At 41.9% G+C, this 225,463-nt stretch overlaps 2 protein-coding genes, 1 non-coding gene and 1 pseudogene across 6 annotated transcripts; 2 read left to right on the top strand and 2 right to left on the bottom strand.

Annotated features, from left to right (window-relative positions):
* The first annotated feature begins 56,724 nt into the window (after positions 1–56,724).
* Positions 56,725–56,828, top strand: LOC147916305 (U6 spliceosomal RNA). Its single transcript, XR_015553291.1, has one exon. It is a non-coding gene; the product is annotated as a U6 spliceosomal RNA (small nuclear RNA).
* Positions 56,829–62,424: 5,596 nt separating this feature from the next.
* WIPF1 (WAS/WASL interacting protein family member 1) lies at positions 62,425–178,780 on the bottom strand. Of its 4 annotated transcripts, XM_087435408.1 has the most exons (9): positions 137,246–137,324; positions 104,602–104,689; positions 88,132–88,217; positions 83,992–84,121; positions 78,459–78,656; positions 74,614–75,384; positions 70,456–70,668; positions 69,602–69,715; positions 62,425–65,506 (listed from the first exon to the last, which is right to left on the bottom strand). In XM_087435408.1, exons 3-9 carry the CDS (start codon positions 88,180–88,182, stop codon positions 65,451–65,453), a joined length of 1,533 nt encoding a protein of 510 aa, XP_087291534.1. In that variant the 5' UTR covers positions 88,183–88,217; positions 104,602–104,689; positions 137,246–137,324; the 3' UTR covers positions 62,425–65,450. The 4 variants fall into 4 exon arrangements, with proteins under 4 accessions (XP_087291534.1, XP_014640121.1, XP_014640120.1 ...); XM_014784635.2 differs by lacking the exons at positions 104,602–104,689; positions 137,246–137,324 and adding an exon at positions 178,673–178,780; XM_014784634.2 differs by lacking the exon at positions 104,602–104,689 and having other exon boundaries at positions 137,246–137,307.
* Positions 178,781–178,868: 88 nt separating this feature from the next.
* LOC101404886 (NF-kappa-B inhibitor beta-like) lies at positions 178,869–202,478 on the top strand (annotated as a pseudogene).
* Positions 202,479–203,483: 1,005 nt separating this feature from the next.
* CHRNA1 (cholinergic receptor nicotinic alpha 1 subunit) lies at positions 203,484–220,305 on the bottom strand. The gene is made up of 9 exons (XM_087434930.1): positions 220,263–220,305; positions 214,798–214,943; positions 214,641–214,685; positions 213,472–213,581; positions 210,917–211,112; positions 210,179–210,416; positions 207,326–207,549; positions 205,955–206,194; positions 203,484–205,363 (listed from the first exon to the last, which is right to left on the bottom strand). Exons 1-9 carry the CDS (start codon positions 220,303–220,305, stop codon positions 205,232–205,234), a joined length of 1,374 nt encoding a protein of 457 aa, XP_087291056.1. The 3' UTR covers positions 203,484–205,231.
* Positions 220,306–225,463: the final 5,158 nt, after the last annotated feature.

Consider the following 225,463-nt stretch of genomic DNA (forward strand, 5'->3'; position numbering starts at 1 on the left):
GCTAAAAGGATTTCTATTTAGAAAGTGTGAAGGTTAATTCAATTAAATGAATTCTTATTGAACTTTGACTTTTAGGGGAATTCTGGAAGATAGGCCTGGAAAAGTAAGTTAGGGTCAACTGCTAGGAGGTTCCTTAGATTAGTCAGAGTTTGGACCTCATCGTTTGACCACAGTAAAACCATTAGATATCTTTTCACAGGAACATGTCATAATGAGTACACTATTTCTGGATATGTAATCTGGAAGCTTTCCCAGGATTAGTTGAAAGAGAGACTGAAGGCAAGAAAAACAGATGACTTTGGGAAGAACCAAGACATCAGGAAAGGAAGACATACTCTGGGGTGATGATATGAAAAAAATGGAGACATTGAATGGAAATATCCTGAGAATTTCAGAGAATGGGAAAGGCCTGAGAGACATTACAAGAGGAGAACTGATGGGACTCATTACTGATAGGGCTACAGAAGGGGAAGGAGGAAATGAACGTGTGTTCTTTGCTCATCCATTACTGTGAAGAAAAAGAATTGAATTAGGGAACCTCTAACATCCTTCCTAGTTTTAAAGCTCCATTATTTTCTATCATTCTATTATCTGAAGATGAAAAGAGAAAGTATTTCAAATGAGGGAAGCAGTTACAAGAAGAAGGTAATGAGTTTTGTTTTAGGCCTAAAATCGAAAACCTTGAGAAATTATCTAGTTCATATTCCTCTCTTGAAGAAGTTATCATCATCTTCTCTATCTGAGGTCCTGGAGATTAAGCGATTGGTCTCAGAGCACCCAGCTAGTTGGTACAAGAGAATGGGAATATAAGTGCTCACTGTTCTGTGAACTAACTGCTCATGAAGGTATCAGCACATGTAGGGAGAGATTTCTGGTAGACACCTAGAGAGAAAACAGAAGCTCAAGAGAGAGAAAGAACAGAGCTAAAGATGTGGTTTGGAGATAAGTGTATGGAGTGGATGGGTTTTCTGAGAAGAGCAGCTTGTTGGGGGGACCTCTAGGAACAAAGTGTATACAGAGTGAAAGACTCCATTAAAAAGTCATCCTCAGATAAGCAATTACCAATGAATACCATAAGAAATCATTTAATTCCACTATCATATCTGCTAATTATTCTGTGAGATGCTGACCTATATATACTATTAACTGAAAAAAAAGAAGAAAAGCTAAAACTTATTGAAACTAATGGAGGAAAGCTGTAAATTAATCTTAACCTCCACTTACAAATAAATAGAACCTATTCCTTCATTCACACTGATACTCCATATTCCTCAACTCCGGCTGATCAAGATTGACAGAAGGAATAAACCAAGTGGTTTGTACAATGACAAGGGTCATGTAGGGTATATGTTGAGGCAGTCTGATATAATGTAGATTCCTGGTGAACTCTACTTTTTTCCAAAATGAAGTAGTTCTAATGTTTTTTTTTCTGATTATGAAAATAATAATTATAAAATATTCAGATAATATAGAAAGGGAGGAAGTGAATATCACAACATCTACAGATGACTTCTGTTAACATTTTACTATATGTGTATCATTTTTTCTATTCATTTATAGATTGTTTAAGAAATAGGATTATACAATACATGTGATTTTTATACACCTGATTTTTATAAACTTTTTCATTTAAAAATATATAATTAACATTTTTATCCATAAATATAGATCTATATCATAATTTTTAGTACCTATTAACTATTCCCTATTGAAATTTTGAAGATGATCTGTCTTGAAAAAATGAGAACTCTAAGAGTAAAGAAGAGGGAGATAAAATAGTAGAAGTGTTTAGAGCGACCTAAAATGTGTTGTTTGAATATATCTAATATGATTTCAAATTTATTTAAAAATATTTAGCTATTTTAAAACTCCCCATCCCTTTCCCAATAGCACCAGTTTCTTTTTAGGAATCCATGTGCTTCCAGAGAGGTTGACTTCACTCCACCCTCAAAGGTAATGTAACTAACCTAGGTTTTCCAATCAGTATATTCCATCCCTTTGGACTCAATGATTGAGTCAAGATGGGCATTGGCTCTAAGGTAGTTTGATAGAATGACTCTTAGGACTTTTGCTGAGAATGCTGATCTTTTCTTTCCAGCTGGACAAGAGGAAGATAGTGGCAGCCAGTCTTAGAATGATGCAGACACCAAGGAAGGCACAGCAGAGAGAAGGAAATAAATGGTCCTTGATGACATATTGAGTTGTAGAATCAAGCTTCAGCCTGTGGACTTCTCATTCGTGTGAGCCAATCAATTTTCTTTACTGTTTAAACAAGTTTGATTGGATTTTCTGTTACTTGAAATCAAATGAATAGAAAAAAATTCCGGAAGAAAATGCCAAAGTAATTATCTCTGAGTGGTAAAAATACACATGATTTTCATTTTTTTCTGTATAGAAAAGTTCCCAAAATTTCTACAAAAAAAATGCCTATTAATTTTATCAGGAAAAAGTCTAAAGTAAGTCTTAAAGTGTATATTTTGGCTATATGGAAATAGTGAACAATATCTATGGTAAATATTTTTCTGAAACAAATTTAAAAGCCACTACTATGTATTAAACCAGGTAGGTATACAAAATCCACCCATAAAATAGAACAATTTAAGAGCACTGATACAGTGCAATATATGAACTTATGCAAGGCTAAGGCCTTGTTTTTGTTAGTCTTTGTATCCCTAGCACTTATAGTAGTGCTTTTCCTGACATATGGTTGGTGTTCCATAAGTGGTTTTTGAATGACTGAATAAAACATAATTGGCTACCGGGTATCCAGGATGTTAAAGTGTACTACTTCTCTTTTCTTTTTTTTAGATTTACTTTCCTTTTCTTTTCTTTTTGTTATTGAGATATCATTGGTTTATAACATTATATAATTTCTAAGTGTACATCATTATATTTCAGTTTCTGTGTAGACTACATCATGTTCACCATGCAAAGACTACCCTCTGTCACCATACACATGTACCCTTCACTCTCCATTGCCACTTCCCCTCTGGTAACCACTAAGGTGTACTTCTATTCAAGGGGAGCTATTTGATATAAGCAACCGTGGTAGAGCTCTTTTATAGTGGCTGGATTTCTTATTTTTTCCAGCTCTTCACTTGGCCCAGGTTTATAACCTTATTTAAATATTCTCCCAAATTGTGGTGGCTTTTTTTGGGGGGGGGAAGGTCAGCCCTGTGCTAACATCTGCCAATCCTCCTCTTTTTTTTGCTGAGGAAGACTGGCCCTGGGCTAACATCCATGCCCATCTTCCTCCACTTTATATGGGACGCCGCCACAGCATGGTTTGACAAGCGGTGCATCGGTGTGCGCCCCAGGATCCGAACCAGCAAACCCCGGGCTGCTGCAGCAGAGCATGCGCACTTAACCACTTGCACCACCAGGCCAGCCCCTGTGGCTTCTTTTTTTTATTTTGAATGCTATAATTAAATAATTTAATTTTTGACCTGTCAAGATAAAACCCTGAAAATTATCTTTTAATTTAATATAAACAAATATATGTATGTGCGTCTGTGGTTCCATAAATACATAATAGTTACCCCTCACCGTTCAATCTGCTATGAAAATATCCTTCTGGAGCTTCCGGGTTGGGGACCATGTGGAGGTGCTGGGAGATTGGCAAGCCCGGAGAGGACACGGAGCTCCACACTCTTTCCCACGTACCTTGCCCTGCGCATTTCTTTCACCCGGATGTTCATCTGTATCCTTTGCCATATTTTTTTAATAATAAACCAGTAAATGTAAAAAAATATATATATATATTCTTACAAAAGCAGTGAGGGAAAGTGGAATCTGAACATCTCACCTTGTTACTGGTCTTATTGACCTCAGGAAATGTGATTCAATAAGCGGAGGCTTTTGCCTGGGCCGGCGCTTAAGAAGTTAAGCAGAAAAACCATGAAACCAGAATTAGATTATGAATCTGAAAGTTCAATCAATGACTTTGATAAGATAGGGTGCAGAAACTATACAGTAGAAGCATGATGACTTTGGACACCCATCCAATTTGTTTCAGGACTTCGCTTCCTGATACTTGTGGTTTTGTTTGGACCACCCTTTTTTTTTTTTTTTTTTGGAAAGGGGTTAGAGATCAGGAACATGAAAATGAAAGACAAAAAAAAAAAATACTCTTTTTTTTACTACTAGTTTGTTCACTTAAAAATGTGCTCACAGACAAATTTATGTAATAGGCAATCTTTAAACAAAGAATCTTATAAATGTGTAGAGCATTTTGTAATTTCTGTAATCTCTAAGATGAAAAACTGTAAAACCAACCAGCTTTGTGAAACATAAAGAGGAAGTGGAGAAAACCTCAGATTTAACTTTGACTTTGGAGTAAGGTCTTTAGTTGATTCTAGTTATAACATGGGTGGGACTTGTGAGTAGATAGGTAGCTCAAAGAAAGGCTATCACATCCTCAGCACAACAATTAAGCACAGACTTTGGAAGCATTCTTCCCGTAGAGAAGGATATCCTCCCAGAGTTGCAGTCTCCTTCCATGCTCAGAGGGGCAGGTGCTCTATCTGGGTTGATTTCCATAGTGTCTTCAGTGCCTGGAACAGTGTTTGGCACATAGTAGGTACTTGATAAGTATTTGTTGACCTCCTAACTCTTGGAATGCCAGCTAAACAACTTTGTGAAGTTTCTTATTTAGAGAATCACTTAAAATGGAAACATCTGCTTTTTCTTAGTCTGCTTCTTTCAACTATCAACAAGTCACTAATGGAGAAGTATCAGAACTTAGGTCTCTACGTGGCAGCAGAGGCACCAGATCATTTTTGTGATTAACAATGGCTGAAACAGAATAAATCATGGGGGAATCATCATTGGTTGTGACATAGACTAAATACAGTAGTGTCCCAATCATTAATTCTACGAATACTTAAATGTCCCCAGAATTCCAAAAGTTATTTAGACTTTCCTTTTACCCTAACTTCTATGCAAGCTTTCCCTAAACTATTTCAAAAAGTTGAAATAGAGGGGCTGGCCCGGTGGCACAGCAGTTAAGTGTGCACGCTCTGCTGCGACGGCCCAGGGTTTGCAGGTTCGGATCCCGGGCGCACACCAATGCACTGCTTGTTGGGCCATGCTGTGGCAACGTCTCATATAAAGTAGAGGAAGATGGGCACGGATGTTAGCCCAGGGCCAATCTTCCTCAGCAAAAAAAAAAAAAAAAAAGTGAGGAGGATTGGCATCGGATGTTAGCTCACGGCTGATCTTCCTCACACACACAAAAAAAGTTGAAATAGAAAAGAGAACTTCAGACCTCTGAATTACAAGAGCATTACACAGACCCAGTCAGAAAGAGGCCTGGGCACTAGGTTTGGAGATGGTTGTTTTTGGAGAATAAAGTTGATAAAAGTAAGCTTCTCAGTGCTTCATTAATTGGGATTGAGGCTTCTATAGTCTATAGCCACTAGCACGATTAACGATATCCTCAAGTCTGGCTTATTATTAGTTCTACTAGCCTAACTCAAACCCTCTCACACGGTTTTGTGCTACTCAGATATTTTGGAGATAAGAGGTTTATAGTAGTGTTAAAATTTGATAAAATTCCTAGAATCTTAGAAATTTCATTTCATATGTTGCCTCAGTAGCCAGTGAATGATTTTCTTTTAACATAACAGTCTTTGTCAAACCAAGAACTGGTATTAAAAGTTCAAGCCCGGGGGCCGGCTCCATGGCTTAGCGGTTGAGTGCTCGCGCTCCGCTGCTGGTGGCCTGAGTTCCGATCCCTAGCGCGCACTGATGACCGCCTCTCCGGCCATGCTGAGGCCGCATCCCACATACAGCAACTAGAAGGATGTGCAGCTATGACATACAACTATCTACTGGGGCTTTGGGGAAAAAAATAAAGTTTAAAAAAAAAGAGTTGATTGACAGGAATCAGAGTTTTTAAAAAAAAAAAAAAGGTCAAGCCCAACATTTGCCATAGTGGTGGAATTTTTATTTTAGGGGCAAAAGGAGATTATTCTTGAGGGCAATGAGACAGGTTTTTTTTGCTTCAAACCACAAGCAGTGATACCAGTGAAATTCAGAAACATCTCCCTGAATCTCTCTTCTCAACTACTTTAATCTCCCTCATCAACCATGTGTGTCAAAAATTAGAGTATGGAGGAAATGACCATTCTCTTGCTTGTCCAAAATTCCTCTGCTAACTTCAGAAGGTGGTAAGCAGGGAAGGACCATGACCTCTCTTACAGGGAGTTTAGCCTGTGAGGAGGTTGGAGAAGAAAAAGCCTTCCTGCGAGTAGCTAGACATTTCAAAAAATGTAGAGCATTAGTGGAAGTAATTACAAAGTAACCCGAAGGAGAGAAATTTGTCTCCTCTGCTCTTGGAAAGGGAGTAAGATTTGTATCAGTCCCACTGAGGATAGGCAACCAATGGCAAGCTGTTGCTAAGGAGACAGCTGGTGCAGGGACTATGCTATAGGTAATATTCTACAGAAGGATAGAGGGAGGAGGGTTAGAATTTAGACATTTCCTCCCATCGACAAGAGTTCTTCCACTGTTTCCTCTTTTTGTCCTCAGTCTTGATGTGCTTTTGAGCATTCTATCATTCTTTCTCTTTCTCAGCATTCTCTCTTCTCAGTCTTCTCATTATTATTATGTGCTAGTGATTTGGTGCTAACAGGCTGCCTGCTTGCTCCACACATCATTTGTTCAATATGATTTGCACGTGTGGGTTACTATCAAGGACCTAGGAGAGTCAAGTGAGCCAACAGATCGAATAGCATGGGGGCAGGGATCAGTCATAAAGATTGAGGTACAGAGTGGTGAAAAGCAGAATGCTTAATCATAGTCAGGAGTCCAAAGGTCTGTCACAGTAGTTTTCAATCAGAGCTTTACATTAGAATCACTTGGAGAATATAATTTTTTAAAAATGTAGATGCCAGGACCCCAGCCAGACTTACTAAATCAACATCGCTGGGATTGGATCCAAGATCTGTATTTTTTTTTTCAGATTCTGCAGATGATTCTAATGCAAATTCCTAATTAAGAGCTACTCATTTAGGAAATAAACTAGAAATTATAAATCACTTTCAAGGGCAGGCAGGAATATTTGTCTTAGAGGAGAGCAGAAAATTTTTCTGCAGTCTCAGTGCTCTATGGGGAGAAATGTGTTTTTATTATAGGAAAAAGGGCACGTTGAGTCTGGCAACTTCCTTCAGAAATCCATTTCAATAGCTGTTTTCCTATCAGGACATTGTTCCTCATGTGTAACCTTTTTTTGGGTTCTCCTTTGTGGAGAATAGCAAAACAAAACAAAACTGATCACTGTCTTTCTTTCTTGTATACATACACGGTCTCTTCACTATGGTAACATTATCAAATCACAGTCAGAAAATTCATGCTATGGGTGAAACTGGATGAAGTAATTTTCTGGCACATTCAATAACTAAGCCAAGACATTTACTGTATTGTGGATTATGTTGTGAAACCCAGTGCAGTCACTTCACCATCTCGTAAAGCTTCAGATTTTGAGAAACAATCATAATTCCTCTTATTTTTCTTCAGAGATGTTATTTTCTAAAATATGGTTTTTTACTAACCTTTTCCTTTATAGTTTGTACATTTGGTGTTTTATTTAAAAATCCTCCCCTGCACCAAGGTCATAAAGATATTCACTTACATTTTCTTCTGTAAGTTAAATGTGTTTTAAAATTATTCTTTGAACCATTTCTCAGATTCTCATATGTTATGAAAGCCCCACTCTAGATTCAGTTTAGAAAGTTCCTGCCCAACACAGAGAAGAATATTTCTGTAGCTCTTGCTACAGAGTCTAGATCAAAAAACCCTCAATGCAGAATAAAATAAAATAGGAATATGCAAAGAGATAAAAATCTATAAAATGTGGTATAGACTATCTTAAAGTGAATGTATATGTTCTCTAGAGATAGCAAAGAGAGAAGCCTTAAGCCTTGACAAAAGTGAGCAAATGCAGGGCCTGTGGACCAATGGCTGGTAAGCATGCTGTGGATATGCTTATCGCATGTTTGTCAAATGTCTAGCAGGGACATTCTTATCTTATGTTTGTCAAATGTCTAGCAGGGCCTTTAAGACGCCCTTGAGCAAATGTCCATGTCAGGACTTTTTACAGCTCCATGTCAAGTCTAATAAAAAACGAACATCAAAGAAAGTAATCTTTTGATAAAATTCCTACAAGGTGTCCCGCATCTGAAGCCCTGCTCTGGCCTCTCGTACCCACCAACTTCCTCAGGTCCTTGGCTCAACTTTGGAACTGGCTGTTGGATTTTGGGCTCTTGTATTGCTTTATGAATGTCTGTTATTTACTCTTTTCCACCTGTCTCTAGAATTGCCTCAGACATCCAGTTGTGCCCACATGTGATTGACTTGGCTCACTTGTACACTCTGCTCTGTCTAATCAGAATCACAGGGCCTCCATGTAGGATCCTTAATGCCATCTCAAGCTGATGATAATAAGCTTCCAGCCATAATTTCCCAACTGTAATATGGTGGAGACTATTACTTGGACTAGCAAAGCCAAACCTTTAGGATACTCTCCACATACTCATATGGTCTAATTGACAGTTGTCCCAGCAGAGGAGGCATTTCTACCCATATGAAAGAATCTATTTGCAAAGGTGTGACTTGTGTTAGGCTACCCTGGGCTGAATAGCACCACCCTTTGTGGGAGGACCTGTGTTCCTCTCACCAAGTGAATCTGATAGTTGAGTGGGCCGAAGGATGACTCTGCTCCTCACCTTTACCACTATAAGAAGCGTTACTGCTGTCACTGTGACCTTGCCCACTGTGACCTCCTCCTGGATGTGAGGGAGAACTGACAGGGTTGGTTGGCTGCCTAGGTCCTTTCCTTCCTCACTACTTCATGTACTTTTCCCCAAGTCTGCCTTCTCAGTAAACTTCTGCCTGACATTCTTTCATTTCCACCACCTCCAAATTCTCTCTGCCCTGGATAGCCCAAAAATCTGAGGCCTTGCCATCATGGATCCCGTAAACACCCTTCTCTCCTACACTCATTGCCTCTGGGCTCTCATCTGTACCATGCTGTGAAGCCCCCACTGGTTAGCATTCTACATGGAAGCAGGGTTGTGCCTGGGGATCTCTCAGGCCACATCGATCTCATCTGTAACCTTGATTTAGTAAGTCTGGCTGGGGCCCTGGCATCTATATTTTAAAAAATTATATTCCCCAAGTGATTCTGGTGTGAAGCCCTGCAGCAGGCTAGCACCCTGGCCATCATAAACTCCACCAAAGCTTAGCTGCAAGAATTATAGGTTTGAGTTCTCTTTCACTTTGTTCACAGTCCCAGGTGAGCTATTACCACTTGTCTCTGCTGGTAAACCTCAACCGACCAACCCCTGAGTCACAGTTTCTGTAAGCCCCACAGGGTATTCCAGTCACTAAGAGTTTACAGCTCTGTCCTGGTCATACAGACCAGATCACTTAGGAGTGGTACCATCACACCTTGGGGACATCCTCAGTAGCTCTTTCCATCTTATGCTGGGAGTCAGCCTATGCCCAAAGACCCAGGTGAGGCTTAGCATGAGTGGAACTTCTACTTTCCCAGAAATTCCCCAAGTCTAGTAGAGAGGCATTCACTGAGGCTCCCTAGATGATGTTCCTCTTGAGAGGAACCTGGCCTTAGCACTGTGCTTTATGGACACTTCAGAACCACTGAACCATTTGTAGGCTTTTTGTGTCCTGCACCATCTGGGACAACATGCATATTATGCATATTGTGTTTGTTTCCTATTATTGCTGTAACAAATTGCCACAAACTTAGTGGCTTAAAGCAACACAGACTTATTATCTTACAGTTCTGGAGATGAGAAGTCCAAAAACCTTCTCACTGGGCAAAAGCGAAGGTGTCAGCAGGGCTGGTTTCTTCTGGAGGCTCCGGGGAAGAATCTGTGTCCTTGCCTTACCCAACTTCTAGAGGCTGCCCAGACTCCTTGGCTTGTGACTCCCTTTCTCCATATTCAAAACCAGCAATGTTGCGTCTCCATGACTCTCATTCTGTAGTCACATCTCCCTCTGACCACAGTTTGGAAAAGCCATTGGTATTGTCATCTGAGGAAAAAACCAAGCCCCCCTACTAGAGCAGGATCTCAAGCTGTGGGCATGGGCCTGGGTCCCTCCTCATCTTGATCCAGGTAGCTGGGGTTGGACTACCATTTCAAGATGTGCGTGTATTTTTGTCTTGTTATTTCTCCTCCCTTAACCATACTTTTCTTTATTTGCTTTTAGAGACATTGAAGGCTTTAAGTATTTTTAGTAACACAGAGAATCACGATCTCCAAAGAATGTTTCATATAAACTATTGTTTGAGGTCACTAGGGACAAATGTCCAAAAATAGTGAAATGGCCAGAGAGAGCAAGGCATGACGTTTTCTTTCTTCTTTTTTCCCCCTAAATCACAATCTTTTCTTTTTCTTTTCTGATTAGAATACAGACAATATGTGCACAGTTTTAAAAATGCAATCAGTACCAAAATGTGTATAGTAGAAAACAAAAAGTACTCAACAATGCCAAAAGAAATAATCTCAGTTAATATATGCAGAAACGTATATAGTTATATATACTCACACTCAAAAACACACATATATGTACTAAAAAGTGAAAAATTTATAACTTTTTTTACTTAATATTTTGAGAACATCTTTCCATTTCAACTCACACATCCCTTTTTTTACTGGCTTATAGTATTCCATATATAAGTGTATTGTAGTTCATTTAATTTCTAGTGGGAATTTCAGTAAATTCCATGTTTTTCCTCATAGCAAGATCCAATATTTATTTTTTTTTAGTAGTTACCATTAAATTGTTAACTTACATATTTAACTAAACTTAAAAAACAAACAACCAAAAAAACCCAAAGTCTGAAATTAATCTCTGGCCACTTCCTGTCTAAGAAAGGAAACTTAACACACTTCACCACTGATCATGGCTTGCCCCCATCTTTCACCCTACTATCTTTCTTGTTAGTATTGCCTAGAATTTTAATTTTGTGTCTCTGAAAAACACAAAATAATTCAATTCATTCAAGTTTAGAAAACATTACCCACACGTTATTACCAATTTCTGTGCTCACTAGTCTTTCCTGAATCTGACTCCTCCCCACATGGACTCTGAAAGTAACAGGTACTTGCACAGGCTTCAAATCCAGACTGCCTGGATCAGACCCTCAGTTCTGCCACTTTAAAGCTGTGTGACCTTGGATAAGTGACTTAACTTTTCTGTGCTTCAGTTTTCTCATCTGTAAAACCAGAGTAATTATAGTAGCTACCTCATAAGGTTGAGAATTAAATAAATTAATAATGCCTTTGAATAGTACCTTTGCACATAGTAAGTGTTCAATAAGTATTTGCTACTGTTATAATTATTTTCCTATAAGTAGGTTCTTTTCATTGAGGGTCTTTCATTACATACTTACCTTTATCGCTGTGTTTTATATTTTCATATGTATTCATGTTACTACTTAGCATCCTTTTGTTTCAGCTTGAAGAGCTCATTCCGGTGTTTCTTATAACACAGGTCTAATGGTGATGAACTCCCTCAGCTTTGGTTTGTTTGTGAAAGTCTTTATCTCTCCTTCATTCCTGAAAGACGACTTTGCTGGGTAAAGTATTCTTGGTTGGCAGATTTTTTCTTTCTGCACTTTGAATATATCACCCTCCTCTCTCCTGGCCTGCAAGGTTTCTACTGAGAAATCTGTTCATAGCCTCGTGCAGCTTTCCTTATATGTGAGAATCTTTTTTTCTCTTTCTGCTTTAAAAATTCTTTATTTTTGATTTTAGACAGTTTTATTATAGTGTGCCTTGGAGAAGATTGTTTTGGGTTGAAATTTTGGGATGACTTATTAGCTTCATGAACACGGATGTCCAAAAGTCTCCACAGAGTTGGGAAGTTCTCAGCCATTCTTTCTTTAAATAAGCTTTCTGCTCCTTTCTGCCTCTCTTCTCTTTCTGGGACTCCAATAATGCATAGATTTCTTTTAATGGTATCCCATAATTCACATAGGCTGTCTTCTCTCTTCTTCATTCTTTTCTCTTTTTGCTCCTCTAATTGGATGATTTCAAATGCCATGGCTTTTAGTTAACTAATTCTTTCTTCTGCTTGGTTGAGTCTGCTCTTGAAACTCTATTGAATTCCTCAGTCAATGTATTCTTCAACTCTAGGAGTTCTGTTTTGTTTTTTTTTAATGGTTTCTATTTCTTGGTTGAACTTCTCATTTTTTTTCATGGATTGTTTTCCTAATTTCATTTAGCTGTTGGTCTGTGTTTTCTTGTAGTTCACTGAATTTCTATAAGAGGATTATTCTGAATTCTTTGTCAGCCAGTTCATAGATCTCCGTTTCCTTAGGGTCAGTCATTGGAGTTTTAGTAGTTTCCTTTGGTGGAGTTGTGTTTCCTTGATTTTTTGTGATCTTTGTGGCCTTGCGTCAGTGCCTGTGCATTTGAGGAAGCAGTCACTTCTTCCAGTCTTTACAGACTGACTTTGGCAGGCAAAGCCCTTCACCAGTCAGCCCATCCAGAGATCCATGGGCAGGCTTGCTGCTGGATTCCCTGGGCAGGCAGGTCTGGTGCCTGGGTCCACAGGTGGACAGGCTTGGTGTTTGGGTAAATGGGGACCAGCCTGATGCCTGTGTCTGTAGAGGTGGGCCTGGAGCCTGGGCTCACTGGGGCAGGCCTGAGTCTGTGTTGATGGGCCTGGGACCTGATGCCCATGCAGACCCAGGGCAGACCTGGATCTTGGGTCCACAGGGGCCAGCCAGGTGCCAGGAACCACTGATGTGGGTTCACTGTCTGAGTCTGTGGGGGCTGATCCAGTACTGAGATGGACTGGGAAATTGATTTTATGGGAGTCATCCTGTCACCCGGAGCCTCGGGGGCCAGCCTGGAGGTTGGGTCTGCTGGTCCAGATTGGTGCTGGTGCAGACCGTGACCCTGGGTCTGCAGGAACCAGCCTTGAAGCTGGCCTGGTACTGGAGTGGCCCAAAAGCCTGGGTCCATGGTAGTTGGCCTGGTGCTAGTCTCAGCCAGGAGTATGTATAGGTTTGTGGGTTCCCACTTGGAGCCTGGGTTTACGGGGGCTGTTGGGGAGCCAGGGACCACGGGAGCTACCCAGGGCCATGGGAGCTGGCAGGTGCTAGATATGCCGAGAGCCTGGGGCCATGGAAGCCTCCTGAGGCTGCTGGAGCTGGCTGGTGCCCAGGTGGACTAGGAGCCGGGGTTTGCAGGATCTCTCTGGGAGTCTGGAGCTGTGAGAGTCCCCTGGGGCCACTAGTGCTGGCAGGCACTGGGGTGAGCTGGGGCCTTGGTTCAAGGGAGCCTGCAGGTAGCCACCTAAGGCTGCAGGAGTTGGCTGGGTGCTGGGGCAGAGTGGCTCTGGGGTCCACAGTGAAGTCGTGCACTCACTTTACTCTGTTTCCCCCACAGGGAGGGTGTCTCTCTCAGCCTAAGCTCTGCAGGCTCAAAGGCGGATGATGAGAATAATTTGAATATGTCTTTCTTACCCTCCTCAATGCATCTTTTCTTATTTCAGTCCTTCACCAGTTTCTGTAATTCATCAGCTGGAGTCCTTGGCTCTTGTGAAGCTATTTTCCTACATGGATAGTTGTTCAAGTTGATGTTTCTGGGAGGAAATGAGCACTAGAAATTCCTATGCTGCCATTTTGATGATGTCACTCCCTTCCTGGGTCATGTTTTTTGATCCACTCTGACAATCTCTCTTTTAATTGTTGCATTTAGACTATTGATGTTCAAAGTGATTATTGATGTAGTTCAATTAATAATTTTGGCATTTATTACTATTTTCTCTTTGTTGGCCTTTCTTTTTTTGCCTTTTGTGGCTTTAATTGACCATTTTATATAATTCCATTTTCTCTCCTTTCTTAGCGTATCATTTATACTTCTATGTTACTTTTTTTTTAGTGTTTGCCCTAGAATTTGCAGTGTACGTGTACAACTAATCCAAGTCCACTTTCAAATAACACTATAACTCTTCATGGTAGTGCAAGTACATTATAATAACAAAATAATCCTAAGTTCTCCCTCTTGTCCCTTGTATCATTGCTGTCATTCATTTCACTTATACATAAGCATATATACATATATATACACACAAATACACACATAAGCATATATAGTCTAATACAGTGTTGCTATTATTATTTGAAACAAACTGTTACCTGTTTGATCAATAAGAATAAGAAATATAAAAGTTTTTATTTTACTTTCACTTATTCCTTCTCCAATACTCTTCCTTTATATGGATACAAGTTTCTGACTGATATCATTTTCCTTCTCTCCAAAGAACCTCTTTTAACCTTTCTTGCAAAGCAAGTCTCCTGGCAACAAATTCCCTTAATTTTTGTTTGTCTGAAAAAGTCTTTATTTCTCCTTCACTTTTTTTTAAAGAAATGAAACCATGATGATGTCAATTTGAGGGAAAAGGAGCTGCTTTCTATGGGGGTGGGAGGAATAGGTGCAATGACATAATGTCTCGGAGGGCACCGCTTTATTATTAAATTAGGCTATTATGTCTGTATGGAGAAGCCATGAGGTTAGGTAGAAATTGTCAGCCTCTCAGTTTGCTCTGGATTTGCAACAATCCCAGATTTAAGAAGCACTGAGAACTGTACAGTTCATTTCACGTCAACTTTTCTTACTTTTAAGTGTCAGTACTGACACCCAGACTCACCAAAATGGTGTGTGTGTGTATATATATATATTTTAATAAGAAATAATTCAATTTATTTAAACTAAAAAAAATAACCCGGGGCCAGCCCAGTGGCATAGTGGTTAAGTCCAGCACCCTCCACTTCGGCAGCCTAGGTTCGCAGGTTTGGGTCCTGGGCGTGGACCTACACCACTCATCAAGCCATGCTGTCGTGGCAACCCACATACAAAATAGAGGAGGATGGGCGTAGGTGTTAGCTCAGGGTCAATCCTCCTCAAGCAAAAAAGAGGGAGATTGGCAACAGGTGTTAGCTCAGGGTCAATCTTCCTCACCAAAACCAAAAAAATCCCAAAAGAGTTCACCCATTTCTTGCACCCCCCACCCCCAGCCTCTGGCAAACACTAATCTGTTCTCTGTATCTATGAACTTGGTTTTTATTTGTTTATTTTTTAGATTCCCCATATAAGAGAGATCATATGGTATTTGTCTTTCTTTGTCTGACTTATTTCACTTAGCATAATGCCCTTGAGGTCCATCCATGTTGTCACAAATGGCAACATTTCATTCTTTTTTATGGCTGAATAATATTATTATATATTGGTATATACATACATATAGATATATATCAAATTATCTCTATCCATTCATCCATCAATGGATAGTGGGTTGCTTCCATGTCTTGGCTGTTGTAAATAATGCTGCAATGAACATGATGGTGTGTATATCATTTCTAGTTAGTGTTTTTATTTTCTTCAGATAGATACTCAGAAGTGGAATTGCTGGATCATATGGTGGTTGTATTTTTAATTTTTTGAGGAACCTCCATACTATTTTCCATAGTGGGTGCACCAATTTACATTCCCACCAACCGTGCATAAGGGTTCCCTTTTCTCTACATCCTCAACAACAATTGTTATTTCTTGTCTTTTTGATAATAGCCATTCTAATAGATGTGAGGTGATATCTCATAGTGGTTTTTATTTGCATTTCCCTGATGATTAATGATGTAGATATACCTGTTGACAATCTGTATGTCTTCTTTGGAAAAATATCTATTCAGATCTTCTGCCCATTTTTTAATGGATTGTTTGTTTTTTTGCTACTAGGTTGTATGAGTTCTTTATATCTTTTGGATATATGCCCTTTACCAGATACATGATTTGCAAATATTTTCTCTCATTCAGCAGGTTGCCTTTTTCCTTTTGTTGATGATTTCCTTTGCTGTGCAGAAGCTTTTTAGTTTAATGTAGTTGCACTTGTTTATTTTTGCTTTTGTTGATTTTGCTTTTGGTGTCAGATTCAAAAAAATCATCACCAAGATCTATGTCAAGGAGTTTACTACCTATGTTTTCTTCTAGGAGTTTCATGGTTTCAGATCTTAGGTTCAAGTTTTTAATCCATTTTGAGTTAATTTTTGTGTGTGGTGTAAGGTAGTGGTCCAGTTTCGTTCTTTCACATGTGGCTGTCCAATTATCCCAACACCATTTGTTGATTTATTGAAGAGATCCTCCTTTCCCCATTGTATATTCTTGGATCCTTTGTCATAAATTAATTGACCATATATAGATGGGTTTATTTCTGGGCTTCCTATTCTGTTCCATTGATCTGTGTGTCTGTTTTTATGTCAATATTAAACTGTTTCTATTACTATAGCTTTGTAATATAGTTTGAAATCAGGGAGTGTGGTGCCTCCAGCTTTGTTCTTCTTTCTCAAGATTGCTTTGGCTATTCAGGGTCTTTTGTGGTTCCACACAAATTTTAGGATTGTTTGTTCTATAGCTGTGAAAAATGCCATTGGGTTTCTGATAGGGATTGCATTGAATCCCATACTTTGGGTAGTATGGACATTTTGTCAATACTGATTCTTCCAATCAATGGGCACAAAATATTTTTCCATTTATTTGTGTCATCTTCAATTTCTTTCTTTAATGTCTTTTAGTTTTTCAATATACAAGTCTTTCATCTCCTTGGTTAAATTTATCCCTAGGTATTTTATTCTTTTTGATGCAATTGTAAATGGAATTGTTTTCTTAATTTCTCTTTCTGATAGTTCGCTATTAGCGTATAGAAGCAAAACAATTCCCGTGTATTGATTTTGTATCCTCCAACTTTACTGAATTCATTTATTAGTCCTAACAGTTTTTTGATGGAGTCTTTAGGGTTTTCTATATATAATATCATGTCTTCTGCAAATAGTGACAGTTTTACTTCTTCCTTTCCAATTTGGATACCTTTTATTTCTTTTTCTTGCTTACCTTCTCTGGCTAGAACTTCCAATACCATGTTAAATAAAAGCAGTGAGGGTGGGCATCCTTGTCTTGTTCCTGATCTTAGAGGAAAAGCATTCAGGTTTTCACAGCTGAATATGATGTTGGCTGTGGGCTTGTCATATATGGTCTTTATTATGTTGAGTTATATTCCCTCTATACCTACTTTGTTGAGAGTTTTTATCATAAATGGATGTTGAATTTTGTCAAATGCTTTTTCTGCAGCTATTAAGATGATCATATGATTTTTATCCTTTGTTTTGTTAATGTGGTATATCACATGACTGATTTGTGGATGTTGAACCATCCTTGCATCGCTGGAATAAATTCCACTCGATCATAGTGTATGATTCTTTTAATGTATTGTTGAATTTGGGTTGCTAATATTTTGTTGAAGATTTTTGCATTTATGTTCATCAGGGATATCGGCCTGTAATTTGCTTTTCTTGTGGCATGTTTGTCTGATTTTGGTATCAGGGTAATGCCAGCCTTGTAAAATGAGTTTGGAAGAGTTTCATTGTCTTCTATTTTTTGGAAGAGTTTGAGAAGAATTGGTGTTAATTCTTCTTTGAATGTTTGGCAGAATTTACCAGAGAAGCTGTCTGGTCCTGGACTTTTGTTTTGGGGAGGTTTTTGATTACTAATTCAATCTTCTTACTAGTAATCAGTCTGTTCAGATTTTCTATTTCATCATGATTCAGTCTTGGTAGGTTTATGTTTCTGGGAATTTATCCGTTTCTTCTAGGTTATCCAATTTGTTAGCATATAATTGTTCATAGTAGTGTCTTATGATCCTGTGATCATAAGACCCAACTAAAGTTTTGTCATTTTTTTGTTTATCTTTTCAAAGAACCTGCTATTAGTTTTATTGATCTTTTCTATTGTCTTTTTAGCCTCTATCTCATTTATTTATGCTCTAATCCTTGTTATTTCCTTCCTTCTACTACCTTTGGGCTTCGTTTTTTCTTCTTTTTCAGTTCCTTGCAGTGCAAGTAGGTTGTTTATTTAAGACTTTTCTTGTTTCTTGAGGTAGGCATTTATCACTATGAACATCTCCCTTAGAACTGCTTTTGCTGCATCCCATAAATTTTGGTGTATTGTAGTTCCAATTTCATTTGTCTCAAAGTATTTTTTTATTTTTCTTTTAATTTCTTCTTTGACCCACTGGTTGTTCAGTAGCATGTTGTTTAATCTCCACATGTTTGTGAATTTCCCAGTTTTCTTCTTGTAATTAATTTCTAGTTTCATACCATTGTAGTCAGAAAAGATGCTTGATATGATTTTAATCCTCTTAAGTTCATTAAGACTTGTTTTGTGGCCTAACATATAATCTGTCTTGGAAAACGTTCCATGTGCACTTGAGAAGAATGTGTATTCTGTTCTTTTTGGATGGAATGTTCTGGAAATATCTGTTAAGTCCATCTGTTCTAACGTGTCATTTAAGGCTGATATTTCCATATTGATTTTCTGTCTGGCTGATCTATCCAATGACATAAGTGGGGTAGGAAAGTCCCCTACTATTATTGTATTGCTGTCTATTTCTCCTTTTAGGCCTGTTAATATTTGCTTTATATTATTAGGTGCTCCTATGTTGGATGCATTAATATTTACAAATGTTATATCTTCTTGTTGGATTGACCCCTTTATCATTATGTCACACCCTTCTTTGTCTCTTATTACAGTCTTTGTTTTAAAGTATATTATCTGGTCTAAGTATAGCTACTCCAGCTTTCTTTTGGTTTCCATTTGCATGGATATCTTTTTCTATCCCTTCACTTTTAGTCTGTGTGTGTCTCCTTACGTCTAAAAGTCTAAAATGAGTCTCTTGTAGGCAGCATATAGATGGGTCTTTTTTTTTTTTTTTTGTCCATTTAGCCATTCTGTGTCTTTTGATTGGAGAATTTACTCTGTTTACATTTAAAGTAATTATTGATAGGTATGTGCTTATTGCCATTTTGTTGGTTGTTTTCTGACTGTTTTTGTAGTTCCTCTCCGTTGTTTTCTTTTCTTGCTCACTTTCTTTCTTTCTTTCTTTTTGTGGTTTGATGATTTTTTTAGTGGTATGCTTATATTCCTTTCTCTTTATCTTTTGTGTATTTACTGTAGGTTTTTGCTGTGTGGTTATCATGAGGCTTACATATAACAACTTATATCTATAACAATCTATTCTAAATTGACAACATCTTAAGTTTAATATCAATGTGAAGCTCAACATTATTACTCTCCCCTCCAATGTTTTATGTTTTTGATGTCACATTTTACATCTTTTTATCTTGTTTATCCCTTCACTCATTATTATAACCATAGTTATTTTTACTACTTTTGTCTTTTAACCTTCATGCTAGCTTTATAAGTGATTAATTCACTATCTTTATATATATTTACCTTTCCAGTGAGATTTATTCTTTCATATGTGTTCTTGTTACTATTTAGCACCCTTTATTTTCAGCTTAAAGAAGTCCCTTTAACATTTCTTGTAAGGTGGTTTAGTGGTGACAAATTCCTTTTAGATTTTGCTTGTCTGGAATCACCTTCACTTTCAAAGGATAATTTTGCAAGGCACAGAATTCTATATTGGTGAGGTTTTTTTTCTCTCAACATTTTAAACATTTCACTACACTCTCTTCTTGCTTGCCTAGTTTCTGAGGAGAAGTCAGATGTAATCATTATCTTTGCTCCTCTGTAGGTAAGGTGATTTTTTTCCTTTTGCTTCTTGCAGATTTTTTATTTTTGATTTTCTGTAGTTTGAAAATGATACGGCTAGGTGTAGTTTTGGAGGGCATTTATCCTTCTTGGTGTTTTCTGAGCTTCCTGGATCTGTGATTTGGTGTCTGACATTAATTTGGGGAAATTCTTAGTCATTATTATTTCAAATATTTCCTCTGTTCATTTCACTCTTTCTTCTCCTTCTGGTATTCCCTTTATGCATATGTTATACATTTTATAGTTGTCCCACAGTTTTTGGATATTTTGCTCTGTTTTTTTCGGTCTCTTTTCTCTTTGCTTTTCAGTTTTGGAGGTTTCTATTGAGATAGCCTCAAGCTCAGAGATTCTTCCTTAGTTGTGTCCAGTCCACTAATAAGTCCATCAAAGGCATTTTTCATTTCTGTTATAGTGCTTTTTATGTCTAGCATTTTTTTTTTTTTTTGCTTCTTTCTTAGAATTTCCATCTCTCTGCTTACAGGCTGTTTAGCTGTTCTTGCATGCTGTCTACTTTATCCAATAGAGCCCTTAGCATATTAGTAATAGTTGTTTTAAATTCCTGGCCTGATAATTCCAACGTCCCTGCTGTATCTGAGTCCCATTCTGAGGCTTGCTCTGTCTCTTCTACATGTGTTTTTTACTATTTAGTATGTTTTGTAATTTTTTCTTGGTAGCCAGGCATGACCATATGGGGTAAAAGGAACTTCTGTAAATAAGTCTTTAGTAATGTTGTGGGAAGGTGGAGGGGAAGAGAAGTGTTTTATGGTCCTATGATTAGGTCTCAGTCTTTTAGTGTGCCTGTGCCTCTGGACTGTGGATGTCACATACGCTTCTCAGTACTGCCCCCCACCCCCATAACCTTAGTTGGGACAGGATGGCTTGAGGGAGCTGGAATTGGATATTTCCCTTCCCCCAGGCCAGTTACTTTCTGATAAAACCCCAGCAGGTTAGGCTCTGGTTAAATAGTGTCTCCTGAAGGCATACCTTGTTAAGAAGAACAGAATGCTCTGGTGTATTTCAAAATGGTTCCTTTTCCCTTCCCCCTGCCAGAAGTACAGTCGGGGAGGGGAAGTGGGACAGGGTTTTTCTCTGATATTCACTGTGAGAACCTGGTAGAGATCCAGGAGGTAAAACTCACAAATGTGTGAGGGCCCCCAGTGACTGGGTCCCCTTGAAGTTCTTTTTTTCCTGAGGAAGATTAGCCCTGAGCTAACACCTGTTGCCAGTCTTCCTTGTTTTTGCTTGAGGAAGATTAGCCCTGAGCTAACATCTGTGCCAATCTTCCTCTACTTTATATGTGAGTCACTGCCACAGTGTGGCTGATGAGTGGTGTAGGTCCACACCTGGGATCCGAACCTATGAACCTGGGACACTGAAGTGGAACATACCAAACTTAACCACTACGCCACGGGGCTGGCACCCCTTTGAAGTTTTTAGCTATCAGAGTTGTTCATACTGAGCCCCCAGCAATTTATCAACTACAGTTCAGGTTTCCCTACCCTGGCGCTGGTTCCCATAGAGGTTGCTGCTCCAGTAAATTGTGACTCTCTTTATTTGCTTATTGGTTTCTCCGATTTGGGGAGCAGCATTTTTTTTTAAATGATGTTTTAATAGTTTATAACATTGTGAAATTTTGGGTTGTACATTTTTGTTTGTCCATCAACATGTATATGTCTCCCTTCACCCCTTGTGCCCACCCGCTACCCCCATTGCCCCTGGTAACCACAATACAGTTTTCTCTGTCCATGTGTTGGTTTATATTCCACATATGAGTGAGATCATACAGTGTTTGTCTTTCTCTTTCTGGCTTATTTCACTTAACATAATACCCTCCAGGCCCATCCATGTTGTTGCAAATGGGACGATTTTGTCTTTTTTTATGGCTGAGTAGTATTCCATTGTATATATATACTACATCATCTTGATCCAATCATCAGTCGAGGGACGCTTGGGTTGCTTCCACTTCTTGGCTATAGTGAGTAATGCTGCAGTGAACTTAGGGGTGGGTGCATAAGCCTCTTTGGATTGTTGATTTCAGGTTTGTTGGATAGATTCCCAGTAGTGGGATGGCTGGATCATAGGGTATTTTTATTTTTAATTCTTTGAGGAATCTCCCTACTGTTTTCCATAGAGGCTTCACCAGTTTGCATTCCCACTAGCTGTGTATGAGGGTTCCTGTTTCTCCACATTCTCTCCAACATTTGTCAAGGGGAGCAGCATTTTTCCTGTGACCTCACTTCTCTTTTGGATCTAAGAAGAGTTGTTGATTTTTTAGTTTGTTCAGCGTTTTCTTATTGTTAGGATGGAGTCACAACTTCCAAGCTTCTTACATGCCAAACCAGAAACTAGAAATCTCTTAACTACATTTTTGTCACTGAAATATGAAAAGACTCAATGATTCTGTGTGAATCGTTGCTGGGCCTCTTTCTTCTAGCAGTTCTCATCTGTTTCCCTTGTAGACCGTATTATTTCATTGGAGCTCCCAGAAGTTTGATGTCAATGGGCTACATGTTCTGGTGACAGAATGTCCCTTAGCCAAAAATATGAAAATATGAATAACTGGAATGACTTGTTCAGTCCTACCTTATCTAATAAGAGTTTCCCAATCTGTCATCCAGTCATGCTACCCCTCTTCCTTTTGGTTCTTAATCTGATCCCTCTTCCATTCCAAGATATCAAAAGTTCTCACGAGTTTGTCCTATTTTCACAGATGTTTATTTTTTCACCATGCTTATGGTTTTGCACACTCTTTTATGGACCCTGGTTGTAGCTTTTGTGGTGAACATTTTCTATGTTTATATACTTGTTGCTTTACATCTTTTGTTGCTAGAGTGATATCATCTGTTGGATTGTAATTGGGCTGAGGCTTCAAATAAATATCTCTTTCATCTTTAAGCTTTCAATTCTCTCACGTTTTACATATATTTCTTTATGAGTGGGCTCAAAACTTCTCCCTCCTATATTGCTTAAATTTTTTCCCTTATCTTTTTATTCAATGTGGGAATTCTGGTCGTATTGATAAAGATTAGCCTCACATATTAATTCTCTGTTTTCAATGACTCTTTTCCTTCTTGTTGCCGCCTTGTGCCTTATCACTTCATGTCTAGTCTCCCATCTGGTCTAACTCTTTTCACTGTCTCCCATTCCATCTTATTTTCCTGTGACAGTGGAATACTTTCAATTTCAAGTAACAGAAAACTCAACTCAGATGGATTTAAGCTAAAAAGTCCAACGTAGGATAGGCTTCAGAGTTGGTTTGATTTAGTAATTCAACCATGTCTTCCAAGACCTGGCTTCTTTACCTTTCTCTGCTTTGCCTTCAGTCTTGTCAGCATTGTTCCAAACCTGGCTTCTCTTAGAGTGGCAAAACAAATCCAGATGTCCAAATTTCGTATCTATATACCACCCTGCCTGCCAGTGGAGAGAGTGTCCCTTTTGGTGGCTCTTCCAGAGAAGTGAGAAAGCTTCCTTCCTAGAAGCCCCAGTACTATAAAGGACACATTGCATGTTACTGAACAAATAGTCTAGATGCCCTTCCTGAACTAAGATCTGTGCCTGAGAAATGCATGCATGGTTTGGCTTAGGTATGGGTTACATGAACCAATCATTGTGGAAAGAGGAATGAGATGACCTGATAAATTTAGACCAATCTGAGACCACTCTTAGAGCTAGGAGTTCAGTTGGCTTTTCCCTAAACCTATAAGAGAAGTAGACATCTGGCTGAAAGTCTGGAAACTGAGGAAGGAGGATGGAGGAAATGGATGCTAAGTAACAAAGAAAAGCCCCCTACCCGTGTACATGGTTGCTTCAAAAATTAATAAAACACCATATTTATTTTATTTCTCTGCTGCTGTAGTCCAAGAACTAAATCTAGCCTGCCACCTATTTTTATGAATAAAGTTTTATTGAAACACAGCCACATTCATTTTTAAAGTATTGTCAATGGCTACTTTCACACCACAATGGAAAAACTGAGTAGTTCACGGAGACTGTTTGACCTGTAAAACCTAAAATATTTATTATTTGGCCCTTTCAGAAAAAGTTTGCTGACCCCTGGCCTAGAAGATTAAACTCATCCTAGATTTCAAAGCCTTCTATCATCTATCCTCAGCTTGCTGATCTAATTTAATCAACATTATTCACTGTATACAAGATCTCTAATCCAATCAGATTAGTTTATTCACCTACCCCAAATAGTGCATATTCATTATCCTCTTTTCTCTTTTATTCACGCCTTGTCCAACCTGGAATGCTCTCCTTCAGTCTTATGTATTTTTGAAGGCCCATCTCAAGTTCATGAAGTTTTCCTTGTTACTGTTACCCACACTGGAGCCTTCTTTCCTACATTTATTGCCCCTATCACACTTTGAGGCATTTTGAGTCTGTAAATATTTTATAAATATATCATATGTATACATCTTATCTGTCCAATTAAATGAAAATTCCTGGATATTAGAGTCTCAGTAATATAATATTTTCCTTATCCCTTATAAAATTTCAAGCAATGCTGGACCAAGAGAAGGCACTTAACTAATACTTTCTAGTCCTGTCAAACTCTACCTCACACACATAGCCAGAATTAGTCCACTTCTCTACACTCCCAATGTACCACCCTAATCTGAGCTCCACCGACTCTCATCTGGCCTAATGCGACAGCCACCCAAGGGCTCCCTGCTCCTTCTGACCCCCTCCAATCTTTTCCCCACACAGCAAACAGACTGATTTTAAATGTTTAAATCAGATGATGTTACTCTCCTAGTTAAAATCCTCCACTTCCATAATGTATCTGAGAATGGAAGTTGTGATCTGTCTTTGCCTGAATCTCCCTGTTCATCTCCTTTCACTTGTCAGTGGTCACTCAGCTCCAGTTTCTCTCCGTTCCCTCTGCCTAGAATGTTTTTCCCCCAGGTTGTGAATGCCTGGCTCCTCATAATTCAGGTCTCAACTCTGTCCTCCTTGCCTGACCACCCAATGTAAACTGACTCTCACTTCCTATGTGTCACTCTAGATCATATCATTGAGTTTCACTTTCTTCATAGCCCTGATCTCAACACAATATGTCTGTTTACTTGTTTAACTGTTTCTGCTCTAAATGTGAGCTCTGTGAGCCTACCTAATTTGTTCACCACTGTATTTCTAGCTCCTAGAACAATGCCCAGTGCATAACAGGTATTTAGTAGCTCTTTGTGGAATAAATAAAATCATTCATAGATTTATTTTCTTTTGAAATAGAAAAGAGACCTTTTATTCACTCTCATAAACATGCATTTACTAAGCACCTACTTTCGTGGTAATACCACCTAGGGTTTTACACAAGGAAACTGTTCTTGGGGGTTATCTTAGTTTCTAGGGATGCCATAACAAACTGCCGCAAACTGAATGGCTTAAAACAACAGAAATTTATTCTCTCGCCGTTCAGGAGACCAGAAGTCCAGAATCAAAGTGTTAGCAGTGTTGATTCCTTTTGGAGGCTCTGAAGGAGAAACCATCCCATGCTTCTCTCCTAGCTTCTGGTGGATGCCTGCAATCCTTGGCATTCTGTGACTTGCAGATGCATCACTCCAATCTCTGCTCCCATCTTCACATCACCTTCTTCTCTGCGTGTCTCTGTGTGTCCTCTTCTGTCTCTCATAAGGGCCCACCCTAATCCAATAAGATCTCATCTTGATCCTTAACTAGTTACATCTGCAGTGACTTGATTTCTAAATAAGGCCACCTTCTGAGGTTCTGTGTGGGCATGAATTTTTGGGGGACGCTACTCAACCCATAACAGGAGTTTACAGTACAACACAGAAACTAACAATTTAATCTTGCTCTAATGTAGTCCACATGGATTGTTTCTGGGTGGCCAGCAATCATCTCCCTTCCCAGGAGCACCCCAATTTCCTATTGGGGAATTACCTCTCCCCCTTTGTGGACGATCTTGATAGGGATGTCAATCAATATTCCTCATCCCACGGCAACCAAGGAGCCACATGTGACCCAAGGGAAGACAACTGGACTCCTGGGATGTTTTATTTTTCCAAATTTATATTTCTTTATATTTTGGCAACCTTCAAGACATAGCTTTTACTCCATACTAAATTTTCCATGATTTTAGCACTGGGATCCTGTGAATGCACAGAACACATCAAACAATCTGGACTCTCGGAACTTTTCATCTTGAACAGAGGCACACGAGGATGGGAAATAAAGGGAGTGTGTGCCCTGGAGCAGCAGCACCTTGAGAAGATCTGTAAATTGTTCTTGCTGCCTGTACTCCGGGAGCTGTCCTCATTCCTGTCTTGTGTCCAGGCCTGGCTCTCCAGACTCCTGTCCATCCCATGAGTTCCTGGCTAGCATTCTGATAAAGTCCCTTTTTGCTTAAGTTACTCGGAATCCATTCCTATCATTCACAACCAAAGAAACTCAACTGTTGAGATCCAAGATTTGTTCAGTACTGGTGCAGTTTTGCATATTTAGCTCAGAGTTCTGACACGCTGAGTTTACTACTACATGAGATACCACCTTCAAAATGTCAATTTCACCCAAAACCTACAAATTAATGCAATCGCAAGGCAGCATATTAGCATTGTTATTAATTCATTTATAACCCAGCTTGTTTCAAAAGGATTTCATCGTATTAAATTACCCTACAAAGGTACAGCAAGTAAAAATACATTTAAAATAAGAAACGAAAATGAGACAAAGGGAGAATAAGGATAGAAAAGTGAGATGGAGCCATGAGTGAACCTGCTCCATAAAATGATTACCCTGAAGGCCTAGACAATAGGTAGAGGAGAGATGCAATGATTTGAGATGGCTGCAGGCTATGGTTGTCGCCATGGTATTTGGAACAATATTTTCTACTTGAAATAGTACCTTCTCAACCTGCATTTCTGTGAAAAGAGTTTGCAGTCTCTCTATAGTAAAGTAGACCATGAGATAATTAAACAATTAGCCAAATAGGAACTGCCTAACCAAATAAGAGAAAAGACAATATATTTGTTTAAAGTCATTATTATGTTATTAATTTAAGGATGGTAAAAAATATCCTAAGACATCTACTTTAAATTTCTTTTTTTTTGGGTTAATGTTACTCAAAAAAAGCCTTTAAGCTGTAGTGTCTTATTTTAAATTACTGATAACTTATTTTGCTTTACATGATAGATGGACCTTGAAAAACTTATTTTATAATCTATTTTTACAAATCAAAATATTTTAAATAGAATAGAGGAATTGACCGTTTAAAAGAATACCTATAGTAAGTCTTTTTGCAAATCAACCATAACTTTCTTGTTTAGTTTAGTGATGCGGGGGGTTTTCACATATGGTAGAAATGCTGGTTCCTCTCTTGCAGTTTTTATGAAGAAAGTGAAGCCCAGATTTTAAATGCAAACACTGCATAAAGACATTGCTCATACATAGTAACATAGTAAACACAATCATAAGATACTGATCCTCATTATTGTAATGAAGATTTTCTCATTTTAATATATATTGCATTTTTTTTTCCTACCAAACCTTTTGCAAAAAGGATCTGAGGTAACTGTTGAGTATATCACAAGTGCCACCTAGAGCTTTCTTTGAAAATAACATTTTTTTTAATCTTCAGAAACAAGAACAAAACAAGAAGTAGAAGGCCCATGTGCCCAGGGCAGAGCTCGTTTAAATAGCTCTGCTTCCTAAAAAAACTCTGCTTGTTTTCAGTCAAAAGAGGATTTGAAAGAAGAATTTGGAAGTAAGTTTACTTGACTGTAGTCAGATCTCCCAATACTGCTTGGTTTTAATTCTACATAGGTATAAATGGAGTTAAGTAAAGGATGCTAAAGAAAGGAAAAATAAAGGCATTTCACTAAAGAAGTAATAGCAATATTTTCAAGAAGTATTTTTTTCCAGCTCCCCTAACATGTCACTAAAGCTCTAATTTCATCATCATTATTTTATGCCCCAAGTCACTCCTCTTCCCAGTTTTCCTATCTTTAATCTTTAATGCATTGAAACATCATCGTCATCACCATCATCACCACCACCACCCACAGTCAGATTCACAAGCTGAGTGACTATTGTCATTGGGTCCAGTGCTGGTGTCAAGGAAACAAACACAGGCTTTAGCCTCTACCATGAAGGAGGTTAATATCAGCTTGGAGAGAGGAAAAGGAGAAGAAAGAATAGGAGGAGGAAAAGTATGTGTGTAATAATAAAACAACAATACTAGATAAAAATCCATCATTGTTTTTCCAGTTCACAGCCCGGAAATCATGGAACCATCTCCGCCCATTTAACCACTCCTGGTACCTGAGTCCTGTAGTCCTCTTTGAAACACTTTTCTGATGTGTTCTCCTTTCCTTCTCTGTTGTTCTTTTATTCCTCCACCTCAGGCCTGGAAAATTACAACAGTCTTGTCCTTTGGCTTCCTCTCCTAGTCACACATTATTAAAATCCCGCCTTTGACTTTTCATTTGCTTCCTCAAGAACCAGTTTTGGCTCTCTGTGCTTATCAGACCAAGGCTTTGAAGGCCTTCCGTAAGGTATTTGGACTTTATCTTGCAATTTGATGGGTCACTACACTCCAACACAAACTTTTTATCCCTGAAGGGTAGGTCTCTCTTTACTTTGGAACCAAGGGGCATACTACTGATACCGGCTCAAGACAAGGTTGACATGAGGGAAACCATATTGTAGAAAAGAAACCCTATTGTAACTTTGAATGACCTCTGACAAACTAACCCAGCTGGATATGCACCCTCCAGGAGATCTAACTGCTCTGTAGATTTTACAACACCTGCTTGTGCATGTACACCCCAGCTGTGGTAAGATGATAACTTTGCTTTTTTGAGTTCCTTAGGAATGTGATGAGCCTTGAACAGAGAATCTATGCTGATAGCCATCATCAGTGAAAACTGAAAGACCTGGTGTGGCGCTCCCAGTCCATAACACCAGAAGGTCAACATTCTTAACCCCCTCCCCAATAACCCAATGGCCTATATAACTGCTGTAACATTTTGTGCCCCCTTAAGATGGTTCTTTTGGACATGAGTCTGCCATCTTCCCTCTTGCTAGCAAGCTGTAATAAAAAAAAGTCCTTTTTCTCCTATCACATTGCCTCTTGACTATTGGTGTGTTTTGCGGGGAGCAGAAGGCCCCCACGTTGGGTGGTAACAATTTGGTGACCACGAAGGAACATTAAGTCTTGCTTGTGGCCAACCGACCTCAGATGGGCGGCCTGTTGGGTAAGTCTCTAGTGGCTGCTGAGGCTCTCTTTGCCTCGGGGATCTGCCCTACCTGCTCTCCTGTGCCAACATCAGCTGCCTTCTAATGCTGATGTGGTAGGAAGAGAAATGGCTACACCTGGTGGGTCGACGGGCTCACATGTGGAGTAGGGTAAGTCACCTCGGGGGTCCACCACCGAGAACTTTCCTTCTCCTCCATCTGGTGTCCCATCTTTGAGAAGGGGGACCATCTGGTAAATAGTGTGTCCTACCAGAGTGGGAAGAGGAATAGGACTTCACCCAGAATCTATGAACCAGTGTCTAGTTTATCTGTGTCTGTGTCTGTAAAGAGCTCCAGGATCAGATGTCTTTTGGATTTGGGTGAGTGACCTTGTTAAAACGTGCCTGTGCCTAAAATTGTCTAATATCTTGTCAGGATTGTGGGTTAGAGGCCCCACTGGTGAGATTTGGTTGCTGGGTTAAAGTCACAAGGCTAGGATTGTGGGAGACAATATAAAGGTTACAGCCACTGGGGCACTCAAAAGGACAAAGTTAGAGTCCCAAACTCTGGGGTAGGGTCCCAGAGTACCCTGGGTTAGAGTCCCAGAGATTGGATTTCTTTATCTGTTCATGTTTGTCTATGTGTGACTGTGTTATTTGTTACAATTGGCTGCTTGGGGACTGAGTTTCTTGGTGACTGTAACAAACTGCCTTTTAGACTAATCTTATGAGAGTCGTCTGACTCTGAAGAAAAGAGGCACTGTTCCCTCTTGTCCTTTGGGATGTTCCCAGGTGACTGGGGACTTTACAGAGGTGTTGGGGTGTCTTCACATGACATGCAATGGCCTCATAGGGACCCCTCCTGAAGAACATATCTTACTGGGCCCTCACTGTTCATGGTGAGGCAATCGGCAGTGGCAGCTGGTCCAGGGCTTAAATCACCTGAACTTTGTGGGTACCGGGACACATAAGGGAAAGAGCCAACCCCTTGATTATTCTTGGGGGAACTGCTCCTACTAACTCACTATCAGACCTTATGTGTTGTGGCTACCTTGATAAAAGCAGCCCCTAAAAGGGAGATAACTGTAAACAGCTGGCAAGATAACCTGGGATAATTTAAAATTACAGTGGCCATTTTGGTCTCTTTTTGAACCTCCAAACCAAGGAACAAGGAAAAATCTTGAATCTTTAAAGAGTCAAGGGCTCCACCTTTCGACCAAAAGTTTCCAAAACGTGTGACTGTTTACAGAGAATAGCAGAATCTTACTAAGCTTGTTTTGTGTCCTGAGGGCTTGGCTTGATAATTATCAGGTTGTGGGGGATCCCAAAATACAGTCGGACTAAAATAGGGTGCATCTCATTTTGCAGTCAGAGATAGTTGGACAGAAATGCGGGTTGCACTCCTGTTTGTGGCTAAGAGTCCTACCAAACTGCCATCAGCCTCAAGGGAATTACATTGGCTATTTGAAGAAAGCCTCGGCTGGGCCTTCATTCTAAGGGTCTTGATTTTAGGGGTGCTTTAAATTTTCACAATCTGATTCTAACTACAGCATAAATATACTTTTGACCAGTGATGTCTAAATTCTGAAACAATGGGAAACACTAATTCGATCCCCACCTGAAACCACTTAGGCTGCATTCTCCTGAATTGGGCAACTTTCAGCTACAGGTAAGCAGTAGGAGCTACTGAATATTCATTGGTTTATTGATCCTTCTCCTCCCAGAGACGGTTGCTATATTCCCTTGTTTCTGTTTTTTGTGTCATTTCTCATTAAGGAAAACCCACAGAGCAAGATGCGGGCAGCTCCTCAAGCCTCTTGTCTGGGCAGGCCTGCAGAAGACTTTGCTGTAGGGCCCCACCTATGGAGTATGTACATCAGGTGGAAACTATTGCTAACAGCTCATCTCGGAAGCCAAAAGAGCCGCAATATTGGTGGGTGCGGATTGAGCAGTTAAAATCCATTAGGGTGTTTGCCGCCACAAGAAGTCTCCCATGAAAGAATAAGTTGGGTCACAGAATGGGGTAGATGACACAAGTCCCCTGCCAACTTCAAGAAAATGTCTGTGCAATGACGAGGTGCTCTGTAAAGCACACATAATCCCCAACCCAGCGGCACCTCCCCCCTAAGTATTAGTCTGGCTCCAAGAGACCCAAAGCATAGCTAAAGCTGTTAATATGCATATAAGATGAGGTTTTTCCCCTCTTTTTGTCTTATTCTATGTCTTGAGAACTTGGCTTTGTGACCTCTTTGGTCCTGAGGGGTCCCAGTCCATCGGGGACCTTTGTTGTCTCAAACTTTGTGTTTGTTGGTGTGCTACCACCTGTGCAGCACAGGCCTTGGCTTTCTTGCACTGTGAACATTCTGGATCTTGTGAGGGCTGCTCCTTTTGCACTCTCTTTTGGGGATGACTCATGTCCATAGTTAAATCATAAATGCTTGTAGATATTGGGATATTAAAAACTGACAAGGCAGATATCCCCCAGAAACTCCATCTTGGGGAAAACTGGAGTGGCTTCTCTGTGCCTTTATGATGTAGTTGGACAAGTGGATCAACCTATAACGTCATTTCAGTTACAACCCAATTTCTGAGAATTAAGAGCAATTGTCCTTAAAAAATCCTTGTAAGACTGGAAAAGCAGCTCTAGAGGCAGTTCAGATTCCACCCAGTCCCTTTATCTCAAAAAGGATTATCACCTCACCCCTCTCTGGGAAGTGTTATCTAGCTCATCACCAATTTCTAAGACTGAAGAAAGAAAGAAAAAAGTAAAAAGACCAAAAAACAGCCATAGGAGCGCGCCTGGCCAAAAATCTATCATCTCGAGTGTCTTCTCCACAAACATTAGTAAAACAGGCTTAAAACAAAAATTTGGATTCGTAATTGGGGAGCCTTGTACCTGATTCATGGCAGTAATAGCTGTGCAGTCTCTATGTATGTGTGTCTATATGTGTGTTATGTGTGTGTTACATATGTGTGATATTTTACCTCTGGATGGTATGGTCAAAATTAAGAGTTCTATTCAATTAACTTGAAGTAAGCGCTTACAAAAATTATTTCTAAATGCAGTTAAACATATCTAAGTTTGTCTACTTTTGGCTTATTACAGAAAACTAAAAGGTGTTTTGGGTCTATTAGTAAACATATCTTGTGTTTTATTAAAAGATTATACTATAAAGTAACATGTTTCCAGAAATTATGAAAAGTGTTTCCCAATAATTTGCCAAGAAATAAATTTCCCAAGCCACAGAACGCTAATGTAAAAGAAAGTTTATAACTGCTTATTTAGTTTTTACTGAGGAGTCAAAGTCTACAAGGGTTAAAAATTCTAATTAATATATGTGATTAAAATTACTAAAAATTAATAAGGAAAATAACTCTGTATACAAAGTAAGTAAGATGTGTATAGTAAAGAAGGTACAAAGAATGGAAATTTGTTTGGTTGGTTAAGAAAGATAAATTTGTCCTAAAGTACTAGAAGGGAATAAAGGAAGGCATGTGACAAATTCTGAATGTTAAAAGAAAGTTATAGAAGGTTTGTGGAAGAGGAGTTCTGGAAAAAAGTGTTTTATGCATGGTCAAGATGGCTAAGATTAAAATGAATTTAATTAAGTAAATGAATTTTAATATCAAGAGTAAGCTGGTACAAAATTAAAATTCGGTCTTCTTTCTCTTAAAAGGATAATTTTCTTGAATTTGATAGAGAGGTTATAAAAGATTTTTTCTTTACCTTTGAGTAGGTCTACCTAAAAGACAGAAAAACCATGTTGAAATAATTTCCCATGTTCAAAAGGACTGAGGTCTCTCTATTAAGGTTTTTTTTTTGACTATTTTAACTCTCTGTTTGCCCTTGACTTTTTCTATCATTTTAAATGGATAACTGAGCATTGTTTCACAGTGAGCATTATTTCCTATTTGATCAAGTGTTTTAAAACCTTTTGATTTTTTTTTTGACAAGTGCCCCAAAATTCATATCTTAAAGTCTTCCTTTTGACTTTTTTTCTTTGAGAATTTTCAAAAGGCCCCTGGAACTTCTCAAAGAAATTTGCTCTCTTCCTATAAGGAGGAAGATACTAAACTTATTAGGCTTATTTGGTATGTTAAATTACATGGGAAGCATTGTCAAATAAGTGATGATAACCCTTCCTAGGTGATATTGAGGGGGGGGGGATGTTATTGATATGGGTGTTTTGAAATTGTACAACACTTCTGAAATTCTGATCTGTCCTGGTTATCAGCCTGGTTCTGGTTATTATTTTAAAGTATTGTATGTCACAAAATTAACCAAATTTCTTTGTCAATTGCCACTTTAGAGTCTTGTTGTTTACAGACAGTTATTGTTTTTGCAAAATACGTTTCACCTTCAGAGAAATTCATGGAAAGGACTCTGGAACTTACTTTAGAATAGAGGTTTCTGATAAACTTTCAGATTATAAAACTGAACTGGGTAAGAAATAACAGAACTCTAACAGAGAAACTGCAGACTTCATGAAACTGCTAACAGAAGATTAAGATCAAGAGGCAATTACACTGGACTGAATGAACTGATGGGGATGATTATAATTTTTATGACCTTTGAAATATTGCTGATTTTTTTAATGTTTTGTTTTTTATTTAAGGAAAACTTTTTCTCTTTTCTCCTGAGATAGCTATGACATATGGCAATATGGTAAATTATACCTTTGTAAGCAGAATTGAAACATTTATCTTTTTCTCCCTACCTGATCCCTCCAGGATTTAGAAACTCTTAGTAAGTGAGTATTGTTGTTTTCATGGCAATATAGTTATTTTCATAAGTTCAATAAGAATCTGTTCTCCTTATAACAGGACACAATTGGAAACATTGGTTATATTACCAAAGCTTTGACTGGAATGTGACAAGATAGCTTCTGAAAGACAAAGCTTGGACTTTATGGAATAAAGCCACATGGAAGTATTGGCCTGGTACCTTATGTTCAGTGTTCCAAGCAGCATTTACTGGGTAAGTAAGGAATGTCACTTATCTGGCAGGTGCAAGGAACCGCGAAATATTTTGGGGGAACCTCGAGAAGAGAGGAATTCACCCAAATCTGTAGGTATTGCAGGCAAAGGCTGATGACAAAGTCCCTGGCTTGGCTTTCCTGGCCTCGAGAGGCCTTTAAAGTTCAATCTGAGACTCCTTATAAAGAGTTCCAGCAAAGCAGATTTAAAAGAGCCTATATGATCAAAGCTATTCTTGCTATACTTATGTAAATAATTGGGCCAAGTTTATTGAAACTAAACTTATTTTGCAAACCAGTTAGTTTTAGTTTGGTTATCGTTGATAAAATGAGGATGATTTTAGAGAGAAAAATATATGTTTCAATAGAAACTATAGTACACATTCATGGATATTAGGTTCTAGTTCTGATAATTTTTTTTTTAAAAGATTTTATTTATTTATTTTTTCCCCCCCAAAGCCCCAGTAGATAGTTGTATGTCACAGCTGCACATCCTTCTAGTTGCTGCATGTGGGACGCGGCCTCAGCATGGCCAGAGAATTGGTGCGTCGGTGCGCGCCCGGGATCCGAACCCGGGCCGCCAGCAGCGGAGCACGCACACTTAACTGCTAAGCCACGGGGCCGGCCCTCTAGTTCTGATAATTGTCTTTGAGATTTCTGTTTTACATGTTAACTGGAGTGGATCCTGAATTCTTCTAGTCTCTTAAAATATCTGGCTACAAATCTCCAAACTAATGTTTTCAATTTTTTTCCATCATTTTCATTTGGAATCACTGAGAACTGAACCTGCCCTTTTTCCTGAAGCCTTGCAAACTGAAGCTGGTGGACTTGATATAAACTTAAGAGAGATTCATGTCTGTTGCTAATGTAAGCCACTCAGAAAGTTACCTGAATACCCAATGACATCATCAGAGACATTTAAGCTGCAAAAGATGCTTTGACGCTGACATCTAGAAATCTTCTTGACTGGCTGTCCCCTGGACTCAGAAACTGGTTTATAATTTACTCCCACCACAAACTTTGTTTTTCTTTTTGTCTTATTAATTACCTGGTTGCTTGCGTCCACAATGTAGGCCTAACTTTGGGAGCCCACCTGCATTACCATCTTACTAAGAGACTGGTTCAATAAGATGGAACAACAGGACATCCCTCAAGATTGAGGGGTTAAACAGCAAAGGGGGGGAATTGATACTGGCTCAAGACAAAGTTGACATAAGGGAAGCCATATTGTAGAAAAGAAAAACTCTATTGTAACTTTGAACGACCTCTGACAAACTAACCCAGCTGGATACACACCCTCCAGGAGATCTAACTGCTCTGTAGATTTTATGACCCCTGTTTGTGCATGTACCTCCCAGCTGCAATAAGATGATATTGAGTTCCTTAGGAATGTGATGACCCTGGAACAGAAAATCTATGCTGATAGCCATCATCAGTGAAAACTGAAAGATCTGGTGTGGCGCTCCCAGTCTGTAACACCAGAAGGTCAACATTCCTAACCCCCTCCCCAATAACCCAATGGCCTATATAGCTGCTGTAACATTTTGTGCCCCCTTAAGATGGTTCTTTTGGACATGAGTCTGCCATCTTCCTTCTTGCTAGCAAGCTGCATTAAAAAAGCCCTTTTTCTCCTACCAACTTGCCTCTTGACTATTGGTATGTTTTGCGGTGAGCAGAAGGCCCCACGTTGGGCGGTAACACTATGCTTTCATTTCCTTTTTTAAATTGTATGGATTTTTTCCAGTTATTTCTACTTGCCTTTTTTGGTCTCTTATGCCATTTGCCTATTTTCAACTTTTCCCAGATATTTCATTATATTAGTTGTTCTGTCACTTGTTACCATTCCCCTCCTCCACACACCCTTTTTTTCCAGGTGCCTTCCCTCCTGGCATCACATTCTCAATCTCTCCTGGTTGCTCTTTCATCTTGCTCGACAGGAAGTCATATTGAAACTTCCCCTTTCCTGTTCTTTCATTTTGTTTCACTGTTTCTTGGGACATTGGTCTGCCCCTTTCATTTGTCCTTGTTCTGCTACAGAGTATTTTCAAGCAACTTCCCAAAAATGAGCACATAAGAGATAAATGTTCCATGTCCTGGCATGTTTGAAAATGTCTTTATTCCACCTTTACACTTAATTGTGTTTGTTTGAGTAAAATATTCTGGTTTATAATCATGCTGCCAAAGAACTTGGTGGCTGTTTCCTCATTGTGTTTTATGAGAGAAATCTGATGTCAGCCTGACTCTTGCTCTTTTGTAATGTGGAAGATAAATTGTTCCCATTTCACTACTTTCAAGTCAAATCCTAACAACCTATTTTTCCATTTTAAAGCTGAGCCCCACAGGCCTGCATTCTGCTGTTAATGTTAACTAAGGAAATTTCAGATCCTGGCTCTGAAAGTACAGAACTTCATAATTTTTTTAAAAGTCTAGTAAAGAGATGAAAAAGATGTTTCTTCTATACTGCAGGTGCAAAGGGAGAGATGTTCTTCCTCACCTTAAAACTTGGTCAAAGGATCTGATGAGGTAAGGTGTTAAATGTCAACTCGTACAAGGACATCAGTTTTGTTTCCTATGGGATGTGAAGTCGTATGCAAATAGTCACACTGCCACCAGCTCGTTCTGTTCTTTCCAATGTAAATCTATCATTGGAATTATTATTTGAACAAAAGAGTCTTGTAGTTACTAGAGATTTTAGAAATTGTTGCCATGTCATGTGAACATAACCTTCAATGACTCCTATAATTCTGTCTTACTTGTTAAGATTTGTTAAGATCGTCTTATTTGTTGCCCTGGTAGTAATGTTGTAGTTGCACCTATGTTGTCAAATGGTATAAACATTGTCAGAATTGCTCTGTCAAATTAGAAGAGGATCTTTGTCTCTCTCCTTTTCCTATTGGCATAATGGACAAATAAAAGTCTACCCTGCTAGAGTCCTTCGCATCACAAAGAGTTTGAGTCTTGTCCCATCTACATTTCCACATGGATATCAGTTGCTTCAGCACCAGGGACCACAGTGATGATTTCTCAAACAAGAGTTGGTTTTATAAGATATTTCATTTCTAATACCTGAGTGCTATTTAACATATGTCACCTTTTCAGTATTATTTTCAATAGGTATCATTTCAATGTCCTTCAGGAATTTTGGGAAGGGAGAGGAATATTTGATAACAATATAAAAAGGCAAAATGGCAATTCCTTTAATTAAAAATAAAATTTACCAGACACACACCAAGGTCCAGGAAGACAATGGCGCAGAATATTCTTCTAAATATGGTGAAAACCTTCCTACCAAAACCAAAAGTATTCTCTATACTACCATAGTATAAATCTGTTGTTGTATAGAATAATTCATTTTAGGACGTAGAAGAGTAGAAAAAAATAATATTGTGGAGCGGAAATTTTCCTCAGATCCATATGAACCTCCATTTCATCACTAAAAGTGATCAAATAGACAATAGGTAAACAGAACAGAGTCCAGAAATAGGCCCACACATAGAGGATCACTTGATATATCACAAAGATGCCAATGAAATTCATGGGGGAAGGAAGGGCTTTTCAATATATGATACTAGTTCAAAGGATATTTGCATTTTAGAATTGGATAGATATTATCAAGTTATTCACTTTGTGCAGTAACATTACACAAAAGCCAAACACCAAGAGGCAAGATGGTGGAAAAGAAAGGGCAGTTTATTACAACTTGCTAGTAAGGGGGAAGATGGCTGACTAATGTCTCAAAGAACTATCTTAAGAAAGCACAAAATCTTACAGCAGTTATATAGGCCGGTGGGTTATAGGGGAGGGGGTTAGGAATGTTGACCCTCGGGTGTTACAGACTGGGGATTGCCACACCAGGTCTTTCAGTTTTCATTGATGATGGCTATTAGCAGATACTCTCTGTTTGGGGGTCATCACATCCCTAAGGAACTCAAAAGAACAAAGTTACTATCTTATCACAGCTGGGAGGTACATGCACAAACAGGAGTTGTAAAATTTACAGAGGAGTTAGATCTCCTGGAGGGTGCATATCCAGCTGGGCTAGTTAGTCAGAGGTCATTCAAAGTTACAACAGGGTTTCTTTTCTACAATATGGCTTCCCTTATGTCAACCTTGTCTTGAGCTGGTATCACTAATTTATACTCTCACCAACATAGTTGAAGAGTGCTTCATGGTCTATTCATGTAAATGTTTAAGGATGTGAGAAAAGAATGGATATCTTGTTTATTGAGCACAAAGTCCTCTTTCTATGTGTGTGTATAACGTAACGCATTCATTAGTCAAGCAACAAATATTTACTGAATGTCTCATACATTATAGGTACTGCCCTGGGTCCTGGGGATTTGGCTGAAGGCAAAATGCCTACTTTCCCGAAGTTTACACTCTTGTAGGGGGAAGACAGATGATAGATAGAGAGAAAAAATTAATTTTCAGAGGGTTCTAAGTTGTATGAGGTAAAAACTCAGCAGGGTAAGGGGATAGAAAGAGACTGGGGTGAGGGCTCTAGTTCAGATCAGACAGGAGAGTCAGGGAAGGCCTCTGCAGAGGTGACCTGCGTGATGAGAAGGAGAGAGCCAAGCAAAGTTTGGGGAGAAGGCGTATGTCCCAGGCAGAAGCTCAGGGAGTATAAAGGCCCTGGGTCATGAAAGTGGTTGGTGTGAGGGAAAGTCTGAGAGAGGCCAGTGTGGCTGGAGAGCATAGGAGGAATGCTCAGAGAGGTAGGCAGGGGCTAGATCGTGCTGGCCTTGTTGGCCATAGCAAGACATTTAGATTTTATTCCAGTGTAATGGGAAGCCATTGAGAGTCTTTAGCGCTGATGTGGCATGGTCTGATTTATACTTGTAAAAGATAAGTTTTATTGCTGTGGGGAAATGAATTGGAAGGGGAAGAAAGGAAGCAAAAAGACCTTTAGTTGTGGTCAGGACAGTAGTTTGGACTGGGAGGTAGCTGGGGAAGTGGTGAAATGTAACCAAAATGGGGACATATTTGGATGATACGACAATTATGACTTGCTGATGGGGTAGTGTGGAGCTAAGGGGAAGAGAGGAATCAAGGATGACTCCTAGGTTTTGAACCTAAAGAATTGGGTCAGTGGTGGTGCCACCAACTGAGATAGAGATGACTGGAGAGGTAGGCAGTAGGGAGCAATGGGAAGAAAAACTTTGGTATGTATGAGTGGAAACAACCCAATAGTCATCAATAGATGAATGGATAAACAAAATGTGGTGTATTCATACAATGAAATATTACTCAGCTATGAAAAGGAATGGCATACTACATGCTATAATGTGGCTGAACCTTGAAAACATTATGCTAGTGAAAGAAGCCAGACACAAAAGGCCATATATTATATGACTCCATTTATATGAAATAGCCAGAATAGGCAAATCCATAGAGTCAGAAAGTAGATTACTGGTTGCCAGGGGCTCAGTGTGGGGAGGGGGAAATGGGGAGTGATTGCTGAATGGAGGTTTCCATTTGGGGTGATGAAAAATTTCTGGAGCTAGATAGTGGAGATGGTTGTATAATATTGTGAATGTGCTAAATGCCACAGAATTTAAAGTGAATGTACAGTTGAAAATGGTTACAGTAGTAAATGTTATGTTTTCTGTATTTCACCACTGTAAAAACATCTGAAGGCCAGCGTGGTGGTGCAGCAGTTAAGTTCGTGTGCTCTGCTTCCAAGCCCAGGGTTTGCGGGTTTGGATCATGGACGCAGACTGACCCACTGCTTGTCAAGCCATGCTGTGGCAGCATCCCATATAAAGTAGAGGAAGATGGGAACGGATGTTAGCCCAGGGCCAGTCTTCCTCAGCAAGAAGAAGAGGATTGGCGACGGATGTTAGCTCAGGGCTAATCTTCCTCACCAAAAAAAAAAAAAAAAACCTGCGACAACAACAACACTTTTAGGATGAATGTAGGGAAACTCAAGAGTTTAGTTTGGGACATGTTCAATTTGAGATGCCGATTTGATATTCAGGTGGAGCTGGATGAATGAATCTGGAGCTCAGGGGAAAGTTCGGGACTGGAGAAATAAATCTGGGAGTCATCAGCATAGGGATGGCATTTAAAGACTAAGGACTGGGTAAGACCACCTAGGAAGGCTGTGTAGAGAGAGAAAAGAAGGGAAGACTGAGTCCTGGGCTATCTCCATATTATGAGGTCAGGAATAGGAGGCAGGGCCAGCAAAGCAGAGTGGACACACTGGCTGCACAAAGCAGTGGGAAAGTCAGGACATCACAGCATCTCCAGAGCCGAGGAAGTGAGCATTTGGGGGAGAAAGGGCACCAAATGTGTCGATTGCTGCTGAGAGAGGGAGTAAAATGAAGATAGTTGGATTTTGTGTGATGGAATTCCTATGATCTTTACAAAGCTGTTTGTTAGTTCCAGGTGGTTAAATGCATTACTCAAATACATTTTTTTTATTTATTTATTTATTTTTTTTTATTTTTCCCCCCAAAGCCCCAGTGGATAGTTGTATGTCGTAGCTGCACATCCTTCTAGTTGCTGTATGCGGGACTCGGCCTCAGGATGAACGGAGAAGTGGTGCCTCGATGCGCACCCGGGATCCGAACCCGGGCCACCAGCATCGCAGCGCGCGCACTTAACCACCAAGCCACAGGGCCGGCCCTCAAATACATTTAAAAAAATCTTTTTTTTGTCTATCAATTTCTGAAACAGATGTATTAAAGTTTTCCACTATCATTATAGATTGATCAATGTTAATTTCTTCTCATATTTCTAATGTCTTTTGCTTTTTGAATTTTCAAGTTCAGTATTAAGTGAATAAAGGTTCTTGACTCTACTCTTTTGTTAGTGAATTGTGATTTTTATCGTTTGGAAATAGCCTTCTTTCCCTTTAACGTTTTAGGTGTCTTTTTTGTAAACGGCATATAGCTGGATTTATTTTTTGTACTTGAAATCAAAACTTGGTTTTTTAATATGTGAATTTAACTCATTCACATTTTTTGTTGTTAATATGTTTAAATATATTCATGTTATCTTGGTTTATGTTTTCTATTCAGGTTGCTTTTTTGCTGTTTCTTGTTTCCCCTTTTCTTGTCTTTTGTTAGATTGGTCAAGTTTTCCTCATTCCATTTGTTTTCCTTCAAGGGTTGGCAAAGTTATGTACTCAGTTTCAGTTATTTAGATAGTTAACTTAAAACTTGAACTCTTATGGTTATACATATTTTTTATCAGCATCTAGAATTAATCCATCTTTATGTCTTCTCATTAAGCAAGAAATTTATACTCTCTGACTTCCCCCTTCCTCCACTGCTACCTCAACAGGTATAAGCAATTTTACAAAATTAGTTTTATTCTAGTTAAGTTTTACTGGGTTTTTTTTTTTTTGACTCACTTTTTTTCTTTTATCTCATATTATCTTTTTCCTTTGTATTATTTTTTTCATTGTTGTTTTGTTCAAGGGCATTTTTGAGTACTGAAATTATCTTAGAGATAGTGTGTTTGTGGCAAAACTTCTGAGACCCTATGTGTCCAAAAATTTCTGCAATTTGCTCTGACATTTGATGGTAAGTTTGCCTCAGTATAAACTTCTAGGTTCAAAGTCATTTTCCCTTCAGAATTTTGAAGATATTGCTCTAGTGTCTCCTCAAGTCAGGGTTGCTGAGGAGAAGTCTGATGCTAATCTGTTTCTTGTCCCTTTGTAGATTTTATTTATGTGGAATTTTTCAGAATCATGTTCTTTATCTGTGGGTTTTTAAAGTTTCACCAGGATTTGTCAGTGGTCTCTTTCAATGAATAATTTGTGCTTTCTCAGGGAAATCTTATTTATTCATTTTCCTTGATGATTCTCCTCTTACTGTTTCTGTACCTTCCTTCTGGAGCTCCTATTAGATGGGTTTTCAGAACTGGATTATTCTTCGTGCTGCTTAAGTTCTTTCTTATATTTTCTGTTTACTTGGTCCTTTTTATTTCAAGTTTTGGGAGATTTTCTTACCTTTATCTTTCAGATCACTAATTTGACTTTCAGTTGTGTAGGTCCCATTGATCATTCAGCCATTCAACAAATGTTTTGTGAGTTTCTACTGTGTGCCAGGAATTATTTTAATATTTATTATTCAGTGGTGAATGAAGTCCTCTCACTGGATTTTTAGTTTCCAATAACTCTTACTTTCTGAATGCTCTTTTTGTCTGTAGGCAAAATATTTTCAAATATCCCTGAATATACCAAATGGACTCTTTTTTTTTTTTTAAGATGAAAATTTCATTCCAATCTCTTTTTCTTCCAGGTCAGGTCTATATGTTCGTTTTTGTCTGTTTGACTCTCATGCTGTTGGTTTGCCTTAATGTCTGGTGATCCTGGGTTATCCTTTACTTTTACAAATAAACAACTAGGTTGATTATTGTAGGTAAGTGGTATGGGTTTTATCTGCTTTTGTGTGGGTGTGCTATCTGACAGACCTCTTCTCTGAATGCAAGATCTGATATAAGTTCTATATAAGGAGGGGAATATCCCCAGGAAACATTTGAAGATAAATAGGTGTGGAGCAGGCAGGTAGGACATTTTGTATCAGTCAGAATTCTTATTATAAGTAACAGAAACTGGCTCTGGCTAATTTATGCAGAAAAATAATTTATTGGCAGGTTACTGGGTAGCTCACAGAATTGACCAGAAGGCTGAAAATCAGGCTTGAAAAACCAGCAGGAACCAAAGGGGCCACAGCCAAGGATGCTCTGCAGGAACAGTCTGGTTAGGTCATTGCCATCAGCCTTTGCGGATGTCACTCCAGATTCAGGTCCTGGGTGGAACAGCCAGCACTCCACTGCCAACCAGGAAGCAGGGTTATCTGCCAGGCACCCAATAACCACATACGGTAGGCAGAAAAATGGCCCCAAAGATGCCCATGGCCTAATCCCTGGAACCTGTGCATATATTCCCTTACATGGCAAAAGGGACTTTATAGATGTGATTAAGTTAATTTGAGAAAGAGTGAGTAGCCTGGATTATCCAGGTGGGCCCAACAACATAATTCCTTAAAAGTAGAGAAGCTTTCCTAGCTGTGATCAGAGGGAAATGTGACTATGAAGAAGGGTCAGAGTGATGCAATGTTGCTGTCTTTGAGGATGGAGGAAAGAGGGCCATAGGCTAAGGAATACGGTGGCTGCTAGTAGCTGGAAACTGTGAAAAACAAATTCTCCCCTAGTCTCCAGAAAGGCATGCTCACACCTTGATTTTAGCCCTGGACTTCTGACTTACAGAAACATAAAAAAATAAATTTGTGTTGTTTAAAGCCACTAAGCTTGTGGAAATTTATGGCAGCAATAGAAAACCAATATACCACACATCTGCAGTATTTCCCTACCATGATGCTCAGGTAAGGAAGCTGCACTCTGGTGGCAGACTGTGCACATTGTCTTCCTTGCCAAACTACCTTGTCATCTCCTAACACTTCCTCCTGGGTACACACCTCCCATCCCCCATCCCCATCCCTCTGTCTCCTCCCTAGGCCAAGCACTTCCAATGTTTCCTTTCTGCCAGATTAGGGGCAGAGGAAGGCGGATGGGCCCTATGTTCTGGATACAGTTCTTTAATAAATTATCCTGATGGTTGATTCAGAGCCTGCTTCTGTATTATTGTAAATGTCCCTCTGAGTTTGGAATCTCTCTGGATTCGCTCTTATTTTCCCATTATTTTAACCTTTTATTTGGTTCATTTTCTGCAGCCAGTTTTGAGATGGAATGTTTCATCACTCTTGTAAATGCTGATTTATTTAACTTCTACCTTCCGGATATTTCAAATTTTTCTGATAATAGTGCCATTTCCTGTTTACCAGTGCTGTATGGATTTCTTCTTTAAAAACAACACTTTCCCCCTGTCATAGTAAGAAAATTTGGGTGGGAGGGGACATGGTCTTACGAGCTCAGTTCACCACCTTGATCCAATCGTTGCCTATTATTTAGTCTGATTGTTTTGTACCTGGGGCTCAGGCAGAATCCAAAGGACTAGAAAGTTCCCTGAAGAATGAGCCAGGTGGTCCAGTCTCAGAGCAGGCAATGGGAGAAATGCAGGTTAGTGGTGGATTAGCTCTAGGGCAGTTCACGAGGAAGCAGACGGAACGCAGGGTTTGGGAGGATCCAGCGGGTGTCAGAGAAGCCCCTTAACAGGAAAAGAAAAAACAGACCTGGGTTCAAACCTCGATTTTGCCCCTTGCCAACTATGTAAACTTAGGCAAGTTCAGCTTCTTTGAGCTTCAGTTTCTTCACTTGTGAAATGGGGATAACAGCATCTATCAGATAGGGTTCCTGCAAGGATTAAAGGAGATAATATTGGTCAAGTGCTTACCATCGGCTTGGCATACAGTAATAATAGGTATTAACTGAGTGCATTTACAGGGATTAATCTTGTTTAATCCTGATTATTAAGCCTATTAAACAGATCAGGAAACTGAGGAATGGAGAATTTAAGTAAGCTGCTTAAGGCTGTAACCATTAAGTGGCAGAGCAAGGATCTGAACCTGGCAAGGCTAGCTCTGTCATCTCTGCACACACACAATGCTACAGTTTACCCCATGGGTGAGGGCTACTGGGCTGAGTGCTCTTCTTTGGCTTTTAAATTTCCTGTGCAGTTTTGGTGTAGGGAGCCAGAGTAATGTTAGGAATTAGGAAGGGATTGAGTCAGCAAGAGGGGACTAAGTGGCTCCAGTAATAGGCAAGCTGGAGCTTGCAGATCATTGTAGGTTATTGTTTAGTATTGGTGTTTGTTGGCCTGTCTGCTTTTATTATGTATTTATTTTGTGGAGGTAACATTTACATAACGGTAATGTCCACAAGTCGTAAGAGCACAGCTCAATGAATTTTCACATAGGTATGTGCCTGTGTAATCACCATCCAGATCAAGATATAGAAAGTTTCTAGCGCCCTCGTGCCCTTTCCTGCCCCAGTTCATACCTGGCCGAAGGTAACTGCTGTACTAACATCTATCACCATAGGTGAGTTTAGTCTGTTTTTGAACTTCATATGAGTGGAACATACAGTTTATGCTCTCTCATACCTGGTTTCTTTCACTCATCCTGTTTGTTTTAATTCTGATAAAGAACCAGATGCTTTATAGGCCATAAATCTGTGAGCAGATGACCACACTCCATGAGCAGATAGCTAAGATCTCTCACCCAAGGGCTCTGTACACAAGTATAGCCTTTCGTGCATCGTGGTAGCCAGCTGTGGGGGACGCGAAGGAGGAGGAAAAACCTGCCCGGGCAGGGCTGCCATCTGCTTGACACCCTGTGGAGGCGCTCAAGACTCCCGGGGTAGACGTTCTTGGTACACTACAGGAGTGAAGTGCATGTTAATTCCTCTTCTCTTTCTGGGGTTCCCCATGAGTCAGGTTTTAAGATGGGACAACTGCCTAAGTTTGGTTGAGGGTGGCACACTCTTCCCCTTTTGCAGCTGTGGTGCAGTGGAAAACTCTGAATTGTTCTATGCACTTGGGTGCAACAAATGTCCACGCTTCCCTCCAGCCTCCGGGAACTCAACTTCTCTGGGTAGGACATATCTGTCTTCCCTGTGAAACACTGCCTTCCATCTCCTCCTTTTTAGGATAATTCCAGCTTCTTTTCTTGAAGAGCCAAGAACTCTCAAAGTCCTGGTTGGGGCATTTACCAGGATAGTTTTTGAAACACAAAGAAGCTCTTGAAGCTCTTATACCTGAGCTTAACAGGATCCTGGGCCTCAGAACAAAAAGCCAAGTTTCTGTCCAGAGAGGAAAAGAAGGAGAGAATTGCCCTTTCCTTCTATCAAATAAGTCTCCAACATAAATAAGAACAGGACACAAATGGCTACGTCAATAATCTATCCTGTTCCACAGCGCTGGGTTCCGAATCCCCACTCTGCAACCAACCGTGGGGGAAACCTGGCAAAATGACACCACAGTTCTCTCAGCCCTAGTTTCTTCGGTTACAAAATGGTGCTGATACCAACCTTTCAAGGACATTGTCCTTAGTAAATGAAATTAGCTATTGTAAAGCTCGATACTTAGGGTCCTAATAAGTGTATTTTCTTTTCTTGTTTTCTACAGGAGGAATCACCTACTTGGGGGGAAGTATGAACATCTGAATTGGGTGGTCCAGGTGACAGAGCTCTGAGAACAGTGATGCACTTTGCCAGGTAGGTGGGAAGCAGGCTGGGGCTCAGAGAGGCTTTTCTTCTCTTCTTTTTATGGTCCCGAGCAGGTAGGTGGTGCGACTTAGGAGGTACTGGGAGGTACCTCTGTGCTCTCAACAGTAGTGTCCAAACCTGACTGATCATTAGAATTACATGGAGGATTTAAAAACATTCCTACCCTTCCCCTGACTTTCTCCCATCTTGGCTGAGAATTTGATTTTGGTAGGGCAGGGGGAGATGAAAATGTTTATGTAAAAAAAAATCCCCGGGTGATTCTGATGACCAGTAAGGTTTAGAGACTACTGTTCTAAAATATATTCCTGCCTGAAAATCCAATAGTTTAAAATATTTCCTTATTATCTCAGTGCGGGGCATAAAAAAAGTAGGACGGGGCAGTCATGAGTCACCTTGTCTGCCCAGTAGGGAAAAACTTTTGTGGGACTGTCTAGATTACATGAACTTTGTCACACACATTGTAAGGCCTAAATCTTTTTTTTTTTTTTTTTGTGAGGAAGATCGGCCCTGAGCTAACATCCACGCCAATCCTCCTCTTTTTGCTGAGGAAGACTGGTCCTGAGCTAACATCTGTGCTGATCTTCCTCCACGTTATGTGGGACACTGCCACAGCATGGCCTGACATGCGGTGCATCAGTGCATGCCCAGGATCTGAACCCCGGGCTGCCAACAGTGGAGCCCATGCACTTAACTGCTACACCACAGGGCCAGCCCCTGTAAGGCCTAAATCTTGATTTCTTTTCTTTTCTGTGACAAAATTTTCATCAGGGTAGAAGAACAAAACCTACCAGTACCTTGTTCAAGTAATCGGTACCATTCTCATTCCCAAACACTTTAACCAGGCTACACCTTTAACTGGGAATTTTTATTACATTAAAGTAAATTAGAATGATCAGGCATGCTTGAAATTTTTTCTCTTCTCTGTATCTCTTTCTAGTTTCTGTTATTGAAGGCATAGTAATACCTACCTCTCTAAGATGCAACCTCTGAGCATTCTGATGAGAGAGAATATGAGGATGATAGCCCTTAGGACTGTGAACTGGTAGCTGAGAATGTCTATTAGAAGTAGTTTAATCAGATTGCTTTCCTAACTGATAGATTAGATCAGCACACTGAGAGTATGGGAATTGGAATTTTGATGGAAGATGACTGGGGGGATAAAGCAAATCTAAAATTCTAGTAATGTTTGATTGTATGTTGCTGTAATTGAAACCTCCATTTAGGAATTTGTAATTAAATTTGGGAGCATTAAAATTTAGAGAGAGGCCTGCCCAGTGGCATAGCGGTTAAGTTTGCGTGTTCTGCTTCAGTGGCCTGGGGTACACCAGTTCGAATCCTGGGCGCGGACCTACTCACGGCTCATCAAGCCATGCTGAGGTAGCGTCCTATATAGAAGAGCTACAATTTTACACCTATGATACACAACTAGGTACTGGAGCTTTGGGGTGAAAAAAGAGGAAGATTGGCAACAGATGTTAGCACAGGGCCAATCTTTCTAAAATTTAGAGAGAGGCCAGAAATGAAAAAGGCTCAGGGAAGCCAGAGGACATGAGCACATGATAAGTCTAGGTAGGGGATGAAGAGGGATGGAGCCAGAAAGTAAGAAGATCATGGAGGTAGAAAGATAGCAAAATAAATATTTCCTTCAGCCCCTTATGGTCCTGGCTGGGCAATTCCCATCCCAACTTTTCCCCACCTTTTGTCACTATTTCATCCAGGTAGAAGTGAGAACCAAACTAATGTCTTGAGCTAGTTTCAGAATGACTGAAATAGAAGTCTAGGGGATGTTTAGATATAGCCAGGAAAATACCTAGATATATCAGATCACAGTTTTGTCCTATATTGTTTAGATATCTGATTGGAGGCCATGCTCACGGATCTTTTGCAAGCAATCTGGAACTTGAAGGATGTCTTCCTTACTTATATTTTTGAGAAAATTTGAATACTATTTGTGCTGTTTAGTGTGTGTGTATGTGTGTTGCATTTGTTTTTTTAGAGAGTTGGGATAATGAAGTCATATTGGAGCAAAATTGGCTTATTGCTGTTAAGAGGTTTGATTTTTGCTTCAGCTGTCATTTTTAGCAAGCAAATTAAGTCTAAAAATTAAGTTTCTCAGTTCTAAGTACACCAGGTTTATACCTTCTTGAGATGAACAGAGACTTTACTGAAAGAGAATAAATGACTATTAGTCTTCATAGCCTGTTATGCCCCGACTCTTGCCACCCCCACCCCTGGATTATTTTGAGGCATTTGAAGTAAATCTCAGATGTCATATCATTTCTCTTATAAATATTTCAGCATGTGTCTCTAAAAGATTTGGACTCTTAAAAAACATAACCCCACATATTTGCATTAAGTGACTCTAGCAAAATAAAGAAGTGTACTCCCCCCCCAAAAAAAACCACCATAGGGTTGGCCCTGTGGCGTAGTGGTTAAGTTTGGCGCCCTCTGCTTTGGCTGCCTGGGTTCAGCGGTTCAGATCGTGAACCACTTGTCAGCCATGCTGTGGTGGTGATCCATGTACAAAGTAGAGGATGACTGGCACGGATGTTATGTTAGCTCAGGGCTAATCTTCCTCAAGCGAAAAAAACAGGAAGATTAACAACAGGTGTTAGCGCAGGGTGACTCTTCTTCAGCAAAACGAACAAAAAAACCCAACAAAAAACAAAAACCCATAAGCATAATACCTTTATCACTCTTAAAAATATTGAAAAAAATTCCTTAATATCATCAAATATCCAGTCAGGTTTAAATTTCCTCTATCATTTCTGGATTTTGCTGATTTTGTTTAAGTTCCTCTGACTGTACTTCCTGTAAGCTGAGCATTAGATCTAGAGGTTTAATCTGATTTGGTTTGTGTTTTGGCAAGCACACTTCATAGGTGACATTGTATAATCCATAGGAAGGCATATGATGTTAGCAGGCATTAATTATCATCGTCTAGAAGATTTTTCATTTTTGGCCACCCCTCAACCCAACTCTCAAGCTACACACTCTCTCAGACACACCTCACATATATCCTCTCCTTCGTACTGTTTTAACTGCTTTGAAAATGGTTACTTGGTTGTAAGCTCATTTCACAGACATAATCTCCTTGGAAAATGATCAGGAGGCTCTATTAACCTTCAGTATAGGTGAACAGAATTTTTCTCAACTCCCACTTATGGCAGTATTGTTGGTTGACTATTCCCACCCTTTTTATGTGCTGACAGAGCCCACCTCCCACTTAAGAGGCTGACCAGGTATGCACTTTTCAAAGCCTGACTGATTTCTGGGAAACTGTTTCTTTCCTTCTTAATGAGGGTACTCGATGCTTTGTGTCTACATGATGTGTGAGATTGATATTTGGAGCTGCAGTGGCCATCTTCTGAACACAGTGGGCAAGCTTGAGGATTAACACCAATGTGCTCAGGATGATGGGATGGGAATGTGGGAAGGGTCCAGGTCCTCAGTAGGTCACTGAGCCTCTGAAATAGCCAATCCTGCAAATGCCATATCTCCAGACTTCTTCTTGTCTGAGATTGTAAATTTAATTCACTTGTAGTTGATCATTGGCAGCTGTAAACAACCTAACTGACACATCAGGAATATTCAAATAAATCTCTTTTATGTTTCTGCTTACTATTTAAAGCTCTGATGTAGAGAAAAAAACCTATAGATCTTGACCTTGAGTTTCCCATAAAATCAAAGTCTTTCTTATCCTTTTTAATTGTGCTAAAATGATGATACAGATAGCATAAGATATTGAATCATCAAAATTAACTTATTTTGTAGTCATATTTTAAGTAAAATCAGGTTTTGATAGGATATAAATTTAAAAAGCACACAGCAACTTGAAAGTGGAGATGGAGGCCTAGAAACTTCTATGTTGGTGATAGAAATTGGAGGTAAAATATTTTCCAAGGATCATTCTCAAAGCACACAACTACAACGGGAAACTCCTCCTATTACATTATGCTGGACATAACATTCTTATTAAGTAGGAGAATTGGAATTTCTGAATCTCCTCCTTTGTAACAAAACAGTTTCCGAGTTTCAAATTGGATGCACGAATTTAGCAGGCAGAGTGATGAGGATTTAGTCTAAAAAATAGTATGACGTTTGAAATCTGTTTGACAAGAAGCCGTGGAACTGAAAAAGCAAAGGACGGCTGCTGATCCGTCCTCTGTGTGCTCCTGCGGCTGCTGCTTTGTGTTCTGTTGAGATATAGTGGACGTATGACCTTATGCTCATGCTTCTTGTATTTTGCATTCCTGGACTGTGTTGTTTGGAAGCAAAGTGTCATTGTGTTTTGGTTAGTAGATTGCACCTTTGTCCTTGCAGACAAGGTGATGACAGCAAGTGGTTCCAGGAAACCCTCAGTAACAAATCCTCTTTGTGTGGTGTGAGGGAGCCCTGGCTCGTAAGTGGATGACGTCAGCAGGCTTCCCACCCGCTCCTCTGGATCCCTCAATGTATAGAGACTCATTGTTAATGCCTTTCACTCTGAACAGCTGCTGGCTCTTGCTGGCTTCATTCACTGTGAAGATGGTGATCATATATCCCGGATTTCAAATAATCTGTCCTGTTTTCAGACCATGTGTCAGGCCATCTGCCTTGGTGTCTGATTAGGAAAATATGATCACCTTAAGAATGGCACAACCCTGTCCAACTTCTCTGCCCTCCTGGAGGTTTACCCCACATGTCTCACTGTTTAGTATACCTTTTTGGGTGATGTCCCTTCTCCTTTGGCCAATAAGCAACATTCCCCATGTGTCTTCAGTGGAAGTGCCCTCTCTTTAGGGATCCTGCCTAGAAGAGATTTCAACCTAGTGAATACTAAAATTGGACAAGGTAACACAGGAGCCCACCTCCCTAGGAAAAGCTACCTGATCAGAATTCTGAGTGAGTTAAATGTCCATGATCACAAAAAAGTTCAAAGCCTTTAAAAATGTATAAGGTGATGCATTTGAGCAGGTGACTATAACTTATCTTGGAGAAGTCACTGAAGGGAGGAAGGTGGGGTTAGGGTTCAGCTTTGGAGATTAGATAAGAGCAAAGAGCAACTTCCAAGGTGACTGGGGGCAGGCTTCCTGTCTATAGGTGGTGGATCAGGCATTGGGCTCACCGTTTAGTCTGACACTGTGGCTTAGAGAACATACCAGAATCTCTGGTATCTTCTATGTACTTAATGCAGTGAGCCAGGTACACCAAAGGTGCTCAGGAGACACTTGCTGAACTGCATTGACAAGTAACTTACTTGGATCTACTGTGTTTGCTAGACCAGATAAATGTGTTTGCAGCCATTTTTCTGGTGCAGAGTATCAAAGCATGCCCGAAATGCCATAAAGAATATTTGTGCTTGAGGATAGTTTTTTAGGGAGGTAGGACTTTGATTTTCCTGATTTTTTTTTTCTTTCCCTATGTAGCAAGAATATTAGAAATAAAATTTAGGAGAGGACAGACAATCCTTGGGTGTAAGGAGATTAATAATGGCTTGAGACAGCTGAATAAATAACATTTATTTGGCTCTCTGGGCCTTACTCAAGCCTTTTTACAGCTACCAGGTGTTTTATAGACACATTTTTCTATGAAGTAGTCAAACTGTAAACAGAGTGAATCCTGACTGATAGTCATGTCTTTAAAAAAGAAAACAAGAAAGAAAGAAAAGAGAAGAGAAGAGAAGCACCACCATCATTTTCCTAAGGGAAACGTCTTTTGTCTTTGTCTTTGGAAGCACAGGACCAAGGGTGTGAGGGCAGATCTGGGGCTGTGGGCTGTCACGTGGCCTTCGCTCTACTTTCAACAACCCATCCTGATTATGGGCTCTGTGTAGGTCTGTCCCACACGTGTAACCAAGGTGCTCTGTGAGGAAAGTCTGTACCCACTGCACCACAAGCACAACCCCAGTGTTTTGTACACAGTGTTTTGTACAACAAACACAAATGTTTGTTGGTAAATAAAGCATCATATTTAGCAATATTTGTGAACAGTGTAGCTTTTCCCTCACGTTTGTAAGTTCCTTGGGTTGAGGATTAAATCTTATGCACCCAAGTGTCTCCTAGTATACAGATGTATGCACTCAGTAAGTGTTTGTGTCTGAGTGAGTGAAGGAAGGGCCATGTTCATGAATACCGTGGGGAGCCTTCATTGCTAACCTTCACACCCATATCGCCAGCGATGCCTGCTTAGCAACAGAAATGTTCTTCCACTGCCTTTCAAGGTCTCATAGATATATGATAAGAGTCGGAAAACGACCTGAGAGATTTTTAGGCCAAACTTTATTTTACAAATGAAAAACTTAGGTCTGAAGAGAGGGAGTGACTTCCCCAAAGTCATATAGCTAGTCTTCAGCAAAGCCAAGAAAAAATTTGAGTCTCCTGGAAAGTTATTTTTCTTCCTGAAATATTTTTAAGTTTTATCTAAAAGATCTTCATTTCACTGCTATATATATGTCCTCAAATAGTTCTTATAATCAATTACTCCTCAAGAAAACTCTAAAAGCTTTTAGCTGGTTATTTCCCATGTGACACATTTCAAGATTTTAAATAAGAAGTTCTCACTGAGACATCAAGATAAAATATATCACATGCCAAAGAGAGGAGCCATAAAAAGATAGAAGTCAGGGGCCTGCCCTGTGGTGTAGTGGTTAAGTTCGCACGCTCTGCTTCGGTGGCCCAGGGTTCACGGGTTTGGATCCCAGGGGTGGACCCAAACACTGCTCATCAAGCCATGCTGTGGTGGCATCCCATATACAAAATAGAGGAAGATGGGCACAGATGTTAGCTCAGGGACAATCTTCCTCAAGCAAAAGGAGGAAAAATGGCAACAGATGTTAGCTCAGGGTCAATCTTTCTCACCAAAAAAAAAAAAAAAAACAAAACGTATTAAGTCTTCAAGAGGGTTATTCAAAAAGCGGTAGTATGACTCCAATCCTTTACCTTCATTCAGGTAAAAAGATATTGGAGCTCTGAGGGGGCTTAATAAATAACACCTGTCTTTCCCACCCAGGTTCTGAACAAATTGAGAAACAAAATGAAAGGTAACAAATGGAAGCCAAAATATCACCTTTGTTACTGAAAGAGGTCGAGCTGGAGGGCGGAGTGTAGTGTGGCAGCCAAGGGTGGCTGTTCACTGAACCACAGGTTTAGGCCAGCCTTCTGAGCAGAACAGGTACAGAGGAGAGGAAGAAGGGGGGCCAGGCTAAGCTTTCCCCACCAGTGAATAGTAACAGTTGGTTAGTGGTGCCAGGAAAAGCCCAGAGTGTTACACCTTGTGCAGGACTCCCAGCAAGAGCAGGGAACAGTCATTCCCCATGACAAAAAGTCAGGGGGCTTGAGGATTGGGAAGGAAGATTTGTGAAGGCAGTTTCTCTGGAGGGGGATAGTCCAAAAGCCTGTCCCACCCCAAAGTTGCTTTCTCATTGAAAAGGCTTCATTCAGAGAGCTTTACACTCATCTCCTGCAGCTTGGAGGATGCTGGCGACTGGTGTTTGGCTCCCACCTGGAAACTCTGAAAGGAAAGAGAGTTCCAACAGTGGGAGCGAAGGGGAGGTGGCTGGATTGGGTGTGCCAGCGTTGAGGGATAGGGAGGGACGCAGGGAGGGAGGGAGGCAGGGAGGGAGGGAGGAAGAGAAAAGGAATTTAGCTCCTGTCCAACAGGGCCACCTAGAGGGGCTGTTAGGTTTCAGCAGGGAGTTTTAGTTGACCAAGGGAACTTCAGGTCCCCAGCAATGAGACGGGGGATGATGGGTCTCTGACGAACCATGAGAGCACCCCACACCGGGAAGAGGCAGCTTTCAATACCGTAGCCTACCCCAGAAAGAAAGAAGCCACCTTAAGTGAAAACCAGTCAATGAAGAACGCTTCTCCCTCTTCCCGCTTAGACGCTGGAAGGAACCATGGCTAGTGAAATGGGGGCAGACAGTTGGAAAAAGTAGGTGGAGGAATGGAAAAGATGGACACCGCTCCCTTCCCTGGCTTCTTGGCTGCAGAAGGCGCCAGAGGGGTGAAGGGAAAAGTTTCACCTCTAAATCTGATTCCAGGAGTTGATTATTACACAAGATTGGATATTCTAACTTCTTAATTGAGACCGTGTTGGAGACTTAAAGTGGCTGCAGGACTTTTTACTACAAAAGAGTGATTTTAAAAAAAGTCATAGGATTATGGAGGTTTTCATTCAGGGGCAAGGGAAGAACTTTCCCCTACTGAGTAATTTTAAAAGAGACAGTGGGAATCAAAAACAAAGTTGCTTTCTGATTTGAATAGATTATTTTCTTCCTCAAATTGAATAGCCTATCAACTTTATTTTGTTGGTTTTTAGTTCTGTAGGACACCAGCATGGGATTTTTGTGGTATCTCCACATTTATTAAGCATGCTGCCTAAACCAGCATTTGGGACATTAAGAACACTGGAAATTCCAACTAACCAAGGGCTGAGTCCCACTGATGGCACTTGCTACATTTTCCCCAGGTGGCATGGTGCAGGCACAGCGACTTTGGGGCTACCCCTCCAGCAAGTTATGAACACAAGATGGAAAATGATAAATGCATTCTTCAGTAGCGGTGGTCTTTCTACGGTCTCTTTCTTCTCAAAGCACTTTCCCAGCAAATAGCACTGCTAACTAAACCGGCTAGTGAGTAAACCGAATGAAATACAGTCATGCGTCATTAACGACAGGGATACGTTCTGAGAAATGTGTCAGTAGGCGATTTCATCGTTGTGTGAACATCATAGAGTGTACTTATACAAGCCTAGATGGCATAACCTACTACACACCTAGGCCATACGGTACTAATCTTACAGGACCACTGTCGTATATGCGGTTGTTGACTGAAATGTCGTTATGTGGTGCATGGCTGTATGTTAAAAGTCTCCGTCCAAACCTACTCAAAGCCAGACAGAGGAGGCCAACTAAAGTTCTCATCACCATCTCCCAACACCCTTTGTTGTTTGATCAGCATAGTTTCTCTCTGTAAGACATTAATGATTCCCAAAGCAGCTTTAAGAAGTTTCTTTATTATATGTGAAGTGATTGAAAACTGCCAATCACGAATCTGGCAATCCCCTCTCATGAGCTTAAAGACTGTTCTGATTACGATAATTACATTTTTATGAATATCCTACCTAGAGAGTAACAATTTTACTATGTCAGACTGCACCACACAAAGATGCATCAATTTCATCTGCAATGAAAAATAGAGCCTAATAGCATAGTTATATTTATATGATAGTCAAACATCAAGATGCAACATAAGTACTTCAACTGAAAGAATTCTGATCATTATTTAACCTTGAGATGATGATTAAGGGTGAAGGCTTGCCAGCTTTCATGAATTATTTTTTCATGATTTTCGCTATTTTGATTTGATTTTTAATACTCCATAATTAACACTTATTAACATTTGGATTCCACCCCCACCCCCCATGATATGTGGGCAAGGCAACAACAAAAAAGATTAATAGATATGATTAATGGTCAAAGGGACAGAATTAGGTAATTATAAGACGTAATTATGTTTCAGGTACAACAGTGCCATGCCAACTGGTTTTCTATTTAGTCAGCTAAGTTTCTTCAACCATGAGGCAAATAATGGACACAGTATTTAGGTTTGATGCTATAAATACATATTAGTTTAATAGAAAGAAAACTGTTCATTATTACAGGTAGTGATCAGTGCTGCTCAAAAAGTGTGGTCTGAGAACCAGCAGCATCAAGCACCACCTGGAAGCCTATTAGAAATGCAGAGTCTCAGGCCTCGCCCCAGACTTGCTGAATCAGAATCTCCAGCAGTAGGGCTCAAGACTCTGTCTTCCAGGTGATTCTCTGAGGTTTGAGAACCACTGCTCTAGTGTCTTGTAACTATGTCCATCGGCTGCAGTGAAACACTGTGAGCATGGAGACTGCAGTCCCAGCAACACTGTAGTATTCCCGATAACTGCAGGAGTGTGCGTTCCAGGGGAGCCTGAGTGAACAGGCTGTTTTGGTCAAGTCCTTGAGTCCAGGGGTTCCTCTAACGTGGATTTTCTCTTCTCTTTAAATCTCCTAAGGTCATAAAGCATAGTTCTTTCCCATTCTAAACCAGTCATAATTGTTAGTCCGTCCTGCCTGGTTGAAGGGATGTTTATGATACCCTTTATAATGCCAAAGGATTTCCACCACGCTGAATCCTTGCTGACCCTTTCTCTCTGTTACAACCATTTCCTTAAAGTCATCTTGAACTGCTTAAAAAATTTTATCATCCAATATGATGCTCTTCTATATTTCTTTATGGCAGTACCTGTGCTGTCATCTTTTGATAGCGCTACGGGTCAAAATTATTTACCAGAACTGACCAGAAAATGGTATTGAGAGAGTCTACACATTGTGAACACACTTAATTCAAGAAAACACGGTAGAACATACACTTAGTACAGAGGGCTGATACTCTCTGCCAGGACTGTGCAGTGCTGTCATTAGATAATGTTTTTCTGGCTGAGAAGGTAAGGTAGCTCTTAGCATGAGAGAAATGTATCACAGAGTTTGGTAATAGACAGATAGATAGATAGAGATAGAGATAATTTCTTAAGGAACGTATTTTAGAGACAAATAGCATTCTAATGAATCAGCATGCAGGGGGCAGTGTTACGTGGAGTAAATGAGTATGACAAAAAGTGAATGCCATATTATGACTTAATCTCCACATTATTTCATATATTCTATCCTTTTAAAGGCCCAAATGCAAGAATAAAACCTCAGAACAGTGATTCTGAATCTGAATGTGTGCATCAGACTGACCTTGAAGCTTGTTAAAAATACAAATTCCCGTGTTCTGTTCACCACATATACTGAAATTTGAGCAATACAGACAAGATTAGCATGGTCCCTGTATAAGGACGACATGCAAATTTGTGAAGCATTCTGTATTTTAAAAAAATTCCCTGGGTTACAAGAGATGTTTATTTTGGTGGGTCTGAGGTGGAGCCCAAGAATCTGTATTTAATAAGCACTCCAGATGATTCTGGTGCAAGGGGTTGAGAAACACTGCAAATCTAACTGAGAAAGACGAGGAAAACACATGTGAGTGTGAGGCAGTAAGGCTCAATCAATTTCACAGGAGTTGTACCTTCTTTGGATCCTCGTGATGCATTATTTCAAGCTTTGAATAGCACATGTACTCTGCCTAGTCCTGAAGTTGTTTGTGTACTTGCCTCAGTTGTTTGTGTTCAGCCCCCAAAAGACTGTAAGCTCCCTGAAACACGGAATTATATGGTACTTCGTGTCTTCAGCTGGACTCAACCCATGCTTTCTGATTATTGAGAAGGTGCTCAATAATATTTATCAAATGAATGAAGACAATAAGGGTAAAAATGCAATTCAACGAGTGTGATTGAAATGGTCAGAGAGGGTTTAGTCTTGGTCCCTTTCACAGACGAGCTGTGAGACCTTCGAGTCACTTCATCTCTCAGTGCCTCAGCGCTGCATTTGTAACATGGAAGACCAGCTTCCTCCTCCTTCACAGGGCTGCTGTGGGGGAAAAATGAGGTAATGTGTGTGGAAATGCTTTGAAATTGTAGAGCCACTCATTTCAGTGTTTTTGAATATGACTGTCTTGTTGCTTTAACCTCATTTCCCCTGTGAATGCGTGCTAGGTTGTAAGACTGAGGCAAAGAACATGAGGTTTACTTCTGGCTATTATGGGAAAGCAATCCTATTATTTGGAATTTAATAGAACCAGATGACTTTTCCAACTTCAAGGAGAGTAAAAAATAAATTCAATACAAAAATTTATGATACGAATGGAAGAAATACCCCACAAATAATGGATAGTACAAAGGAAGGGTGACATTCAGGGGAACAAATTAATTATTCACATTATAGTTTGACTCTGAGATGCGGACTTTCAGAAATCTAAGTGTTTAACGAAATGACAGCTGAATTTTAGTGCCTCCCCTGAGATCACCTTAAAAGAAGATGAGTTGAAAAGTACAGATATAAAACATCCCTTTAAAAACCTCAGGGTAGGGATTATGACCACCCCTCAAGCTCTAAGGAACCAAGAGACAACGTGCCTCAGGTGGTAAATGCTGGCCCAGGGCTAGAACCGGTCCATAAGCCCAATGAGGAAAATAAGGACAACCTAGTGAGTTTTCCATGAAGCTGTATTTATTCACTTGAGCCTACTGTCTTTTATTCTAAGATTAGGTCTTCCCTTGTTTTGCCTTATTAAAATGTCCTTGCTTTTATGAAATGTCAGTATTTTTTAAACTGGCAGAGGAAGTTGACAACGATATTATGACTCCTCATTCAAATTTATTTACTTGAGTTTGAATTCTGGATCCATTCAAGGCAAGTGGCTTGAGGCAAATTTCTAATCCACTCAGGCCTAAGTTTCTCCACATGCAAAGTCACAAAGATTAACAATAACATATGCAATAATATTTGTAAAGACCTTAGCACAATTTGTAGTACATAGTAGGTGATCAATAATTGGTGGTGGTGATATGAAAAATAAAGACAATACGTAAGTGTTGTCATCTAGATAAGTAAATTAGGTAAAGCATCTTGATGGTATAAACTTACTGTGTTGACACTATGCTTTAGATATATTTTTCTGTTTTTCCATGGCGGCCTCATTTGAGACCTATCTATGCCTTTGCTCCAAGAGTAAGTCTATTGGTGCACCAAGGGGGAATTTCCCTTTCATGCACAGAGCCAACCAAGCAGCCCTGTGCTGGTGGTGAGGAGCATTCCAAAACCAGTGGTAGAGTGGGTTGTGCCTACTGGCTGAAGGTCTTCTCAGATCTAGAATTTAAAATAACACCTTTGGTTCTAGGACTAGCACTTCCTAGTGTATAAAGCGTATCTTTTTCTTTCCAATGCTTAATCGTAGTTACTCATCAGTGTGTGTTGAAGGTTTGAAGGAATAAATGTAAAAATGAATCTCAGGGAATATGATACCCCCATTAAGCATTAGGGTTTTCCCAATTATCTGCTGCTATTTGTTTCAGGGATCTATCTGAAATAGATAGCATTTTGACAGGTGACCTTTAACTTATTAACTTGCTAAAAAGACACAAAACAGGAAAAGGCTGGGAATTCTTCACGACTAAAACACATTTATGTTATGTCCATCGTGGATATTCCAGGTGTTCTGGCAGCATCTTCCTGGTCAAGTTTTAGGCTAAATTTGAGCTTGATGTCTAATAACGTCCAGACTTATTTCCTACACACTTCAAAGATCTACATGTTGTCCTGGATGAGTCATATTGTGGGGCCTTTAACTGACTCTAATGCGATGTGGGCTGTGCAATGACTGAATTATTTTAGAAATATCTACAGGCCACTCTGGGAGTACAAAGGAGGCAAACACTTGTGCTGTCTTATATTTGTCTAGGATTCTCATGTCACTCTTATGGGAAGCTGGTGGCTTAAGAAAGTTTTTAAGGCATCTATTTTGACTGAGTTCTGCATCAGAGCTGGGGAGGGCAAAAATGCAAAGACGATCCAGGCTTTATGGGGTCTGAAGCTTTAGACAGTTTAGATTGCTCTATTTAAAAAAAATAATACAAAATCATAAATAAAAAAATTAGATATGAAAGTGAATACTTAATTAGAAGGGATCCTTGCAACCTGAGGTCCCAAATCTTGAGCTTCATCAACTTCCTATAAAAGTGCCTCTGCAATGCTGGAAGCAAAATTTTCAGAAAGGGAATTTGTGATAGAATGTTGATGGACGGGACATTTCCAAACATTTACCAGTAGGCGGACATGTATGTATATGCTAAATGTATCTCCAGAGATAGACATTAAGTGCCAAGTCCGCAGTGCGGAGGGAAGAGGCGCTGTAGGGAAGACGGGAGAAGGGGGTCACTCTAAATTATTTGTCCAGGAAGCCTTCAGTTAATTGGAATGTTTAGAGAACTGGGAATTCTCTTTTTTTTTTTTTTTTAATTTTATTTATTTATTTTTCCCCCAAAGCACCAGTAGATAGTTGTATGTCATAGTTGCACATCCTTCTAGTTGCTGTATGTGGGACGCGGCCTCAGCATGGCCGGAGAAGTGGTGCATCGGTGCGCGCCCGGGATCCGAACTCAGGCCGCCAGCAGCGGAGCGTGCGCACTTAACCGCTAAGCCACGGGGCCGGCCCAGAACTGGGAATTCTTGAGTTTACTTTTCAAATCAATCAAAACCAAAAAGACATCATTTATTGGCAATCAAAACTTTTTCTAAAAAAAAAAAAAAAAAAAAAAGAAATTGATAAAAAAAAAAAAAAAAGGCGGCGTCCCATATAAAGTGGAGGAAGATGGGCACAGATGTTAGCCCAGGGCCGTCTTCCTCAGCAAAAAAAGAGGAGGATTGGCGGATGTTAGCACAGGGCTGATCTCCTCACAAAAAAAAAAAAAAAAAAAAAAAAACTTTTTCTAAATACGTTTTTTTTCAATTTTATTGTAGGTTTAAAAAATGTAAAAAAAAGTCAATCAATGTACTTCGCCCATTGAGATTAAAGGAGAAAAGGAAGCAAATAATTACTTAAGGAGGGAATGATCAAGTATTCACTTCCCTGCTTAATAGAAAGTCCTCTGTTGCTTGGGTGACTGAAGTTGCACCTGTTCCTGGTGGGAACAGGGGTGTCGGCCTCCTTAAGAGCCTCTCAGAGGTCATGTGACTGATATAGTTGTGGTGGGGACACTGGTTTGATTGGGGGGAAGCTGGCACACCGTAAGTGCTGAATAAGAATTTATTGAGCGGAGGAATGAATGAAATGAATGACTCCAGTTTGAACAAATGAGGTCAGTTTTGAAAGCTATTTTTATTCCTAAGAGTTTTCTAATTAAATTTTATCAGACTTTTTTTTTTTTTTTTTTAAAGATTTTATTTATTTTATTTTTCCCCCCAAAGCCCCAGCAGATAGTTGCGTGCCGTAGCTGCACATCCTTCTAGTTGCTGTATGTGGGACTCGGCCTCAGGATGAACGGAGAAGTGGTGCCTCGATGCGCACCCGGGATCCGAACCCGGGCCACCAGCATCGCAGTGCGTGCACTCAACCACCAAGCCACAGGGCCGGCCCTATCAGACTCTTTTGAATGCACTGAAAATTCCTTCCTGAACATGGCCGAGATTTGATGGCAGAAGGATTAGGATTGAGTGCCTGACATATGCCAGATATTTTGTTTAACGTTTTGTATATTTATTTAAGTTTTGTAACCATTTTGCAGTTAAGGAAACTAGAGCTCAGAGGGCTTAAATAATTTGTCGGTGGACTCACAGGGAGCAAGTGGCAGAGGCAGGATTCAGATCCAAGTTTGTGTGTCCAGGGCTCATTCTCTGACTCCATAACTTGTCATTTGGCCTTTTCTTTCCAGCAAACGTGAAAAACAGAGACAGAGACTTTAGCTAGAGGTAAGACGGATTATAAAGAAGGGAGTGCGGTGGGGTGAAAAGTCATACGACTTGTCCCTCGGTAGTATGTGATCTGGGGTCTTAAATTACCCACTTGTAAGACCAGAGGGCTGGACTAGATGATCTCTGAGTGGGGTGACCACATGGGCCAGTTTGCCGGGACAGCCTGATTTATACCTGCTGTGCCAAGGCAACTATCATTATTAGCACCCCCTTCCACTCTCGAAAGTGCTCATTGTGGGTCATAAATTCTAAGGCTGCTCTCTATATAAGGTTGTTTCCAGGTCTTCATTTCTGTGACTTCACACTGAATCTAATAATTTCTTTGCTGACTGAAGTGACATGAATTTTCATTTTCCAGGCCTGTGAGTTATACCTGACAGCACGTAAGGTGACCTTTGTCTAGAGGTTGTTTTGCATTTCTGATACGGATATTTTTTCTGCTATTGCCCCTTTCCTTTACAAGTACACTAGCAAATCCCCTTCTAGTCAATTTGGTTCCAGTTAATTTGGGAACGTTATATAAATATTTGTTTCCTACTTCACACTAATAGTGGCCACCACTTATCGAGTGCTGAGAATAAGTCAGGCCAAGTGCTGAGTGTATTATCCCATTTAATGTACTTATTAATGATGTAAGATAGTTACTCACTTTCTAGATGAGGAAACTGAGGCTTAGAGAAGTGACTTGCAAGTAAGAGATGGAGGTAGGTTTTCCTACTCTATTAATCGTTACACTATATTAAGATATGTACACACACATAGCAGATAATTTAAAAAATTATCAGGCCTCCTAAATTCTCATTGGCCTTTCCTATATTTATCAGTGTCAAGGCTAGTCTTTGTAATCTCACCTCCCATTGCTTCCACCAACCATCTCTGCCTTAGAGTAGAAGCATCTGCCCTAAGTAAACAGACAACAGATTTTGACAAAGATTCAGGTTCTCAAGAAAAACAAACAAGGGATTAGAAAGTAAAAGTGATGAATATTTACTTACTTCCATGGACTTTCTTCTTCTTTTTTTTTTTGAGTTTGTCTTTCTTTACCAGAGTATAAAACAGAAAACAGACACTTGCTTTTTCATTTATATTTCCATAGATAACACTTAAATAAAAACCACCAGTTGACACTCATCATTCTGCTTTTATTTATTGTCTGGCTAACTTACAAAGACGCAGATGTCTAGAGTAGACTCTACCCCACCATTTAAACTATCCTGATGACATAGATAACAAAATGTGCATATTTGCATAGTGCAGTGGTATGAAAAACATTTTTTTCTTCCTTTACAGTCCCTGACTATAAACAGGGAAAAATTAATATCATGCCAAAAAATTTTGGGCACTTTAACAATCATCCCATCTCTGCTACTAAAATAACAAAATTGATATTACAAGTTAAAATATAAAGACCTAACAGTTTTTACAAATATGCAAATAATCTGCTAATACTTAGACATAAAAAGTTGATTTCTTCCAAATCACAAAGTAAGGCACCATTGGATTAAACATTTTTTCTCGGCTTTTACTAATAAAATGCATAGTGAAATAAATACTGAACACTGAATTTTAATACTGTAATACATTTCAATATATAATGGTATGTGAATGTTAAAATACTGTATTGCATCTTGAATACACTTATCTGGAAATTTTATGGAAAAAAACACATGTAAGCTCTGATTTCAGGAAAGAAAATATTCATTTTTGTGATTTGCCATAGTTGAAGATTTTAGCATAGAATTTACTCAGAGTTTTGGATGCAATTAGGTTGCTGACTTTCAAACAAAGGGAGTAGGTGTATTAATAAACATTCACTTAAAAAATACATTCTAACACATCTCTATCTTGGATGAATAGCAACTTTAAGCTGTGACCCTGTTTCAAACTTTAGAATGGTACCCTCATAGTTGGGATATATAAGGAAATTGGCAATTCCCCCTATCCCTTACAAAATTCAAACCATTTTCTTTGGGTCAGACTTTTCTCTGCCGTATTTGCTTGGAAGGCTAAACTCCATCTTTTCTAAAGTGAGTCGTTAGGCTTTATCATAGGGATTTTTATCAACTGTTGACATCTGATCAAAGAATCCAAATAAAATGACGCTACTATTTTACCAAAATATTAGAGATTGAAAAAAATTTTTGAAAATACTTTGCCAAGCTCGTTACACCTTTGTATTTCTTGTTTCTTTTTGGGTAAAGGGCCCCAAGTGACTATGAAAGACAGATGAAGTAGAGGAGAAAGGGGGAAAAAAACAAGTTCTCTAACGTACTAAATCTAGGATTTTGGCAAGGAAAGTTACAAAAATACAATATATTCAAATGGGCAACTTCATAATTTATTAGACATCCCACTTATTAGAACTCTAAGTTCTTTTGCTTTTATATAAATGAAACAATTATTTATTCTATAAATAGGAATGCTTCTTTCAAATTTTTCTTTGGATTGATTTCTTGTTAGCATCTCCCAGTAATACATGAACAATACATTGAAACCATGATACAAAGTTTAGGTAGATAGACATATACATATGTGGCCATGTGCTTTTAAAAAATAAGTAATGGTAACTTTAAACATCATCAACTATATAAAAATCTAAATGGAAATATTTTTTTTCCAACTCTATAGCTAGATTTAAAAGTCCCAGTAAAGTTTTGTAAACAAAATCATACAAAAAAGGCAAGGCTGGCTCTTCCCTATGGTCCTTTCATGGAGCTTAATTTGCATAGATCCAAGGCAAATGATTCTCCGGGAAGATTCAAAACAAATTCCTTCCAATTTCCAGTAGCAATCTCTCTTTCTCTCAACTCCATAAGCATCAGATTTAGATTAGCGTTTTGCCATCAAACTCAAATCTGTTCCCTTCTTCCGCATTTCTTGTTTGCTACCATTCCCTGACTTTCCCCCCAGCTACGGAGCCTACAGCCTCCCGCCCTGAGGAGCTAGCTGGGTGGGAGAGAGAAGCTGCTTCCAATGCTAAAGGCAGGAGTCCAACTGACAGGTGAGCCCCAGCCAGCTGGTTCCGAGCCCCCGAAGCCCCAACTGGCCTTCAGTTTCTTTCCAATGGCTTTATTCCACGTGACTGTAAACCCTATTAGATCAGTTGCTGACCTGGGAACTGTGAAGCAACACTTGTATAGAGATATTAAGGGAAAAGGGAAAATAAGGGAGCAAAATCTAAGGTCAAGATGTCTGCCAAACAGGGGGTCGGGTCCAACTTTATTTTTGGTTACCTCTTGAATTGCTAAAGCTCATCTTGCCTTTTTTGTTTTTTATACAAGAGGTTTTTGCACTAGCGTCCATCTTCTAGACCTGTGCTGTCCCATATGGTAGCCACCAGCCACCTGTGGCTATTGAGCACTTGAAATGTGACTATCCAAATTGGAGACGTTCTCTAAGCATAAATTACACACTGGATTTTGAAGATTTAGTACCAAAAAAAGAATGTAAAATATCTCATGAATAATTGTTACATTGATTGCAGGTTGAAATGATAATATTTTGGATGTTAGGGTTAAATAAAATATATTAAAATTAATTTCACCTATTTCTTTTCCTTTTTTAATGTGGCTACTAGAAATTTTTAAATTGTATATGTGGCTTACATTATATTTCTATTGGACAGCTCTGTCCTAGAGCTTTCCTCAGACTGTCAAAGACCGGACAGCCTGTAACTGCAAAAATTTTATGTGAGCCCTCATGCAGCAATTTGCTTAAATGGTCTGTGGTTCATAGAAATAGACAGCAGGCCAAGCTGCAAAAAAAGGCCAGGAAGCAAACAGCTATCAGGGACTTGAATATTATAGTCTGTAGCAAATAAGCAGTCAATGCCTGAATTTGGTTGGTTGAAAGCTGCGACGCAATTCCTCTCTGCCTACTTACCACAAAAGCCTATCGACCCCCAAGCAGCCGACACTGGTGGGCTGTAGCTTAAGCAAGCAATAGCTTTGAGAATATACACAATATAAAAAGCTAGGTGCGTTCCTTACTGCATTCCCACCCCACACACACATATTCCCACGTCACCCTCCCTTCTTCCCTCCTGCCAATATGAAGAGGACAAGGGAAGACGGGAGGAAGATGTGCAACTCTCCATAGCAACCACAGAAGTAGCTCTTGGGCTTGAGTGGAGAACAGCAGGCAAGGATCACCTCGGGAGGGGAGGAAGTGGTGGGGCACCCCTTTCTCTTCGGTTGGATCCACCTTGATGAAAAAATAGACAAAATACAAATTTTGGTTAGAAACCTTATCTTCTCACTGTAGAAACTCAAGGATGGTTGCAAAAGTATCCACTACCTCACTCTCTATGACCAAGGCTGTAAAAAACTGGCACATGTGGATGAGAAGTGAGAAGTGAAGGAAGCAAGTAAGGATTTGAACAAACATTACCAGAGAAGGATGACCCACCACTGGCTACAGAGTACTTGCACAAAGTTAAGAAAGTTAAAAAAAAAATTATTTTCTTTTTATCACAAACGTAGTATGTGTTTATATAGATTTAGAAAATATAGATGAGTAACAACAAAACAAAAACTTCACCCATGCTTGCACCACCCAGTGATAACCAAAAACATTATTTGCATATTTTCCACTTGTTTTCTACATATAAATTTCCCTCCCCGCCCCCCACAACCGGATCATATATAGTCAGTTTCAAAGTCATTCCTCTTTACAAATATAGTTATGACACACTGCCTTCTATTATATAGGCATACTACAGTCTATTTATCTAATCAGTCCCTTTTTGTTAGGCATTTAAGTATCTTCTAATTTCTAAACAATGCTTTTCTGACAGTAGCCATCTTAATGAGTGTGAAGTGGTATTTCATTGTAGTTTTATTTGCATTTCCCTAACGATTAGTGATGTTGAGCATCTTTTCATGTGCTTATCGAACATCTGTGTATCTTCTTCAGAGAAATGTCTGTTCAAGTATTCAACCCATTTTAAAAATTGGGTTGTTTTTTCATTGTTGTTGAATTGTAAGAATTCTTTATATATTCTGGATGTTAATCCTTTATCAGATATATGATTTGCAAATATTTTATCCCATTTCAGGGGTTGCCTTTTCACTCTGTTGATAGTGTTCTTTTAAAAATGATGCATATTTGTGGGCTATCAGTGCACCATAACCAGGTTTAAAATCCATTCACAATTTTTCAAATTCATTTGTCCCACACACATTTTTTTGAGGCTTTTACAGGTGTTGGGCATGAAGCCGGGTGCTCAGATGCTGTGAGCATGTCTACCAGGGACACATGTCAATTGAGTAGGTCTGCTATGGCCACTGCTCTGAGACTCTGGTGGGCTGGCACAGATTCCTCAAGCTGGCATCTTGACAGCGGCCCTAGTAGCCTACTTAGGTATTTCTGAGATAGAACCAAACCTCTGAGCAAGGAGAGGAGTTAGAGGAAAACACTGCAGTCCATTACCTTGTCTCTTCCTCTTACCATCCCAACCAAGTCTTTTCGTGGGCAGGATCTGAGGAAAAACTCATTTGGATGTAAACCAGCCACCTGTCATAAGGCCTGGACCATCAACTGACACGCAAGTGGTTAGCAATACGAAGACTGGCCTGTGCACAGCTGTAATTAGGTGGCACTGCTCAGGGCTGTCTGGGTGCCCTACCAGGCTATGGGCCTCGAGGCCAAGGCAGCTACGGGAGCAGAATAAAACCACCCTAGTACTTTATTTATTTTTGTTAGAGAGATGATCCATTATCACTATAAAATATTAAACGTGCATAATACTAGAAATAGTTAAAGCAAATTTACAAAAACACTTTTGGGGAGCAGTGGAAATTAATTCACCAACTTAAGAAATAATTTTAAACGTCTACCATGTTTCAGGCTCTGTGCCACTCGATGAAGATGCAGTAGTGAGCAGGACATAGTTCTAGTCCTCAAGTTTTGTATAGCCTTAAAGACAGGAGGATGGGGGAGGGAGTGTGTTCAGCTATAAATTAAAAATCTAGAGGGGGTTGGGGGGATGGTTCTGTTACTGACTTAAATATACAAATAATATTTAAATTAGAATAAGAGTGCTTATAAGAAGCCAGGAAAAATTATTTAGAGTCTATGTAAACAACTCTTTAAAGTGAATTCATTTATTAGTGCCCAAGAGAGAAGAAAAACAGGCTGTACTCTTATCAGATAGAAGCCCCTCTTCTGATGTAAACACACACACACACACACACAGTATATGCATGCACACATAAACACAGAGAGAGCGAGAACTCAAAGATATTTGTTCCACGTGAAGACTTATTTTTCATCAAAAATTTCAACGACAAACTCTTGCATGATAATTTTGTTATAGTTATACCTTTTTTATTAGGCATCGTCTAGGAATGCAATATTCCAATAAATGAGTTTTTCCAGGAATTAAACTTTTCCTTTCAAGCAGCAGTATTCTGTTTACTTCTGGCATCTGTTCATGGAAATTTTCCTAAAATAGTTTCTAATTCTTTGAATTCTTCAACACAGGCAGAAAGCACAATTTGACCTGTTTTTTTTTTTTGTGTGTGAGGAAGATTAGCCCTGAGCTAACATCCATGCTAATCCTCCTCTTTTTGCTGAGGAAGACCAGCTCTGAGCTAACATCTATTGCCAACCCTCCTCCTTTTTTTCCCCAAAGCCCCAGTAGATAGTTGTACGTCATAGTTGCACATCCTTCTAGTTGCTGTATGTGGGACGCAGCCTCAGCATGGCCAGAGAAGTGGGGCATCGGTGCGCATCTGGGATCCGAACCCGGGCCACCAGTAGCAGAGCGCACGCTCTTAACCACTAAGCCACGGGGCTGGCCCTGACCTGTTCTTAATAATCCGGTAGAAACATCTGGAATTGTCCTGTGCTGCAGTACACAGCACAACTCTGTGTCCCTATCTCCTCCTTTGACCCGAGACTGCCACCTATCACTTCTCCCTGAAGTCAGTGATTTTGCTTCTAACCAATCTTAACTGCAGATGATATTAATCTGCTCTGAGGCTGGGAACCAACCAACCAAAAATTAACAACTGTGTGTTAAGAGTCAGTAGGCTCCGAGTATGTGTAAGGAGCTCTACTAGGAAGTGAGCACAAGGTTAGGGACACTGTGACAGTTCCTTGACATGCTCAAACGCTTTTTCTCCACACATTTCTGGTTCAAGAGTTTGGTTCTGAAGCTAAGGCTGGTGCTAATTCTTTCTTCTATACACTTATTGTTGTGAAATACCAGTTTCTCTATTTCCTCTTCTTGTTCACATTTTTTTTAATAGGGGAAAAGTGATTTACTTCTTTTTTTGTTGTTGCTAAAAATTTTTAATTTATTTCTATTAAAATTTTTTTGTTGTGGTAAAATATATGTAACATGAAATTTACCATGTTAACCATTTTAAGTGTACAGTTCTGTGGCATTAAGTACACTCACATTGTTGTGAGACCATCACCACTGTCCATCTCCAGAACTTTTCCATCTTCCCCAGCTCCAACTCTGCACCCATTTAATACTAACTTCCCATTCTCCCTTCCCCACTGTGATTCACTTCTTTATGGTAGCATTACATATAATAGCAAAAAAACAGAAACAATCTAAATGTCCAATAATGGTAAACTAAATTATTATATGCTGACTTGATGGAATCCTGTAAAATAAAAACCATGTGATAAAATAGGGAAGGGTTTACCAAGCAATGTTATATAAACCCTACTGCCAAAAAACTGTATCTGTAATTATAACTATATAAATTAATCAAAATTAGATGGATAAAAACTAGAAGAGAACTTGGTAAAATGAAAATATCTGTTATGTGGAGAGAGTATGGGTATACTTAACATGGAGAGATTATGGATATACTTAACATTTTCATGTAATGCTCTGTGAAGCTATAATTAAAACATATTTAAAAGATCAAAGCAGTTACAGTGAGTTTTTGTTATAATTAATAAGACATTTTCCCAGTCTCAAAACTAGCAGGAGTAGAAGATGGCTCTATTTGTGCCATCTTAGGAAGATCAAAATGGAGAAGGATTGTCCAAATAGGCAAGAAAATAAAATTTAATCTACTAGCAAATGAAAGGTATTTAGCACTTGTCATGACATGTTAAAATAATCGTTTCTCATACGCATTCTGGATGTCTCCATTCCCTCATCGCGTGCAGAAGGGGAGTTTACCAGGGTTGAGATGGCTCCAAATCCAGGAGTGATGTCTCTGAAATCTCCCCACTCCAGGCAAGAAGCCTGGACATCCTATACAGCCCTCAGTTGTATGTACCCCAGGCTACTCTAGCATGAAGCCACCACAGCCCTTGCAGAATACTCACTTCGGCTTTCACTTCTTGCCAATTTACTGGGATAAGTTTTGGCTGTTGGTACGTATGGCTCTGGAGGTGGCAAGTCAGAAATCGGATGGAAGTAGAATCTGCTTTCCCACTCATCTGAGGGAGAGAACAAACAGTGTCTTCAGTAACAGACAATCTGCTGGGAAGACTTATGTCACGAAAGGCACCGAATGAAGCAGAGAGAGAACTGCAGAGATGGCTTCTAGTTTTATGTTTAGAAGTTTAGAGAAGAGCTGGAAGTGCTTCTAATGTCACTGATCAGCACCTGGATGAAATATCCTGGTCTGCAAATCAAACCTGACGAGTCCAAGTGATTTGAATGAGAGTGATGAGGGCCCAGCCAGGCCGGCTCAGGAGCTGGGGGCTGAGGTTTGGGACACCTTTCTTAGTAACTCCTCCACCAGTGGAAGGAGTAACTAAGACCCTCTGATGACAATGGCAGAGGTAAGCTACTTAATGCCTGCAGCCATGGGGCCTCTTGCCTACAGCAAACTGTTTGGAAAGGTAGGCAAGAAGAAGGTAAGCGACAAAAATGGTTCTTTTCAGAATTCTGGAATCTCTGGAAAGTTAACCAAAATGAGACTTAAACAAGGAACAGAGAAAAATGATCTGCTTTTTGGGAAGTGGAGGAAGGGGATTACTATTTTTAATTTGAAATCACGGTGGGCCCTAAAATGGTTAGGCAGTTAGACCAGAGCAGTGCAGTGTGATAACAACGAGGGTCACACAAACAAGGAGTGTTAATGCAGACACACAAACAACAACACAATCAAATCTGCCATTCAACTGCTGCCCTGTAGCTTGTACGTTTCCAAAGAGCTGGGACCACACCTCACCTTCACAGGAAGAGTCTTGGAAGCCGTTTCTAATTGATGTTGATGGCGGAGGTGGGGGAGGCGCCCCAGTTCCAGGCCTGTCTGGAGGAAGGGGAGGCCTGGGCCCACTCCTGGGACTATCTACTACACTCCTGGACGGCAACTGAGGAGTGGCAGGCAGGGCCCGAGACGTGCTGCCATTTCTGCTTATTGGAGGAGGCGGTGGGAGAGGGCCTGGAGCAAAAGAAAAGACAACATTCAGTGCAATACCTTACATCCTACATTACTATTATCATGGTCACCATCAACACGTGATTATTGAGTGCCTGCTGGATACATGCCCTGTCCTAGAGAATATGGAAAAATGGTGGAGACTTCCTAGGAGATTTAGCTGAAAAATGAGTAAGCACACATAAACACAGAAATGCACCTATGTACCCACGTATCTGGGAGAAGAGTGCATACTGATAGCTAAATGGCTGTTCTGGCTTTGAGTTAGTATTGAGATTGGAGATGGTACAGTTAAATTGAGAACAGGTGCTAATATGTTTATACAACAACTGTATACTTTAAAAAACATTTTATGATCCTTTTAAATGGCTATTGAAGTAACTACTGCAATATGATACTTATTAAATAAATGCTACTTTTAAAAAATTTAAAAAAGAAGAAGTTATGAAGTTATTTCTTCATAAATAGGGACTTCAGAGGGACTTTAAATGCACAGTAATATTGCTAATTCCACAGCATGTTTCTGTGATGCACAGATCTGTTTCCAGGCAGAAGTGGCATCAGGAAACCAAATATCAGTCATCTTGAGAATAGCAGGCATTCCTTCTTGGTTCTTCCTCTTTGGGAAGGCAAATTAACACCGGGAATGACAAACAGCTAACCCATGTGCATGGCTATAAATACTGGTGCAGGATCCCAACCCTGAGCAAGCTGGTTACCCCATGACAGAAGAGCACCAAAGAGTCACCTTTCGCACAGCACTGTTGCCAGGAATAATTAGTCAAAAAGCAAATAACAAGTACTCCTGGGCTTTACTTTTTTATTCATAGTAGGAGGTTTAACAGAAATTGTTTTAGCAAATTGACCCTTAGATATTGTACTCCACAATACATATGTAGTAGCACATTTTCACTGTTTTATCTATAGGAGTATTTTTCACTATAAGTATTTGAAACCATTTTTTAATGGTATGGTATGCAGTGGTGTGGTATAATTAGAAATTTTTAAGCTCCTAATTCAAATAATAATTCAAAGTAAATTCTTCTTTTTGATAATACAAAAGAAATCTGTGTTGCTTGTGCCGTCTTCCAAATGCAGAGGCTCTTTGGGTCATGAGTAAATTTAAAGAAAAAAAGGAACTTGAGCATTCCCATGCAAATCAAAATGGCCTCAGTAATTGTTCCTGATCTTCAGCAATGTGCAGACATTTTATGTAAACACAACATCTTCTAGCGCTATAAACACAAATATCTCCTGTTAACTACAGAGTCAGAATCCAACTAGAAGCCCTTAAACTGAATGACCTACCCACTGCAGGTATCTCTGCCTGGAAGTCTTGGCTCAGACACCTGATGGAGGTGGGAGGCATGCCCGGCTCTGGTTAGTCTCTCAAGGAGTCCTCAGGGATTATTTATTGTCCTAGTAGGGTTTATTTATTGTCCCATCTGCTAGTCACTGCTGCAGTCCCAGTCAGTAGGAGTAGATTTATTGGGAGGGAAAGTGTCTCATGTACTGTGGGCTTAATTTCACTGGTACTATCACCATACCATAACTGTCACTAAATGCAAACTAGACTTTCAATATTATGGGACCTGGAACTACGTAATTTGATCTGTTTTTTTTTTTTTTTTTTAAGTAAATGTTCATGTTCCTAACTCTCCAACCTTCTAGCTCCCTGCTCCAAACCTAGGTAAGCATAATAGAAAAGAAAATGGATTTCTATTTCCCTTTGGCAGCACAATAATAAAAGTGATCATTTATTGAATGCTACTACATGCTGGGAAATAAGATAACCACTACACATACTTGTCTCATTTAATTCTTACAACCCAGAGAGGTGTAGGGACAGCAGACGAGGCCTCAGAGGTGTCAGAAGGTTAAAAAGCCCAAGTCAGGGGGCTAATGAGTGGAAGAGCCAGGATGTCACTCCAAAGCTGTCAAATTCTAAAGCCCACTCCCCTGACAATGAAGCCAAGCCACCTCTCCAAATACAAATGGCCCTTGATGACCTCTCATATGTTCCTTGTGGGAATGCAAATTAGTAGGAATTTTCTAGAGGCCAATTTGGCAGTACCTATGAAATCCAAAGTTTAGCGTGCACACCCATTGACCTAGAAATTCCATTTCTAGGAACACGAATCCAAACGAAATACAGAGAGATGTGCAAATATTTAGCTGTAAGAATGGATCCCTGCATTATCTGCAACAGCAAAAACCTAGAGACGGTCTGAATGACCAAGTGAGGGATTAAACAAATCAAGGTACTTTTGTAGGATTTGCTATTACGCTGCCATTAAAAGTCAGGTTGTAGAAGAATAGTTAATCATATCAGAAAATGTTAATGAGATATTGTTAAATAAAAAGCAAATTACCAAACAAATGTAGTGTGATACTGATTTTGTAAAAATGTGTGTGTGTGTGTGTGTGTGTGTATATATATATATGCATTTTAAAAAGACTGAAAGGATATATAAAAAATGTTATCAATGATTATTTCTGGATGGTGGTGGTAGTAGGATTATAGATGACTTTTATTTTCTTTATGCTTTTCTGTATTTCCTATAATAAATAGGCATGACTTAAGTAATCAAAAGAAACAATAAATGTTATATGTCACTGCCTATCCTATTTTGGGGAAGATTTAATCTGTTGATTCATCCATTTGGTAGAGCCATGCAAACAGCTCCACAGTTGCTGGATAATAAGAAAACATTGCATTTCATTCATCTGACTACTTGGTCTCATTTGTTCACTGAAGAATACTTAATGAGATGCCACTATGTCTAGGGATTGGATTGAAAGGACTAGTAACTTTTTAAATTTGTAGCTGACTCTCCACGGCAGAACGGTTTGAAGGAGAGGTTCTCAAACTTTGCTGCACATTACAGTCACCAGGGAGCTTGCAAATATCCTAATGCCCAGCCTGCAACCAGACCAATGAAACCAGAAACCCTGGGGACGGGACCCAGGCATCCACAGTTTTTGAAGCTCTCCAGGTGATTCCAGTATGTGGTCAAGTCTGAGGACTACAGGTTTGAAGAGCAATGTATTAGGTTCCTGAGGTCACACGGCCAAAGGTCAGTTAGTTTCTCCTAAAGAAAAAAATGCCCCATTTCCAAACATCTTGTATGTGTATGATAAGGTTAAATTTAAAAAGTACATCTACTGAATCCATCAAAAACCACTGTAAAACAAAAAAGTGCCTATTATAATTAGGAGAGAGAGTACAAACTCTGGGGGATCCTCACATTTCATTTCATACTCCGAAAGTTCTTTCCTTAGATCCAGGTTTCTCAGCCCTGGGCGGGGGGCACAGATGGGCTTCAGCAGTTCAATCCATGAAATAGCAAGCAAATTTTGAGTTTATGCTTATGAGCATTTTTATGAAGAGAAAGCCTATACCTTTATTTGATTCTCCAAGGGATCTATGTGCCAGAGACATTAACAAATAGCAAAAGGGACTCTCAACATTTGTCTTAATGACCAGGGAAGTAGCCTCAAAGCTTGACAGATGAGAAGAACAAGAGAAGTTCATCAGCTCTTAAATAACTGCCTTTCTTGTTGGAATAATGGGGCCTCCTGCAGGCGAGGGGAATTTATCTCCCCAATTGAGACAGCTGAAATTCACTTTAGGGAGGCAAGGTAGTAGAGTGGTGAGATGGTAGACGAAAGTTCTAGCCTCTTCTTTACTAACTAGCTTGTGATCACTTAACTTTATTGGTTACACAGTCCTTATCTCTAAAACATGGACAGAAGCACTGGCCCCGCTTTCCTCAGAGGTTTACATGAGGTCAAGATGAAATCATACGTGTTAAATGTCACTTAAAAGATTGAAGCAGTCTGCAAGTTCACTTAGGCTTTTGTTGGACTCTGTTCATGTTTACGATTATTAGTGACATTTGGGTGGCTGGGTTGTAGGGAGACAACTCACCCCATGTCTTGCCATACCTGATCTGCCTGGTGGGTCCCTCACTGGAGGAGGGGGTCTCTCACTGGGCGGAGGAGGAAGAGGGCCGGAACGTCCAGGTGAAGGTAAGGGAGGTGCAGACGAAGTGAGGGACAAATTCCGCTGTGGGAGCCTTGGGATTTCGTCACTGCCACTGGAACCTGGAGGCAGGGGAGGAGGGCCAGGCCTGCTGGGTGGCGGCGGTGGAGGTGGGGCCTGTGAGGAGGAGGAAGGCCGAGGGGTGGAAGGCACCGGGGGCTTGCTGTTCTGAGAGGGAGGAGGTGGGACCGCTTCCCTGTGGATGGAGGGCCTGTTGCCCAATGGAGGAGGCGGAGGAGGGGGTTTGTCATCCAAGGCCCTGCTCGGGGTAGGCGGCAGGGGAGGCCTGTTGGAGAAGGGTGAGGAGGAGCTGGAGGGGGTCTGACGTATGGAGCCTCCTCCAAAAGCAGCACCTCGGTTTCCAGGGAAAGGGGGAGGGGTTGGCCCAGGGCTGGGCTGCCTGGGGGCCCCAGGCACTGGTAGGGCCCCCCGGTTGTGCAGATTTGATGGAACAGGTCTTGGCGTATTAGGTACTGGAGGGGGAACGCTATCAGGCTTTGAGCCCATGTCGGGCCTTGGGGGAGGCATTCGGTTCCTCTGAGGCTCTGGGGGTCCGCTTCTGTGGCCTGGAGAAGGCACAGGGAACCTCCCCGGGCCACTTGGGGGCGAGAAAGGTTTGGCAGATGTGGATCTTCCTCCTGGTGGCAAAACTGGGGGTCGGCTTCCTCCGGAATCTGAAGAACAGGAAAAAAAAAATTCAATAAGAAAATTAGGAATCTTAAAGATAATCAGAGAACTAGAGTATATTCCCTGCTATTGCAAGTCCTTTCCTAGATGCTATAAACTATAGGTAACTATTATTTATATAAATTAGGTTTTGGATGGTCCTTCCTGGAGGCAAAGGAATAGATCACAGCTCTGTTTACATTCTGGTCTCAGATTCTACAACCTGTCATCTTTCAAAAGGATTTTGGAGAGATCCCTCGGCATTATGCATGGTCAAGAACCAGGATGAAGTTGGTAAGAGTTCTGGAGAGATCCCTATTTGCTACAAGAGGACAAGAACAGGACGGCATTGGTACATGGCATTTCTGCTAACGATTTTCTCTTCTCCCCATCACTATCCCTGTCCCCCGCCCTTGTACTTCTCAGGTTTGGAAAATAATTTAGCCATCTTAGGTGAAGAAATTAGTTATCCCAATATAAGTTTCTATACGGGGGGGTTTACCTAGTCCCTTTTTTTTTTTTTTTTAATTTTTTGTTTATTGCAGTAACATTGGTTTATAATTACCTAGTCCCTTTGAAGAGAAATTCTCAAGAGAAGGTGGAAAAATATAATGGAAGAGTTATGACAGAAATAAGAAAGAACTAAGAAAGGCAAAAGAAACTGTCAAAGTTTAACTGAGAGAGTTGACACCAGTGGATGGTCTTAATCTGCAAAAAAGTAGGCAACTATACAACTTTTTTTCCGACTCAGTCAACTTCCACTTCAATATTAGCAGGACAGAATATCCCTATTACATAATGAATATTAAACTGTTTTGGTTCAACAAAGGGAAGAACTAAAGAAGGAACCAAAGGGCCGGCCCCGTGGCTTAGCGGTTAAGTACTCGCGCTCTGCTACTGGCGGCCCGGGTTCGGATCCCGGGTGCACACCGACGCACCGCTTCTCCGGCCACGCTGAGGCCGCGTCCCACATACAGCAACTAGAAGGATGTGCAATTATGACATACAACTATCTACTGGGGCTTTGGGGAAAAAAAGGAGGAGGATTGGCAATAGATGTTAGCTCAGAGCCGGTCTTCCTCAGCAAAAAGAGGAGGATTAGCATGGATGTTAGCTCAGGGCTGATCTTCCTCACACAAAAAAAATAATAATAAAATAAAATAAAATAAAATAAAAAAAAAAAGAAGGAACCAAAGTTATGGAAACATTCAAACCACCCCCCCAGAATCTCTTGGAACCCAAGCTAATTCTCAAAAAATAGTTAGCCTGAAAACTACCACCTCAACCATGAGCTAATTAATGTCCCAAATATTGATTGAGTACCTGCTATATGCCAGCCATTATTCTAGATGCTAGAGACAGAAGAGTAAACAAAACAGAAAAGATCCTGCTCTCCTGTAGTTTGAATTCGTGTTTGGGAGATAAATAATAACAGTAAACATAGAAATATTTTCAGATAGTTATAAGTACTACAAAGAAACTAAAAAAGGCTGATGCGATGAAGAGTGCCTAGAGAGGCCAGGATAGATGGGATGGTTGGGGATGGCTCTTCTGAGGATGTGACATTTGAGCTGAGGCCAGCCATGGAGAGAGGAGGTAGATAGGTGCTTCAGGCAGAAGGCCAGCAGCTGCAAAGACCCTGAGGTGGGAATGAGCTTCAAGTTAAAAAACCAAGGCCCATCTATCTGGGGTACAGTAAGCATGGAGTAGAACCCTAGGAAATGGAGCCTGAGTGGACAGCAAGGACTGGTCATAAAGAGCCTTGTAGGCCAGAAGGAGTTCAGATTTTATCCAAGGCATAAGAAGAGACATTTGGATGGATTTATACAGTGGAGTAACAAGAACTCTAGAAAGAATTTTTTATTTTGACTTTAATACTAGAAAAAAAGCTATATTTTCCTTGACTGTGTGGAATATTTCTATGTCACCTACTTATGATAAGTTGTATCTTCCAAGTTCAGATTAAAGCTGCAGTTACTACCCACATATACATTACATGGATGGGATCCATCATGTGGATAGTACACTATGAACACACATACTTCTGATACACCATTTTGTGCACTTGCATAAATTCCATCTTCATTTTATTATTTTACGTCCAGTTGTCTTTTGCCCTAATTTCTTCACCTACTGTTAAAGTACTGAATGTATACATTTGTCAGATGCCTCAAATCCTTTTGGCAGGTTTTAAATAAATAAATTTAAATTTAAATGCAGGCCTGACAAGATAGAATCTCTCATATTATTGAGTCTTTTTCTAGATTTTGACCATCCAATACTAAAATAGTCAGCTAACCCTGAAGATTCAGTGACTTTATCTTCACAGGAACATGAGAATTTCACACTTTCCCAGCGCCATTTTAAAAGATCATAGAATTAGAAATAAAATTCCTCTAATCCAAGAAACATTAAAAAAGAAAGTTTTATGGTAAAATTTCTTGACCTTCTGTAGTAGTCAGGAGAGACTGTATAGGGTTTTTATTTAGGCATGACCAGGTTCAACTTTTCTCTCTGCCATCAGGTTCATAGACAATCCCGTAGGACTCATTTCCATGGCTCCCTGCAGAGAACACTTTGAATCACTGGCCCTAAAATGCCAAATGTCTGTCATACAAAACGCCCTTTTAGATTTAGTGAGATATGTAATTATATTCCACGTGACATGCTCCATAGTGTGTTTGAAATGTGGCTCCCAAGTATTTACTATACTAGACAGCTGGGTCAGACTACCTCACACAGAAAGCTGAATTTGCCAGGTCACCAGGCAGAGTTTCCAGGGGTGGCAAGTTCCATTTGCTCCTTCCTTTTCTTCCCACTCTAGCTCACCCTTTAGAAAAGTACAAAGAAGTACAAGTTACCCCAAGGACACCAGGCGAATATTTAACAGCTCGATGGAGCTGTTTGATCCTGATTAAAAAAAAAAAAGAGGCTAAATAGAGTGTCTCTTATAAAACAGTGTTAACATTGCAAGCAATCCAAAATGTTTTAAAAGGCACGGTGCCTTAGAGGGGACGCCAAGCCTCAAAACCACCAAACTCTGCCTCGTCTCCAGTTACTAAGAGAAGGAAACGCTCCTTACCGCTTTCCCTGTTGGCTGTGGATCTCAGCTTCGGCATTCCAGCCTGGAACAGTCCTCCCAAACCGGGTGGTCCACCCCCTCCAAAACTTCCACCGCCGCCACCGCCGCCGCCGCCGCCGCCGCCGCCACCTCCTCCGCCAAATCCACCACCGCCTCCACCAAAGCCACCACCGCCACCAGCACCGGCTCCTTTAGGTTCTGGAGAAGGGAGAAAACACATGGATGAAAACACCCACTAGAAGACTTCCCAGTCCTAGCCCAAGTAAACAATAATGATAAAATGGAGCTGGCGGAACCTAGGCCCATGGTGGACAACTGGGATTTCATTAAAATGCAGGATTTCAGTTTCTTTCCACTCCAGGGCAGTCGCAGGCCCAGTGGCAGAAGAATCAGTAATAGATGATGACTTGCCCCCATACCCCACACTTGGCTAGCTGCCATATGAGTTAATATCTATTTGTTCTATATCCAAAGATTTGGCAAATAAAGGAAACTGCAAAGAAAGCAAGTCCCAAGGGAGGGGGAGATGCAATAAAAGGTGAGAAGAAAGGAAACAGTAAAAATAAAGAGAAGAAAAAATATCCCATAATTTTACTTCTTGGAAATACCCAGTGTTTTGGTGTATTTTTTCATTTTATATGTTTTTTTCTTAAAATTAAGACCAAATTCACTGAACAGTTTTTTGCCTGCTTTTTTCACTTAACACTTTGTTAGCATTTCCCATAACATTAAATATTCTTTAAAAACATGAGTTTAAAGGACTGCATCATGTTTTAGAATATGAATGTATTGTAATTTATTTAGCCATCTACTTATCTGATGGCCTTTTAGGTTGATTTCAATTTTTTAATATAATAAAGCCCAATAGGAGGCTTTAACATTTAAAACATTTTTTGCAGTTTGAAATGGTACAAAAATTCTGTTTTATTTTGCATTTATTTCCAAAAAATTGTGAAAAATTTTGAAATGGATAAACAAAAAAAGGAAGGAAGAAGAAGGAAGAAAAAGATTACTAAGTGTCCCGTCTAGCCTTCTGGGTTATTTCCCATTGTCTTTGAGCTATTTTACAACTTTGTAAGTTATAGAAAACTGATAATAATGGAAATGATATTTATCCACAGAAATGCAAATTGGTGTTCAGTGGAACACAACTGATTATAGACCTGTTTTGCACCTATTTGTAAATTCATTTCAGCACCTATCTGACTATACATGTGTGGTACTTTGAATTCTCCTTTGAACTCATAACATCATACTGGTTCCCTCATTAATTAAAGACCTAAATAAAATCTTTGATATATGTTCATTTTCTATCTTAATGAGAGCCATGATTATACCCTCTTTAAAAAGTTGTCTCTTAACCATTTCTGTGTGTATGTATGTTTTATGAGTTTAAGCAATGTTTAAAGTTCTGCTCCTGGAAAACACTGTTGAGTCTTTAATAGTTATTACATGAGATCTACAAATTAATCTGGGAGCACTGATACTTTTATGATATTTAGACTTTAAGGAAACATGGTATATTTTCCCATGTCTTCTGATTTATTCAGTAAAGTTTTATAATTTTCATGATATGGGTCACACACACTTCTTCTTAGGGTTACTTCAAATACATTTTTTTGTGTGAGGAAGATTAGCGCTTAGCTAACATCTGTTGCCAATCCTCCTCTTTTTTGCTGAGGAAGATTGGCCCTGGGCTAACATCCGTGCCCATCTTTCTCTACTTTATATGGGACGCTGCCACAGCATGGCTTGATAAGCAGTGTGTTGGTCCGCGCCTGGGATCCAAACCTATGAACACTGGGCCACCGAAGCGAAGTGCTCGAACTTAACCACTACACCACTGGGCCGGCCCCCAAAGACATTTTTGTTTGTTGAAATTGTGAAAGGAATGTGTTCCTCCTATATTTTGTAATTGGTTATTATTGGCATCAGGAAATTTCATTTGATATTTAATAAACTACTTTTCTGTATTTTCTAAATTAAAATTTGCAAAAAATTTATTATCTTGGATTTTTTAGTAGATATATGGTCTGCAAATAAGAAAAGTTTTGCCCCCTCTTTTCTAATAGTTGTGTATCTTATCTTATTTCTGTTTTATAGAAGTAATTACTTTGATGACTGAACTTCCATACAATGTAAACTATTAATGTTGCTAAAGGAAAGCATATTTTGATTTTAATGAGAATGCCTCTAATGTTTCAAAATTACATAATATGACTATTGGTTTGAAATACTTTTTTTTCTTCCTTCTAAATATGCATTGTCAGCAAGGATCCTTCTATTTTAGGTTTTTAAGACTTTCTTGTGGCATGGCATTTTATTGAATACCTATTCAGGATCTACTGAGATGATTATATGGTTTTCCTTATTTGATATAATGGATGTATAGACTTTCTAACATTAAAAATGAGATGAGCCCTGGTCTGGGTGAATTATTCTTTTAATATACTATTGAATTAGATTTTTTGGTTTTTTAGTTAGTATCCTCTCATCTATGATCATAAGTGGTCTATAGTAGGGTTTCTTTTTTTTTTTTTGCTTGAGGAAGATTAGCCCTGAGCTAACATCTGCGCCAATCTTCCTCTTTTATTTTTATATGTAGGTCACTGCCCCAGCACGGCTGACGAGTGGTACCCAGGAACCAAACTTGGGCCACCGAAGCAGAGCGTGCCAGACTTAACCACTATGCTACAGGCCCGGCCCCTACAGTAGGGTTTCTTAACCTTGGAACTAGTGACCTTTTGGGTCAGATAATTCTTTGTTGTGGGTGGCTGTCCTGCTCTCTGTAGAATGTTTACAGCATCCCTGGCCTCTATCCACTAGATGTCAGTAGGAGCCCCTCCCTCACCCAAGTTGTGACAACTAAAAATGCCTCCAGACATTGCCACCTGTCCCCTGGGACACTGACAGATGAGCTTTCTTCTTGTGTATATGCTGCCTTTGTCAGGTTTTGATATTAGGATCGTGCTAGTCTCATTGCACCTATCAGATAGCTTTCCATCTCTTCCTGTGTTTAGGAATGATTTATGCAGCATTTGAATCAGCTGTTTCTTAAAATCTGAAAGAATCTACTGATAAAATCATCTGGCTCTAAAGCTTTTTAGAGAGAAAATAATTTGATAAAGTTTTCAACTTTTTCCTTGCTCATTGAGGTTTCATGAGTGAATTTTGGTAAACTGATGCTTTTATTAGAAAATTTAAGACTTCAAAATTCTTTAACATATAACTTCATTGTAGCATCCTTAATTTTAGAAAATCTGCTTTGAATCTCTTATTTTATCCATTTTCTGAGTTCTAATTTTATTCGTGTTTTCTTTTTTTCTGGATTAGATTCATTTATTATAAGTCTGTGTTAGCTCTGTATCTTTTCTAGGTGTGGAGCTTTCTGGGATACTTATGGAAGCTCTGCTGATAGAAAAAATAATCTGATAGTGAGCTCACAAAAATTACTTTACCTAACAAGATGAATCAAATTAGAAGAATAATTTCTTGAAGTGTATGCCAAATTGCTTCCACATAAAATTTAAAATTTTTACTAATTTTTATTATTGCCAATAATATTAATAATGCCCTTGTCATTCAAACATTATTCATTAATGAATGATACATTTTGGAATACTGCATTTACATAGGACACCTTTACATGGTAAAGAGATCGATGCACTATCAGACATCATCCATTAGTGTTCTTAACCTGGAACATTTGTGCATCTTTCAGATAGAGAAGCTCAAGTCATTGAGGATACCTAATTGGCTCCAGGTCACTTTATTAGTGATTAAATTGCAGGACAAGGCTGAGTTCAAGAGTTACATCATGCATAACCATGGTCAACATTTTGACATAGAGCCCAAAGAGGTTTCACCTGCAAACAAATATAAAACCATGGATGGACTTTGCCACTTGCAAAGAGCTTGTTACAACAGTATTGGTGGCCACTTAAGTGGATGGACAACAAGGGCATGCATTTGGTTGCATCTTGTGTCCAGCAAGCAAAGTGCATTCTCAAATATCACTGAAAAGCTGGAAGGGAGAGGAACTAACACTTGTTTCCATTTAACGGGAGGAGAAGTGGACCTTGAAGAATATGAGTTTCCACTGGTGGATTCAGGACTAGGCCTCAGTCTCCTTTAACATCTAGGGAATTCCAATCCACTTCTCCAGAGCCTAGGCTCCCTCTGGTAGTGGAGAGAACTGCTGGGTTCTGTCCTAGAGGTCGGCAGTTTGTGGAGCTCCTCTGGACCCATACCAGGCACCACGACTCGATGGTCATTGGACCAAGGCTCCCCAGATATAAGTGCTGTGCTCCCCCAAGGGAGAACCTTGTCATGGGCATCAGGAGGACTAAGAGACTGATTATATAATAACCATATTAGTTTTGTGGGCATTTTGACCTACAGGTAAGACTGTGTCAAGTCAAGAGTCAAAGACCCCACAGTTCCTTTTTGAGGTGTGGTGCATTCCCATTTGCACCACCTTGCCCGGTAACAGAGCAACATTCAAAGGCCTTTGTCTTGGTCTTCCTCTTTTCCATTTTCCTCCCATACCGATGTTCTCACTTAACTCTGATCCTTCTCCTTCTCTACCCATTAGGCACTTTTCCTAGAAATTCCTCCTAAGCACTTCTAATCCTCCACTTGGCTAAAATCCTGCATCACTATTCACTTGTCTACAAAGCTCCCTCTGGTAATTTTGGAAGGTTGGTCTATTTCCTATTGAGTCCAAATGGGATCTGTGGTCTACGATAAATTCTGGGGACATCTGGCTGGCAGTGGAAACATCTAGGAATGTGAGGAGATAGTCTCAAGGCCTGATTATTAACTACCAGTAGATTCTAGTCATGTATAAATTTTCATTCTGTTGTAAATGTTAATAAGTAGCCCTGTGTGCTGGTACTTGTTTGTTTATACATACCCAGCCTTGTTCCAGAAAGTATCTCAGACTTACGATGGGTAGATAAGCAAAGTTGTGATCTCATTTCCTCTCTCTCCAAGCTCCTAATAATCATCTCTTACACATTGAATTACATTGAATTACACATTCCAGACAAAACACTTTCACAAGCATCGTCTCATTTGATGCTCTCAACAAACTTGTGAGGGCAGTAGAACAGGTGTTATCGTCTCCATTTTACAAATGAAGACAATAAGGCTTGGAGATGCTAAGTGATAGATGTGCCAGGACTGGAACCCACATCCTTTGATTCCAAGGCTGGGGCTCTTTCCATATTTCACACTGCCTTTTGATCTGTGGCGCGAGGAACAAGGGGTTAATTTCCAGAAAGTGTTGTGAATAATTCAGAGAATTGCTGCTGTGTGTTTCTTGGACAAAGAATTATTATACTGGCTTCCTGCAGCATTAGAGGGAACTCAAGCCGGAGCCCTGGCCTACAAAGAGTGATACAGTCCCTTATTCTGCGAGCTTTGCAGCTGTTGTTAACCAATAAAAAAAATTTTTTTTGGTGGGAAGGGTAGGGTTGATTGTTAGGCCATAAACCATTTATCTCCATGGAAAATAACTTTTTGTACTTACTGTCCAATATCGGTGCACTTCTGTCGTTGGTGACTGTCTTCTTTAGTTTCTTCCCTTTGCTGATGTCTGAGAGAAGAGCATTTCTCCCAGCCTGCTCTGATTTATTCAAGGTAGGCTTTTCTGTATTGGCCTGAAAGGTAACCATGCAAACACATATTCATCTCTTGAATTAAAATCAGGTGCTGCAATCCTCAAGCAGGGCCAGCTAGAGTATTGGAAGCTTGTTATTAAGGTTCTTGGCGATAGGTTGTAAATTCTCCATGAGTTTTAGACCCGATGTCGTTCTTTTTAAGACTCAGACGTTTGGGAGCAGATGCAGCAATAAATTACATTCATTTTTAATGCAGGAAGAGTCAGTCCCTGATAAAAGTCTCTGAAAATTCAGACCACAATCTGGCCGTAACCCACAGAGCCAGGGTTGGATGGCGGAGAAATGAGACAGGAATTTTAAGCCTGAGAGGATTCTGCAGGGTACGACGAGGCTTCAATCTCTAGGATGTGCCCTGAAGAACAGCTTCTCCTTCCTATCTCTTAGAACTAACCTGGTACAAGGGGAAAATTGTCTCTAGCAAAAAGGGTCAGCTGTATTTTTTTTAATCCACCAAAGTTTTAGAAAATAATTCCCTGTTTACATTGCCAAAGTTTTCTTCTTGCTCATTTGAGGTATAATTTACATATAGTAAAATCACCCTTTTAGTGTATAGTTCTATGAATTTTGAAAAACATATATAATCGTGTAGCCACCACCACAATCAAGAGATACAACATTTCCATTACCCTAAAAGTCCCTTCATGTCCCTTTGGCCTAAGGTGTCTCTGCTGTTTAATCCCTTTGAAAGCTCAACTCACAGAGACTGCAGGACAGACAAAGGGGCTGCTTTAAATGTCTGGGTATTCTCTATATTTTCAGAATTCCTGGTGAAGACCTCACCGTGAATTGGGATCTTGTTTCTTCAGGGTTATCTTAGGGAGTGGGGGCACTGAGGGCTCTGCATGTGAACTCAGAAGCAGGCACGTGCCTGTGTCCATCACACTGGGAAACAGGCTTGGTCTGGCCTGGTCCCAGGGAGAGTCAGCTTCCCCAAACCCAAAAGTCCTTCCGGCAGAGAGTCCTTCTCGGCTGGCCCCAGCCCTTCTGAAGGGATCTGACTTCAGAGGCACCAGTGAGGGCCACAGGAGGAAACCTGGGAAGTTTAGCTTCACATGTCATCCAGCTGTTTATCATTGTTGGAGGCAGGGATGGTAGAGGGAGGGCTAAGAAAAAACCTGATGTAGGCTATAGAGAATCTCTGTGTGCTAAGCTGGAAGGGGTTTGAAATAATGAAATTATAAAGTATTACTTGCTCATGATAATAACAGTTAACATTTATACAGCTATTACTATGGGAGGGGCACTGTTCTGAGCACTTTATGTGTATTAATTGATTTAGTTCTCATAAACCCCATGAGTCACTATTTCCATTTTAGAGACAAGGAAACTAAGGCCCAGGGAGGTGAAATCATTTGCCCCAGTCATCTGGCTAGTCAGAGAAGGAGCTGGGATTCAAACCCTGGCAATTTGACTCCAGAGTCTTCCCTATCACCTGACGGGAGGGTAAATGTGGGATCTAAAACGCCCCTTCGCAAATTGGGGAGACGTTGTGAAAGGGTCCAAACTTGTAACTAGAAGATGAATACGTTCTGGAGATCTAATGTACAGTGTAGTAATTATAGTCAACAATGCTGTATTATAAATTTCAAAGGTGCTGAGAGACCAGATCTTAAATATTCTCACCACAAAAAAGAAGTGACAATTACATGATGTGATAGAGGCATTAGCTAAAGCTACAGTGGTAATTATACTGTAATACATAAATATATCAAATTAACATGTTGTACACCTTAAACTTATACGATGTTTTGTCAGTTATATCTCAATAGAAAAAGAATTAATAAATAAAATGCTCCTTCCACATTGGCCCCCAACACTCCTCTGAAGCAAGCCTGTTAAGAGCTTCTTGTAGTCAGTTCCAGAAATGCTCTTCGCATTTACAGTTCCTTTTTGCTAATGGGATCATCCTCTATTACTCTGCAATTTGTTTTTATAACTTAACAACATACATTGGACATCTTGGAAAGGGCTTTTAAAATTACCTATTGTCTTCATTTTAAGGATGAAAAAAACCTGAGGCCCAGAGAAGTTAAGTGAGGTGTCTATATTGGATCTCTTAACGATTTTCAGTCCACAACCCTCACTGGCCTCCTGTTCTGCCTCAAAAGGTATTTTGACACCTGACCCCCTTGGGTGCTAACTTCTCTCACACGGCAGTCCAGGGCCCTTAACTGCACTGTTCACTAGATGGTGTCCTATCATGGCCACCAAGCTAACTTTCCCTTTTCTCATCTCTATAGTCTCTTTCTCTAGGATCTTGCTTTTAGTCAGGTAATAATGGATAGAAATGAGTTGATAGGATAAACCAGAGTTTCCCAAACTTCAATCATTCTGGTACAACCTTCATGATTTTTGTTATCTTCTCATGCTACCTGTGTTATTTATTTAATATTTTTCATGGGCTGGCCCCATGGCTTAGCGGTTAGGTGCGCGCACTCCACTGCTGGTGGCCCAGGTTCGGATCCCGGGTGCACGCCGGTGCACCGCTTCTCCAGCCATGCTGAGGCCGTGTCCCACATACAGCAACTAGAAGGATGTGCAACTATGACATACAACTATCTACTGGGGCTTTGGGGGGGAAGAAAATAAATAAATAAAATTTTAAAAAATATATTTTTCATGAAGTCAATTTACTATATCATTTACTGTACTATTTTTCAGTGAACGTTTTCTTTTAAATTAACTCACTCAAACTCTGGGTGTGCTAGTTATAATTTTTAGAACACACGTGAAAATAAACACATGAGCATTAAAATAAAAAAAAATTGAGTCATATACTATCCAACAGTGGTACAGCCTACATTTTTGGGGAAATAGAAATGAACCCTGCTATGTTAGCCAGATCGGAGCTTTTCAAACTTATCTAATTGAAGGACCAATTTTTAAGAAAAAATTTTCAGTCCATCACGGACTGATACTTTTGTAAAATAACAATGAGTTATTAGAGAAATGAATTAGTTAAAAAAAAAAAAAGACACACAAAACCCAATCTTAGAAACAACAGACATAACACCGCTATCAAATTGCTCTGAGTTTCTAAATGCTTACTCTCAATGTCTGTAATTACCTCCTTGGGGACTCTAACCAGCAGGTGGAGGACCACACTTTGAATAGCAGTGAGCTAATTAACGGTCTGTTCTTCCAAATAGGTTCCAACCTTAGATGGGCTCTATCAATGTGTCCCATGGAAGCCTGGGCAAGAGACTTTTCCTCTCTGAGCCTCAGTTTCCCCAAGTGAAAAATGAAGGGCCCATCACTGGGAGGCCCCTTAGCAGCGAAGGCTTCACACGCTGGGGAGGCCTTTGTAATGGAGGGCTGTGGGCTTCCTGGAAGAGGATACACTAACTTCCAAGGACAGGTCTATCAAGGGATCAGGATGAGCCCAGAGAAGAAATTCCTTTGGAAAGTAGACATCTAAATGCAAGGATGGATTTAAAGGGGGATGTGAGTGTGGGGGGAGGGAGTGGGGGTGTGGGGTGGGTGTGGTGATATTTATCAAAAACAGAGAGTGGGAAGAAAGAGGGGAAAAGGCAGAGAAAAAGAAAGGAGGACACTTTAACGGATGCATTTTCAGACAGACAAGGACCTCGGTTTCTGGACTGTCTTGCCCAGAAGTTAAAGGCTAGAAGATGAGTCCACTTGAATGAAAACAGTGCCTGTCGGGCAGAACTGCTCCTGTGAACCCACCTTGGCCCATCGTGTGGGAATGAACAGGATGTTCCCCTGGATGGACGCAGCAGAGGAAACCTAACTAATCCTTGTTGCACGTGTGCACTACGCATCGCATGAGACCTTAGACAACAAAACCCTTCGTGTTGTATTTGCTATGTCTCAGGATCTGGCTTACTCAGGCCCTTACTTACTGGAAAGCCTGCCATATCATATTCAAGCCAGAATGCAAATACGTTTAAAACAAATACATGTGTGCCAGGTTCGACTTCACTGGGCTTGCTTCACGCATGGACAATGGATGGTGGGGAGCCACTCACCAAAGCAAAGGTCGGCGGAGGTGGGGGTGCTGGGGGGGGAGGGACGGGCATCTTGGACAGTTATGCTTTCAACAGTCTTGATATATCTGTAAAAACAAAACAAAAAGAAACAAAACACCATCATGTTTCAGACTTCTTAGCAATGCTCTGTCCCCATCTTCCTTTCCCCTTTCCCGCCAAAGTGACAGCTGTTCACATAGGCCAACTTTTATAAGAGGTGGAATTACCTTTACAGCATTGCTAAGATGTTACTGTTCCGGCAGGACCCTAGCAGGGCAGGTTTCTGAGCACAAGTGCCTGAAAATACTGGAAGCAAAATCCAGTGCCTCACGCTGCTGAATTCTACCACCCCCAAAGTGGGTCAGGGGAAGGACATGGACCCTGGGCCCACGGACTGAGTAAGCGGGAAGGTTATCATGAAACTGCGAGAATGTATCCCCTCAAAGCCTGAAGTTCAAGTGGCTCCTCTTCCTCACCCATTTCCAAGACAAAATCCTTTCTTGCTCTCCCACTCACACCCACTCTATGTCCTGCTGGTTTTCTTCTCTGTGCTGGTTCCTGACATTCATCTGGGTCTGGGTACACACTGCAGGAATGCAAAGATGGAGCTATTTCTGGTCTTGCCCTCAAAGTTCTTGCAGTCCTCCTGGGAAAGGAGCCGAGGATAAGGTAAGGTAGGCTGGGAAGATGGCAGAGGGGGCCGGGTGGCTATCTTTATTTGACATTTCCTTATAGGATCTAAGTTGGAAAAAAGAGATGAGGAGTCAAACCTATGACTCCTGTCTGCTTAACAGAAATGAGCTTCATTAGAAAAGCTTTCTGCATAGTGTGACTGCTCTGGGAACAAAGGGAAGGTCAGACTCTGTGGCTGGGTGGGAGCGTTTAGGGAAATCTAGGTGGGTGGCAGCAGTGAAGGAGGCAGCCGGGCAAACGTCAGGGGCTGAAGAAATGATGGTGAGGAAGTGCCCCAGCAGTTACCCCAGCCATGAACCCCACTCCCTTTCCCCTAGTCCTCAGAATCCCATCCCTGGGTCTCATCAGAAGCCCCAGGTCCCAGGCGGAGGCAGCGCCTCACTCACTTTCTCACCTCTAAGTAATCCCAGCTTCTCCCACCCAGTCCTGGCTACTCCAAGTGTAGGCCGGGATCAGCAGCACAGGCATCACCTAGGAGCTGTTAGAAATGCCAAATTTCAGCCCCTCCCCCACGGAAGATGTCTCAGCATTTTAGCAAGATCCCAAGGTGATTCATATGCACTAAAATCTGAGAAGCCCCGTTGCAGAGTTTGAGTCTTACACCAGTGGGCAGCCTGGGACACTGACGACCTGAATAACATTGTTTCTATGGAACATGTGTCCAGAATTTCAAACAGCAGAATTAGTTTTCTTTTATTTTCAATAGTCTCTTAACGGCAGAAAACAATTTCTTAGAATTTAAAATATTTAGTTCAACCACTGAAAGTTAATGTGGAAAACTTACACCTTGAAACAAATGTGGGAAACTTACACCTCGAAACAAATACTTTTTATTAAAAACACTGCTAGATGGCTTGCTTTCCATGAACAGAAATGGAATGGAAAAGCTAAAAGGACATGGCTGCACTTGTCACAGCTGTTGGAAGATAGGAATTAAGACAGTTTGGAACTGTTCCATTCCAAGTAGGCCGTACAGAAAATGAAATTTTTTAAAACTCCGCAGCAGCAACAGCAGCTCTCATTTGTTGACAATCAGTTGGATCCAGAGTGCTTTACTTACATCGGCTCTAACTCTTACAATGACATTGCAGACCAGCATGATTCTGCTCATTTTACAGACGAGGACACTGAAACTCAGAGAAATTAAGTACCTCACCAAAAGACCCATGCAGGGCTAGCCCCAATGGCCTAGTGGTTAAAGTTCAGCGCGCTCTGCTTCGGCGGCCCAGGGTTCAGTTCCCGGGCGTGGAACCACACCACTCGTCTGTCAGTAGCCATGCTGTAGCGGCAGCTCACATAGAAGAACTAGAAGGATCTACAACTAGAATATACAACTATGTACTGGGGCTTTGGGGAGGAAAAAAAAAAAGAGAGGAAGACTGGCAACGAAGAGGGTGAATCTTTCCCAGCAAAATAAAATAAAAGACCCATGCAATTCATTCATATCATTCTTTGGGATCCCTGCTCTTCCGCTGGATTACACTGCCTCACTTCTGGTCCTTTAATGGTCTGATAAGCCTTTTTAGGCAGGTAAAGGGCTAACTAGTGCTACAACTCACCTGTAAATTAGGTTGGAATCTGTTTTTCAATAAGAGACTGTCTCAGACAAGGAGTCTTTTTTGTGTGTGTGTGAGGAAGATTAGCCCTGAGCTAACACCCGTTGCCAATCCTCCTCTTTTTTGCTGAGGAAGACTGGCCCTGGGCTAGCATCTGTGCCCATCTTCCTCTACTTTATATGGGATGCTGCCACAGCATGGCTTGATAAGCGGAGCGTCTGTCCACGCCCGGAAGCGCGCACACTCAACTACTATGCCACCGGGCCGGCCCTCAGACAAGAATTCTTTTAAAATGTGTTCCTTTAACTGGCCTTTGCTGCATGACACCAATTAGTCACCGGTAGGGCCAAGTGGGCAGTGTAGGCAGGTTGGGAGCCTGTTATGAAGCCTATAATTGGAGTTTCTCCAGCTACGGAAGGCACCTTCCGAGGCCTCAGAGTCAGATGTGTCCTAGGCCCAGGAAGGACGGGGATGTGAAAATGGATTCAGGTCCAACTAACTGTGAGAGATGCTGGAGCCAAAGCAATGGTATAACCAGTTGGAGAAGGCAGCTTACCACATGGGGGGAGCAGCCGGGCCCACCTGGAGGGCCCCAGAGATGTGCTTCATGGAACAGATCATCCATGTGCTTGATGGATGAAATGCCCCTCAACACTCAAATTTATATCATCTGATTCCATGTTCGCCAACTAACCTGTCATCCTGTTATCCTAATACCGAGGAAGGAGTGGCTTCTGGTCAATTACCAGGAACCTCTTTTGGGTTTGGTTCTCACGAGTGAGTCTCTGGCGGCAGAGATCAAATTGAACTTCTGCCTGCACATTGTAGGGGCCAGACTGTGGACTGAGGACCCTTTCAGAGAACTGCCACCCTGCAAGCCCTCTTTAATCTAATTATTTTATAATTTCTGTTGTTGCTATTACAGTTCTGTCTGTGCACTAACTGACTTGAAAGTAAACCTCTGAACCACAGAGGCTCGGCCTTCCCCTCCTGGCTACCTCAGATAAACAATAAGAGAGGATCTGTGGGTGAGCGCTCTCACCATTCCGAGGATGATGCAGACCTAAGTACACTCTTCTCGTCACTGCCGCTGTCCCTGCCCCCATCTCTCACTCTCCTCCAGAAAAACTACCCACCTCAATGCTGAAAGGTGGTTACAGAGGCCTCCATGGACTCTGCTCCTTCCTAGCTGAACAGCTAATGGTCTGGACTTGGGGCCTTGAGGGAAGTCTGTGAGAAACCCCAGACTCCAATTGTGCCCCTTCACCACAGGGGTCAAAGACCAATCTCACGTCCCCTATACTGGGCCTACGCCAGGCCCACTTCTTGGCTGTCTTCCCATCAGACTGTGAACTCTACCAGGTCTCCCCAGTACCCCCACTAAATATGTATGGAGCGAAAGAGCCAGGTATCACACAGACAAGCCACGTGCTGGCCATTGGAAGGCTCCCAGAATCACCCCGCGTGCATCCTGAGGTCTGGGCAAAGAATCAGCCCCATGTCGGAGGGGCTTGCTAGCACCAAGTACTGCCACTCACTCTCCTGGCAGTCCCCAACATCCCCAGGGAAGTAGAGTCCCCAGGCCCTGGGGGAGTCCAGCTTCCCTCCTCTCATGGAGCTCACATCAGAACCAGAACTGGGCCTCACTCAAGGGCCTCAACTAGCACAGACCCTCACTGACCAGGCATGCCTAACCTGGATCCTTATACCTGCAGAGTCTGTGGATAGAATTCATGGGTTTGTGAACTTGGATGAAAAAAAGTACATATGTATTTCCCCTAAGCTCCAACTAAAACTTAGTATTTCCTTTAATAATGAATGTAGGCCACAAAACACAGTCAGTACCTGAAATATTTTCACCAATAGTTTTTCACATGATATTTTCACATCACATTACAATTGTTGCAGATCTCTTGAAATTATGGCAATGTTTAGATCTGTTGCTAGATCTTGTTTTACATATTTCAGAATAACTAATTTCCTTTACGATCCTCTATATTTTGTTTTATGCACTTAACAACAGTCAAATGGGCTTTACCCATTTACTCCATAACAGGAGTCCTCTGGGCTTTACCAGGCACCAGTGTGGTCTATGGAATGACAAAGGTTAGAATCCCTGTGAGAACATGAGACTGGGGTCAGACGAATTTGATTTTGAATCTTTGCTCTGCTACCTTATAACCTGGGACAAGAATCTGACCTCTCTGGGCCCCCCTTTCCTATCTGTTAAGTGGGGGATGCTGGAAGGATGAAATGCAATGGTGCGAGTCCAGCTCTCACATGGCCTGGTAGGGTAAGCCCGGATCTATCTTCCTGAGGGTGAGCACGGGTCCTGCTAGTGTGAGTGCTGCTGGAACCCCTGGCAGAGGAGGGACTGACCTGGCGACTAAGCTGAGGCCCTGGCTTTGCCCAGAGTCCTGTGTGGGTAGAGCCGCACAGGGTGGGAATGAGGCAGCCTGAAGACTTGGTCTCACTGCTACACTCAGTTCTTCCCTCGGGAGATGGGAGCCTGGCGGGAAAGGCACCCTGTCCTGGGGCCAGGAGGGGCTCAAAACAGGGGAGAGGCATAGGGCAGGTGTTCCCAAAGTGTGGGCTGTCATCTCCTACATGAGAATCAGCAGTGCACTTTTTTTTTTTGAAAGATTCGTCCACAGCTAACATCTGTTGCCAGTCTTTCTTCCCAAAGCCCCAGCACACAGTTGTATATTCTAGTTGTAAGTCCTTCTAGTTCTCCTATGTGAGCTGCTGCCACGACATGGCTATTGACAGAAGAGTGGTGTGGTTCCGTGGCCGGGAACCAAACCCAGGGCTGCCAAAGCGAAGCATGCTGAACTTTAACCACTAGACCATCAGGGCTGGCTCAGCAGTGCACTTTTTGAGACTGTTGCATCCTGCTTCCCACCCCAGTTAGGCTTCCTAAAGTTGGAGGATCACTGAGTACCCATTCGCTGATCCTTGCCCTCCCACCTTACCCCCAGCCCAGGCACTGAACTTTTAAGAATACATGCTTCTGAGAAATTCATTTCATTTTAAGAATCATTTCAATGTTTAAATAACATTCATCATAGGGAGAAAAACCAGACTTTTCTAACATGTTCACCTTGTGTGTTGAATTTTTTAAATATTTACTTATTTAGTGTGTGTGTGTGTGTGTGTGTGTGTGTGTGTGTGTGTCAGGAAGATCAGCCCTGAGCTAACACCTGTGCCCATCTCCCTCCACTTTATATGGGACGCCGCCTCAGCATGGCCTGACAAGCAGTGCATCAGTGCGCGTCCGGGATCCAAACCCAGGTCGCCAGCAGCGGAGTGTGCGCACTTAACCGCTATGCCACGGGGCCGGCCCCAGAATTTTATGTGTACAAAGAAAACCATAGGGATGGAAAAGGCTTGTTTGTTTTCACACAAGTGTTATGGGTTGAATTGTGTACCTCCTACATTCATATGTGGAAGCCCTAACCCCTAGTACCTCAGAATGTGACTGTATTTGGAGAGAGGGCCTTTAAAGAGGTGATTAAGTTACAGCGAGACCATTAGGGTGGGCCCTAATCCAATAAGACTGGGGTCCTTACAAGAAGAGGGAGAAACACCAGGGATGTGTGAGCACAGAGAAAAGGCCATGCGAGGACACAGGGAGAAGGCAGTCACCTGCAAGGCAAGCAGAGGGGCCCTGGAGATACCAAAGCTGCCAACACCTTGATCTTGGACTTCCAGCCTCCAAAACTGTGAGATAATAAAATTCTGCTGTTTGAGCCACCCAATTTGTGGTGTTTTATTAAGGCAGCCCTAGCAAACTAATACAGTTTTAACAATACGTGTCTGTCTATTAGCCATTGTGGAAATCATATTTAATGGCTTTTGAATAAAATATTTATCAATTGATTTCTCACCTAAGATATCTCTGGACTGTCATACATTAAAGAAACTAAAAATCAACCTGAACCGTAGAGTACATGAGTCATTGCCAAAGTTTTATTTAATAACTGAATGAATCATTCAAAAATCATCAAATTTTAGGTGAAAGTCTGTTGAGGTGAGGGGAGGGATCTACCAGTAAGCCTTTTATAAAAAGGAATTGGTTCTATGGGTTGAGAAAACAGAGCAGAATATTTTGGCATAAATGACTTTTAAAATTCATTAATTGGTTCTTTTTTGCTGCCTACACACACACACGTACATATACATACACAACAGACATCAATATTTAGACATTCTGGAATTTCCTAGTTCTGTGAAAGAAATGGTTGGTTTTACTATCATGCTATTAGGTCAACATTGTAGTTCAACACTCACATCACACAGCATCACACTGACCTAGAAAACCAGGGCATCTTGTGGCCTGGAGCCATTCACTAAATATGCAATATTGGTTATGAGGGACACCTTGTGAGAAAGAGTGAGTTGCTCAGCCCACTTCCCACCCTACAGTGGACATATTCTCCCCGGTGGCATGGCCAACTAGAGGTTCAACCACAGCCCACAGTTCAGTCCAGACTTGCCCCAGGAAACTTATGGTTTCTTCTTCAATGTGCTCATCTAAGAAAGCAGAATGATCTCTGAATGTAAAATGATCCACCTCCTTAGGATCAAGAGACCTGGCTAGTTATTTAAATAAAATAGATTGTGCCACGTGAGGCCCACACTACAGAATGACATGAGGAGGGGAGAGATTTCCAACGCTGTCTAATGAAAACATCTGATAATCCTCAGAAGGTCGGCCTCTAATCCTGAGTGGGGGTGTGAATCAGCCAAGTTCTATTAATAAGCAGGTTTATCCAGTTATGCGTTATCACCATTTTGGACTATTAAAAAATAAAAAGTATTTTGCTATATAAGACCTGCCAGAAGTCACCCTTAAATACTATCCTACCTAAAATGAATGGGAGAAAAGTAAACTTTTTTTTCTAAAAAGTTCAATCAATAGAGGAGTATTTTATTTGCTGTGTGTGTGTGTGTGTGTGTGTGTGTGTGTGTTTGTGTGTGTGGAGGGGGAGGTATATTAGAAGTAATCCAATTGGACAGACCCAAAGGTCCAAAAGCTCTTTTACCCTCATTACTTTCTACTCTGTGTCTTATTTTTATTTACAATCATTTCTATATTACTTGATATATAATGTTCTTAACTCGTTTTCATGTATGTATTTCTCACATGGTCTTAGCTTCTTCAGGTTAGATTTTTTTTTGAGATTTTTTTTCTGCTTCCAAAAGTAGCATATATTCATTTAGAAAACAGTAGACAACACAAAAGTACACAAAGATGAAAATAAAACACGACAGTTGTATTTAACCACTGAAGGAAGCATTCTATAATAATTAAATTTTAGGTGAAAAAGGGTTGGGGTTAATAATACCCAGAGATAATTCTTAACATTTTGATGTATCCCTCCAGTTTATAAATACACACACACACAGACCCCTCTCTATCTATCTATATACACACACAGGTAAAATTGTTTGACCAATAAATATTAACAGAAGGAAATTTATAGTACATATAACTCAACAGTGTTTTAATAAGGTTCTTAAATTCACACTGAGTTATTATAATCATAAAAAAATGATTACAAAGCCATTCATTATAAAGGCAATGAATCCACTCCAAGTTACACTGTAAAAATAAAATCATTTAGCAAACTCAAATTGCCGCTAAAATCCTGAATTTTAATAAGCCCACAGTTTTGGAATTCCTACTCATAATTATTCTTGATTCTATTCTTTAGAGACTCCTCCATGATACAAACTTAGTTGGATGTGTTTAAGATCTGAAAACCATTAGAACTAATTAAGATGAAGCTGGCTTTGTTCTTCAACTTCCTGTAAAAATGCTCAACAGGAAAATTGATGCTTGCAGTAAACCACAGCCATCCTGTTTCTTTAGCACAATCTTTTCACAGCTGCAGTTGTCTGTAGTTTCTATTTTATGACACCAGTCACCGTGCAACATCTCTGCGCACCCCCCCACCCCAGCATGTTGTTTGGCCATTTTAGAAACTTTTAATACCTCTGCAGAAAGTTTGTTTCTATTATTGTTACTCTTCCGCTTCTCTGGTCCAAGCTCAGAGAGTTGCAGGCAGTGAGGCAATCAATACAAGAGGCAAAACAGAAAAGGCTGCTCAACCCAAGAGGAAGCAAAAGGCAGAGAAGAGAAACACGCTTTCCAAATTGTCACACATTTACTTCTTGCTGGAAAGAGCATTTCTCCTGCACTGTCATAAATACCTCTGTCTGTATTTTGCATTCCTCATTCCTGAAAATTAAAACTGAAAAAAATACTAGAATAAGGAATGCCTTAATTAGAATGCTTTTTTGAGAAATTTAAAATGCACTTTATACGCACCTCCCTTCACCATTCATTTGTGATACAGAGGTTTGCATGGATGTGCACATGTGGGCTAAGGTTTTCCTCATGGTTAAACAGGGGGAAAGACAATAACATTTACGGCCCAGGATCTGAACAGACGTTTTTTCCAAAGATATACAAATAGCCAACAGGCATATGAAAAGATGTTCAACATCACTAATTATTAGGGAAATGCAAATCAAAACCACAATGAGATATCACCTCAAACCCGTCAGAATGGCTATTACTAAAAAGATAAGAAATAACAAGTGTTGGAGAAGGATGTGGAGAGGATGTGGAGAAAAGAGACCCTCGGTACACTGCTGGTGGGAATGTAAATTGGTGCAGCCACTATGGAAAAAAGTATGGAGAGTCCTCAAAAAATTAAAAATATGAGCCAGCAATTCCACTTCTGGATATTTATCCAAAGAACATGAAAACACTAATTCGAAAAGATATATGCACTCGTATGTTCATTGCAGCATTATTCACAATAGCCAAGATATGGAAACAACCTATGTACCTATCAATGGATGAATGGATCAAGATGTGGTATATATATCATGGAATACTACTCAGCCATAAAACAGACAAAATCTTGCTATTTGCAACAACATGGATGGACCTTGAGGGTATTATGCTAAGCGAAGTCAGTCAGATGGAGAAAGACAAATACTGTATAATTTCACTCATGTGGAAGTAAACAAACAAACAAACAAACATATAGATACAGAGAATAGATTGGTGGTTACCAAAGGTGAAGGGGGCTTGGGGGAGAGCAAAAAGGGTAAAAGGGCACATGTGTATGGTGACAGATGCCAAATAGACTTTTGGTGGTGAACATGACATAGTCTATACAGAAGTCAAAATATAATGATGTACACTTGAAATTCATATAATGTTATAAACAAATGTGACCTCAATGGAAAAAAAAAAGTAAATAAATGGGCAACGAAGAATCTAAAAAAAGACATTTATTGAGCCCTTACTATATGTTAGTCTCTTTTGCTTATTCTATTTTTTAAAAGTGGCTAATACTTATTAAGCTCTTGCCTCCTTTAACTCTTGAATAACCCTATTGAATAGGTACCATTATCAAAGAGCATTAGAAAACCTGACTATGATTTTAGATAAATCATTTAAACCTCTTTAGACAATAAAAGGAAGAGTTTTGACTAGATGATGATCCAGTTCAGAAGTAACATACCTTTATGAAGTTAACACACAATACTTAAGACCCATAATCCAAGTGAATAGGAAGGGCGTGGTTTCCACACTAATTGACCTCAAATCCATTCCTGGCTTCTCATCCTCCTCTCTCGCCATCCTCTTATTCTTTCTCCTGCCTTTCCACCTATCTTTCTCTCTACCAAGCTGTTCTACTTTTCTTAATTAGAATCTTCCTGCAGCCTTTTCTTCATTTTACCACTCTCTATTTTCTACTTTATACACTAGTTATGCCACTGAATTATTTAAAAGAACTTGTACTTATTGATTAAAATTGTATGTGCCCTCTTAATATTTTACAGCTTTATTTTATATTTCTCCACGGGGAAAAAGGAATATGAGTCACATTGCCTCTTCATATGTGCCCCAGAGAAAAAAAAATTTTTGATACAAAAAAGTTTTCCTTAATCCTGCTCTGTAGGTCTCTGGGTACACGGCCTGAAATTTTAAAATTACAATATTTTATGTAAATATTAATTAATCATATTAAATGTAAATAGTTACAACGCACGCTGCAAAATTTGATTAGCAATAGTAGTTGTGCGCTGCACTGTTAGGACGTTGAATGCAATGATTCTAAAGACAAACTGTCTACTTCCTAAAAGACTCAGCTTAGAAATGGTTTAGTTTGGGGTCTGAACTTCAGTATCATGTCTGTAGCAATAGAAGGGCAACACCTTAGTTCCATGGTACTTTGCTTTGAAGCCGCCAATGACCCTCTTGACTTTAACAGCACTTACTGTTGCTGGCCGAAGCAACAATTCAAAGGCAGTTGTGTGGACAACTGCACCTTATACCAAAATGATATATACTTACTGACATAAACCTCCATCTTAAGTGGGAAAAAAAATTCCTTTGGATCTAAACTTCTCCAATGGTCAGGAAAGTTCTACTGAAAATCTTGCTTACATTTTGGCTCAAAACACAAGTTACGAACTGCCCACAATCACCATAGTGGTGAAACTAGCATTCTGTGCCATAGGAATAGACCACATGGTCTTCTACTGAAAAATTACACTCATCTCAACACACTATGGCCCGTTATAAGCCATTTAGTTCTTCCCTCTAGCTGGTAAAGGAAATACATTTAGTTTGAATATAATTTTTCTTACCGTTAAAGGATACTGTAGGAAGGCATGATCAGGGACACAGGCAGACAGAGAGCAAGCGAGATAGGAGCCCAGAGAGAAAACCGTCTCTGAAAAAGGCATCATCTTCTAACGCAAATGTGGGGTCGTTTTGGGGCAGCCATTTTGGACAAGCTCTGGCCTCTCGTTAAATGTGACATACTGAGTCAGAGGCAGACGTCCTTCTGTGGTTATTCGCTTCCTGTCTGATTAATTTGTTGTTTGTTCCTTCCTCCTTTGCTGCAGAAAAAGAAACTAGATTGGTTTTACTCAAGAAGGAAGCAAAGGAAAAAAAAAATTAAATGTTTCTCCTTCTCACCATGTGTAACATATCTGTTTGGTACAATGACAAGAAGTGATCAGGATCTCCATCTAGTTAACAACCCAACTTTATTCCAGACATCTCCACAAAAGTAATTGTTCACAGAACCTGAGATTCCTTCAGGAAAATTCCATTTGAAAGTATCACTCTCAATATTGACTATACCATTTAGTATTGAGGAAAAGAATCACTCAAGAACTAAAAGTTCTCAACTACACTAATAACTAGGGTAAGTGGTTCTTCCTCATCTACAGAGCATTCAAGTGTGTACGGAGAGTCACCAACGCAGGTGAAGAGAGCTGGTCAGGTGTATGAAGGCAAATGAGTTTTGAATTGTGATTTTGGTGCCCGAGTCAAAATAAATGATATACAGCTCAAGTCATATGAAGATCCAGAGCTTTCTATACCAGAATGTTTTGTTTCTGTCCTCCATACTTAATGGGGAAACAATAACTCTCCCAGAAGATGCCTAACAAAAGCACAGAAGTAATGAGTGCAGAAGGAGGAAAGTCAGATCTCTCATTATTGAAGGAGAGGTGGATGGGCAATGGAACGTATATAGAAAACATCACGTGGGGCCGGCCCCGTGGTGTAGCAGTTAAATGCGCGCTCCGCTGCTGGTGGCCTACGTTCGGATCCCCGGCGTGCACCGACATACCGCTTGTCAGACCATGCTGTGGCGGCATCCCATATTAAGTGGAGGAAGATGGGCAAGGATGTTAAGCTCAGGGCCAGTCTTCCTCAGCAAAAAGAGGAGGATTGGCATGGACGTGAGCTCAGGGCTGATCTTCCTCACACACACACACACACACACACACACACACACACTAAATAAATAAATAAATCTTTAAGAAAATATCACACCAAAACCCTAAGTTATGCATAAACAATCAGAAAATGCTTGTAATTTTTTCTGGATCCATCCAAAACGTTCAGACTTACATTTGCAACACATACTGTGTAATTCTGAGAAAACATTATCAGCTGAAAGAATGAAAAAACAGGCATATTTCAGAAATGAATTTAATTGTAAAATTTGAACATTGAGTTCTGACTCTGTTGGGTTCAGAGGAAAAAGTCATGAAAAGACCACAAGTTGCCTAATATTCCCTTACCTGTAAAATGATAGGACTGGGTAGACCAGTGGTTCTCAATTCAGGAGGCTGTTGGAAATGTGTGGCGACATTTTTAGTCGGGGGTGGGGGACAGTGGGTTGGAATGGTGGGGTGAGGGGCCTGTAAGGTTCATGGGTGGAGCCAGGAATGTGAAATTTCCCATGATGCTTAGGACAGTCTCACCCAAAATACCAGAAGTACTCCTACTGAGGAGTACTGGGATAGTTGATGCCTAAGGTTCTTTCAAACTCCAAATTTTTTGAGATATGCATCTAGCTGCATGAGCAGAGTTTCAAGATGCCAAGCCATGGCAGAATTCCTAGAAACAGAGCATTGAAGGATTAGTGACTGAGAGTCCTCTGCTTTGCCTGGAACCACTTGAAGGCATGACTGTATCCCTCTTGCCTAACTAGGGTCTGCAGTCCAAGGGACACACCGTACATGAATAAATACATGCAGCCGTGGGGCTGGACAGAGGCGGAGGCCTGCAGCTATCATCTCCTTCCTCTTCTACTAACCTCAGGACAACAGGTAACTGATCAATTACCAAGTAAATGCCTGAGTGAATCTTTGGGGAAGTCAAACTACAGTTGGGTCTAAAAAGACAACCCGGGCAATATGGTGATTTCTCGATGTATTTTCAGAATTATTTTGAAGTTCTCTAAGTAAGGCATCCCCAATACACGCACACACACTCAGTACACATACAGTTCATGGCTCCTATCCATTAGGGACAGCTCAAATAGAAGACAGTAGGTCACTTAGAAGGCTGAAGCCCCTGAGATATGCAAGGGAGCAGCTGTCTAGAGTTTGGGTCTATGTCATCTTTAATGAAAACTTGTAAACATAGTCAACTTTGGACACATTTATGAGGTGTCTACTATGCACCATAGGACATAAATCAGATAATGTTCCTCCTCTGCTTAAAACCCTCCAATGGTTTCTCATTTCACTTAAAAAAATCCAAACTCTTTAGCTAGGCCCACAAGGACTCACAATATCTGGCCCCTCCCTAGCCCTCTGACCTTACCTCAAGTAACACTCTCTCTTGCTAATTTATCTTCCAGTCTTTTCTGTTCCTTAAATGCACCAAGCTCATTTGCATTTGGGGCCTTACACTTGTAAGCCCTCTCACCTGGAACACTCATCACCTGGTTCCTTCGCATTCTTCAGCTGTCAGCAAAAATGCCCTCCCTCCGGCCCCATCTCTACTCCTGTTTTCTTTTGTGCATAGCACATGTCACCACTTGACATTCCTTCACTTATTTAATGGTTTATTTACTTGTATGTCTCTCCCACTAGAAGTCAAGCTCCATGAGAGCAGGGACCATCTTTCCTGCTGTCGCCTCAGCATCTAGAACATCGCCTGACACCTGGTAGGTGCTCATTAAATGTTGTTTGTTGAGTGAAAAAGAAAATCAATATCTCCTAAAAATTCTACAACATAACATTCCCTTAAGAGCTTAAGATTGTTTCCTCTGAAACAGTGAATAAGGAATGCCAAGACTAGACTTGAACCTTCTTCTTCAGAAGGCTTAAGTTAAAGAGAACTTGCAGAGGAAGGATGCCACAGATCTGCAGGTAAGCCCTGTCACCCACTAGGGGGGTGGCAGAGTCTTAGGCAGTGCAGATGGCTTATGTCATTGGGCACTAGGGAGAGAAAAATGGGTTAAGAAAGTTGAAAACAAGTAAACAATCCAATCAGAAAGGAAGGGGAGGAAATGAAAAGATGGAGATGGGAGAGATCACATGGGCGGGGAAGAGTTCCCACTGCATTGCTGACCAAAGGGGCCTTGGAAGCTACTCTCGGCAACAGATGACACACAGGTGTCGGACTTGAAAGTATTTTCTGACTTTTGTCTGTGATGAGGTGTTCCTAGATAAGCATCAGCTTCTTAAAATAAGGAATTTTAAGGCTGAATGAGATTGCAAAGATCAAAGTCCACAACACCATTTACAGATGAGGAAATGGTGGTCCAGGGAGGTTAAGCGACCCGCTTATGTCACACAGCAGGCAGCAGCAGAGCTGGTGCCAGAAGTCCATTCTCCTGCTCCATGGTCCAGTGTCATTATGGCCTTAAGCCTCATTTTAGGTTCAGAAGCAGGATTTCACTTAATTCCTTTCTATAAGCATAAGAAGAGGCAGAAAGAAGAGGGGTAGGGAGAAGGTTGTGGTGTGGAGGGGAGAAGTTGAGGGTAGCATCTGTCTTGCTGTTGAGGCTGTTATTATAATCAGAGGCCAAAGATAAGTGGATTAAGAACCTGAAGCAAATAAAGACAATCACAATTCTGGACTTCAAAGAGAATTTTAAATGCCTATTCACTCCCGTTCAATATATAGACCCAGTCTGAGCTTAATGATAGAGTAAAACAATAATCAATAGGCTCTTGGAGCAATCAGGTAAAGAATCCTCCATATTAATCTATATAAATAAAAAACTAAGAGTGGACAAAAGATTATAAAGCAACACCGTGATTCTCACCAGTCTTGAAAATTTCAAGTAGTAAAGAACCCCAGCCAAGACCCTCCTGTGTTGACCTCAAATCAATGGAGACTGAATCAGGGCAATAGCAACATGTCTAGCATATGAGAAGATTTGTTTTTATAGCTCTGGTTTTTCAAGGTGTGTTTCCATGACTACCTGATTAATGTAGCATTTACCCTGCAGTGGAAAGATGTGTCAGAATACTGTATCCCTTCAATTCTAAAGCACCTTATTCAATAGCAAAAGGCCCTCTTATAGCTTTTTAGGGGGAAAAAGAAACAGTACCAGATTAAATGTATGCATTTATTGTAAGAGGAATTCTACCTTCAAAACATTAAAATATGGGAATTATGTGATTTAAAAGAGCAAAACAAAGGAATTTCCCTCTTCCCCATAAAATTGTCAGTACAGTTACAAAGAGGGTTGATCATTTAAAAATAATCTCAGAAACACAGAAAAATTAAAAACAAGTTTTGTACTTTTCTATGCCCTATTAATATAAGTTGGTATAATTTTACTTGGGGAAAAATCGGCAATGTATTTCCTTATGTTTTGGCAGCTCAGCATCCATTCACCCTCCTTATAATGACGTCCTTCAGTTTTTGTTTGGAGAATCATCCCTACTTCACTCTCAGCCCATGAGGCGTTCATTCCCACTCCAGACACAGGAAGAGCATGTGATTCAGGGCTGGCTAATCAGAGTCTGGCATTCATTTGGCCCCAGAGACTTTTTGGCGATGACCTGTGACCTCAGAACCAAGGGAACTTGGCCATAGGTGAGGACTCTTCTGGTGGGATGAGGCAGGAGTTGGATCTGGGGGCTGGAATGGCCGCACTCATCCTTTAGCCACACGGAGTCTGAAACTGAGACCAACAAAGTGCAGAATTGGGGGCGGAGAAAAAGCAGCTACTGACATTGTTGGTTGAATCCATCTGTCCCCGAGGCTGGCCCTATTTCTAGACTTTTAATTTACACCAGCAAATACATTCTCGATTTGGTTTAAGCTAGTGGGCTCAGTTTTTCTATCATCTACAATACAAAGACTCTTAAGTGTTACAGGAATGGGTGCTAGAAGCACGCGTTGAATGAGACTAACACTAAAATGTGCAACTGGCTGATGTGAGGTTGGTTGAAGGCTAGTGCAGGCTCTCCTGGGCTAGGAAGCTGGCAATCCTTGTTGCGTGATGGCAACACCGCTGGTTATGCTGCCACCTACTGAATCCTTGGTCTAAGACGACAAGCCTACTGATGGTGCACCATTAAAGGATGCGGAGAAAAAATGTAGAATGTTGGAGTGTGTTGGCTATTTCTTGCAGCCTTCAGTAAGATCCACAGGAAAGAGATAAACTTAGGCTAAAATGACTGGAAGCACAGAAGGAAAAAATACGGCTTTGTTACCAGAGGCCTTTTTTTTCAACCAAGATGGTTGAGAGTCAAATACTCTGGAGCCTTGGGCTGGAAAACCCAAATTCTCTATGCTATGCCAACATTAGATAGAGTGAGGTCAGTAGGAAGAACCACATCAGCAAATATGTTTGGAACATTCCCCATTGTCCCTCCAAAGACATTCTGTTAAGTTCTCCTGTCTGAGCAAAAGGCCAGTTACCTTCATTGTGATATACTGGGATCCATCTCAGGAGAAGGAGTAAATCATCAGTGGTCCCACCACCTCAGGCCATTGTTTCAAACTGTACCTAATCAGAGACCAAGATAGAGGATGGTTCATTTGCTAGGAGACAGAAGCGCCCAGGCCTGGTTCCACATTCAAAGACTATGACTCAACACAAGCTTGAGTTTTGGTTACTAGTCCATGGAGTTCAGGATTGGAGAAACCAAGTTTTTAAGCGCACTATACTATAGGAAAAAGCCCAAGACTAGTTAAAAACAGTTTATGATTGCTCAAACCCTAAGGCAATGCCTTGATCTCTGAAGCCAGGAGAACAGGAAGTGGGCTGTGGAACAGGTGCAGCCCTGCTCTTAGACATGGCTCTGGAAGACAAGAGATAAGGAAGATCCTCCCAGAGAGCAGAAGCAGGGCAAGCCACTGGCTGATCAAAGTTCTCATTCCACTGCCAGCACAGGCAGAATTTGTCCAGTGGGTTATAAAATATGCTAGAGACTGGTAACCAATGTCTCATTCTCTTCCTTCCCAAATGGAAGTTTAATTGCAAAATTCTGCTACTGTTCTCCCTCTACCATTGTATACTGGGTGTTAAACTTATAAGTTAGCCCCTGGACAAAGACACTACATCCACTGCTGACAGCCAAGACTGTGGAGACTTTGGACTTGGTGCTGGACTTGGACCTAGATTGGCTCTCTCTCTTTGGGAGGAGGGTGAGTGCAATTTATTATGTGGGGGCATTTTTGAAACTGTATTATTGGAAGATATGTGTGTGTGTGGATGTTGGATAGGTAAATAGAGGGCACATTTGCTGCATTTGGGCTGTCCAGCATCCATTCCCCTGAATTACAGTAAGAGCTTCAGATTTAGGGAAAGAGATCCACTGATCGTTTACTCTTTTGCTCTTCTGGCTTCTGCTGGGCTAACTCTACCCTGACTTCAGGAATGGAAAGTGACCAGCCCTGGCCAGTTAGAGCCTTGCGGTTCCCTAGCTGCAGTGACTGGTTCTGAGATGAGCATGTGACTACTTCTGTACCAAGGAAATGCAATGAGACTTTTTCTAAGACGTGTGGGGCTGGGACTGGTAGTATGATAGCCACATTGCAAACATACAGAGGCTGAGAATGAAGCCAGTGAGGTGAAAGAGCAGCGAGGGGAGCCTGAGACTCAAGAGATGCAGCAATCAGATGCAGCGTGTAGATGTATTTGGATCCTGACTCAAAAAAACTAAAAAATATGAGGCAACCGGAAATTTGAATATTGATCGGGTATTTAATAATATTAAAATTATTGCCAAATTTTAGGTGTCATAATGTTATTGAGGGTATATTGTTTTTTTACAAAGACTCTTTCAATTTTTAGAAATACACACCGAAATATCTGTGGATGAAATGATATAATGTCCGGGTTTACTTCCAAGTAATGTGGAAAAGGGGGGAATGTGGGTAGGGGTATAAATGAAACATAATGGGCCTGAGATGATCGTTCTTGAAGCCTGGTGAGTACACGGCAGTTTGTTAAAATGCTCTGACTACTTTTCATATATGTTTGAAATGTTTCCATAAAGTTTTAAAAATAAAATAAAAATGACTTGTGGCTCGATCCCTTTTTCATTAGAGGCTGTTAAAGAGGTTTGCTCACTCTACTATAAACATGCTCAGACCTGGGAGTTACAGAAGTTACCTTCTACTTCTCAAAATGATCTCTTTGGCTTATGGATGAAATGGGACAGAGACTCAGGGCTGCCCTATAATGGTTCAGAATCCAAGTGGTTCCTCCCAGAAAAGCATTAAACTCTCAAAATCTGAGAACCCATTATTGGCAACAAAAAAGCAAAAATCAAAATTCCAACCAACCAACCAAAGAGCAAAAGAAAACAACTCTTCTTCTAGATTAGCACTGTCCAGTAGAAATATAATTTGAGCCATATATTGTTGTCGTTAGTGCTGTCAAGTCGATCTGACTCCTAGTGACCCCATGTACAGCAGAGCAGAACCCTGCCCAGTCTTTTTGCGCCATCCTCGCACCTTTTGGTGCTACATCAGACAATGCTCTGTGCTATTCACAGGGTTTTCATGGCTAATTTTTTCAGAAGTGGGTGGCCAGGTCCTTCTTCCTAGTCTGCCTTAGTTTAGAAGTTCTACTGAAACCTGTCCACCATGGGTGACACTGCTGGTATTTGAAATCCCGGTGGCATAGCTTTCAGCATCACAGCAACACACAGCAGCCACAGTATGACAACCAACGGACGCGTGGTGTGGTTCCCCAACCGAGAAATGAACCTGAGTCACGGCAGTGAGAGCGCCAAATCTTAACCACTAGACCACCAGGGCTGGCTTAAGCCACGTGTGCAGTTCTATATTTTCTACTAGCTACATTAAAAAGAGTTAAAACAGTGAAATTGTAATAATATATTTTATATAACTGATTATTTCAAAAATATTATCATTATAACATGTACTCACAATAAAAAACATTAATTGGGTATTTTGCATTCCTTTTTTTCACACTAAGTCTGCAATAACAGGTGTGTATTTTACCACTGGCGACATTTCAAGTGCTCAAGAGCCACTACCATACTGGACACCACAACACCAGACGGTGAGGGCCTGGTAGGAAGGAGCCCTGTGTCACTCACCCTTTTCCCTGGCAGGATGCCTGGATCACACTTGACAGATAATCAGTGTCAATCCTGGGAAATACTTGGGCTGTCCAGAGCTACCTCTGGGCTATAGCTTCGGGGCTAAGAAGAGTTTATCCTGCTTGGAGCCATCCCTTAAAACAGGGCATTGACTAGGTAGTCTTGAGTTTGTGGCCAAATCGGCTTCTCCTTCCCAGAGTCTTAGTGTTGACAGTCCTCATACAGGACTTGAATCCTCAGCAGAGAGATACTGTATATAATACTTTCAAACTGGGGCCTCTGAAGAGATCATAGACTCAATAGCCTTAGTGGCTTTCCATAGTACACCAAGTAACATCTAAAGTCCTTGCCGAGACTAGCAAGGCCCCCGTGATCCGACACTCCCCTGCTTATCAACCACTTCGTGGACCTCTTCTCCTACACCTCCTCCCCACCCTTTTCTCTTAGGGCTTTTGTGCTGATACTTTTCTCCTGGTTCTGTGGCTTGCCCCCCTCGCTCCATTCGTATCCTGCATCATCTGTGCACATCTGCTGTTCCACTGCAGAGGGAGCTTGTCTTGTTCTCTGCTGTCTCCCCAGCTGCTTAGATCGGTATCTGACGTATTGCAGGGGCTTAAAAAAATATTTGTAAATGGATTTTAAAAGCTTCCCACTCTAAGTTTCGTTCATCCTTCGTTTAACCTGGGGCTGTGATTAGGCTGCCACACACCTGGCTCTAGGCGGGAAGGTGCCAGGGCAGAGCGGAGATGTGCTGGATTTGCTCCTCCAAAAAGACCGGGGAAGGCTCCTGCTTCTCTTCACGTGCAGTGACAGCCATTTAAAAAGACAACATGGAGACCTGCCAACATATTAACAACTCTCTTTCTCAAGCAGGGAGATTTGCCAGCGTCAGGGACATGATAGGGTCTCTTATTTAAGTGAGACAATGGTGAGGTAACTAGCTTGGAAAGAGAAAAGGAGAACCACATCCAGGATGGGAAGGAAGAGACCCCAGACTATCTAGAAAGAACATTCCCATAATGGTTTCACATATTCATATTCAACTAATCTGTATTTTATGCTCCCAAGGACCAGATGCCCAGTACACTAGGTTCTGAGGACACAATGGAGAATGCTGTCTCCCCACACAGACAGCTCGGCAGTTTTACACTCAGCAAACAACAAACGCTGAGGTTGGAACATCATAACATTATTTCTTTGAGGGAAAAACGCTTTTCACACATGGAAAGACCATTCATGTTTCTTTTGAAAGCACTGTCTTGTCTTAGGTAATTTAACTAAAATGCAAAAATTTCCCAGTTGGTCACCAACATCCAATACAAGTGGCCCCCAGGGGAAAACCCATGGGAAATATAGAGAGAAGTTTCTTACAACTCAAGGGGCAAACTGGTGGAAAGCCCCATTTTCACATCCTGCCATTTATATGTGCACACACACAGGGAGAAGCTATTGGCATGTAGACAGCTGTGTGTTCCTTTTGGTTGCTAATCATGAGGTACGTAGCCCAGGATGGGGTCTTTACACTTATTTCTGGGGTGGGGACAATAGCCATACTGTTCTGTATTCAGACTTCTCTCCAGCTATATGGTTACTTGATGTCTCCCACTGAAGATGTGGACATGAAAGCCCTTCACTGGAGAACTCAAGAAACAAGGGTCTACACAGCTCTGCACCTCTGGGACTGACGTCACCAGTGTGAATGCTGCAGGAAGGAATCAGTGACCTGTGACTCCCTCTGGGGCCCCATGACTGCACATAAGCCAGGCCTGAGTGGTGCAGCTGCTACCCGGGAGAGGCAGACCCAACCACTGTGCGTGTGGACAGGAAATGGGGGTATTTGTGGGTGTCACAATAATGGGGGGCCCTCCTGGGATTCAGACCTGGGGACCAGGGATGCTAGATGACCGGCAATGTATTGGACTTTCCCACACAGTAAAGAACTGTCTCATGTGTCCTTCAAAGGTCCTGTTGGACATTGATGTAGGTGAAAAAACTTTACAGTAGTGCCTCCTTAGCCGTGGTTCCACTTTTCGAGGTTTCAGTTACCCGCTCCGAGGTCCAAAAATATTAAATGGAAAACTCCAGAAATAAACAATTCATAAGTTTTAAATTGCACGCTGTTCTCAGAAACGTGATGAAATCTCGCGCCATCCCGCTCCATCCTGCCCAGAACGTGAATCATCCATTTGTCCAGCATATCACACTGTATACGCTACCTGCCCGTTAGTCAATTAGTAGCCGTCTCGGTTATCAGAATGACTGTCCCGTGGTATCGCAGTGCCTGTGTTCAAGCAACCTTTATTTTACTTAATAATGGCCCCAAATCGCAAGAGTAGTGATGCTGGCAATTCGGATACGCCAAAGAGAAGCCATGAAGTGCTTCCTTTAAATGAAAATGTGCAAGCTCTCGACTTAATAAGGAAAGAAAAAAAATTGTATGCTGAGTTTGCTAAGATCTCCAGTAACTTTTACTACAGTATACTGTTATAATTGTTCTATTTTATTATTATTGTTTTTAACCTCTTACTGTGCCTAATTTATAAATTAAACTTTATTAGAGGTATGTATGTATAGGAAAAAACAGTATATATAGGGCTTGGTACTATCTGAGGTTTCCGGCATCCACTGGGAGTCGCTGAAACATATCCTCCGTGGATAAGCGGACACTACTGGATAGTTATCTGAGCCTAGACCTTAACTTCATTTTACATATAAACTCAATTATTGCACTGTTGTGTTAGTCCCTGAATTTTCCAGGAATGTAACTGTCAAATAAATGAAATACTATGTTTTGCTCAGATTTTCACCAAGAGTTGTTCACCCTTCTGGAAAATCATGTGCCCAGACACATTGCCACTTGTGATATTTAAGGCTCTGTCTGACTCTCAACCGAATTAGTCTGCAGTTGCTGCTGCCCCATTCACGATGATTATGGGTATAGATGCAAACCCCTGACCACTTCATTTTGTTTGCTAATGAGCTGTACCTGATCACTTACAAACTGAAGTTTTTTAAATAGTAAATTACTTTCCTTTTATTTCTCTTTTTAATTACAGATAAAAATTACACGGATTTTTTGTGAAATTATGTGTGAGGTCAGATTATTTCACTGATGAAGGTTCACTGAAGCTTGTGAAGGGGGCAATATTGTTATTAAAAGTGGGCACGGGGGCGCACACCGACGCACCACTTCTCCGGCCATGCTGAGGCCGCGTCCCACATACAGCAACTAGAAGGATGTGCACCTATGACACATACAACTATCTCCTGGGGCTTTGGGGGAAAAAATAAATAAATAAAAATAAAAATACAGGCCGGCCCCATGGCTTAGCGGTTAAGTGTGCGTGCTCCGCTGCTGGCGGCCCGGGTTCGGATCCCGGGCGCGCACTGATGCACCGCTTCTCCGGCCATGCTGAGGCTGCGTCCCACATACAGCAACTAGAAGGCTGTGCAACTATGACATACAACTATCTACTGGGGCTTTGGGGAAAAATAAATAAATAAAATATTTAAAAAAATATAAAAAATAAAAAAAATAAAAATAAAAGTGGGCACGGGGTCCAACAAGGCTGAGAGCCACTGCTTCTGGGGCTCGGCAGATGTCTGCAGGTCCCTGAGCTTGGTTCAAAGTCATGAAGGGCAGTTTGATGGCTCTGCTCATCCAGCCTGGAAGGTGGAGAAAGGAGCCTGTGGGGACCACCACAGCTGCTCACCTACAATCCTGGAGGGAATCTCACACTTTGTTTCCAAACAGTCAAAGGCTTCTTCCTCCTGCTCTTAGCAGACCCAGCTTCTCTCGGCGGCTTGGCTGAAACAGTTTGTTCTAGTCGCACGACCCCAGATTCCAATCTGATTTTGCTACTCTAAGAACTTTCCGCCTCCCATTTGGCTACACCGGATTCTTCAAATGACTGACTGGGAAAACAGACTGTTGGAAAAACACTTCCAGGTTGTCTCTAATGGGATGGTTACCCTGTCAGGCCATAGGAAAGACAATGGAAGGTGCTTCCTACTAGACCAAATGCAACAAATTTGGAGTTGTTCCCTCAACTCTAAATATGGGTGCAGGGGCAACAGGATCAGAAAAGGATGCGATCACAAGGTGATCAGCTCCATCATTTTGTGTGTGTTTTGTTTGTTTTTGTTTTTTTGCTCAGTACTGCCTAAATAACTCCTTCCCCTGCTACATGGAAACTGCTTAATTCATTCAGTCTTGGACCATTTCATTGTGTTTCAGAACCATCCCGACAGAATGATCAGTTGATGCCTTACGTAAAAAGCAACTCCAGGACTACATTTAAATATTGATTAATTTGAGAATAACAAACCACAAAGATTTGAGGTATAAAAACCACATGTGGTTTATGTTTTGCAGGACACCCTCAGGAAGACAAATGGACAGAGTTAAAAAAAAAAAAAATCTAAATGGTCTCTCCCTGCCTCACCCCTACTACCATTAAAACCAAACAAACAAAAAACCAAAATAAAACTAAACAACAATTAAACAGAACCCAACCCGAGTGTTATTCTTGGCTTTTGGTTGGCAGCCATATTCTAGCAAGGCAAATAAGTAGCTCTCTGGGTCCCATGCTAGGGTCAAGAATACCCTGTTAGCATAACCTCCACCTTGGCCAGCAGCCCCTCCCACCCCTGACCATGGCTCCTGTCCATCACCACAGCTGCCACCTTCTAGACTGGCTTCTCAAACTCGAGCCCCTGTCATCTCGGCCTTTCCATCCCTTAACCTGTCCCCACACTCAACCTCTCAGTCAATCTTCTCTACCCAAAAAGAAGAACACACAAAGAAGATTACTTTCTAGAAATAAAAATATTTTCTATGATCTTTTTATCCGCTCACCCTGTGTATGTGTCTCTGACTACATGGCTAACAAGTGAGCAGGGACACGGCTAGGGCTCCTGTGCATAGTAGTCATTCAGTGAAGACTTAGTATGGATTATGCACCAGATCAAACAGACAAAACTCTCTACCCTCACGAAGCCTACATTCATATCTGAGTTAATGAGGGGATGGGAGGAAAACAAAGTTATCCCTCATTTTGCGCAGTACAGGTGTTCATTTTGGCCCAGCTCATCTTATCCTACACAGAGTAGCCTCACAAAGATTGCTGCCAGGACAAGAGCTAATTCAGGCCGACTCTAATGTAAATGTACAGTGCTCCAAAGTCCTTGTGGGTAGGCATTTCGAATTGAGAACCATTTCCATACAAACATACTTGAGGGTACTGCAGGGGAGCAGAATTTGCTACCCCAAAATGTATCTCTTTGGCTTGAGGATTATTTTTGGCTGATTATTTTTTAAGAACAAAAGACTCAGGAAGAAACTTTGACCTTCCCTCAAACTGCCTCAAAGAATTTAAGATAGAAGGCTTATGTGAATTCCCCATGAGCATGTATTAAACTTTGTTTGATTTCCTCCTGTTAACCTGCCTTATGTCATTTTAATTACAGACAGAGGAGTTGTTAACCCAAATGATGTTGAATTAGTGGACTTTTTGTTGAGATAAAAGAAGACATTCGGTTGGAGGGAGACACCATATAGTAGAGTGACACTGTTTGGGGTTAACTTCCTTAAGTTTCTCCCACTTTTTAGTATTCTTCCTTCACTTAAAATAATACATTTTTTTCCTTATTAAAAAGTCATACATGGAAAAGTTTAGAAAATATAAATAATATAATTTTTAAATGACCCATTAGTATCAGAGAAAATCAGTTAACATTTTGGATTTCTTTCCAGCCTTTTCTTTTCTCTCTCTATGTATCTCAAAAGGGATCATACTGTATATATATAGTTTTATAGCCTTCTTTTTCACATTTTCCTATATTATTAAATATTCTCCTAACACAACTTTAATGGTTGCATGTTTCATTTTACAGATGTTCTATTACCCATGTAAATATTTTTCATTACGTTAGACATTTAAATTGCATCCAATTTCATTATTACAAATCCTACTATGATTAATATACTTGTATCTAAATGTTTGTGGTCATTTCAGATTATTTCCTTCAGAAAAATTTATTAGAGAACAATTACTGGAATAGAAGATATGAAGTTTTTCTTTTAAAGGTCTTGATACATAGTGTTAAACTGTTTTCTCAAAGTTTTAGCATTCATACTCCCCCTAGCACCCATTTCATTTCTTTTCAACATGTGCTATTTTCACTTTTCAAAATCTTTGCCAATTTGATAGACCAAAAATTGTATGTACGGGCGGTTTAATTTTCATTTCTTTGATTATTAGTGAAGTTGACAATGTTTCATATATTTATTATCTTCTCCATTATTCATATATCTTTCTCCACTAATTGTCTGTTATCTGGATTTTTTTAAATCACAAGGTTTTAGTCTTTTCCTTATTTCTTCCAATTTTGAACCGAAAGATTACCTAAAAGCTCCATGACTTTTCATAGACAAAATAAAATGTTCTCACCACTGGGGGACTAGGTGGATAGCAGTGACCATTTCTGTGTGTTTGTAAAGCAAATTTCGTAACTCAAGGACCACCTCTATTCCCAAAAGATATACAACTTACAAAAAATTCTCTTAGATTGCAGCTATGGCTAATTTTGTGCAGCCTATGAGAATTTTCACCATTCTAAGAAATGTTTCCATCCTCTTTTGGGGGGAGGGAGTAGGATGTCTAGTTCTTCCTGCCTCAAAGGCAGAAGTGGGAATGCCTTGATTTATAGACACACGTGCAGACACGTGTAAACCTCTGAAGCCTGAGTACAGAAACAGCCATTGTGACCCTGAGTCACCTTATTCCATCTTTCACAAGACCAAAGTTCCAGGAACTAAGGAGTAATCTAGGCTCATCTAATGAGTACCCAAGCTTCCCTTATCTTACCATCTTCACTAGCGACTACGCAAATATTATGAAAAAAGTAAAATCTAATTTAGAATTTTTTTTAACGATTGAAAACTTGGCGATAAAAACCTCTTTCTGAGCACAGGTCATTCAGAGTAACTCCAGTTATCTACTTGATGATTCACTTGAGGACCTGGGCTGGAATGACCTCCTCTGGTCTCCTTTCCACCTGTGTCTTCCCAAGTCCAGGGCTAGTCCTCACTTCCTACAGTTCTCTCCTGGACTTAAAAGATGTTCGATATGTCTAAATGAGAAAGGCAGACACTTGGGAGTGAAGTGCCTGGAGAATACTAAACATTCAACAACGTCAGCTATCATTACTATTATTAAGTGAGCTAACCTTCTCCCCACTTAGTGCTACTTGGTAAAGGAGGAAACACAGCAGGTAAAGTTGCTTTTTGTTTACAGAGGGATCATTCAACGCAATGTAAGAATCAAGAATTTACTCTATTTGATATTTGAGAAAACCTGGTAATAGTAATTTCAGTCCCCATTTTACATCATCCTATAACTAGTTTTCAAATATACTTAGGCCTATTTCAAAAAGCTGGCATTGATCCACTCAGTTGGTGCTGGTCCCATTCTCATTCATTAAGCGTCTGCATTTTTGTGCAATTCCAAATATCACTAGACACAACGAACACAAATTCAGAAAAAATTTCCCTCGAACTTTGCAAAAATACAGTTTCTCCTAAAAGTTAAGGAGAAATAGGGATTAGTAAATTGATTTTACGCTCACTGCCTTGTTTTCATTTCCCCTGGAGAGGCTCCTTGTCAATCAGTAGGTTAAGTTTCAGAGGAGGATGGGGAGCCACTTGTCCCCAAATCCTCCACTGCAGAGAGCAGGACCTCTCCTCCGTGCACTAGAAAATGTCCAAAAGCCCTTTGGGGAGTCTCACCCAATTCGGGAATGGAGGACAGAGCTTATTTTCAAGGCTGCTTTATTCTCATGGTTGAGGAGTAAACAGAGAGAACAGTAATGGTCTGTGAATGTTTTCAGAGGTAGCACATAAAGAACTGAGAGAAAACAGGCCCTGAGGCAAGATCTGATTTCTCCAAGCGAGTGAGAAAACAAAACCACGATTCCTATCATTATGCCCAAGTTCAGCCACCACAAGATGATGGCACTCTGACGTGAAAGACGGTAGTGCCAAGAGTCACATAAGGCTTCAGCAAAATTGAATACCACACAGAAAACACTGCGAGTATCCAACTCTCACTGGCAGGGAATTCATGGCAAACCAATAGGAATATCACCAATGTGAAATTTTATTTTCCAAAGTACAAAGGCTTCTGCACACAGAACTTTCTATTCATCCAAGATTTACGCCTATCTAGTGCAAAATACTCCGTGGGGGCATATTTCTAATATGCTTCACCCATGTCTCCTGAATTCTCTTCAACCTCTATCTATACAAATGTGGAGATGAGTTTTTCTTCTCTTGCCCTTTTCTCCCCTCATATCTTGAAAATATAGATGAGAGTTTCTCAAAACTGCTGAGAAATACACAAAGATGAGGTATCTTGAACTCTTTATAGGCATAAGCAACATGTAGAAGTTTAAGCAATGGAGAACAAGAGCAACACATATTCTACTCTGGATTCATCAAAGACGATTATCTGTGACATGCATATCGTCAGTCGTCAAAATGCAGCTTTTAAAAAAGTTTTAAAATTCTAATATGACTTTATTCTAAAATGCTCAAACACAATGTAAAAGTCAGTGTACAATATATTACTCAGGGAAGTAACTGGTATCTGTTACTGCTTTGCTAGAATTTGGGCTTTCACAAAAATAAAATCCACGAAAGGACTGGGTCAACTCAGTGGTGCTTTTCCTTAAGTGCAAGTCCTCTCACCTCCTCCACCACAAAAAAGTAATTACATTTTTAAAAATATAAAATCAGGGGGCCGGCCTTGTGGCATAGTGGTTAAGTTTGTATGCTCCATTTTGGTGGCCCGGGGTTCGCAGGTTTGGATCCCTGGTGTGGACCTACACATCACTTATTAAGCCATGCTGTTGCAGGCATCCCACATATAAAGTAGAGGAAGATAGGCACGGATGTTAGCCCAGGGCCAATCTTTCTCAGCAAAAAGAAGAGGATTGGCAACAGATGTTAGCTCAGAGCTAATCTTCCTCACCAAAAAAAAAAAAAAAAAGCATATATATATAAAATCAGAATTTGATAGAAGTCAAATCAGTTTTTAATTCATAAATCTTGGAATATAAAAATCACTATAAATTCATTATGGTTGGGCCGGCCCCGTGGCTTAGTGGTTAAGTGCGCGTGCTCCGCTACTGGCGGCCCAGGTTCGGATCCCGGGCGCACACCGACGCACCACTTCTCCGGCCATGCTGAGGCCGTACACGTACAGCAACTAGAAGGATGTGCAGCTATGACATACAACTATCTACTGGGGCTTTGGGGGGGAAAAAAAAAAAAGGAGGAGGATTGGCAATAGATGTTAGCTCAGAGCCGGTCTTCCTCAGCAAAAAGAGGAGGATTAGCACGGATGTTAGCTCAGGGCTGATCTTCCTCACAAAAAATAAATAAATAAATAAATAAATTCATTATGGTTATATTTTTTAAATCTCCAGGTCTGTTTTCCTTAGCATAAGTATAAAAGTACTTAAAAGTTTAGAATTTACTCTTGAGATACTATAAAATATTACTATCTTCATAATAAAAGAAATGTATGAATTTATGGAAAAGGGAATAATATTTATAAAACATGTTAGTAAAAGCACTGTATATGTTGGTACATCAACATTTAGAAGTATTCAAAGGTTATTCATTGCTTAAAATATTTAAAGTATAATAAAAGGTAAGTTAAGAATGGCCTTACTCAACCCTGCAGTTTCTAAATGTATCAGGACTAGAGCATCTGGAAGTAAGAAAAATTAAGTAGAAATCCACATTCAAAAGAGTTCCATGGAATTCTCAGAAAGAGAAAGCAGGCAGAGGGTCATCTGAGGACATTATTTTAGCCTAAACTTTAAGTATCATTTAAACGGAGTCGTCAATGCCCAATATTAACAAAATGCAGTTTTCTACTGGTGAGCTCAGATGACAACCCACCCTATCTGCCAAAATTAGTGGATGAGAAATCATTTCATGAAGTCATGCGCAAACATGAAACACACTGGTAAAGCGTTGCTGCCATCCCTCCATCATCACTTTGCTTGGCTAGGCTGGCGGCCAAGAGGAATATCTCCCTCTGCAAAACTGTTTCAAAGTAATGACTTAGAGGAAGTGGTGTGCTGATACCATGAAAAAAAAAACTCTCTCAAACACAAAGTTCAAAAAGCATCTGTATATGGCTCGGAGGAAACAAACAGCTCAGCTAATTTCAACTCAAAATAAACTCAAGAGACCAGTTTACCTTGGCCATGGCTACATAGACATGCCGGAAAACTGAAGGTTGGCAATTATCCAGTGATTTTGTTCTGTGCCAAAGGGGATGAAAGGGCAGGCTTTCCATCCTGGGGTCAGGATGGAATAAGAGACAATAACCCCATCCCACATGGCTTCAGACACAGAATCACTTGTATATAAGAGGATTTCACACCTTTCTCTCTATGAGACAGGTGGGCCCTGGACCGCTGCTGGAATGGCAAGTCTGATGTCCCTTCCTGAAGCCACTAGCAGGTCAGAGCTAATTCTGAGCTTCTAACACATGGTCTCCATTGCTGAGGCCTTTCCATGGGTCTTCCTTCCACAGGGTGTCTTTAAAGAGCTAAGAAGGGAGCAGGACACCTAACATAATTGTTTCTTTTGTCAACCTTGGGCTGAAATACATCTATAATCTTTACAATGACCAATATTGAATTTTCAATTTTTGAGCTTTTAAAAATATCCTTCAAATTAAGTAACACATCAGCAACAAAGATCATGCTATATTTGGTTTTGAAAACCATTTGGAGTTTTCTGTAAAAGCAGCTGCTTTTCTGAGAGAACAGGTGGCGACTGCTACCAGAATTTTTAAAATAAGGTCCTTATTTTTATTTTCAAATAACTTTCATTTGAGAAGATCTTTAGATGTGTCAGCAAAAGTCTTTAAATTGTTTTTTCAATCCTGGTTTTGTATTGCTATTTTGATGTCTTTATTGCTAATAAGCTTAAGGAAACTCAAAAAGCCCTTTGGTTTTGATTATTTGAGGAAATTCATCCCATAGCTGAAGACCTATTTATTTTATTTCATTTCCATTTTTATGAGAGGAAGATGAGAAAGAGTGACTGACCTTTAATATCAGAAACTTGTGTCAATGACCTTTAACTGGGTAGTGAAATTTTTAGTTCAAAACATTTAGGACCCAGATCACATGTGGGAACAATTAAAATGTTTTAAATGATGCTTTCCCTTCTCCTTCAAGTGTTGGCCATAATATTCAAGCTGGGCACAGGAAACAGAGATTTTTGTCTCAGCTCTTAGCTGACTCACAAGGGCAGCTCCAAGCTCTACAGTTTTTGATGCTTGTCTTTCTAGGTGGGACACCAGTCAGTAATCCTCTGCAGCTCATAAAACCCAATATAACCTTTTGGGCTGCTCTGGAAAAAACACATTGAGTAATAAGGCTAGAATGCTTTCTGTCCAACGTTTCCAGTGCTATTCCCTGGCCAGAAGAAATACCAAATCATAGGCATCTGAAAAAGAGATGGCCCAGAAAGAACAACGATCTTACACAGCCTGTGAGCACTGACCCCCTAAAGGTCCATCTACCCATTTCCCACTGTCTGCTTCACGTAGAGCTATGGGCATGAGAGCAAACAGCCATTTCCATGATACTTGACTCAAGTGCTGGGGTGGTCTTAAAGTGGCAATGGTCGACTTCCAGGGAGTGAAATGTTGTTCTGATCACCTTGAGGACATAGGGAGTGATGAAAAGATGCGGGTCCACGGCAGTGACAGTGAAAGAAGGAAGTATGGTTTACGAGAACAGGCACCATGTGACGTTAATGTCCTCCATAAGAGCTTTCCCAGGAGTATCATGCAGCGATGGAAAATAATTAGAAGGCCCATCAGCATCTCTATGTGTAGTTTATACACCATACTATGTTTTCTTGACTGGGTCCATGGCATGGAAAGAACAGAATAAAGATGCCAGAAAGCAGACAGGCTGCACCGTGAACTGATGCAGAGGTGGAAAGGGCATGGCCTAGAAAGGCAGAGATTCAAAATAGGCCTCTGAGGTTTCCTTTCATTTCCACAGTTCTTAGTCACATAATTTCCTTTGTGGATTTTAACAGAGATTAATGGGCCTTAAAGAATGAATTGGTATGCAAGGCAGAAAATGCTATCTTGTCATCTTGTCTCTTCAGCAGGGTTAATTTTTTTTTTTTTTTTTACACTTTCTTTATTCTGTGAGTCCTCTTTTCAGAATAATTAGTCCTTAATAACAAGAGCTACCTTTTTGCCTACGTTCCCCTTGTGAGGTCAACTGCAGCTGGACTCACCCTAGCCATTGCCAACTGGACAAGAGCAGCCCCCCAGCCCACAAGAGGCCAGTCCTCAGGCTGCAGAGCACACTGTGAGCTAGCCAGGCATGAAAAACTCTGTTCACACAAGGCAGTCAGGTTCCTCCTTGTCTCTGAAGTATGAACTGGGAATCATGCAGAGGGGCAGTCAGTTGTCGAACCAGAGAAATCCAAAGAGACAGGAAGGAACAGCTGAGCCAGTTAATCGGTGGACATAAGAGATGACCCATCTCCTGGGACTGAGGGCATGTTGTGGCTTGCCTAGATGTACCTAGACTGCATCCTAGTCTTCAATAATTCAAATAGTATTAATACTAAAACTAACAATAATATCTAACATTTATTTACCCTTACTATGTGCTAAGGAGTGTTCTAGGCCCTCTACAAGTATTAATTCATTCAATTTTCACAACTCTATGAGGTAGCTGGTGATCATGATGGCACTGAAGCACAGAGAAGTTAAGTAACTTAACCAAGGCTACACAGCTTACATGTGGCAGAGTCACAACCTGAACTCAAATGGCCTGGCTCCAGAGTCCATGCTTCTAACCAGGCTCTGCTTCCCTGTGGGGCTAGTCCTGGGTTTCCTGTCTCCTTTACTGCCCATTTTTTACAATAAAGCCCTCTATAAGGAAGCCTGACAGAGGGTCTATTTCTTGGCCCCTGTTGTCTCAGAATTAAGCATTTTTTTTTTTTTGTGAGGAAGAGCAGCCCTGAGCTAACATCCATGCTAATCCTCCTCTTTTTGCTGAGGAAGACCGGCTCTGAGCTAACATCTATTGCCAATCCTCCTCCTTTTTTTCCCCAAAGCCCCAGTAGATAGTTGTATGTCATAGCCACACATCCTTCTAGTTGCTGTATGTGGGACGCGGCCTCAGCATGGCCGGAGAAGTGGTGCATCGGTGCGTACCTGGGATCCAAACCCGGGCCGCCAGTAGCAGAGCGCACGCACTCAACCGCTAAGCCACAGGGCCAGCCCCAATTAAGCATTTTTATTGGCTCCACTCATTATGAATCTTAGTAACTTAACTATATATTTATTAATTCAAGAACTATTTAATGCTTACTGTTTGCCAGGAACTGCTATGAGCTTTGGAAGCTATGGAAGAATCAGCCCTGTTCTAGCTCTCAGGAACCTTATACTTAGCAGAGAAAGACTCGGTCTGGAATCACCACCATACTAGAAATGCTTCTGGTGTTTATACGGTAACGTCACACTTCCATGACCTTCTGCATGATACATATTACATCCGATCTTTGTACATATTGTGTCCTATTTTTGCATAATAATGTATTGTATCCTGAGCTCACTGATAAATAATGTCTAAAAAGCACATTTAAAAAATCACCGAAACAAAAACAGACATGGTGAAGATGGCTTTCTTCCTAGGATTTCAAACTTCCTTCCTAAGTTTCAAGGTCTTCCTTCCTAGGATTCTGGGTCAGAGTGAGGCCAAGGGGATGGCAACAAGAAATGCTCATGCTGGCTGGGAACAGCTCTGAAAGAGTATGTCTCTATAAAGAGACACTGCAGAGCATGGTGAGTTCTGGCAAGGCGTTTCAGAAGTAGGAACCATGGCCTCTTCCTCTACAACCATAGCTCACTGTTGGCAATTTGTTCACAGCACAGATCCCCATCGCCACCAGACAGGTATTTACATATGTCTGTAGCCTTCGCAAGATGGCTGCCCCCCGACACCAGGTGTCACCACTTCTCCTCTTTCCACCCCTACAGCACCCAGCGCACTGCTTTGCATTTGACAGGCCTTTAATAAATTTTAAATGATTGTTTTTCCCAAATTATGACAACAGCACAAGTCTATTGTAGAAAATGGTGAACACAAGTAAGTTTAAAGAAGATAAACTACCTATAATCCTACTGGGTAGAAATATACATTGTTAACTTTTTGGAATATTTCCTTCCAGTCTTTATATATATAAAAAGTTTTAAAATTAGGATTATAATGTATGTAGTTTTGAATCCAGTTTTTGTTATCCTTTCATGCCACAAAATATTCTCTGAAAACGTGACTTTTAATGACTGCATAATATTCCACACCAAATTTATTTAACATTCTCCTATTGCTGGTCATTTAGCTATCACTCACTTTGCTTTCATAAACGTGCTAATATCAACATCCTTTTACACAAACTCAGCTAGGTTTATGCTATAGAATAAATTATAGAAACAGAAGCACTGGATCAAAGAGTTTGAACAATTTAAACTCTGTTGATCCACAGTGCAAATGGCCAACTAGGAAGACTTATACTCACTCTGGCATCATAAAGGAATGCCCCATTCACCATACTCCTTCCAATACTGAATATTATAGTTTTAGAAAATCTTTATCTTAATTTGGTTTCTTCAATGGGTCAGAACAGAGCATATATTAAACCCTAGGCTCCTAAGTAAAATTTCAGAAGGGCTACTTACAAACAAGAGCAAAACAAGCCTGTGATCAGCAGTCCCCAACTTCAGGCCCTTGAAGCCTTAAAATGCGTTAGAATTTTAGAAAGGGAAATTAATTTAGAGATAACTGAGTAAACTGTTTCAGTTTATAAATAAGGTAACCAAAGCTCAGAGAGGTTAAGTAACCTGGGTAACGTTTTCGACTTAGAACTAGAATCTAGAGGCTGGCTCAGTGGTGTAGTGGTTAAGTTTGCGCGTTCTGCTTCAGCGGCCCGGGGTTCACCGGTTCAGATCCTGGGCGCGGACCTACTCACGGTTCATCAAGCCATGCTGAGGTGGCATCCCACACAGAAGAGCTACATCTCTACAACTATGAGACACAACTATTTACTGGGGCTTCGGGGAGAAAAAAAAAAAAAGAGGAAGATTGACAAGAGATGTTAGCACAGGGCTAATCTTCCTCAAAAAAAAGAAAGAAAGAAAGAAAGAATCTAACTGTCTTGTCCCGTGAGTCATTACTTCAGAATAGGCTGACAACCTAATGGAAGCAACAAACCATTGTCACCAGAGAGAAAGTATAAAGGAAAAAAATAGCATAAGAATATATTTGAAAAGAAACCACTATTGTTCTAAATTCTGTTTTATCTTCATGACACCAAATCAGAATAAATTGTTTTATAGACAAAAGCAAAAACTCAGATGTAAGTATTACTCTATTCTTAAGATCGTTACTTAAATCTATAACAGAATTTTTTCCCCTGGAACCATTAAAATATTCAGCATTGATCTATTATCCTCTCATCCAGCAACATGTACTAAGAATATACTGTGGCCAGGCACTGTGCTAGGTGCTGGGGTAGCCAGGGGGGAAGGGAACCAAGGTAAGAAACAAGGGCTTCATTCTGGGGGAAGGTGGGCAGGAAGACATGTGACCAAATAATCATAATGCATGTGAATGGGCGGTGACAGGGGTGTACAAGGTGCTGTGGGAGTGGCAGAACAATGGATATGGAAGGATTCACAGAGCAGCTGACACATGAGCTGTGCCTATACTTGAAAGCAGTCTGCTGGGCAGAGGAATGAGAAGAGCACGCCAGGCAGTGAGAAAGCCAGGCTGCTCAGCAGATGTGGCTGAAACATGGTGGCCTGGGGAGATGAACACTGGTGGGAGGTGAGGCTGGAAAGGTATTCTGGGGTCAGGCAGTGTTCAGGAATTTGGACTTTTGCCTGGAGGTGTTGGGGCCCCATGAAAGATGTTTAAGCGGTGGTGCCACGGTCAAACCTGCTTGTTATCAAGCTCACTCTGATGGCAGTTTGGGGAAAGACTGGAGACTCTGATGGCAGGAGACTTATCTGCATTGGTCCACCCCACAGGTTTTGAAGGTCTAAAATAGGCAAGAGGCATGGAAATATAAAACAGGAGATGGATTTGATCAATATTTAACAGGAAGAAATAACAAGACATAGAGATTGATTAGATGTGGGTACCATTAATGAGATGGGGAAGGAAGGAGGAGGTCCAGGTTTTGGAGGGAAGGGATTTGCACACATTGAGCTTGTGATCTGGCAAGATATCAGGTATATCCAGAAAGCAAATGGATATACAAATGTGGAGATCAGGGAATGACAGGCAGAGTCACAGGTCAGCATAATCAGTATAGAGCTAACCCCCATCCCCGGCCCCATGTCCCCCCACACACTTGGCTACTTCATCTTATCTACAGATAGGCCGAGCAGCACTGTCCATTACAAATATAACGCAAGCCATGTATGCAATTTACAATATTCTAGTAGACACATTAAAAAAAGTAACAGGTGAAATTAACTTTAAGAATATGTTTTATTTAACCCAATATATTTAAAATATCATTTCAACATGAATCAATATAAAGATTACTAATGAGATATTTTACATTTTTCTTTTCATACTAAGTCTTCAAATCCTATGTATACTTTACACTTACAGCCCAGCCCACCTCAATTCCGATTAGCCACATTTCAAGTGGCCACGACACTGGACTGTGCGGGACTAGATGGTGACCCACACTAGTGATTAGGCATGAACACGAAATTTTGCTAGGCCTTGGAATTTGTGGAATTTAATTAAGTGGAATTTAATTTTACAGATGAGAGAATAATGAGGAACACTGTTGGGCCCCCAAAATCACTGCCCACCTCACTCTCCTTCTCATGCTCTGGGAGGCAGTGGCAAAGGGGCAGTGTTACATGTTACTGGAAGTTTGGGAGGGGTGAAGGGTAAAGAATACTCCTCTAAACCTTACTTATTAGATTATCAAATACCCTGGAAGCGATCTGATTGAACTTAGATCTTAGGGCCTTGAATTGGTTATCTCTTAATCTATACATGTGTCTGATCTCCCAATAAGTTTCCTAAGGCAGTGATCCCCAAATTTCAAACATTTGCAAACCAACCTCATAATTTTGTGAAAGCTGCATACCACCAAAACTGTTACTTAATATTATTTTTATTTAATTCACCTAACCTTTAAAAAAATCTGAATACGTAATTTAGTGTTGTCCTAAATGACTATATCCATGAAATCATGAATTTCATGTGTTGTTACATATTTTTTCTAGCATACATTATAATAAATAATAATCACTTAAATAAAAAGTGCTTATCCACATGTCTCCTAAAATCATCCAACGAACCACCAGAGGTATGATTATCAAACTTTGAAAACACTATCCTGGGAAAAGGGGAAGGGAAATAACACTATTGGATCCCCTCTTTCTGCCAGAAGTGGGTATGTACTCCTTAACTCATCGAGCCCCCGACCCTCCTATAAGCAGGCTGATATTCACTGCTACCACTCGTTTTTTAGGCTGGTATTTATTCTGACTGGTCAGCACTTTGCCTACCAGTTGTTAGATATTTTAGATATCAGCCCTGCCTATAAGGAAATTATTATCTTCATTTAAATTTTCCAGAGGTTATAGAGCTTCTAAGTTTGAGATTTGAGCTTTTAACTATAAACATCACCAGGCAGAGACAACTATAACACCTAGCATGAGGCTCTCCTAAGAGGTGTTATATTTCTGTTGTTAACTGGTTAGTTTTCAATTATGAATTATCTGAAAAGCCTGATGACTTTAAGAGATAAGAATTGGTAAATTTCAAAGATGGGGATGCATGACATCAAAATGGCTAGACAAATTTGTTATAAATTAATATATGTGCTTTTTATTAATGCGTTAAAGAAGATATAGTGGCCTGTCTAATAACTACTATAATTTCGAAGTCTTATTGAGGGAAAATGATACTTGGAGATATCTGCAATTTTAATATGAATAAATTATCTATTCTTTTTTTATTGAAATACAGCATTGTGTCAGTTTAAGGTGTACAACATGTTAATTTGATACAGTTATATATTGTAAATGATTGCCACTGTAGCAATAATTAGTACCTCTAACATGTTATATAATTACTCTTTCTTTTTAGTGGTTGGAATAATTAAGTTCTAGTCTCTTAGCAAGTTTGATGATTATAATACAATATTGTTGTCTATATTCACCACACTGTGCATTAGATCTCTAGGGCTGATTTACTACTTGTTGTATAAGTTATCTATTCTATGTAACAAATTATGCCAGAACTAAGCAGCTTAAACCAACAAACATATTATATCACAGTTTCTGTGGGTCAGGAATCTAGGCAGTTTAGCTGAGTATCTCTGGCTCAAGGTGTATCACACGACTGCAATCAAGGTGTCAGCTGGGGCTGTGTTCTCATCTGAAGGTTCAACAAGGGGAGGATCTGCTTCCAAGCTCACTTACATGTTGGCAGGACTCAGTTCCTTGCTGGCTATTGGTCAAAGGCTTCCCTCAGTTCCTTGCCACGTGGGTATCTCTATAGGGCAGCTCATAATATGGTGCTTGGCTTCCCTTAGAGTGAGCAAGAGAGTGACAGAAAGCCCTCATGATGGAAACCAGTCTTTTTTTTTTTTCCTTTTGGTGAGGAAGATTAGTCCTGAGCTAACATCTGTGCCCATCTTCCTCTATTTTGTATGTGGGACACCACCACAGCATGGCTTGATGAGCGGTGCATAGGTCTGCGCCCAGGATCCAAACCTGCGAACCCTGGGCCACTGAAGTGGAGAGTGCAAATCCAACCACTACACCACAGGGCTGGCCCTGGAAACCACAGCCTTTTTATAACTAAATCTCAGAAGTGACATCCCACTCTTTCTGCTGCATCTTGTTCATTATAAATGAATCACTAAATCTAGTTCACATTTAAGAGGAGGATTCAAATAAAGGTGTGAATTCCAGGAGGTGGGGATCATTGGGGGCCATCTTAGAAACTGCCTACCACATAATGACACAAAATATCTATGACTTTTATTGATGATGATATCACAAGTGCTAATATTACTGCAGTTCGTTGGCTACATTCATAATTGAAGGAAATGTAAATTTTCAGTTAGAGGTTAGTGAAAATAAAGATGTATTACTTTCCCCAACCAGTTCACAGACTTCAGGTTAAACATGCCTGTTAAAGGACTCAGCGTATCTTGCACCATCTAAAAATCGGTCCGAGGCTTTGTGGATGGGCACAAGGACTCCTCACATACCCATGGAATCCACCACATGTGGGCATTTACTGTGTTTGTGAAAGATTCCATTTTTTTGTTTTGTTTTGTTTTTAAACCATGTGGTACTGCTAGTCCAGCTCAGAAATAAATTGACTTTGAAAAACTGTTCCCACAGCTGCAAAAGGCAAGTGTTTGGCACCAGTAAATCAGGATCAGTGGAGCTCGGCTTATAATGAACCTTTCACCTCCTCTGGGCAGGTGGTCACCAACTGATCTGTGGGAGCAAACAAGCCATGTTTTGAAGCAATAACCACTTTTTTAATGACAGGTAGGATTGGAGTAGAAAGCAAGTAGAAGGGAGAGGTGGTATTCCTGCAAAATTCAATCTTCTTAAACTTGGGGCCCTCTGAAAAAATGAATCAAAATTATGTATCCAGGGGCCCTGCTTGACCTCTGCTTATTACCTTTCCAGTCATAACCACCGAGGGTATTTCCCTTCTAGACAGTAAAGAAGAGACTGGGATGCTATCAACAGGCCCATATCAGAGAACCAGTGATCTTGGGGCACAATTATAGGTTTAAATTTTGCCCTCCTGGACTCCAATTGAAATTTGTCATCACCTGCTCACAGAAATGCCTTCAGTGTTCCATTTTATTGGGGGTGGGACAGGGGTTATATTCAAACTATTTAACAACCAATAAGGCACAGGCAATAACCAATCAGAATGATGTCTCTGATGCTGGAGCAGGGTCCTGGGGTACCCCACACCATGCCAGGCACTAATCCTTAGTTGCTGAATTATGAGAGGGGTCTTAGGGGTCCTAGGGGTACACTCGGGTGACCGAGGTTGGTGATGAGTGACCAACTGGTTTTGAAGCATCTCAATATTTTAGTAACCAGCACGGCCAGACCAGTACAAACAGACTGAATATCAACTGCTGAGGTGGGGGATGTTCCTCCCGAGTCTCCATGGAGGTTACTGGGGTGGGAGCTGACCCCGTCGCCCTTTCAGCACTCTGTCTGGCTTGTACTGTGGGGACAGAGCCCAGCCCTCCTTCCTAAGCTGAGTCAGCACCTTCCAGTCCTGGACCAGTTCCAAGGCTCTCAGAACCCCCCACTCAGGTCTCCTCAGGGCTGGCTGGCTGCAGTCTCCCAGCTCTCAGGCGCCGTCTAGGAGCAGCCTGGAACAGCTGCTGCCAGCTGGCACCAACAGACTTCTATGCAAGAGAAGGTCGGGTGTTTCCCTGTGGGTTTGATGAAGGAGAATGTTCTCAGTCCATAGGTGTCATACCACCCAAGTAGCCTGACCACTGTTTAGGGTAGAGGCCAAACAAGAGACTTTTTGTCATGTACCCTCTCATTTCAAGGATTAGTTTAGCAACTACCTGACATTTCTGAATGGAGCCCCACGTTTTAGGTTTATCATAAAAGAGGTCATTCTGCATTGCCTCTTGGTCTGTATTATTTTACTGAAATGCTCTGGTTGGTTTTACTTTGCTCCATGCTTTTGGGAAGTAGAGTAGGGGACGCTTTGGACACAGATAGTCCTGGGTCTGAATTCTGGCTCTGTGGACTGCAGGCTAGTCACTTCATCCCTCTGAGGCAATGTCTGCCTCTCTAAACGGGGCTCACATAGTGCCTGCCTCATAGGCCAGTCGAGGCTCTGATGAGACAAAGACAGGTTTGATGGATGCTCTTCTTATAAACTGAGCATAAGATTGAGAATAAAACTTTTAGTCTCTGTTTGGGGTAGGAACTGCCAGTGTTATTCCAGTGTACCAATTTAGGTATTTTTTAAATAGATGCTTTTTGTTCACTCAAGCTAACTAAAAAGCACACAAAAAGTGAATTTAGAGGTCATAACACAAGTTTCGCACAGACTTAGATCCAACCCATAAGAACTCATAGTTCTCCCTATTGAGTGAAGATAACATACATCCTTTTCCCCAGGAAAATAGCTAGCACAAATTAATTCATTAATATTTGTATGACTAGCTCACATCTGTTTCACTGAAAATAAATGCAGTTTCAATGATCAAGGTAATACTTTACATAAACATTAAAAGATGAAAACAACCTCATAATATTTTCTTCAATTGCTTTGACATATGTGCAAAGAAAAGCTTGATTTGTTTAGGTATCAAGCATTTGAAAATTAAACCTTGAGTCTGCCCACTTTGCCAAACTTTTTTTTTTCTTAAAATAAGAATTATGGAATCACTGAGGCTTAAGTAGTGAAAGGCAAGGCCTAAAACAAAAATCCTGACCCTTCCGCTCTTATGTACCCAAGTGGACATTCTCTCTCTGATTTCAGTCCCAGACATCAATCAATGAATAAGTCCTTACACAGAGTCCCATTTCCTGTTTTTATAGGAGTTTTAGAAGCTACAGATGCATTCAGGAGTAATATTAAACCATTAAGATCATTAAGAAAGACTAATTTCTTTTAGGATTCTAACTCCTACATTAAGACATGTATATCCCACTTCCTACTCAACATCTCTACACCATGTCTGTCTAACAGACAGACTTCTCAAATGCAACATATCCCAAACTAAACTCCATTTATCTCTCCTCCACCCCCACTTGCTCTACTTACAGCCTTCCCCATCTCAGTTTGATGGCATTTCCATCCTTCCCTTGCTTAAGCCAAAATCCTTGGAGTCTTCCTTGACTCCTCTCTTCTGCTTATTGTCATTCAATCCAACAGTTAATCTTGTTGGCTCTACCTTCAAAATAACCAGACTCTAATTACTTCTCACCACCTCTCGTGCTGCCGCCCTGGTCCAAGGCACCATCATCCCCCAGAGGAGTACTGCAATCACCTCCTAATTGGTCTCTCTCTTCTACTCATGCTCTCCTACAGTTTATGATCAATACAGTAGCCAGAGGGATCCTGTAAATCATAAAGCCAGACCACCGTCTCTCCTTTGCTCAAAGTCTTCCCAAAGCTCCCTCTCCCTCTGAGTGAAAGCCAGAGTTCCTACAGTGGCCCACACGGCCTTCCAAGATCTTGCCTCCTGTTTCTCTCCTCCTCACTTTGCTTTAGTCACACTGGCTCCTTGTCATTACTTGAATATGCCAGGCGTGCTCCTGCCTCGAGGCCCATTGCTTTCCCCTAGGCATATGCAAGGCGAATTCTCTCACCTCTTCCAAGTCTTCACTCAAACGTCACCTTCTCCATGGCAATCACCCTAACCACCCCATTTAACGTCATACACCCACCACTGCACTCTGCTCTTCCTCACCCTGCTGTACTGCTTTTTCCATAGTACTTACTACTTTCTAACCTTTTAATATACTACATAACATCCTATCTTACTAGGTTTATTGTTATTGTCCACATCCCTCAACTAAAATGTAAGATCCACATGGAAGGCACTCACTACATATTTCTGAATTAAGGAAAAATGCAAAAAAACAGGCCAAAAAAAACCCCATAAAACACCCAGTGTCCAAAACGGGCCTTGTAATGTGCAATAGTAGGACCCACATATCATATCTCACTTTCTTCTTTTTATAATGCTTGTGGCATTTTGAAGAAGAGTGACAAAGTAGGACTGACACCGAGGAGAGGCTGTTGTTTGCCCAAGAAAGACCCTTCAGAGTGGCATTGTGGGGGAGGGGTAGATCACCGTACTTCGAGCACAGGGACTTCGTCATAGAGGTCCTGAAACCTCCCCTATCTGGGAGCCAGAGGGATCAGACTCAGGATGACTGACTCACATTACAAATGCACAAGAGGCTGCTGGGCACACCAGAATTTACAAAGGATATAATTTCTTTCCAGTGACCATGTCCACTGTTCAGAATACATCTTTCTGAGATAATGGTACCCAGGAAGCTGATTTCATGTTCAGAAGGTGGTTCAAGGATCTTGGAATCAGGGCTAAGGATGGGTAAGCCCCTGGAGGGCTACTTAATCTAGGCCATAGTGAGCCCTGATCTTCAGCCACATTTCACAATGGACAACCCCTCTCAATCCATATTCATGTCCACAAGATTCAGGGTGTCTCTTCCTGGTCAATCCTGTGCAACCACTGGGCTGTCCTCTCCTTTGCTCCATAAGGACCATCACTGTTCACTGCTCACAAACTTTCTCCAGGTAGGATGGATTAGGTGCCTAGCTATAAGATTATACCTATATTGCTGTGCTGTCTCCCAGGAATTAAGCAGCAGTCACTTAGCTGGAGTTTTGGGAGTTCATAAACTCCTCAGTCTCTTGGTCAATTCCCACTAGCCATGGGTCTGGCCTCTGTAGACTCCAGAGGGGCACCTATATCCACAATCCAAGTCCTTGGGACTCCTCAACATTGCAGCTGGTGACCCATGCTGCAGTCAGGAGCCTTAGTCTATGCCCACTACTCTCACTAATTAGCTATTTTGACCACAGACAAATCACCTAACTTTTCTGGCCCTCAGTTTCCAAATCTGAAAATGAGAGGATTGAACCCTCTAAGGTCCCTTCTATATCTAAAAATCCAAGATTCTATTTTTTATCTACCTCTTTAAGTTTTAAATAATGACAGCAGCATCTGAAAGCCTCTTTCCTTAACTCTTCCCAAGGCCAGATGTTCCTGGCACTGAAATAGGAGAAAAAAATAGTTTTTGAATAACCTAACATTTTTGTCTTTTAGAGCAAATTATCCTCTGGCCTTTTCAATTCCCTTTCCCCTACTGCTACCTCCTTATGAATCCTTAGAAGAAGTTTTTAAAAAGTAAACTATCCACCCTTCATGATTCATCAGGCTCTGATGAATAATCAGAGAATAATACGAACATTATTTTTTTTCCAAATTATTTTTCCTATAGAAAAATTTTCAAACATTTTTTATTCTGGCAACTATGTTCATCAGCCTTGATTTGTCCCTGTTTTGCAGAGAAAGTGATTAAATGCTCTGGGGAAAAGGAACAAAAAGCTGAGAGTCAGGGCTGGAGGAAGAAGCATGCTGTCTGTCCACGCAGGTGAGCTCCGGCCTGAATTTCCACAAGGCGATGGGCACGCAATGGCAGGAGTGAGACTCAGGAACAGAAGGGAGAGGAAAAGCAGAGGGAAGAAGAGAAAGAGCGAAGGCATATGTCGTTCGCTTTCAAAGAGGTTTTAGGCAAAGCCCTGGTGGCAGTTCATCAAGAACGTTCGTTTAGTTAAATGACTTCTGAAACCGGGACTTTCCTAAGAAGTCACACCACAGTGAGAAAGCGGAGTTGGAACACCAACTCCCTTCCTTGAACAGCTCTCGGTGTGCAGCCTTCTGCATAGCAGGCTGGTGAGGTATTGGGCAGCCCCTCTACTGGTTCCACACCCAGTTTTCAAGAGTTGGGATCATTCTATAAGTCTCTAAAGCCTTTAAGGAAGACTAAATATTTCCAGAGCTGACCTGGAAATCAAAGATGATCCAAATTACCATTTAATAAATCAATGATTTACTGAAAGAAAAGCAATTCACTAGAAAATCCTCCAAATGAATCTATATGTATAATATATGCATAACCTCCTAGTCTGAAGTTAGCAGCATATTCCAAATAATCGTAGGTTCCAAGATATCATCTAATGACTTTTAATTGAGGAAACATATACCCTAAAGAATTTTTCCCCTATTAAAATATATACATTGATGTGACTGCAAACATGTATCCTACTATAAAAAAAGACTTTGTTTTTAAGCCACACTAGGATTACAAACAAATACAATGAGTGAACTTAAAATATGACATATTATTAAAATCCAGACACAAAAAAAAAGTAGAAAAGAAGACTAATTTATACCAGAAAGTATCAAAACAGACACTCTGGTAAGTATCTAGCTAGTCAGACAGTCTCATAGCAGTAACTTCTAATTAGTATGGAGAAATTACAATGTTAGTGGTATATGAGTACCTCCTGGTGGAATTGACATAGGATGTCATGCCAGCCAGGAATAGCTGCCTTTTAAATTTGGTTTGTGGCCCCATAACAGGGTTCCCCTTCAAGGGCTCATCTTTTCCCAGTTTATTTTTTTCAAGGAAAAGTTTTCTCTGTCCTTTCATAAACAAACAAATAATTGTCATTTTCTGATGCCTTTTTGGGGGAGTGATGGAGACATTAAGAGGTTTTTTTTTTTTTTGGAAACAGCACTAACTTTCTAACTGATGAAAAAATGGAGGGAAATTGAGATGGAAGAGTGAAAATCAATCAGGCATACAGGCAATCCCTTCTCTGGAAGTGTCAGAGAATATACAGGAGCATTAACAATATTTTATTTTGGAAGACAGCACCTCCAACAAAAGAACCACACAGCACTGTGTCAGGCTATCCATCACATCTTCCCTACCATTTCCTTCCAGAAAAATCTATCATCTAAACAAACATCATAGCCAGGCCTCCAGAATAGTCCCATGTTCTTGCTCTTTTTCTTAGGACAATAGCCCAAGTCCTCTTTGGGTCCTTACTACCCAAAGCAAAATATAACATTTTGTCTGAGGCATTCATGAAGGACAATGATAATGCTCTTGTATTCTGAGGTATCTTCATGTCTGTGGGTTTGGGGGAGGGTGGCATAGGAAGACATAATTACTGGATGATTCTCAGAAAGTATGTTTATTCCTGCATGGAGTCTGGTTTTAGTCAACAGAATCAAGGAGAAAGCTTTTCCCTGAAGTTTATGTAGCCAAAAAAGCATAAATCATGGAAGGAATAAAAAGGATTCTCCAAGCTACCTCTTCTCTTCTCTTTTCCTTCCCTTCACCTTCATCAGCTCTTGAAAACTGAACTGCTTATAAGCCGAAAATGACTGAGATTTTGTATAGCATTTCAGAGTCAAGATAAAAATCATACAGTTGAAAAAAAATCATATTATTGAAACTCATGCTCCTTGCTAAGGATGTACACCACAGCAGGCAACTGGCTTTTAGCAGATGATGTGGACATTAGAACCTGCACATACAATACTTTAAAAATCTTGGGTTCCTTAATATCTAGAATATATAAAGAACTCCTACAACTCAACAGCAAAAAACCAAATAACCTCATTAAAAAATGAGCAAGAGGGGCCGGCCCAGTGGTGTAGTGGTTAAGTTTCCGCACTCCGCCTTGGTGGCCCAGGGTTCGAATCCCAGGTGCGGACCTATGCACCATGCATCAAACCATGTGTGGCAGCGTCCCACATACAAAACAGAGGAAGATGGGCAAAGACGCTGGCTCAGAGCTAATCTTCCTCACCAAAGGAAAAAAAAAGGGCAAGGGACTTGCACAGTCAGTTCTCCAAAGAAGATATACAAATGGCCAACATGCATATAAAAAGATGCTCAACATTACTAATTGTTAGGGAAATGCAAATCAAAACTAAAAGATCTCATCTTACACCCATTAGGATGGCTGCTATGACAAACAACAACAACAGCAGCAAATAACAAGTATTGGCTAGGATGTAGAAAAATTGGAACCCTTGGTCACTGTTGTGAGAATGTAAAATGGTGCAGCTGCTACAGAAAACAGTATGGCAGTTCCTCAAAAAAATTAAAAACAGAATTATCATGTGATCCAGCAATTCCACTTTTGGGAATGTATACAAAAGAATTGAAAGCAGAGTCTCAAAGAGATATTTGTACACCCATGTTCACAGCAGCATTATTTAGAATAGCCAAAGGTGGAAACAACCCAAATGTCATCCACAGATGAATGGACAAAGAAAATGCGGTATATACATATAATGGAATATTATTCAGCCTTAAAAAGGAAGGAAATTCTGATACTTGCTGCAATATGGGTGAACCTTGAGGATATTATGCTAAGTGAAAGAAGATCAGTCACAAGAAGACAAATACTGTAAGATTCCACTTATATGAGGTGCTTAGAATAATCAAACTCATAGAAACAGAAAGTAGAATGTGGTTGCCAGGGGCTGGGGGCAGGGAGAAATGGGGAGTAATTGTTTAATGGCTATAGAGTTTCCGTCTGCAAGATTTAGATTTAGAAAAAGTTTTAGAGATTGGTTGCACAACAATATGAATATATTTAACACTACTGAACTATACGCACTTAATAGTTAAGACGGTAAATTTTATGTGTTTTATCACAATTTTAAAAAACAAACCTATGGCTCCCAATATTTCCCAGTATGACGGTGATGATAACAATAATACCTTACACATGCCCAGGAACTTCTCTCTGAGGAGCCCAGAGAGCTGGCCCTCCAGACTTGCTGATGCCAACTCGACCAAGGATGAATTCGATTTTTTATCTTCCTTTCCCCTAATAGCACGAACGTTTTGTAATCCTCACTATTTCATCCGTCTGAAACCCAGGCCACCCAAACATCTGTGGATGCTGACTCTGAAGTGTTCCTCTGTATTATCTGGGGTTCTGGGGAGAAGAGGCCTGCCTCTGTCAGGGTCCAGGAGAAGAGAGATTTGCGAAGTCAGCTCCCTTCTTCTTTTTTAGAGAATTCAGTAACATACCCATGCAGTCCCTCTCCATGAAATTCACCATTTTCCCTTTAAACAAGAGGTGACCACTTATCTTTTTCCACTTTTGATCTTCAAACTGAACTCAGTGTTCAATTTGGCAGTAATTCCTGTCTAAAACTCACACATGAGATTAATATTCCAGGTACTCTCCACCATTCAACATGATCTACCACCTCCCGCCATCGCGTCCCCCTCTTTTTCAGAACCACTTCCAGGTTTGGGGATCAGAAGCGTTGCCTAACAACGACACTTTATAAACCTTTCTTGCATCTCAAACACAAAGGAACACAGCGAAGGTGCACAGCTAGAGAAAGGGGTGAGAAGTGGTTGGGGAGAGAACAGATGCCCCCAGAAGAAACAGAAACAGCTTTTGGAAGGATGCATTTACAAGAGAGATGGCAGGTCCATCTGGAAAGTATTTAACAAAATAAAAAGCCCTTTTCTACTATGAGTAGCAGATTAGCAGAATACAAAACTCCCGGAACAACAAAGCTCTCTGACCAATTGAAAAAGCAAAACAAAACTGAAAGAAAAGCTCTTTCGAAGGATGTCCAGCCACCAGCGAGTTGTAAGCCTCTCTCTGGTGCTCAGGGGCGCTCCTGGTGCCATTTGCAAGAGACCTTCCCACTGCAGTTCCCCTCTGTGGGTCTCCTCCTGCACTTATTTGTGCAAAGGGCTCACATACCAACGAAGTCCAACCTCCCCTCCACCCCCCACCCCGGATGGAAGCGTGGGCTGCCTGTCAGAGCTAGAGCAGGGTTTCTGAAACCACTTGGGCTGAGATCTCCCACTTAGAATCCTCCCTTATTCTGTCAGCTTCCTCTCCATTTTCTTGCACAACATGGTAGTAAAAAATGAAAAAAAATGCGGCAATCTGAGGACATAACCACCAACGATTATTCTCTTTCATCACTGTTCTGATTAGTTTGCATTACTGGGATATAAACAACACGTGGGTCCTCTAACCTCTCACCCCTTTGTCGTTCTGTTTTTCACTACAGAACTCTGTAGAACACTCTGGGCTGGAACGAAGAGATGAAACAAGAAGCTCGCACTCCTGGGCTCTTCCCTTCCTTGCTCTCCCTGCTTCTATTCCCACATCAGCAGAGCCACAGAGGACACCTAGTGTGTTTTCAAAAATGTCCAGAAGCAGCTCAGCAACCTCCCTGGATAACCTGTTGCAGTGCTTAGTGACAGTCCAGAATGTAGCAACTTCCTCCTCTAACTCAGATTTGAGACGTTGTCCTTTTTCATACAGGTCTGAAAGCAGCAGGTCATTGTGGAAGAGCCTTTTATGGACTTGAAGTTCTTTATTACACTGTCCCCGTTGGCTGTAGGATGAATAATCTTGGGCCCTGTAGCTGTTTCTGGGCTCTAATTTCCAACCCTTGAACTGACTCTCTGGCTCTTCCCTGGCCTCTTCCAATCGCACAGGCTGAAGTGAAGGCACAAATCTGGTGAGGCTCAGCCCTCACGGCTCCTCAGGCCCTGCCTGGCCAGAGCCCCGGCTGTGCTGCTGCTTAAACCCTGGGGCAGGCGGGAGACGTCCCCATCTCACACCCAAGCTGCCCCCACCCCTTCTTCTCTACTCTCCTTTTATGCCAGTAAAAGAAGGAAAGAAAAAAAACACGGAAGGAAGAGGGCAGAAAAAATATAAAAGAAAAGAGAACTTAAGAATTTATAAAGATATGAGAAATCAGTTTAACAGGAAATAAAGCCAAAAGATTCATTTTACCAGACAAAAAGTACATAAGAACAACAAACGTTTGTATACAGCCTTGCCTCATGTTCTCACACATAAAATATCTGTATTTTCTACCGCCCTTTGAACACCCCGCGTATGCCTGCAAACACAGGCCGATTTGTCTCGTTTCAGATTTATGCTAATAGGTAAACATGAGGAGAGGCTTAGCTGAATTTCATGAAATAAGTTATTTAATGAACATCTGAAAGTTTGTTTTTTAAAGCCATAGATGTTCTAAACAGGGAAACCAGAGATTCTGAGAATTTCATTTTCACAATAATGGCCCGAAGTTTGTTCCTCTAACAACGTGTGGTTTCCAGCTATGCCCTGGCTCTTGCATTCAAAGCCAGAGCAATTTCTTCGTATTACAAAAATAGTTAAAGACAGTTCAAGGAAAGAGAACCAGTGAGGTATTTTAGAGTGGCTATGAAAGATTTTTCAGGGGAAAAAAAGGCACTAACCTGTGTTGTTTTAATCCGCTGAAAACGACCCAGTTCTCAAGTTCCCCTGCTATCTTCTAGCCAGTTTCCTGTAAATGTTGCATGTGACATTATACTTCCTCACTGCACCTTCTTTGACTCGCCTCTCTGAGCGGTCAGAGGCATGTGATAAGATCGTCTCGCTGCTGGCTTCACACTGGGTAACCCTGCCAGGGTTGTCTCCCAGCCTGTTTGAGGCATCCCTAAGGTACAGGTAGAGAGGAGATAACATGGGAGGGAGGCAGGGAGAGTAGTGGCTGGACTCCCGGCACTTTTGACTCCACAGGAGGGAGTGGGGAGGGGAGAGACAGAGACTCTTGAGCCCCAGGGTGGCCCATCTTGGGGATGCAGCTGAGAGGGGGCAGTCCGCCTGAGAGGCAGAAGGCCCTGGTGCGGTGCCCTCAGAACTGCTGAGAAGGGCGGCCATGGCGGTGCGCCCAGGATGTCCCCAGGCTCCTCTCTGGAGGGTGCCACCACAAAGGAGCATGCCCAGGGCTCAGCTCACATTTCTGGATCCTGCAGTGACAACGGCCACTCACTCTGAGTTTCCTAAAACAGTCTCAAGTTCACATCCAGTCTATTTAGTCCCGCCGTCAGACGGTGTGCCCTAATTCTTGGTCCAGCAAACAAAGGCAGGTACTCTGCCTCCAGGGCTAAACAACTGGCAGACAGTTCTCCCCTGCTGGCCTCCTAAATATGCCAGCCTTTTGGCTTCCCCTGAAAAGGGCTGACACTCTCTTCCTGCGGGATGGTGGTGGGCTCCTGACAGCATGTGAGCCCTGGACGTGGGGGGCCCTGCAGCTGGCCTGGTTTTTTGGTATTTTCTTGCTGGTGGAGGCTAGGACTAATTATATGAAACCAATTTTTTTAAAAAAGATTTTTACTAACGCTAATTAGTAATTATTAATAAAATTAAAGGCAAATAAGTTTTCTCAGTCCCATAGGTTTATTTTCTTTCATTCCCTTGTCAAGACAGAAAAACTCATGGACAGTTGCGGGGTAGTATACATGATGATCCTAGAGCATCTTGTAGTGCCAGAAAGTAAGGAAGTGCTCAAAAACAAAAGACAAAAAAATATTGATAGGAGTATGTCAAAGGAGCATAGGAACCAACTGAAAGAGCTCCCAACAGCCAAAGGTGGAACAATTTGAGCAGCAAAATAAAGTAGTGTTGAATTATAACCTAAAGTATAAAAAAAAATCTTTGAGGCCACACTGATATAAATAAATGATTGAATAAATTAATTACAAATCTTCTGCGCAGAAGAATTCTAAATAATTTATATAGATACTCCACCCTCAAGGTTTTCCTTCCAGAGTGTACAGTGTGGAAAGAAGGGGGGGCAACTTTACAGTGGAGAAACCTGACACACACAACATCAGGGGAGCAAGGCCAACATCAACAGTATTAACTTATGTTGACAGTGTATATGCTTGCTATGATGTGATGAGAACGGGACTTTACTTCTGCGGTCTTCCTCCCAATAACCCATAACCCCAGCCTTATCATGAGAAAAACATTAGACAAATCCCAATTGTGGGACATTCTACAAAATACCTGACCACTACTCTTCAAAACCATCAAGGTCATCAAAAACAAGGAAAGCCTTAGAAACTGTTTCAAACAGAGGAGCCTAAGGAGACATGATGACTAAATGTAACATGATGTCCTGGATGGGATCCTGGAACAGAAAAAGGACATCAGGGAAAAACTACGGAAATCTACATAAACTATGGACTTTAGTTAATAATAACGTATCAATATTAGCTTATTAATTGTTACTTATATATCATACTAAATGGGAGATTTTAATAGTGGAGAGGCTGGGTAGAGAATGGGTGGGAACTCCCTACTATCGTCTCGATTTTTCTGTAAATCTCTAACTGTTCTAAAAAATAAAGTCTATTAAAATTTTTTAAATGCCTAAACAGAAAAAAAAATTCATGGACAGGAAGCCAGGTTAGAAATTTTAAGGAAAAATTATAAAGCATTTTGTTAAGACCTTTAAAAATTCCACCCAGAGCATGGCTTAAGCAGAACATATGTAACTGCTTAGTTTGAAAAATGGAGCTGGCAGCTTAACCCAGAATGTGACACTTCTAAATACATTCAAATGGAGTCATTATTATTTATCATCTATGTAGTATTTTGTTTTTCCAAGATGGCAAGGTCTCACCATTATTCCTATTTTAAAGCTAATGCCATGCTTATAGCCATCTTGACTCAAGTGGCTAATCTAACTGTACAGTTCAATCAGAAAGCCAGCCATCAGCTGTCAGAATGGTAAAACAGTTACGCATGTTTTCAAAGCCAGAAATCCAATCATGTGGTGAGACTTCAGAGTTTTACTGTTGTCCAAAGTTCTGACTCTCAGGACTTGTTTCCTTACTCGGTGTTCTCAAACGGAAAACTTCATTGGGGAATTATAGGGTAATATTTTCACGACTTGGAACAGTGAGCTTGTCTATGGTTACCTTTCTGAAAAACAAAAAATCCCTTTAAAAGCATTTTTTAAAAAAGAATTATGCCAGGGTAGCCAAATAGAAACAACTTTGGGGTTTCTGCATTGAGTCAAGCTGTACAAATTGCAGAATACTCCCCTCGGTTCAGGACATCGTTTTACACCCACACACCACTTCCTACATCCACAAATTCCAGTATGTTTGGGCCCTCCAGAAAGCTAGGGGAATTATAAAAGGAAAGACGAAGGCACTGACCACAGGACAAGAAAGCTAGAAATGGCATCCTTGGGCTTCTTGCTTGGTCCTGCCTCAGCTCCTCTCCAGTCTTGCCCACTGTGGGGCACGTCCGGGCACTCTCAATTGAGTGAAAGTCTGCATTTCCTTAATTCCAAGATGCATGTCTGTGTTGGTAGTGTTTTTTTTCCTTCATATTTTGACATTCCTGGAATCAAAGTGTACATTTAATATCATGTCTTTTTTTTCTCCTCCTTATCTGTCAGTACTTTGATGGTAGACCTTACAGTTGATGGTGTCTTGGGAATGGAGGAAGTAGAGCAGTCAATTAGTCCTTGTTTGGGGCCACAGACATCATTTAACTACTTTCATTGATTTTTTTCCCCCACAGAACAAATATTTTGACTAAAGTGGTTTGATGTATAACATTACAGACATTAAAAAAAACCCAAATTTTTACCTACTCCCAGCCACATTCTAACTTTACCTCAAACCACAAATTCTCATCAAGTCCTAAATACGGATAATAGAGGAGGGGTGTTGAATTCTTTCCAATTTTTTCTGGGTTTACTCTCTGACTCCTTTTACTGTGTCACTTTTTTAAGATCTCATGAATCCATCCATCATCATGCCTGAGAAGCCTAATGTTGACACTGAAGGGTTGTGAGAAGGATGTTTCACTCCTGTTGATGAGAAGTAAAAGTCCTTACCGGTCAGAAGCAGATCAGTAAGGACTCCTTGATTCCGCCTTTCCTACTGGGGATGCCAACCGACTGCAGAATGGCTGAACTGGCCATTCCTCTTTCTGTAACCAGGATCTTCTCTCCAGCTCATGAACCACTGCTGCTTTGGGAGCATCATGCTTTACAGATTTTTTTCTTTTAGTGGACAGAGACTTGTTCAACCATTCCCCATGGGCATATTTCACAAATGATCAGAGATGAAATGCCCACTCTTTTCATCCAGGTAGGCAAAACTTGGCTACTCTAAATACTATTTTCTGCCCTACTCTTGTGTAAAATGTACTAAGATACTGACAGTGCCCTAATCATCTCACCAGCATCCAGAAGAGACTGGAAGAGATGCTGCACTGATGTTTGTAGGCAACCATTGACCCAGCCCTTCCCACATGCCAGGCACTGAGCTAAGTGCTTTATATACACACTTTCATTTAATTCTCACTGCAATCCTGTGAGGTAGGTACTGTGATCCCCCCTTTACAGATAAGCTAACCAAATTAGAGAGGCTAAACAACCTGTCCAGGGCCCCTTGATAACCCTGACACCAGATACTCAGAGCCTAAGGCTACTCTTTGTTGTAGGTAGGTTTACCATCTATTTCTCATAAATGGGCACTTTACTGAATACAGTCTTGTTCCCTAATTATTTTGTGCACATGCTTTTTACTTCAACCAAAGCTAAGTGGCAACAGGGCAGGGACAGTGTCTTTTATCCCATTAACTCAGCTTTCCATCCTCATTCCAGCAGCTTTCCCGTTAACCCTGCACTTCCACCTTACTGTCAATCTGATTTTTTTCTAATTTATTAGAAAAATGATGATATTTTTCTAATAAAGGTAAATAATTACCTTCATTATTTCCCTTCCCTATTTTGTGTTTTTTATTTTGTTTTTCATTTGTTAGCTCTTAAATTACAAGCTTATTTTCTTTATTTTCAGTCCTTTTAAATAAAAGCCTTAACATTTTATCTAAGTATATTTTTAGTCCTATCCCACATATTTCGATGCATTGTATTCTCACTGTTAATTTTATAATAGTCTATAGTTTCAGTAGTGATTTCCTTTTTTGACCCAAAAATTATTTAAAATTATCATATTTTAGTTTCCAACTGCTTGGATGGAGGTGGGGGCAGGAGCCATCTTGTGTTAATTTTCAATGCTATGTTATTGTTATATGTGGCCAGTATGTCTACTTTTTGTTTAATTGAAAAGGTTCTTTGTGGTTTAGTATTTCGTCAATTTTTGTAAAAGCTCCATGGTCTTTTTAAAAATTGTGTGTATTTCCTATTTGTTTGATTAGGTCAAAAATGATAATAATGTTATTTAAATCTTCTGTTCCTACTTATTTTTGTCTACTTGATCAAATTCTGAAAACATTTTGTTAAAGTCTCCCACTATGATTATGGAAAACTTTGTGTTTTTAAATTTTTAACTTATTATATTTTTATTTGAATTACTTTTTTTGTATCTCTAACAGATTTTGCTTTATCTAATTCAGTGCTAAGGTGTTTGGTACATAAAGGTTTATTATTACTGAATCTGCTTGTTTGACTTATAATTTATTCTTTTATGCCTTGTTTAATATTGCTTTTTACATTTAATCTTACACTTTTTAATATTAATATTACCATCCCTATTTTTGTTTTGTTACTTAGCATTCACTAACCTATCTCTTTATTTTCTTCCTTCTGTGTAATTTTGGTATATACATGACTCCTGAAGACAGCATATAGCTAGATTATCTTTTTAATCAATCTGAGAGTCACTGATTTTATTAGAGGAATTTAACCTAGTCACATTTATTGTTATATGTTTATCTTATTCCTGCCATTTTATCTTATGTATTCTGTTATATTGTTTTCTTCTTGTTTTTTTCTCTTTTCTTGACTTTTGCTGATTGATCACGCTTTTTATTATTGTAGTACCCTCTATCCTTGGCTATGTGTGTGTGTTTTAATAGCTAATGGTTTAAGTATAGAAATCCTACCTATACTTTTTTCTAAAGATCAAATATATGTGACCTTCCTTGGTGAACATGAGAGAACTGCATAGTAGGACCCTGTTAATTGGTAAGATCAGTCCATTGTTTTGGGAAATTTAATGGTAGGTTCATGTTAATAACAATAATAAATTTTGTGTGTGTTGTGGGGGATGACATTATACAGCCATCAGAAACCCTTCTAAAAGAGTATGCTGCCAGGTCTCCACTCACTTCCCTCCCCCACTTCCTATAAGGAGGACTGGCTATAGCTCTCACAGATCATGTGGGTAAGTGTGGCTAGAGGGGCAGCCATGAACCCAGTGGCTGGGACATAGCCAGGAACATTCTGGGGAATGCATTTGCAAATTTTGGACTCTGAGAAGTGCAGGCACTTTGGAAATCTGTAGAAGTATCTGTAGAAGGGAGGCTGTCGGGCTGGGTTTCCTGCTACTTCACTTCCAGTCACTAGACGTCATCATCTGCTGAGGAATCTATCCTAGAATTAGGTAAGAGATCAACAGTAAGATCACAAGAATGTAAACATATCCTCTGAAGAGTTGAGGAATTCAAATGAGAAAATAATGTTGCTAGACCTGCTCAGAGGCTAGAATTCTGTTTCCTAATGTCTAGTTAAAGCACAGTAATCAACAAGAATCCACACTTTTTTTCCCCCCTAAAAATGAGGTAGTTTCCACTTTTTTAAAGTTTTGATATCAGTGCAAGGGTGATGGGAGAAATTTTGGCCATAAAATACCTAAGCAGGTATCGTTTGTATGTGTGTATGTGTTTGAATGAAGGTCAACATTAAAATTCCATATTTAATTTTTCATGGGGAATCCCAGGGTAATGGGAGGGAGGGAATAGGAATAAAGGTGTAGCAACTGTTTGAAGACCTGTTGGTGACTCTTAATTTACTAGACTGAGATCCTAGTTCAGACCACAAAGAAGTGATAAAACACCATAAAAGAGTGTTTCTGTTTCTAACATAGCATATTTTTAAAAATTAATTTAGCCACATAAACATTTTATGAGTTAAATATCATTTTTAATCATTCTCATAATGCAAAAGGGGAGACTAAGTTTCCAAGAGTTGAAGGGATTTGTTCAAACAAGTAAATAAGTAATAGAACTGGGATTTAAACCCACAGCTTCTGACTACAAGTCCAGTGTCATTTCCAGCATACACCAAAACCATCTCCTTGTTGCTCTGTCTCTGAGAAAAACTTATACCCATGCACACCGCATGCACGCACATTGTGCAGGGAGGAACCATGGTGAGGCACACCCTTGGCAATCAGTGCTTCACAATGTAGGTCAAACAGTCCAGCCAGACCCCAGGGCAATTGTTTCTACACTGACTCTGGGGGATTTTTGAAGCATTATGTCATGCCAAAGGCTTTCCTCATTAGCAATCATGCAAAAAGACACCATGTACCATGTTTCTGAGACCTTGGAGCAGATAAAGGGAAAATGAAAGATCAAGAAAGTTCTCTTGCTGATGCACTGCACTCTGGTACATTTGTTTATGCCATTGTCTTGTAATGTAAGCCAGAATTATCAAGCTCTCCGGCCAGCAGTCTTCAAAGCCAGAGCCCTACCTAGTGGAGTCATTCTTCTTTGGATACTACAGGGCCTGATGCCAATAACCAAACTGGATCTTTCCAATTTCATGCAGTTGAATTCCAAATAACTAGGCCCCTCACTCATCTTTGTTGTTGATCAAAACCTTGAAAGGATATGGCATATTCCCTTGTTAATAAAAAGACCAGCTAGGGACACAGAGAAAGCCTTGCCATTCATCCAGGATGATTTTTTTTTCAGCAAGGAAGACTGGCCCTAAGGTAACATCTGTTGCCAGTCTTCCTTTTTTTTTGCTTGAGGAAGACTGGCCCTGAGCTAACATCTGTGCCAATCTTCCTCCACTTTATATGTGGATCGCCACCACAGCATGGCTTGATGAGTGGTGTAGGTCTGCGCCTGGGATCGAACCTGCAAATCCAGGCTGCTGAGGCGGAGCATGCTGAACTTAACCACTATGCCACCAGGCCGGCCCCTCACCCAGGATGGTTTTTAAGAAGCCTCAAATACAGAACTCCAGAGGTATAGACAGTACTAAGAACCAAGATACTCTCACACATTTGTTGCTCCTTTCTTTTAGGTTGAATAGAGAATAGAAGAATACAAGGCAATGTAAACAACTCAAAAGTGTACCACGGGTCTTGGGAGAGATCGTGAATGGGTATTAAGCAGATTTGTGGCTCTGATTCAGAATCTGTGTTTTCCTCACACACACACATAACGTGGGACCAAGAGAACACCTAATTAATTGCCTATTTCATAATCTTTCTGCTCAGACGCATCCCTCCCCTCCACATTTAAGAGCACATAGAATAGGGCAGAATTGGTAAACAAACTCCTAAAAGGAAGGATTCTGGAATCAAACTACCTGGGTTCAAATCCCAGATCTACTTACTAGTTGCAGTGAATTATTTTATTCTTTTGGGTCCCAGTTTTCTCATCTGTAACATGGGGATAATTTTAAGAGAACTGAATATGATGCTGCATTCAAAGAGCTTAGCCAGTACAGTGCATAAATGGTGGCTACTGTTACTATTAGTAGGTGGAAATTTTATTATCAGGAAATTCTATAACAGAATTTCTCAAAAGAAACTCTCAATCAGAGTCAAGCAATGAGCTTTATTTCTGAAGGTGCTGTGCATGTGGGAAATAAAGGATATTCAGGAATCAGGGGCAGTGGAGCTATAGGTTCTCCAGTCATCCTAGAGAGGCACAGTTCATCCAGGAAGTAGAACAGGAAATCCATATGGGCACTTTGAGCCTAGAGGTGGTGTAGCATTTATGCTTCTAAATTTGGAAGAATTGGATATATTTATGTCTGATCAAAAATAAGGAGGAAAATGGTATGCGAATTTTACCTCCATAATTTTTTTAAAAATGAAGAAAGCTTCATGGCCAGTAAAAAACTACGTGGATGAGAGAGGTTTAGCAGCAGCCATGAGCATAGACAGAGGAACAGAATTTTGGAGAAGCTGTTTATGTAGTGTGAAGTGTAAAACTGTTAAGCCATGCCTTTTAGAAAAAGTTAGATTAAAGAGTTATGCTCTTCTTCAAGGCTTTCTGATTTTTTTTTTTGAATGAGACTCCAAGCAGAAGCTGGGCCATGTGGGGTCTCAGGATTTATTCAGGTTACAATTAGAGTGTGAGTCATATCCAGCTGAGCGACATCAAACCCAATTCAATCACATACTTTCCGCATTATGATTTGGATTTTGAAGCAGCTGCAGACAAGCTGAATTACATGATTCTGTAAAGGAGGTAAACTTGCAAAAGATAAACATCTCTCAAGATTTTATTAATTACTCACAGTCATTCTGAATGGGTAACACTACATTTTGTATATCAGCATCTAGTATTTTCTTTGCCTTCAAGCAACTTCTAGAAATAAAGTTGGTGCTCTGGGAGGTACCTAAAATAAAACAAGGTGCTATTTACCAAATTACTGTTGCATCTCTCTCCACGATATATTTACAGTACTGAAAGCAACATAATACCCGCCAATTAACTTCCAAGGACAAATTTACGTACAAAAATGATGAAACATCTCTACGTCTAACAACATAAGTGTGTTTATTGAAATACGTTTCCTGAACATTTTATATAAACTGTATTTTAACCTTAGGGGCACAGTAGATCATTAATCACACTGACGGAAGTGGAGGCAGAATAGGAGTTAATGGAATATTACAAAGAGCTGATTATGGTTTTTGTTTTTAGTAAATTATACTTCCCTTTTTATTGGAAAATTACCACCATGAACTGTAATATTCATCAAAGCAGGCTGAAATTTTTAGTAACTAGACTCTATAGGTGTGAAGCCTTCTTAAGCAATAAGGAATACGCAGGGGGAAGGTAAGCTGTGACAAGTGGTGTGCTACCAAATGTACAACTAAACGCATAAATTCAGCTTAAAAAAATTCATCTAGTTTGATTAAAGACAAGGATTTAAGTTTACAAAAACAAACAAAGCAAAGCCACACCACCACCACCCTGGGTTGTCATTAATGATAAATCACCTTGTGCTATCCTAATTGTAAAAAAGAAAAAAAAAACATCCAGGAACCCCCCCTCAACCAAACAGTGCAAACTGTGGACTGACACACTTGGGGATTATGTTTCTCATTTGTGCAGTTGCCTAACAGGCCTATTTTACTTACATAAATCCAACTCTTTATGTTTGAAGGAAAGCGACGAGAGAGAGAGAGAGAGAGAGAAAATAATCGAAACAGTGAAAGCCATTTCACCCACCATTCCACAGAATGAGTGCACCCCCAGAGTATCCCGAGATGAGAGACATGAATCTGTGGTTGTCACCAGCACGCCACAATGGGTGTGATTCCAGTCTTTAAAAACACATATTCTTCACATGCCAGGGCCCACAAATGGCAGCCAGTCACCTCATCTGGAGATCAACCAAGGAAACAGTGATCAAGACTAATTGCAAACAGATGCAATTTCTACCTTAGCCACAACCGTAAACCCTAACTTGACCTGAATCTAGCACAGGACCAGATTAAGTCTTTATCTCAACATGGTTCCTCCTGTCCTGACAACGGTACCTCAGAAACCCTGCTGATGCAGTGATTTTAAGTCTCAGTTCTAAACCACCATTACCTCTGGGCAGTCCCTCCCCCATGTTCTCCTTCTGCCAAGTTGATGAAGTAAAGATTTGAGACAGACTTTTTTTTTTTTTTGGAACAGAACCCTTTTATTGTTGTCCAGCACCTGTGACAGTTTCACGTCTCTCTAAAGGAGTCAGGGAGTTCAGAGCATTATTGGACCTTTTAAAGGAAAAGAGGGGTGGGTAGGCACACCCAGAGGTGAGTGAATATCATAACACATGAGAATGTGCTACTAGAACAACCAAGCCCCCACCTGATATGCTCCCCACCACAGTCTGCTTTATCATCCCTTTAAAAAAATCTGGAACAATATGTAGCAAAACAAATAAATTTCTTTCCATCTCTCAATACATCTCTACTGTAAAGATTGACACTTGCGGCAATAAGCACCTCCGACAGAGGTGTTCTGTCTCCTGCGATGCCAATCTTTACCTTGGTTCAGGGGTCAGCTTCTTCCGCCTGGACCTTCCCAGGTAGAGCCACGCCCCTCACTCCATCACACCAGTAGTCTCCCACACCACTCCTTTACAAGTCTATCTCCTCCTGGGAGGGAGAAAGGGGCTTGGCACCTCGCAGGTGTTTACTGAATGAATGAAAGATTACTGCCTCCCAACAACAAAGAACAGAGGAATCCCTCATTCTCAAATCCACAGTCCAGTTCACCAGTTTTATAAATGGTCCACTCTGTGCATGCACAAAGTATAAGAGCTTCAAAATAAAAAATGCTGACTCAGACTCTAAATAAGCCTGTCTAGTAATTTATAGATCTTACGGCCGAAACTGGATATAAAACTCCCTTTGTCCCTCCTTCTACAATCTCTTGTATATTGAGGTGTTTCCTGGACCTTTACTTTCACTGAATTGTAATGCCATCCTGACTGCTCTTCTCAAAAAGGAGGAACTCTCTTTAGCTTTTCAGTTTTCTTTTCAGGATTAAACATAAACAGTACACCTCCTGACAATATTTTTAGCAGAGAGACAGGTATCCAAACAAGATAGAAAGTCTTTGACAAAGAGAAAGCACCCATCTATCTTCAGTCATACCTGTGCTAGGGCCCTTTGTTCTGGCTGCACGTGCCCAGGAACTCTCTTCAGAAGGATGGGCAGTAAGCATTGAACATGCAGGTGCCTGCGTGAGAACTCGTGTGTGATTGCCACACAGCTGGGATGAAGCCAACACCACGGTGAACTTACCTGTACAGATACAGCCTAATTGACTGGCATCGCACGTGCTGTGGATTTGCTACCCCCGACCTAGGAACGTGACTTTGACCCACAGGGAGCTGGCTTTTTTTTTTTTTTTTTTGTGAGGAAGATCAGCCCTGAGCTAACATCTGCCAATCCTCCTCTTTTTGCTGAGGAAGACTGGCCCTGGGCTAACATCCATGCCCATCTTCCTCCACTTTATGTGGGACGCCGCCACAGCATGGCCTGACACGCAGTGTGTCGGTGCGGGCCTGGGTTCCGAACTGGCGAACCCCAGGCCGCCGCAGCGGAGCGCACGCACTTAACTGCTTGCGCCACCGGGCCTGCCCCGGGAGCTGGCTTTTTATGTTGCTAACTGGGCTGAAAAGGCAGCAATTGAAAAGAATAAAGATTTCTCCACACTGCCTCTCAGAAAGGATCTGCCCTGTGATCTGCCACGCCTGATTTTCAAACTTCAAACTGAAATATCTGTTCATAAAAAGACCACTAGACTGATTCCAAATGGAAGTACTAAGACTGTTATTATAGTTCAGCTGATTCTAAAGCACGAGCCACCTCAGGCCCTAATAGCCTAACCTTCCTGTATAAGCTCAGATTGCTTTGTAAATGCTCTTAATAGCACAAACTACTAGCATTATCCATTAACCTAAAATAATTATTACATTAAGTGTTTATGCGTGTCAACAGTGTTATCTGTTTTTTTAAAACCCTGAGTGCTTTTTAATGTGTTGTCTAATTCATCATGATTGAGGAAACCTGTTATTTCTGCTGTAGCGGTGACGACATGGAGTTACTGCTAAATGAAAAACAGTAACATACCCTTCCAAGCAAACTGTAAAATCACAGAAGAGCTTGGTTTGTTGCCCTTCACCTTTGGCCACAGTTCAATAAATATCTGTTAATTGATTAGCTAACTCTCCCATGTTTATCTTTTACGGAAAAAAACTAGCAGTAATATGGCACATTTTGATGGGACCAGGTGGTTTGTACAGTCAAGATCTTATAACCACAATGATGTGTTATATGGTAACTACCCAAGATACAAAGCCAGGCAACCTTGCTGGGTGAGTATTCTAGTTATTTATTGCTGCATAACAAATGACCCCAAAACTTAGCTGCATAAAATAACCATTTCATTATCTTCATGGATTCTGTGGATCAGGAATTCAGAAATGTCAGGATGGAGACAACTCTTCTCTGTTCATATCTGTGGTCCTAGCTGGGATCGTTGATAAACAGGGGGCTAGAATACTGGGGCTGGAGAATCCATGTCCAAGATGGTTTCTTCATTTATGTCTGATGCAAGGCTGGGAAGGCTAAAGGATGGGCTCAACCAAGACTGTAAACCAGAGCACTTACATTTGGCCTTTCCAGCATCTAGTTCGACTTCTTACTTGGTGGCTCAAGTATCCAAAAGCAAGTGTTCCCAATGAACAAGGCAGAAAGAAGTATGGTCTTTTATGACCTAGCCTTGGAAGACACATGGGGCCATTTCTGTTATACTTTCTCAGTCAAAGTAGTCACAACCTCTTCTCCTAACCAGGGTCAAAGGAAAGGGACATAGCTCACCTCTCATTGGGAGAAGTATCAACATATATGCAGTCACGTTTTCAAATACATACTGTGAGTCTTCAGTTGCCCATTGTCTGGTGCACCAACATTTTGAAAACTCAAACTTTTATTGATGAGCATGTGTGTTTACAGAATATCAATCATAAATGGCTACAATTATATTCCTAGATGATTAGCTTCTGAATTGTGAGAGGTCATAGTTCCAAGGCAATATAATGCCTACATGGATGTTAGGTAAATATTAATTTGGAATAACAACAAAGTAAACAACTGGTAGAAAATCTGTTGGCATGTTTGGTCTTTAATTTTATCAAAATTATTCAGTTGGGCAAAAAAAATGATTTTTTCCCTATCTCCATTGCTATTTAGCAATCAGACACTCCAAGTTAAATTAAAACATTTAAGGAGCTAAAAAACTTAGGGGAAAACCATTTAACTTTACAGAACTAACTAGTCAGCTTGAGGTGGCAAACTCAAACTCCTATCAGAGCAGACAGTCAAGCAGTAGAAGCAGACTTGGGGTAAGCCAGCAGAAAAACTGGAAACTGGGGTTAACTGAGCATATGTGCTCTTGCCTTAAGGTATTTGAATTCCATTTTTTAAAAAATGCTGCATTTTCCAGAATTGACTCTTAGAGCACAGCTTATGATCTTTCATTTTGATTAGGTGGTGGTCAATTCCTAGATTTATGATTTTTTGCCCTGGTTCTATTGGTCTATTTTTCACTCTTCTGAGACTGGACAATAAACACTCAATGCATAATTCTGTAGTTAGTAGTAAACATTTAGTGAGCATTTACTATGTTCTAGACACTGAGCTAAGCTACTGACATTTGTATCTTATTTAATGCTCAACTGTCCTCTGGGGTATTACCGAGCCCATTTTACAAACAGGGAAATCAAACTTCTGGGAGGTTAATTAACCTGACAAAGGTGATGAAGCTAGTGAGTGGTAGGGAGCGGGTTCACACCTAGATAGGTCTGACCCTAACCCCTATGCTCTTAGCCACTACATGTTATAATATGGTGCTTTTGATGAATGTGGCTCTCCTAAACCATGGGCCAGTGGCCGGCAAAAAGAGGGCAGGCCTTTGCCGACACTTCTTTGGTTGTAATCCATCCAGCTACTCTTATTCTGGGATAGAAATGGAAGTTTACCCGAGGCAGTGAATATAGAGGGACAGTACCTCTTACCCAAGAATCCCAGAAATTTAAGACTGTATAAGAAACAGAGGTCACTGTACTCCTGTGCCCTGAACAAAGTTTCTCTGGACACCTGAAAAGAGATCTTGAGTCTCAGCCTTCTGGAAGATGGGCAGTGCCTACATCATTGATCACCTGATAGAAAATCATCCACCAGCAAAGCACTACTCAGGTATTTATCAGAGAAGCACAAGATATGGGATCATGGAAATTGGCATTTCTGTGCTCAACAACCTCTCCTGGCAGACCACCACATGATTTTCCCTTTAAAAAAATCTGTTTCGAAAAACTCTGTTTAAAAAATCTTCCTCTATTTCCTTGAAGAGAAAGTTCAAATAGAGTTCTCATACATCAAACATATGACAGAGGCAGTTTTTAATCATTTAAATTATTTATCCTTCATTGTTTAATGCTTTATACCATTCCTCCATGCATAATTTATTATACCATTTACGTTTATTAAAAATTGATCATGAGGACATGCTCTCTCTCCATTCTCTCAGGCTACAGATATTTCTCTGTCAGATCACTTAGCAATAGATAACAATTTTTTAAAAATTCACTTTAATGGTTTGTATGTCCCTTTCTTTTCTTAGGGCTCCTTTTCTTCCACAAAAGGAGGTTACCTTAGTGTATTATCTTAGTGAATTAACTGCCCATTTCCTTTTTTACATAACAACAAAGCTTATCTGAAGGCCCACTGAGGCTTTCAGAAAAAAAGCTTATTTTATTTTTCTAACTTTTAGACTGCAGATGTAAAAAGGAGGCATGAACACATAAGATTCTAGTCTTCCAGGACACAAGTCACAGCCTGTGGAGCCATCTCTTTCTCTTTGCCTTTTCTATTCTGTTCCTTTTTATTCTCCTCAGATGAATCATTTTCCTTGCCTTTATTATGTCATCAGTGACTTCTTAACTTTATTCTAACTGGCTTGGTTTTTTTTCTCTTCTTCTTTTTCCAATTTCTTCCTCAATCCCCTTGCCTTTGCACTTCTCAACCCTGTGACCTGAGTTGCTCTCTGCAGGCCACCAATCCCAAATCCTGTAACTCTCCATCCCCAGTGTCTCCAACCCACTGCTCTCAAAGTGAAAGGTTCAAGAAGGTGACATCCCTGGACACCCCTGCCTCAGACCTGGTGATTCTACTCTTCTCCGTGGAGGGCAGGGGAGAAGCAGAAAGGAACAAAGTGTGTGAGAGAGGTGTGGAAGTTAAGCAGAAGTTAAGAAGCACCTAAGGATCTCACAACATATTAGTCTGAAAAAGGTTCGCAGTGACTAAAACCCACAGGAATCAAACTTAGTATGTTCCAGTTGGCTCTGGTCGGTATCTCCAGCCCACCCCTATGGGATCCAACCCTGTCACTCTTCCAGGGTTCTCTACTGGAGTGGATGAGACCATCATAGGCTGCCCAAGCCAACCTGAGGGTCACCCTCGCCTCTTCCCTCTCAGTCACTCCCATAATCAATCAATCAATTGCCAAGACTTGCAGATTCTACCTTCTAGTATCTCTGGACTCCAGCCCCTGAGGCTCCACACCTTTGGCCATCCACCACTCCCCCTTGCCTGGCCCCGGAATAGTTTCCTCAGGATCTCCAGGACCAGGTCCCTCCATTCGCAGCCCACTGTAGCTGTGATCTCTCTGAAAGGCAGATCTGCTTAAAATCCTCTTCCTCTCACGACTGAGATCAAGTCTAATCTTCTTAACGTGGCTTACCCAGCCCTCAATATGTGGTGAGGCTCCTGCTTAGCTCTCAGCCCTTTTATTTTGCAAACTCTAGGTGTGACTCCTCCTCTCCTCCCCACCAAACGCACCTATGCAGCTCTACTCTCTACTCTCCACTCACTAGCCACACAGAACATCTTTGTGTGTTCCATGTTTTCTCTTGTCTTGGCCTGGGAGCATGCTGTTCTTTTGCCAGCAACCCTCTTCACCCATCACCATAAGATGACTTCACCATCCTTCCACAAAGTCCAGGCACGCTCCCAGAGCACCTAACATTCCTCCCACCCCAGCGTTCACCACTCTGTATGGTGATTTTCTGGTTCCTGATTTCCTGTCCTCCCCACAGACTATAAATTCCATAAGGGGAGGGACCATGCTTTGCTTGTTCACCACTGTATGCTCACTGCCTGGCACATGACATGTACTTGATAAGTATCATATGAGTGAAGAATGTGTGGTAGTCTATTCCATTGGTGGCCCTCCTGTTATTCACACCTTGTATAGTCCCCTCCTCTTGACTGGGCTGTACATGTGACTTGCTTTAACCAAAAGAAAGCTGCGGAAATGACACCCTACTAGTTCTGAGCCTGAGCCTGAAGAAGGCCTGGCAGCTTCTGCTTTTGTAATCCTAACCACCATGTAAAAAGTCCAGTGACCCTGCTGAAGAGACCATATGGAAGGACCACTTGGAGAGTGAGAGGTCCTGACACTACATGGAGGAAAAGAGAAGCCCAGCAATCCCTCCTTCCCAGCTAAGTCCTGCCCCAGCTAACCTGCCATCTGAACGCAGCCCCAGTTCGACAGCAGAACAGTAGAAGAGCTGCCCAGCTGATCCCAGCCCAGACTGCAGACTTGTAAGCAATTAAATGATTGTTGTTTTAAGCCACTAAGTTTTGGGGTGGTTTGTTACATAGCAACATGTAACTGTAATAAACTAAATATATAAATGAAAGGGAATAAGGAGTTATTTCACAGAATAAATTCCATGGAAAGACAAGTCAATGTTTCTAACAGGCAGATCCAAAACAGCAACAGAATTAAAAGGATATGCAGGGGGCCGGCCCCGTGGCTTGGCAGTTGAGTGCGTACGCTCAACTACTGGCGGCCCAGGTTCAGATCCTGGGCGCGCACCGACACACCGCTTGTCCAGCCAGGCTGAGGCCACGTCCCACATACAGCAACTAGAAAGATGTGCAACTATGACATACAACTACCTACTGGGGCTTTGGGGAGAAAAAGGAGGAGGATTGACAATAGATGTTAGCTCAGAGTCGGTCTTCCTCAGCAAAAAGAGGAGGATTAGCATGGATGTTAGCTCAGGGCTGATCTTCCTCACAAAAAAAAAAAAAAAAAAGGATATGGAGGAACTCAGACTACCAGCCTCCATTTACAATACATCACAATTTTCCTGTGCCATTTTCTTTGGTTTTAAGACATTTTCCAATAAAAAGATTTTCCAACTTTAAAAAAAAAAAAGGGGGGGATTCCTGGTCTAACATTAAAGTTAAGGAGTCCAACCAAGGATGCGATGTGAATATTAACACATGAACGAAAACTAGCCCCTGGCCAAGGCATCTTGCTGTTCCATTTCCTCTCACTCACCAGCTGTGGACGTGGGCACGGGGCTGCTGTGTTCATGGGGGACTGGAACGCTGAGGGGCTCCTGGCTTAGTTATCCTGGGCATCAAATGTTAGTTCAGTGTAAAAAAATCACCCAGAGAACAGAATGGCCAATTTTGACTAGTAGACTAAAATGACTGGCAGAAATAAACAGCTACCTATCCTGTTAGCCCAAACAACCAATCAATTACACACACACACACACACACACACTATAATAATGCTCCATGGAGAGAGAAGACGCACACTGTTTCATAATCCAGGATATGGCTAGATTATTTTACAAAACCCACATACATCTGCAGAATGAAGGAAAGATTGCTGAATTTACAGGGGCTTGGTGAAACTTTGGATTGCTACTTCTAATAATTTCTGCTCTTTCAGAAAGAGAAAGGATCATTATATAAGAACTATGGCCTAAGCAAAGCATCTGTCTTTTGTAAAAATGAAAAAACAGAATGCCAAGAATATTTTCTAACAGTTTATATTGGACTAATGCTTTGAATTTTCTGAATGATCTCTTGTAGGTAAGATTATCAATATCTTTTTTGGAACATATCATGTCTTTTAAAACTATCTTCAATTAATAAATCTTACATGATGGAAATTAAAGTAAAGAAGTGAATTTAGGAAAAATCTGGCGGCGTGAATGTTACATGTTTAGAAAGAGAAGGATCAGTTCCCAGTGTTTGCAAAGCTCCAGACACCAGGCGAGAGAAACAGAACCTTAAGCATAAACGTCAATGTCCTGTCAGTTGGTGAAACTGAGCATGAACCTCTTTTAGACACTGCTGAGAGAGAGCAAACTCTAGACTTACAAAATGGGAAATATTTCCCATTCTTTTTTTTCTTCCCTTGATAAGGGTGTTCTTTGAATAGATGTCACTCAGCTGCTCCCAAGGACCAAGTAATCCAAGAAAATGGGAAACTTGTTCTCTAACTTTTCCTCCTCTGTGGAGTAACTTCTGGCGGAGGTATTCCATTGTGCTTTGACTGCGGGGAGAGGACAGGATACACGGGCAGTGAAAATGAGCTGAGCACCCCAATTTTACCTTCTAGGGAAGAGAAAAGGCTGGCATAAGAGCAATAGGTTTTTGCAAGAGAAGGAACCGGGAGATTATCTTGGTGAAGCCAATCATCTCAGACATAAGGACATGAAGGGGCACTGTGCTCCACAGTAGGGATGGGAGCTCATTCTCTTCATGTGCCAGGCACCAGGCTGGCCTTTTCACATGATTTTATTCAGCAGGTATTTAATAAGTGTTTATTGGGTGAGTGGATGAAAGATGAAGGCAGGCAAGTAATATCCAGAAAGGATTCATGATTCTGTTAATGGTACAGGTGGGACTGGGATTCAGCGGAGCAAGGTGGGAAAACAGGGTAGAGGGGGTCATAACTGAGCCTCAGGGGTTAGAGGAGAGAAGGGCAAAGGACAGAGACGATGCTCCCAGCCAAGACTGTGTTCATGCAACTCACACAGCCCCATGATGGTTTGACCAAGTGACTTAGACTCACAGTGAAATTTATTAAATGCAACCAGTTCATGTAGAACAAAATTGTGCAGAATCCCATAAGCATCCTATATCCTTGAAATGGGCAAAACAGTGTGAGGCATCTTGGAAAAGCGCAGGGTTGTTCACACCACATTCTGAGGGGGGCTGGAGGTTCCACGGAGCCCCTCACAGAGCACCATATAAGACAGGTACACCCCACTTCACCCAGAAAAGCTTTGCTTCTGCTTGAAAAAATGAGTTCTCTGCTTAAAAAACACAAAGTGAAAACTACTGCTGCAGCACAAGACCATTGGAGAAGGATCCTGCAGACATGAATCCGAGTCGCAGTCCCACCATTAACTAGCTGTGTGTCCTCACACAAGTCATTTCATCTCTGTGAGCCTCTGTTTCAATATCTGGAAAACGAAGATAATACACACGTTACACGACCATTTTGACGATCTGTGTTAAATTATGTGACAACACTTAGAAATGATTTCACAGATACAGGTTTTAGGAAACATAAAAGGTAAATTTTTTTTAAAAAGAAATTTCTCAGTAGGTCAACGGGTACTTTCAAGGAAGGGCATTTTCTATTTCCTGTGTTTGTAGAGATACAATCCATGGCTATCTCAGAGGAAAAGCATTATTTAAAGAAGATCCTTAGTGCTCAGTACAATTTCACTGAAACCCCAAAGCAGGCTAGATAACGGGGTCCTTCTGACACTCTAAATGCTAGTAGAAGAGCAGCTAAAATGATGGAAAATGAGTTAAAAACTCCAAGTTTCACGTTTGTGGCTTCAAAGTGAGGATGTAGACCATCGCTTGTGTCGGGAAGGCTGACAGAGGATCAGAGTTTTAGAACTGGAAGGGACTTCCAGATGATCAACCTCTATTCTGCAGATGAGAAAACTGAGAACTTGGCCTGAGAAGTGATTCATCCAAGATTACATTAGCAATTGTGGGACACGACCTTACAGCCAGCACTTCCATACTGCAAGAAGTTTAACTCATGGAAGACACCTAAAACCTAATTTCCCATCGATAATGTAACTGTGTATAATTAGCTCAACTTTCCCATAATACACTTGAACACAGTCATCAGAAGGCATTCCAAGCAGTGGCATTTCTACCGTGGCCTGGGGGTAGGGTGAACCACATCCTGGCTTGCCCAGGACAGTCCCCATTTATGCCTGTTGTCCCAGCATAATTATTAATAGTGCTCCGTTGCTTCTCACAAGTGTCTGGATTTGGATGGAAAATTATAAAGCACTCTTTGTGCTTTTCTGGGAGGAAGAGAGAGACCCAGGGTAGAACTGCTCCCTGAGAGTTTGGCATGGTGGTTTGGAACCAAGAGAAATGTGATAACTGTCTTCAAATATTTACAGGTCTGTCCTATGTTAATAAAATTAGACTATTCTGTTGCTGCAAGGATTAGAACATGGACTACCACGTGGCAACCACAGGGGTGGAATTCTTCGTCAGTATAAAGAAGCGTACTCTAAATGGTCTCTGGAGCCAGTGTGCCTGGGTTCAAATTCTGCTTCTGCCATTTACTAGCTGTGTGACCTCAAGCAGGTCGCCTAACCTTTTTGTGCTTCAGTTTCTTCATCCGTCAAATAAGAATAATAAAAAAGAGAGCCAGGTACGTGGAAAGTGCTCCATAAACATTTGCTCCTACTATCATTACTGACTGTTATTTGGCAGCTAGTGGATGTTCCCAGAGTGGAGGTTCTCACATTTGGACTAGAAACAGATCGTTGGGTTCATCCTGGAGAGCATAGTCAGCACTGGCTTAGCTGATATTGGAGACGCCATCCCGACTCGGTGAACCTAACAGGTCTGCTCACTGCTTGAGGCAGAGTGTGTCTGCAGGGAGCATCCAGTGTTCCTGATAACGGCTGCACCCCGGGGTGAGCAATCTGGAAAAGGAGTTCATTCGGTACTGTCAGGGGTGGGAAGGAATGGCCATTCCCACTGCATGTGGCAGTAGAGTGTAGTGATTTAGAGCGCGAGGGTATCAGACTCTCCGCTCTGAATCCTGGCTCAACCACCTTCTAGCTGTGGACTCTGGACAAGTTACTTAACCTCTCTGTGCCTCTGTTTCTTCTACTGTAAAATGGGGATAACAACAGCGCCAATCTCACAGAGGAGTGAGTGTGATATGTATAAAGCCAGGCACAGAGCAAGTGCCTGATAAATATTGTTTCTGTGATGATGGCACCGATCACTGAAGCTTACAGCTGGAGAGAACCTTCACGCAGGTGGGAACTGAAGGCAGGAGGGGCGAGGAGCCTGTCCAGTCTCACAGCCTGGGAAGCACCTGGCTCTCTTCTCTGCCTTGCACTGCAGTCCAGCTCGGGGCAGACTGACCCATCCTTTGAATGCCCGGGCATGGCTGATCAGTCGGTGCTGGGGCTGTGGAAGTGACAAAGCTGAACTCGGGCAGCCAGAATGTGAGGCCAGGGTGTGGCAGGCAGAGCTGAGGGCAACCTGACCGAACAGCGGGTGTGAGCTAGGGCATGAGGCCACAAGCTCAGAGCTGGGCAGGGATGGGATGGAAACAAGAGTGATTTGTTAAAACATACATCAGATGATATCACTCCACTGGCTAAAACCCTATTAATTTAGACTAAAGTCCTTACAGACCTGGCCTTGGCCTACACCTCTGACTTCATCCTTCACCCCTCCCCTCTCCCTCTTTCTTTTCCTGGGACTTGTCCAGCTTGTTCTCACCTCAGGGCCTTTGCATTTGATGTTCCCTTTGCCTGACATATGCTTCTCCCCAGATATTCACGTCTGGCTCTTTGTCATTCCTATCTCAATTCCCATAGGTTTTCCTTGAGAGCTGTCTTTCAGGTAGCATCCCCATCATTCTTCATCCCATCATCCTGTCAGCTTTTTTTGTAGCCCTTATTACTATCTTAATTTATCTAAGTAATTATTTGTTTGCTTGTTTACTCTCTGTTTCTCCCTGTAGAATGTAAACTCCACAGAGACAGGGACCTTGCCTTAAGCAAGCCTCCATAGTGAGCACTTAATACACATTTGGTGAGTGAACAGATGAAGCGAAAACAGGGTGCAGAGGAGTGAGAAGGTTCGAGGGTGACTGCCCTGCAGAGGTGGGTTCAACTCTATGGGTCAGTGGGAGCCTGGTGTCTGGGTGGGGGCGGCTGTGGCTGCATTAGAGCCCAGAGGCAGGATATGACGCCTCTGGAAGGAGAGGAAGTAGAGTCCCTCGAGGGAAAGAACAGATGAAGTGAATGGTCTTCATCTTCTCAGCAGAGCATGGAGCTGCAGCCCCCCTGGCTGGCGCTGAGCCCCGAACCCGGCTGAGGTTAACATCTACCCATCTGTGGCAGGCAGAGGCCTGCGTTCAGTGACTCCTCCCCTGGACTGGCGTTTCAGACTGTTGGCACCTAGCGAACAGGCGGCAGGTGGGCTGAAGTATCTTTGACTAGCGTTGAAACAATCTAGCACAAAGTCCTACAGAGACGGGGCTTCAAATAAACATTCCTGCTTATGGTTCTACAGAGTGGCAAAGTTTAGCTGCTTTAAAACAGGTAGGAAACCCATAGGGGGAAATCTGTGCACGGAATTACAAGCATATTCATAGCCAAGCAGAACTAATCTGAGCCTCCTGAAATAGGGCGACCAGACATGTGAGGTTCCGATAAGTGTTTCTATCTTCATGCCATGTTTGATTTCTAGCCCTCCACGACAGCAACCCCAGATGAAGCAAACCAGAGCCATAAACACGCTCTCTCTGAAAGGAATAAGAGGGCTGCTTAGACCAGAAGGCTCTGCACTGGAGACCCAGCAACAAAATAAACAAAGAATGTGGTCCCTGCTAAGAGTCTTTCGGCATTTATCAGCCTACTGTCTTGATTTTGAGAGATTTTTCCAGAATGTATTTGGGAGGAAAACCCTGGATCTTTCTGAGAACACTGATGCCACAGCTTTAACAAGTGTTGGTAAAACGTTTATAGATCCCTAATTACTCAGACTTCATTTCTAGGAAGAATCTCTCTGCTTTACAAATTAATTTTTAAATTTTAACATCGGTAGGAGAAGAGGCAGTAGAGAAATTAGAGACAGACTGGAAGGGGAACAAAAAGCATTTCTCTATAAGCACGTCCTTTTTGGTAATCTCCTTTCCCAAGAGTTAAGGTCAGGAGTGAAGAGAGAGAGGGAGGAAATAAGGTCCTTAGGACCTTTTATGGGACCGGGGCCACAGATGAGCCTTTATGAATAAGGTCGTGGCTCTACAAAAAGTCACTCTCCTGACCTGAATTTAGGAGTAAACGCCCCACTGCCTCCAGTTTACACGAATTACTGCTCAACCGCCTCCATAACCCAGGAGGAGTTCAGAAGAGGAACATCAGTCAAGGGTTCCCTTGGCACAGAAGGAACTAATAAAACATTTTCCCCTTCAAAGCTCTCGGCTAATGTTTCCCAATTCAACTTTACAAAGAACCCTGAAGGCAGGCATTAATAGTCCTCATTTTAACAGACCAGAGAGAAAGATTACAATAAATGTGGGAACGAAACTCAGGAATTCACGCTCCTCCCCAGCTCCCAGCCTTAAAGCTTCCCAGGGAGAAAGGCAAAGTGGACTTTGGCCTCAGGGGAGAAGCAGTGGGTTTTGTTTTTATCAAGATTTTACCTGTGAAATACCCCAAACCCACCGGTATACCGCTGACATAGCCTGGAAAGGCAAACTGCATGGACAATTCCAGATATGAAAGTACACGAAGGTAAGAAAACACATGTAGTTTTTTGTCTTTTTCCATTTTCCACCACTGAGCTCCTCTGTTTTGGTTGAGCTCAGCAGCACAAGTGCCTTGGATAATCTAAAAATTGCTTCCATATGTGGGCACAGGAAAGAATGTACTCATTGGCTGCCTGAGAAGGAAGCTCTGGGCAGCCTCTCTTTCCTGCCAGAAAACGTTTCTCAGGCTGAAGACAGCCACGGGGTGTTTGAGCAGAAGGAGATCAAAGGGAGCATCTCCATCCCCCCAACTTACAGATGAGGAAACTGAGGCCCAAGGCCACACAGACAGTAACAGAGCTAGAGCTAGAACGTGGGGCTCCCTGCCTTTCTGGGTTTGAACGCTCTTTTGCATTTAGATTTCGTCTTATCCAAGAGTGTTGTTTATCTTAAATAGGTGTAAATAACTAAGCAATTTATTAAACACAGAGTTGGCTAGGTGGGCCTGCCATCCTGTGAAGCCCTTCACACATCCAAAGTCCCAATGCCCACGTCCATGCCCCAGAGCCAATGGGATACCTGTTCTCTGTGGCTAGATCCCAGGAGATCTTCTGAAGAGTGTAAATTATCCTCATTTCTCAGTCGTCCCTAGTTATTTTCTCTGGGGTTGGGCCATGTAAAACTTGAATGCACGTCTAAAATGGAGAGCAATCATCTCGAGGTTAAATTCGTCTACTTTCAGTGGTGTCTTCTTAGTACAAGCTCTTCAAGTGACGTGACCTTCTCATTTGGAAGGAAACCATCCTACTCGAGTATTTTTCTCAAGTCACTATTGTCTTTCTCTTCCCTCTCTGCAAACCCTGCTTCCCTGCCTACTTCCCCCTCCCCCGCCCTCCTCCCCAGAATTGCTTGAAAGAAGGACCTTTAGCTAATTCAGTGCAGCAGCAGGATGGCAAGTTGGAGTCTGGGCCCACAGGCCTAGGTGCTGAAGGCCAGCACTTGGGGCCAGACACTTATAAGAAACCCAGCTCAGAGGGTGCAGAAGAGCTCCTTCCACTCGCTGCACCGGGACGCACGCCAGGGTCTGCACAGCCCCTAGAGCACTTCTCAGCCTCAGTGCCTCATTAGTGCTGAGTTGGTCCAGAATTTGAACCAAAGACTCCATTTAGGGTCCAACAGATAGTGGTCTGCAAGCACCCTCCTCCCTACAAAAATCCACCATAGAGAAACTTGGTGATTTAAGCCTGAATCACATCATCTTGAACCGCCTGACCTGAATGGGTAAATTCGGCGCAGTTTCAAATGCGCAGGGGTGAAAAGTCAGACTCCACTCTCTTGTGTCCCCTGCGCACCAGGATCGGCTCACCCTGCGCCACTTCGACTTCTCATCTCCAAGCGAAGAGCCAAGGCCCACTCACAAGTCAAACCCACAAACTTTTTAAGGCCTACTCTGCAGAGGACCTGAAACCAAGACGGGGTTTAGCAGTTCTGCTCTATGACCCGAACTTTTTGCAGTCCTTCTTATCTTGAAGTGCCCTTCACATAATGTTTTATTAATACTACCATAGATAATCAGGATTATTACTAGTCTGGTTGCAAGTGTTAATTAGACAACATGGTCTTTCAACAAACTTGTATTGAATACTTACTATATATGAGACCCAGAACGAGGGATATAATACTGAACATGTACCTAATAGCTGGCTCCTCCTTTCAGGGAACTCAGAATGAGGGGCCTCAGGTTCCCTGTGTCATTCTGCTTATGCTTCCATTTCACTACAAAGTGTATCAGAGGGTAATTATTACCCACTCTTTCGACTATGAGCACCCTTGCACTCTGAGCAGAGTCTGCGTCTTATTTGTGCCAGGACAATGCATCACAGACACGCGAATGTTTTCTGTATGAGCAGAATTAAAACTCAGCCTCCTATGCCCTCCCTCAACCATTGCCTCTTCTCCCTTCGTTCGTCCTCCATCACCATCACCACTTCATCAACTTTTAGCAGTTGGAAGAGTGAGGAAAACCTCTTCTAGAACCACGAAACCTGTGTTGCTGGATCTCCTCCTGCAGAAATCTGCCAGGGCTACAATGAGACTGGTTTCAATATGCCTGTCACATTTCTGTTTAAATCAGCGTTTTTCAAACTGCAAGTGGATGCCCATTCTCTGGTAGTAAAATCAATTTAGTGGGTTGCAACCAGGTTTTTTTTTTTTCATAGAATGGAACAGAAAATGTATTGCATGTGGTAAGAATGGGAATTGTTTTATAAAACTTTTGTCTCTATTATCTATCTATCTATACCGGGTCTCAATAAAAAATGTATATCTCACTGTGGATCATGGTCAAAAAAGATTTCAAAACACTGGTTTAGACAATGCTCCTTTATATGGTGCATCCACTGTTCACAGAGAGATTCTTTTTCAAATATTGCCCAGATGCCATCTCTCCTTCATATCTGTCGTTTAAGTGTAGGAACAGGGTTCTACTCGGAGCATGCTTCTTTTTGTTGTTTTTTAAGCTCTAAACCACTTGTCCCCTCTTGAATTTAAATTTTCTCTCTTACAAATATTTTGACTCTGGGAAGAGTGGAAGGGACCTACCATGCTGTTTCCCAGCCCCCAGAATCTACACAGTTCAAGGGTCCTTGCCTGTGGCCTCTGTATTAAGACTGGGTTTATTCATGCAGTTCTTCTGCCTTAGGCCCTTCTGATGAACCTCATGGGGGAAAAAAGGAGGAACTCATTGGGTTGACTTACGCAAAAGGGTTAGTTCCTGCCCTCTAGTTCCTCCAAACAAGCAGGCCATTACTGGTTTCATGAGAGTTCACTAGTTTACACTGGAGGAGGGACAGTAAGTTCAGGAGAAGGTGAGGCCCATTTGCACCAGTGCTCGCCCACAGCAGGCCCCTCCGTACTCCTTGATCACTCAGGGGGAGAGCCAGAAGCCACTTCTACACCATCTAGGCTTAAGGAGGGGGAGGAGTGGCCTGCATGTGCCCGAAGGGCCTGGCATCACAGGATGCTGGCTGACACTGGCACAGAACACTCAAAGGCAGGATGTGTCACCCAAATTGTCATTCTAATCAAGCACAAGGCAGGAAGACCACAGACATGGGAATCAGAAACTTCTAAATTTGAACCCTAGCTCTGCCTCTGGTTTCTTGCTTAATTCTAGAATGGTTCAGGTCACATCAGAAAAACAAAGAGATCCTGCTGCCCTCTGACCAAAAACAATGACCTATGGATTTGAGGTTTGAGAGGCCCCAAGGGGCTGGTAAGCAGCACACCTCGCTGAAAACCTTCCCAGGTCAGATGGGGCTTAAGAATGGAATTGGCTTTGTGTTATCTTTTGCTTTCCCAAGAGCTTTTTAAATTTTGTCCTTCCCTGGGCTTGAAAAGACGACCAGATAAACCGCCAGCAGAGAAACCACCATGGAGGCTGCCAGTGCAGTGAGGCCTGAGGGAGGGAAGGAATAAAGCAGCCCCCACCCCTTGGCGGTCCACAAAGGAGGGTGCTGTTGGGGACTACTGGTCAAGGTCTCTGCAGGAGAACACCCCTCGAGTTTCTTCTCTGGCCGCCAATGCTCTCCTGTGGGTGGGATCACACAAGACCAGGCCAATGATACTTTACAGCCCGCTCTGGGTCCATTCTGAGGCAGTATAGCCCGGAAGCAGGGAACACAGCTCTGGATGCCCTCCCAGCCCTAGGTTTCTGTCTGATAAAGAGCTGACTTCCTCTCCATTCTTGCCTGTGGGGATCCCCAGGTCACTGCTCTGCAGGTACCAAAGTTACCTGTCGTTGTCCTTTTCAGCAGAAATGTCTGTTGGACTCCTGTGGTTCTGACCCCAGACATGGTCAGTCCTGCTCAGATTGCTGGTGATATAGAGCTCCCTGGGGAAGCCTTCGCAGGCTGCCTGAGCCTCTCCCAGGAAGGGCTTAACCTTCTCCATCCCAGCAGTTGAGCAAGAGCCCTGCAGCTCGCAGGCCTCTCTGACCCCAAGGCCAATACGGCTAGAGCTCAGCTGAAGTCTGGCTGCCTGACAATTACTCTCAGCAGCAAGATTTTAAAATACATTTTTCTTTATGGAGAGGAAGTGACCATTTCCCTCTTCTTCCCCCTTCACTGAACTCTGCTATAAACTGAGCCAGTTTGATGCCCTTACCTCCAAAACAACTGACTTGAGCCAGTGGTACTGGGGACAGACATCTGCTCCCATAGCCAAGACTATCTAGAAGGCAGAGGCTCAGCACGGCACCTCCCCGGGAGCAGCTGCCACTCGAACACTGCCTTGCCTCTTCTTCACCCAGGCTTACTGGGTTACTGTTCTGTACCTGAAGCGGGTTTTCAGCTGCCTCTCGCGCATCTTTAAGGCAACACTAACCTTGGTCCTGCCAGTAAAGAAATAGACCATTCTATGTTTCACCTGTAATTTAATGGTAAAATCATTTATGGAATATTTTATGCAATCGCAGGAAAGAGAATTTGACTGGAACTCAATAGACCTGGGTTCTTGTCTCAGCTCTGCTACTGACTAGCCATCGGCCTTGGGAAAGTCACCTAACTTCTCTGGGGTTCTGTTTCTTCACCAGCACAAAGGGAGGTTGCACAAAATGATCTTCATCTTCACTTTGCTTCTCAGTTCTAACATTCCAGAATTTTACAAAACGTTCTACATTTTATAGTTGAATATTATACTTTTTTCCCATCTGCTGAATATAACTTATGTCATTCATTGATTGTTGAGAACATAATATGGCCCTAGTCAATGACGCCAGTCTTAGGCAGCATTTGTGACACTCTAGGAAGATTTTCTTCCTCATTAGAGACCGCTGAAGTCTTAGCGGGTCATTTAGAATGTATGTCTGTGATGGGTGTCAGGTGTTAAAGTGGATGATCCAGAGCAAAGTTAATGCTGGACCTGAAACACCACACAAAGAGAAGGCCCTTGTGCTGACGGATCAGCAGTTGGTCTCCACTGTTTCTGGCTATCCTTTTTGCAGTGTGTTGATGACCTGAACCCAGAAGCATGCAGGAAAATAGGAACAGAAAACCCAGGTTACTTCCCCAGAACACTGTATCGGGTGGTCAGCCATCTGCTTGAAGAAAGCTGGGGCCAGCTAAGTCCTCTAGAACTGAATGTCCCTTACTGAAGAGGCAGGGGGACATGCTGGTTCAGACTGGGCTCTGAAGCTACACAGCCTAGACTGAATCTTGACTCAGCCAAATTAGCTGTGTGAACTTGGGCCAGTTGATTAACCTCAAATTCCTCATCTGTAAAGTGAAGATAACAGTGCTGCCTCATAGGGTTGTTATATGGATTCAATGAGTTAATTTAGAGCACTTAGAACATCACCTGGCACACAGTAAGCAAGGTCTATGTTAGATGCAATTATCATTATTACTTGTCCAAAAATGATTACTGGAAATTTGAAGAGGAATACTTCATTCCTGACTTCTGTGAGTTAGCATGAGAAGAGCAAGCATCCTCTTATTTGTTTCCTAATGAGTTCTTTCTAAAGGCAGACCACAGCTTAGCTCAACTCACCAAGTTTCCCTGTACTTGCATAGCTCCCACCCAGCAACCTCATTAGCACAGGTGCTTCTTACCCCTGCAGAGGACGTTTAGGATCCCAGTCCCTTCACTCCCTGCCTCCCATCCCACTGCTGGGGTCTCTCCCTGCAGCCGAGAATCACCAGATACTTTTCCCTGCTGTCACTGCTGACTTCTGCACTCTCTCCACCACCAGGAACCTCCTCCCTTGTCCTCTCCCTCTCCATGTTGCTGGGGCCAGAGCTGAAGGGGAGTATAAGGGAAGTTTCTACTAGGGCTCCATCCTCTCTTGGGCATCTGGGTTGGAACTCAGAAAGCATTTTCTCCTAGTCACAACGTTATCTACAAATGGTAGTTGGGCCTAAGGTTCAGCTTCCCAGGCAAAGTCGGTCTACCCTCTCTGTAAGGCAGAAAGTCCATAGGGGCACCATTTACCAGTGTGTTGGTCCAGGATCTTTCCATGCACAACTGAGGCCCTGTAATGTTAGCACCAATCTCAAGAAGCAAGAGCAGGACACAGTTTCTTGGATGCCATCCAAGATGGTTTGCCTCTGAGCCAAAAGAGCAATGTGTTGTTCCTCAGACCAGGAGTAAGAAATACAAATAAGAGACTCAACCAGCAACAGTCACAACCACCAACCAATAGTCATGGCAGAACTCCTAAGGTGAAGCCCCACGTGGGTACTTTTATCCACTCCAAGGAGTCACTACCATCATAGTGAACATCCTCCAAAGCACATAATTATAGTCACCTGCATATGGTGTTTTGTCTGAGACTGTACAAAGAGCACATTAGCGAGCAATGACTTCTGCCTACTGAAAAGCTGCAAAGGCCGATGCACATAAAACTACAGGAATACATGGACTTGCCCAATGAAGTTTAGAACTGGTGCTTCCTGGTTATACCTGAAGTGCTCCTTAAAAATGGGTAAGCCAACGATGTTATGTGTGTACGTGTGTCTGTTTGTGCATGCACACATGTATCTGTGTGTGGTAGATGGTAAGGACAGTGGTTTCAGGGTTGTGACCCTGTGTGCACCAATACAGAATAAGGGTGAATGTTACAGATGTGTGTATGCATATAGTGAAGTAGTGTGATTTTCACTGGATGTAAATAAAACAAGATCTGCCAGGCATACCTGGACAGCATCCGGCTCAAATCCCATTCCCGCAAGTAACATTACAAAGAAAATCTCAAGGTAATAGCTAACGTTCTTTCTTCAACAAATACCCAGAGAGATTCAAGTATAAATTAAGAACTCAAGTTGGCTGAAATATCATTTGATCTCTATATACTATACATAACACACAGACACTATTTCAGCTACAAGAGAAATGTGACGGACATATATCTCTCTCCTTTATATATCAAACACTTAGTCAAAAACAGGCAAAGTAAAATTTCAGACTCATCAGATCTCTGACTGCTAAGTTAAAATGCTAACAATTGCATTGTGGAGACAGTGCCTTATTTGGAGAAGTTAAGTCTGTCGGGTCACAGGCATTGCAGACATCTTAGCCTCAATCTTCTCCCCATGTCTACAGATTTCTCTGCGCTATGTTTGCACAGCGTTTTATTGTCCAAGGTCATATGACTACTAGGCACAAAGCTGAGATGAGAATACAGGTGTTGAACTCCTGGTCTACTGCTCTTTTCACTTCACCACTACACCTTCAGCAGAGGATTCAACGCACAAGGAATGAAGTCAATGAGCTAGTTGATATCAGGTCTTAATCTGAAAGTGACTTAATTTTCAAGAGTCTATACTGTCTCCGAGGAGTGATGGATATCCAAAACCAGGGGCAGAATGAAAGTGAAGGTAGCGCAGAGGGAACATATGCCCTCAGGCATCAGCACATTGGGGCCCCAAGAGGATGTGAGTGTTTGCAAATTCCAGTACCCAAACTATGGGATATAGCAAGAGAAAAGGTGGCAATTCCCTCTGGGCACCATTTTCCCTCCCTATGCCACTCACTACCTAAAACCTAGTGCCGCTCCCTACCAAGGTTAGCTCCACATCAAGCCAGCCAGGCACTCAGAACACAATTCAGCCATAGGACTCTGGCTCGTTGGGGCCATGGGATTCCTGGCCATGAGGATGACCTGTGCTTTTAGGTGAAGAGTTCTAAGTCCCTCAGGACTGGGCCACACATGGAGATTCAGGGCCTAGAGATTTTCCTGTTCTCATCAGACCTCCTGTATACTGTACTGAAGTCCCTGTTAAGACTTAACTCTGTTAAGAATGAACAGGGCTGCATTCTGTGACCTCACTCAGCTCCCGTGGACCTTTGGGGTTCTGCACAAGGACACACCATTCTGAGGAATTCCTCTGGCTTCGTTACGTCAGGATTTCAGCCTCAGTCTCGCTTGGGAACTTATGTCTTCTCCCTGATTTAGCACTGCTCCCTCTAGACAGACATGTCAGTTTGCCTGTCTAGTCTGCGGCATTTTCCCAGCATGAGGCCCTTGGCTTGCTTCAGCCCTCGCAGTTTGGCAGAATGTACAAACCTATCTTTCAGGGGATACTGATCTGGACAGTTCAGCCTCATTCAGGAGACCCAGCCCTTAGAGGGTACAACACTGATGTGTTCTTTTTTAAACAAGACGTCCCTCCATGAAGCTTCTTAGCCTTTAAAACACTAACATTAAAAAGAGAGTAACACTTTATTATGGCAGATATCAAGGACTCACAGCATTTCTTCATTTTCAGTTCCAACATCTACTGCCTAGACACAATCTTTTTGCCATCTGTGTCAGGTTAGTTACAAAGCACAGTTATTATTCTGGGCTACATAATGTTGGCCCCACCTACTCGAATACGAGAAATTTTGCTGATTGATTTAGTTATTCTGTTCATATAAACGAATCCAGTTGTACAGCTGTTTCTGATTAGCCAACATACTGCTGGAGTTATACATAAATAATTTTATAATGAACTCAGCAGCTACAAGGACAGGAGAAGTGGAATCTAGTCTCACCTCCCAGAAAAATAAGCAGGGGCAAGACGGGCAGGGCTTTCAACGACGCTCCAGGTTTAAATTCCTATCTGCTGTGATTCACTTTTTCCTCTTGATGTAATTCAGCATAAATTACAACTAAAGCTCTCAAAGAACCTTTGTCTTCAGACTTCTGGATCCAAGAGAGAAACTCAGCTTTGTAAGCTTAAAACTCCTTTAAAATTTCCCATCTTTGTATTTTATAAGTTTCTGTTTTCCCATGAAAACATTTCTATTTCCTGAGACAATTGCTTAAAAAATATACTTTTAGAAGGAAAAAATTGGAATTGAAAGGTCTATTATAAATAGAAATCAAGTGTTCTGTTGCATTTCAATACAGAACAATTAAGCTCAGCGAGCTTAGGCTCAAGTTTTCCTTCTCCAGTTTTAGAAGACAAATCATAAGCACGTGAGTAAATTAAGGAAAAGACAAGGCATGAATAATTCAAATGAATGGAATTTAAAGGAAAAAAAACGGTAAAGATAGTGACAAGTGCTCCCTAAAGAAATCATTTGAAAGAAAACAGGAAAAAGAGATTAGAAGGTTTATACTTCTAAAATGAACTATGCCGGCAAGGATGTAGGAAAACAGATATTTTCAAATAGTGTTAGTGGGGCTATGAATTATTAAAACTTTTGGAAAAGTAATACCACTTTGGGGACTCTGATAGACAGAAATAAAAGCTTCTGTATGTTAGCATGTTCACACTCACACATGGCTGTTCAGAGAACTGCTGTAGTATCACAAAACTTGAAACAATCTCAATGGTTAAATTATGGAATATTAAGCAGTCATGATATGAACGAGTTTTTTAATTTGGAAAGAATGGCTATGATGTTTTGTTATGTTAAAAAAATCTTGTGGATATCAAAAATCTGCACTCCCCATGTTTACTATAGCGTTATTCACAATAGCCAAGGTATGGAAACATTCTAAGCGTCCATCAACAGATGAATGGATAAAGAAGATGTGGTATTATACACAATGGAATATTATTCAGCCAACAGAAAGAAGGAAATCCTGCCATTTGCAACAACATGGATGGTCCTTGAGGGCATTATGCTAAGTGAAATAAGTCAGACAGAAAAAGACAAATACTGTATGATCTCACTTACATGTGGAATCTAAAAAAATCAAACTCGTAGAAACAAAGAGTAGAGTGGTGGTTACCAGGGCTGGAGGGTGGGGGAACTTGGGACATGTTGGTCAAAGGGTCCAAACTTGCAGTAAGAAGACGAATAAGTTCTAGAGATCTAATGCACAGCATTGTGATTATAGTTCACAATACTGTATTATATACTTGAAAGTTGCTACGACACTAGATCTTAAATGTTCTCACCACAAAAAAGAAATGATAATTATGTGACATGATGGAGGTGTTAGCTAACACTATGGTGGTAGTCATATTGCAACATACAAGTGTATCAAGTCAACATGTACACCTAAAACTTACACAATGTTATATGTCAACTGTTACCTCAATAAAAAAATTTTGTAGCCTAATGTGTATAATGTTTCTATTTTTAATAGAAAAAAACTATATATGTGCATATATATTTGTATATAGTTACATAAGCAAAAAGAAAGTTGAGAAAGGGTGCATCCTGAACTGATAATATTGATTACCTCCAGGGGTTAGAATTTGAGAGAGAGAGAAAAATTAACTTTTTCTTTATATACTCCTTTCTTTTTTGTCTTATTTATATCAAGTACATAATACTTTTGTAATCCGAACAAAGTAAAAACAACAACTTAATTTTAAAAAAGTGATAGAGTCACATTTTCAGCAAAAACAAGGGAGCAAAGACTAAATTACAAAGACTGAGCACCTGGCCTGGTGGTTAACAAAAACCTCAGCTCGAGGAGACATGTTTCATCATAGCAAAGCAGAGATAATATATACAAAAATTCTGTACAGAAAGGAATTTTATGGTTAAAATAATACCCTAATACCCCCTGCACAGCCCTTTAACCAATTGAGAATTTTTTTCTCTTTTACTTCTCCCAGTTCCTCATAAAAAAAGAGGAGATTAAGGCGGGAAGGATTATGATGTTTAATTAATGAAGTTCTAGCTCCAACAACTTGTAAAGTACCACTCAAAGTAAGCCTCAATTTTAACAATGATCTGATTTTTGAATTTGTCTCAAACAAAATGTAACGCTTTTTTTTTTTTAACAGTGCTAAAATTCTAGGGAAAAGAACAGTGTGGAATTTTACTGACAAAACCCGAGATTACTTAAACTCACGCTCTGGGTTATTTCTTAAACCATGCATGGCAATCAGATTCTGGCTCTAATGGATAAGAATAGGCACTGCTTGAAGAAAATTGCTTTACTACTTTCTAGAAAGGTTTTAAAAGGCCTTCAACTACTTTGCCTTTTTCTAGGCCCTCAAAAATCAAATCAGAAATTTCAGTACCATCTGAAAACTGGTCTTAGTGTCTCTCAGCCTGCCTTCTGGGACCTGAGAAAGATAACTGGCTTAGTCTTCTTTTATTCTCCCTCCCACCGGCCTTCTCTCTCAACCCATCACTGTGGTCCTTCCTGGAAGTCCCTCCCCCAGCACATACATATGCTTCTTACGGGATATGGGCCTGTTCAAGAACAGACCATTTTTTTCTTCTTATATCTCAGGCTGATCTGACTGTCTCCATTACTAAAATATCCATCCCCATAACACACGACTATTGTGGTCAAGACACTGATCTCGCTGTTTACATTTTTAGAAAAAAATAGCTCGGGTACACATTTTCTCAAGATGTTCTCCAAGGTCTGAAGGTTCTCTACTTTCAAAATCTATTCTGCTTGTGGGGAGAAAGTCTCAGGGGTTCCTGAAATATTATTTGATAACATGTTCAATACTTCAATACTGCATCCCTCTAAGATGTGAGCAGATTTTTCTCTTGGTCCCTCCCAGGCCTAAACTCTTCAGCCAACAGATATAATCTCCTGCATACGTCTATGCAAAAAAGCTTGGGAGGTTTCAGAAATGGGCTGGGGAAACACAGAAGTGGTTGAAAAGCAAGAAATTCAACCAACTGCCCATTTGGTCTGTGGATGCCAACTAAGTGACTACATTTATTCTGTCACTGAATTGGTTGGTTGTTTGACTTGACTCAATGGATTGACTGTATGGGCACTGTTAGCAAGTGCTAACAGGTGAGCTGATGGTCATTGACCTGGCAGTGTAAATTCTACTGGGTGCCTGTGGACAACCAATACCATGCCAGTCATATATATATATGACTGTAGGAATATGTATATATGTCCCTATAGCAGAATGTTATGCAGCTGTTAAAAAGAATATAGTAGCAGTATGTCCAAGAAATACTGAAAAAGTAAAGCAAGCCAAATGCAAACAATATCCTTATAACACAATCTTAGATACGTGAGTAGACAGGGTGGGGTAGAGGAGGGAGAATAGGAGGAATGTAACCAACTGTATTTAGCTGTTATAATGAGGTAAGGTGTACACATTACATATGTTTAAAGTAATCAAGTATTGCTTATGAGAGAATATATATATATTTAAATAATATAAACATATACAGATATATATTTAAACAGAGCATGTATTTCCTATATAAGAATAACAGAAAACATATTAAAACATACTTTTATTTTAAGTTGTAAATGACTCTACTAGCCCAGGAAACTATTTGGCTCTGAATTTGCCATTTTTTTCACCATTTCCTTTCTCCCGTAGACACACACTTCTTACCTGAGAGAACTATTTATCCCCCAAATACAACAGAATCTGCGGCAGTTTCGGGGAAGGCTACCGTCCTTTGATTCTTCATAAACTTCTTTCTCAGGTTGTGCATCGCCTCTCAGCCCAAAGAGAAAGATGCAAAATCCATAGGTGGGAGAGTCCCAACCCTCACTCATGTGGAAGTGAACCAGATACAGGTATTAGACCAGGAATTGTCACTTCTTAGATTCTACAATAATACTTCCCACCTTTCCCACAAGAACTCATAATCTCATTCCTTAATTATTAGGATCATTGTTATTGTTCTATTTGGAAGAAACAAAAATAAACAGCATTTAAAGCTAATTGTGTATATGAATGAAAAAGAATGTCATATTACACATATCGATCAAGGTGAAGGACCACTCTTAGGATGGAATTTGTTTCCTAGCATCTTTAGAAACCAGAAACTCTGTACAACATCAAGATCCACTTTGCCTTTGTCAAACATTCACTCATCTCAAATCTTAAATCAGAGTCGCAGAAATAAACCTCCATTCAACAAACATTAATTGAGAACCTACTATATGAGAACCTATTATTTTTGAGGGAATATAAAAATGATTTCTTTTAAAAAGTTATTGCCTTGAGTTTACAATAAAATGAGGGAGAAGAGACACATACAAGAGACTCCAATAGAGGACAGAGTGGATTTGGAGCCACAGGTGAGGCCCAAACAAACAGCTCCAGGAAGTTACTAAGAAGCAGGAGGAATCAGCTCGTGGAGAAGAGAGCATTTTGGCTCTTCTTAACGAGCATGTTTTTACAATGTGAACCATGTTTATCGAAGCTACTAAACTAATGAAATTTGTAGGTGATTGTGTCTCCTGTTTACTTTAGCTATATTCTCCCTGTATTGAGTATTAGCAAAGTCTATTATTTTTCTTCTCAACAAGTATCTGTGGCCAATTTGAAGAATCTACAGGATTCAACATCAAGTGACAAGAAGGGGCAGCGTGGAGAGAAGAAATGTCGATGCAAAGGCATACAGACGGGAAGGGAAAAGAATAGTTTAGTTGGAGCCCACTACATAAAAAGAAGTGTAATACACGGCTGAAGGTGAGTTAAGGGTTAAAAGTGCAGCGTTTGAAATCAGACTGCCCCAGGTTTGCATACTAGCTCTATCTCTATTCCTAGCTGTGTGACCTTGGACAAATTACCTAACTTCTCTTAGCCTCAGGTTCTACATATCTGAGTAGAACCTACCTCACAGGGTTGTGTGACTATTAAACGATTCAATGAAATGACACATAGTAAGTAGTCACATTAAAGGAAGAAAGGAAGGGAAAGAGGGAGAGAGAGTGGAAGGAAGGAAGGAAGACAGGAAGAAAGGAAGGAGAGATTTTTAAAAGCTTGGGTCAGATCATAGAAAGCTTTGAAGAATTTGATTCACTTAATATAACTAAGAGATAAAAGGAAATTAAAAAGAAGAAATTGAGTTATACTGGAAAGATGGCTCATTAGAAGAGAAAAAATATATCCATGGTAAGCAACGCTACAATGTATGCTTGTATAACATCACAGCAACATGTTTTTACAATATGAACCATGTTCACTGAGGCTTCTAAACTAATGAAAATTGTAGGTAATTTTGTCACCTGTTTATTTTAGCTATGTTCTTTTATTAAGTATTGGCTAAGTCAATTATTATTGACTTCTCACAAGTATTTATGACTAATCTGAAGACTGTAATAATGATCATGCTCCCCAGGAATCAAAGTTTCCTGACCCCTGACCACAAGAGAACACAAAAGCAATGGCAACCCTACCCTGTGGGCTTAGGTGCTACAGCTCGGCCTGGGGCAGTCTAATCCACTGGTCACCCCTACATCTGTATGACTGCCACACATGTTACCCTGGCATTTCGTGGTGCCAAAGGGCCAGGAAGGTAGCCCATCTTTGCTTTCCTGACCTTTATCTGCCCTGAAAACCTCAGCAGAGTAGGCTTGACTGGCTAAGCAGATACCACAGGCTGGTAGTCCCCCAATACTGAGATTCTTCTGTGAGATTCCTCCTTCTCAGTTGTTAACAGAATATGTACCAGGTGAATAATACCAGGTGACTGGTGTGAAACACACAATAAACTACAGACAGCTTAGGGATTATTATATGTTAATTTATATAAAAAGCAGTTCCTGTGTTTAGGCTTTTTTTGTATTTTCATACGGAAAGAGGAACAGCAATAGGACAAATGAACACTGATAACGATAATAGCCCAAAAATACCAAGCAGCAGCACCGCCCCGGATAATCTGCTAAGTGGTCCACGTCCATGACTGCATCCGCCCCTCATAACAACTCTGTAGAAAGAAGTGGTTACTCTCATTTTAAAGGTGAAGATACGGAAGTCGCAGAACTTGTCCAAGACAGAGCTGGGTGTAGAAGTAAGATCTGTCCGACTTCCTGGCCGAGGCTTTAACCGGTACAGGATTTTGCACGTGGTAGCACGTCAGCATCACCTGGGGGCTTTCAAAAAGTAGATTCCTGGGCCTCACCCCAGAATCAAGCCTTTATAAACTTCTAGTCACACCCCCGGCTAAGGACCAGCGCACTTCAATACTAGTTAAAGCATGTTAAGCAGAATAGCATTACTAAGCTAACTGAAGGTTTTCTGGAGGCTTTGGTGAGCCTAGAGTTTTTATTACTCCAAAGTATACAAAAGGCAGTTAGTTATTTTGACCTGACTGTAATCCCTACGTGGTGAGGAACAATTAGCAAATGTTGGGCTGGGCAATACAACGAGGCCGAGGGAGGAAGCACTCATTTGTCGCAGGGAGGCGGAACCTGAACTGTTCCTCAGTTGGAGCTGTGAGGGTGGAAAGCAATATGAATGTGTTTATTAATCTTCCTGTGCCTGACACACAGTAGACACTTAACAAATATTTGTCAAATGGACAAACTAATCAAGGACTGACTCCCTCCAGCTGGAAGTAATTTCACTCCCCTCTAAATTCCCTTTATTTGATCTGTACCTTTTTTACCTTATTTACCACATTCTGCCTTGCATTCTTGCTGTTTGAAACCATGTCTCATCTCTACCAGAAGGTAAGCGTTCAGGGGCAAACTCCATCTCCTTCTGAGCTAGGTGTCCCCTTCTACTCCTAGCACAGGGCACAGCATCGACCCCATCAGGGAACTTCAATGTCAAATGAGTATCTGGCTTGATTCCAACTGTGACCTGACTCACATATGTGGGTCCTAGCCATTCACAGGTGTAAGCCCACCAAACCTTCCAGCACCATGGCAGAACCGTGGATTGCTAGGACATAGAGGCAGAGCATCCTCTGTATGGAAATCACTAGCAACTTGGGAGACCTCATTGGAGGGCAGGCTTCAGGAAGACCATGGCTCTGAGATACCGAATCCCAAATAGCAGATACTTAAAAATGAAGGGGGTACAGCAACAAATAAAAGGCACTTTTGTTTAGTTTTGTTCTCCTGGTGGGCATTGTAGAAACCATGTATGTTCCTAAAATGACAACCATAGTTAGGAGCACCCTGAAATACCAAAGACAGTGACACAGACCCAATGACGAACACTTCCCACAAAAGGGGGCTCATTCCTGGCCAGAGCACCAAGACACTGTAGCTCTTATCGCTCTTGTGTCTTTGTGCAACCACTGCCTGGTGTCTGGGTGTCCCTCTAATGCCTCGTGCCATCACGTGAGGCTTTTTGCTGTTTCACACTCCATTATCCCACTTGACAGGCCAAAGGGCACCAGTAAGTGGCTGAACAGACAGTAGACACTTAATTGGTCAAATGAATAAACAAATGAAAAAAGGCCTGAATCTCTCCAGCTGGAAGTAATCCCATTGTCTCTAAATGTCCCAGAATTTGATCTTACCTTGCTTACAAATCCATTTGCTTTACATCACACAAACCTAAAAGAGTTTATGTGCTTCTCAGGAAGCCAAAGTTATGGCAGAAGTTGGGTAGGTCCCAAGGAAGAAGATGATGTTATTAAAATGCTTTAGTAATACCTGCAGAGTTTAATTTGCACACTTCCATTCAACAGGTAATAGAGTCCTACAGGTGGCTGGGGATTTGGTCCCTGAGAAACTCAACCTTGTGGGAAGGATAGGCAGGTAAAGACAGCAAGAGCAGAAGGTAGTATTTTGAGCACTGTAAAGAGTGACTGAGATGCAAACTGCTGATGGCCTATTTGGGGTTCTCTCATCTCAAGAAGTCCAAAGGCGATTTACAAACTGAAATAGAAAATGTCCTGGAGTTATTTTATCCGCAATAGAAAAAGGCATTTTTGAGGAGGAAAAACATGCCAACGACTCAGGATGAAGCTACAGTATTGTTATGAATTGCCTTGAGAAACTGGCAAAAGAAAACCCACCCAGGGCGGGCCTGTATCCAGGGGCTCCGCTGCTGCACCGCCTCCAGTCTGGGGTTACACGCGGCCAGCGATTGGAGGTGGGGTCCGGGGACTATCCAGGGGACAACAGTGACACGCAATTTTCAGAAAAAGGGACCAAGTCCACCCAGTCACTACTGACAACTCGAGAGTCTTCCTGGAGAACTAAGATAAGGCCAGCAGCCCCTGGCCCAGGAAGGGATATTCCTCCGAGATTAAGCAGGACCAGAGATTTAGCCAGGCCCGGTTCTTCACACAGACACACCCTTTGTTAATCTCAGAGAGGTCAAAGTCTAAGCACCAGTTGAAGATTTGGGTCGCCCCGACTGGGTCAGGGGGTTTCTCTAACATTTGCAACTTTTTTTAACTGTACTTTTTTAAAAAGGAAAAATACGTTAATTGAAAAAGGTTGGGGGAGTGAGACGAAGTGAAGCTGTCCGGAAAGTTCGGGAGAGGCCCGGGAGAGACGCTGACGGGGACTGAAAGTGCCTCTAAGGTCAACGCAAACCTAAGGCGCGCGTCTACACCCAACCCGAGCACCCGGCCGGAGGCTAGTTTGGGAGCCGGGCTGCGGGATGGGCACGATGCCCTCAGCGAAGAAGGCGAGGCGGTTCCAGCGCACGAACTGGCCCGGGGATGCCCGAGAGTCCATCCGCCCGAGCTGGGGGTGTAGCTGCGCCCCCAGAGCATCCCCGCGAAGCCCCGGCCGCGGGGAACTGCGGCGGGAGCGGGTCCCGGGCCCCTCGGGCGGCCCCGGGGCCGGCGGAGCCCAGGAAGGCGCCCAGCCCGGGGGGCGCCCGCGTCCGGAGCCCCACCGCCCGCGGCCCCCTCCTCCCTGAGCAACGGCCGGACCCGCAGGACGCGCGGGCCGCGGCGCCCCGAGCTGCGCCCCTCCCGAGGCCGCGCGCCCCGACGTCCCGGGCCGCCCCGCCCGCGTCTCCCGCCCCGCGCCCACCCGGTGCCAAGGGCGCTTCTGAGCCCCGGCGTCGAGCCCGGCCCCTCCCTGGCGTCCCGGGCGGCCGCGGGGGTCCTCAGGGGCGCTGCCCTGAGACCCCGGAACCGGGTGGCGCCCGAGGCGGCGGCGGCAGCGCGTCCCTTACCGCGCAGCGGCTCCGGGCGGCTCCAGGGCCCCGCGGCGCGCAGGGCATTTTTGGGGGAACTTCTCCCTGGTCCGTAGGGCTGAGCCGGCCGGGCAGGAACAGCGCTCAGCGCCGGGAGGCTGCGACCATCCGGGAACTTCGCTGAGATGTAAACCCTCCCCCTCGGCTCCCCGTCCCCCCCCTGCGGCCCCGCCACATGTGGACGCGCCGCGAGGCCGCCGCCGGCTCCTCCGGGCGCCGCGCCCGCCCTGCCTGTCCCGAGGCTCTGCGCCCCACAGCCCCGGGCGCCCCCGAGGAGGCGGCGGGAGTGGGGTGGGCAGGAGGCTGGGGCTCGTGTGTTCCTCCGTCCCCTTCCCCAGCACAGTGAGGGGACGCGGCCGTGGGGTCCAGGACAAGCTTTGCAGAGGAGCGGGAACTGGAAGGGGGTCCAAGCAAGGGCCCTTTCCCCCAAAGACTGCGTCCTCTCCAGCTTCCCGCCGCTGGGGCTCCCCTCCCGCACCCCCAGGGAAAGCTTTTTCCCTATCACCTTCACCTCTGTTCGCAAAAGAGAAGGTCCGGCTTTGAGACACCTCGAATTCAAATTCATTTTAAAAATGAATTTTAAAATGGAGTGAAACCCACAGATCCCCAAGGTCCACACGCATCTGTCTCCCCGCCCCCTGTGTGGGGACAACAGTGCTGCTCTCCCCGTGGAAAGCTGCCAGTTCTCCCCACCAATGGGTTGGATTCTTTCAGTAGTTTTGCTGCTGGCGGGGATGGCTCTACCATCAGCCACCCACATCCTCAAATACGGTAGGATCACAGCAAACGTTTGGAGAAAGCTGAGCCTCTCCTCCATTGCGAGAGCTGTCACCACGCCCTGGTCAGCCCTGAAAGCCGCCACCTCCAGGCCCCAAAGAAAAGTTAACGCTAAGACGACACAGATATTAGAATGTGTGCGTTTGAAAAGAACAACAACTTTTGATCAATATAATAACCATTTAATCGTATTGTTAAAAGACCAAGGCTGTGTATCCCTTCGAATAAAAACAGAAAAAGTGGGACTACATGCGCTTCAGAACTGATGTCCTAGGCTGAGGAGGTTGTTCATCCTTGACTTTAGGCTGTCTCTGTTCCTACGCTATTCCCAGGTGCACACTTATATCTTGACATGCTCTTAACAGACACAATAACCCTTCTGGGAAAGAGATTTGGTAACATGGGTAAACTCTTCCCATTGACAAACTTTTGTCCCGAAACATACCCATCTGTTTAAGATTCATTATATATTTGCCTTTCTTTTAAACGATTTCTATGGTAATATGCACATGTTATGTTTTATATAAAATGAAGACAAGTGAGTTCATATATCAGTATATTATTCTAGACTTGAAAACAAATCAGGGCCGGCCCGTGGCTTAGCGGTTGGGTGCTCGTGCTCCGCTGCTGGCGGCCTGGGTTCGGATCCCGGGCGCGCTCCAACGCACCGCTTCTCCGGCCATACTGAGGCCACGTCCCACACACAGCAACTAGAGGGATGTGCAGCTATGACATACAACTATCTACTGGGGCTTTGGGGAAAAAGAAATAAATAAATAAAATTATTTAAAAAAAAAAAACAAATCAATAGCACTTATCACAGTGTGGCATGGAAGTGAAGCCCAGGAGTTGTCTGATTTTCTTACCTGCTCTCTAAGCCTCAATTTTTGCTTCCATCAAATAGGGATAACAATAGTTTTTATCTGCTAGCTTGTTGTAAGGAGTAAATGTGATAATCCCTCTAAAGGTGAGTAGAGTAGTGGCACACAACTAGAACAGGAATCTCACTTATCTTTGATATCCCCAAGTCCAGCAGAGCTCCTGGCACCTTGTAAGGAATTGATTAAATAGTTGTTGGGATAAGAACTCTCTTGAGTTTATGTCTTTCAAGAATCTATGTAAATTTTAGCATTAGTGTACACAAAAGAAAATCAACAAGGTAAAATGCATGCCCCCTCCCCTTATTTCATCATTGGAAGCCAGAACTAAGTGGCGTTCGGAATTGTCCGCTGTTTTAAATCACCAGTAAGGCCAGTGATCAGTTGCCCAGAATGCGCCTGGCTCTCTCTTCTCAGATCCAACACTTCTCTCAATAAGGTCAACGTCTGAATAGTATTTTATCACTGGTAATTTTCTTGTTTCCCTAAGTGGGCTATGGTTATGTAAGATGTTAACATTTGAAGAAGCTGCGTGAAGCAAATATGGAAACATTTATTACTATTTTCACAACTGAATTGTAAATTTGAAATAATTTCAAGCTGAAAAAGTTTTTTTAATTAAAAAAAAAGATCAAAGCCTAAAATTCTACAACAGATACCTTCTTCCCTTGGGTGATGCCAAATCATAGCTTAAAATGAAGATACTGAAGTTAGGAGCGGGCAGAGGTATTATGCTAAACCTTTGCAGTCATGTACACTTTTGTATAAATGAGTTAATAAGAAAAAATGGCTTCTTGAGTGCTGCTTGAAGACAAAGCTAGGCTGGAAATGTTATAATGATCTTGGGATAGGGGAAGGGAGGGAGACAGAAGGACATTGAGACTGGGAAAATTAAGACAAATTTACCAGAGCACAATATTATTAAGTACATGTTTGCTTATCATTTCCATGGCTACCATTTTGGGACATACCTTGACCTCTAAACTAGCCCTGTAGTGCCTTAGAAGTTCTGCTCTTATAACAATTACTTTGGGGCCGACCCCATGTTGTAGCGGTTAAGTTCCCGTGCTCGGCTTCAGTGGCCTGGGGTTCGCTGGTTTGGATCCTGGGCACGGACCTACTCACCACTCATCAAGCCATGCTGAGGCGGTGTCCCACGTAGAAGAGCTATAACTCTACAACTATGTACTGGAGCTTTGGGGAGAAAAAAAGAAAAAGAGGAAGATTGGCAATAGATGTTAGTGCAGGGTCAATCTTCCTCAAAAAAAACACAATTATTTGTTTATTGTAATTGCTTGTTTAATGCCTGTCTTTCCTCTGTAGACAGTAACCCCAATTTGGGGGGAGGGGCATGTGAAGGGAACTGCCTGCCTGGTTCACCGCAGTATTCACAGTACCTGGCACATTCTTAGTCCTCATTACCATTTGATGAATGAATGCCAAGCACTAGGCTTTTACATATAGTATCTCATTTAATTATCACAGCAACTTGGTGAGTTAGATATTTGTCCCCATTTTACAGATGAGGAAACTGACTTGGAGAGCTTGGGTAACCCACCCAAGATCACTCAGCTTGTGAAGTTCAGAATCCAGATTATTTTGACACTAACATCCTTGCTCTATTATGCATACTGTCTCTTAACTTGACTTCCTGTGTTCGTTCCATCTCTGAGCTTCTGCTGGTGTGAATGACCTGAATTGACTAGCATCCAGATTCCTTTGTGCAAAATAGCAAAACAAGAAAATATTCTATTTATATTTGTAGAGAATTATTGGGGTTCAGGTAGATCTGGTTAAAGGCTCCATACTAGCTTGAATGATTTTGGTTCTCTCTTCTGAATTAATGCAGGGAGGAAGTGGAATGCTATGTGGGATAAGAACACCATGACAGCCAGGGCATGGTGCAGGGAATCAGGGTCTGCTGGAGGGAAGGAGTCTGGCTGGTGCTTGGCACCCAATGGGTGGTCAGTACATATTTAGTGGATTGACCAGTCTCTAGAACTGAGAAGACCGACCCCTTGAAAGCTGAATATTTTACTTATTTGGGCCACAACTTACTCCAAAACTTAAAACAGTAAGAGTTGGATATGATGAAACTTAAATCTTAGTCTGGGATGGCAAATTTATTATGTATTTTCAATCTTTATCATTTTCTTTCCTTACTAAAAATATGTTCTAATTCTAAACCATTCAAGTGTTCCAGAGCATAAATGTAGAAAGTATCTCCCACAATCCCATTCTCCAGAGATAACCACTGTAATGGTAGGATGTATATTCTTCTCCATGTTTTTTTTCTATGTATCCTTATTTTTTTTAAATCAACAAATATTTATGGAAAGCCTGGGGAATGGGATCATACTATACATCATCTGTAATTTACCTTTCTATTTCTACTAAGTAATCTATTGCATTAGTTTCCTGTTGCTACATAACAAACTACCAAAAATTTAGCAGCTTAAAACAGCATCCATTTATTATTTCACAGTTCTGTAGGTCAGAAGTCTGAATATGGCATGACTGGGTTCTCTGTTCAAGGCATCACAGGCTGAAATCAAGGTTTCAGCCAAGCTGAGTTCTCCTCTGGAGGCTTTGGAGAAAAATCCACTTCCAAGCTCATTCAGGTCAGTGGCAGAATTAAGTTCCTTATGATAGTAGGACTAGGGTACCCATTCCCTTGCTCTCAGTCAGCTGGGGGGCTGTTCTCAGCTCCCAGAGGCCACCTGCATTCATGTCACATGGCCTCCTCTATCTTCAAAGCCAGCAATGGAGAATCTCCCTCACACTGAATCTCTCTCACACTTCCATTGTCTTTTACCAGGAAAAACCTAGTCCCTTTTAAGGGCTCAGCTGATTACATGAGCTCCATTGAGGAAATTTCCCTATCTTAAACTCGACTGATTTGGGATCTTAATTACATCTGCAAAATCCCTTTACATCAGCATCTATATTAGTGCTTGCTTGAACAACAGGGAGAAAGTGTGTGTACACCAGGGAGTGGAAATTTTGGGGGCCAGCTTAGAATCCTACCTACCATAGACATCAAGGTTTATCTTTCCATTTCCCTAAATATAAATCTACATCATTCTATTTAATAGGTACATAGTCTTTCATGATGTATTATATATCGTATATTATATGTATGATGTATTATAATTCAACCAAATCCTCTATTAGAGAACATTTATGTTACTTCCAGTTATTTGCCTTTTAAAAATGCACAATAAACATTCATGCTCTCAAATGCCCATGCACCTATGTACTTCTGTAAGTTAGTATCCTAGAAGCAGAATTGCAGGGTGGAAGGGTTTGCCCCTTTTGATAGATACTGCCAAATTGCTCTCCAAAATGTGAGTACCAATTTATACTTCCTGTGACAGTATACAAGAATAGAAATAGCTAATTCTCATGAACAGTCAAATTCCCTTCACAGACTGTTTCATGAGGAGGCCATAAGTGTAATGGTTAAGTGCATGGGCTCTCAGTCCAGTTGTCTGGCTACCAGTCTTGGCTCTTTGATTTCCTAATTGCATGGCCTGGGGCAGGTGGCTAAGCCTTAGTTTCTGTATCTCTAAAATGAAGGTGATAACAATGGCACCTCTTTGTATTAGTTATCAGTTGCTGTGTAACAAATTACCCCAAAACTTAGTGACTTAAAACAACACACATTTATCATCTCATAATTTCTATGGGTTGGGAAGCTGGGTGTAGGTTAGCTGGGTGTTTTCGGCTCCAGGTCTCTCACAAGGCTGCAGTCAGGGTGCCAGCCAGGGCTGCAGTCATCCCAAAGTTTGACTGGGGGAGGATTCACTTTTGAATTCACTCGTGTGGCTGGCTTCGGGTCCTCACTGGCTGTTGGCTGGAGACATCAGTTTGTTACCATGTGGGTGTCTCCACAGGGCAGCCCACAATGTGGCAACTGTTTTCCCTCAGAGTGAGTGAGCAAGAGGCAGCACCCAAGATGGAAGCCACTGTCTTTTTGTAACCTAATCCTGAAAGTTACATCCCATCGCTCTGCCATATTCTAGTCATTAGAAGCAAGTTGCTAAATGCAACCCGCACTTAGGATGAGGGTGTTCCACAGGGTGTGAATATCAGCAGGCAGGGTCATTGGAGTCATCTTGGAGGCTGCCTACCACACTCCTCATGAAGGTGTTGTGGGGGTAAAGTGAGTTAATGCATGTAAAATAATGCACATGGTGTCTGACTCTTAGTAAGCACTCAAGAAAAGTTAATTATTATTTTTATTGCTATCATCATCATCATCATCATCACTCAGACCCATTTTCTTAGTTGACACCGTATCACATCAAGAACCAAAGAATGGCATTTACACCAAAGCTGCTGTTTGGACAGTATAACAGGCAGTTCCCATCAGGAAGCCGAAATCTTCTTAAATGAAGTAATATAGGAAAGCTTGTTACAGTCATGTGTCATTTAACGACGGGGATACATTCTGAGAAATGCGTCGTTAGGCGATTTCGTCATGCAAACATCATAGAGTGTACTTACAGAGACCTAGAGGGTATAGCCTACTATACACCTAGGCTGTATGGTACTAATCTTATGGGACCACCATCGCATGTATGGTTTGGTGTTGATTAAAATGTCATTAGGCGGTGTGTGACTGTAGAGGAATTGTTTACAAAGATGTTTAGGAAAAGGAACAAGGGATGGTGCCACGCTCCAGGGCTGGAACAGCAAGGAACTACTATTACCTGTAGACCTGAAGGGGATGGAATGTTAACCGGAACCGGGGTAGCTTCAGCTGTAGCGGGGACTGCTGGCAGGAGTTGTGACCTTCAGAAGAAGGATGGTGCCAAGCCATGGTGACCCAGCGGAATAAATACCCTGACTTTACTCTTCTCCTACCAGTATCACCCATCACCTGAGCCCAGCCAGGAGCCAGAGGACAAGGAAACCCACCGTATGCCCGTAGAGGTCAGCCCCCCAGGACTGCAGGGGCAAATGGAAAATATGCAGCGTGGGCAGCCACAGCTGTTCACTAACCGGATGTTTCCTGGAGACATGACACCGTGGTCCCTTCACATGAAAGAGGAACTGAAAGGCGGTTAATCCTGAGTTTCCAGGATAGGGGTCAGGGAGTGGGGGTGGTGGGGAGCACAATTCCAAAGGAGTTTGATCCAGTGGTTGGTTTATGGTGTCCCTAGAGGAGCTTCCATCTGGGCCAGTGAGGAAGGGACAGGGATTTAAACTCACAGCTGGCAGGCAGGTCCAAAGTGTCTCAGGAAGCTCATATGGGCTGTAGGTTTTATTTATTCAGGGAACGGACTTAATGACATGAAAGATATTTATTCTGATCACTCTGACTGATGGTTAAACCTTGCTTCATTGGTCAGGTGCCAGCGCAGGTACCTGTGAAGACCTTAGGGGCTGCCAAAGGCACAAGGTTTTCCAAACATTGTTTTCCTCCCATAACAAGGATCCAGGAGCCTCACTTCTGTGAGACAAGGCAGTGCAGCTGGAGAAGTGGAACCTTAATACCATAACCAGGAAATGAGGTGAACCCAAAGACTCAGGGTGGACCTTCCCTTTCCCAGTGTCGACATTCAGGGGGAGGCCCTATGGAGTCTGGGCGTTTTTGAACAGTTGTTCCCACGCTTCACACCTGCTGAAGTGGAGGACACTGGAAGGGGGCAGGGAAGCCTGAATTTATTTATTTATTGTAGCAAGTTGATATTTATTTTTAAAAATGCTTTTATGGGGGCCGGCCGGTTGGCACAAGCGGTTAAGTGCGCACGCTCTGCTGCAGTGGCCCGGGGTTCGCCGGTTCGGATCCTGGCACACACAGACGCACCACTTGCTTGTCAAGCCATGCTGTGGTGGCGTCCCATATAAAGTAGAGGAAGATGGGCATGGATGTTAGCCCAGGGCCCGTCTTCCTCAGCCAAAAAAAGAGGAAGATTGGCAGATGTTAGCTCAGGACCGATCTTCCTCACCAAAAAAAAAAAAAAATGCTTTTATGAAGATGCTGTTAAAATATAATTGATCTGGAAGACAACCCTTTACAAGATGACAAGGGCACTTGCTAAAATATCCCAAGAGTATTTTGAAGAATGATAATGTCTCATGGACCCAGGAGAGTGATGAACTCAACCGTCTGCAATAAGGTTTTAAAAATTACAAAAGTTAAATACATATAAAATGTCAAAATAGCGATAATAAAATTAATAAACAGTAGAATCTGCAAGATGAGAGCAACTATGAAAATCTGTAATTTGTAAAGACTTTATTATCTGTGTTAAAGTACTTAAAGATGTTACTTAAAATTTTTTAAAACTTCAAATGCCTTTTTTCCCAAAAGGCAAGTGTTTTAAATTTGCTCTTCTTTTCTGTGATGATAAATGGCTGTTAGCAGTGTGTTACTTATTCAATAGTTTAGAAAAGAATAAGTTTTTTAAATCTATCTCTTTAATGTAAAGTGACATTTTAATGATAAGGGAGAAACAGCTTTTGAGAAGAAATTTATACTATGGAAAGAGTATGTTTGAAAACAGGTGTTTAGAAATGTTTCCAACATCCTGTGATTTTGTTTTTACAAAAAGCAAACAAGGTTACTCTCTATAAAAAACCTTTATATCTGTATACTTTAAAAACTTGGAGAAAAATTTTGGATCTTTTAAAAAAATCTTCCAATCAAAGTATTTTAGAAGAGAGAAGGGTGTCCGAACACTTTGTTAAAATTATAAAATACACCAGCTTCTTTTTTGTGTGTGTGTGTGAGGAAGATTAGCCCTGAGCTAACATCCTGATGCCAATCCTCTTCTTTTTGCTGAGGAAGACTGGCCCTGAGCTAACATCTGTGCCTATCTTCCTCCACTTTATATGGGACACCGCCACAGCATGGCCTGACAAGCAGTGCATCAGTGCGCGCCCAGGATCCGAACCCCAGGCCGCCGCAGCGGAGCGCGTGCACTTAACCTCTACACCACAGGGCCGGTCCCTAAAATGCACCAGCTTATAATAAACTTGCAAGAATAAATGACTGACTTCAGGGAAGAGAGAAATTTACCAGCCAAATTTCAATAAAGACCTTTACATAACTGATGAGTGGGATTGAAAAAAATTATTGTGACGTCCTAAGGGCGCCCAGTGCTGCCCTCCCGTGTCTGGAGCCTCTAGCCTTTGTGAGGCCTCTTCTTTCACTATGCCAGCCATATGGTTCAAAAGCAAGGAGTGAACTTAGAATCGGACCTTCAAATCCAATTTTACCACAAAGGGTTAAACCAAGGTTTTAAAAATAATGAAGCAGTAAAAAGATAGGGGCTCTCAGGGGTTGGGGAGAAGGAGGGAGGGAGGTACAGGTAGAACACAGGGAGTTTATAGGGCAATGAAATTATTCTGTATGACACTGTAATGGCGGATACATGTCATTATACATTTATCAAAGCCCGTAGAATGTACAACACAGAGAGTGAACCCTAATGTAAACTATGGACCTTAGTTAATAATAATGTATCGATATTGGCTCATCAATTATAACACATGTACCACACTAATGTGAGATGTTATTAATAGGGGAAACTGCAGACGGAGGGTGTTGAGAGGGTATATGGGAACCCTTTGTACTTTCTGCTCAATTTTCCTGTAAACCTAAAACTGCACCCCAAATAAAGTCTATTAATTAAAAAAAAATTTTTTTTAATGAAGCATATTCCATTATAGTCCTCTTAGAAAGAATATTTTCATTGCATTTTTTAAGTGAGAGCAAAAATTTTTTGAACATCAATAAATAAAACACTTCAAAATATCGTTTAACTCATTTGCTTTAATTTATATTTTTGTATGTTTAATAATGTACATAATGGATTATTGCAGTAATACATGATTATAATCTATCAGTAAGTCAATATCAATCTGTTGGGGAGGTGCATCCTCGAACATTTTTATTGATACTATGCAGATTCAAAACATTTGTTGCTCTCTGGACTAATGATTTCCCATGGAGAAAATCAACTTCATTTAGTTCAGTGAATCCTGGCGGTGGCTTGATAAGCACCCCTGGAAGGTGGTGCTGGAGGATGAATTACCCAAGCTGCCTTCCTGGGGGTAGAGGCAGCATTGGCCAGGGGCTCGAAGTGGAGGGACTCCAGCAGAGCAGCAGTTGTCGATTACGGGCCGAGAGACTTGGTTTATGTGGTGAACGTAAAACAACTGGAATATTCGTGACCAGACCAAGCGACAGGCAGGCCAGGGAGGCAGGGGTGGAGCGCTGGACGAGCCAGGTATTCCGGCAGGAGTGGGAGACGAGACCAACTTAAACAGGGGGCTCTTAATAAACGAGGTAAGTAATGGTGGGCATGGGGAGGCCCAGCAAAGCTTTAAAATGGATAGATTTCGTCAGCCAGGTCAGTTCTGGCTGCACAATGGGGTCTGTAGATACCCATAACCCTCAGCTTTGCATCAGGGTCACTAGGGTGATATACCCTCACAGGCTGGACCTGAGAGGATGGACTCAGAGGGGCTGGAGGGGCTGGTGGGGCTTTTAGGGCCGGTGAGGCTTGTGGGGTCAGTGGGGCTGGCCTGGGAGGAGGGCAGCAGCTCCCGCTTTCTCACTCATCACAGAGTCAAATTAGGAACTGAAAGGGCCACTTCCTGGCCTATAGAGAGAGTGCTCCCAGGCGCCCACCAATTAGAGGAAACCCCAAATGCAGCCTCTCCCTAATCCCTGAAACCCCAGGATCCTCTGAGATGGCGTCCCGTCAGGTAGAGCAGTGGTTTCTTTTGTCTTCCGGCAGCAGAACTCTTTCCTTACACAATGACACGCAGAGCACCAACAGGTGAGGCAGAAGGAGGCAGAGGTCGCTGGTGGAAGGCCAGTGAGGGCTGCAGGCTGGGAGCTCAGACGTCTGTCCATGCTTGGCCTTCCCCAGTGGCCCCTGAGGCGAGATTTGAGAACCACTGTCTGGAGGGGCAGGTCCAAGCCCCTAGATGTAGCATTTCGGGACTCCCTTGACATTACCCCCATTGTATTCTTCCGTCTCGTCCTTGGCCACTCCTTGCTTCACATTTTATGCCCCAAAGTATAAAACTGCCTCTGCACATCTGAGCTGCTTCATGCCTCTGTGCTTTTGCTCATGCTGTTCCTTCTGCTTGGAATGCCTTTCCCTCTGGCTGCCTCTGACCCGTCTTGAGAAGTCACCTGTGATAGCATCTCCTCTGATAAGTCCTCTCAGCTCCCATAGTGCCCTTGACCCCTGCCTACATCTGGGAAGTTGCCTCTCCCTACAGAAATTCTTCCTATATCTGTTACCCCCACTAAGCTGTAAACTCCCCGAGGGCAGGAGTCTTTTGAATCTGAGTTCCCCGTTCCAATTCCCAGCCCCTGACTTAACTGATGTTATTGTTTACACATTAGTTAAATTATCAGTCATCAGTTTAGAATGCAAAGGATACTTTCTGGAAAGCGAGTGTGAGAAAAGAAGAGAGGAGGGCACAATAAAGAAGGGAGACGCACCATACCTGAGTGGAGGGGGGAGAGAAGATGAGAAATGAGGGGCCGAGACAGGGGAACAACTACTCTGTGGGGTTTTGCCTAGAGTCCCTGAAAGTTCACCTCAGGTCTGGGGCTTGACGTACCTGGCACCACTGCCGCTGCTGGTGTGAGTAATAAGTAAATGGGAAGATGCACTCTGGCCTGCGAGACAGGGGCCTTCCCGGGAGCTCTGGAGGCTTCTGATCGCTTCCCTGAGACGCTGCGGGCCTGCAGCGGTTCTAACCAGCATAATGGACTTTGAAAGGGAGACAGCTAAGATAGGAGAGTTAGTGCAAGTCCCTGGGGGATGATGATGGATTGGTTAAGGACTCCAGATCTGTCTCAGGGAAGAAATCTCTTACTGGAATTGTCTGCTCATGGTTAGGGAGGGGGAGACGGAAAAGGCGTTGGATTTTGTATTATGAGAACCAGATGGATTCCAGGCCTTGCTTTGAAACGTTGAACCATCTCTCCACCTGGGTATTCTCCACATACACAATGAGCTGGCAAGGCTCTGTCTTCCCCTTCTTCACAGGCACGTTGCAAGAACAAATGGGACCAGCTCTGCCGCTTGCTGGCTCTGCGACCTTGTCAAGTTCTTTAAACTCTGTACCCATCAGTTTCCTCATGTGTAAAATGGGGACACTAATTGTTTCCTACTTCGTTTGATCAATGGGATAATCTGTGGAAAGCTCTTAACACGCGGCCTGATACAGAGTAAGCACTCAGTAAAAATGAGCTAAAATGATTACTGCTAACACACTGAGCCTCTTGGAAAAGCTTAATTGTGGATAAAAAGGCAGCTGAACTACCAAGAGGCAAGATAGCATAAACCCTTACTGTCAGCCACATCTGCATCACGTGGGAACTTGTCAGCAATGCGGAGGGTGGGCCCAACCCCAGACCTGCTGAGTCTGAACTAGCAGGTTCACAGGATCCCCAGGTGACTGGCATGCACGGTCGAGTTCGGGAAGCACTGACATAGAAGCACTGATAGGGCCGGCCCCGTGGCTTAGCGGTTAAGTGCGCATGCTCTGCTTCTGGGGGCCCGGGGTTCGGATCCTGGACGCGCACCGACGCACCGCTTCTCCGGCCGTGCTGAGGCCGCGTCCCACATACAGCAACTAGAAGGATGTGCAGCTATGACATACAACTATCTACTGGGGCTTTGGGGGGGGGAAATAAATAACTAAATAAAATAAAAATAAATAAATAAATAAAACCCTGTCAGACTTCTAAAAAAAAAATAAAAAAGAGAAGCACTGATATATCTACCACGTAATCCATTGTGTCACTTTGGGGAAGTTCCTGAACTTCCCTGTGCTGCTTTTGTCCTCTATAAAACCCCATCTCATAGGGGCGCGGCGGTGGTGAAATGACTTAATATATGCCGAGTGCCTAAGGTGGCGCCTGCACAGGGTAAGTGCCCTTCGGCGTGTGCTCTCTTTGCTCTCCAGCCCCAAGCTTGGGCCACTGCGGCCCCTCACGGAGCCTTGCACCTGGGGCCGTGGTTCAGGCTCACATCCCAGTTCCCTCACCTTGGAGCAAGTTCTGCCTGTGTGACCTGGAGAGTTATCTAGTTATTCCAAGTCTCAGTTTTCTGTCCATTAAAATTGGAGCAATAGCTGGGGCCGGCCTGGTGGCGTAGTGGTTAAGTTCCACATGCCACTTCGGTTCACAGGTTTGGATCCCAGCACGGACCTATGCACTGCTCATCAAGCCATGCTGTGGCGGGCGTCCCACATATAAAATAGAGGAAGATGGGCACAGATATTAGCTCAGGACCAAGCTTCCTCAGCAAAAAAAAGAAAAAAAAATTGGAGCAATAGCTGTGCCTAGCTCTTGGGGACGCTGAAGCGTCGAGTGAGATGTGCAGCAACAGGCCAGGCCAAGGTTAGTGCTCAGCTGTATCAATGGGCATATATTGATAAAAGTCCACACTGTGGGCTCAATTGGGTCCCTGTCCCAGAGGAGCTCAATGTCTCTTGCTATCCAACCAACAGGTACAGGAATTCCCTGGACTGGAACTCAGGTACCAGGGAGACAGGACCCAAACTCTTATAGGCAAAGGAGGGAGAGAAGGCAGGCTGGGCCAGGTGAGTAAACCGGCCTGACCCCTCCCCAGGTGACTCACTGATACCCAACTAGACCCTAAGGCCCATGAGGGTAAGGCCTCTTCTGTCTAGTTCCATCAAGTTTATGGAGGGTCTAGTCTTTTGCCTGTCACAAATGAGTGCATATTCCAGGTGCACTGTGTGAATAAAGGATGAAAGAATACCGTAGTTATAAACATGACGACCAAAGGGGAAACCCTTCCCTATCCTGTCTGTCCTGGGCCTGCTCACTTGCGCTGTTAGGGTTGAAGGACAGACAACTACGTTATCCTCACCTCATTGTTGCCTCTAACATCCTATTCTCATAGTTTCTCTTGGTGACTCTGGTGTCACCACAAGAAGCATGTCCTTTTTTTTTTTTTTTGGTGAGGAAGATCAGCTCTGAGCTAACATCTGTTGCCCATCTTCCTCTATTTCGTATGTGGGATGCCGTCACAGCATGGCCGATGAGTGGTGCATGTGTCCACACCTGGGATTCAAAGCTGCAAACCCCGGGCCGCTGAAGCAGAGCACAAAAACCTAACCACTATGCCACCGGGCCGCCCCCAAGAAGCATGTCCTTTTAAGGTATAACAGTCTCCCAGACCCTAGCTCGGTTCTCTCTGTGAGGTTAGCGCAGAACCTTTCATCTATTTCAGCTGAATTTGGGGGGTGGACTCCCATGCTTAGAGAAGAATCTTGTGCATTGAAAGTGGGCACAGTTTTGATTCCAAATCCGGAAGGAACCATGACTAGTGGAGGGGGTGAGCCCCTGTGGAAGTTGGGGACTTCTGCTTGCACCAGCTCCACAGCTCCCTCCAGAGAGGGAGTGTCCCTGCCGGGAACGGCTTTGAGTCGGGCAGACCTGTGCCGGAATCGTGGCTCTGCTACTTCCTTGCTTCCTGTACGACGTTAGGCTAATTATTTCTCCTGAAAATCGGTTGCCTTGTCTGCAAAATGAGGATAATAAAACTTCCTTGCATAGGGTTGTCACAGGAATTAAAATTAAAATGCAATGTGCGGGACCGGCCCCGTGGCTTGGCGGTTAAGTGCGCATGCTCCGCTGCTGGCAGCCCGGGTTCGGATCCGGGGCGCGCACCAACGCACCGCTTCTCCAGCCATGCTGAGGCCGCGTCCCACATACAGCAGCTAGAAGGATGTGCAGCTATGACATACAACTATCTACTGGGGCTTTGGGGGGAAAATAAATAAATAAAAAATCTTTAAAAAAAAATGCAATGTGCGTTATAAGTATACAAAGTGGGACACTTGAGAGCTGAAGGGAGGCGCTGTTAGTAATGACACCAGGACCACCAGCATGACCAGGCGGTCCCTGACAAAGTGGCACATATGGTCTCCCTAATTGAAGGGCACACGCTAGGTGCTTGGTGAGTGGCAGTGTCATTCTTATTGTTACATCTGCTTAAAGTAGGATTGCCAGATTTAGCAAAGAAAGAGTGAAGATTACATGGAACATACTTATACTCAAAAATTATTTGCTGTTTATCTGAAATTCAAATTTAACTGGATATACTGTACTTTATCTTGTTAAGAGCATTGGGTCACAGGAAGTTAAGTTATAAAGGTAAAACTCTGTTACAATTAATGCCATGAGAGGGATTGCCTCCTGGAAACAAACTAGTGCGTTGGGTTTTTTCCCCAATAGTCACGGGGGTTATTTTGGAGCCAGCCTTAGGAGGAGAAGGGGAAGAGGAACTGGATGAGGGTTAGGGATGGCAGAAGGGGATGGAGTCTGGCAAAACTGGAGGGAAAGATGGCTAAGAGTTCTGCTGAGGAATGAGTGAAGACACCCTTAGACCCTTTCAGGGCCCGGAGGTTTACTTAAGGGATCAGGGATGGATGAGCCTTTTCGGGGGAAAGATGAAGAGGAGATTGGAAAGCTAGGGGTCCAGGTGGTGCGTTGCATTTTCCATGCCGTGAAGGTGGGAGGATGTTTACTGGTAACTGATACAGTTTTGGGTGTTGTCTGTCTCAAACCTGACCTTCTCAGCATATTAAGTTACTCGCCCAGAACGTTCAGAGAAGAAAAAGACCTAGCAGGAAAAATTCCCTCACTCTGGTTTTGGCATCAGCTGGTTTCCACTCTAGCTCCTGTTCCACAGGGCATGGTCTCTTGATCATTCTCACATACTACAAGGCAAACCCAAGTGAGGGAATTATCAAATGAAGGGAAACGCTTGAAGCCAATAGAGAAAAAGATGGAGGACGATGGGTGTCAGGCGTGTGCGCACATGACCACCCTCCACTTTCTCCAATTTCTTGATCCAGAATCACAGTTAAATGTATCCAACAGAAAAAAACTTCTTTATTCTGAGATTATGATCTTCCTACTTTTTGGTGTTCAAGTGTAATTTTTTTCATAAAACAAAGGCCATAACAAATGATGATTTAAAATACTGTTTATAGTTAGCAAACTAAGATATTGGCAACCTCATGTCAGTCCCTGAAAAAAAAATGTTTTAAATATTTTCCTCTTACATGAAATCCTAATGTCTAGGAACCACTGATTTAGAACCTTGGTCACCCTAGGTGGTCCTGCCAGAGCAGGCGTTCGTGTTCAGGACCCTGACATGGTGCCTACAGGGAACACCTCTGCGATGTAGCATCCTTTCATGACAGCCAGGAAGGAGCAAACTCTTGCTGACACCATGGATTCTAAGATAAAATAAATCTTACCTTCCAGTGGTGTCTTTACTATACCACAGAAATTGATGAGAAAGAGTCAACATGCATTTTGGCAGCAACAGAACAGTGGCTACCTGCTCCAGTTTTGAGAGTTATGTGTGCAAAGCGGCTGAAATACAGTTCTCCATTAGAACCTGTTTTTAATTAGCTGTGGAGCTCTGTTGCTTTCTGATTTGATTGAATTAAATTAAATCGAACAAATATGCATTTGAATACTAATTGGACAATGCAGAATGAGGGAACGTGGGGAAACTAAGAGAGGATCAGACGTGGCTGCTGCCTTCAAAAAGGTTACAATCCAGTAGGATGATAAGACAGGAGAATGACTGACTGTGATAAAGGGAAGACGGGAGAGGCATGAGATGACTCAGTCTCAGGGGTTGGGGGAGAAGGAGGGCAGTTCAGAGGTTACAGTTGACAGGGGACCAGGAGAAGCATCATGAGACAGGTGGCTTCTAGATGGACCAGTCCATGTGAGCAATTTGAGGGCAGCAACTATGTCATTACCCTACTATGCCTAGTAACTAGCACCCAGTAAATGCTCAATAAACGTTTGAAGAATTAAATATTAATGGCAGTGGAAGTGCTAGTTAAAACAAAGAAATACTAAGCAGTATGCTTTTGTTAGACTTAAAGCATTTGGGGAAAGCTCTTAGTTTAAGCAAGTTTTATGTGTATTAAGGGATGCTTTCTCACATTTTAATTCAGTGGCTGCAGTATTTATTTTTCAGCACAAGAGGGAGCTGCTGCCTAGTTTAACGAAAATAGTATTTCTCTAGGTTTGCCCATTTCTTCTCAAATTACAGTACAGTATATTGTGCCATTTAACCACTCTCCCAAAAAATAGCCCACCAACCAAAAAATCCTATCACCATACAATAAAATTATTATTGGTGATACATTATTTTCTAAAAGGAATTTCTCCTAAATTACATGATTAGTAGGAAAAGAAAGCTAACATTTAAAATGTCTTATAAACAGACATCCTAGACCAGGCTGGAGGGTTCTTCAGAGACCTAAATAAACCCAAGGTTTCCCAGTAATGGAAGCTCTGCTTATAAAAATGCCTTGGGGCCTCATACGTGTGCAACAAATCTGAGATAATAGCCATTTCTAAGTGCCCGAGGTTTCATGAGGGTCAAAGTCTAGCAGAGATGTTGGCTGAGTCCAGGCCTTCAGACCTAGGACACGCAATTTCTTTTGTGAAGAACTGCAAAGAACACACTATGAAGTATCCAAAATTTAGGTGTGTCTTGAGTAAGAACACCTGATCTTTATAGTAATCAGAGCTTAGGGGAAAAATTAACAAGTACGTGATTTTAAAGGATTCGTTGTTTTACTAAAGGTTTCTCTACAGAATTTTTCCCATAGCAAGCTCCCTAGTGCCGTACATTTAAAAAAAAACTTAATTGCCAAAATCGAATCTATGCACTATTTTACAGAGACATCATTTCTATCAAAGTGTGTACTGTTATCATCTAAAAACAGCCCCCCTATAAATGACAGTGTATAGGTAATTTAAATGTGGGAGGCAGTATTATTAAGGTAAACAGAGATCAATGTATGTGTAGCTACCTGTTGAGAATGAAATGAAGAAAAGAACTGTTGTCCAATTCACGACCAAATTCAACCTATGTTAACAAATCTGAATTTCATCTTAAAGAAAGAAAACAAAACTATTTCATAATTTATGATTCTTTTGGGAACAATACGTCCAGCTTTCTGCCATCACCAACAGCCAGACTCTCCCATGTCTGGATGCCTGTGTCTGTGGGTCACCTTCTACCTGTACTGTTGTTCATACTATTAATTTCTGGAGGGCAAGAACCAGGCCTTCTTGATTTTTGTGTCACCTACAGAGCCAGGGCCAGCAGTGGACAATTCATTTGTGTTTAGAAAAAAGTCACAGCCAAGGGTGGCTGATAAATAAATAAAGGAGGAAGAAATGGGCTCTTAATGCTGAAGGGTTGTGATTTTTGCTTGTTTCTGGTTAGTTGGTTGTTAAATCTTAATGCTCTGGTCAAGAGGTAGCAGGAGCGATGAGGAGCATGGATCAGGCATCTTGGGTTCACATCCCAGCTCTGCCTCTTCTAGCTGTGTGGTCTTGGGCAAGACTCCTGACCTCTCCATGTCTCAGTTTCTCTGTCAGTTACCTGGGCTCATGATGATGCTGATGAGGAAACTTAGCACTAGGGTTTATTATTTACGAAGTACTCAGAAACAGTGTCTGACACGTAGTAAACACTATTAGTGATTATAAAGTAGAATAATTATATTTAGTGAGTTGTAGTCAAAGTGTACTTTGATTCATTAAAAGCCAAATAAAGCTTTAAAAAAAATGTAATGGAGAGGGGGTGATGAAAATGTTCCAGAATTATATAGTGGTGATGGTTGCATGGCCTTGTGAATATACTAAAAACCACTGAATTGTACACTTTCAAATGGTGAATTTTATGTGAATTACATCTCAGTAAAAAATATAATGGGGAAAAATTCAATTCAACAAATATTGGTGGACACATAATAGGTACTCAACCCTCTCCTGGGTTTGGTGGAAGATATAAAACAGTTTAGGACATAATCTTTACCCTGGAGGATACTATTTAAGGAGCACCCGCAGAGTGTTGGCCACTTTTCCCAGCACCCTGGAGAAGATGCTACCATCCACACTTTTTTTTTTTCCTTTTGAGGAAGATTAGCCCTGAGTTAACGTCTGTTGCCAATCTTCCTCCTTTTTTTCCTTTTTTCTCCCCAAAGCCCCAGTAGATAGTTATATGTCATAGTTGTACCTGCCTTCTAGTTGCTTTGTGTGGGATGCTGCCTCAGCATGGCTTGATGAGCGGTGCGTAGGTCCGCACCCAGGATCCGAACCCAGTGTCGCCAAAGCGGAGCGCTCAAATTTACCTTCTCCTCCACCAGGCCAGCCCCACCACCCACACTTTTTATTCTGAGACTCGGAAGGGTTAAGTGACTTGCCCAAGGTCCATAGGAACTGTGGGTAGCAGGAACCCAACCACCTTCTTCCAATAGAGACAGTCTTGTTGTGGACAGAATATTTACATCCATAAAGCAATTAGTAAAGCAGACTTCCCAGGCCCAATATATGTGATAAGGAAAATCAAAAAGAGTGTAAGCCATGAGCAGCCTGCGGCGGGGAAGCTTTTCTGGAGGCAACAGCCTTTGAGAGTGGCCTTTACAGATGGGTAAGGTTCTAGGGATGCAGGTCAATGCAGTGGGAGTAGATGTCTTTAGAGATGTGTAAGAAGCACTCACAGACCTGCTTTTCCTAGAATTATGCATAGTCTTAGGTTGAAAAACCTTATGGTGATCCTATTAACAGACAGACATATATGAAATTCAGCTTCAACACAGCTGAAGCCATAGGCATTTGTTTTGACCAACTATACCAAGGTAGGATGTGAATTAGAGACTGAGGGGAATCGAAAAACAAATAGGTTGCTTGACCATCTAGTCACTTATCTTTTAATTTATTCAACAAATTTTTTGAGCACCTGCCTGACTAATACCTGAGAACATAAACACAAATAGAATACAATCTTGGTCCTTTGGGAAGATTCCATGCTGGGAGTCAAACAAGACAGGGTCACAAGAAAACACTATGAAGTGGTTAAGTGGTGTACAGCAAAGGGCTATGGAAAGGAGAATAGGAACAGGCTTAAAAACACTATGTGAAATTGATGTTCAAAAAATAAAGATTGTTCAAGACGTTTATTTTTCTGGCTAGAAAAATACTCTTACAAGGTACCTTAGCAGGGCCTTCACCAGCTGATAGAGGGGGAAGAAAGATTAGGGGAGGAGGTGCCCCAGGGCTGGGAAGGACAGGGAGACCCCTCCTCACTCTGCTTACCACCCCCCTCATTGTAGGCTCCCTGGGTGGTGGGTGGGCCGCTTGCCTAAAAGTGGGTTTAAATTTGAAGTAGGATAATTTCCCTGCTCTACCATTCCAAGCTGGCTTACTGTGGGAAAATATGTTGGGGCTTGGTTCCAGGAGGGAGCTAGACTCCTTAAGGATGTCTGTGGAGAGAGAGGTGATTAATCCCTCCAAGAGAAAACTAGTTTCTCTATCAGTGCTCCGTGCTCACCCAATCCTCACCCAGAGACCGTTTTCAAGGATAAGAAAAGAGCAGTCTGTGATTTTAAAAAAAACAGCAACACTTTTTATAGTGGTAAAATATATGTAAAATAAAATTTATCATTTAACCATCTTTAAGTACTATACAAGTCAGCAGCATTAATTACATTCACAAGGTTGTGCAACCATCACCATTCTCCATTTCCAGAACTTTTTCATCATCCTAAACTGAAACTTGTAGCTGTTAAGCAATAACTCCCCCCTCCCCCCAGCCCCTGGTAACCACTATTCTACTTTCTGTCTCTATGAATTCGACTACTCTAGCTATTTCATATAAGTGGAATCATACAATATTGTCCTTTTGCATCTGGTTTATTTTAGTTAGCATAATGTTTTGAAGGTTCATCCATGTTGTAGCATGTATCAGAATTTCATTCCTTTTAAGGCTGAATAATCTTCCATTGTATGTATATACCACATTTTGTTTATCCCGTCATCCATTGATGGACATTTGGGTTGTTTCCACCTTTTGACCACTGTGAATAATGCTACTATGAACCTTGGCAGACAAGTATCTGTTCAAGTCCTTGCTTTAAATTCCTTTGGGTATATACCTTGAAGTCGAATTGCTGGATCATACAGTAATTCTGTTTAGCTTTTTGGGGAACCACCAAACTGTTTTCCATAGCAGCTGTACCATTTTATATTCTCGATAGCAATGCACAAAGGGTTCAATTTCTTCATATCCTTACCAACAGCGACTGCAGAAGAGTGTGGAAAGCGTCCTGAACTGGAGTTGAAAAAAGTTAAATACCATTTCCAGCTTTTTCTTTTTACTCCCCTCTCTTCCCAGTTCTCCCCCCCCCCTTTTTTTTTTTTTGTGCTGAGGAAGATTCGCCCTGAGCTAACATCTGCTGCCAATCTTACTCTATCTTGTTTGTGGGACGCCGCCACAGCACGGCCACTGATAGACAACTGGTGTAGGTCTGCGCCCAGGAACTGAACCTGGGCCACTGAAGCAGAGCACACTGAACTTAACCACTAGGCCACCAGGCTGGCCCTCTGCTTTTTAATAAAATTTTTATGTTGGAATAATTTTAGATTTACAGAAAAGTTGCAAAGATAGTTAGTTGTCTTAGTCTGTTCAGGCTTCTATAACAAAATACCACAGACTGGGTCGCTTATAAACAACCAAAATTTATTTCTCCCAGTTTTGGAGGCTGGAAGTGCAAGATCAGGGTGCCAGCATGGTTGGGTTCTAGAAGTAGGGTCTTTGCAGATGTAACTAAGTTAAGGATTTTGTGATGAGATCATCCTGGATTTAGAGTGGGCCCTAAATCCAATGACAGGTGCCCTTATAAGGGAGGAGACATGGAGAAGACCACGTGTGGAGAGAAGCAGAGACTGGAGTTATGCTGCCACAAGCCAAGGAACACCAAGGGTTGCCGGCAGCCACTGGAATCTAGGAGTCATGGAACTGATTCTGGCTCAGAGCCCCAGAGGAAACAGACCTGTCAACACCTTGATTGTGGATTTCAGGCCTTGCCTCAGTCAGCCCCGGCTGCCATAACAAGATGCCACAGACTGGGTGGCCTAAACAACAGAAATCTATTTTCTCACAGTTCTGGAGGCTGGAAGTCTGAGATCAGGGTGCCAGCATGGTCCGAGTTTGGTGAGAGCCCTGTTCCTGGCTTGCAGACTGCCACTTTCTCTCTGTGTCCTCGTGTGGTGAGAGAGAGCGCAAACTCGCTGACGTCTCTCCTTAAAAGGGCACTAATCGCATTACGAGGACCCCACTCTCATGACTTCATCTAAACCTAACCTCCCAAAAGCCTCATCTTCAAATACCATTACACTGGGGGGGGGGGCGGGTTAGGGCTTCAACATATGAATTTTGGGGGGACACAATTCAGTCCTTGGCAGGTCTCCAGAACTGCGAGAGAATAAATCCCCGTTGTTTTAAGCCACCTGGTTTGTGGCAGTCTGTTACGGAGCCTTCGGAAACGGGGACAGTGTTCTTCCTCACTTCTCTGGGCCCCCTTCCTCACTGAGACCACCAATTCAAAGGAAGACTTAGGGGCCGTAGCAGGGGCAGGTGCCGTGGAGGACTGGCACAGGCCGGGGCTGTGGTGGGCGCCCCTCGTCTTCGGCTACGTCACTGAGGGCGGGGACTAGCGCCAGCCCTTCCTGGATTTCCTCCTAGGTTTTGCGGCTGCACTGACTTCCTGGACCTGCAGAATGAGCTGGGCCAAACAGCCCCGCACTGATAGCCATCCCAGGGAGGCATCCACAGTGCAGAAGGTGGGTGCCCCGTTCGCGCACAGCAGCGGGCTGCGCCACACCGCACTGCACCTGGCCTGCCGCGCGCACAGCTCTAGTCCCTGCCTGGTGCCCCGAGGATCCCCCAAGACCTACCTGACTCAGGGCCCGACCACAAACCCAGCGCCGACTACCTCTATTGCCCTATATCGGAACCGGCTTAAAGAAGGAAGAAGAAAATGAGGAAGACTGAAAGCTGCACCTGGAGGCTGAAAATTACAAGGGCCACCCTCCGCTCCACGTGGCCCTCACCCTCGAAGATGCAGAGATGGTCTGGCCGCTCCGGGAGGCCTGAACTGACCTCAACAAACCGGAGCCCACGTGAGGCTGGAGAAACCCTGCACTTGGCAGTGGAGGCCCAGCAGCCGATGTGCTGGAGCTTCTCCCGAGGGCGGGCTCGGGCCCTGCTGCCCCCATGTACATGGCTCCAGCCCCCTGGGCAGCACCACGATCTGGCCGAACCCCATCCTCGCCCGCGTCCTCTGCGCACACAGAGTCCTGAGCGAGCACAAGGATGACAAGCCTGGCTCCTGCAGCAGCAGTGGCGACAGTGACGGCAGAGACGAGGGCGTGAGTCAGGAAAGACCGGGCCGCCCAGCTGGGGGGTCCGGGTAAATCGGCAGGCGGGAAAGGGGAGAAGAGATTTAGGCAGAGCATTGGGACCAACCTTGGGCTGAGGCAATTGGAGAACTCAGGCAGCAGTGCAAGTGACCTCGGCAGCAGTCAGGGCAGGGGTGGGGGAAGAACTTGGGCAGGGGTGGTTGAGAAATTAAGGCAATGGGAAAGGTAGAAGTCAGGCAGAGGTGGAGAAAAGTCCATGTGGTAGTGACGGGTAAACATAGGCAGTGGTGGGTGGCAGGGGGGGAGTGATTTTGGGGAGGAAGAGTTGGAGAACTCAGGCTGCCAGAAGATGACCTGTGGCAGCAGTGATTAGAACATGGGCAGGTGTGGGGAAAGGCCTTAGGCGGGGAGAGGAGAGGTTTACTTGGAGAACCCAGGCAGCAGAGACACTGCCTTGGGCAGGGGACCACGTTGAATGCAGGGGTTGAGGAATTTGGGGAAAGGCAGAGAGAAAGGGTGGAGGAGAGAGCTCAAGTGGCTATGGGTGCTGAAGAACTGGAGCAGAGCTGGAACTCAACAGTAGTGGTGGGAGAAATGACCTTGAAAATGGCCCAGGGAACTGAACTCGGAGCAGGGGAAGCAAGGCTTCAAAGCAAGACCCAATTCTTGGCGGGTGCAGGCGGGGGGTGGGGGAGGGTGGTGGAAGAACTTGGGCTGCTGGGGAGGTGGCAGCCGCCTGAGAGCCTCTGCCTGGCCCCCTCTCCCCCAGGAAGAATATGATGACATCGTGGTCCACCGTGGCCAGAGCCAACACCAGCTACCTCCCACCTCAGCCTCAAAATCTCCCCCTGATGACCTCATCTGATTTGTTTAATTGTTAATATAATTTCCAATTTAAAAAAATCCCAGTTCTGACAACCATAGGGAAAAAAAAGGAAAAAGTAGAGATTTGAGCTCTGAATAATTTGTTTCCATTTTCAGTCTTTAATGCCAGCCCCATCAATACTTGTCTGTCTGTATTCCAGTTCCAGGAAGCTCCTTATTGCCCAAGAAGTCATCTGCTGTCCAGACACTGTCATCAATAAAGCTACACGGGGCCGGCCAGGGCCGGGCCCTCAGCAAACACCTCTAGGTGGGGAGACAGATCCCAGCACCCTCTGCCTCCTGTCCCGTTTCATCCGTGGCCTTCTGGAGACCAGGCCTCAACTAAGGGAAGAGATTCCAAAGATGAAAATCTTTGACTTGGTAACAGATTGATGAAACACATATTTAGGGGCTAGTAGAGCCACACACTGCAACATTGTCGTATCCACTCAGGGCCAACTCTGCTGGCTTCCAGACCTGGGAGTGAGTGGGGAACATGGAAGGCCTTGATTCTGGGGGGAGAGATGGGTTATTTAACGTAATGGAAATACCACAAGAGTGGACATTAGGAGACCTGGTTTGTCACTAACTAGCCTGTGACCTGATGGGGGGGTCACTTCTCTGAGCCTTAGTTTGCTTATCCTTAAAATGAGGAGAATGGAATGATTTTTAAGTTCCTTCTCTGAATCAATAGTCAGTCCTGGGAGACTATGATGGATTAGGCAAGCAGTAGATTCTTTTTTTTTTTCCCTCCTAATTGTGGTAAAATGTATATTACATGAAACTTACCATTTTTACCATTATTTTCATTCTTTATTTTATTTTTAATTGTGGTAAAATAGACATAACATAAAATTTACCATCTTAATGATTTTTAAGTGTACATTTTAGTGGCATTAAGTACATTCACAATGTTGTGCAACTATTACCACTATCCATTTCCAGAACTTTTCTATCACCCCAAACTGAAACTCTACCTGTTAAGCAATAACTCACCCCTCCCCCTAAACCCTGGTAACCACTATTCTACTTTCTGTCTCTATGAATGTGCCTATTCTTGATACCTCAAAAAAGTGAATTCATACAATTTTTGTCCTTTTGCATCTGGCTTAGTTCACTTAGCCTGTTTTCAAGGCTGATCCACATTGTAGCATATATCAGCATATTTCATTGTAGCATATTTCATTCCTCTTTAAGCTGAATAATATTCCATTGTATGTATATACCACATTTTGCTTTTCCATTGATGGACACTTGGCTTGTTTCCCCCTTTTGCCTATTGTGCATAGTGCTGCAGTGCACATCGTCATACAAGGATCTGCTCAAGTCTCTGCTTTCAGTTCTTTTGGGCACATACTTAGGAGTGGAATTGCTGGATCAGAGGACAAGTCTATGTTTAGTTTTTTGAGGAACCTCCAAACTGTTTTCCCTTTAGTTTACTCTAAAATGAGGGCACTCAGTCCTGCCACTGGTGTGTGATGGGGAATCCCATGGAGAAGTGGATTGAAACCACCTGGGTTCAGACAGGCTGCCCAGCAGTGCAATTCACAGCTCTCCCCAGTACTGATGTGGGTCAAATGTGTTCTGGTGATCCCAGGGCCATTACTGAGCCCAGGGCTGCACATTTTCTAGTTCTGGGGTGAACTACATAGTGGCTGGAAGGCTGCTATGAAGAAAAATAATTTTCTCTCCTATTCACTTGTTCAGAATTTTAGAAATGGTGATGATATATGCACACATATCTGATTTCATTTATAGAACTAGAACCCCAAACATGATTGGGATAAGGACTAGGGAAAAAAAGGCAGGAAGTTAATTGAGAAGGCAGAAAGATGGGTGACACCAAGACTGAAGCTCTCAAAACACTGACCAGAGTTACAGAAGGGCCTAGGTTGAGAACCAGGGGTGGCCGGCAGAGCAAGTGAGCAATGAAGTGACCCAGCCCGGAGCTGTTTTGGACTCTCAAAGTCTGGGTTCAAATCTCAGTTCTTCTACTTACTAGTTTGGGCAATGAACTTAACCTCCCTCAAGTCAGTTTTCTCATTTGTAAAAGAGGGACATTAAGAGAGTTACAAGGGTGAAATAAAACCATACATGTGAGACGATTCCCACAGTGCCTGGCCCCCACACTCCATACAGGTTAGGACCTGTTTTCCCTCAAACCCTGAGCATCAAACTCAGGTGCTGTGTTAGACTGGGAAACCCTTCCCTCACGTCCCAGTTCTAGAAATCCACTTTAAAACATGGGTTTTTGATGCAGTTTGTATTTTAGTGGCCATTCTGGAACTTAGTTGCTGCCTTTGTACTGATTCCTTTCTCTCTGAATGAAATGCTTTATCTTTTTGGGACTGGTAGATGGGGCTTTCCTAGTAGGTACAAAACTGGCTTTTAAGCAAAGGATACATTTTTTGCTTAAAAAAATGAAACAAAACAAATCAACAGGAAATCTCAGTTATTCTGGGCAAAACTCTTCCAGGCACCATTGGAAATGAACACTTCTTGTAGCAGTTCTGTTTCATTTACTGAAACAGCCTCGCTCTCCAGGCAGAGCAGGACTGAAGGGAGAAGCAATGTGAAGACACCTGGAGGCCACAACCTTATGTCAATGCCAAGCAATATCATTAATCATAAACACAGAAAATGAAATGTTTGATAAGTGAGCTTGTATCCCACTAGGCAAATCTTCCTGTCTTTCTTGCCTTTCTCTGCTCTGCCCGGTGCGGGGGCAGAAGTGGGCTGGGCTCAGCTTTCTGCTCACCCTTGCTGATTTAATTCAATGAGCCGACCTGCGAACACAGCCAGGGTTCCGATGATACAGACGAGCATGAAGACTCCAAGGAGAATGTGGTCCATCACCATTGCAACATACTTCCATTCCTCGGCCGCCTGGGAGAGAGGAAAAGGTTAGAATTTCCTTAAGGTGGCCATTAAACTCACAATGTTCACACTGTGCTTCTTCTATGGCCTATTCAGGTTGTAGATCTTGAAGCCCCCAACACCCCTTGGCTGGCATTATGATCTTTATTTTTAGTGTGTGAGGAAGATTAGCCCTGAGCTAACATCCGATGCCAATCCTCCTCTTTTTGCTGAGGAAGGTTGGCCCTGGGCTAACATCCGTGCCCATCTTCCTCTACTTTATATGGGACACCACCACAGCATGGCTTGACAAGCGATGCATTGTGCGCGCCTGGGATCGGAACCTGCGAACCTGGCCCCTGCATGCGCACGCTGGCACCCGCCCCACCCACCTGCACTTAACCGCCATGCCACCAGGCTGGCCCCTGATCTTCATTTTTTGAATAGATTGTTCACAATGAGATGACTTACTAAGGTGGCCCAGAGGAGGTCAACAGGGGATCTTGGGTCAGTAGCTGCCTCTTAAGCACCAACCTACCCATCAAGCCAAACCCATCGGTCTGCACTCGAGCATCTGATCATTTAAACCCAGAGGTGCGGATTTCAAGCCACAAAGCTTACGTTATTGGACTCCTGGTCAGACTTCATGGTCTCCGCGATGTATTTGACGCCCTCGATGGCACTTTTCACCTCGGGGTGTTTGATCAGGGGAGAGTGGAAGCCCATGGGTGGAGGCCCCGGCTTCCCAGAAATGTCAGAAATATCGATGTCTTCTGTAAAAATCTTTCTGTCTTGTTTTTCTCTGGATGGTCTTTTCATTGTGGAGAAGAACATGATATTTGGGATAGTATCGATAAAAACCTAACACAAAAAAGATGTCTATGTATCAGAATTATTGTCAGCAGGGCAAGCATCAGACTCTAACTTTGTATTAGCAATGTGACCTTAGGCAAGTCACTCAGCTTCTCTGGGCCTCAGTCTCTTTGTCATTAAAACAAGGGACTATACTAGATTTTCTCAAAGATTCCTTTATACATGTCTTTTGGCCTGTGGAATTATTATTGTGATGATTCTGTAATGTGAGCAGTTCGCCACTGGAGAGAGCCTGTGCGCAGCTATCAGACTCATAAGAACCCAATGACTCTTACAGGCACCGCTATAGGCACCAGCTGCTTTCAAGGCCGTGTGTTCTCATGATCATATGGTTAAAGAAAGGGCCCCTCAGCTAAAAAATATACAAGGTTCTGGCCCCACACAACAGCTAGACTGTTTTCCTCCATTTCTTGTTCCTGAAGAAATACAACATAGGTGTTGCCAGGAGTCACTTAACAGTCTTTACAGAAACAGGGACTGTTTCTCCTCCAAAAAGAATATATTGCAAGCAGTAGTTTGTCAATTCGTGAAAAATATTTTGCATTCTTCACAAAAGACCCTGGAAGTTAGTGTCTCTGTGAAATTTTATCAAAAAACTGACATATTTGAAATGTTAACACATTCTAAATTTCAATAATGTAAATATTCAAGACCAAGTTCCTCACCAAAACTCACTTTCTGACAATCTCTCATCAAGCCCCCCCTTCAACTCTAGCCCTTGTTCTATTCCCAGCACACGATTCCACCAGCAAAAACTAAAGCAGCCTGTTCACAAATTGGAAGGCATACAAACAGAAATTTCAAGAATTTCACAGCATTTGTATAAAAAGACAGTGATTTATTCATCTTCTCTAATCAAAGAGATTATTTAAGATTGAATTTAGAGTGGGCTTTGTTAATTCTGTTTTTCTTCTCTCTCTAGGGAGGCTACATGAGTTATTCATCCCTGGGAAGGGGCCAAAGAAGGTTCCTTCCAAAAATCCCCTCCAGCCCAGAAAGGACTTGCAGTTCCTAAGTAGTCACAAGTGTTAGCCAGAGTTCTGCTGGCCACGTGGAAGGTAGATGTCCTCGAGATAATGGCTGCCCTGTGCAAAGTTTGCAGGGGCCTCGCTCACTCACCTTCCGCACCCACTCGGGCATGACGTGGGTGCTGGGGGAGCGGTGGTGCGTGTTGATGACGATGACGGTGATGATGATGGAAGTGATGACAAACACCATGGTGAACAGCATGTATTTCCCAATCAAGGGCACGGCACTGGAGGTGGAAGGGATCAGCTCCACAATGACCAGAAGGAACACAGTTAAGGACAGCAGGACAGAGATGCTCAAAGTCATCTTCTCTCCTGGACAAAATGAAGAAGAAACACAACAACCCACCAGTTATGGGCTGAATTGTTGCTCCCCCCAAATTTATACGCTGATGTCCTAAGTCTCAGCACCTCAGTGATTGTATTTGGAGATAAGGCCTTTAAAGAGGTAGTTATATAAAAATGAGGTCTTAGGGTGGGCCCTCACCCCATATGGCTGGTGTCCTTATAAGAAGAGGAGATTAGGACACAGATACACACAGAGAGGAAAGACCGTGTGGAGACACAGGGAGAAGATTGACATCTGCAAGCCAAGGAGAGAGGCACAAGAGGAAACCAACCCTGCCGATACCTTGTTGTTGGACTTCCAGCCTGCAGAACTGTGAGACAGTTATTCCTGTCGTTTAAACCACTCAGTCTGTGGTACTTTGTTATGGCAGCCCTTGCAAACGAATACACCACCAAAACCCAAGGGTGAGTGGAATGTGACCAGAATGTTCTCAAAGCATCATTCTGGGGAAATTTTTTTGGCAGAATTTCCTAGGAGACCTTGGCACCTTAACTTGGCTGACGATGACATGTGGCAGGCATTTCCATTAGAGGCTGCCAAGCAGGAAATGGCTACTTCATCTCGTGCCTCAGAATTCCGTTTCTTGGTGGAACCCAGTTACACCAAGCTAAGTGGCGAGGTAGACCCTGGGCAGCAGTTTTTCTGTCTGCTGAAAAGTGTCATAAACCTCACAAAACTGAACTGCAGCCTGGCCTGCTTGTTACCCAGCAGATGGATGGGCAGCCCAGAGGTACACGTATAATCTTCTCATTATGGGATCAAGCTGCAAGACCCAAACTGAGAAAAGGACAAAATCAACGATTTCACATCACTGACTTTCTCACTTTCATCTAAGAAGATGATTTGTTTTTCCTTGTTTTGTTTTGTTTTTCATATTAAAGGATTTCCCCACCCCTACCTCTTTTCTCTAGGCCCTGTAATTTCATGGAGAACATTCCCTGTTGGAGTCTTGGTTGGCGAGCATGGCAACCAGGAAGGTCAGGAGCTGAATGGCTCTGTGATGTCTCTATGGGCACTGACCACCTGAGATGCAGTAGAGCCTTTGGAGGGGACTTCCCTTGGGCCCATCTAGCTGTTTGTGTTCTCAGAAACCCTTGTGTTGCCCTGCTTTCTAGTATGGAGCTTTTCCCATACTGGACCCTTCCAGATACTAGGAGCGTATACAGGATACCAAGCAGATGTAGACAAGAAATTGTCAATTTTACCTGGTGGGTCAGAAAGTCTTCAAACATGAAAAAGAAGACAATTACAAATATGAAATAGTGATCAAGTTATATCAAATTTCTTGATTAATAATAATAATAGCTAACATTTATCAAGCAGTCTTACTGTTCTAAATGCTTTTCAAGTGTAAATCATTTAGTATTTATAGCAACTCTGCTTAGTATCCATATTGCCCTGACTAGTGTTTTCTCTCTTCCCTTTAAGAAGCTTCATTTGAGGGCCGGCCCCGTGGCTTAGCGGTTGAGTGCACGCGCTCCGCTGCTGGCGGCCTGGGTTCAGATCCCAGGTGCGCACCGACACACCGCTTCTCCAGCCATGCTGAGGCCGCGTCCCACATACAGCAACTAGAAGGATGTGCAGCTATCACATACGACTATCTACTAGGGCTTTGGGGGAAAAAATAAATTAAATAAATAAAATTAAAAAAAAAATAAGAAGCCTCACTTGACTAGAAAGTTGAAAAAATATTTGTTGTGATCATTTGTTTAAATATGAGTACAATCACTAGAACATATATTCTGTGGGGTGAATTCTCTCATTCTCTATTGTATCCCTGCCACATAACAGTTGTTCAACAAATATATGTTGAATGAGTGAATGCATAACTTTTTTTTCTTATTGGAAAACTCAATTTAGACTTTTGTGGATTTTTTTTTAGCATTTTGATAAAATTGTTACTATCTCTCTTTTTTCCCTCCATGTCTGGCATAAATTGTTTATGAGTGGTGACTTGCTGGCAGCCATATCATTTTCCCCTTTTCTGTACCATTTTCCCCTTTTCTGTAGATTGTTGGTGTTTGGTGGAATTATGTCACAGATGTGATTACTCAGTAGGAGGTAAGTAAGTTGTCCAGGCTGATATGTGAGAAAGAATTGCCACTTGGGAAGTATGGTCTTGTGTATAAAGATGCTGCCATCTGGAAAACAGATATGCAAAAGCTATTTTCCAGTGGCAGGCAGTGAGCACAAGAGGCAAGGCCTGGATTAGTCAGTATAAAGCAAGTGACTTCACTGGGGAAGTGGCACGGGGAATGTCTGTGATCCATGCCTTACCCAGCGTGTTTCTGGGCACACAGTAGGTATTCCCCAAATAGGTATTGGTGGTTATCCAATTTAACTAGACTGAGCTATGTATGTGCATCTTCAGGGTCATGCTCAACTCTCTCTGTAGTCTGCTCCAGCTGTGAGCTCCACCCACAGTGACTTTCACCACTGCCCCAGACCACTCAGTAAATGCATCCTCCCAGCGATGATGATTTGGGTCTGTCTGCCTGTATTGTTAATCAGCCCGTGATTATTTTTGGCTTCCCTCAAAATAGCAGCATGAGATCTGTCAGCGTCAGCAGCAGCAGCCATGGCAACCGCACCCACCTGAGTCTGTGGGCAGGTAGAACACCAGGCCGGTTAAGAAGGAGAAGAGCAGGCAGGGAATGATGACGTTGACGATGAAGTAGAGGGGCAGGCGCTGCATGACGAAGTGGTAGGTGATGTCCAGGTAGGGGGTGGAGGGGCAGCAGGCGTAGAACACCCAGTGCTTCCAGCCCCGGGACTCCTTGATCACCCACTCCCCGCTCTCCATGAAGTTGCTCAAGTCTGGCTGGTCGCTCTCCTGAGAAGATGGAATGAAACTTTGAAATCCCAGCAACGTCGCCATGAGGAGGGACAGGATTTCATAATTGGCTGTGACAAGGCAACTCTTTCCAGTGCTGTCTGTCACATACCCAGGAGGGACCCTGGGTAACTTCCACTTTGGGGTCTTAGGTTCCTTTCCTATGAAATAAGGGGGTTTGGACTATTGGGATTCTCCATATTGACTGTGCATTCTAGTCACCTGGGAGCTTTAACACATATTGGTGCCCTGGCCCCACCACACACTGATTAAATCAGAATTATTGGGACTGAGCCTGGGTATAGGGAATTCATTTAAGCTCGCAGGTGGTTCTCATGTGCAGGGCATTGGAAACCTTCCCAGTCAATTGGGAACATCAAATGAAATGATTCCCAAAGTTCTACCTGGTGCTGAGAGCCTATGATCATCAAGGGGCAGAGTTGGAGACCTGAGTCACACCTTTCCTGAGTCCAACCTCATCACAGAAGGTCACCACCTACCGGGTTGATCACCACCACAGAGCCATCATAGGTCCAGGTGCCCAGCTTCATGCTGCAGTTCTGTTCGTCAAAGGGAAAGTGGGTGACAATGATCTCACAGTAGCTTTTGAAGATGGCTGGAGGTGTCCACGTGATATGGCCGGTGTAGTCCAGGAGCACTTTGGTGAACTTGACAATGGCAAAGTCACCGTCTGCACTACAATTGGGATAAAAGAGGAACATGGCTCCAAGTGATGGATGAGCCTTCAGTTCTGCTTGGGGATGTGAACAGGAGCCAGCTGTTAATTATTCAGGTGCTAATTACAGAAGCTTTCTTTCGGGCAGTGTCGCTTTTACCTATGGCAGTTTCCCAAATTTGTCTGATAATAAGAATTGTTATTGTTTAAAATTGCTAATTTTAAACACTGGGGTAATTCTTTAAAATATAGATTCCTGAGAACCATCTAAGTGTTGAATCAGAACATTTGGGGAAGAACTTGGGAATCTATAGTTTTAAAGGAATAACAGGTAACCCTGATCCACTGCATCCCAGCTTGGTTTCCTCCCAGTCCTCAGTAGTGTTTGTAATGTTAATCTCCACTATCCCTTTTCTGATGTACTTTGAAAATGAACTGGGAAAAAGCCAGAAATTTTAAATAAAGACACCACCAAGGGCTCATTACTGAGACAAGCAGGTTAAGGAAGAGGTCTATTACCTTTTTAGGAACTATTTAGAAGTCCATGGGGTGGGGCCACAATCTCAGATGCCTCCAGGGCCAGGCAGTCTAGAAGGAGTGTGGGGTGAGACTGTGGTGAAGGGAGAGCCCCTCTCTCCTCTAAGGAACGTGCCAGTCGGCTCTGCCTGTGGCGTCCACGTGGAGCAAAGGCCCAATGTTCCCAGATATTTGGATTTTTCCTAACAAGCTGGAAATTTAGATTTTTTAACCCAAAATTTCCAGATTTTTTTTTTTTTTTGAGGAAGATTAGCCCTGAGCTAACATCCGATGCCAATCCTCCTCTTTTTGCTGACGAAGATTGGCCCTGGGCTAACATCTGTGCCCATCTTCCTCTACTTTATACGAGATGCCGCCACAGCATGGCTTGACAAGTGGTGTGTCAGTGCGCGCCCGGGATCGGAACCTGCGAACCCTGGGCCGCCTAAGCTGAGTGCACGCACTTAACCGCTGCACCACCGGGCCTGCCCCCTCCAGATTTCTGAGGGTTGGATTTTTCTAGAGAGGCTACAAATCCAGATTTAATGTGATATTTCCTGATTTTCAAATGTTGGCAGTAATTTCTCGTTAAAATAATGCTAGATATTAAGAAATAATGAGCCACTTCTGCAGGCCTTATTAAGTGGGCAGTCTGCTTGTCCCACAAACAGCCTGTGTCCCAGGGCCTTGGCCAAGAGCAGGGCATTAGAAGAGGTGTCGAACAGGTGGGTGGGGTCTGCCTCAGTGGGCTTTCAGGGACATATGGCACTTACTGGTGCCTCACTTCATAAATCGAGAAATTTTTTTTCCCATTGATTTTTCTTTGGGATGGAGATGGGGCTCTATCCAGAAATCTACTCAGTTTTGGACCTTCTCGAAAGAACCACAAAGAGCAGAGGGCCGTAGGATCATCTAAGTCTCTCCCTATGAGCTAGTAAAACAGGGTTCTCTCCCCAGCAGGGTGTTCCTGAGTGAGCTTGTTAAAAGGCCAGAGGATTTTAATTGCTTCCCTCAGATTCTGTCTGAGAGAGAAAACTAACACAAGACACTGCCCGATCAGCATATTTGCCCAAAAAGGTTACACAAATGATTAGATAATTTGGCTCAAGCTGGAGTCCCAGGTATAATTGGAAAATATGTAGTAGAAAATCAAAGTTGGGGAGAGTCAGCCTTAAAGGGTATCATTTCTATGCACTAGCCCTCGCTGCCTTCCCTGCTAAGTCTTCTAGAACACACAGCCTGCTGGTCCCAGACCCATGCTGAATGTCAGACCGCAAATCCTCTAGGCCGCCATCGAATGCTGCTGCCTGGGAAAGATGCTCTTTGAAATGAACATTCCCTGACAAATGAAGGGCATATGATAATGAATGTGTCATTAAACCGGAATGTCTTGAATCACATTATAATTTCACAACGTGCAGTCTGTCACGGAGCCCAGTGGATGGGCTACACAGGCACCCGGGCCATCAGCAGTACTCCATGACTTGGGATGCCGTGAAGATGTGATGAATAACAATCCCGGTTCAGACCTATTGGTAGGAAGGACATTTAATTCCAAAGAACTCAATTATATGAAGTTTGGGTTCCCTGGATGGTTGCCATACACCCTTCAGGAGCTCTCAGGGATTAAGTGTCCCCCACCCCACAGCCCTGTTTCAATTTGGCTCTGATAATTGTTTCTATTCATAACATGAGACACCATATGGCACCCCTAGCGTGTCAACTTGGCTCTTGGTTGTTAAGGGTTATTTAATGTGAACAGTGGTAAGAAGCATACTGAGAGTGGCAGCCCTGCCATGAGGGCACTCGCCTCCACCTGCCCCAGGAATTTACCCCCCTCCCCGTCCTGTCTGTTTTGCTTACTTGTTATAGAGAACCAAGTCTGGGCGCCAGATCTTTTCTGAGGGAATGTGAATTTTTTTCACGCCGCCATAGTCTTCTGGATTCCATTTTAGGTTGTAATCCACCCATTGCTAAAAACGAAGACATTTCGCCAATTAAAAAGCTAAAAACATTTTTTAAAAAATCTAGGGTTATCAAGAGCTCTGATGGGTATGGTAATTCAGATGTTGACAGAAGTTGTGCCCCAAAAAGAAAGGTTTGATTCAGAATTCAGCTTTCACTGTAGTAAACAATAACAGCAAACACTTACATAGCACTGACTACATGCAGGCACTGTTCTGAGCACTTCACCTATATTTATCATGTAGTTCTCATAACAATCCTATGAGGTAAGAGTGATTATTGACCCCATTTTACAGATGAGAAGACAAAGGTACTCCCAAGTCATGCCACTGGGTGGCGGCAGATCTATCATGCCACACTGCCCACCCCAGGAAAGGAGAATGACCCCATGGTGAACAATTTCCTCAAACAGGCAACATCATTTTTTTAAAGTATTATATTTTTACCTACATTATAAAAGTAATATATGTCCAATGCAGCAAATTTGGATAACACAATGTTACGGATTAAATTATGTCTTCCCAGAATTCATATGTTGAAGTCATAACCCCCAGTACCTCAGAATACAACGTTATTTGGAGATAGGGTCTTTACAGAGGTAATTAAGTTAAAATGAGGCCATTAATGTAGGCCCTAATCCAATATGACTAGTGTCCTTATAAGAAGGGGACATTTCAGGAAGAAAGCCATGTGAACATGAAGATGGCCAACTGTAAGCAAAGGAGAGGCCTGGAGAAGATTCCTCTTCACAGCCCTCAGAAGGAACCAATGCTGCCAACACCTTGATTTTGAACTTTTGGCCTCAAGATCCGTGAGACAGTAAATTCCTGTTGTTTAAGCTGCCCAGTTTGTGACTTTGTTATGGCAGCCCTAGCAAACTAATGAACACAGAAAACACACAAAGTAAAGAAGAAACACCAGAACATATCCATAATCCCACTACCCCAAAATATCTACCTTTAACATTTTGATACATATCCTTGTTACCAAAATTGATTTCCTCTGGGCCCAGGTTAAATTTCAGGGTAAATAAAAATAACATAAATGCAATTATCTAGCTGAATTACCTGTTTCAGTCGAACATTGGTTGTCACGATCTGATTTACTTCATCCTGAAAAAAGATAAGGCCTCATCTTTAGGGGATAGAGAGGGGAGCAGACGGGAGGATGCTCCAGGGTGAGGGGTGTGGGTGCTGTGGGGAGCCCGGAGTGCTCTTGCCTCACCACGTTGATGAGCTGTATCAGCTGCAGGCCCACGGTGACCTCCACGGCCTGGTGGTGGTCTTCCACTGGCCGTACGACGCTGTTATAATTTTCAAATAGCTTTGCCACCAGACGGGTCTCATTTTCGGAACATAGGACGAGGCCAGCTGAGACAGCAAAAGACACACACGCTATCAGATTCTGCTCCCCACCCTCCACACACAGTAACATGAGTAATTGAGGCGTGACCAGCTAATGGAAGGCACGCAGACCCCCTGTGGAAGGGCTCCCAAGGGAAGCTCTTATTGCCTTAAGTTCCCTCCCAAGCGCAGCTGCTGGTGTGGTCCCTTCCCAGTGGGGTGTGCCAGATTATCATGACACTTGTGCTTTGGACAGATGACATTCCTTAATACAGCCTCTGGCTGAATCAAGTGAGCTAGGAACATGCATACACAAGAAGACAGATCCACACAAAAGCCAGTCTCAGTATTTCAGAGTCTGGGCATGGTATAATGAACTCTTGGGTTGGTTGGCCTGAGATCTCATGATGCTATAAACAGCCAAAAATTGATGCTGGTTCACACCCACTAGGATGGCCATAATTAACAAAATTGAAAATGACAAATATTGGTGAGGTTGTAGAGAAACTGAAACACACATATGTTGCTGGTGAGAATGTAAAATGGTGCAGCTGCTGTGAAAAACAGTTTGGCAGTTCCTCACACAAGTTACACGCAGAGTTACTATATGACCTGGCAATTCCACTTCTGGGTATATCCCCAAAAGAATTGTTCAAAAACTTATACATGAATGTTCATACCAGCACTATATACAATAGCTAAAAGATGGAAATAACCCAAATGTCCATCAACAGATAAATGGATGAACAAATTGTGGCATATCCATGTAGTAGAATATTATAGGGCCATGAAAAGGAATGGGGTATTGATACATGCTACAACATGGATGAACCTTGAAAACATTATGCCAAGTGAAAAAAGTCAGACACAAAAGGGCATATATTGCATGATTCCATTTATATAAAATGTCCAGAATAGGTAAATCCATAAAGACAGAAAGCAGATTAGCGATTACCAGGGACTGAGGGGACAGGGGAATGGGGAATGATTATTAATGGGTACAGGGTTTCCTTTTGGGGTGATGAAAAAATTCTGGAATTAGATAGTGGTGATGCTTGCGTAACATAGTGAATGTACTTAATGCCACTGACTTATACAGTTTAAAACGGTAATTTTATGTAATATGTATTTTACCGTGGTAAATTTTATGTAATGTGTATTTTACCATAATTTTAAAAAATATCGCTGCTGGTGGGTACATGTCCCAGTTAAGTTGTTAAGATAGAGTAAAAACTGTGTGCTTTGCTGACCTGGATTTGGGGCTCCTATTTGGAGCACAAGTGATTCCAAGGAATCTTGACTGCATTTTCCTTCAGGATGGAGAGCAATTCAGCTAATACTCCCGAAGCCCACAGCCCTTTTAGTCCAATGTTATGTGGTCCTCACCAGCCTCCGGTGAGGCAGGCAGGCAGCAGACATTCTCACCTGAGATTCTGAGAGGTTGGATGACTTGTCCAAGGTCATGCAGCTAGGGCGAAGCTCCAGTTAGAGTCCTGTCATTCTGCATTGTGCTCCTGCCCTAACTCTTAATATTATGAGTGTGTTGTGGGCTGTCCTGGAAACTGCACAACTGCATGTACCATTATTCCTATGAGAAAATGTGTTCCAAATTCCAACAAGTGCCTTACGAAGGATCTTTGTAACTCAAGCCTTACGTGGATTGGGGACTGCCTGTTCAGGGCTGGGAGAGGAAGTAGACACACGATCCATTTGCCGTGATTCATGTAACCAGATCTCCCCTTTCCGCAGGTTATTGCTGAAACCCTCACACCTTTTCCCTGTGCCAAGACAACTTTAAAAATGGAATGCGTGATGTGCTTTCCCATTTTCCCCAGTAGTATTAACCTATCACCTCTAAGATGGGTTATTATTTTTCTTTATTATTTTTCTCCTTGGATCCTAAGTTTGAAAGAGTTTGTCAAGAAAATAATTATTAAGTAAAAATTACTTTTTCTATTTTTATTAATCAGTAAAAATAATAACTAACATATTCAACTTGTTATGTGCCAGACACTCTTCTATGTGCTTTGTATATACTAACTCTTTCAATCCTCACAATTGGGTGTTTTAGGGACTGCTATTGTCCTCACTGTACAGATGAGGAAATTGAGGCACAGAGAGGTTAAGTAACTTGCCCAGATTTCATACATGGTGGAGCCACCATTCAAGCCCAGAGCCCACGCTCTCAATCACTATTTCTCATCCAGGACTTTGGATCAGCTTGAAAGAACCAATGTTATGCAATGAGTTGATACATTTTCATCCCTCAAAAGTGTGTTTTAATTAGTCCATAGAGCTTTATTAAAGGCCCTGTGTTTGTATTATCTTTGTGAATCCTTATAACAATCCTCTGAGGTAGGCCTTTGCTCTACTTTACAAATGAAAGAGCCGAGGTTGGGACAGCTGAGCAATGTACTCATGGTTCCCAGCCGGTTAGGGCGGGATTGCAAACAGAAGCAGTCTGACAGCAGGGCCTGGGCGCTTTACCACCTCGCTAAGGTAAATGTCTCCTTTCCGTTCAGATTTTGAAGCTTTCAGTGAAGCTTTTCAGTGGAGAATAAATATCTCCATTATGACTTTCCTGGACTCAATGCAGGGAACCCCTGACCTCGCCTACCTCTTCATTTCTAGTTTCCCAAATTTTCTGAACCCAAAAGGGTCCAAGAGCGTCCAAGGTGCCCAACCAGGCAGAGCATTCACATGGCATCTCCCCGAAACCACCTGCATTTGAGGACTGTGGAGCGTGTTTTCCCAGTTTCCCAGTTGCCCATTGAGCCCCTGGGACACGACAATCCTTTTGTCTGCGTGCCTTGACTATCCCAGGCTCCACCCAGCCCATGGTGGGACAGGGGCCTGATATGGGTCACTGAGTGCCTTGGCCACTGAGTTTGAAGCTATTGCTTTGGCATTGCCCTGGGCTGCTTATTTTTAAGTGACTGTTTATTCCAGTTTGACAGGAAGAACATACTAGAAAGCAACGGATAGAGCAGATGGTCAGCATTATGTAGCAGGAAAACTATGCAGGCCAATCCTGTGGTCCACCAGGGAGACGTGGAGGCCTGGGGAGGACATGGCCAGCATTCCAGTTACATTCATTTCCTCCTCTCCCACCCTCGCCAATAACGAGCGGCCTTGTTCCTTCCGTAATTACTTTCTAAGGAATTTCCGAAGAGGTCTCCATTACTTAGATTGGCTTCACTGGTATTCTTTTCTTTTCTCCTGCCTAAAGCTGGGTAGAATGATAGAAACCTTACAGGTCTTGAAGTCAGAACTCTATGATTCTGTTCCCGTTTCCAATATGATCTGGAGAGTTGGACCAATTCTTCATGGATTCAGTAAATACTTTCTTTAAAAGGCAGGATGTAAATTAACAAACATACAGACGAACAAATAAATAATGTCAAAGTCTCCCTGTTCAGCAAAATCATCTTGGTAATCTTTAGTCAGATGGTGGTAACATTAATTCATTCATCAAACATTTGTTGAGCATTTACTGTGTGCAAAGCACTGTTTTAAGAGCTATGAGATGTTCAAAGGTGAATTTGACAGGAATCCTGTCTTCCTACCCTCATGGAGATTGACATTTGTCATTTACATAAATAACTACGAACAATTTGGAAAGTAATATGCCATAAGAAAGGTGGTAATGAAGTGCTTGGGAGTCTGGAGATGGAGGAGAGGAAGAGGTTGTAATGGAAAGTGCTATATAAACAGAGCAGAAATCATTATGTGTTAAGCTAAGACAGGAAAAAGTGTCCCTGATTTGAATGAGAATTTTGCCCACCAGGGACTGATTCTAAGTAGGGGAACTCAGCCACAATTTCAAAGTGTTCTTTTTGTGCCATACTGGTTCAGTCTGTATTTTTATGTGGGAAACAGCCTGCTGGGTTGGGCAAAAGGAATTCTGTACTGTCACTGGTCACCTCGGGTAATTCTTCTCTCAACCCGGTGCTGTGTCTCTTGCTACTTTTGGCAATTTCAGGCTGTTTTCTGACTGTGCACCCAAGAAACGGAGTCTCCAACTGGTCACATTCCAAAATTTATAAATTAAGTGACATTGAGCAGGTCAGTTCAGGTTTTCAGCTCAGTTTTCCTATAATAAAAAATGGAAGATGTTGGACTACCTCGTCTAGCTCTAAATTTCTATGAACCACCCATGTGAATTGATACCAGCAAACTTTAGGTTTGATCTAAATACATATCATATAATTTTTAAAATAACTAAACACGCATTTTTGGAGGTCTTTGGTGTCCTAAGAGATCTCTTAAAGATTTTTATTCATAAGCATATCACTTAAGAATTTTCAAGGAGTGTAATGTTTGCAAACACACACACCACCACCATCACCACCACCATCACCACCACCACCATCACGAGGCCAGCTCTGGTTGGATCAAGTCCGAATCCCACAGGATATAATTTATCCGAGTTCAGGCTATTTCCCTCAACTCTGCTATTGAAATACATTAATAATAAAGCTCTTTACCTCTTTTGCCCAGAAGGCCTGTGTCTGTCAGAGCAATATTAGAGAAGGGAAATCACAGAATACCAGCCGCCTTGTTTCTCAGTTGGGATGACATCACCAGTCAACTTTTACATGAAGCAATCGGCAGATATCTCCCATTTCCCTCTACCGGAAGTGTGGGATTCAGGATAGCGTTTCAGCTGCTGTGTTGTGACACATTCCAGAGTTGAATGCAGGTCAAGGGCTGTGCAAGGTTTTATGGTTTCAATTCAAACCCAAAGCTACATATAGTAATATCCTTTTTAAAAAAAGCACCCAGGAATGCATTCACATGGACTTTTTTTTTTTTTTATAACTTTAGGAGTTTAAAAATTACAAAATATTTCATCTTTTATGGAGAGAGTTTAGTTACAATTATGAATAGGTTTCTCTCCCCAGCACACGTAGCTGTCAATCAATCCTCTTCATTATCAGAATTCTCCTAGAGCAATAGAAGGACTTGTTAACCATATTGTTTTCACTTATAAGATGCCACTCTAAGTCCCCGCAGTTGTTCAAATGTGAAAGCAGCTCCAGGATGGTAGAAGTGGTCCTGAATCTGATCGTAGAGGGGAGTCGGATGCCAGGCACTGATGCAGGGAGGGACTTGCATGTCTACTTTGCAGCTTTTGACCAGGCAGCTCCTATTCTAATTGGATAACATAAACTAAAAATCTTTATCCACAAACCCAATCAAGCCAGCAGTGGTGAGAAACTGACAGAGCAGCCTCGGGCTGGTGAAGCCCTGCCATTCTGTGTTCCCATCAAGGAAGTAAGACTCTAGTTTGGGAGCTTCTAGTGCTTCAGCCTCAGAGGAGAGCCCCCCAACCCTGGCACGTACCTGAACAGAGGCCGAGGAGCAGGAGGAGCAGCCGGGGCTCCATGGGCTGTGGGCGCTGGCGTGGACTGGTGGCAGACTGGTGGCCTGTGCTGCTCGCTGGTATTCTGGCTGGACGCTTGGCTGCTAGAGGATTTGGAAAGTGAGTCGGCTCAGCGGAGCTATTGTTTTACACCACCTGTTTGCAGCAGTGACAGCTGGGCGGCCCAGAGCCCTGGAGCCCAGGGAGTTGCCGAGGGCCTTACGTTATTACAGGGTGCCTTACTTTATACAATTGCTATACCCTCGACAAGTTGAGCGTGAACTGCATTGTGTTTTAATGCAACATGAGAATAAAAAAACTTACAGTACAGAAAGACCGATTTTGAATGGTGAGCAACCCGCTCCCTTTTGTGTACACCGGAACCTCATCTACTTGGATTGATTTGATTAGGGTCACTTGGTCTGAGTAGATAGTCAGCTGGGTGTGTAAGACACCGATCATCCTAAATCACAAAAGTCCACACTCTACACACAGGAAAATTCATTTGCTGTGAGGGTCGAGATTGCCTGGGGCTTTTGTGACAGAATGAATTTGAGAAGAGTGTGGCTAGTGCTAAATCTGCTGCGGGAGCATTCCATGTTTGATTGGATTTGGTTTTTAACAAAGAAGGCTTCTTCCATAAAACCGGTTATACTGTACCCCGGGGTGGCTGTTCCAACCCCTGTCTCTGTGTCAGGCAACACCAGCCCACCGTGAGGCATTAGCCAGAGCAAACTGCCCACCTCCCACATCCTGTTATTCAAGAGAAGAGTAATTAACGGAAAAGTGGTCCACTGCACAAGCAGTTGTTCTAGGTTCCTACTTCCTTCCTTCCATTCCTCTGCCTCCTCTCACTCAGAGAAGCAAAGAGCAGCGTGGTTCAGCTTTTCAATTCCTTTGTTTAAAAAAAAAAAAAATCCTAAAATCCAGCAGTTAGTAATTGCTCAGTCTGAGAATTATTTTACCAAAATGGGGAAGGAAGCAGTTATTTAAAGACACCCTGCCTGCTCCTTCCTTGCTTCTTTCCCAAATTGAATCAGTTGAGGAAGGATCTCAAGCCTATGTACAGCATCCTGACAAATCCACCGTTCCAGGGAGTCCAAACAGATAATTAGAGAAAGGGCTTGGAGGGTAGAGGAGAGAATCGCACATTTGCGTTATTTATATTTTTTCTGTTATATTTGTGGGAGACCAGCTAACTGTCCACTAAAAAACTGGTTCTTTCCCTTCACATAGCATAGCACTGTGGCTCCCTAACCAGGAAATACATCCCTGCACCCTACCTCTTCCATCTAGATGGAGACATGTGACTGAGTTCTAGAAAATGAAACGTGAGGAGAAATTCTATGAGACTGACAAACCTCCCACCAGAGCGTATCCATGCTCTTCTAGTCTTCCTACTGGCTGGAATGGGCATGACCCCCAGGGCAACCTTGGAAACCACATGTTGAGGGGGCTTTGCTTTTGACATCCTGGAACCTGAATGACTTCATGGAGGAGGGCAGCCTGTTGACCTGGTCACCACCCAGCTCTATTTCATGAGTGAGGACAGAACTTCTATTGTGTTAAGCCATTGAAATTCTTGGGTTTATTTGTACAGCAGCTAGTATTATCATTATTAATATAAAATTTAGTCCCTTGCATTGGGGTCCTGTGGTTAAAAATAAATCCTAAAATATGTAGCACTACAGAGGAAGGCAAGAAAACTGGTATTGGAGACTGAAAATATAAAGACCCATGTTATATAATAACAAACTGTTTAATAACACTGTTGTCTTTAATTACTTAGTGAGTACAGAGTGTGTACTGAGCCTGTGGCTCTAGAAGAGGTTGGAAAACCCAAAGTTAGTACATGTCGGTTCTTATTGGCTTTGCTTAGTGAGTCAGTAGAAGGAAGAGTCAACTTCAGGCAAGAATTGGCTGGTTCGAGAGCAGAAATGAAAGGGAATAGAATGAGCCCAGAAATCTGGAGCCTTCTGCTTTGAACCCCAAAGAGTAAACGATAACACCGAAAAAAGTCTTTAAGCAACAAAAACCCATTAAGACTTCTCACTAAAGAGAGAGTTTCACCACTGAAGCAAAGATCAGTTTAAGGGTGCTTTCTTCACACTCAAGTCTATTTTTTTCCAGATGGCTTCAAGATGGCTGCCATTAAGTTGAAGGAGAGAGGCATAGGGGTTAGAATGCCAGACAGAAATCAAGCTTGAGAATCATGCCCAGTAAAGAACCCTATGTGTGCATACTGGCACGTGGAAATGACTGCAAACAAATATTTCAGAAGCTTACTAAGTATTTGAGGGAATGAACCCAGACTACAAAAACTTTGGTTGTTCAAGTCTTAAAACAGTCCTTGGGTGCCCAAACATGCACCGGCAGAAAGCAGGCTATGACATCTGCACAGTCTCCCAAAGAGGGCACTCTCCCCGTTGACCACTTCAGGCGTGGCCATGGAGGTGAGTGGACAAGCAAGACCCTCCCAGGGGGCATAGCCAGGAGACACAGAGAGCAATGGACAAGGGAGCTCCTCCCAGAGGGTCTAGTCAAGGGAATCATAGCAGACCCTCTCAGTGCCCACCCATGTCCTCTTGGTTTTCACTTCTGCTGAAGAACTCTGCTTACTGCCAACACCAGCCACCCTCTGCTTGAGGGATTTTTTTTTTTTTTTTTTTCTGGCTATAGGAACACATGGGACAGGCTGGAAGTGCAAGAGAGTTAATGTCCCCAGAAACAGCCTTCAGCCACTGTCAGAGGGTAAATACCCCAGCATCCTTGTCCCTTGGATGGCTAACTCTGAGGATACTCTGAGCTGTGTCTCAGAGTTCATCCATGGGATTGAGCCCCATTGCCCCTGGTGGAAAAGGCTTGACAACCCTTCCTCCTTATTGGCTTTCTTCTCTTCTCTGTCTCACTTTCTCCACTCTGTCACCTCTCAGTTAAACTCCTTACAGGGTCTGCTTTTGGGGGAATTCAAATCAAGACAGAATTTCTCCCACTATCTGGACAGGGGATCTTCACAATGTTGTAAATGGGTGCCTCTTCCACGTTTCTACCATTTTACCAATTGTCCTCTATAGATGAACAGTTAAAACTCTAGACTAAAAAAAAAATTATTAAAACGGCTATGTTCTTTAGGAGTAAACCTATTTTTTTTCATTAAAAAGTTTATTATTCAAGAAATTCAAATTTATTATAGAAAAAGTGAAAAACAGATGAATGAAAAGAAAAATCTTTACCCATTATCCTTCTACCTAGAAATATCCATGGTTAATGGGTTATTTTATATCTGTTCAGACCCTTTCCATGCATTTATTTATTTTCACTATCCCAAATCCCTGCTTTATGTTACTTGAAGTCAAAAGATTTCCTTTAATTTTTAGGTTTTCATGGATTAACCACTGCTAGCAAAATGCTACTTTTAGGAGAAGATTAATCTTTTTCTTTTCAGTTTTATTGAGGTGTAATTGACAAATAAAATTATAAGATATTTAAAGTCTACAATGTGATGACTTGATATATACATACATTGTGAAAGGATTCTGCCCATGCATTCATTTATTAAAGCACTTTTTTCAGTGGGCATTGCTATGTGCGAAGCACAGTTCTAGGCATTTGGACTACATCAGTAGACAAAACAGATGAAGATTTCTGTTCCTCAGGAAAAATGCATTCTAGTTGGAGAAAATGGATAATAAAAAATATATATAGTTAATAAGTAAATTGTTTAGTATCTTAACAGAAAATGCAATGGAAAAAAGAGACAGTAGAGCAGAGTGAGGGGGTCAGGAGAGCTGGAGAGGAGATTGCAATTGTAAACGTGGTAGGTAGGGTAGGCTTCGTTGAGGATGAGGCATTTGACAAAGACTTGTCGGAGGTGCAGGTATCTGTGGGATGAGCATTCCTGTCAGAGTGAAGGGCACTAGAAGTCCCTAAGGGGCATGGGCCTGGTGTGCTCGCGACGCAGCAAGGAAGCCAACCAGGCTGGAGTGCAGTGAGTAGTGGAAAGATGGTTAGAGGATGAGGTCAAAATAGCGGGAGGAAGAGGGGATACAGCACACCTTGTAGACTTGTACTCTGTGTGAGGGGAGCCTCTGCAGGGTTTTGAGCAGAGGAGTGACATATCTGACATATATTGTAAAAGGATAACTCTAGCCTTCTGACAAGAGGGCTGTAGGGAGGCAAGTTAGGAGCAACTGCAGTAATCCAGGCAGTAGATTGTGGTGGATTGGACCAGAGTGGTTGCAGTGAGGCTGATGAGAAGTAGTTGGATTTGAGAAATATATTTTGGTACTAGGGCTAATAGGATTTCCTGAAGGATTGGATCTGGATGCAAGAAAAAGAGAAGATGACGATTAAAGATGGTTCTGCAAGGATTTAGGTGCCAACAAGCGAATTAAGGAAGGCTTGGATGGAGCAAGTTAAATGGCGGGGAAAGCATGAGTCTTGTGAGGGACGTGATGAGTTTGAGATGTCTATTAGAAATCTGAGTAGGCAGTTGGGTTTATGAGTCAGGAGTTTAGGGGAAGGGCCTAGGCTAGGGTAGACGGTGCTCAAAGCCATGACTGGATAAGGGCAAAGGAAAGAGTATAGGCAGAGAAGAGAACTAACATTAAAAAGTTGGGAAGAAGGGGAGGATGCAGCAAAGACTGAGAGGGAGGAAGCAATGAGGCAGGAGGAGACCCAAGAGAGGATGGAGTTCTAGAAGCCAGGCGAAGAACTCGTACAAGGAAGAGGGAGTGGCCCACTGTGTTAAACAGTGCTGATGCAGCTGGTGAGATGAGGACAGAAATGACTAGGGGGTTTAGCAATGTGGAGGCCACTGGTGACCTTGACATGTACAAAACCTGACTGGTGTAGGTTTAAGAGGGGAGGAATTAGAGAGGCTTTACGGCAAAGGGTAACAAAAGAATCAGGTGGTAGCTGAAGTAGAGTCAGTAGAGGTTTTTTGTTTTGTGCCTTTTTTTTTTTTGGATGGGAAAAATAACAGCATATGTGCCTTTTTTTTTTTTGGATGGGAAAAATAACAGCATATTTGCATGATGATCATAATGATCCAACAGTAACAATAATAAAAAATTATATAGTAGGAAGCTGGAAGAAAACATTCATAAAATGTTTTCAAAAACAGGATTTACTTGCGGCCGGCCCGGTGGCTTGGCGGTGAAGTGCGCGCGCTCCGCTGCTG

Source organism: Ceratotherium simum, chromosome 9, assembly GCF_057802395.1.
Source record: "Ceratotherium simum simum isolate JZ-2026a chromosome 9, ASM5780239v1, whole genome shotgun sequence".
Taxonomy (NCBI): Eukaryota; Metazoa; Chordata; class Mammalia; order Perissodactyla; family Rhinocerotidae; genus Ceratotherium; species Ceratotherium simum.

Coding starts and splice junctions, on each gene's coding strand:
- WIPF1 (XM_014784635.2), bottom strand. CDS start 88,182: ATGCCCGTCCCTCCCCCCCCAGCACCCCCACCTCCGCCGACCTTTGCT. Junction 75,385..78,458: donor CACAGCCAACAGGGAAAGCG/GTAAGGAGCGTT, acceptor CCTGTTCTTCAG/ATTCCGGAGGAAGCCGACCC. Junction 69,716..70,455: donor CCAAGACTCTTCCTGTGAAG/GTGAGGTGTGGT, acceptor TCTCTCCCTCAG/ATGAGTGGGAAAGCAGATTC.
- CHRNA1 (XM_087434930.1), bottom strand. CDS start 220,305: ATGGAGCCCCGGCTGCTCCTCCTGCTCCTCGGCCTCTGTTCAG. Junction 214,686..214,797: donor TGATACAGCTCATCAACGTG/GTGAGGCAAGAG, acceptor ATCTTTTTTCAG/GATGAAGTAAATCAGATCGT. Junction 211,113..213,471: donor GACTTGGTTCTCTATAACAA/GTAAGCAAAACA, acceptor TCCCAATTGTAG/TGCAGACGGTGACTTTGCCA.